Genomic DNA, 259,740 nt, shown 5'->3' on the forward strand with positions numbered 1-259,740 from the left:
TTCTTCTTTTACTTCTTCTTCCTCTCCTTCTTTTACTTCTTCTTTTACTTCTTCTTTTACTTCTTCTTTTTCTTCTTCTTCTTTCACTTCTTCTTTTACTTCTTCTTCTTCTTCTTCTTCGACTTCTTTTACTTCTTCTTCTTCTTTTACTTTTACTTCTTCTTCTCCTACTTCTTCTTCTTTTACTTTGACTTCTTCTTCTTCTTTTACTTTTACTTCTACTTCTTCTTCTTTTACTACTTCTTCATCTTTTACTTATTCTTCATCATCTTCTTTTACTTCTTCTTCCTCTTCTTCTTCTACTTCTTCTTCTTTTACTTCTTCTTCTCTTACTTCTTTTACTTCTTCTTCTTTTACTTCTTCTTCTTCTTTTACTTTGACTTCTTCTTCTTCTTTTACTTTTACTTCTACTTCTTCTTCTTCTTCTACTTCTTTTCTTCTTCTATTACTTTCACTTCTTCTTCTTCTTTTACTTCTCCTTTTACTTCTTCTTCTTCTTTTACTTTTACTTCTCCTACTTCTTCTTTTTCTTTTTCTTCTTCTTCTTCTTTTACTTCTTTTTCTTTCACTTTCACTTCATCTTCTACTTCTTCGTCTTCTTCTTTTACTTCTTTTACTTCTTCTTCTTTAACTTCTTTTACTTCTTCTTTTACTTCTTTTACTTCTTCTTCTTTTACTTCTTCTTCTTTTACTTCTCCTTCTTTTACTTCTTCTACTTTTACTTCTTCTTTTACTTTTTCTTCTTCTTTGACTTTTACTTCTTCTCCTTCTTTTACTTCTTCTTCTTTTACTTCTTCTTTTACTTTTACTTCTTCTCCTACATCTTCTTTTACTTCTTCTTTTACTTCTTTTTTCTTTCTTCTTCTTCTACTTCTTCTTCATTACTTCTTCTTCTTCTTTAACTTTTACTTCTTCTTCTACTTCTTCGTCTTTTACTTTAACTTTTTCTTCTTTTACTTCTCCTTCTTATTTTACTTTACTTCTTCTTCTTTTACTTTTACTTCTTCTACTTCTACTTCTTCTTTTACTTCTCCTTCTTTTACTTCTTCTTCTACTTTTACTTCTTCTTCCTTTCTTCTTCTTCTTTTACTTTTACTTCTTCTTCTTCTTTTACTTTTACTTCTTCTTCTTTTACTTCTTCTTCTTCTTCTTCTTTACTTCTTCTTCTTCTTCTTTTACTTTTACTTCTTCTACTTCTATTTCTTCTTTTACTTCTCCTTCTTTTACTTCTTCTTCTTTTACTTTTACTTATTCTACTTCTTCTTCTATTACTTCTCTTTTTTACTTCTTCTTCTTTTACTTCTTCTTCTTTTACTTCTTCTTCTTCATCTTCTTTTAATTCTTCTTCTTCTTCTTTTACATCTTCTTCTTTTACGTCTTCTTCTTCTTTTACTTCTTCATCTTTTACTTCTCCTTCTTTTACTTTGTCTTCTTCTGTTACTTCTTTTACTTTTACTTCTTCTTTTACTTCTTCTTTTACTTCTTCTTCTTTTACTTCTTTTACTTCTTCTTGTTCTTTTACTTTTACTTCTTCTTTTACTTCTTCTTCTTTTACTTCTTCTTCTTCGTTTACTTCCTCTTCTTTTACTTCTTCTTCTTTTACTTCCTCTTCTACTTTTGCTTCTTTTACTTCTTATTTAACTTCTTCTTTTACTTCTTCTTATTTTTCTTATTCTTCTTCTTTTACTTCTTCTTCTTTTACTTCTTTTACTTCTTCTTCTTTTACTTTTACTTCTTCTTCTACTTCTTCTTCTCTTACTTTCACTTCTTCTTCTTCTTCTTCTTCTACTTTTACTTCTTCTTCTTCTACTTCTTCATCTTTTATTTTTACTTCTTCTTTTACTTCTTCTTTTACTTTTACTTCTTCTTCTTCTTTTACTTTTACATCTTCTACTTCTTCTTCTTCTTTTACTTCTCCTTCTTTTACTTCTTCTTCTTTTACTACTTCTTCTTCCTCTTCTTTTACTTCTTCTTCTTCTTCTTTTCCTTCTTCTTCTTCTTCTTTTACATTTACTTCTTCTACTTCAACTTCTTCTTCTTCATCATCTTATTTTACTTCTTCTTCTTCCTCTGCTTTTACTTCTTCTTTTACTTTTACTTCTTCTTCTCCTACTTCTTCTTCTTTTACTTTGACTTCTTCTTCTTCTTTTACTTTTACTTCTACTTCTTCTTCTTTTACTACTTCTTCATCTTTTACTTATTCTTCATCATCTTCTTTTACTTCTTCTTCCTCTTCTTCTTTTACTTCTTTTACTTTTACTTCTTCTTCTTCTACTTCTTCTTCTTTTACTTCTTCTTCTCTTACTTCTTTTACTTCTTCTTTTACTTCTTCTTCTTCTTTTACTTTGACTTCTTCTTCTTCTTTTACTTCTACTTCTTCTTCTTCTTCTACTTCTTTTCTTCTTCTATTACTTTCACTTCTTCTTCTTCTTTTACTTATCCTTTTACTTCTTCTTCTTCTTTTACTTTTACTTCTCCTACTTCTTCTTTTTCTTTTTCTTCTTCTTCTTCTTCTTTTACTTCTTTTTCTTTCACTTTCACTTCATCTTCTACTTCTTCGTCTTCTTCTTTTACTTCTTCTTTTACTTCTTTTACTTCTTCTTCTTTAACTTCTTTTACTTCTTCTTTTACTTCTTTTACTTCTTCTTCTTTTACTTCTTCTTCTTTTACTTCTCCTTCTTTTACTTCTTCTACTTTTACTTCTTCTTTTACTTTTTCTTCCTTGACTTTTACTTCTTCTTCTTTTACTTATACTTCTTCCTTTTTTACTTCTCCTTCTTTTACTTCTTCTTCTTTTACTTCTTCTTTTACTTTTACTTCTTCTCCTACATCTTCTTTTACTTCTTCTTTTACTTCTTTTTTCTTTCTTCTTCTTCTACTTCTTCTTCATTACTTCTTCTTCTTCTTCTTCTTTAACTTTTACTTCTTCTTCTACTTCTTCGTCTTTTACTTTAACTTTTTCTTCTTTTACTTCTCCTTCTTATTTTACTTTACTTCTTCTTCTTTTACTTTTACTTCTTCTACTTCTACTTCTTCTTTTACTTCTCCTTCTTTTACTTCTTCTTCTACTTTTACTTCTTCTTCCTTTCTTCTTCTTCTTTTACTTTTACTTCTTCTTCTTCTTTTACTTTTACTTCTTCTTCTTCTTCTTTTACATATGCTTCTTTTTCTTCTACTTCTTCTTTTACTTTTACTTCTTCTTCTTTTACTTCTTCTTCTTCTTCTTCTTTACTTCTTCTTCTTTTACTTTTACTTCTTCTACTTCTATTTCTTCTTTTACTTCTCCTTCTTTTACTTCTTCTTCTTTTACTTTTACTTATTCTACTTCTTCTTCTATTACTTCTCTTTTTTACTTCTTCTTCTTTTACTTCTTCTTCTTTTACTTCTTCTTCTTCTTCATCTTCTTTTAATTCTTCTTCTTCTTCTTTTACATCTTCTTCTTTTACGTCTTCTTCTTCTTTTACTTCTTCTTCTTTTACTTCTCCTTCTTTTACTTTGTCTTCTTCTGTTACTTCTTTTACTTTTACTTCTTCTTTTACTTCTTCTTTTACTTCTTCTTCTTTTACTTCTTTTACTTCTTCTTGTTCTTTTACTTCTTTTACTTCTTCTTTTACTTCTTCTTCTTTTACTTCTTCTTCTTCGTTTACTTCCTCTTCTTTTACTTCTTCTTCTTTTACTTCCTCTTCTACTTTTGCTTCTTTTACTTCTTATTTAACTTCTTCTTTTACTTCTTCTTATTTTTCTTATTCTTCTTCTTTTACTTCTTCTTCTTTTACTTTTACTTCTTCTTCTACTTCTTCTCTTACTTTCACTTCTTCTTCTTCTTCTTCTTCTTCTAATTTTACTTCTTCTTCTTCTACTTCTTCATCTTTTATTTTTACATCTTCTTTTACTTCTTCTTTTACTTTTACTTCTTCTTCTTCTTTTACTTTTACATCTTCTACTTCTTCTTCTTCTTTTACTTCTCCTTCTTTTACTTCTTCTTCTTTTACTACTTCTTCTTCCTCTTCTTTTACTTCTTCTTCTTCTTCTTTTCCTTCTTCTTCTTCTTCTTTTACATTTACTTCTTCTACTTCAACTTCTTCTTATTCATCATCTTATTTTACTTCTTCTTCCTCTTCTTTCACTTCTTCTTTTACTTTTACTTCTTCTTCTCCTACCTCTTCTTCTTTTACTTTGACTTCTTCTTCTTCTTTTTCTTTTACTTCTACTTCTTCTTCTTTTACTACTTCTTCATCTTTTACTTATTCTTCATCATCTTCTTTTACTTCTTCTTCCTCTTCTTCTTTTACTTCTTTTACGTTTACTTCTTCTTCTTCTACTTCTTCTTCTTTTACTTCTTCTTCTGTTACTTCTTTTACGTCTTCTTCTTTTACTTCCTCTTCTTCTTTTACTTTGACTTCTTCTTCTTCTTTTACTTTTACTTCTACTTCTTCTTCTTCTTCTACTTCTTTTCTTCTTCTATTACTTTCACTTCTTCTTCTTCTTTTACTTCTTGTTATGACCTCAGCCTGGGTGGAAGTGAAAACAGAATAAAAACACCATTTTTCTCATAATGTGTCTCCCCTTTTTTTTTCTACCAGAAACACCAAACGCCCACACAGAGACCGAGTCCCCGCCATCTGCCTAACCAAAAACTAACTAAAAATAAGCCTAGCTCTTCATGTGGATTTGGGCGGGCAGATTAAGCACGATGCAAAAGACACAAAAAAACATAACCAGCAAAGAGAGGTTCTCTTTCTGGAGTGCTCCCGAGAAGGTGAAATGAATCACCAACACTAACCCATGGGCCACAACACTAACAAAATAACAAATAGATTATCCCCTAAAGAGGAAATAATCTCTCCACACTAGTCAGGGGATCTCAGCCGTCTGAAAACTGATCGTGGGTGCTGAAGGATCGCGATAAACAATCAGCGATGACATTTTCGGTTCCTTTCCGGTGGCGGATGGTGAGGTTGTAGTCCTGGAGGAACAGAGCCCATCTCATCAAACGGTGGTTTTTGTTGTACATCCTGGATAAAAACACTAATGGGTTATGGTCCGTGTAGACCAACAAATCATGTCCATTACACACATATACTTCGAAGTGTTGGAGGGCTAAGATCAACGCTAGGGCCTCCTTTTCAATGGTGGAATAGTTCAATTGGCATGGAGTGAACTTCTTAGAATAATAGGCCACTGGGTGGCGTACTCCTGACTCATCTTCCTGTAGAAGGACGGCTCCCATCCCAACGTCACTAGCGTCCACCTCCACCTGAAAAGCCTTGGAGATGTCTGGAGCCAGGAGAACAGGGGCGGAGCTTAGCAACCGTTTGCAGTTGTCAAAAGACGCCTGAGCCGCAGGTGTCCATACAAACGGGGCCTTTGGAGACAGTAAAGACGTTAAAGGAGCCACCACAACAGCAAAGTTTTTACAAAAACACCGATAATAACTTGTCATTCCCACAAAACGGCGGAGTTCTCGCCGGGTCAACGGTTTGGGAAAATCTAAAATGGCCTGTACCTTATCAGAGAGCAATCTGACGTGCCCTTGACCCACTTCTTTGCCTAAATAGGTAACCGTGGCCCTGACAAACTCACTTTTGGCGAGGTTCACAGTTAACCTGGCCTGTTTCAGACGAACAAAAAGGCTTTTCAAAGCCAACAAGTGGTCAGCCCAGGAGGAAGTGTGGATAACTATGTCGTCCAGATAAGTACTGCATGACGGAAGATCTGAGGTCACTACATTCATTAATCGCTGGAAAGTAGCGGGAGCATTCCGCATACCAAACGGCATAACTGTGTACTGTAATAAGCAGTCTGGCGTCACAAAAGCTGAAATTTCCGAGGCAGCTGGTGTTAACGGGACCTGCCAGTAGCCTTTAAGCAGGTCCAGTTTGGTGACAAACCTGGATTTTCCCACACTGTCTATACAGTCTTCAATTCTGGGCAAAGGGAAAGCATCAGGAACAGTAATGGTGTTCACCTTTCTATAATCCGTAATAAACCGGGCAGAACCATCAGGTTTCTGTTCGACGAGGCAGGGGGAACTCCATGGGCTATAGCTGGGTATAGCCAAACCATGTTCCAACAAATAGTTTGTCTCTTGTTTTAACAGCTCCCTTTTTAGTGGATTAGTTCTGTAAGGATGTTGCTTGATCGGTTTTGTATCTGTAACCCTAACATCATGTTGTATGAGGGTTGTTTGCGAAGGGACATCATTAAATAAACACAAGTGCTCTTGAATGAGAGTTTTTAACTCGCATCTCTGGTCCTCAGACAGATGAGTTAAGTTTTCATCCAAGCGCGACAGGATTTGTGAGTTTTGCAGCCGAGGACTTATATTAGTGGCTGACCGAGGTTGAACAACCTCATCTTGAAGCGGGGTGACGGCAGCGGCTGCGCACACCGCAGCCTCACCGGATGGTTGTGTAACAGTCTGAGGAGACAGATATCCTTTTAGCATGTTAACATTACAGACACGGCTTTTCCTGCGACGATCAGGGGTGTTTAAGACATACGAAGTGTCGCTCAGTTTTTTTTCTACGAAATAAGGTCCCTCGAATTTTGCGGACAGACCATGGGCTGCAGCCGGGTTTAACACAAGGACCGAATCTCCAGGAGAAAAAATGCGTTTTTCAGCATGTCGATCAAACTCAAACTTCATTTTGTCCTGTGCGCCTCTTAAATGTTCACGGGCTAGGGCGTTAGCCTCTCTCAGCCTGGTTCTGAAAGCACGAACAAAACGAGCTGTACTTTGTTTCTGAGGAGAGGGTGGTTCCAGAAATCGCTCTTTTAAGGCTTTCAGAGGTCCCCGGGGCGTGTGCCCAAAAACCAACTGTGCTGGACTAAATCCCAAAGACTCCTGGTTAGCTTCCCGTGCAGCGAATACAAGGAATGGGACACCCTCATCCCATTGGTTTCCTGAAGAACAACAATATTTCTTTAACATTGTTTTAAAAGTTTGATGCCATCTCTCGAGGGCACCCTGACTCTCCGGATGGTAGGGGGAGGAGAGAACATGTTTAATCCCTAAGGTCTGGGTCACACTTTTGAAAATTTCAGATCTGAAATTCGAACCTTGGTCAGTCTGAATAACCTTTGGTAACCCTACAAATGAAAAGAAATGTACCAGAGCTCTTGTAACCGCCTTTGCAGTGATGGATGAAAGTGGGATGGCTTCAGGGAAACGGGTGGCTGTACACATTACAGTGAGTAAAAACCGTTTTCCCGATTTGCTCCTGGGCAGAGGGCCCACACAGTCAACTACCACATGGTCGAATGGATCTCCTATAATAGGAATCGGTTTCAGAGGGGCTGGAGCCAGGATCTGATTAGGTTTTCCCACTACTTGACAGAGATGACAGCTATTGCAAAACCGCACCACATCCTTTTTAAGTCCTGGCCAAAAGAAATGCTCTAAGACGAGCTGGTAGGTCTTTCTAATTCCTAAGTGACCGGACCACGGGCTTTCATGCGCCACTGACAGGATGTGAGTTCGGTATTTTGTCGGCACCACAATCTGTCTTACCAAACCCCAAGGGGCATTTTTAGCAGCTCGGTTACACCAGGTTCTCAGTAACACACCATTCTCAGTAACATAACCAGTAGTTCCATTTATTTTCTTTCCCACCTGCTCAAAGCAGTCGGTCAGAGATTTATCAGACCGTTGTTCCGCCTCCAAAGAAGCCGGACTTAGCGGAAACATGTTGGACAACACTTCATTTGTGACCAGATGAGTGGAAGAAGTTGTTTCAGCGGGATTAAGAACATCCCTCTGCGAATCGTCAAACAAACTGGAGAGATCCAAAATCTCATGCGCTCTCTTAGCTTGAGATCGGGTACACACACAAGCGGGGAGCACTCCTGCGGGAGTCTCCTCACACTCTCCGGGTGCGATGTTCTCTTTCACCACTGGGGGAGGAATGACCGCACCTCCAGCCAAGTCGTTCCCTAAAAGAAGAGCTACACCTTCCACAGGCAAGGAAGGGCAGACTGCTACTTCACACGACCCAGTAAAAAGTCCACTCCTTAAGTAAATCCTGTGAAGCGGGCGAGAAACAGGCACAGCATTTACTCCAGCCAACAACACGGAAGAGCCGGTAGAGCTCAAGTCATCAAATGGCAACACTTTCTGTGAAATTAACGTCTGAGAAGCCCCAGTGTCTCTTAAAATCTTAACAGGGGTCAGCTTTTCACAGCTTTCTGTAAGAGACACTTGTCCTTCTGACATGAAAGGACCAAAAACCACGGTTATTTTCTCCCGACTTGGAGACAAAACCCACGGGCTGCGCAGCAGACCCTCTTTTTTCATTCCTCCGCTTGAGGATTACACAATCTCTCGCGACATGCCCCACCAGGTGGCAATAATAACAGCGAGGTTTCTGAGGACGAGGAGGAGAAGGAGAGTTTCTAAAAGGTGTTACTGACACCGGGCGAGCAGATTCACCCTGATGAACACCACCAACACGGTGCGTCAACACAAACTCATCCGCCAGTAGGGCGGCTGAGGAGAGAGAAGAGACTCTTCTTTCATTTAAATATAATGCCAACCTCTCTGGCAAACACTTCTTAAATTCCTCCAGGAGAATTAGCTCTTTAAGATCCTGTAGAGTTTCAACCTTTGAGGCAAGGATCCATTTCTCAAACATCAGAGCTTTTTCTCTAGAGAACTCAACATAAGTTTGCGTGGAGAGTTTTACATTCTGTGACCGGAACTTCTGACGATAGGCTTCAGGAACCAACTCATAAGCAACAAGAACAGCAGCTTTTACTTTATTATAATCCATGCTGTCAGATAAAAAAAGAGAAGCAATTACCTCTTGAGCCTTTCCGGTTAACTTACACTGCAGCATAGTGGACCACACCTCTTGGGGCCAGTCTAAAGCAGCAGCCAGACGCTCGAATGTAGCGAAGTAGCTGTCAACCTCGCTCTCCCGGAAAGTCGGCACCAGAACAAGGCACTTGCTGATGTCACACTCGTTTCTCTGTTTGTCCATGAACCTCTCGTGCTCATAGTTTGTAGTAGAAGAATCACCTCCTCTTGCTTGGTATTCCAACTCCATACGTTTCAGTTTTAACTTTGTTTCAGCCTCGATCTCACAGCGGCGGATCTCCAGTTCGATTTGCTGCAATCGGGACTTTTCCTCAGCCTCATATTTCATGCGGGCCAGCCTGAGACGAAGACGTGCATTCTCCATACTAGCCGCAGAGGAAGTGGTGGATAAACTCTCTCCTGTGAGCGGCGTCTGCCGCGAAAGAGCGTCCTGTTCTTCTGGGAAAAAAGGGCGCTCGGGTGCAGCACCCACAGGAACGGAAGTAGAAGCTTTCACAGTCTGTCCATCCTCCATGTCCTGTTTCAGGGGCAAATCAGAAGAGTCACTGAAAGGAGGTTGTAACAAACCTTCCTTTTCCAACGCGGCCATCACAGAATCCTTTAAGTCCTTTTTCAGCAGGTTCTGGATGCCTTGGAGACCGAGGTGTACAGCCAACTCTGCCAGTTCGGTCCTTTTGAAGCTTTCGACCTGGTCCCGAGAAGGGGCAGCCAGAAACTCCTTTAAATTAAACATGCTTACGTTAGCACAAAAATCAGCAACAAAAACACGGGTACTCAAATCACACCACCAATCACGTTAACGTAACAAATAAATTAATAACAAAATAATATCCCGGACGAGCTCCAAATATGTTATGACCTCAGCCTGGTCTAGGTTCAGGGAGGCCTAACACAGGAACGTGAGAAAAGAAAAGAACCAATCTGACACCAAGTCACAATCAAAAGAAAGTCCTTTTATTAACTAAAGGTGTCCCTAAGGGAGAAAAAACCTGTTTAATGAAAATAGGAGTTTAATTTAGGCTGCAGGAACAAATGCTGAGGGCTTAAAGTAACTAAAGGAGCAAATAACAATGGGAACGGAAACTCACTGGTTCTGAAAATAAACCAGGAACAACGGAGCTTGCCCGGAGGCCTTACCAAAAGGTCCACTGGTGAACCAACTCACCCACGCAACAGTCAACTCTGTTAAGAGCAAAGAAAACCGGAGCTCAACCGGTTTTCTTATGCGGGTGGAAATTAAACCAGCCAGGGGCAACCGTCCACAAGTTCTCCAAAGTAAGCAATCTTTCACTCCAATCCTCTCTCCAGTCCTCTCTCTGTCAGCCTCAATCCTCTCTCTCTCTCTCTCCCGCGCTCTGAGCAGCGCTGATCTTTATCTGCTCCAGCTGGGTGATTCCTGATGGGAGTCAGCTGCATAGAGTGAAGCCAGGGAGCTGGGCGCTCTCCAAGGTCCTGAAAATGGTGCAGGAATAAGGGTGCGGAGTAGAAGCTGAGCGCTGGAGAACTCAGGGTCCGTAACACTTCTCCTTTTACTTCTTCTTCTTTTACTTTTACTTCTCCTACTTCTTCTTTTTCTTTTTCTTCTTCTTCTTCTTTTACTTCTTTTTCTTTCACTTTCACTTCATCTTCTACTTCTTCGTCTTCTTCTTTTACTTCTTCTTTTACTTCTTTTACTTCTTCTTCTTTAACTTCTTTTACTTCTTCTTTTACTTCTTCTTCTTTTACTTCTTCTTCTTTTACTTCTCCTTCTTTTACTTCTTCTACTTTTACTTCTTCTTTTACTTTTTCTTCTTTGACTTTTACTTCTTCTTCTTCTTTTACTTATACTTCTTCCTTTTTTACTTCTCCTTCTTTTACTTCTTCTTCTTTTACTTCTTCTTTTACTTTTACTTCTTCTCCTACATCTTCTTTTACTTCTTCTTTGACTTCTTTTTTCTTTCTTCTTCTTCTACTTCTTCTTCATTACTTCTTCTTCTTCTTCTTTAACTTTTACTTCTTCTTCTACTTCTTTGTCTTCTACTTTAACTTTTTCTTCTTTTACTTCTCCTTCTTATTTTACTTTACTTCTTCTTCTTTTACTTTTACTTCTTCTACTTCTACTTCTTCTTTTACTTCTCCTTCTTTTACTTCTTCTTCTACTTTTAGTTCTTCTTCCTTTCTTCTTCTTCTTTTACTTTTACTTCTTCTTCTTCTTTTACTTTTACTTCTTCTTCTTCTTCTTTTACTTTTGCTTCTTTTTCTTCTACTTCTTTTACTTTTACTTCTTCTTCTTTTACTTCTTCTTCTTTTACTTCTTCTTCTTCTTCTTCTTTACTTCTTCTTCTTCTTTTACTTTTACTTCTTCTACTTCTATTTCTTCTTTTACTTCTCCTTCTTTTACTTCTTCTTCTTTTACTTTTACTTACTCTACTTCTTCTTCTATTACTTCTCTTTTTTACTTCTTCTTCTTTTACTTCTTCTTCTTTTACTTCTTCTTCTTCATCTTCTTTTAATTCTTCTTCTTCTTCTTTTACATCTTCTTCTTTTACGTCTTCTTCTTCTTTTACTTCTTCTTCTTTTACTTCTCCTTCTTTTACTTTGTCTTCTTCTGTTACTTCTTTTACTTTTACTTCTTCTTTTACTTCTTCTTTTACTTCTTCTTCTTTTACTTCTTTTACTTCTTCTTGTTCTTTTACTTCTTTTACTTCTTCTTTTACTTCTTCTTCTTTTACTTCTTCTTCTTCGTTGACTTCCTCTTCTTTTACTTCTTCTTCTTTTACTTCCTCTTCTACTTTTGCTTCTTTTACTTCTTATTTAACTTCTTCTTTTACTTCTTCTTATTTTTCTTATTCTTCTTCTTTTACTTCTTCTTCTTTTACTTCTTTTACTTCTTCTTCTTTTACTTTTACTTCTTCTTCTACTTCTTCTCTTACTTTCACTTCTTCTTCTTCTTCTTCTACTTTTACTTCTTCTTCTTCTACTTCTTCATCTTTTATTTTACTTCTTCTTTTACTTCTTCTTTTACTTTTACTTCTTCTTTTACTTTTACATCTTCTACTTCTTCTTCTTCTTTTACTTCTCCTTTTACTTCTTCTTCTTTTACTACTTCTTCTTCCTCTTCTTTTACTTCTTCTTCTTCTTCTTTTCCTTCTTCTTCTTCTTTTACATTTACTTCTTCTACTTCAACTTCTTCTTCATCATCATCTTATTTTACTTCTTCTTCTTCCTCTTCTTTTACTTCTTCTTTTACTTTTACTTCTTCTTCTCCTACTTCTTCTTCTTTTACTTTGACTTCTTCTTCTTCTTTTACTTTTACTTCTACTTCTTCTTCTTTTACTACTTCTTCAACTTTTACTTATTCTTCATCATCTTCTTTTACTTCTTCTTCCTCTTCTTCTTTTACTTATTTTACTTTTACTTCTTCTTCTTCTACTTCTTCTTCTTTTACTTCTTCTTCTCTTACTTCTTTTACTTATTCTTCTTTTACTTCTTCTTCTTCTTTTACTTTGACTTCTTCTTCTTCTTTTACTTTTACTTCTACTTCTTCTTCTTCTTCTACTTCTTTTCTTCTTCTATTACTTTCACTTCTTCTTCTTCTTTTACTTCTCCTTTTACTTCTTCTTCTTCTTTTACTTTTACTTCTCCTACTTCTTCTTTTTCTTTTTCTTCTTCTTCTTCTTTTACTTCTTTTTCTTTCACTTTCACTTCATCTTCTACTTCTTCGTCTTCTTCTTTTACTTCTTCTTTTACTTCTTTTACTTCTTTTACTTCTTCTTCTTTTACTTCTTCTTCTTTTACTTCTTCTTCTTTTACTTCTTCTACTTTTACTTCTTCTTTTACTTTTTCTTCTTCTTTTACTTTTTCTTCTTCTTTGACTTTTACTTCTTCTTCTTCTTTTACTTATACTTCTTCCTTTTTTACTTCTCCTTCTTTTACTTCTTCTTCTTTTACTTCTTCTTTTACTTTTACTTCTTCTCCTACATCTTCTTTTACTTCTTCTTTTACTTCTTTTTTCTTTCTTCTTCTTCTACTTCTTCTTCATTACTTCTTCTTCTTCTTTAACTTTTACTTCTTCTTCTACTTCTTCGTCTTTTACTTTAACTTTTTCTTCTTTTACTTCTCCTTCTTCTTTTACTTTACTTCTTCTTCTTTTACTTTTACTTCTTCTACTTCTACTTCTTCTTTTACTTCTCCTTCTTTTACTTCTTCTTCTACTTTTACTTCTTCTTCCTTTCTTCTTCTTCTTTTACTTTTACTTCTTCTTCTTCTTTTACTTTTACTTCTTCTTCTTTTACTTTTGCTTCTTTTTCTTCTACTTCTTCTTTTACTTTTACTTCTTCTTCTTTTACTTCTTCTTCTTCTTCTTCTTTACTTCTTCTTCTTCTTTTACTTTTACTTCTTCTACTTCTATTTCTTCTTTTACTTCTCCTTCTTTTACTTCTTCTTCTTTTACTTTTACTTATTCTACTTCTTCTTCTATTACTTCTCTTTTTTACTTCTTCTTCTTTTACTTCTTCTTCTTTTACTTCTTCTTCTTTTACTTCTTCTTCTTCATCTTCTTTTAATTCTTCTTCTTCTTCTTTTACATCTTCTTCTTTTACGTCTTCTTCTTCTTTTACTTCTTCTTCTTTGACTTCTCCTTCTTTTACTTTGTCTTCTTCTGTTACTTCTTTTACTTTTACTTCTTCTTTTACTTCTTCTTTTACTTCTTCTTCTTTTACTTCTTTTACTTCTTCTTGTTCTTTTACTTCTTTTACTTCTTCTTTTACTTCTTCTTCTTTTACTTCTTCTTCTTCGTTTACTTCCTCTTCTTTTACTTCTTCTTCTTTTACTTCCTCTTCTACTTTTGCTTCTTTTACTTCTTATTTAACTTCTTCTTTTACTTCTTCTTATTTTTCTTATTCTTCTTCTTTTACTTCTTCTTCTTTTACTTCTTTTACTTCTTCTTCTTTTACTTTTACTTCTTCTTCTACTTCTTCTCTTACTTTCACTTCTTCTTCTTCTTCTTCTTCTTCTACTTTTACTTCTTCTTCTTCTACTTCTTCATCTTTTATTTTTACTTCTTCTTTTACTTCTTCTTTTACTTTTACTTCTTCTTCTTCTTTTACTTTTACATCTTCTACTTCTTCTTCTTCTTTTACTTCTCCTTATTTTACTTCTTCTTCTTTGACTACTTCTTCTTCCTCTTCTTTTACTTCTTCTTCTTCTTCTTTTCCTTCTTCTTCTTCTTTTACATTTACTTCTTCTACTTCAACTTCTTCTTCTTCATCATCTTCTTTTACTTCTTCTTCTTCCTCTTCTTTTACTTCTTCTTCTTCTTTTACTTCTTCTTCTTTTACTTTTACTTCTTTTACTTCTTCTTCTTTAACTTCTTTTACTTTTACTTCTTTTACTTCTTCTTTTACTTCTTTTACTTTTACTTCTTCATCATCTTCTTTTAATTCTTCTTCCTCTTCTTCTTTTACTTCTTCATTTACTTCTTCTTCTTTCACTTCTTCTTTTACTTCTTCTTCTTCTTCTTCTTCTACTTCTTTTACTTCTTCTTCTTTTACTTTTACTTCTTCTTCTCCTACTTCTTCTTCTTTTACTTTGACTTCTTCTTCTTCTTTTACTTTTACTTCTACTTCTTCTTCTTTTACTACTTCTTCATCTTTTACTTATTCTTCATCATCTTCTTTTACTTCTTCTTCCTCTTCTTCTTTTACTTCTTTTACTTTTACTTCTTATTCTTCTACTTCTTCTTCTTTTACTTCTTTTTCTCTTACTTCTTTTACTTCTTCTTCTTTTACTTCTTCTTCTTTTACTTCTTCTTCTTTTACTTCTTCTTCTTCTTTTACTTTGACTTCTTCTTCTTCTTTTACTTTTACTTCTACTTCTTCTTCTTCTTCTACTTCTTTTCTTCTTCTATTACTTTCACTTCTTCTTCTTCTTTTACTTCTCCTTTTACTTCTTCTACTTCTTTTACTTTTACTTCTCCTACTTCTTCTTTTTCTTTTTCTTCTTCTTCTTCTTTTACTTCTTTTTCTTTCACTTTCACTTCATCTTCTACTTCTTTGTCTTCTTTTACTTCTTCTTTTACTTCTTTTACTTCTTCTTCTTTAACTTCTTTTACTTCTTCTTTTACTTCTTTTACTTCTTCTTCTTTTACTTCTTCTTCTTTTACTTCTCCTTCTTTTACTTCTTCTACTTTTACTTCTTCTTTTACTTTTTCTTCTTCTTTGACTTTTACTTCTTCTTCTTCTTTTACTTATACTTCTTATTTTACTTCTCCTTCTTTTACTTCTTCTTCTTTTACTTCTTCTTTTACTTTTACTTCTTCTCCTACATCTTCTTTTACTTCTTCTTTTACTTCTTTTTTCTTTCTTCTTCTTCTACTTCTTCATTACTTCTTCTTCTTCTTCTTTAACTTTTACTTCTTCTTCTACTTCTTCGTCTTTTACTTTAACTTTTTCTTCTTTTACTTCTCCTTCTTCTTTTACTTTACTTCTTCTTCTTTTACTTTTACTTCTTCTACTTCTACTTCTTCTTTTACTTCTCCTTCTTTTACTTCTTCTTCTACTTTTACTTCTTCCTCCTTTCTTCTTCTTCTTTTACTTTTACTTCTTCTTCTTCTTTTACTTTTACTTCTTCTTCTTCTTTTACTTTTGCTTCTTTTTCTTCTACTTCTTCTTTTACTTTTACTTCCTCTTCTTTTACTTCTTCTTCTTCTTCTTTACTTCTTCTTCTTTTACTTTTACTTCTTCTACTTCTATTTCTTCTTTTACTTCTCCTTCTTTTACTTCTTCTTCTTTTACTTTTACTTCTTCTACTTTTTCTTCTTCTTCTACTTCTCCATTTACTTCTTCTTTCACTTCTTCTTCTTCTTCTTTTACTTCTTCTTCTTCATCTTCTTTTACTTCTTCTTCTTCCTCTTTTTACTTCTTCTTCTTCTTCTTCTTTTACTTCTTTTACATCTTCTTCTTATTTTACTTCTTCTTTTACTTTTACTTCCTTTACTTCTTCTTCTTTTACTGCTTCTTCTTCTTCTTTTACTTTTACTTTTTCTTCTTTTACTTCTTCTTCTTCTTCTTCTTTTACTTTTACTTCTTCTTTTACTTCTTCTTCTTCTTCTTCTCTTACTTTTACTTCTTCTTCTTCTTTTACTTCTTCTTTTACTTTTACTTCTTCTCCTACATCTTCTTTTACTTCTTCTTTTACTTCTTTTTTCTTTCTTCTTCTTCTACTTCTTCTTCATTACTTCTTCTTCTTCTTCTTTAACTTTTACTTCTTCTTCTTCTTCTTCTTTTACTTTTACTTCTTCTTTTACTTCTTCTTCTTCTTCTTCTCTTACTTTTACTTCTTCTTCTTCTTTTACTTTTACTTCTTCTCCTACATCTTCTTTTACTTCTTCTTTTACTTCTTTTTTCTTTCTTCTTCTTCTACTTCTTCTTCATTACTTCTTCTTCTTCTTCTTTAACTTTTACTTCTTCTTCTTCTTCTTTTACATCTTCTTCTTTTACGTCTTCTTCTTCTTTTACTTCTTCTTCTTTTACTTCTCCTTCTTTTACTTTGTCTTCTTCTGTTACTTCTTTTACTTTTACTTCTTCTTTTACTTCTTCTTTTACTTCTTCTTCTTTTACTTCTTTTACTTCTTCTTGTTCTTTTACTTCTTTTACTTCTTCTTTTACTTCTTCTTCTTTTACTTCTTCTTCGTTTACTTCCTCTTCTTTTACTTCTTCTTCTTTTACTTCCTCTTCTACTTTTGCTTCTTTTACTTCTTATTTAACTTCTTCTTTTACTTCTTCTTATTTTTCTTATTCTTCTTCTTTTACTTCTTCTTTTACTTCTTTTACTTTTACTTCTTCTTCTACTTCTTCTCTTACTTTCACTTCTTCTTCTTCTTCTTCTTCTACTTTTACTTCTTCTTCTTCTACTTCTTCATCTTTTATTTTTACTTCTTCTTTTACTTCTTCTTTTACTTTTACTTCTTCTTCTTCTTTTACTTTTACATCTTCTACTTCTTCTTCTTCTTTTACTTCTCCTTATTTTACTTCTTCTTCTTTGACTACTTCTTCCTCTTCTTTTACTTCTTCTTCTTCTTCTTTTCCTTCTTCTTCTTCTTTTACATTTACTTCTTCTACTTCAACTTCTTCTTCTTCATCATCTTCTTTTACTTCTTCTTCTTCCTCTTCTTTTACTTCTTCTTCTTCTTTTACTTCTTCTTCTTTTACTTTTACTTCTTTTACTTCTTCTTCTTTTACTTCTTTTACATTTACTTCTTTTACTTCTTCTTTTACTTCTTTTCCTTTTACTTCTTCATCATCTTCTTTTACTTCTTCTTCCTCTTCTTCTTTTACTTCTTCTTTTACTTCTTCTTCTTTCACTTCTTCTTTTACTTCTTCTTCTTCTTCTTCTACTTCTTTTACTTCTTCTTCTTTTACTTTTACTTCTTCTTCTCCTACTTCTTCTTCTTTTACTTTGACTTCTTCTTCTTCTTTTACTTTTACTTCTACTTCTTCTTCTTTTACTACTTCTTCATCTTTTACTTATTCTTCATCATCTTCTTTTACTTCTTCTTCCTCTTCTTCTTTTACTTCTTTTACTTTTACTTCTTCTTCTTCTACTTCTTCTTCTTTTACTTCTTCTTCTCTTACTTCTTTTACTTCTTCTTCTTTTACTTCTTCTTCTTTTACTTCTTCTTCTTTTACTTCTTCTTCTTCTTTTACTTTGACTTCTTCTTCTTCTTTTACTTTTACTTCTACTTCTTCTTCTTCTTCTACTTCTTTTCTTCTTCTATTACTTTCACTTCTTCTTCTTCTTTTACTTCTCCTTTTACTTCTTCTTCTTCTTTTACTTTTACTTCTCCTACTTCTTCTTTTTCTTTTTCTTCTTCTTCTTCTTTTACTTCTTTTTCTTTCACTTTCACTTCATCTTCTACTTCTTTGTCTTCTTCTTTTACTTCTTCTTTTACTTCTTTTACTTCTTCTTCTTTAACTTCTTTTACTTCTTCTTTTACTTCTTTTACTTCTTCTTCTTTTACTTCTTCTTCTTTTACTTCTCCTTCTTTTACTTCTTCTACTTTTACTTCTTCTTTTACTTTTTCTTCTTCTTTGACTTTTACTTCTTCTTCTTCTTTTACTTATACTTCTTCTTATTTTACTTCTCCTTCTTTTACTTCTTCTTCTTTTACTTCTACTTTTACTTTTACTTCTTCTCCTACATCTTCTTTTACTTCTTCTTTTACTTCTTTTTTCTTTCTTCTTCTTCTACTTCTTCTTCATTACTTCTTCTTCTTCTTCTTTAACTTTTACTTCTTCTTCTACTTCTTCGTCTTTTACTTTAACTTTTTCTTCTTTTACTTCTCCTTCTTCTTTTACTTTACTTCTTCTTCTTTTACTTTTACTTCTTCTACTTCTACTTCTTCTTTTACTTCTCCTTCTTTTACTTCTTCTTCTACTTTTACTTCTTCCTCCTTTCTTCTTCTTCTTTTACTTTTACTTCTTCTTCTTCTTTTACTTTTACTTCTTCTTCTTCTTCTTTTACTTTTGCTTCTTTTTCTTCTACTTCTTCTTTTACTTTTACTTCTTCTTCTTTTACTTCTTCTTCTTCTTCTTCTTCTTTACTTCTTCTTCTTCTTTTACTTTTACTTCTTCTACTTCTATTTCTTCTTTTACTTCTCCTTCTTTTACTTCTTCTTCTTTTACTTTTACTTCTTCTACTTTTTCTTCTTCTTCTACTTCTCCATTTACTTCTTCTTTCACTTCTTCTTCTTCTTCTTTTACTTCTTCTTCTTCATCTTCTTTTACTTCTTCTTCTTCCTCTTTTTACTTCTTCTTCTTTTACTTCTTTTACATCTTCTTCTTATTTTACTTCTTCTTTTACTTTTACTTCCTTTACTTCTTCTTCTTTTACTGCTTCTTCTTCTTCTTTTACTTTTACTTTTTCTTCTTTTACTTCTTCTTCTTCTTCTTCTTTTACTTTTACTTCTTCTTTTACTTCTTCTTCTTCTTCTTCTTCTTCTTCTCTTACTTTTACTTCTTCTTCTTCTTTTACTTCTTCTTTTACTTTTACTTCTTCTCCTACATCTTCTTTTACTTCTTCTTTTACTTCTTTTTTCTTTCTTCTTCTTCTACTTCTTCTTCATTACTTCTTCTTCTTCTTCTTTAACTTTTACTTCTTCTTCTACTTCTTTGTCTTTTACTTTAACTTTTTCTTCTTTTACTTCTCCTTCTTCTTTTACTTTACTTCTTCTTCTTTTACTTTTACTTCTTCTACTTCTTCTTTTACTTCTCCTTCTTTTACTTCTTCTTCTACTTTTACTTCTTCTTCCTTTCTTCTTCTTCTTTTACTTTTACTTCTTCTTCTTCTTTTACTTTTACTTCTTCTTCTTCTTTTACTTTTGCTTCATTTTCTTCTACTTCTTCTTTTACTTTTACTTCTTCTTTTACTTCTTCTTCTTCTTCTTTACTTCTTCTTCTTTTACTTTTACTTCTTCTACCTCTATTTCTTCTTTTACTTCTCCTTCTTTTACTTCTTCTTCTTTTACTTTTACTTATTCTACTTCTTCTTCTATTACTTCTCTTTTTTACTTCTTCTTCTTTTACTTCTTCTTCTTTTAATTCTTCATCTTCATCTTCTTTTAATTCTTCTTCTTCTTCTTTTACGTCTTCTTCTTCTTTTACTTCTTCTTCTTTTACTTCTCCTTCTTTTACTTTGTCTTCTTCTGTTACTTCTTTTACTTTTACTTCTTCTTTTACTTCTTCTTCTTTTACTTCTGGTTCTTTTACTTCTTTTACTTCTTCTTTTACTTCTTCTTCTTCTTTTACTTCTTCTTCTTCGTTTACTTCCTCTTCTTTTACTTCTTCTTCTTTTACTTCTTCTTCTATTTTTGCTTCTTTTACTTCTTATTTAACTTCTTCTTTTACTTCTTCTTATTTTTCTTATTCTTCTTCTTTTACTTCTTCTTCTTTTACTTCTTCTTCTTTTACTTTTACTTCTTCTTCTACTTCTTCTCTTACTTTCACTTCTTCTTCTTCTTCTACTTTTACTTCTTCTTCTACTTCTTCATCTTTTATTTTTACTTCTTCTTTTACTTCTTCTTCTTTTACTTTTACTTCTTCTTCTTCTTTTACTTTTACATCTTCTACTTCTTCTTCTTCTTTTACTTCTCCTTCTTTTACTTCTTCTTCTTTTACTACTTCTTCATCCTCTTCTTTTACTTCTTCTTCTTCTTCTTTTCCTTCTTCTTCTTCTTCTTTTACATTTACTTCTTCTACTTCAACTTCTTCTTCTTCATCATCTTCTTTTACTTCTTCTTCTTCCTCTTCTTTTACTTCTTCTTCTTCTTTTACTTCTTCTTCTTTTACTTTTACTTCTTTTACTTCTTCTTTTACTTCTTTTCCTTTTACTTCTTCATCATCTTCTTTTACTTCTTCTTTTACTTCTTTTCCTTTTACTTCTTCATCATCTTCTTTTACTTCTTCTTCCTCTTCTTCTTTTACTTCTACTTTTACTTCTTCTTTTACTTCTTCTTTTTCTTCTTCTTCTTTCACTTCTTCTTTTACTTCTTCTTCTTCTTCTACTTCTTTTACTTCTTCTTCTTCTTTTACTTTTACTTCTTCTTCTCCTACTTCTTCTTCTTTTACTTTGACTTCTTCTTCTTTTACTTTTACTTCTACTTCTTCTTCTTTTACTACTTCTTCATCTTTTACTTATTCTTCATCATCTTCTTTTACTTCTTCTTCCTCTTCTTCTTTTACTTCTTTTACTTTTACTTCTTCTTCTTCTACTTCTTCTTCTTTTACTTCTTCTTCTCTTACTTCTTTTACTTCTTCTTCTTTTACTTCTTCTTCTTTTACTTCTTCTTCTTCTTTTACTTTGACTTCTTCTTCTTCTTTTACTTTTACTTCTACTTCTTCTTCTTCTACTACTTCTTTTCTTCTTCTATTACTTTCACTTCTTCTTCTTTTACTTCTCCTTTTACTTCTTCTTCTTCTTTTACTTTTACTTCTCCTTCTTCTTCTTTTTCTTTTTCTTCTTCTTCTTCTTTTACTTCTTTTTCTTTCACTTTCACTTCATCTTCTACTTCTTCGTCTTCTTCTTTTACTTCTTTTACTTCTTCTTCTTTAACTTCTTTTACTTCTTCTTTTACTTCTTTTACTTCTTCTTCTTTTACTTCTTCTTCTTTTACTTCTCCTTCTTTTACTTCTTCTACTTTTACTTCTTCTTTTACTTTTTCTTCTTTGACTTTTACTTCTTCTTTTTTTACTTATACTTCTTCCTTTTTTACTTCTTCTTTTACTTCTTCTTCTTTTACTTCTTCTTTTACTTTTACTTCTTCTCCTACATCTTCTTTTACTTCTTTTACTTCTTTTTTCTTTCTTCTTCTACTTCTTCTTCATTACTTCTTCTTCTTCTTCTTTAACTTTTACTTCTTCTTCTACTTCTTTGTCTTTTACTTTAACTTTTTCTTCTTTTACTTCTCCTTCTTATTTTACTTTACTTCTTCTTCTTTTACTTTTACTTCTTCTACTTCTACTTCTTCTTTTACTTCTCCTTCTTTTACTTCTTCTTCTACTTTTACTTCTTCTTCCTTTCTTCTTCTTCTTTTACTTTTACTTCTTCTTCTTCTTTTACTTTTACTTCTTCTTCTTCTTCTTTTACTTTTGCTTCTTTTTCTTCTACTTCTTCTTTTACTTTTACTTCTTCTTCTTTTACTTCTTCTTCTTCTTCTTTACTTCTTCTTCTTCTTTTACTTTTACTTCTACTTCTATTTCTTCTTTTACTTCTCCTTCTTTTACTTCTTCTTCTTTTACTTTTACTTATTCTACTTCTTCTTCTATTACTTCTCTTTATTACTTCTTCTTCTTTTACTTCTTCTTCTTTTACTTCTTCTTCTTCATCTTCTTTTAATTCTTCTTCTTCTTCTTTTACATCTTCTTCTTTTACGTCTTCTTCTTCTTTTACTTCTTCTTCTTTTACTTCTCCTTCTTTTACTTTGTCTTCTTCTGTTACTTCTTTTACTTTTACTTCTTCTTTTACTTCTTCTTTTACTTCTTCTTCTTTTACTTCTTTTACTTCTTCTTGTTCTTTTACTTCTTTTACTTCTTCTTTTACTTCTTCTTCTTTTACTTCTTCTTCTTCGTTTACTTCCTCTTCTTTTACTTCTTCTTCTTTTACTTCCTCTTCTACTTTTGCTTCTTTTACTTCTTATTTAACTTCTTCTTTTACTTCTTCTTATTTTTCTTATTCTTCTTCTTTTACTTCTTCTTCTTTTACTTCTTTTACTTCTTCTTCTTTTACTTTTACTTCTTCTTCTACTTCTTCTCTTACTTTCACTTCTTCTTCTTCTTCTTCTACTTTTACTTCTTCTTCTTCTACTTCTTCATCTTTTATTTTTACTTCTTCTTTTACTTCTTCTTTTACTTTTACTTCTTCTTCTTCTTTTACTTTTACATCTTCTACTTCTTCTTCTTCTTTTACTTCTCCTTCTTTTACTTCTTCTTTTACTACTTCTTCTTCCTCTTCTTTTACTTCTTCTTCTTCTTCTTTTCCTTCTTCTTCTTCTTCTTTTACATTTACTTCTTCTACTTCAACTTCTTCTTCATCATCATCTTATTTTACTCCTTCTTCTTCCTCTTCTTTTACTTCTTCTTTTACTTTTACTTCTTCTTCTCCTACTTCTTCTTCTTTTACTTTGACTTCTTCTTCTTCTTTTACTTTTACTTCTACTTCTTCTTCTTTTACTACTTCTTCATCTTTTACTTATTCTTCATCATCTTCTTTTACTTCTTCTTCCTCTTCTTCTTTTACTTCTTTTACTTTTACTTCTTCTTCTTCTACTTCTTCTTCTTTTACTTCTTCTTCTCTTACTTCTTTTACTTCTTCTTCTTTTACTTCTTCTTCTTCTTTTACTTTGACTTCTTCTTCTTCTTTTACTTTTACTTCTACTTCTTTTCTTCTTCTATTACTTTCACTTCTTCTTCTTCTTTTACTTCTCCTTTTACTTCTTCTTCTTCTTTTACTTTTACTTCTCCTACTTCTTCTTTTTCTTTTTCTTCTTCTTTTACTTCTTTTTCTTTCACTTTCACTTCATCTTCTACTTCTTCGTCTTCTTCTTTTACTTCTTCTTTTACTTCTTTTACTTCTTCATCTTTAACTTCTTTTACTTCTTCTTTTACTTCTTTTACTTCTTCTTCTTTTACTTCTTCTTTTACTTCTCCTTCTTTTACTTCTTCTACTTTTACTTCTTCTTTTACTTTTTCTTCTTCTTTGACTTTTACTTCTTCTTCTTCTTTTACTTATACTTCTTCCTTTTTTACTTCTCCTTCTTTTACTTCTTCTTCTTTTACTTCTTCTTTTACTTTTACTTCTTCTCCTACATCTTCTTTTACTTCTTCTTTTACTTATTTTTTCTTTCTTCTTCTTCTACTTCTTCTTCATTACTTCTTCTTCTTCTTTAACTTTTACTTCTTCTTCTACTTCTTCGTCTTTTACTTTAACTTTTTCTTCTTTTACTTCTCCTTCTTTTACTTTACTTCTTCTTTTACTTTTACTTCTTCTACTTCTACTTCTTCTTTTACTTCTCCATCTTTTACTTCTTCTTCTACTTTTACTTCTTCTTCCTTTCTTCTTCTTCTTTTACTTTTACTTCTTCTTCTTCTTTTACTTTTACTTCTTCTTCTTCTTCTTTTACTTTTGCTTCTTTTTCTTCTACTTCTTCTTTTACTTTTACTTCTTCTTCTTTTACTTCTTCTTCTTCTTCTTTACTTCTTCTTCTTCTTTTACTTTTACTTCTTCTACTTCTATTTCTTCTTTTACTTCTCCTTCTTTTACTTCTTCTTCTTTTACTTTTACTTATTCTACTTCTTCTTCTATTACTTCTCTTTTTTACTTCTTCTTCTTTTACTTCTTCTTTTACTTCTTCTTCTTCATCTTCTTTTAATTCTTCTTCTTCTTCTTTTACATCTTCTTCTTTTACGTCTTCTTCTTCTTTTACTTCTTCTTCTTTTACTTCTCCTTCTTTTACTTTGTCTTCTTCTGTTACTTCTTTTACTTTTACTTCTTCTTTTACTTCTTCTTCTTTTACTTCTTTTACTTCTTCTTGTTCTTTTACTTCTTTTACTTCTTCTTTTACTTCTACTTCTTTTACTTCTTCATTTTCGTTTACTTCCTCTTCTTTTACTTCTTCTTCTTTTACTTCCTCTTCTACTTTTGCTTCTTTTACTTCTTATTTAACTTCTTCATTTACTTCTTCTTATTTTTCTTATTCTTCTTCTTTTACTTCTTCTACTTTTACTTCTTTTACTTCTTCTTCTTTTACTTTTACTTCTTCTTCTACTTCTTCTCTTACTTTCACTTCTTCTTCTTCTTCTTCTTCTACTTTTACTTCTTCTTCTTCTACTTCTTCATCTTTTATTTTTACTTCTTCTTTTACTTCTTCTTTTACTTTTACTTCTTCTTCTTCTTCTTTTACTTTTACATCTTCTACTTCTTCTTCTTCTTTTACTTCTCCTTCTTTTACTTCTTCTTCTTTGACTACTTCTTCTTCCTCTTCTTTTACTTCTTCTTCTTCTTCTTTTCCTTCTTCTTCTTCTTCTTTTACATTTACTTCTTCTACTTCAACTTCTTCTTCTTCATCATCTTCTTTTACTTCTTCTTCTTCCTCTTCTTTTACTTCTTCTTCTTCTTTTACTTCTTCTTCTTTTACTTTTACTTCTTTTACTTCTTCTTCTTTTACTTCTTTTACTTCTTTTACTTCTTCTTTTACTTCTTTTCCTTTTACTTCTTCACCATCTTCTTTTACTTCTTCTTCCTCTTCTTCTTTTACTTCTTCTTTTACTTCTTCTTTTACTTCTTCTTCTTTCACTTCTTCTTTTACTTCTTCTTCTTCTTCTTCCTTTACTTCTTTTACTTCTTCTTCTTTTACTTTTACTTATTCTTCTCCTACTTCTTCATCTTTTACTTTGAATTCTTCTTCTTCTTTTACTTTTACTTCTACTTCTTCTTCTTTTACTACTTCTTCATCTTTTACTTATTCTTCATCATCTTCTTTAACTTCTTCTTCCTCTTCTTCTTTTACTTCTTTTACTTTTACTTCTTCTTCTTCTACTTCTTCTTCTTTTACTTCTTCTTCTCTTACTTCTTTTACTTCTTCTTCTTTTACTTCTTCTTCTTTTACTTCTTCTTCTTCTTTTACTTTGACTTCTTCTTCTTCTTTTACTTTTACTTCTACTTCTTCTTCTTCTTCTACTTCTTTTCTTCTTCTATTACTTTCACTTCTTCTTCTTCTTTTACTTCTCCTTTTACTTCTTCTTCTTCTTTTACTTTTACTTCTCCTACTTCTTCTTTTTCTTTTTCTTCTTCTTCTTCTTTTACTTCTTTTTCTTTCACTTTCACTTCATCTTCTACTTCTTCGTCTCCTTCTTTTACTTCTTCTTCTTTTACTTCTTCTTTTTCTTTTACTTCTTCTCCTACATCTTCTTTTACTTCTTCTTTTACTTCTTTTTTCTTTCTTCTTCTTCTACTTCTTCTTCATTACTTCTTCTTCTTCTTCTTTAACTTTTACTTCTTCTTCTACTTCTTCGTCTTTTACTTTAACTTTTTCTTCTTTTACTTCTCCTTCTTCTTTTACTTTACTTCTTCTTCTTTTACTTTTACTTCTTCTACTTCTACTTCTTCTTTTACTTCTCCTTCTTTTACTTCTTCTTCTACTTTTACTTCTTCTTCCTTTCTTCTTCTTCTTTTACTTTTACTTCTTCTTCTTCTTTTACTTTTACTTCTTCTTCTTCTTCTTTTACTTTTGCTTCTTTTTCTTCTACTTCTTCTTCTTTTACTTCTTCTTCTTCTTCTTCTTTACTTCTTCTTCTTCTTTTACTTTTACTTCTTCTACTTCTATTTCTTCTTTTACTTCTCCTTCTTTTACTTCTTCTTCTTTTACTTTTACTTCTTCTACTTTTTCTTCTTCTTCTACTTCTCCATTTACTTCTTCTTCTTTTACTTCTTCTTCTTCTTCTTTTACTTCTTCTTCTTCATCTTCTTTTACTTCTTCTTCTTCCTCTTTTTACTTCTTCTTCTTTTACTTCTTCTTCTTCGTTTACTTCCTCTTCTTTTACTTCTTCTTCTTTTACTTCCTCTTCTACTTTTGCTTCTTTTACTTCTTATTTAACTTCTTCTTTTACTTCTTCTTATTTTTCTTATTCTTCTTCTTTTACTTCTTCTACTTTTACTTCTTTTACTTCTTCTTCTTTTACTTTTACTTCTTCTTCTACTTCTTCTCTTACTTTCACTTCTTCTTCTTCTTCTTCTTCTACTTTTACTTCTTCTTCTTCTACTTCTTCATCTTTTATTTTTACTTCTTCTTTTACTTCTTCTTTTACTTTTACTTCTTCTTCTTCTTCTTTTACTTTTACATCTTCTACTTCTTCTTCTTCTTTTACTTCTCCTTCTTTTACTTCTTCTTCTTTGACTACTTCTTCTTCCTCTTCTTTTACTTCTTCTTCTTCTTCTTTTCCTTCTTCTTCTTCTTCTTTTACATTTACTTCTTCTACTTCAACTTCTTCTTCTTCATCATCTTCTTTTACTTCTTCTTCTTCCTCTTCTTTTACTTCTTCTTCTTCTTTTACTTCTTCTTCTTTTACTTCTTTTACTTCTTCTTCTTTTACTTCTTTTACTTCTTTTACTTCTTCTTTTACTTCTTTTCCTTTTACTTCTTCACCATCTTCTTTTACTTCTTCTTCCTCTTCTTCTTTTACTTCTTCTTTTACTTCTTCTTTTACTTCTTCTTTTACTTCTTCTTTTACTTCTTCTTCTTTCACTTCTTCTTTTACTTCTTCTTCTTCTTCTTCCTTTACTTCTTTTACTTCTTCTTCTTTTACTTTTACTTATTCTTCTCCTACTTCTTCATCTTTTACTTTGAATTCTTCTTCTTCTTTTACTTTTACTTCTACTTCTTCTTCTTTTACTACTTCTTCATCTTTTACTTATTCTTCATCATCTTCTTTAACTTCTTCTTCCTCTTCTTCTTTTACTTCTTTTACTTTTACTTCTTCTTCTTCTACTTCTTCTTCTTTTACTTCTTCTTCTCTTACTTCTTTTACTTCTTCTTCTTTTACTTCTTCTTCTTTTACTTCTTCTTCTTCTTTTACTTTGACTTCTTCTTCTTCTTTTACTTTTACTTCTACTTCTTCTTCTTCTTCTACTTCTTTTCTTCTTCTATTACTTTCACTTCTTCTTCTTCTTTTACTTCTCCTTTTACTTCTTCTTCTTCTTTTACTTTTACTTCTCCTACTTCTTCTTTTTCTTTTTCTTCTTCTTCTTCTTTTACTTCTTTTTCTTTCACTTTCACTTCATCTTCTACTTCTTCGTCTTCTTCTTTTACTTCTTCTTTTACTTCTTTTACTTCTTCTTCTTAAACTTCTTTTACTTCTTCTTTTACTTCTTTTACTTCTTCTTTTACTTCTTCTTCTTTTACTTCTCCTTCTTTTACTTCTTCTACTTTTACTTCTTCTTTTACTTTTTCTTCTTCTTTGACTTTTACTTCTTCTTCTTCTTTTACTTATACTTCTTCTTATTTTACTTCTCCTTCTTTTACTTCTTCTTCTTTTACTTCTTCTTTTACTTTTACTTCTTCTCCTACATCTTCTTTTACTTCTTCTTTTACTTCTTTTTTCTTTCTTCTTCTTCTACTTCTTCTTCATTACTTCTTCTTCTTCTTCTTTAACTTTTACTTCTTCTTCTACTTCTTCGTCTTTTACTTTAACTTTTTCTTCTTTTACTTCTCCTTCTTCTTTTACTTTACTTCTTCTTCTTTTACTTTTACTTCTTCTACTTCTACTTCTTCTTTTACTTCTCCTTCTTTTACTTCTTCTTCTACTTTTACTTCTTCTTCCTTTCTTCTTCTTCTTTTACTTTTACTTCTTCTTCTTCTTTTACTTTTACTTCTTCTTCTTCTTCTTCTTTTACTTTTGCTTCTTTTTCTTCTACTTCTTCTTTTACTTTTACTTCTTCTTCTTTTACTTCTTCTTCTTCTTCTTCTTTACATCTTCTTCTTCTTTTACTTTTACTTCTTCTACTTCTATTTCTTCTTTTACTTCTCCTTCTTTTACTTCTTCTTCTTTTACTTTTACTTCTTCTACTTTTTCTTCTTCTTCTACTTCTCCATTTACTTCTTCTTCTTTTACTTCTTCTTCTTCTTCTTTTACTTCTTCTTCTTCATCTTCTTTTACTTCTTCTTCTTCCTCTTTTTACTTCTTCTTCTTTTACTTCTTTTACATCTTCTTCTTATTTTACTTCTTCTTTTACTTTTACTTCCTTTACTTCTTCTTTTACTGCTTCTTCTTCTTCTTTTACTTTTACTTTTTCTTCTTTTACTTCTTCTTCTTCTTCTTCTTTTACTTTTACTTCTTCTTCTTTTACTTCTTCTTCTTCTTCTCTTACTTTTACTTCTTCTTCTTCTTTTGCTTCTTCTTCTTCTTCTTCTTTTACTTTTACTTCTTCTTCTTCTACTTTACTTCTTCTTCTTCTTCTTCTTTTACTTTTACTTCTTCTACTTCCATTTCTTCTTTTTCTTCTTCCTCCTTTACTTCTTCTTCTTTGACTTCTCCTTCTTTTACTTCCTCTTCTTCTTCTTCGTTTACTTCTTCTTCTACTTTTACTTCTTCTTATTCTACTTCTTCATCTTTTACTTTTACTTCTTCTTTTACTACTTCTTTTACTTCTTCTTCTTTTACTTTTACTTCTTCTTCTTTTACTTTTACATCTTCTACTTCTTCTTCTTCTTTTACCTCTCCTTCTTTTACTTCTTCTTCTTCTTTTACTACTTCATCTTCCTCTTCTTTTTCTTCTTCTTCTTCTTCTACTTCTTCGTCTTTTACTTTTACTTCTTCTTCTTTTACTTCTCCTTCCTCTTTTACTTTACTTCTTCTTCTTCTTTTACTTTTACTTCTACTTCTACTTCTTCTTTTACTTCTCCTTCTTTTACTTCTTCTTTTACTTCTTCTTTTCTTCTTCTTCTTTTACTTTTACTTCTTCTTCTTTTACTTTTACTTATTCTTCTTCTACTTCTTCTTTTACTTCTCCTTCTTTTACTTCTTCTTCCTTTCTTCTTCTTCTTTTACTTTTACTTCTTCTTCTTCTTCTTTTACTTTTACTTCTTCTTCTTTTACTTCTTCTTCTTCTTCTACTTTACTTCTTCTTCTTCTTTTACTTTTACTTCTTCTACTTCTATTTCTTCTTTTACTTCTCCTTCTTTAACTTCTTCTTCTTTTTCTTTTACTTCTTCTACTTCTTCTATTACTTCTCTTTCTTTTACTTCTTCTTCTTCATCTTCTTTTACGTCTTCTTCTTTTTCTTTTACATCTTCTTCTTCTTTTACGTCTTCTTCTTCTTTGCAGTACTCATGCAAACGGCAGTTTAGTATTATCAAATTCATTTACCTCTAGTTGTTCTTTTTTCCTCCAGCACGCCATGGGGTGTAACGTAGCCACTTTTTCATAGTGTCGCTGAAGGCCTGTTGCGTGAGATGTCTGTCATACTGCCGAGCAGCAGCTGAAAGACAAAGGATGCCAGAGTTGTATGACAAGCACATCTTCACTCAAATCTCATTAGTAGGAATATATGGAGCAGAGACAGGCAGAATGTTTGGATAATTGAGAATAAAGTTTGAAACTGAAACAATAAAAGTTGAAAGGAAAAGTCAAATTTTGAACATACACTGAAAAACCAAAGAACGTATTCAAAATAAGAAAAATTCAAACTACATTTTTCTTTCAGCTAGAAAATTGTCTTTAATTCAGTAAATTTTTTTAAAGCTTGTTTACAATTTTAAGTTTTCATTTTCATCTTTACATTTTCAAAACTTTTTCAGCTGCTACAGTACAAGTCAAGTTATCACAAGGTTTAGCAATATACCGATATTTTTATCATATCGGGATATATTTAGAAACAGATATGATATTGTACCAAGGGGTGCAATGGATAGATCATCTTTGGTCTGTGATCCTTATGGATCTCTCTACAGCACACACGCACATGGTTCGGTCACGTGGAGGGCGGAGGCGCTACCTGTTCACACGCACAGCGGTGGTGATGGCGGAGGAGAGAAGCTTGAAAACAACCCTGCATCATTTAGGATGCATGGGAGCATTTTAGCTCCCCTGTAAAATACAATGATGATACAAACTACAAAAATTAACACGCGCCGCCAGTCTGATGACGCAGCGTCGCACACACATACCTCCGATTGCTGTAAAGGGAGGAAGGGGATGGTGCGTGAAACATGCCTTGGACATAACCGACATAACATAAATGTGGTGAGACCTGTAAATATTGTTTATGACAAATCTTTAAAAGAGAACAAAAGAAAAATAAACAGCGCATCAAAGAGTTGGAGATGAGTAAAAGCTGAACACAAAGGGAGAGCCTGTAGGGCAAGCCGTTTTAACATCAGCATTCTGACCTTTTTGTAACTCCCGCTTTTATAGCAAGTTGCAAACTGAGTATAAAATGTTGCACTAAGTTGTACAAAATAAAGAGACAGAGCAAAGCTATTTGTTTTTACTTTTCTTTCTGCTGATCCAAAAAACAACTATCCAATCCATGACTGACAACCGTTATATGATCCGAACCGTGAATTTTTGATCCGACGCACCACTAATTGTACTTATACGATTCAGTGTTTCCCCTAGAAACTTTTCCAGCCATGGCACGGGGTGAGTGGGGGAACTGAGCATAGACCGTTTTGCAGCCGTGCACCGAACGCTGGAGGGGGGACAGTGCACAGCTCTATCCACTTTAAATCATTGAATGTCTGGCCTTAAATGATAAAGATAAATTAACCACACTTGTATAGCACCTTTCAGAGTCAGAGGACTCCAAAGCACTTTACACTACAGCGTATCATTCATCCATTCACACACTGGTGATGATGAGCTACGATGTAGCCACAGCTGCCCTGGGGCACTGACAGAGGCTGCCGAACACAGGTGCCACCGGTCCCTCCGATCACCACCAGCTAAATGCACATCACTGTGATTGTCAAAACAGCTCAAAAATAAACACTTATATAAACTCACCAAACATGCAGTCTTGCATCATTGTGTCTTTGAACGGCTGCTTGGAATCATGCGGTGTCCTTTTTTTACCTGCCCAATTGAACTTGCAGGCCAGGCTGTTGGTCAAAACTGTCACAAGCATTCTTCGAATCATACAGGTGGAGGTAGTGCCTCCCACTAAGGCCAAGCGAGCAATCTAGTGAAATAAGAAGAAAAATCGATAGAAGTTATTGCCAGTTTGCATGTTGATGTAAGTTTAATATACAGAACGCCTTTTTATGCTGTTTGTTAAACAAATTACCATCTTTTGACGGTCTGGCTCATTTTTTAGCAATAATTCAGCCTTGTTGAAGTCATCTTCAGAGGTGATTGGCAACTGGATGGGCAACATCTGTTGAACTGTGTCTGGCAGTGGTCCTTCACAACTAGCTGGAGTAATTTTACCATCTGCCAATTCACTCTTGATGAACTGTACATCTCTTGATACTTCCTTCACAACCACTAGTACTTGGGAAAGCATTTCAGTCATCTTTCGGATGGCAATGTCTTAAAAAAGTAAACAAATTTTCATGAGACAAAAATGTACTGAATACTTTTGTGGTGAAGTATTTAATAGTTAGTAGGGCTGCCATGATTAGTCGATTAGTCACGATTATGTCAACTAGTACAATCGTTGGCGACAAATTTAGTTATCGACGTTTTATTTTTTAAGACGTATGTTAATTATATGCATTTTTTCCCTCAAACTGCCACCAGGGTTTCCCCCAGCGCTTTATAAGCCTTTGCTTGGCTCAACTGATACTGCAGAGAAACAGCAGCGGAACTTAACAATCCGTCCAACAGAATGATCTGTCAAACACAGTTTTCATCCCAGACGGTCTGGTCTGCGAGGCTTATCACATTTTCTGGGGGAAACCCTGTGCCACTGTACCTTCCATTGCCTTGTCTGCCTTTCTGTCCTTGAAGAACATGTGTGCTGTGCTGCAGCCAATAAGCAAACAGCAGTTTTGAACACTTACAGGAATGTTGCACTTTTTGCTACAGTTAATGTTTGTTGCTACAAGGTCCAAAGTTCATTAAGTTTATCAAACTATCATCCCGTCCAGCTGAATGGTGGTGCAATAAGCTGTATGTTTTGCATCCGTGTATGCATGACCTGATCAGTGTCAAAAATAATCTGTGACTAGTCGACAATCAAAAAAATGTGTTTGCTGCAGCTCTAGTAATAAAAGATCTGACCATGCATTGGGATGTGGCAGAGCATAACAGTTTCTAATACTTACCTTTCAAAATATGTTCATTGTCACCCTGCATGGTCACATCTATAAAGACAACGTATGTTAATTATATGCATTTCTTTACCATCAACACAAACAAAGAAATTATAAGATTTTTTCTTCTATCTGCTCCCTTTCATTCAAATATATATTGTGTTTTCATGAATATTGTTTAGTATCTGTTGTGTTATTTTTTTTAATGAAATAAAGATAATAATAATAAATTTAAAAAAAAATTCATCAGCCTACCCAGGCCGCCTTCCCAGTGGTATTACAAGACCATTACAATTATTTTCTCTCTTATTTGGCTCAAACTGCCAACCCACTTGAAAATGTATCTACTACTGATCACTCTTGAGCAATGCCTTCTATAAGAAAATAAAGCTCTTCCCTTTCACACTTCACACACAAAAAAACTGTCTACTTATCCGACATTAGAGGGCATAAAAAATGACAAGATATTTGATATTTCATTAGTAAGTTGTGGTTATTGACCTAGAAGACAGTACTGCATACCGTTTTGAGCATGTTGATGAGCACGCAAGGGGGTGTATCGCCTGGAAATGTGGGGTGGGAATAAATCTGCAAAAACAAAGATATTAATTTATATATTTGGAAGCACTACCAAAATGTTTCAATTGGCAGATTTTTTTTTCAGCTACTACAGGTCCGCTAATTAGTTAAATTATTAAAATGTGTTAATTAGTCATTATGTGTCATCAATATATTAGTTATATCAGTTTCACTGCAGAGTTCTGTGCCCATGATTGTAAAAAAGTGTAGTATGGCATCTTACTTTCTCCCTGTGGGACCTGCAACTGATGGTATTGCACAGCACCGGATGCTGACATCATTTCTGAAACACATAAGAAAAGTAAAAGTCAGTGAAATTATTAGCATTTATTATTGTAACCTTTCTAAATGAGTATGTTTGATCTAATGCATCATGGAGTTAGGAACACAAAAGATGGAATACACACTTTCCCATTTTAATATTTCAATAAAATTATTTTAAAAACACCAAATACAGAGGATTATATAAATGCTAACAATCATTTGGCAGCTTACCATTGTGAACTTGCTCATGTGTTGATCGTTGGTCACAGGCACCTGTAAACACAACTACAAAAGAGGTAAAATAAGATTAATGAAGCATGAAATGGTTTCAATACTTCTCTCTTCTATACTTGCATGATCTAAAACTACTATTCAAAGTAGAACGTATGTGAACCCCATATAATGTTTTTCTTTTCTGCATTATTTAATTGTTATTTATTTATTTTAATTGTTACTTACCATCTCTTGACAGTTGTGAGGGCCTAAGATGTCCATAATGGTTTGATCTTGGTGTTGTATCTAAAATGTACATACATCTTAAAGTTAAGTCTTCACTTGTGTACATGATGCCAGTTATTTCCTCATGAGAACATCAATGACACCGATCATGGATTCACTTACTGTTACTTGGATCAGGCATCAAGTTGTCAGAATGGCTGTAAACGTCACCAACTGCACCCAAAAATGAAAACCACCAAAGGTATGAATATGGGGTTCTTGTAGGTTTTAGTGACTTTAAGAAATTTTAAGATCATTATGATTGAAATTCAAGACCTATACAACATTGCCAAAATATTCAAATCAAATACTATTCCAGTCAGTGTTGCCAGACTTACGATAATTATCGTATTTGTAGGATAATTTAGCCCTCTGTACGATCATAAATCCCACATGTACGATAATTTCAGCCCTTCCTTGTTTGAAATCTGCGGCTACACATTGCATTCAGAGACATTCCTTAACAACCAATCAACGCTTACAGTGTGTGCAGTGACTCATGACGCTGCCCATGACTGCACTAATATTGAAGCTGTTGGTCATCAGATGTGTCAGGATGCAACTAAGTAGTGTACGATAATTTTTCTCAAAATACGATAATTTTAAGATCTGGTATGATTTCCAGTCTGGCAACACTGATTCCAGTAAACAACATACCTTCCGTTGTATGCTCTGGGGACCATACAGCCTGGGCCTGGCAGTAATTTGGCGTCTCTTGGAATTGACTGTAATTTGACATCCCTCCTGCAAAGTACAGTAGTTGGTAAAACAAATTATGAGCACAATGTATTAAGACAAATTCAGACAAACATAATTCATTTCAGTGTGGTGCTGCAGATTTTAAAGGACTACTAACCTAGACTGTCTTACATTATATAGGTGTGCATATAGAAAAATAACTATTGCCATGCTATATTGAGTAAATACCTGGAACGCCCACATCAGGTGGTCTGGGAAGCGGTTTTATCTTAAGGTGACCAGTCGATGGCTCATCTGGGTCTGAGTCTAGATACTTTGGATTTGGCCTGAACAAAAACATATTTAGTATGTTTCACATAATAGGCTATATCAAAAGTCAAGATACAATAAATTTGTAACCTCCTTGTGCTAAATATGAGAAATAATAAAAATAAATAACAGGTGCAATTGTGAGGAGACAGAAGTAACTTTTGGTGCACATCACTTTACCTTTTTTTTCTTTTCTGCCTTTCTTCTCCTTCGTCCTCGGTTTCTAATTCAGTGGTTGCACACATTGTTGAGTTGTACTTGGTTTCTCGTCGTCTAGCTTCATCATAAGTTTCTGAAAAAAGTGCGGAGGAAATATAAAAATACTAATTAGTCTGACAGGTGTAGTATAGATGCATTAATTGCTAATGTTTCTGAAATCATGCAAATATTCTACAAAAACAGCCAATCTATGAGCTCACAGTACGTGACTCATTGTAAGCTTGTGCAAGTTTCTACATATAAATAAAGGGATATTCCAAAGTAATTACAACACAGAGTTTATCTCAATGTGGCCCCGTCCGTCCGTGCGAAGGCTCTTCAGAAAGCCCGCAAGGACAGATGAAGGCGTTGCATGTGTCTGTCCCGACGCAGACAGGGAAGTATAAATTAGGCTAAAGACAACAGTACTTTCCCCATCTAGTTACTCAAGAAGTTTGCAGTCAGAAAACTCAAGCTCTTCATGAGGTATTCTACTCTGTCATTGTTCTAGATCCTTGGATGTAACTAATCTGGAGTATCCCTCATCTCTTGCACAGATTATACTCACTACAGGTAACAAGTTGGCGGACATTGTTGTAGGAGACCCATTTGTCATCTGGTTCCATCTTGTCTCGAAGAGCTTTGGTAATGTTTATTTTTTGGGGTGGCCATAACATGGTCTTGTCTTTCAACCAACTCTGAAGAACAACATCTGTCCCACCATTCCAAAATTGTACAACTGACCACAGCACCTCATCATTCATCTTAAAAGCCTGTGAAATGTAAGAATTACACAATTTATGATGGACATGACTTTATGTCCCTGCAAACTTATGTAAAAATGGAACTTATGTACCCTCAATTTGAACATTAAGAACTGTAGCATGGGGGTTGGAGGAGTCCTTAACCCAATAATTCCTAAAGACTAAAAAGCAGTACTTTAAGAAATTAGCATAAGTAATGGTAATACATTGCAAAATGATTTCCTCTTTAGCTTTGGGGGAGTTATGGGGGGCATATAGCTAACAAGAATACTGGTATTGACAACACTAGTTTTCCTTAACAACAACCCCCCCCCCCCCCACACACACACACACACACACACACACACACACACACTTGAATACCACCTTTACATCCCAAAATGAAGCAGTGGTATTGCTATGGCACAATCTCCATCCGGGCAAATAACACATTTACATGTAATACTGCTCAGTTTACATATTCCGACATTGTTATGAAGCCCACTGACCTTGTATGTGCCAATGTAAGTTGAAGCACAGGGATACATGTAGTATGGCTGTTTGTGTCTGAATCTTCTGTAAATGATATACACATCTCCATCTGCTTGAACAATATTCTCTACTAATGCAAACCAATCTGCCACTCTAATACAACTGTCTTCCATCTTTATGGATAAAGTAAACAGATTTGTGGAAACCTTCTTGTACTGTTGGGAGGAGGTGAACTGGGGGGGGGGGGGGGTAAAGGACCATCAATGTGGATGTTCTGTAATATTGGGTCATTTGTTGGATTTGGTGCCTCAATATGTGGCATTTCACATAACCGTTTCACTATTTGCTGAAGAGGCTGGTATGGTTTACGGAGAAGATGCTTGATTTTTCCAAGATAGTTCTCGAAAGGAAATCCAGAGATATTATCTAGAGAACCAAACAGCCTGTATTCCTCAGTCAAATGAATAAGCTGGTGTACATTGTATACAATCTCATCCTTTCCATACAACTGTCCAAAGTGCTGAACAAAAGACACCATCAACGTGTCAGCAAAAGCTAACATCTCGTCAGAAATACCTGGGGAAAGCAACAGGTACATAGCAACAGAAAACAACATGAAGTTGTCATACAACTCACTAGGAAGGCAATCCTTCAAAACAACTGGAACCCAATACAGCATGAAAGATCTAAATTCAGTGGCTTTCCAACGATCCAATTCTCCTAGTGCCCTTGGTTTACGGTTAAATTCACAAGGCACGTACGACCGCAGCTTTAGCAGTTTTTCTGAAATGGTTCGTTCAGTTTGGGATGGAAGCCTTGTTTTTATATCTTTACCCTTTAACCACAAATTCAACAGTTTTCTAGTAACTCCAAGACAACAAAGATGCATATAGTCAATTGGAAACATAGAAACCATTTTAACTAACCCACATAAAGGACTGTTTCCAATGTGATGTTCCTCATCAACCTTATCGACAAAACTAGAGTCTGTCCTAAGCCTAACTTTTGTTTCAGGGAAAGTCATTTTCTTTCTCCATACTCCCTCCTGAAAGCACTTGTCACATCCTGAATAGCCATTATGTGCCTTGGTCTGTTTAATGAATGCTCTGGCCGGAGCATCACAAACAAAGGAAGAAACAACAACTTTAAACTGCTTGTCAAGATATATAATACCATTACTCAGTACATTCTTAAGATCTTCAATAAACTGATCTAGGTACTGACAAACACTCTTTGGTTTTCCTACACCACAAAAGATCCCAACAACAAAAGGAGACTTAGAGTAATCACATTTCAAACACCCAAGTATAGGCCAGAACTGAAGTTTTGAACTTTTGAATAATGGCAGACCATCAATGTTAAATTGTAACACAAGAGTAGTCGGAATTGCCAGTAAACTCAAACTTTTTAACCGTGAAAGGTCTCCATGTACTATCCCAAAATGATAGTACTCTCCCCCTTCTATTTTGGTTGTAGGGACGCTTGCTTTTGTTCCAAGCAATGTTCTTCCATCCTTGGGAAGAGTGGGATGAAACACCTTTAAGATGCAAAGCAAGGAGGACAGGGCAACCAGAGACACAGAATAAGACGTTGCCCAGTATTTTAAACTTGTTTGAAGGAATTCTTCATTCGGCTCATCATTTTTACTGCCAGGGTTCATTTTGTCAGGCTCTGTTTCACAATCTGAATCTGAAGACTGCAATGCACAAGTTGATATCGTCATGCTGTTCACTTAAAATTAGTGGTCTGTTTAGTGAGGAATCTGAAGTTGTTAGGAAACCATCTAGCCTGGCATCAGAGGAGGTTGTGACAGGATTTGTGCTTTCAAAACTGGAATTATCAGCTGCTAAATTATATTCTGAGAAAATATCTTGTGCTGTGTTCCGCACTAATTTCTTGACTTTGCGTCTTTTAGCTTTACAAGATGCCCAATAAGATGACATTATCTTGATGCAGGTGCTATGGTCAGTTTACAAACCTGTGTATTTACGTGGCTGCAATAAATGTATTTCTGCTCTTCTCGGAAACCTGAAAAAGAGAAGGGGGAAAAATCACTATGCTGCAGTTCCCCTGCAAAAAATGGTTGCAATAAAATTTTTCTTTCAAGTAGGCGAAGTGAATATTTTAGGCCTCGGGAAAGCAAAACAGCATGCATAGAAATAAGTGCGGCCATATTGGCATATATACCGGTAAGCAGATGTGAATTGAACAGCCACATATTTGTGCAGAACTAAAACACAAGACAGAAAGATATTTTGCCCTTAACAGTGATTTATTAGACCAACGAACAACTGCATAAAACAGCTGGAATAAGTCTGCATCTCTAGTTCCACTTTCACTATCAATCAATCGTCGGTTAAAGGAGCAGTAACATTAGTCTACACTCACAATAACATTACCAGGGTTTCCCCCAGCGCTTTATAAGTCTATTTGCTTGAACACCTGCCCTGGCCTAAACGTCATGCCCCGCCCCTACAGTCTCCGCTTACACAAACGGCAATGAAACGAAACTAGAGCCCCCCCACCAGCTGATAATGGTGAGAAAAAGCGGAGACCCTCCTCCTTTCTCTGATTGATTCTCATAAAAGTGACTGGAACCCATCGCTGACACCTGACAGAAGAACCCCCCTCCCCTCAAAACAAAAACTATTCACACGATTCACGTGAACGCCACATCTGGCTTCAAAAACGGCAATTTTCGCCGAAAAGCGACACGGTTGCAGGTATGTATTAGACAGCTTGGACAAGGTGGGACATCTGAACGTTTCTCCTCACTAAACACCGCTACAACACCGAATGCTGATCAGACCAGCTGTCACAAAAATAAAAACTATTAACACGATGCGCGTCCCTCTGCTCTGTGTAGTTTTGGTTTGCTAAGCTCCAGCATCCCACCTCTCACCCCCACTAGCTGTTAACAACGCCACAATACTTTTATAACCAAGGAAAACCCTGATTGTGTTACTCACCAAGCACAGATGGTCACATCTATTGCTTGTACTCCCAACCGCGGACATTTTCTCAATGACATAACCTTTTTACCGAAATAAACATCAGTCTCGAAGTCTGGTAGCTAGTTCAAGCAGCGGCCGACTCCGGACTCTGATTGGTTCTTTCTCGTCTAGTCCCGCCTGTTCCATTTACTGATTGGATCTTTTCTCGGTCACCTCGGTCTTTTTCGTTTTCTGATTGGATCTGTCAATTGTCGTCATCGTCTATTATTCGTCAAAGATAATGTCGGTCAATATTCGTGATAATTTAGTAATTATTGGTATGCATCTTTATTCGTTTTCGAAAAAAAAATCTTTATTCGTTTTCGTGTCGTCTAAGTCCGTGCAAATTAATTCGTCACAAAAAAATCCCTAAAATATATAGTCAACGAAATGAACACTGATTTGAACACGTTCAAGTTTAAATCATATCAAAAAGTTCACAGAAAAATGAACGTAGCATTAGCTGCTAACTATTGCTAGCTGGATGTAAATGCGGTCCTACAGAGAAATCACATACAGGCATACGAATTTACTGCTTCCGTTTAACAATTTAGTTCAGCATCAACTGCGGGTATTTTCTTTGTAACAACAAGTCAGTTAAAACTTACCACAGTGATAAAACTTACCACAGTGATGAGGAGAACCGTGGTCGACGATTAAACACAAGTTGAAAAAGTCAAAATGGCGCCGGGTAACTGAAATTCTGGGTCGGACCATTCCACAGTCCCACAGTCTGGCGACTGAAATGTTTGTTTTTCCCTTACTTAGACTTTTTTTCTTACAATATTTGCACATAACCAGTTTTACACTCGAAAGACTAACAAATTATTTAAAAAGAATCACAAAACACAGCTCATTGTTTAATTTATATATATTAACTCTCTATCAAATGGTCTCACCCAGAGCCGTGGCGCCAAAGTTCCAGGGGGACCAAAGTCCCCAGGTGCACTGTTTGACAACATATATTCAATGTTGATCTAATGCTTGCTATTCAACCATTAAATCAACCATTATACGATGTTGATTCAATTACAAATTTTCAACTTGAAAGTATTCAGTGTTGATCCACTGTCAAAGTTTCAACCATAACTATAAATCAACCATTTTGACCAAAACTCAACATTGAAATAACATTTTTTGCTATCTGGGATACTTATTATACATATTTAATCACGTAAATGTGTATTTCATGTAAATTTGTACATACATCAATCTGATTCCAGTTTACTTGTTACACTTCTGCTGCTGCAGCAAACAAATTTCCCAGCTTTTGGGACAATTAAACATTTCTGATTCTCAATGAGATGTTTTTACCTCAAATGTAAAAACATCTGATTGAGAATCAGAAATGTTTTATTGTCACAAAAACTGGGAAATATGACATTTGTAAGAGGATACTGATGACATTATTTCCTATGAAAGTGTTTCCTATGTACTTATCTGTTGTGTTTTATTTATCATATGACAGGTTTTTCACACCATCCTGAGCCATGCAAAAGAAGATTCTTGTCACCACACCCATGACCACAGCCGAATCAGAAAGGTGCTTTTCTACTTTAAAGAGGATTAAGACTTTCCTTGAGGAACACCATGACACAGGATGGGCTGAATGCTCTTGCCATGCTCTCCATGGAAAAACAAGCTTGTCACAAACATTCCTGACTTCAATAAAAAGCTAATCGAGAGCTTTACCACTCAGAAGGACAGAAGGGCAAAATTTCTGTACAAATGAGGTATCACACACACACAAATGCATCCACTTGATCTTTGTATAAAGTTGACCTTGGCACAACACTCCAGAAATATTTAACAGTGTAAATTTCTGGCATTTTGTCTAAGTGGTGTTTACTACCATTACTGTAACAGTGACCTGCTCATAATTTTTGGTGTTCACTCAAATGTTGAAATTAAACAAAATGTTTTTGTTACTTGCCTCTTGCATTGCCTATTTACCATTTATGGTCGTGTTATTTTATGTGCAATTTAATGCAGTATTTTTCAACCTTGGTCTGCAAGGCAGCGTGCCAATAGTCAGACACACCTGGATTAATCAGTTTGTCCAATGATGTAAGACAGGAAATAAAAGAGCTGTGCTTAATTCAGGAAATAGTGAAGTTGTGCACAAAGCTCAGAAAGCACGTTTGTTTAAAAATAAAAAAATAGCACAGCCCCACCAAAAATATTTTTCACCAGCCGCCACTGGATTTAATCGTAGATATTCGTATAGTTTACCTTTTCATAACTACTTATTACACTTTTTTGGTGCGTTTTATGAATATTTTTTGGTGCAGTGACACACCACCTGAGACTTTGCACCCTGCGGTGGGAACACCACCTGCCAAAGGGAGGACTGATGGTGGCGCTGATACTCCAGCTGAAGCCCAGCACCTTGTGGTGGGGACTCCACCTGACGAAGGACAGCCTTATGACATCACTGATACTACTGCACCACAGCTGGCACTGGTGACCTCTAGCCCCGAGGTTGGTGACTCACCTACCAAATGTCAAAGTCAAAGTCATTTATTGTCATTTCTACCACATGTGCAGGACATACAGAGAAACGAAATTGAGTTTCAGCACACACAATTCAAAGATCAGACATACGTGGGTAAGACACTTAACAAGAATTGGTGACTGCGGTCATTCGCAACATGAGTCGCGCTACCTTAATAGATAGATGAAAAGGGTGTTACATGAGGATAAGTGGGGTAGGTAAAAAAAAAGGCATAGCAGAGTTAGCCCCAGCGGGGAGTAACTCTATTATACAAAAAAAAAAAACTCCTTTAACATGGAAGCACAAACAGCACAGATACAACATCAGAGTCCGATGGGGAGGCGGGGATGGGCGGGATCCTGAAGCCTCCAATGGGAGCTGCCACTGCAGCGCATCGACCAGCTGCAGACCAATAGGTGGGAGGGAGAGATAAGGACCAGAGAGCACATTGAAGTTTCCCGCAGACGTCTCAATCTGAAGGAAGAGGGTGAAGGTCGGGACACAGCATCTGTCGGCATTCCTCCTTTTGTGGGGGTGTTTTGAAGCAGCCTTGGGAGGCTGCTTTGGCGTCAGATAAGGATAAACATGACTTTGTTTGGGGCAGGCAGAGATAATTTTCCTCTCCGCCTTGGAGTCTCTAAGTGGTCATTCATGTCCACCAGTGAAGCCAATTTTACGTTCTAAACATCCCCGCATCGTCCGGCGACTCTCTCCGAGATCAAATCCATCTTGCGTACTATCACAGGCAATGCCGCCAGGACATTATCCAGCTTGCGGTTCACCTTGAGTAACGTCCCAGTTTGTGAGGTTACCGCACGAGCGGCACATTCCATGGGCGCGGGTCGCACTCCAATCGCTCCCGGCCTCCCAAATTTCCAGAAAACCAGATATCCTCCCACTCCAATCAGAAGAAATCCAGTGATCATCAGGCCGAACATCCACAAATCTTCCACGTCCTCGATGGACAGCTGAGATGGGAGGTTGAATGGTGCCCTGTACCACTACTGGTTGACCCTGACCTCTCTGACTGCACCTGCGCGTCGACCTAGGGCCCTCCAGAGCACTTACCTGCGCCGAACCCTCGCAAGGCCGCACCAGTCTACAATCTAAAACATTCTTCGTTTCCATTTACAGCTCTGACAAAATACGTTTTTTTAGTCGCGTGCAGCGGTCTGATATTGACCACAGCTGAGATTCATTCTCGGCCTCCTCTAACGCATCTGTACGAGCCTGGGCTCTCTTCAGGTATCACACTCTGAGACCGTCCAGGTCTATTAATGACTAACTATCGTCTATTCACACAAAAGATTTTTGTCAAATTCGACCCCGCTATGGCGTGTACTGATAAGATGATGAATGCCTTCGGCAACCTCTCGGAAGCGGGAGCCCGCTGGACTAGTACCCTGACACAGCTTGCAGAAGCTGACATCCGTCACATACTGGTGCAGGTGCTTAAATTCACGGTTTCAAACAGTGACCTTTCCGGTACCAGCATTAGGCTGAATGGTTTCCTAGACGGACATTTCTCAGTAGCTGTCCAGATACCGCAACCTGCGCTGATCCCTCCTGCACCAGTCGCTCCTGCACCTGTACCTCCTCTGGCACCTCCCGTGCCTTCAGCTAGGGCTTCTACCTCACAAGTGGGGTGATCTCCATGTTCCGTCGTCAGTCCAATGGTCCCGTTTCAGGTTACACAAGTTTGTTGTTGTGTGTGCATGGTTGTCTTTCCTGTTTAGACATGATGTGCAGACTTGGGTGATTTGAGATGGTCATGCTGTGGGTTCCTGAAGTCAGGTAATGAGTAAGTCTTAACAGTAAAAGGGTTTATTCCACATACTGTTGTTCTATCCAAATTTGTTTTTATTTTCACTAATCTTAATTCCTTATGGGGTACATTCACATATAGGCTGATTACTAACTTTGCTGATTTACATTTTAGAGTTCTTTGTTACTCATATCTACTTTTATATTGTTATTTACAGTTAAGTTTGATAACTTTTTGATTAACTTTGTTAATTTACCAGTTATGGGCTACCGCCATTTTTTCCCAGTGGCGTGATTTTTCCCTTACATATATTATAGGGTTTTGTTATTGTGTTCTTTTACACAACTATTTCCAGTACATGTAGTGTATTGCATCCATTTCTTCACTTGGGCTCTGTTCACCTAATTGCTTCACATAGTACATACAGGTACACATACTGACAGGTTTCTTTTTATTTGTTGATTTGCATCAGACGCCATTTGTTTATGTCTGCAATGAAGTGCCCTGTGTTGTGCTCTCTCTCCTCTGCTGAGTTTCGCTGATGTTCCTCAATTCCTGGGGTGGCCCTATGATTCGTCATTGGACTCTGCTGCTTGCTGCTTGGTGTTCCAGCTCGTTGGACCTGGACGTCCGTTGATCCCGGCTATGGCTGCTGGGATACTTTGTTCGCTAGGACCTGATCTGTTGCCTGCTGGTCTTCATCCTACTCTGGATTACGCTAAGTGCTATTGCAAGGATCAAACTGCTGCTTGAATTATTCCCTTCCCGTGGATATATTAATGATCTGCTGACTGTTGATTAACCACTTCCAAAGGAAATAATACGCGACTGTCCTTCAGTGTGGGGTTCGTTCCTCACCACTTTTGGCCTCTGCCTGGGAAATTACTCCTTGCTTTCTTGACGGAGTCCTTCTGGCCTCTGGTTTGTTCAACGTCAGGTGGTCTCTGCCTGGGCTACAATGCCCTTGAAAAGGGGGGATATGTAGCGTCACGAATGTCCTGTTTTTGACCTAGGTCATGATCTGCTGCGTCTGCTCGAGCAAAGGCATAAAGTCTCTGACAGGCTAATCTACATGAGATAGTGGCCAAGGTCTTTCATGCACTCTGCTCATCTGAACTGCTTCACCTCTGTTACAGCTCAAGACGATGACGAAGAACTCTTCATAAACACATAATCAACAACTTTGTTATAACCAATAATAATGTGAGCCCAATGTTCAATCAATCTGTGAAATGACAATGTTATTACTTGATATTATAATTCTGTGATCAGTAGTATTTTACAAGTAATTATTATCTTGGACATTTGCACTAGACACTAATGACACGTAATGCTAAAGTCACACGACACATTTCCTTTTGTCTGATCCAATCAGAACCTTCGTTTCTGGCTAGGCGTGGTTTTCTGTGGTGTTTGTATAAACCCTCTTTTGCATGTCAAATTCTTATTTGCCAGTAAACCAAAATATGAGAATTTTAAAAACTATTCCACGCCACCTTTTCTTTAGTTCAAAGTATTCTAGAGAAGTCTTGGACAGGCCATCTGGACTTTCTCTTCAGCCATAAAGAACCTCGACAAGCTGGATAAATTCTGTTGCAAGTTACACCTGACCGCAACGGTTCCTTCAAAATAAAAGCTGAACCTCATGACCCCTTCAGGGCCTCGCTGATGCCAATGAACCTGTCGTGACCTGGAAGCATTCCAAGACTAGTTTGGTCGGCACCGCTGCTTTTCTACCGGCTTCGGTCCCAAGGAGGGTCCAAGAGGACCTCGACATTCTGAATCTAACACAGGCTTCCCCTGGGTACGTAGACCGGCAGATGGCGTTTCATGTGTGTTATAAATCTCCAACTAAAGTTTAGAGCAAAACATTCACTCCCACTCAGAAGTAAATGCTTCTCTGGATACGAGGTTCTGATAACATTCCACACACACACACCATCATCTCACGTCTCACTCCACTTTAGTTCCATCAGTACACAGTGTTAAGGTTAGTGTTGTTTGAATTGTGTAGAAATACATTTCTTAACTATTATAAACCTGACTCTCTCTCTTTCCTTGGACAGGGTTCCCACTCTTTTCTTGAAATAATTTTCCAGGACTTTTCCAGGACATTTTCAAGACTTTTTCAGTGTACAAGTCAAGTTATCATAACTGCTGTTTGCCGATATCCCGATATATTTAGAAACAGATATGATATTGTACCTACCCACACTGTTATTTTGACAATATAGTTGTGGAAAGATTTTTGTCTTTCACAAGCCCACCTGCTTTCCTCTACTTACAATGCAACACAACTAAAACAGAAGTTATTCTCTACTTTAGTTCATACCAGAGGTGTGACATTGTGGCATCATCAAGTCATCTCCATGTCCTGTTTTTGTTCTGCTCAGCAACTGAACCAGGTTAATCCACTGTGCTGAATGAAATCGTCGTCGTCTTCCTCCGCTTATCCGGGTCTGGGTCGCGGGGGCAGCATCCCAACTAGGGAGCTCCAGACCGTCCTCTCCCCGGCCACCTCCACCAGCTCCTCCGGCAGGACCCCAAGGCGTTCCCGGACCAGATTGGAGATGCAACCTCTCCAACGTGTTCTGGGTCGACCCGGGGGCCTCCTGCCGGCAGGACATGCCCGAAACACCTCCCCAGGGAGGCGTCCAGGGGGCATCCTGACCAGATGCCCAAACCACCTCAACTGACTCCTTTCGATCTGGAGGAGCAGCGGTTCTACTCAGAGTCCCTCCCGAATGTCCGAGCTCCTCACCCTATCTCTAAGGCTGAGCCCGGCCACCCTATGGAGGAAACACATTTCGGTCGCTTGTATCCGCAATCTCGTTCTTTCGGTCATTACCCAAAGCTCATGACCATAGGTGAGGATTGGGACGTAGATCGACTGGTAAATCGAGAGCCTGGCTTTCTGGCTCAGCTCCCTCTTCACCACGACAGATCGGTTCAACGTCCGCAGCACTGCAGACGCCGAACCAACCCGCCTGTCGATCTCCCAATCCCTCCTACCCTCACTCGTGAACAAAACCCTGAAATACTTAAACTCCTCCACTTGAGGTAGGACCTCTCTCCCGACCCGGAGTTGGCAAGCCACCCTTTGCCGGTCGAGAACCATGGTCTCAGATTTGGAGGTGCTGATCCTCATCCCAGCCGCTTCACACTCGGCCGCAAACCTACCCAGCAAGAGCTGAAGGTCAGAGCTGGATGAAGCTAGGAGGACCACATCATCCACAAAAAGCAAAGACAAGATTCTCCTGCCATCAAACTCGACACACTCCACACCACGGCTGCGCCTAGAAATTCTGTCCATAAAGGTAATGAACAGAACCAGTGACAAAGGGCAGCCCTGGCGGAGTCCAACCCTCATCGGGAACAGGTCCAACTTACTACCGGCTATGCGGACCAAACTCACGCTCCTCTGGTAAAGGGACTGAATGGTCCTTAACAGAAAGCCACCCACCTCATACTCCTGGAGCGTCCCCCACAAAGTGCCCCTGGGGACACAGTCATAAACCTTCTCCAAATCCACAAAACACATGTGGATTGGTTGGGCAAACTCCCATGCCCCCTCCATCACCCTTGCAAGGGTATAGAGCTGGTCCACAGTTCCACAGCCAGGACGAAAACCACATTGCTCCTCCTCAATCTGAGATTCGACTATCGATCGGACCCTCCCCTCTAGTACTTTTCCAGGGAGGCTGAGGAGTGTGATCCCCCTATAGTTGGAACACACCCTCTGGTCACCCTTCTAAAAGATGGGGTCACCACCCCAGTCTGCCACTCCACAGGAACTGCCCCCGATGACCACGCAATGTTGCAGAGACATGACAGTCCTACAACATCCATAGCCTTGAGATACCCAGGATGAATCTCATCCACCCCTGGGGCTCTGCTGCTGTGTAGTTGTTTGACTACCTCAGCAACTTCTGCCCCCAAGATTGGACAGTCCATCCCCATGTCTCCCAGCTCTGGTTCCTCCTCGGAATGCGCGTAGGTGGGATTGAGGTGCTCCTTAAAGTATTCCTTCCACCGTCCGACTATAGCCTCAGTTGATGTCAGCAGCTCCCCATCCCCACTGTAAACAGTGTGAGCGAGTTGCTGTCTTCCTCTCCTGAGGCGTCGGACAGTTTCCCAGAACCTCTTTGGAGCCGATCGATAGTCTTTCTCCATGGCCTGACCAAACTCCTCCCACGCCCGAGATTTTGCCTTGGCAACTGCCACTGCTGCACCCCGCTTGGCTATCCGGTACCTGTCTGCTGCCTCCGGAGACCCACAGGCCAGCCACGCCTTGTAGGCCTCCTTCTTCAGCCTGACGGCTCCCCGAACCTCTGGTGTCCACCAGCGGGTACGGGGGTTACCACCACAACTGGCACCGGCCACCTTGCGACCACAGCTAGCAACAGCCGCCTCAACAATCGCAGAGTGGACCCGCTCGGAGTCAATGTCCCCCACTGCTCTCGGGACACGGTCAAAGCTCTGCCGGAGGTGGGAGTTGAAGACTGTCTTGACAGGGTCTTCTGCCAGGCGTTCCCAGCAGACCCTCACTATGCGTTTGGGTCTGCCAGGTCTACGCAGCATCTTCCCCCGCCATCTGATCCAACTCACCACCAGGTGGTCATCAGTTGACAGCTCCGCTCCTCTCTTCACTCGGGTATCCAAAACATACGGCCGTAGGTCAGATGATAAGACTACAAAGTCTATCATCGACTTGCGACCTAGGCTGCCCTGGTACCAAGTGTACCGATGGGCATCCTTATGTTCGAACATGGTGTTCGTTATGGCCAAACTGCGGCTTGCACAGAAGTCCAATAATGAAACACCACTTGAGTTCAGATCAGGCGGGCCGTCCCTCCCAATCACACCCCTCCAGGTCATGCTGTCATTGCCCAGGTGAGCATTGAAGTCCCCCAGCAGGACAATGGAGTCCCCTGATGGAGCACTATCTAGCACTCGTCCCAGGGATTTCAAAAAGGGTGGGTACTCTGAACTGGTATTTAGCCCATAAGCGCAAACTACAGTCAGGACCCGTTCCCCGACCCGAAGGCACAGGGAAGCTACCCTCTTGTCCCCCGGGGTAAACCCCAACACACAGGCAGAGAGTTTTGGGGCTAGCAAAAAGCCAGTTTTGAAAAGTTTTGAATTGGCACCGTCTTCCTGACATCACTCACTCCTGCCTATAAAGGACACAAAGACATATTTTGAAAGATTGTTACTGTTTATACAATAAATTAGGCCTGCTTTTCAAACCTTAGCTCTTTCATATCTTTCATATTCTATGTATTATACTTACTGTACACACCACATTACACTTTACTGCTTATTCCACATAGTTGGATGTTAAACTGCATTTTGTTGTTCCAGTATTGGTCATTTTAGGTTAGTCCAGTCATCCAGAAACAAGATTCAGGATAGATGACTAGGCTAATATCTCCCGCTAACACCACAGACATATTGGACCTGAAAAATATTTTTTTCTACCTCAGAGATAAGTACTTGTAGTTGTTCGCTACCATTTTAGTCTGGACTGTACGTAACATTACTATGATAAATATATAGTTACCACTTAAAATCATTCTAGTTATTAATTTAGCCGTGTTGAATTCAATTTAATTATGTTAACAACTTTGTTCAATGACCATGCCAGTCCAGTTCTCACTGCCACCTGGATGCGGTCTGTGTAGCTAGCTAAAAACAGTATGAACAGCTGAGGCTCTGTCCTCTGAGCACATACTTAGTATTTTGATAGAATCAAATTCATGACATTTTTATCATTCACATATTTTTGTTTCTGCTGTCGGACGATAGAACGTATGAATTACTGAGTGGAGCGCGGGTCCGGTAGACTACCTGCTTTTCGTTGCTATCCCGAAGCTCTCCTCAAGTTCACTCGTCTCATCGCATGAGTGAAAAAAACAAAAGCTCTCCGCTGCTCCTTTGTCACTCAACAGAGAGAAGGAGAAAAACCTCTCGCTCTATAAACTGCGATAACGCAATACTCGCAAACCGAGTCGCTACTTTTGGCCCTTCTTTAGAGAAATAAATCTAGGGGAGAAAAATCTGTAAATCTAGCCAAAAAGACAGTTGGAAAAACAAAGTGGAACTGGAACTGAAGGGGATTATGCAATCTGATTGGTTGGAAGCGTCATGTGGGGCGCTGTGCCAGCTAGATGCAGAAATTAAAGGAGAAGCGCTACAGCGCAATATTGTCCAAAATGTTTAATCCATTTGTTTATCCACAAAGATGGAAAATTATTTTCCAGGACAACTCAAAAATTTCCAGGACATTTTGCAAGTCCCCCCATTTTCCATGTGTTTTCCATGACTGGAAAATTGGACTATCATTTTCCAGGTTTTCCAGGTTTTCCAGGACGCGTGGGAACCCTGCTTGGAGTTAATACGAAGTGTCGCTTAATCCCAGCAATAAAAAGTTCTGATCTTCTGGTAAAAATATTCAAAGATTCATCAGATTGATATTTCATATTTCTATGGAATCTCACATTTTATGGTTCATAAGTAAGATGTAAACTACCCATCCTTTACACAAACTAGATGAAAAAACAGAGGAACAAATTAATGGACACATGATGGAACAACAGGAAAAAGAGTTCATAAAAGTAAAAGAAAGACACAAAAAGAAGTTAAACAAACCCATCAACAAGAAAAAGAGAAAAGAAATACAAGATAATACCACACAAAGCTCATGAGTATGTAACCTTTCATAATACAAACTAACAGAAGCAAAATAAAGCATTAAAAAAGGTTTAAATTTTGCAGTAACACCAAAGAAAATACCATATGATGAATTTATTGTAGCAACAGAACTAGCATGTCAACAGATCACAGATGAGGGAAAGAAAGCAGAACTTAGAAATAATGTAGTTGGGATATTAAAGAACAACAAAATTCAACACAGCAAAATTACTAAAGGAGAACAATCAGCCATGACAGCATTATCCAAAAATGAACAGATAATGGACAAAGAAAAATACAAACAGATGAAACAGATGCTAGAAGACAAAAATACATACAAAATACTTTAAAAAGACCCAAAAATATGAAAAAATTACTGAAGCCACTACAAGAAAATGGCAAAATAACAGAAAAAAATGTACAAACACTGGATTCCTACAGTAAACATAACACCAAGAGTTTATGGAACATCAATAATACACAAACAAAACACCCCACTTAGACCAATAGCAGACAGCATAGGCACACCAACATACAACATGGCAAAAGAAATCAGCAAGATCATCAGCCCGTTATTAGGTAACACAGATCAACATTGCAAAAATAGTATAGAACTGGCAAAAGAACTAAAGGAGATTACAATAGAAGATAACGACATACACATCTCAAATGACGTCACATTCCTGTTCACAAAAACACCAAACCAAAAAACCATAGACGTAGTAGTTAACAGAATCAGCCAGGACAAGACTTTACACAAAATAACAAACCTCACAGCAGATGACATAGCACAACTGATAGGACTGGTAGCTAACTCGACTTACTTCACATATGATGACACAATATACAAACAACTGGAAGGCTTCGCCATGGGTAACCCGTCATCAGCCACCCTGTGCGAGTTTTTCATGGAAGACCTAGAGCAAAAAGCCATAGCCACTGCCCCCCCCCCCCCAACCCCCCCCCCAGCTAAATAAAACTATGGAAACGCTACGTAGACGACATACTGGAAATCATACCAAAAGGACAAACAGAAACACTAACACAACACTTGAATAACATTGACGACACAGGCAGCATAAGATTCAGAAACAGATGGCAGTACAGCATTTATGGACATGAAAATAAGCAGGCAGACTGTGGAACCCTAAACATAAACACATATAGGAAACCAACACACACAGACCAATATCTATTATGGACATCCGAACACCCCACCATACACAAAATGTCAGTAATCAGAACATTATATCACCGAGCAAACATGATAACAGAAGAAAGAGACCGTAAACAAGAGAACAAACACATGCAACATGCTTTAAAGACCTGCGGATACCCGACATGGGCAACAAACAAAGGAAAACAACAAACAACAGAAAGAAAAGAACAACCAAAGCAAAGAACCAGAAACCCAGAAAGACAAGAACCAAAACCAGTGATAACCTTACCATGCATTAAAGGCATAACAGAAAAAATAAAAGCAACAATGAAAAAACACAACAAACACACCAACAAAACCATACACAACAGTTAGAAACAGACTAGTGCACCCAAAAGACAAAATATCAACTGGACTTAAATGTGGAGTCATTTATGAAATCCCATGCAAACTCTGCAATCAAACATACATAGGATAAACCGGACGCCAACTCAACACACGAACAATAGAACATAGAAAGGAGTGCGAGAAAGAGGCAAGTCGAAAACACGCAAGAGCAGCATAAGAAGAAGCAGAAAGCACAATAAAGAAGTCAGCCGTAACAGATCACTGCACAAGAGAAAACCATATAATGGACTGGGACAACACAAGGATCATAAACACCGAACAACAGAAATACAAAAGATGGATAAAGGAAGCAATCGAGATAAGGAGACGTGGATGTGGGACCATGAACAGGGACGATGGAGTTTACACGTTGGACCGTGCATCGGACTGCATCGTTGGAGAGGGGAGAGCGGGCAGCAGAGGGCTACAACGTCCTCTGTTGCCCGCGGAAAAATGGAGTAGGAAGTGACGCCACCATCAGCGTCAGCTCTGAGGATTTTTGCAGCTGCGAACGAAACTGTCAGCAGCAAGGTAAAGAGAAACTTTTCCTGTGTTTTAAAAAAGAACCAAAAATGCAGTTGGACAGAGCTGCTACTGTTGGTATCTATACAGAGACATCAGGACTGTTGATGATGTTAAGGAGGCACAATTTATTTGAAATAGGAACATTTATCCTAAAAGTTCTGGGTTCCTTGAAGTCTGCAAATTCTATGCTGCAGTCTCAATCTGTTGACCTGTGCTGTGCTTCAGAAGTAGTCAGTGCATCTCTGCAGGCTTTGAAGCAGATGAGAGATGAGGAAAGTGAGACATTAACCAGCACACCTGCACCAGCTGCTAAAAGACAAAGAAAAACAAGCTCACTGCTAACAGGTAGTATTGTAATGTCCACTGTGGGCCACGCAGAAGACTCCCGGGTGAGAGTCACGCACGCTAACCAGTCAGCCAAAGGGACATCCCCTTGGCCAAGTAGCCAGGGCGCATGATCAATCGGGACACTGTGACAGGATGCTCACACTGTCACATATGTGACCTCCCTTGTGATTGGAATATGAGCAGCATCATGCGAGAGCTCTTTCTCCACTTTGTCTCGTGTCCTTACCCCGTTCCGCCGTACTACGCTACACGAGAGAAGAAATTTAGTCATTCTGGCTCAAGAGAAGGCCATAACAGGCCTAGATATGGATGGATTTGTTAGGACTTAAGCACAGAAAAGCAGACGGCTGATGCTGTAATGACTGATAAAAGCCATAAAGAAATAAAAACAACAACAATTCTAAAAATGAAACAAAAATATATAAGTGAAATAAAAAATAAAATAAAAATGGAAGGATAGAGAGATAAGATAGATAAAATAGATTAAAGACATAAAAAGATGAAAACATTAAAAAATTAAGATAGATGGACAGACAGACAGACAGACAGACAGACAGACAGACAGACAGACAGACAGACAGAAAAAAAAGATGACTGCAGCCCCAATAGGGAACAAGCCAGTGCCCCATTTGTGCCGGTCCCAAGCCCGGGTAAATGCAGAGGGTAGTGTAAGGAATGGATCAAAGGAAAAGATAGATATATGGATAGAAGAACTGTAATGATAATAGCATAGTTTTCTATGCATTTTAGGGATATGGAGGTATGTGACACCCGAAAAATTATTTCCCATACCTGCACCCCCGATATTCTACCTGCACCCCTTTGTAGGGCTGGCTAAATCCGGCCCTGTTTCAGTTTTTTTTTTTACAATGTTTCTTATTTCTTCTTTTTCTACTTTGTCAAGGAATATACTTTTGACATTATTAGTTAAAGTGTTCCGTTTCTATTGTTGGTTTGCTATCCACAAAGCTCCTCCCTACATTTACAAAAAATTCACTGAATTCATTAGAGATGTCTTTAACTTCATAAATGTCTTTATTCTCCTTGACAATGTAGTTTGGGAGTCTTGGTTTTGTATTTTTTCTGTCTCTGCAGGCGTAGAAGCATACCCCTGTTCATCATTGATTGTTTACTTTTGTGGAAAGCCCCAGAGCTGTAGAAAGAGAGAGTAACGACACGCTTTGAAGTCGCGGTCACGTGGTTCATGGAGCTCTCAAAATGTTCCAAACATCCCAGCGCCATAAGTCAGTTTGAACGGCGTATGGTAGGACAAATCACAAAAATTTAATATCACATTTCCCCTGGTGATTTGTGGTAATTATTGAATAATATAATATATTATATCATGGACGTCACTAGGATTGAGATATAGGGGGGGCTTAGCCCCAGGAGCTTGACCTCGAACGTTTTTTGTCACACCCTGCAAAAACTTTGTCAATTAATTCATTATCTGAAGAACATTTAACAAAACCTATTATTTTATCACTTTCTTTTCCTTTCCATCTTTTGTGCATTTTCTCTTTTCTTTTCATAAAAAATAACACTTAATCAGTTCATTAGTGGGGTCTATGTTGAAGAAAGATTTGATGTAAGTCCATTAAAAATGAGATATGTTATATTTCCAAATAAAGCTATTCATTTCAGTCTACTGCACTTAACAGGGGGAAATGTTGTAGTCATTTATTTAATTTGTTTACTTACAACTTGTTTAATTATAAATGTTACTGAAATGTGACAATAAAGAACAAATGAATAATTGTAAAACTTTTATTCTGCCAAATGAGTGTGCAGTTGACAGTTATAATATATGAATAACACTGCTATGATATGGAATAAAGGAGTATATAATTAACTATTACAAGACAAAATAACAGTATATATAAAAATATCCAGCAAGTAGTAGAACTTATAATACAGAAAGTCAACTATACAGATACAACTTGACATAAGGTTGCAGGCCAGATGATAATTATAGTTATTTTTTTTTTCTCAATGTCTCTTACATGTTCACTCCTAAATAGAAAACTGTTCAATTTTGCTTGGGAACTTTGTGCTCAGGTAAATGCTCATAACGGTGCGCTCGCCCCTGTTTTCGCTGTAGATCACTGACCTTGGCCATGCAGATCTCCTCAGCATCAACCACCTGGTCTCTCTCCTGTTCCTCACTCACTCTCTTAAAAAAGTCTTCGTATATCCATCTAGCCAACACATTGAAAAACATTTTCAATTTCTAATGCCAAGACAAATGCTACTATACCATTCAGTTTTCACTCACAATAATTGGAACAGCCATTGGTGGATAAATGGTACAGAATATGGACAACTGTTAGTCTAATATAGCCCATGTTTGGTTGCTCATGATGATGGCATTTTCCATAGCGTCACATCGAGCTGCCAAAATTTATGTTAAAGTTAGATGAGTACAATATCTCCTTTCTTTACCATAGGTAAACATAGGAAATATTAAGCAATTGACAACCCACATGGAAAGAAGTCATAAACATATAGGTTTTAATATATGTTTTGATGTAGCTTTTGAATATATGTGACATATATAAAACTGGCTGTTTACTATATTATAGATACATATATGTACCTATAATATATTATATATATATATATTATAGAAAAATATATATAATATAGAAAAATGGTCAATAATATACACATTCGGCCAGATTCTGATTCAGGCTTTTAGTGTGGAGTGATTTTTGTGCCACCAACTGGAGTGTGCAGTGATCAATCTGCAAGAGCACAACGTCGTATGCAGCCCTCTCTCTGCATGCTCAACTCCGTCTCTGCCTGCACAAATCTCCCTGCTGTTGCTCAATTTGCAATTTACAAAGCAATGTAGCCTCTCCGTCAGCCAATCAGAGAGCTCTCCGTTATGCAATCAAAGCATGTCCAGGAAATACTGGCAGGAAAATTGCACTTTTTTCAGATAAAGAGGACTTTATATAATTATATTTAATTAGGTTGATTAACCCTCCTCTTTTCCTGGGACATTTCCACTGTTCACTTCCTTTTACACATCAAGGGATCATTTATGTCTAACCAAACAGAGAAGAAACACTTTATATGTTGAAATTAAAAGTCATTTTTAACTGAAAAGAGTGCAATTTAACAGTTTTAGGAATAGGCAATGTGTCTTTTCTGGAAGTCAAATATGGTCACCCTAATCATGACACATGAATTACAACAAAGTATCTTGCAGGCAGTGGATGGTGACTGGTAGCTAAACAGCAGCAGAAAGCAGTTTAATAAGCTGTTAAATGGGTGCTTTTCTGCAAAGCAGTGTCTCCTGGACATGCTTTGGTTGGATAAAACAGAGCTGTCTGTGATTGACTGTTGGAGAGGCTACTTGTTGAGGAGAGCAGGGAGAGATTTGCATGTGCAGAATTGATCCCATAGAGAGGGCTGCAGCTGCTGCACACAAGCGCAGAACAGTTTCTGTTTGAGCAGACTCATTACTGTACGCTCAAGTTGGTGGCACTAAGTCACTCAATGAACTGGCTGGCTGGTTAATCATGTCACTTCAGGGGAGTTTTCCGACCATTTTACTTGACATCAAAGCTTTTCATTATGGTTTGCGGCATGTAAACATGCTAGCGGAGTTAGCATTAGCATGTCAGTGCAGTAGCATTTTCCTCTCTCGTCTGAACTATAACCTTGAAATATTAACGGTGTGCTGCTGTTGCTGTCACCCTAATGTGATGTTGAGTGACTTACATGAGCGCTGAGCAGGGTTTGCTCATCGATATATAGGTTTTTCTGTATCGACCCTGACTTGTCAACAAAGCTGCGGGCTTAAGGAAGTGGAGGAAGTCCTTTCTTGATACTTCCTGTGTGCGACGGTGTAGTTCTATATTCATTAATTATTATTTCTGTTTCAGACTAAAAAACTCATGTACCAATTACACGTGTCGTGATTGTGTTCAGCATGTAGATGTGAACAAATAAAAAAAAGTTAACTGAAAAAAAATAAAATAAACCAAAATGATAGGGGGGCTTGTGATTATTTTAGGGGGGATGAAGCCCCCCTAAAACGGACCTAACGACGTCAGCGTATTATATTATATATATGTCCTAATTCATTCACAAAGTAGCCTATTTATAATTTTCCGAGCATTTGTAGGAAGACAGACACCCGTGACTGTTCTACATTACAGGAATACGACAGTCCTAACACACTGTAGAACACATTTAGACCACATACATTACTATAATATATTATAGCACTAAATTTGATGTAGTAATGCAACACACTGCTCTAATATATGCATATTTAATAACTAAGCCCTACAAGAAGCCCTAAACTCGAGTTGTAACATCCATTTTAAAGTGTTTATTGAAAGCTAGAATTCTGCTCCAGCTTACCTTGAAGAAAATATGTAGCTGTTTGTGCTTTGAATGATGATCTGTTATGTTCAGTAGAATACATTTTACAATCATTACTTTATATTTTTATGTGAAGACAGTACATGCATCTATAACCCAGTTTATCTGGCTTCTATAGCAACTAATTAAAAATAAATTTTCAATAAAACTGTATGGTTCATCACAGTAGATAAAAAGGTGTTATTTGTGAAAAAATGAATACAAACTTGTACAACATGTATAATAGCATTAATAAAGCATTTTACCAACATTATGTTTAGTCATTACATTTGCACAAATGAGCTGAATCATTAATTTGGAGCAATGTACTCAAGACCTAATGAAACTCTTTTGAATAACTTTATTTTGATTACTATTAACATAAAATGTGTCTGTGGGTTCAAATTTGAAATCACTAATTTTAGGGTTGGATAAAATTTTAAAATGTAATTTTACATCTCCATTTTTGTGGTTTAGTTCAATATTTCTATATGTATAAAAATAGTATTTTAAGAATACCTTTATAGGTTGATTATCTTACCATGGTTTGCTGCGCTGCATATAGCAATCGGTCTGAGGGAGGAATCAGAATTGTAGCGTCCAGCAATGGTCAGTTTGGGTACAGTCTGACCTTTTACCATCTATTCAACATCTGGTCAGAAAGGAGACACAATATTGCATGTGTTCCCTTTAAATGAGCCTTCACACCAGCTGGGATTTAGACTCTGCAAGTCTGAATCATAAACAATAACTTTCTTTCCCAAGGTCTCATCTGTCTGCCTCCAGAAGAAAGAAGATCCAGCTCAAATCAGTTGCTAAATTCAAGAATGATTATAAACTCCTTCTATGACTTATAATCTAGATAATCATTAAATAAACAATTGTTGATTACTAATTATGATAATGAAATGCTTCATTAATCTGTGCTCACTGAATGGATGTTATGTTTGTCTAATAGAACCTGCAGTGTGTTCACCATGTTTTGACGACAAGGTCCTCACACCTGCATCCACACACATAGGCGTCATTTTAACCGGGGACGCCGGGGACATGTCCCCGGCAAAATTTGTGATTGGCAGCTGTGTCCCCCCCACCTTCAAAAAAGCCTGCCTTTATTGTCCCCAGCAATTTTTAAACCCCACTCAAGTGTATGGTTATTGTCCCCAGCAATTCTGAAAACAAACTGACGCCCTTGTCCACACATAACAAGTACAGCTAAGTTAAATCCATTACACATAGCTAACCTTATACCCAGATCAGAGCCTCCCTATCAAAGAGGGTGTGTTTCTGAGTTGTCTTGGTAACATCTCTAAAACATGTCAGCTTCTGATTGGCTGTGAAAAGAATAACATCAATTCTTTAAAACCAAATCACTTTGAGTGCCAGTTCTAGAGAAAGCTTCAGACTGGCCATCTTTAGCATATCTCTTTAACAAATCCTTTTTGTACCTACAAAGCTGAGACACTAAACAGTTCCTGCAGAACAAAGCTGATATTGTTCAACTCCTTAAGAATTGTTCCTGAGATGCAAGCAGATTTCAACCTGTGTTGCCTGGTGACATCTTTTGGACTAGAAGCACCGCTGGACTGACCATAGGGCATAGCGGGCAACTGCCCGCTGGGCCGACTCTTTCATCTTTCATGGGCCGGTGTCTTTTTTTTTTTTTTTTTTTTTTTTTCTGGCCTCTAGTTAATGCGGACAACTTGTTCGCGCCGCGCCACGCGACGCCTCGTAAAAGTTTGTGGATTGGCCAATTGGTCATAATACACTCTGGGCTGGACCAATAGCCAGAGGTCTAATGCACCCGCCAGTTGTTTGAGTCTCAGTAAACAGACAGACAAGCTTAACAAAATGGAGAACAAAAAACGGAAAGGAGGAGCGGAGAAAATTCGAATAAAAAAGAAACTGGCCCCTCAGGCTGATGCTGGTAAATGTGTTAAAATCTCACAGTTGTTTGGTAGTGAAGGTTCAAGTAAAATCAATTTAGGAGGTGATGGAGCCTCAGCCCAGCGACAGGTTGGAGAAGAAAAGAGGGAGGAGGAGGAGAAACCCGAACCGGCTGCCCGTCCAAGTGGCAGAACCGAATTTCAGGTAAGAAATCTGGGTCAAATATAATCCAAGTTCAGGTGTAGTTTATTGTCATCGACCTGCTTGCTAACTTTTTAAAGTCAGTAATAACTCATCTTACTGTTTATTATACGGAGTTTCCACTGTTGGCCGGTTGCTATGTTACTGACAGTTAATTTTTAGGGTTTCCAATCTTCCCATTAAAAAAACCGAATCGTCCGTTTGAGTTGAAACAGAACGTGATTTGTCCTGTAGTTTAGCTAGCCTGAAACAAAAAAAAAAAAAGAGAGAGAGACAACGCTGTGGTGTCTTTATGCTGCTCGGCCGGCCGTCTCCTCGTTCCCCAACATTTTTTCTTCTTCTTGTTTTATTGGCAATAAAAGCGGGTGACATCTAAACTCAGGTGCATTTGATCATCAGCGGATCCGTTTATTAGCCGGTGTTTGCTGTAAAAGCTGCTGGTCATGGTGTCAGTTTGCATCTGATGAGAGAGAAACATCGAGAAGAAATAGGAGATGTCCAGGCTCAATCACCCGAGCAGCTGAACAGTTAATGGAGAAACTGTTTACATTTTAGATTACATGAATGACTCGAAGAAAAGTTATGAACAATTGTCACCAGGATTCTTTTTTACGTAGCTGATAGAAGGCTGGTGGTGACTGTGCAGGGGAGGCTCTAACAGCTGTGCCTGGGGGCAGGTAGAGGGGGGAGAGACAAAAATACTTTTATTTCTTATTTTAATTTTAAATGTGTAGAACTTAAATCAGGGATGTCAAATTCATTTTCATTTTTGGCCACATAAAGATCATGAATGCTCTTAATGGGCTGGTTATGCAGAAAGTATTGAAAAAACTATTAATAGACTAGAACAATGTTAATAAATATGTCTCTGCATTGTAGCAGTACTACTTAAAATGAAATAATTGTGAAAACCTTCTCCCAATGATGTGATTTACGACTATTCAAATATACACTAATTTGATTTGACTATAAATTGGACATACATAGAACTTCAAAGTTCTATTTATATTGTCCTCCATGAAATGCTGTTTGTAAAGTTACACAGTTAAAGTTAACAATTTCAGTTATTTAGCCTGTCATATGAGAAATTAAAAGGGAATTAATATTTAAAAGTCATTGTTTATTCATTAAGAAATGTTTCAACTTCAAACTATTTGGTAAAACTTTTAACATTTATAAAAACATGTATACTTAGTTTGCAAGTGAAATGTTTAGTTAAAAAGTGAAATATTTTGGTTAGAAGATACATATTTGGTTTGTAAACAAAATATTTAGTTAAATAGATAAAGATTTCGTTTGGATGCTAAATATGTATTTAAGAAGGTAAATATTTAGTTTGTAATCAAAGTATTTAGTTCAAAAGTTAAATATTTCGTTTGGATGATAAATATTAACTTAAAGTTAAATATTTAGTTAAGAAGGTAAGAATTTCATTTGTAAACAAAATATTTCATAATTATTAATAATTTTTCAGAACAAATTTTCCGAAATGTACAGTAGAATTAAATACAAATAATCATAAGTTAGTGTTTGTGGAGACTTTAATATAGATATTCTAAATGCACAAAATCATACACAAAAAATGTATTAATTATGTGTTTTGTGAAAGATTCCGTCCAACAATTACACAACCTAACAGGATAGCTATAAATACTGCAACTCGTATTAACAACATATTAACAAATAGTTTTGGGCATTGATGTTATAACTATGGTATGGGGCCACTCAACTTGTAACCTTAAATAGTTAAAGGTTCAACATGAAAATATTGTATTTGGTACAATATTGTTATATTGATACTATTTCTTATTTATGCTTGATATTATTGAACTTTAAATAATAATATCCTTAATAATTGTCATCCGGTCTCTGATCACCTTGTTAAGGAGGTCCTCATAATCTCAATAAATTGTGTCAACAGGAGAGTGACATCCAAGACAGAGGGATGCAAGAGCAGGAAAGTGAGATGCAAGACAGAGATATCCAAGAGCAGGAAAATGAGATGCAAGACAGAGATATCCAAGAGCAGGAAAATGAGACGCAAGACAGAGAGACGCAAGAGCAGGAAAATGAGACGCAAGACAGAGAGACGCAAGAGCAGGAAAATGAGATGCAAGACAGAGATATCCAAGAGCAGGAAAATGAGACGCAAGACAGAGAGACGCAAGAGCAGGAAAATGAGATGCAAGACAGAGAGACGCAAGAGCAGGAAAATGAGATGCAAGACAGAGGGATGCAAGAGCAGGAAAGTGAAATGCAAGACAGAGATATCCAAGAGCAGGAGAGAGACTTGGAAGAGGAGGAGAGTGAGAGCCAAGGCATAGATTACTTTGCTCGCCCTGAACCCGCCATGTTACAAGCTTTCTTAGATTACCACCCACAGCAGAACACCAGCAATGCAGTTGTGATGAGGGTATTCAGCCGTAAAGATGGCTCCATCAGGAAGTGGCTTACTTATTGCAAAGAACGACATTTATTGTTCTGCTTTGTGTGTCTGGCATTTGCAAGGCGGACTGACACCAGCACATTTATAACAGGCATGAGTGACTGGCGACATGTGCATGTGCGTACAGAGGAGCATGAAAAGAGCACTACACACAAGACCTGTGCTGAAGCTTTTTTCTTAAGGTGCTCAAAAGGCAACATCAACAGCTTGTTTGCTGGCAGTCAGTTGTCAGCTCACAGAGCACAAGTAAAAAAAAGACGACAAGTTTTGGAGCGTATAGTGGATGTGGTCAAAGTACTAGGGAAGAGGGGACTTAGCTATAGGCATGTGGAGAATGAGGCTGCATACACTTTGAGCGATAACACTGTTGATCATGGTAACTTTCTGGAACTGATTGTGCTATTAGGCAAATATGATGCATGCCTTAGAGAACATCTGAATGACTGCATTGAAAAAAGCAAGAAGTCGCATCAGTCCAGTGGATCAAAAGGTAGAGGATCTCTCATCACCTTACTTTCCAAAACAACTGTCAACTCTGTCATTGATGCACTTGGCCATCTCATTCAAGAGAGTATCACTAGTGATGTGAAGAAAGCTGGGATGTTTTCTATTCAGCTAGACACAACCCAAGACATCACAGGGTATGATCAGTGTTCAGTAATCATTAGATATGTTACTGAGGCTGTGCAGGAGCGGCTTGTCTCCATTGTGAGGTGCGAAGCATTCACAGGGCAGTACTTTGTAAACTTGCTTTGTGGAGTTCTAGAGCATCTGAAACTGGACCATGCCATGTGCATTGGGAATGCAACAGACGGGGCTTCAAATATGCAGGGCCAGTATAAAGGCTTTTCAGCACTTATGGCTGCCCAGTCTCCAACTCATGTGCATGTGTGGTGCTATGCCCACATACTGAATCTTGTGCTTGCTGACACAACACAGAGTGTCATTGAAAGTGGATCCCTCTTTAATTTACTGAATGACATAGCTGTATTCATCAAGGAGTCCTATCACAGGGTTAATCTATGGGAGAAACAAACCCAAGAAAAGGCAAGACACAGACGCCTCAGTCCAATATGTGAAACACGGTGGTGGGCCAAACATGATGCCCTACAAAAAATCTTTGGACACTTTGGAAAACCAGAGGATGGCCTCTTCCTTGATGTAGTCCTCACACTGGAAGCTATTGAAAAGAGGGAAAAAGAAAAGCCAGCTGTTCGTGCCAAAGCCCGAGGCTTTAAAGAGTCTCTCTTGAAACATGAAACTGTGTTAACAGCACAGATATTTCTTAGAGTGTTTGAGCAAACAACTCCTTTGTCAAAGTACCTCCAGTCAAAGGGTATGGATATTCTCTCCGCCCATCATATGGTGACTGTCACACAAGATAGCCTCAAAAGTATCGCCAGGGACTTCCCAACTGTGAAGGAAGCTGCAGACAGATTTGTAAAACAGACAAATCAGAAACTCGAGGAGAAGGAGGAACACACAGACATGGAAGTGGAGGCTGCACTACCTGAAAAGAGAGTCAAGAAGAGAAAAAGCATGGCCGGTGAGATGTCTGAAGATGAGTCGCAAATTAATGCTGAGAAAACGTATGAGGTGAAAGTGCACAACATCATCCTAGACACAGTTATTGAGGCAATCCACAGACGTTTTGACATACATGGCCCCCTTCTTGTGGATCTGGCATGGTTGGACCCCAGAAAGTTTAGCCAAATCAGAACAGGTTCTCTTCCTAGAACTGCACTTCAGAACCTCAGCACACATCTCCTCAAATTTGACAGCAGTGCTACGGTAAATAACCTTCAGTCAGAACTGATATGTTTTGCTGGACAGTGGGAAAGGCTGAAGACATCACTTGTAGATGACTACAGGACCAGAACAGCAAAAGACAGATCTGAAGAATTGGAAGAAGACAGTGACATTGTGACCAAAAGCTGTAAATCTTGCAAAGATTGCCCACTGTGCTGCTATCAAATTCTCAGGTGCTTCAACCTGCTGTCAGACGCTTATCATCTCCTTGGGCTGGCATACAAGTACCTGCTGACCCTCTCCCTCACTCAGGTTGCCTGTGAAAGAACATTCTCCACACTCAAGTTCATCAAAAGCAGACTACGAAGCAGCCTGTCTGCAAACAGGCTGGAGATGTTTATGCTGATGGCCACTGAGAAGGATATTCTTATGTCGATGGACTCTGACATGGTCATTGACAAGGTAGCTGAGAAGAGTGACCTGCTGAGAAAGCTTCTTTTGTAACCTGGTAAGGGAGAAACAAAATTATCAAAACATTCCAAACTAATGCTTTGGTTTGATTCAAGTTTCAAGAATCAGTTCAAATCAATTCTGATTACCTGGAGTTAAAATCCATTATTGCAATCCCAATCAATTCAATCTGTTCAAATTGAATCATTTTAATCATCAGTCCTAAAAAAATATTTTGTTTGAGCAGTTACCTTAATGATATGACTGTAATTCAATGATGCAACACCTCATAACAACACTTAATAAAAAACTTCATTAACCCTTTCAGAACTGCCATTAACCAACTACATGGAGTTTTAATTCCAATTTTGCTGTAAAAACAGCTACACTATATTAAACAATTGAACCAATTTTGGACGTGTGTACCAATTCGACTCTTAGAATTAATTTAGAATTGATTTATTTATTTATTTTTTCCCAATACTGCAATGTTCCTAATTTATCAGTTAAAATTAAGTTCTGCTTTATAGTTGTTGTGTAAATTACAGTCAGAAGAATAGGTGTAGTTTCTAAGAGTATCTTCACTTCAAACAAGTCATGTGGTCAGAAAATACAACCTAATACAGCACATAGAATAAATATGAGACTGGGGTTTTAGGCATTTATAAACATGTTTTCTTAAGCCTTAATCTGTTATTCTTTTGTATGCATGGAGAGGGTTAATTTTAAGTAAGTACTAAATAGACTATGATGCCATTTCTCTGTAGAAAACATACACTACTGTCGTTGTCTGGAAATGTTAAATGCAATTTTTTCTAACCCTTTGCTGTGTGTCCTTTCACTTCTTAAAGGTTTCCATGTTTTTAAATGTTCAGTGTTGCTGCTGTGGACGTTTTATAGATACAGTGAGTATTTTGGTGATACAAATCAATTTGTCCTTAATAGTTTTTATTTTTTATGTTATCTATCTTTCTTTTCTCTTTTTCAGGCTCTATGAATACAATATGTTCTGTAGACCATGCAACTTTTGAAGCTGTAAGTACTACTGCATATGATTGATCTATTTTTTGTGAAACACATACCAGTACTGTGGTCATATGAGTAGGTCCAACAGATGCCATTCTTTTACACCCTTATCTGTCCTTTCCCGTGTATTTGTAAAAATATTTCCTAGTTGGTGTGGTAATAAAACAGTTTATGAAAATTTCCATAAATGTCTTTTTTATATTAATATTCATTATTGATTAATAGTTCTCTCTGTTTTAATGTCAGGTTTCTACCAAGTGTTAGAGATTGTTTGGGGTGTTACCTTAATCAAGTGGTCTTTTTTCCTTTTTACTAAGTACTTTTTAGAATACCAGGATAGGAAGGATGGTGTGGGTTTACGTTTATTAGATTGATACATAAATATTACCAACAAGAAAGTGTACGTTGGTGTGTGTCAGAACAGCGTAAGGCTTAATGTCTTTTCCAAAAAAAACCAGGTGATGGGCCGGTCTCCAGTCAAAATGCCCGGGCTGAATTTTTGTCCCAGTCCAGCCCTGACTAGAAGTCAGTGCTTGTGGTCAATATACCGGACCTGGGTTTCCAGAGGTCATCCGACCTCTCTGACCTCCAGATCCGTGACAAGGGTCATCAAAAGGGTGAGGTAGAACACAGAGAGATTGCGTCTGAATGTGCTTCTGAATTATTTTTCATCCGGAGACGCCGCTTTCCAAGATTCGGAAGTTCTGACCAACACTGCATTTACACATAGGTTCCTTCATCACCTTTAGCTCCACCCATTCACAGTAAATAATAGTTAACCAATTTGTCATGTTTTAAATTATTTGTAAAATAAATTCTTACTTTTATAAACGTGACTCTTTCTTGAAGTAACACGAAGTGTGGTTGATCACTGAAAAAGCAAAGAACCTAGATCTTCTGAATTAAATCCTAGAATCTTCTGATTAATTACAATAAAGACCTCACAGGTTAATATATAGAATATTACATCTTCATGGTCATAACAGATAAAATCATCAATTTGCCTCCACTACAGAATGTATGGCTTACCCAAAGACGCAGAGAGGAGAAGAAAATGGTTGGTTCAAGTCAGCAGGAGCAACCTCACCATGACCAGAGATCACAATAACAAAAAGCTGTGTGCAGTGAGTTTAATGTGCACTCTCAAATGTCTTCTATCAAGGCTCTACATGTTCTATTTCGTCTAGTCTTAGCCCTTAAGCTAGCCGCTATTGGAAGGATGATCTCAGCATCAGCCAATCACGAATAGCTTAAATGTACGCCCACCAATGGTGGGCACCCCTTGTGGGTATATAAGTGGAGCGACTCCACTGTTCGCCTCCGTTATCTCTTCAAGCCAAGCTTAAGAGCTTTCTTTAAAGAGCAAATTATCGAAGAAACAACATTTAACTCACCGACCATGTCCAGCGACGCCAGGACCTGCCCGGCCTGCCAGACGGGCTCCATCTCCAGCGGCGACCTGCACGCCAAGTGTGAGGTCTGTCTCGGGGCTCATCACGCTGGCCTGGCCTTGACCCCCCAGGCCTCTTGCCCATTTTGAGCCGCTCTGCCCATGGCTGAAAAGGTCCGCCGGGTCGAGTACTTCACCCCCACCATCGACGAGGAAATTCCGGTGGCTGGCACGTACTCACTGGACAAGGCTTTTCAGTTCTTCGTCGTCGGTCAGGAGCCGGCTGGCTCCTACCGACTGGACGATGTCATCGACAGTGAGGAGTACGACGAGGCTGGCTGCCATAGCCCTCTTTCCCTCCTGTACAACACGGAGGTCGACGAGCCTCGTGAGGAGTACGATGAGGCTGGCTGCCATAGCCCTTTTTCCCTCCTGTACAACACGGAGGTCGACGAGCCTCGTGAGGAGTACGACGAGGCTGGCTGCCATAGCCCCTTTTCCCTCCTGTACAACACGGAGGTCGACAAGCCTTGCTCAGCGGGTCCTCCTGCCCCAGTGGCTTCTAGCTCCTCCCTGCCAGCAGTTACAGCACTGCTCCAGGAGCTGCCCGCCATCATCATCTCCGCAGCCGCGGTCTGCAAGGGGCTAGCCGTTCCAGAACCGGCTCCGCCTGAGGCAGATGATTTGGCAGGAATTTTTGGGTAAACACAGATGCGCTGTCCAGACCCCGTCTGGCCGTGTTTCCCCGCTGCCATGAGCTGCTGGGCCACCCCCTTCTCCGAGCCTGCTAGGCTTAAGGCGCCAATTTCCACGTATGCACTCATTACCAAGGTCGAGGGCTTCTCCGACCTGGGCTGGCCATCCGTTCCTCCACTGGAGCCGAACTTGGCCTCGCTGTGTGGCGCCAAGAACCACCTCGCTGGCCCGCGAGCAGTTCCCTCTTCTAAGCATGACCAGCTGCTGACGCGGCTGACCGATCTTGCACACCAGTGCGCCTTCCAGACTGGCGCTGCAGGAAACATCGCCCTTCTTGCCTTTGGCATTTCCAAAATGGTGGAAGAGCTTGATGTTCCTGACGAGTCAAAAACCATCATTATTAAAACTGCTGGTGCCATTCTCAATTTGTGCGCTGCTGTACTCACCGGTTCTGCTCACATTGCTACCTGGCAGACACTTATCCAGCGGGCCTTGTGGCTCAAGGCCCTGCCCTCCATTTCTGATCACCTGCACAGGGAGATGCTGGAAGGCCCCTTCACCTCTGACGTTCTGTTTGGTCCCCATCTTACGAGAGTCATCGAGAGGGCTCAGAGGGCGGCTGAACTGTCAGCCACGGTGCGAGACCTGGTCCACCCTCGGTTAGCCTCGCACTCCGGCCGTTTCTCCAGAGGATGGGACGAACGGTGCGGAAACTTCAGGCGCCTAGCTGCACCGCCTGCCCCGCGGAGCCGGCCTCCCGCTTCGGCTCCACCTCAGCGGGACCAGGGAGTTGGCGGCCAACGGTTCCGAAAGAGCCAGCAGACGCCATCTTGGCAGTCACAGGCGCAGGAACCTCGCCGAAAAAAACCACGAAAACAACTCGTTGGGGGGAATGTGTGTGCTTATGACTGTAATGTTAACTCTGAATGATTTTGGTTCTGAAATAAAACCCAAAAAACATCACATTGAGAGCACAATCCTACAGTCCTCTGCAGAACCCTCTGCCGAATCCTCACACATGTTCCCCACACCAAGCACTGCGACACATCTGCATGTTCCTGCAGTCCGTTGTATTACACGGCCAACTGTAAGGGTGCGCTCCATTTGCGCACCGGCCCCAGCCTCCAGCCAGGCCCGACTCATCCTGCTTCCCCCACAACGTTGGGTGGGATGGGATGTCATGGCGCTGTCGCGACCACGCGCTGCGACACGGTGCGCGGCTCCATCCGCTGGCACTTTGTCGTCTCCGTGCATGGGCCCGGCTCCCACTCGTCCTTCATCCTTGGATTCCACGCTCCGCGGTGCGGATCAGCCTCTTCCAGCTGTTTCACACTCGCCCTTTTGAGCACAGCCCTCCATGGGTCGCTCCCAGTTCTCTGGTTCGAGCGACGGCGGTAAGGGCGCGAACCCAGTCATCAGACGTCGTTCACGTGACCTCGAACACGCGTCCGCTGTCGGAACGCGCGCAAGAATGGCGCCGCCTTTGCCTCATGAGCAAATGGATATCGGACACCATTCATTACGGTCACACGCTCCATTTTCAGTCCGCTCCTCAACGGGATTGTGGAGACGACGTTCACGTCACAGGAACAATCTCAGGCCCTGGAGCTAGAGCTGCGGGAACTTCTTTCCAAGGACGCAATTTCCCAAGTCCCTCGCGGACGAGAGCTCTCAGGCTTCTACTTCCGCTACTTCGTAGTACCGAGGAAGTCGGGAGGAATGAGACCAATTCTCGACCTTTCCCTGTTCAACTGCTCCATAGCAGTGATGCATTTCCGCATGTTAACAATGAGGGTTTTATTTTACCTGGACGATCTGCTCATATGCGCCCGGTCCAAGGACGAGGCGTCAGAACAAACCAGGAAATTAACAGAGCATCTGTCAACCCTGGGGTTTTCCATAAACTGGGAAGAGCTCCATCCTTCCATTCCAGTCGATTGTGTTTCTCGGGGTGGAGCTGAACGCCTCCCTAATGAGAGCACGTTTGTCTCCGGCAAGAGCGGCAGATCTCACCACGGTGATCTCCCGTGTGCAACCCTGCAAGATCATGAGAGCCCTGTTAGTCATGAAACTTCTGGGCATGATGGCTGCAGCCCACGCTGTGGTGCCGCTAGGTTTACTGCACACGAGGCGCCTGCAGCGCTGGTTCATCTGCCTCCGGGTACACCCGATACGTCAGAAGAGAAGTATGTTGAGGGTTCCCCCTCGCTCACTGGGGGAATCCCTGCATCCTCTCACACGGGGTTCCCATCGGACTTCCTACGTCACACGTATCTGTGTTTACGGATGCGTCACTGTTGGGATGGGGGGGGCACGTGCTTGTCCCATATGGTGGCAGATCGCTGGCCCTCCCACACGCACGAGCACATAAATGTGTTGGAGCGTATGACAGTAAGGAATGTGATCAGACACTTCGCTGCCCTTCTCGAGGGCCGTCATGTCTAAGTTCACACAGACAACCAGGTGGCGGCAGCCTACATACATCGCCAAGGGGGAGTTCGATCCCTCCCACTATTGCGCGTAGCCACAGATTTACTGTGTTGGGCACATTTCCACCTGCTGTCCATCAAGGCCTTCTCACACCAGCCCTGGCCTCAAATGCTCCTATATGCATTTCCGCCAGTCCCACTGATTCCCTGTCTCCTGGACCGAGTTCGGTCGGAGCAGCTCTCGGTAATTCTGGTGGCTCCCAGACGCTTGTCCGCGTCATGGTTTCCGGACCTGCAAGCGCTAGTGTCCGGCTCCCCGTGGAGGCTCCCGTGGAGGATGGACGCCCTTCTCCAGGCGGATGGGATAATCAAACATCCTCCCGGAATAGGCCAGTGGCTGTGGGTCTGGCCGCTGAGCGGTCACGGTTAGAGGCTTCTGGGCTGCCGCATGATGTGGTCGCCATGATTCAAAGTGCGCGAGCGCCCTCTACCATTGCATCTTATGCTGCTAAATGGGCAGCTTTCCAGAACTGGTGCACAGAGCGGAATGTTCAAGCGCTCTCCTGCCAGCTGGCGGATGTCCTATCGTTTCTGCAGATACTGATGGACAGGGGCCTCGCATTCAGCACTATTAAAACATATGCTGCAGCTATCTCATCCTGTCACCAGGGTTTTGGAAATAGATCTGTTTTCAATCATCCCCTCACAAAACGTTTTCTAAAAGGTGTCAGAAGGAACAGACCTGTGTCCCGCCCGCTATTTCCCCAGTGGGACCTAACGGTGGTTCTGCACGGCTTATCTGAAGCCCCGTTTGAACCCTTGGACCAGGTCTCACTCAAGTTCCTGTCACTCAAAACTGCCTTGCTGCTGGCGCTTGCATCAGTCAAGAGGGTGCACGACCTAACCGCCCTCTCAGTGGCTCCCGCATGCCTCAGGATCCGGGAAGATGGCGGGTCTGCTGTTCTATGCCCCAATCCAGCCTTTGTGCCCAAAAACATTAATGCTTCCTTCAAATCCAGGTCAATTTCATTGGCTGGACTTTTTCCTCCTCCCCATAATTCTGACGAGGAGGCGGCTTCCCATCTTCTCTGTCCGGTGCGTGCGCTCGCACGATATGTGTCACGCACTTCAGGGATTCACCGCTCACAAAGCCTGTTTTTGCACTACAGAGATTCTTCCCTTGGGCAAGCTCTGTCGACCCAGCGTCTTTCACACTGGCTCTGTGACGCCATTTCACTCGCTTACACTTCTTCAGGGCGGGATCCTCCTTAGACACTCAGGGCTCACTCAGCCAGAGGGATTTCCTCTTCTATGGCGCTCCACATTGGTGTGTCGATGGAAGACATTTGTCAGGCTGCTTCATGGGCTTCACCCTGTTCCTTTACTCGTTATTATTTACGAGATGTGTCTTCAGGATCCATCACTCGTTCAGTGCTTGGACCTCAGCAGGCTGAGTGAAGGCATTATGGCACCACATGAGCCTTGCTTGAATGATTTTCATCCTCTTGTGGATGATATTTTTAGTGGGGGCCCCACTCTTCTCTCTGGTTGCCTCAGCCTTTTAAGCCCTGGGCTGCGGCTGAGCGTCCCTCACTAAAAGGAGACATGTTGGGTGTGTCCATTGGTTGAGCTGACCAGTGTGGCATAAACCCATCCAGCTGCGCATTATTCCAATAGCAGCTTTTTTAAGGGCTAACACTAGACGAAATAGAACGTTGGTTACGTATTGTAACCCCAGATTCTATGAGTCTAGTCACAGCCCTTAAGCCACTGGCCCCACTGTTTCTGTTAGGACTAAGAGCTATCGGAGGCGAACAGTGGAGTCGCTCCACTTATATACCCACAAGGGGTGCCCACCATTGGTGGGCATACATTTAAGCTCTTCATGATTGGCTGATGCTGAGATCATCCTTCCAATAGCAGCTAGCTTAACGGCTGCAACTAGACTCATAGAATCTGGGGTTACAATACGTAACCAACGTTCTGCTCTCAACTGCACAGGGCTGCAATTAAACTGTTAAATGTGGCAGGAAATGAACTAATACACCACTCTACAGGCACATTTTGGGGAGGGACAGTTTACTAAGACTAGCCAAGGCAAGGTGAGACTCAGGGCTGATGCTGTGTTTGTTCATCGCCCTGAACCAAGGAGGAGGAAGGATCCCGCAGTGAGAAGTACAGCAGAACCACTGCATGTTGATCCACTGACCAGTGACCACACATTTTGTACTCAAGTAAACTGTGATACAAATCTTTAGAAATATTAGACATTTGTATTTATTTAATTTAAAAATGATTCTTTATTATAACAGTGCCATTATAATTTGAGAGAATGAGGAAAGCAGCAGCAGCAGTGAGGCAAATGAGATGAGGGAAAGTGAGGGGGGACATGAGATGATATCAGGAGAGAGGGACATCCCAGGAAGCCATGAGGAGCCGGCGCCAGGAGGAGAAAGGAACAGGCGATGCAACCAGGGAACCCAGCTGGAAAACCTAAGGGAGGAAATAGAAAATCAAAAAAGCATGAAAAACACAAGAGGCATTAAATGGAGTAAACAGACTATCAAAAAGGCCGTACAACTCGGTTTCAGTGGGCTCATCAGGCTACAGGTTTCTTCAGGACATAAGTATCCCTCTCAGTCCCTCTTCAGTCATTCAGTTACCTGGGAACAAAAATTGATGACAACCTGTCCTTTGCAAATCACAGCAACGGTGTCTACAAGAAAGCGCTGCAAAGACTCCACCTGCTAAGGAAGCTAAGCGCACTCAATGTGAAACAAGGACATCCTAACAATTGTATACAAATCACTGATTGAATCCATTCTAACTTTCAATATTACAGCTTGGTATAACTTTCTTACAGTTAAAAACAAAACACAACTCTCTCATATTGTCAAATTAGGCAGCAAAATTACAGGTTTACCTCAGATCCCACTTTCTGTTCTTCACGAGCGAGCAGTGCACAGGAAGGCTACCCTGATCAGTGCAGACTCAACCCATCCATTGAACCCACATTTTCAGTTACTTCCATCAGGAAGGAGGTTCAGGGTTCCATTGGCCTAATTTGTTCCCACCGCAATTACAATTTTGAATTCTTCAAGTTTTATTTTTTTTTTACGATGATAACATTTTAATACCTTTTAATTGTCTTTTATATATTTGTGTGAATGCGATATGGATTGTATTGTAAGGTGAGCCATGTCAAAGGCGAATTTCTGCCTCAATTCAAGGTGGACAATAAAGTTTATCTATCATCTATCTATCTATCTATCTATCTATCTATCTATCTATCTATCTATCTATCTATCTATCTGCCTGATGTTGGAACCCTGCAAAGACAAATGCAGCCCATTAACTGGAACCAGGTGTGTTAGGAGAGGTGACATGCTCAGTTTGAAGGTTAAAAATCTGACAGTTGGAGACTTCCGGGTATGGCAGCGAAGCGAGTGGAAGCATAGTCAGGAGCTCAGCGAGGGTCCAGCATTTCCCCATTTTTTCAACTACGGATAACATCAAACTTCGATAAATATTTATGGGGAAATACAAAACTAAAAAGATACAAACCACAGAAAGGAAAACCGACGAAGAGAAGGACGGAATGGCGACGAGGGAAGGGAATGAAGACGCCCAAAACACGATGGCCACACTTCAAGCTAGCATGGAGGCTATCCGGGAGGAAATCATGGCTAGCCACGTAGATATGAAAAAACACTTCAGCGAAGCTTGGGAGACGATGAGAGTTGACATGAAGCAAGAGCTGGGGAGTTTTAAGGACGAGATCAACAAGAAGATGGAGGAGGTGGGGGCCAACTTAAAAAGCGCGGAGACGAGAGTGGAAGAAATGGAGCAAAGAGTGGGAGAGGTGGAAGAGTGGAGCGCTAATGCTAAAGATGTGCTCCTTCGGACCGTAGAGGAACAACAGCGAATGCTGGCCAAGCTAACTGATCTGGAGACCCGGTCACGGAGGAACAACCTTCGTATATTTGGAATACCAGAGGACCGGGAAGCTGACAACCCGACTGAATATGTGGAGAAGCTCTTAAAGACTGAACTAGGTATGCAGAATGCAGAGTTGGGGATACAACGATGCCACAGATCACTCGGGCAGAAGCCTTCTGCACACGTGCCCCCCAGATCCATGATTGTGTGTTTCCTTGAATATAAGATTAAAGAACAAGTGCTGAAGAAGGCATGGTTGAAGAAAGATATACGAATAGAAGGACATCGGATTTACATGGATCATGACTACCCGAGAGAAATCATCCAGAAACGAAAAGAATATGCCCCGTTACGGAAAATACTGAAAGAAAAAGGCATAAGATTCCAGACACCCGCCCCAGCAAGGTTCCGTGTCTTCTACAAAGATGGTCCAGTTACCTACACGAATGTGACATCAGCAAAGCTAGATCTTCAGAGGAAGGGCCTGCTGAAAGGAGGATAAGATGAGGGATCTGGAGAACCGTCCAGCAGGGGACCAGCTCAAGGGACGAACGGAACTCCAGCAAAGCCAAAAGACAATTCGTGGACGGTCAGCGGACGAGAGCGAGGACGGGGAAGAGGCGTGGATGTTCAGGGGGCTCGGGAAAAACTTACACTTTTTCACCACCCATCCCAACTGAGAGACTGAAACTGGTTGAGAGGTTGTGAGTAAACATTCCGTTTAAGGTTGATTAACATAGGCAAAGAAACACTGTTTGAGGGAGTGAAGATAAATATTATTTAATTTTAAGATGCAGACTAGGATTGTAATCGTGTTCACTTATCAGTAGACAGCTGGGGTTTGACGAAAATTAATAATTGGACCGCTGGACGGAGAAGAGAGTGCATTGTCGCCATCTACAGGGAGACAGGATGGTATCAGAGCTAGGGATGGGTACCTTTGACATTTGAATCGATCCGGTACTAATTCCCGGTACCTACGAGTCGATACCGGTACTTAACGGTACCAATTTTCGATACTTTTGAGTGTTTATTATTTTAATTCTCTTTTATAATTAAATATATATTTTTCCCAATATATAACCATATTTGATAAATATCACGATAAATAACATACAAGTTTGTATTTTAACATCGTCCTTGTAGTTTTATAAGCTGATAATTAAACTGAAGCAAACATCTTTACTGTGAACTAAATTTACTGTGTATCTTCATTCCTTTTGCCGTCCTTTTTCATTGATTTTTCCTACTGGGAAGTTAGAATTTCCGAGGAGAAAGCGAACGCACCATTAGCTGATAACAACGGTGGCAATGGAAGCTAACATATCAAGCTAACGTTATCTTAAACAGTTTATTTAGCTGCTGGAGCAGATTAAAACGATGATGCCTCAAACTTAGATCGTTGTCACTGGTTTTACCTTCACCCAATCACCCGTCGCATTTAGTAAAGTAAAGCCAAACTTTAGAGCGCGTTCATGTTCTTCTAGTCGGAAATTCGGAGTTCCGAGGAGAAAGCGAACGCACCATTAGCGAAACGGAAGCTAACAAATCAAGGTAACGTTATCTTAAACATTTTATTTACCTACTGGAGCAGATTAAGATGAGGATGTCTCACTTAGATCGTTGTCTGTCGCTAGTTTCATCACCCAGTTACCCATCACATTTAGTGAAGTGGACCCAAGCTTTAGCGTGCGTTCTTTCTACCATGCTTGCTCTGTTTGCAACGGGCTCGCAGGGACCGGCGACATAACGCTCTTGCGCATGCGCAGCTGTCTTGGCAGTACCGAAACGAGGCACCGTTTGAAATGACGTGAATCGGTGTTCGGTCGGTACTATGGAATTCGGTCGGTACCTTAAAAAGTACCGAATTCGGTACTCATCCCTAATCAGAGCAGACATCACACTCCCTTGAGGGGCCCTCTACAGAGAGAATTCCCCTCATAGTTTTAGAAGTGAATTTCTTACTTCTTTCATGGAAGTCATGTTCAAATGTATGTTTAGTTGTTGTTCGTTATGGCACAGGTTGTTGTTGTTTTTTTACGGGTCGGGTTGATCAGTGCAGGGAGAGCCTATTTTGTAAATGTTGTTTTAAGAGAACACCATGTCATTTCAGGAATATAATATTGTATCATTAAACGTCAACGGGCTCCATAACCCCATTAAGAGGAAAAAGGTGGCTACTAAGATGAGAAGGGAAAAACAAGATATAGTTTTTTGGCAGGAGACACACCTAAACAATAAGGAACATGAGAAATTAAAATGTTTGGGGTTCAAACAAATATACTACTCATCATATGGACAGAGATGTGCAAGGGGAGTGGCAATATTGATTGGAAATAAGACTAACTTTCAGTTAACTCAACAAATAGGGGACAGAAAAGGGCGATATGTTATGGTAGTGGGGCAAATTGATCATAAACCAGTGACTCTACTAAATGTTTACAGGCCGCCAGGCAATGATCAAGAATTTATTAAGAGATTATTTAATCTGATGGAGGAACACACTAAAGGAACCCTAATCTGTGGGGGGGATTGGAACGTACAACTACAACCCCATTTAGACACTAACAATAAGACTAAAAGGATGAATCCGGAAACAAAAACAGTTAAAAAACTTCTTCAAGAAGGAAACATGATAGATGTCTGGAGGGAGCTGCATCCCAAGGAAAGGAGCTACACTTTCTTCTCATTTCCCCATAGAAAGTACTCCAGATTGGATTATTTCTTTATGACTAACACCGATAGGCATAGAATCCTCAGATGTAAAATAGGAGTAAGGGATCTATCAGACCACGCAGGGATCTACCTATCTATACATCTAGAGACTGAAATAAAACAAACTAGCTGGAAGTTGAACACAAGCTTGTTAAATGATCCCCAATGTATACAATTCATAAACGACGAGTATAAAAGCTATTGTGAACTAAATGATAATAAAGAGGTATCCCCTAGTATTGTATGGGATGCATCAAAGGCAGTAATAAGAGGAAAATTGATCATGTGGTCCTCGAACAAAAAGAAAGAGAAACATAAACAAATAAATGAGTTATTAGCCAAATTAAAGAACTTAGAGACTAAGCACGCCACCGTTAAGGATCTACGAATATTGGAAGAGATTAATTTAACAACACGGGAATTAAATGATATATATGACAGACAGGAGGAATTAAAAGCTAGATTTGTCAAGCAAAAATACTATGATTATGGCCCTAGGGCAAAGAAATTCTTGGCTTGGAGAACTAAAAAACAGAAAGAAGAAAGAGGAATTTATTGTATTAAAGATGAAGAGACTCAAATGCTGTGTTATACTGCTAAAGAGATACAAAACTCATTTGTAAACTATTACAAAACACTATACTCGCAGACCCGAGGGGTCGACCCTCTTCATATTAAGAAATTTTTACATTCTTTGGACCTACCTAACATTGGGAGGGAACAAAATAAAAAACTAATGCAACAGATTACTAAACAAGAACTGGATAAAGCCATTGCAAAGACAAAAACAAATAAAATGCCGGGTACGGATGGTTATACATCAGAATATTACAAAATCTTTAGAGATCTGCTCTCGCCATTATTATTGAACTGTTTCAACTATGTTTTAGAGGGAGGGGAGCCACCACCATCCTGGAGACAGGCAATAATTTCAGTGATCCCGAAGGGGGGTAAGGACAGAAGGCACTGCAGCTCATATCGACCAGTTTCAATTTTAAATATGGATTATAGACTTTTCACCTCGATAATAGCAGACAGACTCAAAAATATAATACCTGAAATTATTGATGAGGATCAGACAGGATTTCTCAAGAACAGACAGATTCAGGACAGCGTAAGACGAACCCTACATATATTAGATTATATGAATAAAACCCCAAGCGAGTCAGTTGTCCTGAGCCTGGATGCGGAAAAAGCCTTCGATTCTGTCCGATGGGAATACCTTTTTCTGGCTATGGAACGATTTGGGTTCGTAGATTCTTTCATTCAGATGATTAGGAACCTATACTATCAACCCTCAGCGAGAATAAAAATAAATGGGAGTTTAACTGAAGCGGTGGGACTGGAAAGAGGTTGTCGACAGGGATGCCCGCTCAGCCCAGCCTTATTCACCTTATTTATTGAACCACTAGCACAAGCCATTAGGGAGGACGACCAAATTAGGGGGATGAGGATAGGGAGGACAGAATACAAGATAGGTCTCTACGCAGACGATGTTCTACTGACTCTCGGGGACCCAGAAAAAGTCTGCCCAATCTATTGACAAAGATGGAAATGTTTGGCGAACTCTCTGGATATAAAATAAACATCCAAAAAACTCAAGTGATTACATATAATTACACACCTACGGCAAGGATCAAAAACATATCCAAATTTAATTGGAATAATGAAATAATTACATATCTTGGTATTAAGATCCCCAAAACACTGACAGACATCTATGAAATAAATTACTCACCAATTACAAGGGAGCTAAAAGAAAACATTAAAAGATGGAGCATACTGCCACTTGACTTATATAATAGAATTGACATGATCAAAATGAATATATTGCCTCGACTTCTTTTCCTCTTTCAATCTATACCGGTTCATATACAAGCCAAACAATTTGCACTATGGAACAGAATGCTCTCGGGATTTATATGGAAGGGCCGCAAACCTAGAGTTAAATACACAACACTACAACTGCCTAGGGAGAAGGGTGGACTCTCTCTCCCAAACTTAGAAAGTTATTTTATAGCAGCACAATTAAGATATTTACTCTATTGGTGTGACCCATTGTATGTGGCAAAATGGAAAGATTTAGATATGACACAATTAAAATTACCACTACAGACAATATTAGGAGATAAAAAATTATATCTGGAAAAGAAAAAAATGTTAAATGAATGGACTAAAACACCTTTAAAGATATGATTTGACGAATGTGAGAAACATAAATCAGAAACCAACATAAAACAACTTAGATGGGTCACAAGCGATAGGGAATTCTCCCCGGCACAAATAGATGGCCGCTACGCGGCGTGGTCGACAAAAGGGATCGGACCATTTTGCTCAATAGCAGGGAGGGATGGACTACATAGTTTTGACAAATTAAGGGACACATATGGTTTGGAAAACCTGGGTTTTTTTTAGATATCTCCAGGTCAGGTCTTATTACAACAGTAACATAAAAAACACGGAAGAACAGAGGGACGGCCTAGTCTCCCTTATAAAAGAGGCATATCAAAGTAAGATTAAAAACAAACAAATTACTAAACTTTATCAGAATCTACAATCACTCAAAGACCAATCAACTAATTATATAAAAATTAAATGGGAAAGGGAAGCACAAATCACCATATCGGATGAAAGCTGGGCAACTATATGTGAAACACAGAGGAAAACTACCAGTTCGTGTTACTGGAGGGAATTCACTTGGAAAAATTTTATCAGGTTCTTTATAACCCCTAAAATAAAATGCAAACAGAGAGGCCAACAGAGAGAAGGACATTGCTGGAGACAATGTGGGGAAAACATGGCAGACCACTTCCATATTTTTTGGAAATGCCCGGTAATTCAGCCATATTGGAGGGAGATGGTCGACACAATCACAGTCGTGACGGGTTGTGAGTTAGCTAAGGATTTCTGTACTGTTTACCTTGGTGATATCCCATCAGTAGTCCCCACAAGAGACAAATATTTAATGAATATCATGTTGGCAGCAGGCAAAAAAGCGCTTACCAGGAAATGGCTAGAGAAGAATGCCCCAACAAGTAAAGACTGGCAGGGAATAATCGAGGAAATATATAAGATGGAAAAACTGACAGCCCTTTTGAACCTTAAATTAGATCGTTTTCATAAGAATTGGGAGAAATGGGAGAGATTTACTAACAGCAACAGCACGCAATGATGGAGGGCAGGTTGTATAACTAAGATTTAGCCTACTCGCATATGTTTACTGGATGTGGAAGAGCCTGTTGTGGATACGAACACTTTATAATGGACTGGAAACACCCGGTAAGAACAACGTCAGAAGCGGAACATTAAGGGCTACATAGACCCCGACATATGGACAAAACCAGAGGTCATGGGACTCTGAAGAGAAGAGAGGATGGCTTGCCCGGAACAGGGCGGACCCGACAGTTCCACTGTGCCAACTGTTATTGTTATGTTATTGTTGGTATATGTTTTATGTACCTTAACAAAACTTTCAATAAAAAGAAAATATAAAAAAAAAAAAAAAATAAATCTGACAGTTGATTGTGAGCAGGAGGACGAGCTGCAGACGGGTTTATTTCAGTTTGTTTGATTCTACATTTAAAAAATATTCCCCAAAGTTTGAAATAGGTTATAAACTTTTTACATTATTAGTTTTATTTGGGATTTTTTGTACAATACGTTGCTGTGTCAACACAGACATGCATCAGAAATGGAAGCACAAATGGAGAGATCAATAATAAAGAAAATGTGATTGTGAAGACACGTAATTATTTAATATTTTTCAGTTAATAACACTGACTGCAACGAACTGCTGAAACATGAGACAAACAGGATTACGAACGGAAGAAGATATGTTGTTCTGTTTTGTGTACTTAAGTAATAAGAATAGAATTACGATAATTCAAGAACAGTAGTCGAACACAATACTTTTTTTTGTACAATACGTTGCTGTGTCAACACAGACATGCATCAGAAATGGAAGCACAAATGGAGAGATCAATAATAAAGAAAATGTGATTGTGAAGACGCGTAATTATTTAATTTTTTTTTATTTTTTTTTTTCAGTTAATAACACTGACTGCAACGAACTGCTGAAACATGAGACAAAAAGGGTTACGAACGGAAGAAGATATGTTGTTCTGTTTTGTGTACTTAAGTAATAAGAATAGAATTATGATAATTCAAGAACAGTAGTCGAACACAATAACTTAAACAATTAGACATTTTCCTCCTCCTTGAACCGTCACCTTATCGTGGTGGAGGAGTTTGAGTGCCCTAATGATCCTAGGAGCTATGTTGTCTGGGGCACTTAGTGCCCCTGGTAGGGTCTCCCATGACAAATTGGTCTTAGGTGAAGGGTGAGACAAAGAACGGTTCGAAGGATCTTTCATGGCGGTGAAAACGAAGAGTCGGAGTACCCGGCCCGGAGGGTTACCGGGGTCCCACCCTGGAGCCAGGCCTGGGGTTGGGGCCCGTGAGCGAGCGCCTGGTGGCCGGGCTTTCGCCCATGGGGCCCGGCCGGGCCCAGCCCGAACCGGATACATGGGCTCGTCCAACTGTGGACCCACCACCCGCAGGAGGAACATGAAGGGTCCGGTGCAATGTGAATCGGGTGGCAGACCAAGGCGGGAGCCTTGGCGGTCCAATCCCCGGACAAGGAAACTAGTTTTTGGGACATGGAACGTCACCTCGCTGGCGGGGAAGGAGCCGGAGCTTGTGGCAGAGGTTGAGCGGTACCGGCTAGATATAGTCGGACTCACCTCGACACATTGCATTGGCTCTGGAACCCGAGACCTGGAGAGGGGTTGGACACTCTACTTTGCTGGAGTTGCTCCGGGTGAGAGGCGGAGGGCTGGGGTTGGCTTTTTGTTAGCCCCGAGACTCTCTGCCTGTGTGTTGGGGTTTACCCCGGGGGACAAGAGGGTAGCTTCCTTGCGCCTTCGGGTCGGGGAACGGGTCCTGACTGTTGTTTGTGCTTATGGGCCAAATATCAGTTCAGAGTACCCACCCTTTTTGGAGTCCCTGGGACGAGTGCTAGATAGTGCTCCATCAGGGGACTCCATTGTCCTGCTGGGGGACTTCAATGCTCACGTGGGCAATGACAGCTTGACCTGGAGGGGTGTGATTGGGAGGAACGGCCCACCTGATCAGAACTCGAGCGGTGTTTTGTTATTGGACTTCTGTGCAAGCCGCAGTTTGGCCATAACGAACACCATGTTCGAACATAAGGATGCCCACCGGTACACTTGGTACCAGGGCAGCCTAGGTCACAGGTCGATGATAGATTTTGTAGTCGTATCATCTGACCTGCGACCGTATGTTTTGGACACCCGAGTGAAGAGAGGGGCGGAGCTGTCAACTGATCACCACCTGGTGGTGAGTTGGATCAGATGGCAAGGGAACATGCCGCGTAGACCTGGCAGACCCAAACGCATAGTGAGGGTCTGCTGGGAACGCCTGGCAGAAGAACCTGTCAAGACGGTCTTCAACTCCCACCTCCGGCAGAGCTTTGACCACGTCCCGAGAGCAGTGGGGGACATTGAGTCCGAGTGGGCCTTGTTCCACTCTGCGATTGTCGAGGCGGCTGTTGCTAGCTGTGGCCGTAAGGTGGCCGGTGCCAGTCGTGGTGGCAACCCCCGTACCCGCTGGTGGACACCAGAGGTTCGGGGAGCCGTCAGGCTGAAGAAGGAGGCCTACAGGGCGTGGCTGGTCTGTGGGTCTCCGGAGGCAGCAGACAGGTACCGGATAGCCAAGCGGGGTGCAGCAGTGGCAGTTGCCGAGGCAAAATCTCGGGCGTGGGAGGAGTTTGGTGAGGCCATGGAGAAAGACTATCGATCGGCTCCAAAGAGGTTCTGGCAAACTGTCCGGCGCCTCAGGAGAGGAAGGCAGCAACTCGCTCACACTGTTTACAGTGGGGATGTGGAGCTGCTGACGTCAACTGAGGCTATAGTCGGACGGTGGAAGGAATACTTTGAGGAGCTCCTCAATCCCACCAATGCGCATTCCGAGGAGGAACCAGAGCTGGGAGGCCTGGGGATGGACTGTCCGATCTCGGGGGCAGAAGTTGCTGAGGTAGTCAAACAACTACACAGCGGCGGAGCCCCGGGGGCGGATGAGGTTCGTCCTGGGTATCTCAAGGCTATGGATGTTGTAGGACTGTCATGGTTGACACGTCTCTACAACATTGCGTGGTCATCGGGGGCAGTTCCTAGGGAGTGGCAGACCGGGGTGGTGGTCCCCATCTTTAAGAAGGGTGACCTGAGGGTGTGTTCCAACTATAGGGGGATCACACTCCTCAGCCTCCCTGGAAAGGTCTACTCCAAGGTACTGGAGAAGAGGGTCCGATCGATAGTTGAATCTCAGATAGAGGAGGAGCAATGTGGTTTTCGTCCTGGCCGTGGAACTGTGGACCAGCTCTATACCCTTGCAAGGGTGATGGAGGGGGCATGGGAGTTTGCCCAACCAATCCACATGTGCTTTGTGGATTTGGAGAAGGCTTATGACCGTGTCCCCAGGGGCACCCTGTGGGGGACGCTCCAGGAGTATGGGGTGGGTGGCTTTCTGTTAAGGGCCATTCAGTCCCTTTACCAGAGGAGCGTGAGTTTGGTCCGCATAGCCGGTAGTAAGTCGGACCTGTTCCCAGTGAGGGTTGGACTCCGCCAGGGCTGCCCTTTGTCACCGTTTCTGTTCATCACTTTTATGGACAGAATTTCTAGACGCAGCCGTGGTGTGGAGTGTGTCGAGTTTGGTGGCAGGAGAATCTCGTCTCTGCTTTTTGCGGATGATGTGGTCCTCCTAGCTTCATCCAGCTCTGACCTTCAGCTCTTGCTGGGTAGGTTCGCGGCCGAATGTGAAGCGGCTGGGATGAGGATCAGCACCTCCAAATCTGAGACCATGGTTCTCGACCGGAAAAGGGTGGCTTGCCACCTCCGGGTCGGGGGAGAGGTCCTACCTCAAGTGGAGGAGTTTAAGTATCTCGGGGTCTTGTTCACGAGTGAGGGTAGGAGGGATCGGGAGATCGACAGGCGGATTGGTTCGGCGTCTGCAGTGATGCGGACGCTGAGCCGATCTGTCGTGGGGAAGAGGGAGCTGAGCCAGAAAGCCAGGCTCTCGATTTACCGGTCGATCTACGTCCCAATCCTCACCTATGGTCATGAGCTTTGGGTAATGACCGAAAGAACGAGATCGCGGATACAAGCGGCCGAAATGAGTTTCCTCCGTAGGGTGGCCGGGCTCAGCCTTAGAGATAGGGTGAGGAGCTCGGACATTCGGGAGGGACTCGGATTAGAACCGCTGCTCCTCCGGATCGAAAGGAGCCAGTTGAGGTGGTTTGGGCATCTGGTCAGGATGCCTCCTGGACGCCTCCCTGGGGAGGTGTTTCGGGCATGTCCTGCCGGCAGAAGGCCCCCGGGTCGACCCAGGACACGTTGGAGAAGTTACATCTCCAATCTGGTCCGGGAACGCCTTGGGGTCCTGCCGGAGGAGCTGGTGGACAAGGCCGGGGAGAGGACGGCCTGGAGCTCCCTAGTTGGGATGCTGCCCCCGCGACCCGGACCCGGATAAGCGGAGGAAGACGAGACGAGACGAGAATTAGACATTTTCCATAAAAATGCTCATTTCCACTTGCTTTATAATATTAGCATTTGCTATTTTGTTATTAAGGAACGACAAGAAATAAGAATTAACAATAACATAACTATCAATAAATAAACATGAAAGAGTAACTAAAACAAAAATTTTATGTAACCATCAAAGGTTAAACTGTGTTGTGTGTCCATCTTCATGTTTTCATAGTTGCTGAGCGGAGAGCTGACCAGAAACAACGGTGGTGGCAAAACCCAGTTGGGTCTGTGATGGAGTGATGCACGCCTGGAGTGATTGCCATCTCATCCACAGTAAGCACACACTGTCTTTCCATCTAGCTGCACACACTTAGCTCATTAAAGGTTATCTAGCTAAAACTGGCAACATAAAATATCATCGTTGGCTTATTTTGGTACGAAGCGGTTAGCTAACGCTTCACAATGCAACAAAATGATGACATTTCATCAACTTACCGGAGAAAATCCTTCCGAAACAGCGAAAATGAACTGCAGTCAATGCAGCAGCGGGGGCTGTTTGGAACTATTAGAAGCTACATGAACCACATGACTTCCGCATTCCATTCTTTCCATAGGAGTCTATTGGAGTGTCACAACTCTCTTTCTACAGCTCTGGGCTACACCAGGGGTCCAATGTGATTTTTTTCTGTTTTAGCTTGAGGAGCAACAGAGTCCAAAGTGGCTGAGCAGGTATTATCAAACCTGCACCTACCTATAGGTACGCTGCATAAAGCAAGTGATGTACAAATGTTGAATAATTACAGGTCAGTATCAATAATCAACAGTGTAGTGAAAGTTTTTGAGAAATTAATCTTTACACAATTATATGACTATCTCTCAGATAATGCTAACTCAATGCCAATCTGGCCTCTGTAAACCTTTTTCTATAACCACTGCTCTTATGAAATTCACTAACGATGTATTTTCTAGCTTCGATGATAATCTACGTACTGGTGCCATTTTTAAGATCTTTCCAAAGTGTTCGATCTAGCTGATCACTATATTTTACTGGATAAATTGCAAGCTATTGGCCTTTCAAGATCATCTCTACCCTGGTTAGACTCTTATCTTCATCACCATCATCAGTGTGTGTCGTACAGGGGGAGTCTTTCAGCTTTTACTGGAATAGCTAAGGGTATCCCTCAAGGTTCTTCATTGGGACCTTTATTATTCTCTATCTTTGTTAATGACATGCCTTTATGCTGCACAGAATGTAATATATATCTGTATGCTGACGATACAGTTATCTACTGTGGGAAACCAACCATTTATGGGATAAATATACCTCTACATGATTTTGACGCTGTTCAGCAGTGGCTACAAGCCAATACACTTCTTAATAAAACAAAATCTTATTCCTTACAGTTTTATAGGAAGACTATAGATTCAGGTGAAAAATGCCTTAATCTTCATTTTCACGACTCTTCACCTCTTGAATCGACCGAGACCTTTAAATACCTAGGTGTCTGGCTGGATTATGATCTAACTTTTAAAACCCGTGTTCATGCAACTACACATAAACTCAATTCTCGGCTGAAAATACTTTATCGTTCTAACTGTTTTAACTTTCTGATCAGGAAAAGAATGGTCACACAGCTGCTTCTGCCTACTCTGGACTATGCTGACATTATTTATCAAAATACCACTGCTTCTTGTCTGTAATCATTAGATGTTGCACATAACAGTCTATGCCGTTTTGTGCTTCATTGTCCCTTTAGGACACATCGCTGTGCGATGTATGGACACTTACCCTGGCTTACACCTTCAGCCAGGAGACTGTTTCACTGGATTCTGTTCATTTTTAAAAAACTTTTATTTTAACCACCCTTATTATCTTGTTACATTTGGTACATTAGAACTCACTTCACAGTCTAAGACATAATGATCAGATCTTTTTTGTTGATCCTAGAGTTAAAAGAGAGGTAGGGAAATATTTTTTTTTCGTTTTAAGGCCCTTTATGATGATTGGAATAGTCTTCCCTTCTCTCTTCTCTCCCTATCTTCATTTAGAATGTTTCACAGAGACCAAGCCCCCACAATGCGGGTGAAAAATTGAAGCAAACGCGGAAGTGAAATAAATTGCTGTTCCACCCTCATCCGCTGGGGGCTGGTGTCAGAAGCGAGCAAATCCTCATTGACTCCCATGTTAAAAATACCAATTTCACAGCAGAAATAAACATGTTTCCAGCCTGGTACCAAAACATATTTTAGGTTTAAACGATCTAGTTTACACTCATGACAACTCTGAGGGGGGTGAATCTTTTTTCTCTCTTCTGTTTAAGTGTATTAAAAGTCTAAAATTCTGTATAATTAATGAGTATCAGACCCACGTGAATGCAGAGCTAGATCCGGGGAAAGACCTCAGTAGAGCCTCGGCCTCGCCTGAAAACTGTTCCGCCATTTTCAGTCTCTCAACTTAGACCATTAGTTGTGCCATTTGTGTATTCTTTTTTGGATATTATTTGTGCAATTGTTGGACAGAATGACTTGCTGTGGCATTAATTGCACTAATAGAGCATCAAAGGAGTCTCCACTTCATTTTTTTCGGTAAGTAAAATTATATTTATGTATTTTAGGTCACTGCCGAGCTGTGCTTAGATTTTAACATGTACTGTTTAACCATGAAATTTAAATGTAATAGGGTAAATCCCTCTCAGATCGCAGCGGCGCTTGTCTGCTGTGCGGCTGCCGGCTTATGGAGCTCTCGGAGACCTCTGTGTTCCACCCGGTTTTACCCAGCGGTCAGCCCGGCGTATCTCTGACTCAGAAGCTCTGGTGTTATGCAGTTAACTCCGGTTGTAGCTAGGCTGCTACCTCCGTTAGCTTAGCTCCCACTTCCGCGTTAGCTTTGGGTTAGCTTGTAGCTAGTTTGACCGGATGTCGTCAGTTGATCCCAGCCTTACAGCCACACCCTCAGCTCCTCCTCTCTTCCCTTTTGTGGAATTGTCTGGGCTTGACGGAACCAGCTGTGACACGGTCAAAATGGCGGTGGTGGCCATCTCCCATTTCTATTCAAAAACGTGTTATTGGAGTCTATGGAAACCCACTGTCCAATATTTATATGTCAATGGCAGAGCCTTGAGTGATCATTTTCAGAACCTTTGTCTATGTTACTAATTAAGTTTGCTTGATTCTTGCTCACACTGGTCATGCAAATATTTTATTTTTGTTTTTCAGTCATGTTTGTTCATTAGTTCAGACCTGTGGTTGTCTATACTTCATGCCTGTAGTGGGGTTTATGCCTGGGGGGTGGGTTTATGCATTGTGAGCCATTGAGTGTGGGTGTGTGTTGTAGTCATTGTCTATATATATTGCGGTTGTAATGCTGCTTGTGTCTGTGATCTCCGATCTACTTTAGTTGTTCATTTTTTTATCTGAAATAATGGAGGACCACCTTGAAATTGAGATGTTTCATCTCAAGGGGTTAATCTTCTTAATAAATATGTCAATAATCTCCCCATTGCTAAATGACTATCATTAGTGTCATTTAGGTTTACACCTTAATGGGCACAGATTAAATGAACAACCTAGACAATGGCAGAAGCCTTCTGCAGATGCACACATCTTCTTAGTCTGGATGGAAAGTCACCAATGAGGTTGTCTGATGCTGTGCTGCTTCTGAGATGAGCTGAACTTATGACAGTCAGACCACTGAGGTGTTTTTATGTCTTAGCTTTCAACCACTAGGTGATGCAGTTTGGCATCATTGTGCTACTTTTTTATGATGTCTCAAAGACATTATTGTAAATACTACAACAACTAATGATATGAGAATAATCTAATATATAGTGTGGGGGGCCACAAAGAGGCTACACTCACACCCAGGTCTCTTGACTGTTTGTAAATATTGTCGACGCCTGGGGGCTTCCTGCGCCAGGTAGGATGCTTCTTGTTAAAGTTAAGCCCTTTTCAAATAGACATTCTGGAATATGTGTGGACAATTCAATCCGGTTTTTAACCGGAACTGTGTTTTCAGGCACACCACTTTTGTACCGGAACTTGTCCTTTCGGCTGCCTTCACACAGCAGGGAAAAGTTCCAGATGTCTGAGGGAGGGAGGGGGGGGGATCAGACTTATGCTAAGCATAATTCTGCGCACACGAAGATGCATAAGAGACCTAGAAGATGAAGCTCAATGGTTAAAGGAATCACTGAAGCGGTGTGAAGCGCTCCGTTGCGCGTCTAGACGTACCATAGGAGGCGAGCTGCCATGGTTTGCCGCATGCTACAGCAGCGGGCTATCTAGGGGCACACAGCGTCCCCCGGTCCCCTCCTCCTCCCCCTCCTCCCTGTCCGGAACTCGACCTCACCAGTCTGAAGCAGCCACCTTGTCCGTAACAAGTCCAGACCTGTTACTAGGGGCGTCGTCCGGTGAAATTACGGAAAACGTTATCCGGATGTTTGTATTCAGACACAAAGGTCTTACGGACAGAGTCCGGAACATTTCCGTTTTTCATGGCCTGTCTGAAGGGGGCTTTAAGTGTAAAGATGGTTGATGCCTGGCTGTCTCCTGAAACAAGCAGGCCTGAATGTAAATGAGTTCAAACAGTTTTTAATGACCAACAGAGAAGGACTCAGTGTTGAGATACTAAAGATGTGAATGAAACCTACCTTTGTGTCGTCCTGTACTCCTCCACATTGGTGACCCCGTAAACGAACATGTCGACCGACAAAGCGGCCCAAACAAGCTTCAGCACAGCTAACAGCTGCTGTACCATAGCTGGCCCCACTGTTCTCATCTGCCGAGGCTATTGAGCATCCAGATGTTTGGCTCCACAACCCTTTAGAATGTTTTTTTCACATCGAAGCCCAGTTCGCACTGCGCTGCATAATGTTTTTTTCACATCGAAGCCCAGTTCGCACTGCGCTGCATTTCTTCTGAAGACATGAAATACCACCATGTGGTCGCTGCACTAGATCCACTTTCCACCCGATGGGTGATGTGCCTTCTCCGGAACCCTCCAGCCCGGGAGAAGTTTAATTCAGTTCAATTCAAAAATACTTTATTAATCCCAGAGGGAAATTGATTGCTGTAGTAGCTCAGAATAATAATAATAATCAAGTCATCAAAGAGTTGTTGTATATTACAATGGCTGTTGGCAGGAAGGATCTCCAGTAGGGGTCAATGTTGCAGCGAAACTGAAGAAGCCTCTGACTGAAGACACTCTTCCGTTGTCAGACAATCTTGTGAAGAGAATGCTCAGGGTTGTCCATAATTTTCTTGACTCTCTGGAGAATCCTTCTTTGCATTATCTCCTCCAGTGGTTCCGAAACTGGCTGAGTCCTTGAAAGGGCTCAAAATGCCCTCAAAAAACTGCTGGTTTACTGCTACACCCTCTCTGACGTGGAACGAGCAGAGAAGCTGCTCTCTCTCGCCGGAATCGGAGATGGCACCGCCCAAGAGCTTTCTACCAGCGAGTTCAGAGAGCAGGGAAACGGACCTGCCAGTGCCCAGTAGCAGACCATTGGCGACAGAGAAAAGCTGCTATTAATTGAGGATTCAGTCAGGAAGACAATTCTTGGTGAATTCCATCTCCCAGATAAGCCTTATTTCCTCAGTCACCGCTGACAGACTAGCTGAAGGCTTTGGACCAATGTTGACTGCAGCTAATGGATCCGCCATCAAAACATTTGGTGAAAGGTTGGTGACAGTATGCTTTCATGAACGTGACTTTGATTGGAATTTAAATTGTGGCCACAAGTTCAGTTCCTATTGTGGGTGCTGATTTTCTTTGTGCACATTGACTTCTAGTTGACTTAGCCAACAGGCTAAGGTCTTGCTGTGTCTTTTGCATCCATGCCATGTATGACAAAAAGGACCGGACCCCAAATGCATGCTAATTTCCACTCCACAGGAGATGCCTTCCAGCGTGTGTTATCTGAGTTCCTCAGTCCCCACCTTTTCTAGCTCTGTTGCTGAACACGGCATTGAACATTTCATCCCCACTACTGGCCCACCCATCTTTGCACGCCCACGCCACCTTGACACAGCTAAGCTGGCCATCGCACGTACTGAGTTTGCCAACATGGAGAAAGCCCATGGACAGTGGTAACTTTCTGGGGATTTCTGCCACCTTAATGGTGCCACTGAGAGTGACTGGTACCCAATCCCCCACATTCAGGACCTTTCAGTACACCTCGCTGGAACCCTAACCCTAACCCTCTTATCAAAAGTACACTTGGTGCGTGGTTATCAGGTCCCGGTATTCCCAGAGGACATTCCTAAAACCGCTGTCATCACCTCCTTTGGCCTTTTTGAGTTTTTACGCATGTCCTTTGACCTTAAAGGTGCCACACAAACATTAGCATTTTGCGAGAATTGTACTTTGTTTTTATCTATTTGGATGACATCTTGGTTGCCAGCCACTCTGCCAAACAGCATGTCAGTCGCCTGCACCAAGTTTTCCAATATTTGGCTGAACATGGTCTGATTACCAACCCAGCTAAGTGCCAATTCGGGCTGGCACAGATTGACTTTCTGGGTCACAGCCTTTCCACCAGTGGTGCCTGCTAAAGTGCAAGCTGTTGCAGAATTCCCACAGCTGGAAACAGTGAAATCTTTGCAAGAATTTCTGGGGATGGGTAACCTTTACAACCGCTTTCTCCCCAGAGCAGCACAGCTGTTGCAGCTGCTTTACGGTGCTCTCAGACTAAGCAAAGCAAGAGATGTGGTAGATTGGACCCCAGACCTCATGCCGGTCTTCTGCAATGTTTAAGCTGCATTAGCAGATGCTGCGATGTTAGCCCACCTTTTCCCTTCTGCCCCATTAGCTTTGACTATGGATTCATCAGATGTAGCTGTGGGTGCTGTGCTGGAATGTGGCAACCTCTCACCCTTTTCAGTCGCTCGTTATGGGATAACAAGCGAGAGTACAGCACATTTGACAGGGAGTTAAGCCTCTACCTGGCCACATGCCATTTCCTGGAAGGCCCCCATTTCACTGCTATGTCCTAGTCCTCTGAACCCTGGTCCAGTCGCCAGCAGAGACACCTCGCTGCAGTTTCAGAGTTCACCACAGACATCCGGCATGTGGCTGAAAAGTTCAACATGGTGTGCGTTGGACTCCCCAGGTTCTGTGGGTATTGATTTTGCTGCAATGGCGGAAGACCAGTTAAATGACCCAGACACCCCCACACTCCCACGGGCCTGAGGTTAGGCATGAGCCTGGTGCAGGAAGGTCACCCTCCCCTCATATTTATTTCAATCAATAAAAAAAAACCACAACAAATAAACAAACAATATGCATATAAACACAATACAACTTGAATGAAAGGGAGCAAATGGAAATCTTATCCTTTCTGCCCCCTTTTTTAAACAAAAATAACAAAACTGTCTTTATGCATTCCGTCATGTTCCTTGTCCATATTTTAATTCTAGCCACAGACTTTATTCACATTCATATCCACCCAACACACTTGATCTGATATATTCTCTAAAGACTTTTAGAGCTCTCGACTCTTTCACTTCTCTGTCCAGGCAATTCCATAATTTCACACCATTCACCCAAATAGTCATTCAAGTACACAGGTGGCAGGAACAGCCACTCACGCATTAGTAAGCATCAGCTGAGCCAATAGATGAGCTTATGGACAGTTCTAACAGGAAACCGGCTTCAACACAAGCAGTTGTTTTCCTCTTGGTCCTAGTGCTCCACCAGTGTCTTTTTAATATAGCGTAATGTTTTAGGACGGTGAAGCTGTGGTTGAAAATGTTTTCTGCCTATATTAGAGGCTCTTTTAATAATGTTATATCTGATACATTTTTAAAACTGCTACCTCTTTACCAGGATTAGTGCACTCTGCCCTCTGATGGAAGGCCCAGGTACTGCAAGTACCATTCAATTATTGCTGTTATAATTTTACACTTTTACTTATTTGCCATACTGATGCTGTCCTTTTTGAGAAACATCTGCGTTACAAAGATTAAAAACAGACACAAGTTAACATTTTAAATTATTTATTTATATATATTTATTTATTCATCTGTTTGGTTGATATTCTTTTGTAATCATTGTTGCTGCACTTTTTAGTATTTTGTACCCAACAAAAAATAACATGAAAACAACAGAAAAAAATGAATTAAAAATGAACTGATAAAAATAAACTTAAGAAACGCATTAAGGTTAAAGCAGAGCTGACTTGCCGGGGTGGGTGAGGGCAGAAAAGACCAAAATAAAGCAGAGAAACAACATGTCTGATCAGACAGAATGTGAAGCAGCTGCTTTAGAACATCGTGCAGTTCTTAAAATTCCCTTAAGTGGTCCCTTCCTGTGTGCATCAGCCCTCTCACACACACATTAAATCAGACAGTTAACGTTTCTGCTCATAGCTGCTTTGTACACATCCAACTTTAGGATAAAAAGGATGTTATAAACTTAAATTCATGCTATTGGTTTCCTTCACAGATCACTCCCTCTTGTCCCTCCCACATCCCGCCTGGTTGAGTGTAAACGATGAGAAAACCCAGGAGTGGGATCTGAAAGAGAGAGGAGCGAGAGCCACAGACAGACAGAGTTAGAATCCACAACAGAACAGGCCTTGGTCATTGGTCTGTCCCAGAGCACATCGCAACCCCACTGAGTATCTGGACAAATAAAAACAGCAAAGCTGCACAGGCCAGGCAAACGTCGTTTTCAGCATGTGGAGTCTGACCTGTACAATCACAGGAGCAGAGCAGTGGCCGGGGTTGCTTCAGAGCTCAAGGGGGATTGTAGTTGGAAGTAAACGTAACAACAGAAAGTCCTCAGTGGTGGTCCCAAGTGTTCAGGTAGAGCACACCCTGCCCTGATCTCAACACCTCAGATCTCAAGGACTCACGGCACCGTTCTGAGACCTTTCCATGTGGAACCGGGTCCTCTGCTCAAGGTCAAACAAAAACCATGACAACCAGGTGGTTAACTGAAAACAAATGCAGAGGGATAGCTGTAGTTTCCAACCATGGTTGTCATAGTAACAGTTAGCTTGCAAGGAAGGGTCATGTCCGTGAGGCGCCATGTTCTCTGAAGCTGATGTAGCCAAGGACAATGGAGAGGATCACAGCAGAAGTGGGTTTGTTTGTCTCCGTGCTTGTGATGTTAAGAATGATATGTCAGCTATCTTACAAGTTATTCCCTTGTTTTTGTTGTCTTTGAGTGTTAGGTCTCTGTAGCACCCGAACAGCCCAGACCAAGCCCCAAGCCTGACCCTGTTTCGCCACGACGACGACCCCGCCAACATCAACAAGAATGACACAGCATCCACCGAAATGATACTTTCTCTTATTCAAGTGTCTCAATATAATATTAAAATAATAAGAACAATCGTCTTAACGACAGAAAGAGCGCCGCCTCTCTTCTCTGTCCTCTTTTGGCTAAAATCTCAAGGTTCATAAAGCAAAGAAAGACATCCAAGAAACAAATAACAAACATTACCATTAAAAATCCTCCCTAAAGCAAGAGCTGACAGGAAAATAAACTAGATTAGATACACAAGTCGTAAGCATTCTATACATGGCATCACTGTACAAGGAGAGGAGGAAATGTCTGGTAAAACTACCCACAATGCAATGCACTGTCACTGAGTGGGAGGTGGTAGAGGGAATGCACATGTCATACTCAGACTCCACCCACAGAGGGACAGACAAACACGCCCACAGACACTGCTGCTGTGGATCTGCTGCTGCCGGGGCGGATGGGACCCTGATGGTGTATCCTTATCCTTATCTTAGCTGGTCTGGCTCATCTGATCTCAGTCAATCGTGTTTTTTACCATGGGGAAGGGGGCATGCATGTACAGTAAAGGTTTTAGGCACGGGCAGACAGGGCAGTTGCCCGGGGTGGCATTTTTTCATGACACAAAAGGGGCGCACAAGCGCTGAGTAAAAAATAAAAATGAAAGAAATCTGTGCTGGATTGGAAACAGCAAGTTGGCGCCCCCTGCAGCTGCAGGCGCTCCTGCTGACTGAGAGGGTTCAGGTGATCCGTGTGTGTATGAAGAGGAGGAAGGGGAGGGGTGCGGCGGGGGAATTCACCTCTGGGTCTTTCCCAAATGAAATGAGCGGGTAGGGGCTGAATCAACTGTATTAACAAGGCTAAAGTCAATCAAATCTTGATGTTCTTCCATTTAACGAACATTTCATTCATAATATCATAAACACAGGCCTATCATTCTTTCAGGTTTTTCTGAATTGTGTGAAATGGCCAAATAAAAAAAGGAAAAACAAAACGATTTTGTGGTACCCCCCAATCAAGGTCAAATTGTTTAGTCCTGACTAAAGGAAACTTATTGAGTCAAGAGCCAAACAGAAGAGATGAACATAAAAAGGCTAAAACCACCGGGTGCCCCATTCAGGAAAAAAAGAAAAAAGAGGAGAAAGATAAAGGTAGGTACGCTCTCATGATGCATGTTTTCAGTTTTTTGAACCAGTTAACTGGGATTTTAACGGTTAAATTCGGTCAACTAATTGCTAACAGAGCTAATAGGGCTGAAATATTGAAACGAATATTCAAATGGTTCAAAAAAGTTCCTTGAATCGTTTTTTACTGATTCAAACTAGGATTTGTTAAATGCTCGCTGCAGCCTGTGGCCTGCCTGAACAACAACAAACACATGTTGATCATGTTCACATAATAATAAATAAAACAACTCTACAAGCAGAAGAAAACTGCCCAGTCACCACTAACTATCCTGTTTATTTATTGCAAATGGCTGCACTGATTATTTTTTACATGATTTGTTCTGTAAAAATTGGCATTTTTGATAGTCTACAGTTTTTATGTCAGTTTAAATTACAATTTCAGAGGCAATTCTAAAATATTATGGATCATGATAAAGATCTATTGGAGATCTACCCCAACTTTTGGACTGCTCTGCCAGTCACTGCGGCTCAAGCTGAGAGGAGCTTTTCAAAACTTGATGAAGTCATACCTGAGGTCACCTATGTTTCAGGGGCGGCTCACAAATGGGCCATTCCCATCTGTACCGGGTCGGCCCGGGCCGGGTAGCCCCAGTCGGCCCCAGCCTGGCCCGGTTGATTCCACACATTCTTGTCTTAAGCCCATGTGGGCTGATTCTACCCACCAATCAGAGGCTTGTTCTAATGGAAGGTGTGAATTGGCTGTCAGCAGTGGGTGTGTTGGCCCTGGTCGGCCTGAAGCAGACCCCCTCGAGAAGAGGGCTGAGAATGAGACTTGGTTGGCCCGGAAAAATACCAGGCCACCCAGATATGTAAACAACCTACGCTACCCGGCCCGGGCCGACCCGGTACAGATGGGAATGGCCCATAACCTGGCTCTGATTAGTACCAATCACTCAGTAGGGGAGCAGATTTCACATGATGACATTATTGATGACGTTGCATCAAGGTTAGGTTTTAATTTTAGTTTTTTTTTCTGTTCTAGGTGCAATGCTGTAGTGATTATCTTTAGTTTATGTGTGAAATATTTTTGCTATTTAGAATATTTATTATATATTATGTTCATATATTCTTAATATTTAGTTAGTTTAGTTGTTTTTGTATATTTGATTCTATATATTTTGTTACAGTATATAATGTATATTGCTTTACATTCTGACAACTTCATAGTAATTAATGTAAATATGTGCAACTTAGAAAAATGAATGTTCAATAGTCGTTCTAATAAAACATGCCTGTTTGTGGAAAACATGCGTGTGTGTGTGCAGGTGGTGGTGGTGGTGGGCTCAAAGGGGGCCTCGCCCGGGGAGTAACTCCACGTAGAACCGCCACTATGTATGTATGTATGTGTGTGTGTGTGTGTGTGTGTGTGTGTGTGTGTGCGCGTGTGCGCCGGAGGAGGATTGTTGTGAAGGGGTTTTTATTGTCAGACTGTTTTTAAAATTCTGGGGATGGGAGGGAATGTGGGTATGCGGGGCCTTTTTAATTTGTTAAGCACTTTGAGTTGCATGTATTGTAGGATAAAGCGCTATACAGAGGAGCAGACCGAGCCAATAAAAGGAGTCAAAAGTAACAAAGCTGATGAGCTACTAGAACCTGATCCAGAAACATTGATTTGTTGTAAATTCCTGTAATTTATGTTGGAATTTTGTGCAAAAATATTTCCTTTACAATATATTATTAACTGAAAGACTGCAGCTTCACAACTCTTGCATGAAGAGCTCTTTCTGGTTTGACTTGAGGGGGTAAGGAGGAAGTCCTTAAAGGACTCTGAGCTGGTCATGGGTAAGGACAGACAGTGCATTCCCTCTAGTGGGAGTAGGAAAGAAACGCAGGAAAACAGGATGGAAAAGGGAGTGTTGGGAATGGACAGCTGGAACTGAAAGTGCAGGTTTACTTAAGTGAAGAACATCGCCGTCGTCCCATCTTCCTTTAATAATAATATTTATTATACTAAAAGGTCTTTTACAGACAAACATAATGTCTACTTTACCTGTAAAATGACTTTAAATTAAATAAAAAGAAATAAAAGGGAGAGAAGCAGAGCTGGTTTGTGGTGTCACTGCCCTCCATCTTTGGACTGAGCCCGTTTGGATCTTGACCCGTTACATGGAGGACTCTCCTTACCTCACCCCTCCTTCACAATCATAAACAACACACACTCATGTAAATACTTTGGGTTTGCGGCAGCGGTGTGTGTTGGTTGTGCTGTTGAAAGCATAACTGTATCAATGCACTGGCCAGTGAGGTACGTAATGTAGGGGGTTAGGGTGGATGAATGAGAGTGTCAACAACCTGCAACTAAACGCTGATGTCCGTAGAAAAATGCTGGCACTTTGACCTTTGAACTCCAAGGCCCCCGCCTGTAGCTTCCCTCCCCACCCAAACACACCCGTGGGGACAGACGGAGACAGACAGATGGACACAGAGCGCCCCCACTTGGACAGAAACGGTGGTTTGGCGTGATGCTTCTTTAATCAACAACTCGGGGTGGCTGATGGGGACGAGCCTCCGGTCCTACAGGGAGACACAAGGGACACAGCTGGAGTTACTAGAACATCTGTGGTGGGGAAAAACTACATTTTCTGACCAAAATAAGCTGAGTTTCCACCAAAGCTTAAATATTATTAATTACTAGGAATGTCAGAAACATTAAAGGTGTGGTTCGCTCATTTAAATACATCCGCACTGGTCTCTTGTAGGAATGAGTGCCTTGTAAGTCGTACTCTGGGCACAAAAGCTCTGGTGCCCCTGTTTTAGGATCTAGAAGAGACTCAGATCAGAGCTGAGCTTCAGACAACAGGATTAGCAGTCTTACTTCCTGATATTTGATATTTAGCCTCTGATTGGACAACAACAATGCGACTCTACCACTGACTCGGTGTACTCTGCAACATCAGTGTTTTATCTCCATAGATAACACAAGCCTGGAGGAGTTCTGCTGTGTGGTGGAGTAGCTAATGCATCCTTTCCAGGATTTTAACACATTTTCATCATGTTATTTCTCCCAAATCTGCTTCTTCATGTCCTGTTTGTTTCTACAGTTTGTTTACACTCCTGAGGCCATTAACATGGCTGCCACATCCCAAAATGCAATGCAAGATCCCACACCTTATACACACACAGCTTAGAAGTTAGCCTAGCTTAGCATGTGCACAGTGCTTGCATTTGATCAACCGCGTAACTTTAACACGTTCAAACACTTCCTAAACACATGGATAGTTTCAGAGATGAAAGTTGTCCAAGGAACACACACACATGTAAAACACATTCAGTGTGTGTGTGTGTGTGTGTGTGTGTGAGCAGTTTATCCACGTTTCTGCTCAAACGTAAACAACATGAGCACAGAAAGATACGTCAAAGATAGGTATGTGGTGAGAACGCTCACTGTGTCACGTTTCACAGGGATGTCATGTCGGTTTAAATCCGTGTCAGAAGTTATGAGCTAGACATTATTGGTGCACAGTGCTCAGCATTAAGAGTACACCCCAACTCTAGTCTTAGGAGCAAAGCCACACTGAAGACTACAACATTCTCATGAACAGGTATTCAACCGCAGGTGAGTCAATGATTCATTTAAGAGGTGTCCACTAGACAGGTGACTATAAAAGAAAAGCCCTTCCCATTTCATGCTGGCAGCAACGGGTCCTCTTTACGCAAAAAGGTGAGGGCTACAAGAAGATCAGCAAAGCTTCACATATCAGTCAGAATGCTGTAGCTAAAGTGATCCAAACATTTAAGAAAGATGGAAGTGCAACCATCTTAGGGATGTCAGGACGTCCGTGGAAGTTAACATCTCAACAGGAGCGTCTTCTGATGAGAAAGTTGGAGAAAATCACCATGAACGTTCACTGCGGTTAGCTACAGCAGTAGAAAGCCAAACTGGAGCGACCGTTTCCTTTGACACCATACGGTACACACTGCTTTGTCCATGACGGAAGCCTCTCCTAAAGCCCACGCACTAAAAGCACACCTAGGATTTCCTAGGGCCCATGCTGAAAGAGATGAAGACTACTGGGACTCTATAGACTCTGGAGTGATGAGACAAACATCTCTGGTTTTAGAACTAATGGTTTCTTACCTGTATGCAGGGTATATACAGCAATCCTTAAGTAAAATTTACTACTTTTTAATACTTTTTTTTACTACCTTCAGAATTTTTTTAAAACCATCACAACACTTAATTGCAAGTGTTAATCAGCGACCTATTTACACGTATTTTAACATATATAACATACAAAAAGAATAAACTTAGAGACTCACTGATGTTGACAACGTATTGCACATATTTATTTTACTTAGAAAATAAGCCAGGCACTTCTGTTCAGCAGTTCAGACAGTTGACCACGGGGCCTGAAATGATGCAGAACGACCACTGAATATGACGTCATCATAATGTGACCGGATATGCTAAAGTAGGGCTGCTCAATTATGGCAAAAACAATAATCACGATTATTGTGACTGAAATTGAGATCTCGATTATTTAAGACGATTTTTCAATTTATGTAGATTTTTTTTATTTGTTTTTATTCAGTCATAAAACTGCTCAGGGCACAATCAGGACAAAAATAAATAAGAAACAAGATGATCACTAAAATAACTCCTGATTCCAGTATAAAAAGACCAATATACTTATAGCTCATAGTGTATGACCCAAGGGCTATAGACCTTGGTTTAACTCATTTAAGTCTAACCAGTACAGACCCAAATACCAATATCTTGCAAATACTGACAGCAAGAATTATACAGCGGCATTTATAACAAATACATGCAAATAAATTGATGTTCACAAAATGTTGCATAACATTTATTTAGTCATGTCAAGGTGCTGTAGGAGAGTGCACCAGCACCGTGTCCTCAGAGAGATTAGTTATTATTTATCAGCGTGAAGAACTTATTTCTACCTTATTTATAAACTATTTATTTACAAGTCCATCAGTTAATGTAATAATTGTCCCAACCACAGCTGCACCCCCCACCCCCAACCCGGTCTCACAGCAATCGGGGCAAGCTGCACGTGTGTTTAGCGTGCCGCACGCGCACATTTAGCCATTTTTAGCGGCTCAGGAGTCCGCAGGTGCGGTGTGTGTGTCACTCACTCTGGTTACTCCAACAAGGAGCCGGCTCCGAGAGCTGTTTCTTTAGCGACTGACACGTCACTACATCATTCCCTTTCCTAATGTCCTGAAGAACGGTCCGGAGTGCAGGCGGAGTGTTTAGCTAACCTGCAGCAGGAAATGTCGACGACAGTTATCCAGAAAGTAGCTAAGAGCTACCAGAGATGTTTCTGAGGTGTTCGCTAGGTACTTTTAAGATTTAAAAAGTCAAGAAGGGGTCTGAAAAGCTGCTAGAAATAGCATCAAAGTCGCTAAGTTGGCAACGGAGCGCTTCATTTGTAACTCAGGGCAGCTCAAGTGGGAGGAGTAAATAATCGGCTTGTTTTATTTTTATAATCGTTCAAAACATTTCATTCGGAATATATTTCTATGTCGATGTTCAGAACATGACATCTGATAGTCTGAAAAAAATAATACCTAACTTGGAAAAAATAATACCTCTGAGACCAAATTTAACACTTTTAATGGCCTTAAATTTGACTATTTTTATTTATCACTTTTTAATACTTTTTAAAACCCCGCGGACACCCTGTGTATGGCGTCATAAAGGTGAGGATGTCAGAGAAATGCATGGTGCTACAGTGAAGCATGGTGGTGGCAGTGTCTTCATGTGGGGCTGCTAACCCTAACTCAACAATATTCTGCTCTGTACTGAAAAAGGAAGTTGCTGCCATCACTCCGTGCACGTGGTCGTCGTGCACTTTTCCAACACGACAATGATCCAGAACACACATCTAAAGCTGCTGCTGCATTTCTGCAGAAGAACAGGGTGAAGGTGACTGAATGACCAAGTCTGTCTCCTGGTCTGAACCCAATCCAACACCTGCGGGGAATTCTGAAGCGTCACTCTCCATCCAGCATCCAGACTCTAAAAGAGGTTCTTCTTGAAGAACGGAAAAGATAGATGTTGCTACATGTCACCATCTTGTTCATTCCATGACTAGAAGACTTGGTGCCGTCCCTGAAAGTCACGGTGGTCGTACTAAATACTAGACGTAGTTGTTTTTGTTGTGGGGTGGATTCATCTTTACTTCCACTCGTTTTAGTAAAACTGAGGATTTTGTGATCTAAGTTGTATTATTACTCTTAGTCTCATGTTGTGGAGTTAAACACGTGTTCCATAAACCAGCCTTGGGAACATTCTGGAAACTGTTCATCGTGCTGCTGATTACATTTGTACTTATTAAAGGAAGTGTACTCATCTGTACTGAGCGCTGTCTGTGATAATAGTTAAAATAGTATCGGTCAGTTAATATAATATTAATACTAATGAGCGTCTGTCAGCCGTCTCATACTCGTTAATATCCGTTTAACTAACTAACCTTGAACCGTCACCTTATCGTGGTGGAGGAGTTTGAGTGCCCTAATGATCCTAGGAGCTATGTTGTCTGGGGCACTTAGTGCCCCTGGTAGGGTCTCCCATGACAAATTGGTCTTAGGTGAAGGGTGAGACAAAGAACGGTTCGAAGGATCTTTCATGGCAGTTAAAACGAAGAGTCGGAGTACCCGGCCCGGAGGGTTACCGGGGTCCCACCCTGGAGCCAGGCCTGGGGTTGGGGCCCGTGAGCGAGCGCCTGGTGGCCGGGCTTTCGCCCATGGGGCCCGGCCGGGCCCAGCCCGAACCGGATACATGGGCTCGTCCAACTGTGGACCCACCACCCGCAGGAGGAACATGAAGGGTCCGGTGCAATGCGAATCGGGTGGCAGACCAAGGCGGGAGCCTTGGCGGTCCAATCCCCGGACAAGAAAACTAGTTTTTGGGACATGGAACGTCACCTCGCTGGCGGGGAAGGAGCCGGAGCTTGTGGCAGAGGTTGAGCGGTACCGGCTAGATATAGTCGGACTCACCTCGACACATTGCATTGGCTCTGGAACCCGAGACCTGGAGAGGGGTTGGACACTCTACTTTGCTGGAGTTGCTCCGGGTGAGAGGCGGAGGGCTGGGGTTGGCTTTTTGTTAGCCCCGAGACTCTCTGCCTGTGTGTTGGGGTTTACCCCGGGGGACAAGAGGGTAGCTTCCTTGCGCCTTCGGGTCGGGGAACGGGTCCTGACTGTTGTTTGTGCTTATGGGTCAAATATCAGTTCAGAGTACCCACCCTTTTTGGAGTCCCTGGGACGAGTGCTAGATAGTGCTCCATCAGGTGACTCCATTGTCCTGCTGGGGGACTTCAATGCTCACGTGGGCAATGACAGCTTGACCTGGAGGGGTGTGATTGGGAGGAACGGCCCACCTAATCTGAACTCGAGCGGTGTTTTGTTATTGGACTTCTGTGCAAGCCGCAGTTTGGCCATAACGAACACCATGTTCGAACATAAGGATGCCCACCGGTACACTTGGTACCAGGGCAGCCTAGGTCACAGGTCGATGATAGATTTTGTAGTCGTATCATCTGACCTGCGGCCGTATGTTTTGGACACCCGAGTGAAGAGAGGGGCGGAGCTGTCAACTGATCACCACCTGGTGGTGAGTTGGATCAGATGGCAAGGGAACATGCCGCGTAGACCTGGCAGACCCAAACGCATAGTGAGGGTCTGCTGGGAACGCCTGGCAGAAGAACCTGTCAAGACGGTCTTCAACTCCCACCTCCGGCAGAGCTTTGACCACGTCCCGAGAGCAGTGGGGGACATTGAGTCCGAGTGGGCCTTGTTCCACTCTGCGATTGTCGAGGCGGCTGTTGCTAGCTGTGGTCGTAAGGTGGCCGGTGCCAGTCGTGGTGGCAACCCCCGTACCCGCTGGTGGACACCAGAGGTTCGGGGAGCCGTCAGGCTGAAGAAGGAGGCCTACAGGGCGTGGCTGGTCTGTGGGTCTCCGGAGGCAGCAGACAGGTACCGGATAGCCAAGCAGGGTGCAGCAGTGGCAGTTGCCGAGGCAAAATCTCGGGCGTGGGAGGAGTTTGGTGAGGCCATGGAGAAAGACTATCGATCGGCTCCAAAGAGGTTCTGGCAAACTGTCCGGCGCCTCAGGAGAGGAAGGCAGCAACTCGCTCACACTGTTTACAGTGGGGATGGGGAGCTGCTGACGTCAACTGAGGCTATAGTCGGACGGTGGAAGGAATACTTTGAGGAGCTCCTCAATCCCACTAATGTGCATTCCGAGGAGGAACCAGAGCTGGGAGGCCTGGGGATGGACTGTCCGATCTCGGGGGCAGAAGTTGCTGAGGTAGTCAAACAACTACACAGCGGCGGAGCCCCGGGGGCGGATGAGGTTCGTCCTGGGTATCTCAAGGCTATGGATGTTGTAGGGCTGTCATGGTTGACACGTCTCTGCAACATTGCGTGGTCATCGGGGGCAGTTCCTAGGGAGTGGCAGACCGGGGTGGTGGTCCCCATCTTTAAGAAGGGTGACCTGAGGGTGTGTTCCAACTATAGGGGGATCACACTCCTCAGCCTCCCTGGAAAGGTCTACGCCAAGGTACTGGAGAGGAGGGTCCGATCGATAGTTGAATCTCAGATAGAGGAGGAGCAATGTGGTTTTCGTCCTGGCCGTGGAACTGTGGACCAGCTCTATACCCTTGCAAGGGTGATGGAGGGGGCATGGGAGTTTGCCCAACCAATCCACATGTGCTTTGTGGATTTGGAGAAGGCTTATGACCGTGTCCCCAGGGGCACCCTGTGGGGGACGCTCCAGGAGTATGGGGTGGGTGGCTTTCTGTTAAGGGCCATTCAGTCCCTTTACCAGAGGAGCGTGAGTTTGGTCCGCATAGCCGGTAGTAAGTCGGACCTGTTCCCAGTGAGGGTTGGACTCCGCCAGGGCTGCCCTTTGTCACCGGTTCTGTTCATCACTTTTATGGACAGAATTTCTAGATGCAGCCGTGGTGTGGAGTGTGTCGAGTTTGGTGGCAGGAGAATCTCGTCTCTGCTTTTTGCGGATGATGTGGTCCTCCTAGCTTCATCCAGCTCTGACCTTCAGCTCTTGCTGGGTAGGTTCGCGGCCGAATGTGAAGCGGCTGGGATGAGGATCAGCACCTCCAAATCTGAGACCATGGTTCTCGACCGGAAAAGGGTGGCTTGCCACCTCCGGGTCGGGGGAGAGGTCCTACCTCAAGTGGAGGAGTTTAAGTATCTCGGGGTCTTGTTCACGAGTGAGGGTAGGAGGGATCGGGAGATCGACAGGCGGATTGGTTCGGCATCTGCAGTGATGCGGACGCTGAGCCGATCTGTCGTGGGGAAGAGGGAGCTGAGCCAGAAAGCCAGGCTCTCGATTTACCGGTCGATCTACGTCCCAATCCTCACCTATGGTCATGAGCTTTGGGTAATGACCGAAAGAACGAGATCGCGGATACAAGCGGCCGAAATGAGTTTCCTCCGTAGGGTGGCCGGGCTCAGCCTTAGAGATAGGGTGAGGAGCTCGGACATTCGGGAGGGACTCGGAGTAGAACCGCTGCTCCTCCGGATCGAAAGGAGCCAGTTGAGGTGGTTTGGGCATCTGGTCAGGATGCCTCCTGGACGCCTCCCCGGGGAGGTGTTTCGGGCATGTCCTGCCGGCAGAAGGCCCCCGGGTCGACCCAGGACACGTTGGAGAGGTTACATCTCCAATCTGGTCCTGGAACGCCTTGGGGTCCTGCCGGAGGAGCTGGTGGACAAGGCCGGGGAGAGGACGGCCTGGAGCTCCCTAATTGGGATGCTGCCCCCGCGACCCGGACCCGGATAAGCGGAGGAAGACGAAGACGAAGACGAAGACGAAGACGAAGTTTAGCTTAGAGAGAGGGAGAGACACCTGTCATCCGGTTCTGGAGCTCATGCGGGCTTCTGTGAGCTGGATCCGACCCAGCTCGAGTTGGTATTTTTAAAAGCTGCACACACTCGTTTCCTGGAGGCCACAATAAGCGTTTCTAATAGTATTTTTGGACCGAATTTTAAATGAATTAGAAAAAATTTTACCAGCAATTTGGTCTTTGAATTCAAGATTTTTTAAGACCTTTTTAAAACCAATAATGTAAAAAATTTATAACCATTTCACAGCCCTAACGGCAAATAAAAAGTATCCTTGAACTTGTGTTTATGCATTTAGCAGACGCGTTTGTCCAAAGTGGACTTACAGGTGACAATGAAGCCAGCCGCCTCTCCTCGAGGCTAACTGCACTAATCAGCCAATCCTAGGTGGAAGTGAAGCAGCATGATCCATCATAGAGGGACGTGAACATGGAGTGGACAGTGGGGGGGCTGTTCTGGTAGTGCTTGGTAGATCGCTCCACATCTGTGGAAGGGTTAGGGTTAGACAATCCAGACTCTCGACATGAAGAGAGTCTGGATTGACCTGAGCGTGGTGTAGGCGCTGCTAGGTGATGATCCTTCGATGACCAAAAAAAAGGAAGGAAACTCTGGAAAATCTACTTTAAAAGCTACAGTTTTCTATGCTTCAGGACGCCGGTGCGTTGACAATAAAGTTGGTTCTGGTTAACGAATGTTTTCACTCAGTCCCAAAAAGGTCCACAGTTCTGGCACCCAGCCCTAGGCACCAGTCAGCCTCTCTCATGGTCTGCTGAGATGTTCCACGTTTCTCCTCGGCTGGAGGTCCGTTAGCGGTTTGGTAGGCTGCTGTAGCGTGGGAGCTGAATACGTGGCGTTTGGAGTATCTGACCCACGGCTGCGCTGCGTTCTCAGTTCCTCCACTCTTTATTTATGCTACCTTCTTTAATAAACATGATTGTGGTCGACAAGTGAAACTTTAGAGGACAAATACGAGAATTTACCTACAGAACACATTTTAAGACCCAGTTGTCAAAATTCAAAACTTGTAAAAGACTTACGGTATTATTTCTAAATTAATTCAATGCTTTTAAGACTTTTGAAGACCCTGCAGGAACACTTTAGTCCAACTGAGCATGACCCCAGAGCCCAGGTGTGTGTACCTGTGTTAGACCCCAGCCTGCTCCATGCTGTACTGCAGGTCGGGGGGTTTGAAGGTCAGGAGCATATCACTGGTGCAGGACGAGGGGTAGCAGCCTGCTGCGTGGAGCTCACCCTCAGCGTCACACACTGCATGACAAACACATCTTATACTGGCGCCGATCAACAAAATAAATACTCAAATCTCTGACAACGCCGTTTACCGACCTGACGCTTCCCGCTGGTGCAGCTGCTGACTTCCTGTCAGCGACGTTTGGCTCAGGATGTCCGACATGCGAGCAGAGCTGAGCGCCTTTCCAGCCAGGAGACTCATTCCAGACATGGGCTCTGCCTGATCCTGAGCAGGAAACGCGATTATGATTTTATTAGGTCTAGTATTCACCAAGCCATGACCGCAGCCTGCAAATGCAGGCACACAGTCCCACTAGCCTCTTTCATTAAACAATGCCACCGAGTTGCCACAAAGGTGCGGCGGCATCAGGGAGCCTTCAGTCATTTATAGGTGGTGAGACTGTGGCGGTAATGAGGCACAATCACAAAAGATCACACGATGGCGGTAAAAAGGAGGCATGGGGCGGCGGTCTGCGCCGTCACAGACTTCTCTTTAACTTGAACATAACTTGCTTTTTACTGCAACCAAAGCTGCGCTCCTCAAGTATTTTCACAAGCCGAGCATCTAAAGATGTCTGTCCCCCACAGTCCCCGTGAACTGTCTGGTAATCCAAGCTCCCGGAGCTCTGCGTCGCTCCAGTCTACCAACCACCTGTGTTAACTTTAATTTCCAATATAGTTGCCGACCGGAGCTCGGCGGACGTTCTACATATGATAAAACCTCCCTCTGGTGCGCCAAGGCCTAATCTTCCTCGTGGATGCCTAAGCGCCTCGTGATTTTTATCTTGAGAGGCGCTATAGAAATGATATTTTCTTCTTCTTCTAATCTTCATTCACAAGTCAGGTGTTGCAGCAATATTATTAGCAAGCTTTGCAGCAAGAAAGCCACAGAATTCCTGCATTGCCATGCCGCCGCCGCGCTTTCATGAGACACACTGTAGCAGCGGTATTACTCTGACCTGCTGGCACGGTGTGTCTCATGAAAATAACCACGGTTACTCTGGACCGGACCAGCTACCAGCATCCATGAGAGATTTTGACTCACGTAGGCATCGTCACAGGTCTGGATGGTGTGGTGGCGTTGTAGCTGCCCTCTGGACCTGTAGGTGTCTCCCTGGGGACCGCGCGGATAGCCAACACCATTGTGATCAGGCACTTCCATGGCTTGTCCTTGGGACCGGCACTCTACATGCTCCGGTTCTGGAGGAAGAGATCTGGTTCATGAGAAGTCACGGAAACCTAAATGATTAGACATGTGGAGAGGCCTTACCTCTAGTTGCTGACGGGCTCCTGATGTAGCCAGCATGTCTGTGAGTGGGAGAGCTGTATGGGGGAGTTCCTCCTCGGGGGGGCCCCAGGAGCTCATGTCCGTCTCCGGCCTTGGCCAGCAGCCCCTCATGTGGGTGAAGGTACTCAGCCGGCACCTCGTCCTCCTCCATGCTCTCTGAGTGAGGTAAGCTGGGACAAGGCGCCTGAGGCGGGTGCTGCTGCTGTTGGGGAACCTCGGAGGTTCGGATCTGGAGGAGGTGGTGGTAGTGTTGCAGCCCAGGAGCAGCCTGGGGCACAGGTGGCTCCAGGGTGTCTCCTGGGCTGAGCTGGCGAAGAAGTAGCATCTCTCCAAAGTCCTGTGGTACTCCGCTGGGGGATGTTTGGGGCACTGCACATGGCCGGGGATTCTGTCTCTTCAGGAGGGCGGCCAAGTCCTGTGGGTTCAAGCGGGGGTCGGTGTGGCCTGTTAAAGAGTGGCGGGGGGACAGGAGGCCCTGCAGGGTAGGGGTGACGTGCTGCTGAGGGGGGCGGTAGTCCAAAGGAGTTGGGGAGAGCAAGGCCTGCTGTAATGTAGAGGGGGCCCCGTAGCTACTGCTCCCCACACCCCCCCCCTGGTAACCCTCTATACCAGGTACCTTGAGGGAGGAGCCCTGCAGGTAGGGGTTGTAGGAACCCACCACTCCAGAGGCACCCCTGGAGGTGGTGTCACCAGAGAACAGGTGGGGGTTGAACTGCGTCTGGTCGTAGCCGGGTGTGAATCGGCCAAGGCTGCGACTGAACAGGGAGGAGGAAACACCAGTTAGCTGCTGGAAACCACCACATCCCAGTCCTACAGACAGACCAAACCTACAGAAAAGCTACACACAGCCTAGCCAACACCTGAGTCTGAACACAAGACAGGTGTTCCCTGAGAGGTGGAGTCGGGCCTGAAGGCTTACACCATCTCTCAGTGAAGACGCTCCTGGCTACGGGGGCGTATCTAATCCACCTCATGAACTCACCCAGACACGGTGGGGCGACGTCATCTCAGCAGCAGCGAACCTTAGTTTATAACAAACAATGAGCTCATCTCACACCTGCACCCCCCACCCCCCAGTGTAAGCCCTGAGCAACATCCCGTTTCATCCAGAACGAGCATCACAAACAAAGCAGTAGAAAACAAAAGAGGATCAAACATTAAGAACGTGTCGGTGCTAAAACAAGAGTCTCTAAGGCAGAGTGATGGTGCTGCAGTCTGTCAGCACGGCCGGCTGCCACCAGCGGCTGGAGGAGGTCACCTGTGCGTTTCTGCGTTGTCTGCGCTGAGCTGCTTCCCCAGGACCCTGTGTCCCCCTGGTGTGGACAGGAAGCTGCCTTGTCTTTGCGCCCCACCTCCCAGCTGCACCTCCTGCACCTGGATGGTCACCTGCACACCCGACAGAGTTGAGTCCCACAAACACAGCCAACCATCTTCAGGGGCTGCTGGAGCTCACCTGCTGTGGCTGAGGTACACCTGGTGCTAATGGGACAGCGGGGCGGACAGATGATGGTTGCTGATTGGCTGACAGAGCAACTCGAGGGAGGCCGGTGGGTGGTGGACTGCCACTCTGTCCCTGGAACATGGCTGGAGCACCATGCTGGTACTGCACTGGTGACGGAGCCCCTGGGAGGAAAAACAGCTGGTGAAGGTACCCACCTTTAAAGTTTACCTTAAACTCATTCAAAGCTGGCACAAAGCTAGCTTGTTTTGAAGTTGTGGATGTCTATGGAACCAGACGGTCTGTCCTCTTTAGTCCCTTTTTCCGTCCCTGCGTGGGTTTCACCAGGCTTCTGTCCCAAGCCAAACCAAGCTCGACTGAATCCTACACCCACCCACTGGTATGATATCAAGTTTAGACGGATGGAGACATCTACAAACTATTGGCTTGAACCTCCACCGATCAGAAACTCAACACTATTACTAAAACAATAACAACACAACACAAATAATATCAACAACTTAAAAACACGCAGCTCATTAAAGGATTTCTCACCTGAAACCCAGCATGTTTACCCTTTCAGGCTTCACCCTAGGACTTTGTGGACCAACAGCTTTGCCTCAGTGCTTAGAACCTGTGTGTCTCAGGCACAGGGGTACTTTGGGGCTAGTTGCGACACCTGGGCAAGACTGGCAGCATGTTTCCACCAGAAAAGTGTGTGTTGTCTCTTTTAATAACAAGCTCCAAACAGAAGGCTACTACTTCAGCTCCGATTAGCTCCTGTGCTGACGCGACCTGCGTGTTTCGCTGTCTTCTGTTTGCACAAATGACCTCATCAGAATACACTCCAACTGCAGAAGTTGTGGTCTTTTTAGACTCTCAGCTGGTAAACGAGCTGCATGTGATGACATCACGTTCATAAACTTTATGGAACGTCTCCAAATGTTGGACAAAACATTTTAATCTATTTCAGTAAGACTGAAAATTCAGCCATGCGTCCATTTTATACATGAAATGACTTTCATTTTTCTCTCTTACCTGCACCGTTTCGGTTTCTTCATCCCTGTGTTGGAGCCATACTTGCCAAGCTTGAGGGTGTGGACGTTTAAAACTTTTTAGTGTTTTGTAATTTTGCCATAATACTTCTAAAAGGTATATAATGCATTTAAAGAGCATTTCCCAGTCAAAATGTATTTAAAACAGTACAGAACCTTTCAAGTAATTGTTATGCTGTGTTAGGATTCTTTTTTCAAGCAATACCCCCCAAAAATTGGCTTAAAAATAGATTAAGTTGAAGATATTTTAAATAATGTGCAAACTAAATGTGATGAAAAAACTAAACTAAATATTTTGCTTAGGCCACCAAAACGCCTTGATATACGGCCCTGGGTGGGACGGAGATTTGAAGGTTATTTGAATTGAATCGAATATATAAATATTACACGCTTATATATTATTGCTTTATAAAGTTAAAATGTGTAGATGGATAAATCTACCGACATTTTCCTTTTCAAGCCCTTTGTTTTGTTTTCTTGATCTTATTTGACTAATGCCACTTACACACTAGCATCAGCTCAGCGCCACTCCGCCCTGGGAATGCGGACGTGATTGAGTACATGGGCGGTCTGTGGTTTGTGATGTCATAAGCGCATCTCCGAGCATTTGGTCAGGGAAAAAGAGTGCAGAGAGGTCCGCGGTGTCTCCATTATTAAACAAAATCTGCCTGAGCACTCTTGCTTTTGGAGACTGAGGCTGCATCCTGCTTTGCTGTGTCTGGCAGCACTGAGTGTGTGTGTGTGTGTGTGCGCGCGCACGCTCCTCACAGCAGTGAGGGACAGTAGTGATGTGTCGTTCGCGAACGAACCGGTTCTAAGAGCCGGCTCTATGAAGTGACCGACGGGAGCCGGCTCGTCATTGGGAGCCGTCCCGTCCCGTCCACCACATCCCCCCCACCCCCACACCCCTACCCCACTCCACCCCGCGCACGCGCGGTCACATCCCCACCCCACCCCCGCCTAAGCGAAATCTACAGGCGATTGGTCAACATGTGTAACTGCGTGTCCAGACTGTCCACACACAGAGCAGTAGGGGCGGGGAAGAGGGAGGATCAGACAGACACACAGCAGAGCACATGCGGGCGGAGCGGGGCGGAGGGAGACGAGAGGGACTGAGCAGAAGGAGGAGGAGGAGGAGGGACTGAGCAGAAGGAGGAGGAGGAGGAAAAAGACGAGCGAGAGAGAGGACAGTGCGGCTACGGTGAGAAAATGAGCGACAGCAGTCGAAAACGGAGCCAAATTTGGACCCATTTCAGTATTATAAACAGCTCAAGGGCCGAGTGTAATGTGTGCAGGGTGAAGATATCATATAGAGCAGGCTCCACAAATAACCTGCACAGGCACATGAAAACTGTTCATCCATCTGTGCTGTTAGAAGAAATAAGACAAGCAAGGCAACCTGCAAATGAAGGTGCCAGTGTGTCTACTGCAACTGTTGCTGCTGCAGTGTCTACAGCATCTTGCAATGCACCACCACAACCACCTCGACCTACCCAGAGCTCTATGAGCCAGTTTCTGCAAAAGGCTATGACCCCAGCCAGACAGAATGCAATTGATGAGGAACTTGGAAAAATGGTTGCACGGGATTTTCAGCCATTCTCAATAGTGGATGACAGAGGATTCAGAAGCTACACCCATGCTCTCAATCCAATGTATGCAGTTCCAAGTAGAAAAACACTTTCTCAAAAAATCATCCCAGGCCTATATGATAGAGAACGTGCTTTACTCCAAGAAAGGGTAAACAATTCCACAGCTGTTTGTTTAACAACTGACTGCTGGACATCTCGAACCACTACATCATATATGTCAGTCACATGCCATTTTGTTGAAAATTACAAAATGGTGTCATGTCTGCTGGATTGTTTTGAGTTCAGTGCCAGACACACTTCTGAGAACTTAGCAGAAGAGCTGCTCAAAGTGGCAAAAGAGTGGGGTGTGGAAAACAAAGTGGTTTGCTGTGTTAGTGACAATGCAGCTAATATAACTAAAGCAATTCAAATCCTGAAATGGACCCACCACCCGTGCCTTGCACACACTATCAACCTGTTCGTTAGAGGTGCTCTGAAGTTGATGAAGCCGACTGTGGACAAAGTAAAGGCAATAGTGGAATTCTTCCACAGGAGTACCACAGCCACAGCGAAGCTCAAGTCAACTCAACGGCAGATGGGCATGCCTGAGCTGAAACTCAAACAAGACTGTGTTACTCGGTGGAACTCCACGGTTTACATGCTGAAACGGATCCTGGAGTCCAAGGATGCAGTGATCTCAACCCTGGCTGTCATCAATGCACCTGTCAATCAACTGAGCCAAGAGGAATGGGACGTACTGCAGGAAGCATGCACTGTTCTGGAGCCATTTGAGCAGGTCACTGTGGAGATCAGTGCAGACAGGTACAGTGTATAAATATTATCACATTATTTATTTATTTAATTAGTTGTTAAGTTAGAATGATACTGATAAATAAATGAAAGGATAATTTTAACACTTATTTGTTATTCCAGCTATGTTACAGCCTCCAAAATGTTGATCCTGTGCAAGGGTCTGCAGAGAGTGACAGCTGAGCACCAGACCAGAGTAACCACAGGGAATGTGAAAGAGTTAGTGGATACTCTGTGCGGATCCATGGACAGAACATTCCACAGAATGGAATATAACACTGTCCTGTCAGAAACAACAATTCTTGACCCAAGATTCAAAAAGCTGGCTTTCAATGACAATAGAGCAGTGGATGAAGCTCTTCAGAGAATAACCGCAGCAGCAGCAAGAGCTAGTCAGTCAACTGGACTGCAAGGGGACCAAGAGGGAGAAGAGGCAGCAGAACATGAACAAGAGGAGCCACAAGCATCTACTGTTTGGAGGTTCTTTGAAGAACGGGCAACTGGAGACACTACAAGAAGGAATCCCTCAGCAGATGCAATACTCGAAGTGAGGTCATATCTGGAGCAGCCCCTTTTCCAGAGAGGTGCAGACCCACTGAGCTGGTGGGAGACCAAGGGTCTAGGCTACCCACGTCTTACACATGTTATGGCACGGAGACTGTGTATTGTAGCAACATCTGTACCCTCAGAGAGAATCTTCTCCAAAGCAGGGCAGATAATAACAGAAAGAAGAAACAAGATTAGCCCCTCAAAGCTGAGGCATTTGGTGTTTCTGAATGCTAATCTCCACTAAAGATTTTGTTGTCATTCTGTGAGTTTGTTCAGGTTGCTTTAATTTAAATAGTTGTTGCACATGTGCAACCAGTGAATATTCTGTTTTGTTTGGGTTTGTTAAAACGCAGAGTCCTGGATGGGCTGGCTTTTTTATAGCCTTCTTTTGCACTTATTTTTGTAACTCCTTAAGTTGAGATTTCTTAAAGTGTTCAGTTAATAAATCCATATAAATGATAAATATTTGATATATTGCATTTTTTTACATTAATAAATCATTTTACATATAGTTTTGCATTATTTTTGGTGATAAATATACTTTATGCAACAGAAAATCTAAGGAGCCACTTGGGAGCCGAAAGAGTCGGCTCTTTTTGGTGAGCTGAGCCAAAAGAACCGGCTCTCTAAAAAGAGCCGGAATTCCCATCACTAAGGGACAGAGAAAAACGGCTTCAGTAAGAGCCATAAACTCCACAGCGCCCAGAATGATAATGAATTGTGCATGCGGGAAGCATCACAGGCCGATTCTATCTGACAATAGGAGGCTCCTCCTAATGGTATGCGTGATTTTGAGCCAGCTAATCAGTCAGCAGTGGGTGTGTCAGCCCTGTTCGGCTACTGGCAGACCTCCTTTGTGAAGATTGTTGAAAAGACGTCCGGTTGTGCTCAGGAAAATTCAAGGCTACCTAAATAAAAACACTCCCAACCCGGTCCAGGCGGAGTGCAGCTGATGCTAGTCTATAAGGGCCATATTTTCCTGTGTTGTCCATCTCCAATCATCCTGCTTCTCCTCTCAGTCCTACAGAAAAACTGCTGCGGCAGGTGCTAGATTGCAAGCTATGGAGTGGCTGTGTTTGATGGTGTCCCTCTCTGAAAAACCGATTATTAGTGGAACGTCAATTTTTGGACAAGTGGATCTTCTCAAATTGCTTAGTGGTTACCGCTAAGAACAGGGCCTAAAAATGCCACAGAAGAAACAAGTGCAGACGAGAAAAGCCAAAGGAAAAAACTGATGGGGAAGAACAGGGCACTAATATGCTAACCATGTCTGCAGCAGCAGAACCCACGCTGGATGCCACAGCTATCTTCTTCACAACAGAAGGCATGAGCCAGAAAATGGATGACATTTAACTCATTAGAAATATCTATATTCAGGCCAGCCAAGCCACTCTGGTGAAGCACGCTGCTCGTCTTTTGGCATTGGGGGACATGGGCAGTGACCATGACAGCAGAATAGCCCGACTGAAGTGGCTAGCTAGCCACCTGAAGACAGATAACTGGGCCCTACAGGATAAAGTCACCGACCTCGAACCATGCTAGAGATGCCAAAATATAAAAATAACCGGTCTGTCCAACAGAATGGAAGGAAGCAGGCCTGCTGAATTTGTGACTACATTTGTTCAGGATCTGCTTGGCAAGGAACATTTCTTACAGCCTGTAGAAGTTGAGCACACACACAGACGGGGAGCGTAACCGGCGACAGAGGCTAATCGGCCCTGTGTCATGATAGCCAAGATGCACAACTATGCTACTAAGGAGCTTATTATGCCGCTAGCAATGCAAAAATCTTCTCTGTCTCATCACGGTCAGCAGAATCATATCTTCCTGGACTTTCCAGCAGAGATAATGAAGCTCTACCAACTTTTAGAAGACACTAGGAAGAAACTAAGAGCTGCAGGGCTTCACACTAGGTTTAGTTTTTTACACCACCCTAACCCGCCCGCCTGAGGGTGACCCAATGTACTGTAGCCTCTACGTTTAGCACTCTGGAAGAGGCTAAGCGCTCTGCAGACAACATAATGCCACAAGAAGACGATGCAAAAACGGATTACTGCCATCCACTGCTCATGCACAACCGGCATTCTCCACCACCATCGGAGTTAACTCACCATCATGTAGTGGTCAGTTGACAGCTCCACCCCTCTCTTCACCCGAGTGTCCAAGACACGCGGCCGCAGATCAGATGAAACGTCAACAAAGTCGATCATTGAGCTGCGGCCTATGGTATCCTGGCGTTAAAAGCCCAAATTAACAACTTTATGTCTGAAAATGGTGCTCATTATGGACAATCCATATCTAGCACAAAAGTCCAACATCAAAACACCGCTCAAATTCAGACCAAGAGGAGCCATTTCTCCCAACCACTTCTGTAATAAAAATGAACTTGTCATCTGTTGTATAATTGCTTTATATAAGTTATTGATCACTACTGTTTGTCAATCACACTTGTCATGAGGATGTAATCAAGGGTAATCATGGTAGAGCCGAACATAATGTGATCATGAGGATGTAATCAAGGGTAATCATGGTGGAGGTGTGCAGCTTTGCACGCACATCAGTGGATGTATAAGGAGCAGAGCAGAGCTCAGGTTGTTAGAGCTGCTTGAAGGATTCTACCTGACGAGGTTCATGGATTACATGTGTTCAGTTCTTCACCTATCATGGATTACGTTTCCTAACTGGGGTGTTCAGCTCTCCACCCATAAGCAACGGTAAGAGAAATGTTTTGTTCATGATTGATAACTTGTATAAATGCCGGTTGAATAAAGCCTTGTTGTTCATCTGATATTCAAGTTGTGTTTCATTGTTTCTGGCGTCGACTTGACAACGATCCTGATTAAATAAATATAAAGTGTAAAAAGAGACTTTGAGTCTTTTAAGGTAGACGGTGGACGCCCTGGGCCGTTGGGAGAGTTAAATGGAGTGGTCAGCCCCGCCGTGGTGCTGGACCGTTTGACGCGGATAGAAGTTAAAGAAAAAGCGCCGCTGGCAGGAGTGAGAGATATGATGTGGCTTTTTGCAGAAGCATGGAAAAAACAGGAGTTAGAATTGAGCAGTTGTGGAGAGCGAGCGGCGCAGGAGAAAATCCATGCTGAAGAAGTTGAAAAATCATGCTCAGAGTTTGAGCAGAGAGTGTGTGTGATGGGGAAAGAGCTAAAGCATGCTCAGAATGTTTTGGATAAAACGCTGACTTTTGTGTCTCGAGCGCAAAGGAAGGAAAAGAAGCGACCTCGTAGAACAGGTCCTGCTCAGATCCGGGCGTTTGTAAAGAATGTTGGTGAAGATTGGGACCCGGAGAAATGGAACGGGGACCTTTGGGGGGATGATGAGGAGGAGGAGTGGGCGATTAAACCTGACCCACCACCTCAGCCCTTGTATCCATCATTACAGGGGATAAAGATGTCAGAACAAAGACCTATTACTAGGCGTCGGCGAGAACAGCAAATTATTCCACCAATACTGGTAGATATGGTGGATGATCAGGGACGGCCGGAACTCGATGAGGCGGGTAATATAAGAAGGATGTTACAACAGCAGCCACAACCCGCCCCTAGGCTGCTAACAACGCTAGAGGATTATTCACAAGATGAGTTAAATCACATGAATGGGAAGCTGAAACAGCGCCCAGGCGAACCAACTGACTCCTGGCTTAATCGCCTTATGGAGGATGGCGCGTGTGATATAGCCATAGATGCCGGTGATGCCATGAGATTTTCAGGATTAAGTACTGATGCACAGATAAATGCTGAATACCGGGCTACAGTCCGGGCATTGCCAGCTGATGAAGATTTCAATGTGGGGGATGCATATGCTCTGGCATGTCATGTAATCTATCCTACCACGGCGGACTGGTCTGAGATTAAAGGGCAATGGCAGACAGTGAGAGATGCCATTCAGCGGCTCACCAGACTCACTATTAGAGAGCAAGTGGCTCGAAACGGGGGAGCTGGAGTGGTGGACGGTAACATCTCTAAGGCAACTAGAGATCACCTCATCAGACATGCCCCACCACATTATAAACCCATGGTGACCAGCTTGTTGTTTGGCGCGGCAGACCAGACTTTTGCCGCGATAAAAGATCGTCTTGGCGAACTCACCACGCTGGGTGATTGGTCTGAGACGAGGAGAGAGGGAGCTAGAACTGAAAATAAACCCAGGATTGATCCACGTTCAAGGGGTCGTAAAGGGGGGGCAATGGGCCCCTCTAGAACAGATCTGTGGAGGGCACTGCGACAAGCGGGAGTGCCGTTTGAGGAGATTGATGGATTGCCCACTAATGCATTGATGGAGAAATGCAGACAAATGGGACTGAAGGTCCATTGTCAGTTCAGACATTGTCCTGAAAAGGACGACAGGATGTCTGTGTCAGAATTGGCTGGAATGTTGCAGAATGTGATCAGGGAGGTGGCGTCGAAGCCTGCTGAACCTTCCGCCCCTCCCAAGGAATCTTCAGAGGAGGAGAGTTCAGATGAGTGTTATCAGGTGGCGGCAGTGAAGCGTAGAAAGGAAAAACAGCACCGAAGGGAACATGATGATGAATAGGATGAAGGTCAAGCTCGGGTTGTTGCCAGTGCCTCAGGATGGTCAATAAATGATATCAGACCACATGTGGAATTACAGATTTATTGGAAAAAATCAGTACAGACAGTAATGGCATTGGTTGACACTGGGGCGGAGGCCTCGGTAATTCATGGCAATCCTGATAAAATAAAGGGAAACATTGTACCTTTGACTGGACTTGGGGGGCAGATGTTAGTAGGAAAGGGAGTAACTTTGCCCTTAAAAATAGGAAATCAACCTATTAGAAATTACAGTGTAGTAGTGGCTCCTGCAAAGGAATGGATTATTGGAATGGATATATTGGCCAGAATGACTCTTCATCTGAAACATGGTCGATTTTGTTTTGGTATAAACAGAATCCACACCATTTTGGTAGGCAAGGTCAAAATGACACCTTTTCCCATTCCTGAAGCAACACAGGTGGTATCACAAAAACAATACCGGTTGCCTGGGGGTCAGAAAGAAATTACGGACACTATTAAAGAATATCTGGAGGCAGGAGTTTTGAAAACATGCACCACACGGTGGAATAATCCCTTATGGCCAGTGAAGAAATCAGATGGTTCATGGAGAATGACTGTGGATTATAGAGCGCTGAATAAACATACTCCTCCTTTAACGTCTGCGGTTCCGGATGTTATCACGATTGTGGAAAGGGTGCAGCATCACTCTGGTACATGGTATGCGGTGATAGATTTGGCCAATGCTTTCTTTACCATACCTATCCCTGAGGACAAGATGGAACAGTTTGCCTTTACATGGGAAGGAAGACAGTACACCTTCACCAGATTACCACAAGGGTATTTGCATTCACCCACAATCTGTCATAGGATAGTGGCTGAAAATCTGTCGACTTTAAAGATCCCATCAGGCATATTGCTATCACACTACATTGATGACATCATGATTCAGGGAAACACTAAAGAAGAGGTTGAGCAATTGCTCCCACTTCTGATAACACATATGAAGAATCATGGATGGGAGATAAATCCAGCGAAAGTGCAGGGACCTGCACAGTCAGTGAAGTTCTTGGGAATTATCTGGAATAGAGGGGAAAGAGAAATAACAACTAAAGCTAAAGAGAAAATAGCACGGTTCCCAATACCACAGAATAAGACAGATGCTCAGCGGTATATTGGGTTGTTTGGGTTCTGGAGACACCACATACCTCATTTAGGACAGATCTTGCAGCCTCTGTACAGATGCACTCGGAAGAAGGAGCAGTTTGAATGGGGGCCTGATCAACAACAGTCATTTGAACTAGCTAAAGAGGCCATCCAACAAGCTGTTTCTTTGGGGAAGATGTTGTCAGGACCAGTGGAGTTACAGGTTTCTGAAGTAAATGATTATGCTAACTGGAGTTTGTGGCAAAAACAAGATAGGTGCAGAAAACCTTTGGGTTTTTGGTCTAGGAAATTGCCTGATGCAGGACAGAGATATACTCCATTTGAAAAACAGTTGTTGGCATGTTATTGGGCTTTGTTGGAAACAGAAGCCCAAACTGTGGGGCATGAAGTAATGATGAGAACACATATACCCATTCTAACTTGGGTCATGAGCAATCCTACAACTCACCGCATAGGGGTAGCTCAAGAGGCTAGCATCATAAAATGGAAGTGGTATGTTTCTGAGAGAATGAAACCAGGAGAAAAAGGAGTATCAATGCTCCACGAGCAAGTGGCAGACGTTCCAGAAATGGATGAAGTGCCTTTTGAGGTAAAACCAATCCAGGATTCTCCTGTGAAACTGGGGGTAAGATGGAGCGAACTCACCCCAGAGCAGCAGGAGCGAGCCTGGTTCACTGATGGTTCCTGTCAATATGTGGCAGGAACCAGGAAATGGAAGGCTGGGGCATTTAACCCTGGTACACAACAAGTTATGGAACTCACAGGGACAGGAAAGAGTAGTCAATGGGCGGAGTTGAAAGCAGTACACATGGTAATAATGGCGGCTGGGGTGCAGGGAGTAAGTATTTATACTGACTCCTGGTCAGTAGCCCAAGGAATGTTAACTTGGATGCCAATTTGGCATGCTACACAATGGAAGATACATTCAAAAGAGGTTTGGGGAGCTGACCTATGGAAGGACATTTGGGAGAAATGCCAAAATATTCCTGTGTCAGTATTACATGTGGATGCTCATACTAATAACAATGATCCTGAATCCCTGCATAATCAGACTGTAGATAAGATAGTGAAAATTCAGGCTGTAAGACAATCAAGTCCTGGATTAGCCAAATGGGCTCACGTTACTGCTGGACATTGGGGTGTGCAGGGAACATTGAAATGGGCGAGGGACAGAGGAATAGATCTCATCATTGATGATATTAAAACTGCCATAGAAGATTGTGAACCTTGTCAACATCAGAAAAAGAGAATCCCTCGACATATACAGGGACAGATACATCGAGGTAAACAAGCGGGACAGTGTTGGCAGATTGATTTCATTGGACCATTGCCAAAAAGTAAAAACTGTAAGTATGCATGCACAGCCGTGGATACGGTGTCAGGGGTACTGGTGGTGCATCCGTGTCATAACGCCAATCAGGAGGCTACATTGAAATGTCTGTCATTAATAGAGACCTATTATGGACTACCTTTGCAGGTTCAGACTGAAAATGGTACCCATTTCACTGGAAATAAGATCAAAGAATGGGCAGAGAACAACGTGGTAGAATGGATCTATCATGTAGCATATCACCCGAAAGCTAGTGGACTCATTGAGAGAATGAATGGGTTACTGAAAGAGAAACTAAGGAAACTATCGGTTACTAATTCTTTGGACAAATGGAGAGAAAATCTGACTAGGGCAGTACATCAGTTAAATAACAGACCCGTGGGGGATGGAGTTACTCCACTGATGCTAATGGTTGCCAGGGCAGGAAGGGAAACAACTTCTACTGACCCTCCTATACGAATGTGGAAACTAACTTCTGAGGCAGAACTCCCTGTTAGAGCAACTGCGGGCTCTGTGGGATTAGATCTTAAAATCTTGGAAAGCATCACTTTAGTAACCAATAAAGTGACAGTGGTAAAAACAGGATTGGGAATTCAATGTCCACCAGGAACTTATGCTCATGTGTGTCCAAGAAGTGGTTTAGCTTCGAGGGGTCTAACCATTTTAGCTGGGGTAATAGACTCAGACTATCAAGGGGAAATAGGTGTGGTGTGTCAGCATACAGGTCAAGAACCGTTGGTACTGGAAAAAGGAGACAAGATAGCTCAGTTAGTAATCAAACGGTGTGTAATGTCCAAAGTTGAAGAGATTACTAAACCTACCATTATCACTCAGAGGGGTGAAACTGGGTTTGGATCATCAGACTTTACTGCGGGGGCAAAAGTGTGGGTGGAGCAGCTCAATGGTCCTCCCAGAGCTGGAGAGATTATTGCACAGGGAAAAGATGCTGTGGTAAGTGTATTGTTCCCCGGAGAGGAAAAATGGATTAATATTCCGATAAACAAATGTTACAGGAGAGAAAATTAATGCTTGTCATTCTATCTGCAGTTTTGTATGTATCCCATAGGCGGATGTCTGAGTGACGGTGGTTGACTGGGTCCCCTTCCCCTACAAAAAGGATTGAACCCTTGTCGAGGCGATGGATGGGCTCCGCGGACCTGGTGGTGTCGGATGTTTGGTCATCGTCCTCCATGTCCTCGCTGTCATCGCGCTGAGGGCACATTTCTGTTGGGGGCTCACGGAAGGACAAGTGTTGGAAGAAGGGGTCATGGGCCATCTGAAATTGGTTAACAGTATGTCCAACCGCACTCAAGGCACATTCACATGCAGAGCAAATGACGCTTGCTACTTGGGAAACCTAACATCTACCGGTAAGATGTACCGGTGCAGAGGATGTCTTAAATTCCGAGGAAGGGTGATCAGCCCGGGGGTGTTGGTTCAAGGATCAACAGTAACCTTTAATTCTGCAGCGCGCATCTGTGCATACCATCAGGGGAATGGTACTTGCATACAAAATGGCACAAATTGGAGTATGAAGGTTGATCACGATTTCTGGATCAGGAATGGAACTGTAATCATAGGAGGACACGCCTATTTGTACATATTCTGGGTGCTGCCCGACACAGCTAGAGCTACGCAGACAGCTGTAGCTCCCCTGGTTCACACTTGTCAACAAATGGGACAAATAAGGGTAGACGAATATGTGCGATGGACTGTGAAATTCCCTCCTATTCCGCCTTGCAACAGGAGGAGGCGAGCATGGTATGACACCGTGCTAGGAGGAACTGGAACTTTGTATGGTCTGGCTAACACAGCAGACAATGAGGTAACACGAACTATGCTGTCCAACACTGGAGAATACACCGCACAAGCTGTCACCAAGACTGCAAGATGGATGCCTTCGACTGTATCTAGTCAGTTAGAAGGAAGTGATGTGTGGAAAAGTGTATTTAAATGGAATCTAAAGCTTTGGAATGAAACTTATGATGCATTGCATAATTTGTCACACATAGGTAATTGGACAGTCTGTTCCTTGCAGACTATTCATGCTGAAACACAAAGAAATAGGTTTCAAATACAGGTAATGAGTAATAACTATCATGCATGGCGAACATTATGGAACATCAGTAGTTCATTATGGCTACAGCCACATGCAGAAATGACGATTTGTAATAAATCTATGTGTACTGGATACTGGGATCAGTATAATATGACATTAGTAATGACTGTGTGTAGATATCAGATACTGCCGGTGATAACCACTAAAGGGTTTTGGTATCTCCATGTTAGTGGAGAGTGGTGGGATGTTAAAACAAATCGAACATATGAAGTAAAACACTGTGATGAGACTGATAAGGGTTTAGCCTGCCCATTGGTAAAAGGACATAGCAATCCATGTTTCACTGATTCAAGGGTCGTACTCTGTGATTGGACGGTCACACCCCCAGAGGAACAGTTTTGGCAGGTGGGTCCTAACACCTTATGCGTGGCTACAATGACCAATTCCCCACAGGTACCTTCAGTTCCCTTTTCAGGTTGTCTCAAGGGTATACATATGTGGGAATGGAATAACGTGACCTATTGGTTGAGTAATTACACTGTATCTAGTCGGCTGACTAAGATACAATGGGAGGTTTTACACTCCCCTTGGACACTCTCACTGGAACGATTCAAATGCGCATTGGATGGTTCCACTGAAGTGGCAAAATTGATTGACTCTCATAGGTCCAACCTTTCCAGGCTCATGGTGTCTACTCTTGTGGCACAAGGGGAAATAAAACATGTTGCTACATTGATTGAACAGGCTTCCGCTCATCATTGGTGGGATATATTTACAGGCATGTCGAGTACCGCTAATAAAGTGCTAATTCCACCTATGATTGTAGCATTAATTATAATCAGCATTCTAACATTGTGTAATCTTATTATTTGTTGGTATGTTATTCAATTAAGAAGAGAAATAAATTGGGTAATAATGCAAAGACTACGATGAAAATTAAAGTGGAACTACAAGGTATGTTATAAATGACGTTGGTTTTGATGGGGAAATGGTGATGGATCCATGATGTTACATAAATTAGATGAAAAGTTCAAGAGTGGAATGTAATAAAAATGAACTTGTCATCTGTTGTATAATTGCTTTATATAAGTTATTGATCACTACTGTTTGTCAATCACACTTATCATGAGGATGTAATCAAGGGTAATCATGGTAGAGCCGAACATAATGTGATCATGAGGATGTAATCAAGGGTAATCATGGTGGAGGTGTGCAGCTTTGCACGCACATCAGTGGATGTATAAGGAGCAGAGCAGAGCTCAGGTTGTTAGAGCTGCTTGAAGGATTCTACCTGACGAGGTTCATGGATTACATGTGTTCAGTTCTTCACCTATCATGGATTACGTTTCCTAACTGGGGTGTTCAGCTCTCCACCCATAAGCAACGGTAAGAGAAATGTTTTGTTCATGATTGATAACTTGTATAAATGCCGGTTGAATAAAGCCTTGTTGTTCATCTGATATTCAAGTTGTGTTTCATTGTTTCTGGCGTCGACTTGACAACGATCCTGATTAAATAAATATAAAGTGTAAAAAGAGACTTTGAGTCTTTTAAGGTAATTAAAATAAAATAAAACATTTTATTGTAGAACAACTTCTCTCCAGGTCTCACTGTCTTCCCCCTGCAGAATGAGGAAGTAACTGGAAGGAGCGCTCTTCAGCACCCCCTCCAAGGTTTCCAAAGTGGGTGGGTAGTATGAACTGCAGTTTGTTGCATAAGCACAAACCACAGTCAGCACCCATCCCCCCACACGTAGGCGGAGGGAGGCTACATTCATCTGGGTAAACCCCAATGTGCAAGCACCAAGATGGGGGCAACTAGTATGCCCACTCCTGCTCAGCGCCTCTTAGTGGGAGCAACTCCAGAGTGGTAGAGTGACCAACTCCTCTCAAGGAAACTGGTTCCAGAGCCAGAGCCATGCATTGAGGTGAGTCTGACTATATATAGTCGGAACCTCTCAACCTCACACACCAACACAGGCGCCTTTCCCACCAGAGAGGTAACATTTCACTTGCCAAGAGCCAGCTTCTGTAGCTGAGGATCAGACCGCCATGACAAATCTTCAAATTCTAGGGTTACTTGTGGAGTACCACAGGGTTTGGTGCTTGGACCAATTCTTTTTACTATACATATGCTTCCAATTGGTAAAATCATTAGACAGCATGGGATAAAGTTCTGCTGTTATGCTGATGATACTCAGTTATATTTATCCATTAACCTGATGAACCTGATCGGTTAGGTAGATTACAGGCTTGTCTTGAAGGCATAAAAAAATTGGATGACTCTAAACTTTCTGTTTTAAAATCAAGACAAGACTGAAGTTCTCATCTTTGGACCAGAACTTCAGAAATGGAAACTTCTTAGTCAATCACCTGACCTGAATGGCATTAAATTAGTCTTCGAGATCAAAGTAAGTAACCTTGGTGTTATCTTTGACACGGACATGTCATTCAAATCCCACGTTAAAACAGGTTTGTAGGATTTCTTTTTTCCACCTTCAGAAGTTAAGATTAGAAGCATCCTCTCCAGGAGTGATGCTGACAAACTAGTTCATGCATTTATTACATCAAGACTGGATTACTGTAATTCATTACTCTCAGGAAGTCCACACACACACACACACACACACACACACACACACACACACACACACACACACACACACACACACACACACACACACACAGTTGAGAGCTAGAGGTGTATCAAATGTCCCACAGGCACTTTTTAATTATATATTTATAATTATTATAAAATTGTTTAAATGTCATCTAGAGGTGGCCATATCGTTTATTTCTTGTCCAGAGAAAAAAAAATCAATCATGTTAAGCTAAGCTTATGATGATGCAATTGTATCTACTGAAGATCTCATGGGTCATGCACCATGGAGTTATTAGTTATCAGGGCAAACATGGCTGGAGTCCAACAGTATTGGCTCATATCAGCGATTATACTGTAATGACTCAGAGTCTCTGGTTGCTCTTTTATCAGGGTATCCGCAGGTTTAAGAGAGACAAATTTAAGACATTTTAAGACTTTTTTTAAGGCCACTTTGACCAAATTTAAGCTATTTTTAAAATTAAATTTAGGCTATAATTCCCAGCTATTGCCTGAAACCGGTGCTAACCACATCAAGAACATGGGATTAGCCATCCAATTACCATTAAACTTGCACTTCCCCATGGCGCAAGCACCCACTAACTTAACCAGCTTCTGTGCTCATCTAAAAATAGACCCCTTTCACAACCAACCGAATGTGTACGGTTCCGCTTACGCCAACATCATAGACAAAAAAAAAAAAGCTGAACACTAACTAGAAATTCACGAAAATTTTATAGAAATAAAATAATTTTGTTTATTGGGTCTTTGGTCATTTAAGACCTTTGGAAACGGGATTTAATGATTATTTGTCATTTTTAAGGATTTTTAAGGCCTTAAATTTGGAAAAGCAAATTTAAGACTTTTTAAGACTTTTTAAGGACCCGCGGCTACCCTGTTTATCAGTATTATTTTAGGGCTACTGTTGCCGTAACGCACGCCTAACAGACTCTTAACTTTTTCAACAGAATCGCTCGTTACTGAGTATTTACTAGCATAGCAAAACCGGGGGAAAAAAACTGAACCGGAACAACAGTTCTCACCCGTTGAGCTCGCCTTCAAAATAAAATGTTAACTCTATAGTTTACTATTGAAACCCTTACAATACGTTTGAGGTCATTTGGCCACTCCGGCTATCAGTAGATTTTCCCCGATTACACAGGGGAGGGAGGGGCTTGGCTCATCTCTCCAGCCCTGCACGAGCAGGATGGAAAAACAGAACTCTGTTGGCATTAAATGTCCGCAATTAAAAACCAGAACGCCAAATGCAAAGTTTAGAGCAGCGCATTTACCCAGAGGCTCTCAGATTGAGTAAACTTATGAGAATACATGTAATAACCGCTTAGAGACAGAGCAACATGTCGTTAGCATTGTGGCTAATCGCTAGCATAGCAGTTTGACCAGCTATATCGATATAAAGATATAAAGTCATCTTGCATCTTGTTTAAAAATTATATCGATATATCGCCCAGCCCTACCACTTGCCCATGTCCAATATAAGCCAGGATCCCCAACCAAATACAGAGCACTGCGCCACGGAAGCGCAGCGGATTTGGGAAGTCAAGTGGTCACACCGGGCTCGCTAGGCTGCTGAAAGCTTCTTGGAAAATCGTGCGATAGTCACAACATCATGCGGAACAGGAAGCGGAAAGTGACTCTTTTGTTTATTTGTGATCAGACTTGCCGTCGTGTTTTGTGAGACTCAATTTCATTAAAAATGGGTAAGTATGCTATTTATTAGAATATTTTAAGATCAACAGTACTTTAAAGTCATCAGTATAGTAATCAACCTGCATGTATAAGCTAACTGTCAATGTTTTCGCAGCTGGGGTTGTGCCATTGAGCCATTCCGCGTCGTAATGTCTGTTGTAAAGTACTCCACAATGTTGTAAACAGCCATTCCACGGTGCTTGAAATAGAACCAGCGCGTACCTTCAGTGCCTCCGCGGGGACAGGCGCTCCTGAGATGTGGCATTACGCTCACCGTGTAGCCACTCTCAGCAACGATAAAGGCTCATTTTTTTAAATGATGGCACGGGCATGACCTGGTGCAGCGCATCTTTCTTGTGTGCCCAGGCGTAACTCCTATACACAAACACACATGAACGAATGTGATCTTCTATAAACTTTATAGATGCAACTTTTATAAGGCGTTTTGATTACACTGCAGGGTGTGTTTTTGAGCTTTTAAAAATGTTAATTTTACAAATAACATCTTGCTAACCTCATTACAAAAAAAACTGTGGGGAAAAATTGGCAATCACTGCTCTAAACCACCCCAGCGGTTCATGTAAATACAGACTTTAAACCTTTACATGGTAATGACGATGTAGGGGTTAACTGCTTCTATGTTTTACTTGTAGAAAACACATCAGCGATCCTCAATCAGAGCTAGGCGTCCCCCTTGCTGTTATTGAGGGACTAATCACAGCCTTTTGTTACTTTGAACTTCTATGAAGCTGATAAATGTGGACGTGAGGTCTGGAGACGGCCACGGTCCTACATAGGAAAATATGGGAGGGCCGATAGCTACTGGGAGGATGAATGGGTCTGCTGCTGTCACCACTTTTCTACACCACAGCTGAAAAAGCTGTCCCAGTAATCACTAGTTATTGTGTTCCTGCTGTCTGAGGTGTTGACTCACCTGCTTTTCCTGTTTCCGTTTTCATCCAGTTAGCTAAAGCTACACTTCCTTATGCATTATTCACAACACAAGAAATGAACACATCACCATTTGTGTACAGAAAAAAACCTGCAAATCATTATAATAAAGCCGTTTTAAACCTGAATGCATGCCGATCCAGGTTTCAACTATAATGTATGTAAAGCCAAGGAAAATGGAATCAGTTTGGAGAAGAACTGCCCTGAATGATTAGCTGAGATGTTTAAAGCAGAGCAGTTGTGATCATGATCTGTTGCTGCTTAGACATTGCACCTACACTCATTTGATTATATAATGCAACAATAAAGCCCTCAGGTGTGGTATTACTAACCATGCCCTTGCATTATGCCTGCAGAGCTGGGCGAGGGACTCTGATCAGGTTGTCTGAAGAGGTGGTTGCTGGGATGAGTTGGCGGAGGGCTGGAGGGCTGGATACGCAACCTGAGGGAGAATGGGAAAGAGAGAGGAGAGAGATAGAGCTATGATGTAACACTTCAGTCAATATTGCTGCACCACCATACCAACTTCATTGTTCACTCCTCAATAGCTGTTGCAAGGGGTGTGTGTGCTGCTCACCTCTGGAGCTGGTGGGTTAAGTGACTCGGCTGGCTCTCTCCATGGCCCAAAGACAGACCCTGCAGCAGAAAACCGAAACTCTGAGCTTCTACAACCAAACTCTGGGTCTGCCTGCTGATGTTAATAGAATACAACTCACAGCATGAAGAAAAGACCTAAACTAAAGGGACACAGTTGCAGTAGTGTCACTGGTTCCTCCATTTACATGAGGTACAGCAGCTGTTCCCAAACCTTTGATCTGGAAATTTCTAAAAAGTTTTTATGTCAAGCGGAGCCAGAGCCTTTCCCATCATCAACCTTAGGTTCGTCCATACACACACACCTGCCAGCCCACTACAGAAGATAAACCCGTCATTTATTTACAATCCATTTCAGAAAATCTGCCTTTAAAGTACATTATTAAAAATGAGCGACAGGATACACAACGACACAATGAGGACTGCCCCAGGAGTTACACCAATAATCAAGTTAATAGAACTTGAGACCAGAGTCCAGAGAAACGCCACACAGACACGTCTCTACACTGTGTGCACAGTTATTAGGCAAGTGAGTATTTGTATCATATCATCATCAGGTCTTGTTTCTTTCAACTGTGCCGCATCACTCGTTTAAAGTAAATAGTCAAAAGACCACATCTGGACTCAGTCATTCATGACTTTATCACCTCACATTTGGACTACGCCAACTCAGTCCTTACTGCTGTTAGTGTCTCCTCATTTGAGCATCTCCAGAGTACAAAACGCAGCAGCTACATTTCTGACAAACACCTCCAGATGCTGTCGCATTATACACATCCTTGCCCGTTTGCGCTTGCTGCCTGTTAAATACCGCATCCAGTTTAAGGTTCTAACTTTTGTTTTTAAAGCTCTGAATGGTCCAGCTCCCGCATCTATCAGAACTGATCAAATCTTAAACCCCTTCCAGATCTCTGAGATCGGCAGACCACCTGCTGCTGTGCATCCCAAACATGAGATACAAATCCCGTATAGGGAGCGGGCCGTTGCATTTGCTGCCCCCCAAACTCTGGATGCACTCCCCCTCAATGTACGACAGGCCCCTTCAGTACGTCAGTGCTGAAGGCCTATTTTAATCATTTAGGTTTTGAGCTATGATAGGGCATCTAGTGCTTTTCCTCTGTGGCATTTCCCTGCCGACATGGGCTAACCTTTTAGTATGTTTTTTTATTATGCTTTTAGTCGTGGCCTTGTTTCACTTCAGGATGTTCTTTTAAAAAAAATAATAAAAATTTTTATCTCTTATCTGAATTCTTATCTCGTCTTTTATTAATTTGTCTTTAATACTGTACAGCACTTTGGTCAGCTGCCATGCTGTTTATAAATGTGCTTCATAAATAAACATGGTATGGTATTTATACACATATATTCCAACTCCAAGCTGTAATATCTTCAGCCCATATTGGATTGAAGCATGTATTTCTAATATAAATTAAAACATTGAGAATGGGTCAGGAAATATCTCAAGACTGGGGTGCGGGTGGGTGGGTGGCGTTGTTTCTAAACATTGACTTCTTTTATTTTAAACATTAGTTTGTCTCACTAGCCATTTTTACAAAACAATGCCATTTATTTACCTAAATGCTGAAGCAGAATTCTCTGTCCGGAGTCGGGTTCGAACCTTCAACCTTCCGATTACTGGACAACCCGCTCTACCTGTTGAGCTACTGCTGCCCATATAAACAGCATGAGAGCTGACCAAAGTGCTTCCCATAAAATACATTGCAACATAATAAAATAAAAGGTGATAAAATAAACAATAAGATCAGCAAATAAATATAATCACAGTCAATGGCCATAAAATCACAGGCCAAAGGCCAAATCATAAATCTCTTGTAAACTCATCAATCACTGATTCTAAGTGCGTCCTCCTCAGTATTGGTTTCAGATGTGTTAGTTGACGCAACTGGAAGAAGCATGATTTTACCACAGTGCTTGAGGAACCATTGAGAGACCAGTATTTGGTTTGACCCCAAGGCTAGTCAAATAGTCTTTAAAATTGAGATCAGTGAAGTTCTGTGAGAGATGGGGATGGGAGACATTAAGCGGATCAAATAAGATAGCCTCAGTTTTAGCCTCGTTGAGTCGCAAAAGGTTAACAGCTAACCAGTCCTTTACCATGATGAAACACGCCGAAAGCATGTGGAGGAAGCATTTGGTTTCTCCACTGCGACATACAGCTGGCAATCATCAGCATATGTGTGGTAGTTGAGACCAAAGTGTTTCAGATTGTTACCCAAAGGTAGAAGACACATACAGAATTGCAGAGGTCCCATTACAGAGCCCTGCAGGACACCCCAGTGCAATGAGACACAGGGGGAAAGCAGTCACCAATCTTAACACTGAAAGAACTATTAGATAAGTAGGAGCAAAACCATTCTAAGGCAGTACCTGTTACCCCCACCCATGACTTCAAACGTTGCAACAGAATGCCATGATCTGCAGTATCAAACACTGCAGACAAGCCCAATAGGAGCAGCAGGACATGAAACCCAGAGTCTGATGCAACCAAAATATTTTTTGGGACACGAATGAGGGTGTATTCACTGCTGTGGCATGGTTTGAATGCTGACTGAAATTTATCAAATAATGTGTTGTTTTCCAGGTGGTCTAAGATTTGCGATTGGAATATCTTTTCCAGCACCGTAGGCAAAAAGGGGACTTTTGACATAGGGGAAAAAGTTATCATAACTGGAGTGGTCCAGACCAGGCTTCTTCAAAATTGGCTGTACAATCAATCAATCAATTCGATTTTATTTAAAATAAATAAATAAATAAATAAAAACGCTTTTCAAACAAAAGTGCAACTCAAAAGGCTTTACAGAATTAAAATTACCCCAAAGTTCCATAACAGTTTTTAAGTATAACAGTCACACACACACACACACACACACACACACACACACACACACAACATCAGTAAAATTATATTTTTATATTTTGCCGAGTTCAGATGACCCAATTAAGATAAGGCAACGAAAGATTTTTAAGGCAAGTTTGAGATTTTTATTTACAACCTTTTTTATTGCAATTTTTTTTGTTTCAAGTAACTTTCTTGATTCATTGTTTAATAAAGAAACAAAATAACCTTCCTAACTCTCTCCTTGTTATTTTCTATCTTCTCCCATCACACTCATCAGTGTTAGCAGGCTGTCCGACAGTAATAACTGTCCCTGTGAAACATGTGATCTCGGAAATTTGCCTGAAGAATTCAGCTCGACATCAGAGAGGCTGACACTAACAGACCAGCAAGTAACATCGATCTTGCTGACGTTAACCTCAGCTGTTCATCAGGTGCACACTGAGATGGAAATGCAGAAATGAATCATTGCAGGAGTGAAAACCAGTTGTTCCAGTTGTTCCGAGATGATCTGGAATCCTGTGACACCTTAATATGCTCCAACTCTCTGACGAAACAATAAAAACTGCTGAGATGTGAAGCTCATGTAAAAAGTTGGCAGTTTAAGTAGAACCAGCAATGAATGTTTGGGTGGTATAAACACTGATGAGCCACAATAGTAATGTTCCCCATCCATCAGGAATAATGTGCCAAGAACTAATGGGGCTGTCGGCGCTGTCCCCCGACTCTCAGAGAGGAGAGAATCATCAAATCTGGCTCAGAATCTGCTGTCAAGACCAGGGAAGTTCAGGAGCCTCGGGCTGAGCTGTGAGGTTTAGAAGCTGACAGCTGCTGTTTGTTAATGAAACTGATGCAATGCGAGTTCTGGGGATGGGCCAGATCCAGTATCGGTATCAGGCTTCGATATGTGTGGGAAAAATACGACCCAACCCAAATTTCCAATCCAGAGTTAGGTCTTCTGAAATGCCTAAGTGATCCCGGCGTGCTATTTGGAATTGTAGGATGTCCAAGGAACATCCCGCATTTCTCGCCTCTGATTGGCTATAAGAGCACTACTACGACTGGCTACACGCCTCCTATTAGGAAGTCCATTCACACTGCAGTTTACAGGTAGCGGGTTGAGCAGCGCCCCACTTTTATACAGAACATGTCCGTGGTGTCGAAATATTTTACACTCGAAACGTCACAAAGCATGATTTAATCAATCACTTAAAAAAACACCACCTGAGAGAGCACGAGGAGCTTTTAACTAGGGGGGAGAAAGACGAAAAGAGATGCCACGAATAACTTCTGGAGTCATTCCAAAAGCAAAGTACACCCTTTGAGGGATAATATCAGCCGGCGTAATCCACGCCATCCATGTTTTTAAACGCCTGCTAGCCGAGGAGAACAGTACAGACAGCGGCATCAAAACACTGAAAAGCACACTCCTCCAAGCTGTCAACAGGCGATTGACATCAAAAGCAAATCCCTCTGCGCTGTTGCCACTTTACTGAGATGAGGCATACATTGTTAATGCATTATTTATTAATATTGGCCAGGTTTTGAATTGAAAAGGTTAAATATGAGGTGTATCGTCTGTATGGGTCTATGTGTGTGCATGCAGGCCAGGCTCTGGCAGCAGCAACAAATAAAGCACTCAACCTAATTTGTTTATTGTGTCCAATTCTTTACGGGGAGAAACTGCCAGGCTGGTAAAGGATCTACTGAAGCAAGAGCTTGAGAAGATGGAGCCAGCGCTGGCCAAGGCATCAGCTGACAAAGCAGGGACAACGAAGCCAACACCAGAGCCAGCAGAAAAGGCTGCTAGCATGGAAGCTGATTCTCCTCCAAGCAAAATTAAGAGTAGCTTCAACAATTTGTATGACAACACTCGGAAAGAACCAACAACAGGTGTGCAAGACATCCCAGTACTGGGCAGACAACCATGCCCGTTTTACTTCCACCAGTGAGGAAAGTGAAAGACTGTAGAGTGCAGCGTCCAACATGGTGGATGGAAAAAGGAAATCTGACAGCAGAAAGAGCAGAAATGCTCACCTTCCTCTAAAAGAACCTGCCGGTGTTTAAGTGAGATTGGTTGAACTCCGTGTCCCTCCGTCAGTCATGTTTATTTTGCTTTGGAGAATATTTCCAGACGCTGGTGTTAGGCTTATCCAGGTCACCTCCTATGCTTGAAGCGTGCCGTCCAGACACACTTTTACTGACCGTGTTTGTGTAACGTGTTTACAGTGCTCTTGTTGCACTTTGTTCTTTAATTCAAACGTTTGAAAACCTTATTTTGTTGCTGCTACACGAGCAAGGATTTACGTGCAATTTTATTTATCACTTTCAAATAGAAGAAGAAGGAGAAGAAGAAAATATAATTTCTATAGCGACTCTCAAGATAAAAATCACGAGGCGCTTCAAAAAAAAAGTAAAAATATAAAAAAGCATTTAGAAAATGATTAAAAATATATTAAAATTAGCAAAAAACAGTTGTGATTAAAAATGTTAAGAAAGAGAGAGAGTGAACAGGAAAGAGGGAAATCAGTGGATCCTGAGGAAGGTGGAATAGGTGGGGAGAGCAGAATAAAGAGAGTGGTGAAGAAGGTCATACAAAAGCCAGCTTGAACAAGTGAGTCTTCAGCTGCTTTTTAAAGGAGACCACTGAGTCCACTGATCTCAGGCTCAGGGGGAGAGTTCCAGAGTCTGGGGGCCACAGCAGCAAATGATCTGTCACCTTTGGTCTTTAGCCTGGTGCGCTGCACAACCAGTAGGCTTTGATCACTGGACCTCAGGGACCTGCTGGGGGTGTAGGGACTAAGAAGATCACCAATGTAAGATGGTGCTTGTCCATGTAAGGCCCTATAGACCAGAACCAGGATCTTGAAATGAACCCTAGAGTTGACAGGCAGCCAGTGAAGCTGGAGGAGAAGCGGGGTGATGTGGGTGTGTTTGGAGGACTTGGTCAGAAGCCGAGCACAGGCATTCTGAACCACCTGTAGACGGTTCAGGGAGGTTCTGCTCAGACACGTGAAAAGAGAGTTACAGTAGTCTAAGCGTGAGGAGATGAAGGTGTGGAGAACTGTCTCAAGTTCAGAGGGAGACAGAATGGGACTCAGCTTAGCAATGTTTCTGAGATGGAAGAAGGAAGAGCGAACAAGAGAACTGACATGAGAATCCAGGGTGAGAGCTGGGTCAAAGGTCACGCCAAGATTCCTGACGGAAGGTTTGGTGTGGGAAGCAAGCTGACCAAGAGAGTCTCTGACTTTGGGAACCAGATTGTCTGGGGCACAGATGAGGATCTCAGTCTCATCTTCATTCAGCTGAAGAAAGCTCCCACCATCCAGGCTTTGATAGAGTCTAAGCAGGTGTGTAACAGCTGCAGCTTAGACATCTCATGGGGCTTAAAGGAGATGTACATGCTTCATGAAAGTCATTGAACTTAATTTTTGGTGATGGGATGGAGCAGCTCTCTATATTTTCTTTGGAGTGGTGGTGTGGAAGTTTAGCCTTTTATTTCATGTTGGAGAATTAAAAAGTGTGCTACTGGCAAGTAGTGACTGCTATCTGGGCTGTGCCGTTTATAGGACAGGGTTTGTTTCTTTGATTGTGTATATTGCACTAGTATCTAGTAACCCTGCCGTGCAAATGAAGAAACACCCATTTGGAACATTACAGCTGCATGTTTCAGGACGGACATTCTGGTTATTTCGGCTTACCTTTTGGGACACGGTGCTGGTGGGCTCTTACTTGTTGGACTTTCTCAAGTACACATACTTGACTGTTGAGAAGTTTATTATAGCCTCACAAAATCAACCATAATGAAAAAATAACAATCAGTGATATTAAAACAAATAGACCTCTCTAGTATCGGAATAGTATCAGTATTGGTAGATATCTAAATTCTGGTATCGGAAGTGAGAAAATGTGGATCGGTGCATCCCTAGTGAGTTTATCGAATGCCACAAAGAGGCCAGGCAACGTGGTTCATTGGTGTGCCTGAATAAAGAAGAGTCGATGTAAAGGTCAGCTCCAGAGAGTGGAGGGAGCAGCTCTGCGGTCTGAGCCGTCGCTGCTACAAACTGAAATAAAGGGTCTGCTGGCTTAGATATAAACCCAACTTTAGATTAGACTACAAATGAACAACATTCCTGGATTAAGCCATGTTCTGGTGAAATAGCAGAACACGTTTAGAGAGCGGCTACACAGTGTTTGTGTCAGGATAGTAACAGTAGTCCAGCACACCACCGCCCTTCTGCCTCACATGCATGGAAAACTGCTTGGGAATCACGAGTCAAAACTCCAGTCCACAAAGTACTTAAGACTAGGGCTGCAGCTATCGAATATTTTTGTAATCGAGTACTCTATCGAATCTTTTTTTCGATTAATCGAGTACTCTAATAAATTACCCTTTTGTGTTTGTAAACCATTATATCATATATTGATGAGCCAAGATGGCGTCGAGTATGGCTGCCTCGTCGCGAGCTCCACCAAGTTCCAACATTACACGCTCCATACTGTACATTAATGCCACTGTTTTGCACATACCAACCTCTGTACATTTTATATCTCTTATCTTATTGTTTACTTTATTCATTTGTATACTTAGATTAGCCATTTTTATATTTTACTTGTTTTTACATTACTGTATTTTTGCACAACTCTGTTGCTGTGAAGCTCGCACACAAGAATTTCACTCGCATGTACTGTACCAGTGTACCTGCACATGTGACGTGACAATAAAAGTGATTTGATATCAAATAGCATGTTATAATTATGAAAGACCTCTTGAAATGAGCAAGCAATTGCCAGTTATTGTTCAAGTTTTATTCAAAATTAGTTTGCATAACTTCAGCACTTCAACTTTACTTCACAGTAAACAAATGCCTGTGCAAAAAATAAGTAAACAACCTGAGCCGATTTTCCCCTCGTGCGAGAATCTGCTAGCCTGCAAGCCAGACAAAAACTAGGAGGATAACGCTGCGAGCGGCTGCGGCCCAAACAGAACCAGAACCGCTCACGGCGCATACAGCTCGCCGGCTGTTTCCCTATTAACACACGTCCGTTTTAATTTCTACACTTTTTTCTCACACTAACAAGGATTGCCAAAAGCATGTTTGCTGTGGTTTTCTCAAATTATACTGATCACAAAACATTTATTTACTTTCTTTCGTTTTCCTCCGCCACTCATAAATACCCGTGTCCTCCTGCAGAAACCCCGAGGGACAACGGACATCAATAACACAATAGAAAGTCCGACATATTGTGTAAAAACTGCTATTTTTAGCACATTTTAAGTCCGACGTGTTGCTACCAGATGTACGGTGAGCTGAAGCTGAGTGCTACAAACGAAAAAGTCGCAGTGTCCGCAGAATATATAGAAAAACAGGCTAAAAAGCATTATCTTGTAGAGGCTCTGAGTCCGCTTGCAGAAGGGACATTTACAGGTGCTGCAGCATGGAGGATGTGGTGTTGTGGTAGGCTAAATCCATTTTACAGTATTTATACTGGACTACGTTTTCCGCCTTACGACGTGAAAGATGGTCCCACAACTTTGACTTTTTCTGTCTTTTTCGCACTCCACCGGGGTCCACGTTGTTAAGAGAAAGTTAAGTTATATTCGCTACTCGCGTGTGCATTCAGTCCAGTGGGCATGTGCGTCACTTATTTCGGTCCGGGTGAAACATGACCCCGGGCGATTGCAAAGCCATGAATTAATTAAATATGAATTAAACGAATCCTCGAGGCAGAGAATTTGACTCGAGGATTTTTTGTACTCGAATTATTCGAGGTACTCGAGGAATCGTTTCAGCTCTACTTAAGACAGCTGAACCCAGCCTGAGTGAGAGCATGATGAGAGGCTGAGATGCGATGACTCAGTGGTACAACACCACAGTGTCTGCGGGCTCGGAGGTAATGGGCGGACAACTCTGTCGAGTCGGCGGCAGATACCTGGATTTGCTGGTGGAGGATTTGTTGCTCTTGCTGGTAAAGGAAGTGCTGCTGCTGCGTGTGCTCGAAGAGCCGCTCGTCCTGTTGGGCAGCATACTTCTTCTGGAGCTGCTCACACTCCTGGTACACACACACGCACGCACGCACGCACGCACGCACACACACACACACACACACACACACACACACACACAGTTAACAGCATACCTGAACAACCAGCAGCACAGCTGGTGGCGGTGGGTCTCAGTCATCAGCTACTGGGATGAACCGGCCGGCCTCATTAACTACATGTGATCATTGGATAAGATCCTGACCCTTCTGTGACCTCTGACACCTGAGTAACCATAATCCTACCACGTGGGCTCTGCCCCCTAGCAACAGCTCACACAGCTGATCTTCACTCTAGAAGATGTGATGTGGCTTGCTGCTGTCAGAGTCTCAAGTCACATCTAGTCTTGTGAGGCTAAAGCCTGGTTTATGCTTCTCCGTCAGCTCCGCAAGGGACAGACACGCACGGATTGAAGGAAGCGTTTTGCTCTCATGCTTCTCCGTCTCCTGGAGAGTGTTGCAAAGCAATTCCCCGGCAGGACAACAGAGGGTGTAGCGCTGTTCTGTGGTATCCTGTCATGTATCGGTCCAAGATAGAGTGTTTATATTGTGTTTTGTGTATATAAGAGACTTTTAACAGACATATTTGTCTCTCATTCTCCCACCGCTTCATGCACTCCCCACCTATAAACCCACGTTTCCTGTCATTTCCGTCCACAAATAAAACGCTTGCTGCGCATCTTTTCACTCCTCCAGTCACGGGGGAATTAAACATTCATATTTTTAGAGTTTTTTCGCGAGGTATTCTTCAAGCTTCTCCGTGTCTGCCGCTAGTTATCCTCGGCTCTCTTTATGTTTTTGAGGACGCAATGCCGGCAGTGAAGACAACAGCGGCGTCCTGACCAATCACAAGCTTGCGTTGTCCGTCTCGACTGACGGATGTTTATAAAAGAGAGCTCGACTCTGTCCGTCCTTGCGGAGCTCTCCGGCAGGCACGCAAGGACGCTGCGTGTCTCCGCGCTGACGGACACAGAGAAGCATGAATCAGGCTTGAGGCGTAACGACAAAGCCTCAGAATGGAAAAGGGCAGCCAACAGAACCTCCCGCTGCGTTCTGTGATGCCCTAATCCAGTACTGTCATGGTGCTAATGACTGATTTAAAGCTCTCTACTTCACAAGACCTCCAGACACCCCCCAAATGAAACCAGCTGGGGCACCTGTTTGAGTTGCTTAATGAGGCTACTGTTCTCCAGATGAGCCTTGAAGGCCTGGATGGTGGCGGCGCCATCAGAGAAGCGTCTGACTGGAGAGAAGCGCTCCATGGGGAGATGGAGGGTGTTACAGTCCTTATAGCTGGATCTGGGGGGTCACAGGAAGCGCACACACAGTAAATATTCAGACCTCACCATTTAAAAAGAGTTTGATTTCTTAGGCCCATTGTATATGTCATAAACTGTTAAACTCAGCTGCCTTAGCCTGAGGTCAGGGGTCCTGCCCATGTTCTCATCTGTAATGAACACGTGAGAGGAAACCCACCCAGCCAGCTGATTCTGCACGTTAGGCCCAAATACAGCCTTCTTTATTCTCTACCACAGATGATGTCAACTACAACATGCTGGCCTGGTTGTGATACGGGCCAGAGCCTAGAGCAGACGTACACAAGTGCATTAAGAAACCAGTTAAACAGGCGTGTGAAATTATTCACTGTGAAGTTGGTTCAAGTTACAGAAGAGGACTGGGGCCACTGGAAGGAAAAGATCTCCCAGTGGCCCCAGTCCTCGTCCGCACACAGGTGTTTCAGACCGTGGTCTAACAGCTGCAGCTGACACGAGCGTGTACCACCACGTCGTTCAGCTGAACGTTTGTTCTGACACACATCCTGTTTAGGTGCCAGTTCCTCCTCTATGGAGTAAAATGACCTATTTATGCAGAGGCTGGCTTTATTTCTGCTACACCCTGGCTCATCCGCTGTGTGTGTGTGTGTGTGTGTGTGTGTGTGTGTGTGTGTGAGTGAGTGAGAGAGAGCTTTATAGTCACCCCTGAGGTGTGTGTGTGTACAGCTCAGAGCAGGAGAGTCCCCTCACCGGGTGTGAATGTCAGGGGCCCAGCCGCACCGCTGGCGGGGGCCCTGAGGCCGCTGTGACTCTGTCGAGGGCTCGCCATGTGAGGTGCTTGTGAGCACGTGCGTCGTGTGGCGCTTGGAGCGGTTCGCCAGGTACCTGGGCCGTTGGAAGGGGGGTAGGACGGGGTGAGAATGGGAGACAGGAAGCAGCGCTGGTCAGCTCTCTGTCCTCATTGGCTAATGGAGATGGGGGAAGGACCACCCCTTTCCACCTTTGCCAATGCGTGCCGTTACTCATATCATCGTAGCCAATCAGAAAACATCAAATAAAGTGACACCACAGATGGAGGTTACAGCATTTGTGAACCAACAACTGCCCAGCGTCCAGCTTAAGGGTTGGGTCAGTCGCTGTTTGTGTAGCCACCGGTTTGGCAAGCTTCAGAGTTAGCAAAGCTGTGTGAGAAAGAGTGAACAAGTCCACAGAGGAATCTGGCACTTGCTGAAATGAGAGATAAACCAGCTCGAGGCCAGAGCCTGATGGCAAACTCTGTTGGGAATGTGGCAGAAGGCACTTGCGATGGAGAAAGGAGAAAAGATGGGATAAGCACCACAGCACTGTGGCCACCTCTCAAGGGGGAAAAGCAGAGCAGCCGAGAGGCACTCACTCCCAGCAACCCAGGACACCGGCGAAGGCTAAAGAACGTGCCGTCTGAAGAGGACCGCCTTAAGGCCCAGACCTGGACTCCGTCACAAGCTTTCCCCAATGATGTTCTTTGAATTTCATCCAATTCTTTCATTTACATGTCTGTAAATCATTTATATTAACATGAGCCTGAAATCTGAGCTTCTGGAGTCCCTGGCGGAGCACTGCTAACCCAACTCTACAGTCAGGGGCTTTGGGGTCTCAGCAGCTTCCTGTTCAGACAGCACCTTCGTTGCGGAAACCCAGCCACCACAAACCGTCACCATGGTTACCTCTGCACTGCCTCCTGGTCTGGCTCTCCATCTGAACCCTCCTCATCCACTGGAGCTACTGCAGGGATAGGATGCTGAGAGAGGCAGAGTTTACTGGTTAAGGTGTGTTTGGCACACGCCACAAAGAATATACACCCAGTCCCTCACCGGGCTGGCCACCAGGGGTGATGGCCCCCTGGGCCTCTTCAGGAGTTGAGCGTGTAGCTGGATGTTGGCCCCGCCATCTGAAGCTCTTCGGCCCAACGGGCCCATGCCATTCAGAAGCTGTAGAGTGGGAGGCTGCAGCAGCGATTGCTCCTGCAGCGTTAGCAGCCACAGGAATTCAGAAATCAGCACGAACACAAATCAAACACATCCAGTCCGACGCAACGAGCTGTACCTTGTACTCCAGCTGCTGTGTTGGCTGAAGGCTCTGTGTGGGCATGAGGGTATGCATTTGACCCATAGTGGGGGCAAGTTGGGGGAAGGGGGTCTGGGGAATTACACCACGAGGGAAACCGGGTGGAAGGTTTTGGAGCTCCTCCTGCATCTCCGTCCTGTGGAGGCAGGTACAAGGTCACATGGAGGTAAGATATTCTGATGAGTAACACCTGATAACCCCCCACCTCCACAAACATGCGTTAAAGGGGTTGTGAAAGTAACCGAGCTATCCTCACAGCACTACCCCTCATCCTAAACAGATCTCGGGTTTTACCAAGGGTTGGGCATCGAGTCTCGATTGGAACCAGGGGATAACGGGGACTGGTTCAGACCGTATCTCGGGAACCGAAGCTTTACAGTTTGCATGGAGAACTACTTGTCGCTATCATTGCCTCTACCCTGGGGTGTTCCTCAGGGTTCCATCCCATTATCACTGATAATGTTGCGCCTATTTTAACACCAATTTTGGGGACCGCCAATGTTCTCAGTCACATCTGCATTCCTAAGGATGCCTGTAATGAACCCGGCCACGGTGGGGCAGGCTGGGGCTGACTGCGCGACGTGGAGCTGGCCCTAGAGTGGAAGGGCCCACATGTAGGATGGCCTGCCAGCCTAATATTTTGTTAAAACAACAAACAGGTGAGCACAGCCATCTTTGTTAACATGATAAAGCCATTCACTGACAAAGATTTTTAACGTTTTGAGGCTGTGCCTCACAGGCATTGGCTGAAGCGCTGTTATGCAGGTCATCTTTTCAGGGTCTCATTGGACTATTTTGGCGGTTCCAGCCCTGATTGGAATCGCTGAGCCAACAGAATCACTGGTGAGTTGTTTTCGGCTGGCTTTTGCAAACCGATCACAGGAGAATTGCTGTTAACCAGGATATGATGGAGAGTAGAAAAGGTTCTCCAGCAGGCAAAACGGCCCAAAATAATAATTTATCAGCTCTGTTTGGCCGCTGGGTCGTAGAATTTAACAAACAAGTGGATTTTTTTTTTTTTACTTTAACACAGATTATGACCAAAAAACAGCAAAGGTAAGACTGAGTATAAACTTTTATCGTCATTAATATCGGCTTTGTTTTGGTCCTTTTTTAGTGGTTAGCTAAATCAGTTTTACAAGTAGAGTAATGATACATATGTATTATAGTTAGCGGGTTTATATTAGTGGACCAACACCAGCAGATGACATGGCTCCCCAAATCAACACCGATTGTGGAAACTTCACACAAGCATCTTGGATTGCGTGCTTCTCCGGACATACTGGACCAGACTAGACCACTGAACAGCGCCAGGGGCGGATTGACAAGAGCAACAGGACATTTGAAGCTCATGTCCAGGATCTGTCTGTGTGTGATGGCTCGTGATTAGGGTGGGGCATCGTTTGATTTTCAACGATTCAGATTCCGATTCCTCGTTTCGAATCAGGTTCCTATCGATTCCCGATTCCATTTCTTTCAAGACATGACATGTTTTACACGAGCCAGCTAACCACAGGTCCTACTAGATGAAATAATCTTCAGTGTTTCCCCTAGGAATTTTTCCAGCTGTGGCGGGGGGGGGGGGGGGGGGGGGGGGGGGCATTGGAGAGAAATTATGACACGTCTCTAAATAAGGTAAAAAAATTTTAGTGCAGAGAGGAGAAAACCCATAGAAGCACTGATTTGATCTCATTTAAGAGAAAAATACACCAAGTCAGATGCACCTAATAAATAAAATTACTAACATAAACTCAGGAATCTGTTTCTTTGCTTCATTGTTCTGGTGCTGAAAATATCACTAATGCAGATCAAAGGAGATACACAGATGAATGCACCTCTTATTTATTATTTGGAGACTACATTTACTGCAGCTGGCAGAGGCAGAGATTTTTTCTATTGATACACGGAATTTACAGAATCATTTTAAATGTTAATAGGGGAAGACTGCAGGAGGGAGCGGTAACATACAGGGTGTCCCCAGCAAAAACAAAAAACTTTACAGAGTCTGATGAAACTCGCTGGTTTTCCATCAGGCAGTCACGGGGCAGCTCCAACGACCCAGTGGCTGTGCTGGGTCAATGTTATCGAGCTCAGTCCGGTGTCGGTACAGGATCTGCTCGGGTGCAAGATCGGCTCGGGGTCCTTCGACTGTCGATGACGTCAAAGTACGGCAAACCCACTCGGACAAAATACACTACACATCTATACTGTTGGAAAGAATTTAGCAGTTTCGTTATTAAAATAATGTTTATTAAGACGTAAGTTTGTGTTTATAATGGTATTTGTAAAATAAAACACTATATTGTATTAATTATGTTGAACTCCTCTTTGAGCAAATCCCTTGAAGGATCATGGGTATCAGCAACACCTGTGAAATTGTATTTGCAGGAAAGAAGTGTGTCCCGTTTATTGAAGTATTTTGTGTTTAGAGTTTTTGACGTCTTGTCCATGCGTAGTTCAGTTACGCTCATAGCTGCTAGCCAAAACTCTGGAGTTAAAAAAGTTTTCTGGCTTTACTAAAATACCTGTCTGTACTTATTTGATTGATGGTAGTTTTACTTTCTATTAGACTCCAAATGTAATAATTTGGCATGTTTCTAATTCATAATTTGTAAGAATGTAATCGGTGATATTAGCATTAGCATTCCTATGGGTTTTTCCACGTATATTAGCATTGCGCTAACCACTCGCTGCCAAATTGCAGCGTTTGCGATTAGAAAATCTCCTTTTGTCACATCGCAATTTAATTGCACATGCAGTTAATCGTTCAGCCCTAATATACATGCAGCTCTATGCTAAAAGTGTATTTTCAAAGAGGTAATGATGGATTTCTTTGTAAAAGTTGTCCATCTTTCCAACAAAAAGATTTGCCTGGACCAGCGTAACGTGATAACAACGTAACGTGATTATGTAATTCCGTGAGGTTCATGTTCAGCCAATCAACTACTCAGACGTCATTGGCAGTCGACGGACCCCGAGCAGATCTTGTACCAACACCGGCTCGGCAGAGGGTGAATCAGCCGAGGCAACGTTGTGCTCTGCTTAAGAAGAAGTGTAATTTTCCCGCTTCAGAAGAAGCGTCCAACGTGTTTTTACGCTTTCTCCAAGACATGTCACGTCGCTAATTGTTAGCGCCGCGCGCTAACACGTCAATAGTCCAACGTAGCCTGCTGGAGGTTTTAAGGGTTCAGATGAAAACACCCGAGCTCTCAGGCTGCTCAAACATCAATCTTAAGTTGTCGCTGTTGCGCTCACGCCGTAATACAGTATTAGATGCGGTTAAAGTCAGACAAGAAAAAATAAATACATTTTACATGAATAAGTGATGATTAGCCTGGTGGGAGGAGAACCTGGCCTAGTAAGCACTGGAGGAAACCCTGTCAAGATCGTCAACACTCGTTTACCTTAATGCTATTGAAACATGTCACCCAAAAAGCATTATATCCACTGCTACCTTTCTAATTTTAAACTCAGTAACTTATGCTGTAACTTCACCTTGCCCTGCCTGCTCCTCCTTGCTGCCCGCCGGCTGTGATCACAAGCGACAACATAGTAGTTCTTGCTGCTTCTTCAGGAAACAGTGCAAAAATAAATAAATAAAACTTGGGATCTTGTAGGCGTGGCGGTGGGATTTCAGCCGTGGCGACCCGCCACGGCTACGCCTACGTAAGGGAAACCCTAATCTTAACTTCAACATGAATTTTAATTCTATGAACAACAACATCACCTTCATTTAGACAAAAACATGTTTTGGAGAACAAAAGAAAAAGACTTGCAGCACAACCAGTGTGTTTGTCTCTGACCACAACCAAAGTTGGAAGAAGCCTCTGGGATGAGAGGCTAAAAGTCTCCAACATATCCAGAAACGTCCAGCTGTTTTCAGCTGAAACTCTCAGGATGATCATGTCCAGGATGACTGAGAACTACACCTCCATGCTGCAGCAGCGTTCAGTCAGAACAGGAAAAGAAACTTAAATGTCGCTGCTGTCAGTAACAATCTAACAGATTTAAAGGGACTTTACGGAGTTTTGAATTTTTATGCTCGCAATTGCCCCCTCTGGCCAAAAGCGTAACGGCAGCTTCAATAGTAGGCTCGTGCATGAGGCGCGCATGCTGTACGTGCACACTCCTTAACAAAAATAACAGCCGAGACAGTCCTGTGTGTGTGTGTGTGGCCCGGAGGGCAGGAGAATGCGCAGCTAATTAAATAATTTGGTTCTGTACCTTTCTCTTCAGCACAGCTGACAAAGGTTTACAATGGGTCGGTCCTCTTGCATGCTCAGATCATTCCCTTCCCTTGCTTGAAAAATTGTTCCAAAATGAAAGTTGAACCCACATCTTTTTTATCTGTGAATTCAATGCCGTTCGGCGAGTCTCAAATAAAAATTTGGGCATCTTACTGTAAAAAAATATACCATTAATGTAAAAAATAAACTCTAAATGAACTATGTTCACACCCAGAATTGAACCCGGGTCTCTTGCACAAGAGTCCGACGTCTGACTAAGTGAGCTACAGCACCACTGATGTCTTTGGCATCTGTAATATTTATATCCTTGATTACAGTTAAAACAACATTCAAAGAACAGTTCGGAGCGAAAATGGCTATTTTGTTGCTAATTTGCAGGAAATATCTAGAAGAAAGTAGGTAAGGGTCCTCAGAAATGTAGCTCGGTTCATCACTAGACGTGAGGAACAGCGACAAAGTCGCTGAGTTGGCACTACCTCTCTCTCTGCTGCTAAAGCTACTGATAGCAAATGCTACGGGCGATGCCCGAGTGTGAACGCGCATGAAGCAGCCTGCTCGACCCGAGCAGCTCAGCTCAACTCTCTTTTTCTGTGATTTTACAGAAAAACAGGCAATCACAGTAAAAATGCCAGGGCTCATTCTACCGGACCAGGGCATTGCAGGAGAATGTATGAAGAAGACATTTATTATTTCTGTATATGTTTTGGCTGTCAAACTTCCATAATGTCCCTTTAAGCATTAAAACTCAACGGAAATAGTTCAGAAAGGAAATTAAAATGTTCACAACTTCGTGTGTGATTTATTATTATTATAATTATTGTGGAAGAAGCTGGTGTGGTCCACCACAGAGATGCTGCTCTAGCATGATGACTTTAATTATTCTACAGGTTATTGTTCAGCCTTCTGACGCCCCCCCCCCCCCCCCCCCCCCCCACACACACACACACACACACACACGAGTGTTGGTGAGCGGCTGCGTCTGACTGCTGACGCTCCGTGTGTGTTTTTATTTCTGCAGTGAGACAAACTCACCTCACACCGTCCAGAGTTTGTTCTTTAAAGCTTCTATTAAATCCACCGTGTTGACGTATTTAACAAGTTTCCTCTACGCTGCAGGAGTTAAAGTTTACATCACGGAGTAAAAGTTCGGCAGACGCATTTGTTTATATCTGGGTGGGGGGAGGGGGGACTCGGTGCTGCACACAGACAGCCGGTGTGATCAGCTCTGAAAAGCGTTGATCACAATTTGCAGATCACGTTTATTTTTCACAGAGATCGGCCGCGGATTCCTCTTCCGTCAATATTCTAAGAATCGGAAAAAAAAAACTTTGAACGATTCCGGGAAAAACTAACAATTGTTCCTGGTTCCAATCGATGCTCGTTGCCCAACCCTACGAGTCGTGATGCACCATCTCCAGTCTCCAAGTGAAAGCCCCCAACAGCTTTAAATGGCCTTTTCCTGACAATCACTTCCAGGCTGTGGTCATCCCTGCTGTTTTCTTCCGCATAACTTTCTATTAATGTGCTTTGATACAGCACTTCAGAAACATCCAACTTCCTTTCCAATTAACCTTTGAGGCTTTCCCTCCTTATGGAGGGTGTCAATAGTTTTCTGCACAACTGTCAGGTCAGCAGTCTTCCTCATGTTTGTGATTCCCACTGAACCAGACTGAGAGCCCATCTAAAGGCTCAGGAACCCTCAGCAGGGGTTCTGGATTCATTAACTGATTAGAGTGTGACTGAGTCTAGATTTTCAACGTGGGGTTGTCATCAGCTGTAAGCAGTTATAACAAATAAACGCTGAAATGTCTGGATTAGCATGAGTTTATCTGATGATGACCAGTTTCACGTTTGAAGTTGAATTACTGACAAACTTAAAACTAGTTTTCCAGTTTTACCTGTAACTGAAGCAGCTGTTCCTGACTCACCTTTGGTCTGGAACCCCCACAGTGTGCCGCCTCATTGAAAGGTAGCGAGCCATTGCCTCAGGAGATGGCTCCTCACCTTCATCACTGTCCAGGGCCATGCTCCCCTCGGGCTAGACAACACACAGACAGAGCTGCTAGCGTACACTGTAGACGAGCCCAGTGTGAAACACAACATGGTGGACTCTTCTATCAGAAACACTGCTTCTGAATGGTGTGTGTGTGTGTGTGTGTGTGTGTGTGTGTGTGTGTGTGTGTGTGTGTGTGTGTGTGTGTGTGTGTGTGTGTGTGTGTGTGTGTGTGTGTGTGTGTGTGTGTGTGTGTGTGTGTGTGTGTGTGTGTGTGTGTGTGTGTGTGTGTGTGTGTGTGTGTGTGTGTGTGTGTGTGTGTGTGTGTGTGTGTGTGTGTGTGTGTGTGTGTGTGTGTGTGTGTGTGTGTGTGTGTGTGTGTGTGTGTGTGTGTGTGTGTGTGTGAGCCTGAACGCAAGACTGATAACAGCCCAGAAGAAAGACCTCAGTCCACGCACGTAGAAAACATGAATAGTAGAATCTTTACTATGTCACAGAAAATGACAGTAAACTTTTCAAAGTAAAAGCTGTTATGAGCTCAGAGTCGTGGTTAAGATTAATGAGACTCACCTCAACTATCTGGTTCTCAGGGTTGATGAGTTGGACGTGGGGAACGGTCATGCTAACAGGATTACCCTGTGGGTCTGTCTGCTGGGCATGACACACACGCACACACACACACACACACACACACACACACACACACACACACACACACACACACACACACACACACACACACACACACACACACACACACACACACACACACACACACAGATTACATAAGGATTGCACTACTTTATTAACAATCTTCTTAGAGCTGTGGGATTGGCTGATGTGGGTTAGGACAGGGCTCAGGTACAACGGCTGGAAGGTTAGTCATCCACGTGGCTAAACTGCTCCGTCAGCTTCTTTTGGGTTAGAAAAGCTGGTATTCCTTAGTTTAATAAAAACTCCCAGCGTAAACACTTCTGCATCAACGACAAAGCTCTTAAACCTACAAAGACCTCAGTAGGCGTATTACGGTAAGGATTACCTGAACAGCGTTTGGCGGATAGCTAATAGAGCGCGGAGTGGGCTGGGCAACACGCAACGTCTTGTGTTTTTTCAGCCGTTCTGCCAGCAGACTGTAGATGGCGCTGTAGTGATCATATGCATCAGTTTGCAGGGACTGAAGAGGAAAGGACATTTAATTTGACACGATGCTGAGAGCAGAGACAGATCTGGACCCTTCAGGCTCCTGTATCAGACCTGAAGTGTACGCTCCCTGTCTAAGCCCATCTCAGACATGGCCATCAGGACCTGCTCGTTGATCAGCTCTATATCTCTCTCAGTCTTCACCTGCTCACACTCTGCAATCAACTAGAGGAAAGAAAACTTGAATGAAACAGATTCAGGAAAACCTGCTGTACACTCAACATGTCTATGGAGTTTAAAAGCATTCACTACTTTTGTGAGGCGCATTTGCAATAAACAAAAAGTATAAAAAGCATGAAGATGAAGGTTTCACCCTGTCAAAGTCTGGGTCTGGGTCTCCTTGTCTCATCCACTTGTTCTTACAGATCTGCTCCATTGTCAACCTTCTGCTGGGCTCCAGAACCAACATGTGTCTAATTAGGTACTCACAGTCTGGAAACACACACACACACACACACACACACACACACACACACACACACACATGAAAAAACACACCTGGGCCCTCATGCATCAACCATACTTACAAACAGCTCTTCCGTAGACCAGCTTTACACATCGTGTTGTATTTACCGGTTTGTACGTGTGTGTCAAACGTTCCTAAACACAAGAACAGCTCTAAACAGCATCTAGTGGTAGAACGGGGAACTGCAGCACTGAAGGTCTCAGTCGTCCACACGTTTCTCATCCATCAAGTATTTTACCCAGTAAATAATTATGTCAATGGACACATGTGACCAATGAGAATCGGACATTTTATCATGGTTGATCAGTGTTGGAGGATTTGGCAGAGCGTGCTCTCTGGAGGGAATGCGCTCTCCATGAGCGCACTGATCACCATGGAGGAGATCCTTCTGGAGCTATGCTGTGATTTCGGACCCTGTTCCAGAATTCCCTGCTCCCCGATCACACAGGCGTTGACAAGGTAACCATAATGAATATACAAGTCCTTCTCAAAAAATTAGCATATTGTGATAAAGTTCATTATTGTCTGTAATGTACTGATAAACATTAGACTTTCATATATATTAGATTCATTACACACAACTGAAGTAGTTCAAGCCTTTTATTGTTTCTAATATTGATGATTTTGGCATACAGCTCATGAAAACCCAAAATTTCTATCTAAAAAAAATTTGCATATCATGAAAATGTTCTCTAAACGAGCTATTAACCTAATCATCTGAATCAACTAATTAACTCTAAACACCTGCAACAGATTCCTGAGGCTTTTAAAATCTCCCAGCCTGGTTCATTACTCAAAACCGCAATCATGGGTAAGACTGTTGGCCTGACTGCTGTCCAGAAGGCCATCATTGACACCCTCAAGCAAGAGGGTAAGACACAGAAAGAAATTTCTAAACGAATAGGCTGTTCCCAGAGTGCTGTATCAAGGCACCTCAGTGGGAAGTATGTGGGAAGGAAAAATTGTGGCAGAAAATGCTGCACAATGAGAAGAGGTGACCGGACCCTGAGGAAGACTGTGGAGAAGGACCGATTCCAGACCTTGGAGGACCTGCGGAAGCAGTGGACAGAGTCTGGAGTAGAAACATCCAGAGCCACCGTGTACAGGCGTGTGCAGGAAATGGGCTACAGGTGCCACATTCCCCAGGTCAAGCCACTTTTGAACCAGAAACAGCGGCAGAAGCGCCTGACCTGGGCTACAGAGAAGCAGCACTGAACTGTTGCTCAGTGGTCCAAAGTACTTTTTTCGAATGAAAGCAAATTTTGCATGTCATTCGGAAATCAAGGGGCCAGAGTCTGGAGGAAGACTGGGCAGAGGGAAATGCCAAAATGCCAGAAGTCCAGTGTCAAGTACCCACAGTCAGTGATGGTCTGGGGTGCCATGTCAGCTGGTGGTATTGGTCCACTGTAGGGCAGGGTCAATGCAGCTAGCTATCAGGAGATTTTGGAGCACTGCACTTCATGCTTCCATCTGCTGAAAAGCTTTATGGAAATGAAGATTTCATTTTTCAGCACGACCTGGCACCTGCTCACAGTGCCAAAACCACTGGTAAATAGTAGAGCTGAGGAAAATAATCAAATAATCGATGCATTGGGATGCAGACATAACAGATTCTGCATCGTAGAAGAGTCCGCCAAAATCGATTATAGTGGAATGTAGTTTTGTTTTTTTAACGGCGGCACCAGCGCAGCATCCAAATCTGTCAGAGTGAGCGTCCTCCACATTTACCAAGTGATTCCGCCTTAATGTGGTACTGCAGCGCTGAGCGCTGGAGTTGTAACCTGAGAACGAACCGGAACCGAATCGGCCGAACGGTTCTGTTGGATTTGGGCCGTGAATTATGTTAATTGAGTGGGTTGTCACGTGGCGCGCTCGCTCGCTCGCACAGCAACAGAGAGGGAGAGAGAGACATCGTCTGCTCACACAAGAGAGAGGATCGGAGGACGCTCCTCCAAACCGATGCTCCAAACACGCATTATTATTTTCATAATTTAATTATTATTTCTCCTGGAAGCGCTCAGTCAGACCGAGTGTTGCGATGCTGGGAGATCCGGTCTTGGGGAGCGGCGGGGTCAATGACAGCAGCTGAAGCGTGATCGTCTGTCTCTTTTATTTAGGGACACGGAGAAGTTAAAAGGAGAGAGAAATAGAAGATAGAAGCTCTTGTTCCACTTTATTCTTTTGTTTCATGATGATAAACTGATGTTAAATTCAGCTTAAAGAGAAGCTGGGAGGAAGCTTTGGTTTTGTCATGATCCACGAGCCGAGCTGAGTGCTCCTCCTCACTAAACCATCTTTGAGGTACTCTTTCCACAGGTGAGGAGCGGAGAGGACACCAGCTGTACTGCATTCGTAATCAGAGGCTCTGGTATAAAAGGAGGATGGACCCACCACTCGACGCTGGATGATTGCTACAGTTTTGGTTAGCTCCAGCCAATCGTATTTGCTTGTTCGCTTGTTTGACTTCTCGTGTTTGGATTATTGGATTTTTGACCTTGGACTGTTTTCTTGGATTATGACTTCGGACTCGCCTCTGAACCCCTGTCTGCTTGCACCGTTTAGGAATACCATCACCTCCTTCGCCGAGAACCCCGGATCTTCAGGACCACGTCCCATCCTCCTCCACGGCTCCTGTTCCTCTCCGCGTCCTCACCATCCCCGCTCTGCTGGACCCCCGCCCTCGCTCACCTCGGCTCATCACCTGCCCCGCTGCTCGCTGAGTTCGAACTCCGGAATAACGCCTCACGGCACCCTACTCACTGGACTTCCAGTGCACCTTTAGTTCCCGTTCTCCAAATAAAATACTTTATTTTTACTTACCTCCTGAGTCCTGTGTTGATTCTGCATGTCTTGGGTTAGATGCCTCCCGCAAGACATGACAGGTTCATTTTAAGTTACAGGAGATATTGTTTCCTATCTGCTCCTCCAGAGACAGCATGGACATGAGGGTCACATGGTGAGGGTCCCACAGGACAGTTTAGTGGAAAGTAGTGTTGTCAAAAAAATCGATACCTAGAAATAAATCGATACTAAAAGTGGTATCTAAATTAGATATTCCATCCCTGTGGTATCGATATTATGGACCATTATACATAGCCTTCTTCAAGTACACCGACAAGCACGACAGCCAGATGCCGTAAAGCAGCCTCCGCCTCCCAGACAAACAGAAGAAGAAGACGCCGCATGGCTACATTGCAATTTCCCACGCGAGTTGTCTCCGATCCAAGTTTTGTCTGCCAAGTAAACAAAAACATAAACAGCGAATTTGGGAGGCGCTTCACAGCCCAACTTAATTAGCATACCAAGTCTGACACGTAGTTGTATATTCATGCTTATGTGCTTAAAGGAAAACTCCAGTTTATTGCAACCCGGACTTAATTTCTAGCACGCAGTACGTTTGTTTACTCACGCTGACAACTTTGGTGCTACTTGGATTCCCCGGGGTATTTAGATGCATCGGCGAATCGCCATCAGTGCATATCCACCCATGGTGCAGCCTCGAAATAAGACATTATCTGCACCAAAACACGTCTTCATGTCGAAAGGTTTTGTTAGGAATCATTAACGTGATTCCCCTGTTCCGTTTGGAGCGGGTCTAGGATTTCCAGGCGTAAACAGACTAGCTGCGGCTAATTAACCGGCGCTTTTAATGACGTCACTGCCGTGCGCCAATCTGTTTTTAATTAAGATTACCGGTAGATGTACCGTTGTCCTACTGTGGAGAAATTAATTTTCTCTCTTTATTGACCAACAAAGTTCTTCAAAAGTACAGACCAAAACATATGGCATTACATCTTATGACAAAAATGCACCTTAAACAGAGTTTAAGCAGCAAAACATCACTCTGCATATAGTGTATATATAGTGAGACAATTCATAATTTAAAGTGTTAACTTTCGCCAGTTTTTGTATGCACGTTTTAAAAAATGCTGACACTTGAAAGGTTTAAGCACTTTATACACTAATTCTTAACATTTAATTTTTGCAATATAAATTGAGGAATGTTATTTTTTGAATAAACTAGTTCAATAAATTGGTGTTTTTAAATAGTATCGAAATCGAGTATCGAGTTTTTTTTTCAAGTATCGAATCGAGTTTGAAATGTTAGTATCGTGACAACCCTAGTGGAAAGGTTTGTAGTTAGCTGGTTAGTGTAGGAGATCCATCAGCTGGGTAATTTAATCCTAATCCTGCCCACAGCCTTCTGCTGGTGTTATTATCAGAAAGAATAAAACACACATCTTAAATATTATTGGAAGTGTAGAATTTGTTTTATGTTTTATTATTTTCTGCATCAAACAGAACTTGATTCATTCTCCAACATTTCAGAAATGAACCACTGGGTTCAAATAAAATAACAAACTAAGTCAAACATTTCATTTGGTGTTATTTCTGACACCCTCGACTCTAGAGCTGCTCAGAGACATTAAACACTCATATATGAACACATTATGTATTTTATTATTACATTATGTGTCCTGTAGGTTTTCAGTAGATTTTTAGATTTTGTGAGGTTTTGCAATGTTTGCAATAGCATGTTTTTCTCAGTCTGAGGTGTGGTGTTGAACGAGGAAACAGATGGTTTTACTTTGTTAAATCTTCTTAAATGTTTAAAATGTTTTGTCCTAACCTTTTGTGAATTGAGAGCTTTTGAGGGATGGCGGGTTGTGCCATTTAAGATTTTGATAAAAATAAATAAAAAGCAATTATCTGACATCTTCTATTTATCAATGAAAACAAATCAATATGAAATAATCATGATGCATCAGGATATCGAATTGAATTGAATTGTTGACCAAATAATCGCAATCGGATCGAATCGGAAGACAAGTGAAGATTCACACCTATAGTTGATGGTTTACTGACCATGGTATTACTGTGCTCAATTGGCCTGCCAACTCTCCTGACCTGAACCCCAGAGAGAATCTGTGGGATGTTGTGAAGAGAAAGTTGAGAGACGCAAGACCCAACATTCATGATGAGCTTAAGGCCGCTATCAAAGCATCCTGGACCTCCATAACACCTCAGCAGTGCCACAGGCTGATTGCCTCCATGCCATGCCGCATTGAAGAAGTCATATCTGCAAAAGGATTCAATTCAATTCAATTCAAAAATACTTTATTAACCCCAGAGGGAAACTGACTGCTGTAGTAGCTCAGAATAATAATAATAATCAAGTCATCAAAGAGTTGTTGTATATTACAATGGCTGTTGGCAGGAAGGATCTCCAGTAGCGGTCAGTGTTGCAGCCAAACTGAAGAAGCCTCTGACTGAAGACACTCTTCTGTTGTCGGACAGTCTTGTGAAGAGAATGCTCAGGGTTGTCCATCATTTTCTTGATTCTCTGGAGAATCCTTCTTTGCATTATCTCCTCCAGTGGTTCCACAGTCGTCCCCAGAACAGAACCAGCCTTTTTATTAGGCTGTTGAGCCTTTCCAGGTTCCTGCTTCTGATGCTGCTACCCCAACAGACGACGGCTGAAGAGATTACACTCTCAACAACAGACTTGTAGAAGATCTGCAGCATCTTGCTACAGACATTGAATGACCTAAGCGTCCTCAAGAAAAGCAGTCTGCTGTGCCACTTCTTGCAAATGGCTTCGCTGTTCTTTCTCCAGTCCAGTCTGTTGTCCAGGTGAACTCCAAGGTATCTGTATTCCTCAACCATCTCCACTTCTGCTTCCATGATGGAAACAGTGTTTGACTCCACCCTGTTTCTTTTGAAGTCTAAAATCATCTCCTTTGTTTTGTTCACGTTCAAGGTCAGATGATTGTTTCCACACCATGCCACAAAGCGCTCCACCAGCTCTCTGTACTCAGCTTCCTGTCCATCTCTGATACACCCGACAACTGCAGAGTCATCTGAGTATTTCTGTAGATGACAGGTCTCTGATTTGTACTGGAAGTCTGAGGTGTACAGGGTGAGAAGGAATGGTAAGAATACAGTCCCCTGTGGTGCTCCAATGTTACTGATCACCTGGTTTGATGTGCAGTTCTTCAGCCTCACAAACTGTGGTCCGTTTGTCAGGTAGTCTTTAATCCAGGCGATAGTTGAGGCCCCCACCTGTGTCTTCTTGAGTTTCTGGAAAAGTACATCAGGCTGGATTGTGTTAAATGCACTGGAGAAATCAAAGACCATGACCCTCACAGTGCTGCCTGCTTTGTCCAGATGACAGTGGATTGGTTGAAGCAGCTGGATGATGGCATCTTCAACTCCGACTCCATGGCGATGAGCAAACTGCAGCGGGTCCTGATATGCTCAAGTTTGCTTATTCAGGTGGACCAACAGGAGTCTCTCCAGGACCATCATGATGTGGGATGTCAGGGCAACCAGTCTGTAGCCATCATTGACTGATGGGCGAGTTGTCTTTGGAACTGGAACAAGGCAGGATGTCTCTCACAGGACTGGAACCTTCTCCTGGGCCAGGCTGAGGTTAAAGAGGTGCTGCAGAATCCCATAGAGCTGCTCTGCACAGGCCTTCAGTACTTTGGGGCTGACACCATCTGGACCTATAGCCTTGTTCCTGTTCAGTCTCTCCAGCTGCCTCTTCACCTGACTTCTAGAGATAGAAAGGTGGGAGGGGGAGGTAAATGGGGCAGCATCATCTCCTGACTTGGTTGAAGACAGATTTATAGAACCAGAAGAGTCCATGAATGTGTTAGAGGACAAAAGAGCTGGCGTGTGAAAGGAAAATGGTGAGTCAGAGGAGGATGGGATGTCTGATTGGCTGGGGACAGGCAAGAAGGATGCTGGGTTTGTTTCTGAACTGAACCTATTGAAGAACTTGTTCAGTTCATTAGCTGTGGCCAGGCTGCCATCTGTGCAATCCTTCCTCTGCTTGAATCCTGTGATCTTCTTCATCCCTGACCAGACATCTCTGATATTGTTCTTCTGTAGTTTGTTCTCCAGCTTTTTCCTGTATGCCTCCTTGCTGTCTCTGATCTTGATCTTCAGTTGCTTCTGTATACTCCTCAATAATTCCCTGTCTCCCTCCTTTAAGGCTCTTTTTTTTCTCATTTAGCAGATTCTTCAGTTCACTGGCGATCCAGGGTTTGTTATTAGCAAAGCATCTCACTGTTCTGGTGGGTATGATGTTGTCCACACAGAAGTTTATATAGTCAGTGACACATCCAGTCATGGCATTGATGTCCTCTTCATATCCTTGGCAGAGAGTCATCCAATCTGTGGTCTCAAAACAACTCTGCAGGGCTTCTTCAGCATCCTGTGACCATTTTCTCACAGTTCTTCTTGACACAGGTTACCTTTGAACAAGTGGTTTGTATTCTGAGCAGAGAAAAACAAGATTGTGACCTGATTGTCCCAGAAGTGGTCTTGTTTTGGACATGTATGCATTCTTTACATTTGCATAACACAAATCCAATGTCTTGTTTTCTCTGGTGGAGCAGCTGACAAACTGTTAAAATGTTGGAAGTGTAGCAGAGAGCGAGGCATGATTAAAATCACCAGATATAGCCACAAATGTGTTGGGGTGCTGGGTTTGTAGCTTAGCGACAATGGAACTGAAGGCATCACATGCATTTTCAGCAATGGCTGAAGGTGGAATATAAACAGTTTCCAAGACTACACTGGTGAACTCTCTTGGCAAATAATTTGGGAGACAACTTACTGCCAAGAGTTCAACATCTGGGCTGCAGAGACGACATTTCACTGAAACATGACCAGGATGGCACCATCTGTATTTGACAAGCACTGCCACTCCACCTCCTTTTCTTTTCCCGCTCCTCTTCAGATCTCTGTCTGCTCGTACAGTCAGGAATCCTGGCAGAGAGACGCTGGAATCGGGGATATGGTCCTGTAGCCACGTCTCAGTGAAACACATAACACTACACTGCCGATACTCTGGTTGAGTCCTTGAAAGGGCTTGGAGTTCATCCATCTTGTTGGCCAGTGATCTCACATTGCCCATTATGATCGATGGAAGAGATGGTTTGAATTTCCTCTTTCTCCGTCTCCGTTTTGTAATATACAATAACTCTTTGATGACTTGATTATTATTATTATTCTGAGCTACTACAGCAATCAATTTCCCTCTGGGATTAATAAAGTATTTTTGAATTGAATTGAATTGTTCCTGCTCTGCACCCACGCTTCTTGCATTTTAGCTCGTTTGGGATTTGTGGCTTCAGTTGAGGTATTATTTCAGCCTTCCCAACGTTAATCAGCTGCTCCCGACTGTAAACCAGCTTGTTGCCATGGTTACACATCATAACAAATGCTCAAAAAGTGAAAAATTAGCAGTTAAAATCCTCCAAGCTTCACAGCACCAGAAACAGAAAAGTAAAATGTCCAAAAAAATACCGTTCCTCCCAAGAAACCAGAAGAAAAAATGTCCAAGAAAAGGCAAAACTTACATATAGTCAACAGAGCTACTCCAATATGCAGCCACCCAGAGCAGCGCAGTTCTCGACCAAGTATCGAGTGCATAACTGAACATAATTATTTGAAGGTTGACTTTTATTGTATTAAAAACACTTTTCTTTTATTGGTCGGATGAAATATGCAAATTTTTTGAGATAGGAATTTTGGGTTTTCATGCCACAATCATCAATATTAGAAACAATAAAAGGCTTGAACTACTTCAGTTGTCTGTAATGAATTTAGTATTTATGAAAGTCTAATGTTTATCAGTACATTACAGACAATAATGAACTTTATCACAATATGCTAATTTTTGAGAAGGACCTGTATGTGTGCGAATATGTGTATGTGTGTGTGTGTATATATATATATATATATATATATATATATATATATATATATATATATATATATATATATATATATATATATATATATATATGTATTTACACACACACACACACACACACACACACACCATATGCAACCACCCTTTCTCCTACTTGATGGCGTACAAAGATCCTGCGTGATGAACCGAAGATTTCGAATTTGGATTCATCAGTCTATAATACCTTCTTCCAGTCTTCAGTAGTCCAATGGTGGTGTTTCATGACCCAGGCAAGCCTCTTTCTCTTATTCTGACGTCTTAGCAGTGGCTTTCTTGCTGCAACTCACACTGTCACACCTGCAGCTCCAAGTCTTCTCTTCACAGATGACACTCAGACTTGCTTACTACGACTACTATTAAGCTGTGCTTGAAGCTGTTGTACTTTGAGCCACCTATCACACAAGCTGTTAACTCAGAGAAACCTGTCCTCTGATGCAGTTGTGGCTTTAGGTCTCCCAGACCTCTTCCTGTCAGTTTGCCCCAGTTTCTGAGTGTCTTTTGATGGTGAAGGAAACTGTACTCACTGACACCTTGACTTTCTTTGACATTTCTCTGTAGGAACAACCTACATTTAAGTGTTATGATGGTCTGTCTCTCTTCTATTGTTAATTGTCTTTTTCTCACCATTTTTGTAGCAACACACTATTATCTGCAGTACAATACTGTTCAACTGATGCTCACGAGGGTATGGCACCACAGTATGTTCCAACACTGCTTTTATGCAGACAGAGGGGGTTGTAAGTAATCCTGAACAGTTGGAACATCTGTGGGAATTAGTAGCACCAGCTTTCAAAGCTTGATCAACCTCCATTGCTGCAGAACAGCGGTGTTCCCTGAAAAAGGCCTTAATGTATAATTCTGAAATGTACATTATTTTTCAGTTTTGAATAACCTTACCTTTTTTAACCTCTGGCAGTTCACCACTTAACTTTGTATCATTTCAGGCTATTCATTGGACTTGATTGACTTAAACTGCAATAAATAACTGGAAACAAAGGGGCGTTCTAAAACTTGTGATCAGTAGAGTATATACATACATACATACATACTGTACATACATACGTGTGTGGGTGTATATCGGTATGTATACTGTTGGAGCACATTAACAGTATGATTACACTACCATGGTACCTACTTGAACATTTTTATTAGTTAAAGAGACAATGTGTAGTTTTTACCATTAAACTCTGGAATATCTATCAAAATGTTGTTGAACATGAATGAAATGATGCCCAGTTGTTGACAAATATTGGCAGCTTTGCAACATACAACCATAAAATCAGGTCTAAAGTGCATGGAGCGGGTCTACGTCTCTGGGCAACGCCATATTAGATGACATGCTTCCTTCTACAGGAGCCCATGAGGACAAAATGTATTAACTGGTTTTTAACAAACTGTTACAGAACTTTCACCATGAATAAATGTTGTTTTACACATTTATCTCTTCACTTGTTGTCAGTGACGAAAGGGAATCTGATGTGCTTGTTATTTAGCTGAAGTTTGCACTCCCCGGGGCTTTTTGACCCTAATGGGCATCCGTTGGTAAGGTCTTACTCCAACACAAAAATACTGCTTGATTGCAATGATTTAGTTATCTACTGCCCCCTATGGCCAGGGAAATACACATTGTCACTTTAATGTTCATGTTTGCTCCACGTTGAAAGGCAGAGTCTTATTCTTGTATTGAAAGCACAGAAGGATTTTCTCTACAGCTTCCCTTGATCTGTGTGTTTCAGTTCCATTGGGCTGATGGAACAGGAAGTCTTACCTGTGGACATGAAGAAAGGTATGCGGAACTTCCCACTGAGGACACGCGCTCGCAGATTCTGCAAAGTACTGCCATCAAAGGGCAAAGCGCCGCACACCAACACGTATAACACCACACCTAAACTCTGCACAGAGGAAAGCCAAACCGGCCATTAGCACATGGACTCAAACAAATCATGTCGTCTGGAAGGCTTGGGCCACTTACCCAGATATCTACTTTGGGTCCATCATATTCCTTGCCTTCAAAAAGTTCTGGAGCAGCATACGGAGGGCTGCCACACCACGTCTTCAACAGTTGACCACGAGAAAATATGTTGCTGAAGCCAAAATCTGAGAAAGAAGAAACAGTTTAAACAGCTGTCCTGTTGAGGGAGTGGAGACAGAGCAGACAAGTGGATGTGCTGGGACACACACCTGCTATTTTAATGTTCAGGTTGTGGTCCAGCAACAGATTCTCAGCCTTCAGGTCTCTGTGGACGATGTTCCGGCAGTGGCAGAAGTGGACTGCTGCCACGATTTGCTTGAACTTCTTCCTGGCGTCCTTTTCCGCCATGCGGCCATGAGCCACCAGGTGGTCTGTGAAAGCAGGCCATGAGTCAGGCTCAGCTATTCTTAAAGAGCAAATAAATAACTTGTTTTGCTGGTAACCTGTATAGATGAGTGTCTAATGGTGCTGTACACATGTGTAATCATTAGTGTGGCAGTTTAGTGCAACTTACTCTAAATGTAATATTTCAGCCCCAAACCATAATTCTGTCTCCATCTTCAGGTAAAAACTCTGCTCCACATTCATGTAAAACCAGCTGTGGCTGATGGCTAAGCTGAAAACCGTGACGTTGTCAGCAAATTACTACGTGGCTGCACTGCACTGGTCTCCAGGTGAGGCAGCTGCACCTCCACCAGGCTCAGCCACTCACCTGTCGATATGACACATTTTCTAACAGGAAGTGTGGATGAAATGCATCTCTACCCAGGCATTGACTCTGACTTTAAATATGTTATGTTAGCGCAACACAAGGAGGACGTTAGCCCCACTTTCCGCTACCACAGCTGTCGTCTTTACCTGATCACGACTTCCTATTTAAAAAGAGAAGGCACTGTTTTACACCTTTCAGACACGAAATACGTGGGACTAATAAAGTATTGATTGATACGTTTGACGGCACTCTGAGACTAAATGATTTGAGTTTCTGCATTCACCACAAGGAAAACGACCAGGACTTTTATATTAAAATAAACTTTCACATAGGGATGGGCAATATGGAAAACAATCATATCACAATTTTGTTTTTGCAAAATCACAATTTTATCACGATTTTTTCTATTTTGACAATTCAGACATTTTGGAAGTTATTTACCAGTAAATACATGAATACATAATGATACCCCTTCACAGACAATAGGATAAAAGACTTCAGTATTCCTTTAAAAAATCTTAAAACTCCATTACCTATCTATATCTCTAGATCACACACACACACACACACACACACACACACACACACACACACACACACACACACACACACACACACACACACACACACACACACACACACACACACACACACACACACACACACACACAAGAGCTAGAGATATATGTCTCAAATGTCACAATACTACCAGTAATTATTACTTGTCCAGGGGAATAAATCTATCACGCTAAGCTAAATTCATGATGCATCCTCATCTCATGCATCAGGATTACACCCCCTATCACACTCACTATTTGTCCCTTACTGCTCTCCGTAGCTGTGTCCTGATTACGCAGACACTTCCACAAATGGGAAGAGAGGTGGAGCTGAGGGTGGGGCTGTAAGGCTTGTTTCAAATGACGAAACCCTTTTTTTTAAAAAAAAAAAGAACTTTTATTGAACCTTTGCAAAACAAACAAAAGCGACTACATTTCAAAATTTGTTAGCAGCGTGACATTACAGAGTAGCTCCGAAGTTCGTGTTCATCTCAAATTGCATTTTGTAGATACAATTCAACTTGGGTAAGAAGACAATAAACAAAAAAGAAAAAAAAATCAAAACAAAAATAGAACATGAAAGGATACAAGTAAGACAGCATGAAAAAACAAATTATATGTGTATATAAATAAAAATTTTACAAGGGGGAAGTTAAAGAGCAAACAAGAATTATTGTGTATACCATCCAAAAAGCGGTTAGAGATTAGTGTTCATAATGAAATTATAAAGCTTTATAGCATTGGGGGTGGACATTTTACCTAAGGATCTCAACAGCAGTTCAATTTCATTTTTGAGATTATTCCACGTAGGTGGATTTTTGAGATATCTGCATTTGTGTATGAACAATTTTGTTAAGATTATGAGATTATTAATTAGAAATTCATTATTTTTATCTTTTAGTATAATGCCAAATAAGATATCTTCAACTGTGAAATTGTTTATATAAATTTGATTGGAGTTTAGCCAATCCTGGAGTGAATTCCACATCATAAAATTTTTATCACATTCATAGAAAAGATGTTTGGTCGATTCATCGTTTTGTTTGCATAAGTAACATTTTTCCACATTGAACTTAAATCTAATTTGTATAAAATGGTTAGATGGGTAAATATCATTCAAGGTTTTAAAATGGACTTCTTTATACTTTGGGGGTAAAGAGAATTTTAGATAGTTGGTTCTCAAAAATTTAATTTCTTCTTTTGAAAAGTTTCGTAGTAACGAGAATCGGAGTGTTGGGTTAGTTTAATTTGTTTCTCAGGAAAATATTATTACATTTTTTATTGAAAATTTCTATCCCATCAACTGCTAATATTTTGAGTCCAGGGTTAAATATATAACCGATAGAAGCTTTAATTAGATGAACCAGAGCACTTGGGATATTTTTAATCACCTTATTATATTCAATTTCAGAAATGTCAACATCATATTTGAGATTGAAGTTCTTAAGTGAAAGAATATTTCAATTTTCGTCTAAAATATGTGTCACTGACCAAATTCCTCTGTCCATCCAACTTTTTACAAATATGGTTTTGGTTCTATCCAAAATAGTTCTATTATTCCATATCGGAACATCATGTGGGCTGAAGTTATGTTTGAAAACCATTTTTCCAAAAATGAGGACTTGTCTGTGGAATTCAGAAAGTTTGAGAGGCAACTTCAGGATTTCAAAATCACATCTTAGTAGGAATTCCATTCCTCCAACTTTTTCAAATATAAATTTCGGAATTGTATGCCAAATTTCCTCTCTATTTATTAAGAAGGATTTAAGCCATTTAATTTTTAATACTCCATTCAAAATTTCAAAATCTATTGCTTTTATACCACCATCTTCATAATTCTTAATTAAATCACTTTTTTGAATGTAGTGTCAAATGACGACACCCGGTCGAACTAGCTACAACCTAACCTGAAGCTAACGCGGAGGAGGGAGCTAAGTTAATGGAGGTAGCTACCTAGCTACAACAGGAGTTAACTCTGTGGAGCACCGGCGACTTGAAGCTCACACGGAGTTTGTGTGGAGGTTTGCGGCGCTTGGAGGTTTGCGGCACTTTTTCATGAAAACTATCTTTCTGTGGATAAAAAAGTATTAAATTGGTAAGTTTATAAGTTATTTCCTAAATGAAAATATATTTTCCTTTTGAGCAAGTTTTCAATATTTTTAACGTACCGTATTTTCTGGACTATTTTGGGGGGAATTTTTATTATTTTTCTTACAAAATCTGAGACCAAGCATTTCACATTGCAAGACAAGTACCGGTAACAATAACAGAATAAACAATGCGGGAGCAGCAGCGCACCACGGTCTCCAGCAGACGATGGCGGTGTTTGAAACCCTCCCAGCGGGACAGGGGAACTCATTCCTGGGTCAGAACCGGCCCGCAGCAGCGCACCACAGGCTGCAGCAGGTGATGGCGGGGCAGAGGAGCTGAAACCTGGGCCGGATCCAGCCCGCAGCTGCGCGCCACAGTCAGGTGACGACTGTGTGTTTTTACTTCCCTGCGGGTCAGGGGAGCTCACTCCTGGGCCGGAGCCGGCCCGCAGCAGCACAGCAGAGTAGCCTACATAATTTAGTATATAAGTCGCTCTGGTGTATAAGTCGCAGGACCGTCCAGACTATGAAAAAAAGTGTGATTTATAGTCCGGAAAATACGGTAGTTATTAGTATTTGAGATAAATTAGCAGGCTAAATACAATTCATGTATTTCTAAAACTTAATACTTGTTTGTATCTTGTACAGCCAAGTAGCCTTTATTCTGGACTCAGTACAATTCACCAAAAGTAAAGAGACATTATACAGATGAAGTAAGCACAAGATAACTTACTGGAAGAAACTGAATTATCATCAGAACAAGAGAGCCTGATAACAGTCATGTGAAAATAATAATTAAAAAGTATGTATGTATAATAGAAATAAAAATATATTAGAATTAGTATAACTCACTGTGATCCAAACAATAAATCAGCCATAGCTGATTAGCAATCATGAAATGAGGTCTGGGAGTTTTTAAGTTTCATTATTTTATTACATTTTTTTCTTAGATCTGTTAAAAGGTCACCATGGTAGCCTGTGTGTCTTCAACGTCGGCTACACAACACAGCAAGTGTAAGTACCAAGTACCTGTCTTGACCGCTTCATGTATGGTTTTGTACTTTAAACAGCTAGGCCAAACCTGTTATTTTTTTCTCCATAGCCATTTGGATAATTGGAGACAACTACATGAGGCGTGGTGCCCAGAGAGCTGCAGAGACCCTCGGAGACGACCTTGGCCTCCCTGACATCTGTGTCTCCTTGTTCGGTTGGGGCGGACTGAGGTGGAAAGACCTTCTCCCCTTCTTTTTCCACTCCCTGCATGGAAGAGCAGCTCCTGTTGTCCTCGTCATCCACTGTGGCGGCACTGACATGGGGGTGGTCAACATGATGGAGGACCTGCACCAGCTTCACCTTCTACATCCTCATATGATGATCATCATGTCATCCATCACCCAAAGGTGTAGCTGGATGGCAGGTGTAAAACCTGCTAAAATTGATTAGGCCAGGAGGTTTGTTAACAGTGTTATGGCTACACTTATTTCTAGCTTCAATGGTGCTGTTGTGCATCCTCACATCAGACATGACAGTCCAGGGACATTTTTGTCAAACAAAGTTGATTTCACAAATAGGGGAAATGATAAAATTTTTAACTAATATTGCCAATTGTCTTAAAGCTCCAAAAGCTGTGAAAGACTTCCAGGTGGGAGTCTCACTGCTTTTGAATTTTACCTTTAAGACAGATATATTTTCAGGCAAATAGGATAAACATATCCCTGACTGTTATAGCTAATGTGTTGCTGATGTAATTTATCTATAGCCATAACACTGTTGACAACTCTGTTCTTCCTTCACAACCCAATGCTCCACTCACTCTGCAGCTGTCTGGGCCCTTTTATTATTTAATGTTTTTGTTTTTTAAATGTACCGACACTTTGTGTCCTATTTTATTAACTCTAAATGTAAAAAAATTAATGTTTTTGCCTAATTACTGGAATTTCTTTGGTTAAGACAAAAAGGAGGGAAGAATCATTTATGCAAAGTTATTTGTACAACAGGCCCATTTTAAGTCCAACAGTTTCTTAGCAGCCAATAAAAATGTGTTCTTTACTAACTTTACTAGGTTTAAAAACCTTACTAAAATAAACCTTAGAGGCTGCCGAATTGCAAAGCCCAATCATACCTGTTATGTATCCAAGTAAATATAAGCTTTGTAGATATTTGTAGATATTTTTTACAGATGGACATTTGTGTGCTAAAAAAAACCATAAACTTAAATAATTTGTCATTCTTTATTGAAAAACAACAAAACACAGGTATACAGAAAGTGTGGGAAAATGATAATGTGAAAGTATTGCTCTTTAAATGTAATACTATTTATCTTTAGAAAGAAAAGCTCTAAAAATGTCCTGTACAGCAACATGACAGAAGAATGGTCGTCTGTCTGTCAGAATGTGCTCAACAGATTTGCTCTATCAAGAGGAACCTTTTGTGTACGAGTTTATGTGATTGTAATTTTGGTTTGGGTTATGTATCACCACATTAGCATTTAAATGCGGAACCAATCTGGAATAAAGACTGTTGATAGAGGATAAACAAGTAAATAAGAGAGAAAAATAAAAACAACTAGGAAACCAACATAAAAAACAGCAACCAGCTGCTGCACCTGTAAAGAAACATTTCTAAGAATCATCAAGAAAACGTGGGATGAACAACTTTAAACATGTAAACCATGAACAACAAACACCAACAAGCATGTGTTCGTGCATGTGCTGGGATGTGAAGTGTGAGACCTCGAAGGATCAGGTGCACTCTGGAACCGCCCTAAGCACCAGGAAACCAGCAGCCATCACAGAGCACAGAACCAACTCAGACCACCTCCCAGACAGCCGAGCACCTTGCTACAGATAACTCAGCAAGGCCACATCCAGAACCAGGCTGACACAGGTCATGGGCCACAGGACACAGGAATCACACAGCAATTCCACCTGAAACAAAATCATTAAAATTAGAATCAAATACAACTGTTGTTCAATTTGACATCACTGTCATGATTATGAGACAGACTAAACAGACTTTTAGCCAGACTGGAAAAATGTTGCCATTTGGCCAAAGGTGGACAGTTGAGTTCTCTAGCGAAGTCATAAGCCTTAGGAGCGTAAAAATGCAGTGTAGTTGCAAATTGCTTCAAGTTCTCAGAAAAAGATGATCTTTTCTTCTGATTTATTTTCTGAAACAACTCTTTTGGAACACCATCCAAACCATCAAGAAGAGAGGCACATTCAGTTGATATTAGAAGTTTCTTCTGAAGAATTTTGGTGACACTTTTCAAAGAAGAAATTCTTTCCTTCATTCTCCTTGTCTTCTGGGATTGCAATCTAAGCTTATTCTGAACTACACGTACCTTTTCATTTGCTGACAGAACTCTCCTTTTAAGTGATTTGGGAGACTCTGTGATTTGATAGCAATGGTCACTCAGGATGCTATTTGGCTGTAATGGCACCGTGTTAAACTGACCAGAGTCCAAGCGGGAGTGTGAATTGGGAGTCCAGCACTCTTCTTTTGTTGCTTACCCAAAGGTCAATCCTCTCTGGATCACCTAGAGGAAAACTTCATACAAAGAACTACTTAAGCATATGGGTTTAAAATACTTAATAGCTTATCATGGCCTGTAGTAAAAGGTCTAAAATTAGGATAAAGAGTAATACAAAATGCATACTTTATACAAAAACAATTTAAAACAAACCACTGGAGTCTATCGCCTTATTGGATAGGATATGAACCTTTTAATAATCAATTTTATTAACTAATTTCCATTTTATTAAACTGCACTAGTTCCCAGGAGAACAGGGCACCCGGTTGCGGCTCTATGTGGACAGATTAGTTATTTAGTCGCTCTCCACCACCACTATTTTACAAATATGCACACAAAAAAAAAAAAATAAAACGAGTGAGTTCATCTGATGACATACAGACTTCTGGGGACTAACATCAAGCACTATCAACCAACTCACCGAGCTGCAATATTTCTGTGGTCAGGTCTCTCCCCGAGTCCGAGGGCTCCACAAGTGGTCAGCCCACGCAGCAGACAGGCGCCGCATCGGTCAGAGATACGCCGGGCTGACCGCTGGGGAGAACCGGGTGGAAGGAAAGAACACAGAAGTCTCCCTCCGAGAGCTCCACCAACATGTCACATTTCAACCCATTTTTATGTCAAATGCACTGGGTTTTACACCCATCGACATATACCCTATTAATTATTTTACTGTATTACATCTAAATTTCATGGTTAAGCAGTACATCTTAAAATGGTAGTTAGCTAGCTACTTTGATGAGCTCAGCTAGTGCAAAAGCGGCAGTGACCCAAAATACATAAATATAATTTTACTTACCGGAAAAAATGAAGTGGATACTCCTTGGACGCTCTATTAGTGCAATTAATACCACAGCAAGTCATTTTGTCCAACCATTGCACAAATAATATCCAAAAACAACGCACAAACGCTATAACTAATGGTCTAAGTTGAGAGACTGAAAATGGTGGAACAGTTTTCAGGTGAGGCAGAGGCTCAGACTGAGGCCTTCCCCGGAGTTAGCTCTGCGGTCACATGGGTCTGATGCTCATTAATTATACAGAATTTTAGGCTTTTAATACACTTAAAGAGAAGAGTGAGAAAAAAATTCAACCCCCTCAGAGTTGCCATGAGTGTAAACTAGATCTATTAAACCCAAAACATGTTTTGGAACCAGACCTTCTCCTCATGGGGAGGATCCCTTCGTACCTCGTGTCCCAGGACATGGTCCGGTCTGCGATTGCTAGGGTGACCTCGGAGGCCCCAATTACTCTTCAGGTTCACCTGGCTTTCTCGTTGGGCAGTGCTATCCCGTTAGGCGTCGATCCAGATGCTTGAGAGCCCAAGATGGCGCCGAGTATGGCTGCTTCGTCGCAAGCTCCACCAAGCAACAGCTGTCTTTTGTGTTTACTACTTTTTCTTTTTCTTTATTTTTTCACGAGTAGCACATGTATCCTTGTGTACGACCAACAAACCTTACTGGACATAAAAGACGGATTTTCTCATTGCTTTCCGGAGTTCAGGTTTTTCATCACGGACCCGCCGTTTGCAGATCCCCCATTCATCTCACCTGAGACGCCTTTGTTATGGGCCCGTGGAGGCCGCAAGCGCCGACGCAGAGGGAGAAGATCTGGCGTTCTGGTTCGACTGAGACGGCACACTAACAGACCACCATTACCCAGTTTACTACTGGCTAATGTGCAGTCCCTGGAGAACAAGCTGTGCGAGCTTCGGGCTCGGATCTCATTCCAGCGAGAGATGCGGGACTGCTGCGTGATCTGCCTCATAGAAACCTGGCTATCGGACAAAGTACCGGACACCGCAGTACAACTACCGGGGTTCTCCGTGCACCGCGCGGATAGGTCACAGGAGCTTACTGGGAAAAGCAGAGGTGGCGGTGTGTTATTCATGATCAACAACAGCTGGTGTGATTATGCGAACGTGCACCCGGTCAAATCCTTCTGCTCTCCGGATCTGGAGTACCTGATGATTAAGTGCCGACCATTCTGGCTACAAGGAGAATTCACAGCGGTGATTATTACGGCTGTTTACATTCCCCTACAAACCGACAGTGACCGAGCACTCAGAGAACTGTACAGCACGATCAGCAATGAGGAAACCGTACACCCAGAGGCGGCGTTTATTACGATCGGTGACTTTAATAAGGGTAACCTGAAGAAAGTCTCACCAAAACTACACCAACACATCCATTTCAATACACGTGGAGAACGGCTACTCGACCACTGCTACACCTCTTTCCGAGATGCGTACAAAGCCCTCCCCCGCGCCCCATTCGGCCAATCAGATCACCGCTCCATCCTGCTTATACCTGCCTACAGACAGAAGCTGAAACGGGAAGCTCCAACCCTGAGGGCGGTGCATCGTTGGTCAGACCAATCGGAGTCTGCGCTGCAGGATTGTTTTGATCGTGCGGACTGGGAAATGTTTCATGCGGCTGCTAGAGAAATTGATGAGTACACAGACTCAGTCTGTGGATTTATCAGGAAATGTGTGGAAGATGTTGTCCCATCCAGAACAGTTAAATCCTTCCCAAATCAAAAACCCTGGATTAATGGAGGTGTGCGAACGGCGCTGACGACGCGGAGCACCGCCTTTGCCTCCGTGAACACATCAGACTAGAAACACGCACATTACCAACTCCGGAAGACGATCAAAGCAGCCAAATGTGAGTAAAGAGACATGGTGGAGCAATAGTTTGACAACCCCCGGAGTATGTGGCAGGGACTAAACACAATCACAGACTTTAGAGGGAAAACCAGAACACCGCAGACCACTGCCTCTCTGTGTGAGGATCTAAACGCATTCTATGCCAGATTCGACACAGCGAACACCATGAGACCGGACAGTGAGCGCACCGAGGATGACGTCAGTGCGCACACTGCGTCTGAAGAGGATGTGCGGAGTTGCTTCAGGAGGGTGAACGCACGCAAAGCTACTGGTCCGGACGGGTTTCCCGGCCGCGTCCTCAGGTCATGCGCGTCTCAGCTGGCTGGAGTGTTTACACACATCTTCAACCTTTCCCTCTCTCTGTCTGTAGTCCCAGCCTGCTTCAAAATGGCCACCATTGTCCCTGTACCCAAATCCTCCACCATCTCCTCATTGAATGACTGGCGACCTGTAGCCCTGACCCCCACCGTGAGCAAATGCTTCGAGAAGTTGGTCAGGGACTTCATCTGCTCTTCACTGCCCGATTCACTGGACCCTCTCCAGTTTGCATACCGCCACAACAGGTCCACTGATGATGCCATAGCCCTGACACTCCATACTGCCCTGTCACACCTGGAGAAGAGGGACACGTATGTGAGAATGCTGTTTGTAGATTACAGCTCAGCATTCAACACCATTGTTCCCTCGAAGCTGGACAGGAAACTGCAGGATCTAGGACTGAGCAGCTCCCTCTGCAGCTGGATCCTTAACTTTCTGTCTGACAGACGCCAGGTGGTCAGACTGGGCAGCACCACCTCATCCCCCATCACACTGAACACTGGTGCTCCGCAGGGGTGTGCGCTGAGCCCTCTCCTGTACTCACTCTACACCCATAACTGCACGGCCACGAGAAACTCCAACATCATTGTGAAGTTTGCGGTCTCATCACCAACTACGATGAGACGGCCTACAGGGAGGAGATCAGCGCCCTGACCCACTGGTGCCAGGACAACCGTCTCACCCTCAACGTCACAAAGACAAAGGAGATGATAATGGACTTCCGGAGGTGCAGAGGAATACACACCCCCATCACCATCAACGGCGACGCTGTGGAGAGGGTGAGCAGTTTCCGTTTCCTTGGAGTTCATCTGGCTGAGGATCTTACGTGGTCAGTGCACACGAACAATACAGTGAAGAAGGCACAGCAGCGCCTCTTCTTTCTCAGGAGACTGAAAAGATTTGGAATGAGCCACCGCATCCTCAGGACCTTCTATCACTGTGCCATTGAGAGCATCCTCACTGGATGCATCTCCACCTGGTATGGCAACAACACCGCTTACAACCGCAAAGCTCTCCAGAGAGTAGTGCGGTGTGCTGAAAGGATTATTGGAGGTGAGCTTCCCTCCCTCCAAGACATCTACAGGAAGCGGTGCCTGAGGAAAGCGGGGAGGATCATAAAGGACTCAAGTCACCCCAGCCATAAACTGTTCAGACTACTTCCATCAGGAAGGAGGTACTGCAGGATCCAGTCCAGAACCAGCAGACTGAGACAGCTTTTTCCATCAGGCCATCAGACTGCTGAACACTTCACAGACACCTCACCATCACTACTGAAACTCCAACATTACACACTCCATACTGTACATTAATGCCACTGTTTTGCACATACCAAACACTGTATATTTTATATCTCTTATCTTATTGTTTACTTTATTCATTTGAACATGTATATACACACTATACACACACTCACACGCACACACGCAGAAAATAAATAAATAAATAAAATACTAGCACACACATTTAGTAATGTATATACCTTACATACTATACATATTATTACTTAGATTAGCCATTTTTATATTTTGCTTGTTTTTACGTTACTGTATTTTTGCACAACTCTGTTGCTGTGAAGCTCGCACAATAGAATTTCACTCGCATGTACTGTACCAGTGTACCTGCACATGTGACGTGACAATAAAAGTGATTTGATTTGATATAGATTAAGAGATGTGGTGAATGTAGGTAACTGGGTTGATGACACTCATGTCAGGTTACATACGCCTCCGGTCGTCACGTACCATGAGAATGCGCCACACGTCAGGTTAGTCCCGGACTTGCGTGTGTGTTCTCTCACCCGTGGTCTACACTTCTTGTGTCCAGGCACACCTTTTCTGCATGGCGGAGCTGGTGGTGTGTGTGGCATTGATGAGTTGTCAGGTAAATCTAAATGTCCTATGACTGTGAAACCACATTCACACGTTGTGAGTAGTAAAGCTGTTGTTGTTGGTAACCGTTGGTTACTTAATACCCCTGCTAGAGAAGCTGAAGTTTGCTTTGAGCTGTTTGGTGTGTCTACACGAGTTGAGCTTCCCTCTAAAACCTTACGGGTAACAGTTCCACGTGGTGCTACGGTCCATGTGGGTGAGGTCTCTCTATATTACTTGGATCCTGGTGAGCATTGGTCTGAAGTAGAGTTTTCTTCTTTTTATGATAACATCTCCTTTGCTCTTTCTCCAGCGACGATGGATCGTGTTACATTCGACGGTCCAACCATGGTCCGAGTGGGTGTGGTGAACAGAGTACTGCGTGAGTTGTCAGAAGATCCCGGTCTCAAGTTTCGACCAGTGTCTTACTCCTGGTCCTCCGTTGATTCTGTCGTGATATTCATTATATGCCTAAACCTCGGCTTGCTCTGGGGTGTGTTCTTTATCCTGTTCCGTTATTTCTCCGCATTTGACCCTTCTGGGGACCTCGGTCGGAGATGTCAAAGGACGCCTAACTCGAGCCTTAGCACCGGTTCGTGGAGAACCGGCTGCCCAGGTGCCTGCGCCTGAGCCGGTCGGTCCTCCTCCTCCTCCGTCTGCCAGGGCATAGATGGTGGAGTGATTTTGGTTGCCAGACTCGTCGGTTCCATAGTTTCTATCTCGAGCTACACAAGTTTGTCTATGTTTGTGTGTGCATGGTTGTCTTTCCTGTTTATACATGACGTGCAGACTTGGGGTGAGTTGAGATGAACATGCTGTGGGTTTCTTAAAGTCAGGTAATCAGTCAGGTGACAGTAGATTGGGTTAGGTCACATAGTACTGTTATCCAAATTTTTCTTTTTATTTTCACTAATCTTAATTCCTTATGGGATCACTCACATGAGGGTGATTACTAACCACTGATTTACATTTTGAGCTCCTAGACAGTCACACGTCTATCTTTGTATAGAGCTTTGTTGCAGTGATTGAGTTGAAATCTTTATGATTAGCTTGGTTGATTACCATCAGGGGCTACAAACATTTTAGCCCTTCAGTTGATTATATTTTTTGTGTAGTGCAGTGAGTTCTCCCATACGCAGTATAGGGTTCTTTTAATTTTATGCTTTTTCGCACCACCTTTTTGCATCTCACGTAGAGAGGGTTGCATCCATTTCTTCGCTTAGAGGTTAATTCGCATAAAACCTACACGTAGTACTTGCAGGTACTCACAGTGATAGGTTTACATTTGTTTGTTAATTTGCAAGAGACGCCATCTTGTTGTGTCTACAATGAAGTGCCCTGTGCTGAGCTCGTGATGATCCTGCTTCCTGAGGGTGAACCCGTGACTCGTCATCGGAATCTACTCCTCCTGGTTGGTGCTCCGGCTCGTTGGACCTGGATGCCCGTTGGTTCCGGCATGGCTCCTGGGATACTTCGCTCGCTGGGACGACCTGCCTGCTGCTCTGCCCTTTTGCTGGATTACGATAAGTGCTCTTACAAAGATCAATTTGCTGTTTGGAATTATTCCCTACCTGTGGATAAGTAAAAGCTTTGCTCCTGCTTCAAATTATTACCCGTGGAGATATTAAGTTGCTGCTGCTTCAATTATTGCTTCCATGGGGATATCTGATAATCTACTGACTTGTGTGCTTCCCGAGGAGTATGTGAGACTGTTCTTCGGCGTGGGGTTCGTACCTCACCACTGTTGGCCTCTTCCTTTAAAGATTGCACCCTGCCCTGTTGTCGGGATCCTTCATAACTCTGGTTTGTTCAATGACCAGGTGGTCTCTGGACAGACCGAGCTTGAAAAGGGGGGTATGTAATGTGATGAAGGAACCATTTCTCCCCTCTAACAGCTGTTCTGTTTGACACAGTGTCAGTGTGCATGAAACAGGCTCAAGGTCATGCATTCACTTCTAATGTTTACATTCCAGCAGTGAAGACAGAAGAACGAAGAATGAACTCTTTTCTTTTAATTAATCAAAGAACTCTATTTTAATAAAGCTAATCAAAACAACTGTTAGTCAATAATAACCATGTGACCGATTTGTGAGATCACAATGTTATGATTAATGTTTAATACGGAAATGACGGATATTAGCCACCTTCCGGTCGCAAATCCAATCAGAACCTTCATGTCTGAAGAGTGGCAGAGTCTCTGTGGTGTTTATTTAATTTGTCAGTTGTGATTCGTCCACAGTCGTAAACATCAAGATTAATAAGTCAGAACAACGCCATTTTGAGTTCAGTCTTCAGCCAGCTCTCAAGATCCTCTGAAATTCATCAATGCTAAGTGGAGTACGGACCGGCCATCTGAACTTTTTACTTTTAAGCTGAGAACTGCCAAGCTGGTAAATCCTGTCGTTATCAACAAAACAATGGTTCCTTAAGAATAAAAAGCTGAACTCGCTGGCCCAAAGGGGGGTCCCTTTGACGCTGTGAAACACCTGCCGTTTTTACCTGGAGACTATCCAAAGACTGGTTTGTCGTTCTGAGGACGCTGTTTTATCGGCTCCAGTACCATTGGGTCCGTGGACCTGGCAGCCTGATCTAAGACGGAGGTCTCCCTGACGGGTAATGTAGAATGGCACAGATAGCGTCTCATGTGTTTTCTGACCAAGGTTCAAACGTTGATCAGTTAGGAGCAAAACATCATCTCCCACTCAGACTTGCTTCTCCAGAATGGAGGTTCTGAACTGACATCGCACCAACACACACACCACCTCACAATCCATTCCATTCACATCCATCACTGGAGTTAGTCCTGTTAAACTGTTTAAAATAATTTAGATAATAAATTTTGCTTAAACGTTCTGAGGTCTCTCTCTCTCTCTTCTCGTCTCTCAGTTCATGCAAAGTGTTTATTAAGTTTCCCTGTAATAATAAGAACACTCTTCTGATTTAAGAAAAGCCCATTGTCCAGAGACTGGGTTCCATACTAGATATGGATCATTAATATCTCTGGTCATTAGTTAAATTGTAATTCTCTCCTCTTCATTCCATTACACATGTTTATTTCTGCTGTGAAATGAGGATTTGCTCGCTTCTGACACCAGCCCCTAGTGGATGAGGGTGGAACTGCAATTTATTTCACTTCTGCATTTGCCTCAATTTTAGACCCACGTTGTGGGGGATTGGTGTGTGTGTGTGTGTGTGTGTGGGGGGGGGGGGGGGGGGGGGCTAATGCTGCAGTGCCCACTATTGTAATTAGACGACGAACAGCAGAAGGCTCCGGAGTTGAATAAAGTGGATGCAGTACCCACATTTTACCACAGGATGCCATTTGTACTTCTTTTCTACATAATGCACCTTTAACGATCTATTATCGTCAGATGGCACAGCCCTACTTTCACATGAATATAATTTAGGGAGAGAAAAGCCCAAACTTATGTAGATCATAGTCATTTATTTTGTTGTGTTTTAGAACATGAAAGGAACCTAAAGTAACTTGAAAAGGTGAACAAGGATTCTTACCGAATATTTCCCCACCACTAGCATACTCTGTTACCAGATAGATCATCTTCTCGGTTTCCATCACCTAAAGACACAAACAGCACAGAACTGAGGGGCAGCCAAACACGAGCTGTGGAACTACAAGCACACTGTCATGGACACCAGGGCAGACTTCCATATGAAGGTGTTAGGAGAACTCCGTCAGCCCGTGGAGGTCTGCCACCCCACCCCTTACAGATGGCTTTTATGGAATCACCTTCAACACCCAGAAGCAGCAGTTCCATTGCTCTTCTGGGGAGACGAGAGCTCTGTGGGTAAGTATGTACCTGGTAGAGGCGGATGATGTGGGGGTGCTTCAGCAGCTTCATGATCTGAACCTCTCTGAAGATCTTTTTCAGGTTCTCGTCGTCCAGCTGGGTCTTATCCACTATCTTTATAGCCACCTGGAGACAAGACAGGGGATTTTCAGGAGAGGGAAGTGCCAGGGGGGTAGGAGTACAGGAGGTTGAAAGGGGAAAACACACATGCATCAGCCTCACAGCAGAGGAGATGCTGCCTCTGGAGGAGACGATGGGGCTGCATCCCAAAACTGGGATTTTCTTCACATCAAGTTTCAACACATTATTCACAACATAGTACACTACATAACCCTAACCATAAAACATTAAAAGCTATTCGCTTTCCTCTCATTCTAACCGCTTTTTAACGTGCAACTTGTGCTTTTTATCTAGAGGGGCTTAATGAAGCATGTTCTTGTCCTCTAGGAGGGTTCAGATCCATAACAAAAATGAGGTTTACTGCATCATTTCACTGCCTTTTCTCGCTCAGACACCGCTCTAACCAACACGATAAACAGGCTCGTTTGAGTTACCGTGTGCTTCAGGAAAACCCAACCCGTTTTACAGGGAGTGCAGAATTATTAGGCAAGTTGAATTTTTGAGGAATAATTTTATTATTGAACAACAACCATGTTCTCAGTGAACCCAAACAACTCATTCATATCAAAGCTGAATGTTTTTGGAAGTAGTTTTTAGTTTGTTTTTAGTTTTAGCTATTTTAGGGGGATATCTGTGTGTGCAGGTGACTATTACTGTGCATAATTATTAGGCAACTTAACAAAAAACAAATATATACCCATTTCAATTATTTATTTTTACCAGTGAAACCAGTATAACATCTCTACATTCACAAATATACATTTCTGACATTCAAAAACAATACAAAAACAAATCAGCGACCAATATAGCCACCTTTCTTTGCAAGGACTCTCAAAAGCCTGCCATCCATGGATTCTGTCAGTGTTTTGATCTGTTCACCATCAACATTGCGTGCAGCAGCAACCACAGCCTCCCAGACACTGTTCAGAGAGGTGTGCCGTTTTCCCTCCTCGTAAATCTCACATTTGATGATGGACCACAGGCTCTCAATGGGGTTCAGATCAGGTGAAGAAGGAGGCCATGTCATTAGTTTTTCTTCTTTTATACCCTTTCTTGCCAGCCACGCTGTGGAGTACTTGGACACATGTGATGGAGCATTGTCCTGCATGAAAATCATGTTTTTCTTGAAGAATGCAGACTTCTTCCTGTACCACTGCTTGAAGAAGGTGTCTTCCAGAAACTGGCAGTAGGACTGGGAGTTGAGCTTGACTCCATCCTCAACCCGAAAAGGCCCCACAAGCTCATCTTTGATGATACCAGCCCAAACCAGTACTCCACCTCCACCTTGCTGGCATCTGAGTCGGACTGGAGCTCTCTGCCCTTTACCAATCCAGCCACGGGCCCAACCATCTGGCCCATCAAGACTCACTCTCATTTCATCAGTCCATAAAACCTTAGAAAAATCAGTCGAGATATTTCTTGGCCCAGTCTTGACGTTTCAGCTTGTGTGTCTTGTTCAGTGGTGGTCGTCTTTCAGCCTTTCTTACCTTGGCCATGTCTCTGAGTATTGCACACCTTGTGCTTTTGGGCACTCCAGTGATGTTGCAGCTCTGAAATATGGCCAAACTGGTGGCAAGTGGAATCTTGGCAGCTACACGCTTGACTTTTCTCAGTTCATGGGCAGTTATTTTGCACATTGGTTTGACCACACGCTTCTTGCAACGCTGTTGACTATTTTGAATGAAACGCTTGATTGTTCGATGATCACGCTTCAGAAGCTTTGCAATTTTAAGACTACTGCATCGCTCTGCAAGATATCTCACTATTTTTGACTTTTCTGAGCCTGTCAAGTCCTTCTTTTGACCCATTTTGCCAAAGGAAAGGAAGTTGCCTAATAATTATGCACACCTGATATAGGGTGTTGATGTCATTAGACCACACCCATTACAGAGATGCACGTCACCTAATATGTTTAATTGGTAGTAGGCTTTCGAGCCTATACAGCTTAGAGTAAGACAACATGCATGAAGAGGATGATGCGGACAAAATACTCATTTGCCTAATAATTCTGCACTCCCTGTAAAGGAAGAGAAGCTGTGTGACACTGGAGAAAACCCGGATCAGTCAGAAGTGCTACAAAAAACCTGCACCTTTGGCGACCACGTGATCGTGGTGCAGAAACGATGGATGGTCAGCCCTACTGCAGCCATGATCTGAGAATGAGAACAGCTGCTGAACTCCAGCAGGGTGGATGGTGATGCGTGTGACAGGACCTTTGCTCTGCTACTCCGCTAGGTTACCAGCAGCACCACTCAGCCTGAAACAGCTCTGTACAGCGTAGTTCCAGTCAGCCCATCTGTGGCTCCGTGGCCCCTCATAGGTGCCGGGGAAGACATTTGGCTCGGTTTTATGGCTTTTTGTCACACTCTGAACCAGGAAATGGCTGCAGGGAGTGAAACAGAAAACAAAAAACTCCGCCCCCTAGCCAATCAGCGATGCCGGCCTGACTCAGCCTTGCCAGATACTAGCAGTGAAGTTCCTGGAAAACCACGCTTAGGGTGGGCAAATTTAATGAATTAACTTAGCAAAGCCAAAGCTTCTGCCCAAAATAGATGAGCAAGAACAACAAATGATGAAAGGCAGCAGCCCCCCCATCCACACGCACGGAGACCCGGCCTCTTCTGGGAAAAAACACCAGGAACATGAGGCCATCTGAGGACCGTCAAGGCCAACTTCCTCTTGGAGACAGGAAGGGGAAGTGAGGAAGAGTGCTCCTGAGAGCTCAGACCAGAGAGGTTCTGTACAAGCGTGTTTCCACTAGAGAGCTCCTCTTCCTCACCAGAGGTCACCAGAGTTTGCAGTGACTGAGGTCTCTCGCTATTGTGTCGTTGCCGATTAGCTGTTTGTCCCCAGCAGCAGATTTAACACTACTGCACACTGAAGGCACCAGAGGCTTCTAACAGAATCCATCAGAGTCTATGGGGGTGATTCAAACCAGACGCGACCCAGAAACAACACGCTGCGATGCTAAACATGGTATCTGGTTCTATTTTCACTGTGAGCCACTTCTGGGTCACGTCAATTTCTGCAGTTAACATGAAGCTAGACAGGAGTGTGAGTTTCAATTCAATTCAACTTTATTTATAAAGCGCCAAATCACGACAAGTGCCGTCTCAAGGAGCTTCACATAGTTAACATTCCAACACAGGTCAATGCATTAAGCCGAATCAGAAAAAACGTTTCCTACATAAGGAACCCAGCAAATGGCATCGAGTCACTGACTAGTGTCAGAGTCTTTACAGCAATCCTCGTACTAAGCAAGCATGCAGCGACAGTGGAGAGGAAAACTCCCTTTTAACAGGAAGAAACCTCCAGAGGATCCTGGCTCAGTATAAGCAGCCATCCTCCACGACTCACTGGGGATGGAGAAGACAGAGCGCGCACACACACACACACACACACACACACACACACACACACAACCGTACACCAATAATTCTCTAAATAAACGTCAAGTGCAGCGATGCGATGGCATATCTAGATTACGAGAAGTGACCCAACAGCTGTTTTCTGCCTGCATTATTCCAGATGTGCAGAGGTATTTGCATGGCTTTAAGCCCCATTTATACTTCTCCATCTTTGTTGCTGCGGACACATGCAACTCCATTAGGCTACGATGGGCTCAGAGGGTGATGGAGCCATGCCCAAAATGGCACCCGTCAATAGTGACGGAGAACGCAAGCCTGTGATTGGTCAGGACGCCGCTTCCTGTAAATTCATCACCAGCACCGCTGTTGCCCCGTTAAAAAGCAAAAAGATGTTTAAAACAGACTGAACGCATCGCGTTGTGGCTTCATACACAATTGCTGATCTAAACCAACCACGTCTCTCATGATCAACATTTACTCTGTAAACCCTTAAGCCTAATGTATGTCTGCGTGGGCCAGATACACCAGTGCACCATTTCCACGAACGAGAGCGGACCCTTCTAACAGCTGAGCTTCGTACGGCAGGATCTGGAATCTTACTTCCAGATACTTGGACATCTCGATTGAGATTGGATAACAGGGTTTTTCCTGCATTCAAATTTGCGTGGCGGCTGCCTGCAGCTATTTTTGTGCCGTCCCAGCCTGATTTCACTCTGCCCCCAGCTATATGGACGCTATTTTAACTGCAGTTGCAGCGTTGCGCCACTACACGGGCACTGTATCAGCAGTGGTGCACCGAAAAGCGTTAAAACCCCTGCAAAGATCAAAAACTACTTTTCTCTCTAGTTGGTACATATCTATTGTTGGTGCTATTGCTGTCCTGATTTTCCCCCAGGCTCTTCCATATCAGAGCAGGGCTGTACAGTGGTGTCTGTGCATGTCTGTCTATTTTTAAACATAGCACATCTTTGAATTACTATTTTCCCCAGAACTTTATTGAACAAAAGTAAGTTACTTGTAAGAAAAATGCTTTTTACTGGCGCACAGTGTGGTCATCTGGATGCAGAGGAGGAAACTAAAGGAACCAGCAAAGGCAGAACCGGTGTTCTGAGAAAACGTCCTACTTTGGCAAAACGTCCTACCCGTAGTAGAATTTGATGTTGTTTTACATGACACAAACCCTATCCCTCACCTAAACCCTAACCCTAACCAAAGGAAAGTATTTTTCTGCAAATATGACAGCGGAGTAGTATTCCCCTTTTGTGTTGTGCGCATGCGCGCACATGCTCAGTAACAACGGGTAGGACAGTTTACCGGGTAGGAGAAATTCTCAGAACACCGGTCCAAAGTTTGGGATCAAAAGTGCAGCTACACACAGACTGGCTTATGCTAAAGCTAACGGGTAGCAGTCTGACGATCAAGTGGCGCTCAGAAAAATATGATGATGGTAAAACTAAGAAAGAATAAACTCTACCAGCGGATGAAGAGTCCCCACCATCCTGTTTATTCTGCATCCTGCAGCGCTACGGATCAGAACCGCTGCACACAGATCAGGAAGTACGGCAAGCCGTTGTAGTATAAAATTCACAAACATTTCTATCTTTGAATATAATTTAGACTTGATTATTGCCAACCCGTACATAATAGACATGCCACCGTTACACTGTTAGCAGCAGAAATTAAATGTTACCATTTTCAACACAAATGCATGTTAATGAAATGCATTATATTTTACGGGATATATTTATGTGTTATTTTGACTAAGATGAGTGTTATTAATACAAACCTAAAATGTTACTGAAATGTAGGTCAATTATTAAAAATATTTTAACTATAAATATCAGATGGGAAAAGGAACTAAACATCAATCTAATGCATTTTACTGAGCCTTTTATAATATTCTGCCTTTAAAAAAGTGAGGCACTTAAATGCACAGAGTATGCATGTGCTGGCGCATGGTCAGGATGGTACCACCGCTGCCTCAGCTTGAGCCAGGAAAACGCTGGATAACAGCAAAGTGACCGTCACAGATTTCCAACGCTGATGTTTTATCTCCACAAACATCACAAGTCTGCAGGAGCTGCTATGCTATGCGCGGATGTTCTCTGCTGTTTCCTGGACGCTAAACCAGCAACAGCCTGCAAAATCTGCAAATTAGAGCTCTCCTTTCACGGGAGCACAACAGTGATGCACCAACACGTCATGGCGGAGAGCGAACCGTTGCCTCTGGTTAGCTGCTAACATCAACAGACAGTTACTGGTATTTATAGCTGTAGCAACAACAGTTGTGGTGGTGATTGTGTTACCTGTAGCACATGTACGACACATATTTGCGCTAACGTTCTATCACCTACAGGCTTTTAAAGCACTGCTCTTCAAAGGACCAGTTTGTTACCTAGCAAGCAAAGAGGACACGAGGCCCCTGTTGCTTGAAAAGCCATCATCTCGTCTTCATTATTAGAGGGCACATAACAGACCACATTCAGTAGTTCAACATATCTATCGATACACATGTGGTGCGACAGATTAAAAAACGGATCGATAAAACTTCAATAAAAAGCTTTCTTTTTTTATTATAACCTATCGGGTAGCAGCATACTAGACTCACTACTTACTCCTAACCCATCAAAACCACAGACTCGGGCATGCTACGTCACCAGACCCGTCCCTCTCAAGCCAAAACAGAGCAAGAGGCAGCAAGATGTCGCAGAGAGAAGAAATAAAATGGTTAGGGCTGCCCGTAAAATATATTTTCTACAATTTTTTTATATCTTTAAATCGTTATTGATATTGATCAATGTAAAAAAGAATTTTATCGATGTACTTTATTTGCCCTGGGACGCCTCTGTCAGTGCATCCCAGGGCAGCTGTGGCTACATCGTAGCTCATCACCATCAGTGTGTGAATGGATGAATGATACACTGTAGTGTAAAGCGCTTTGGAGTCCTTAATCTGAGAGGCGCTGTACAAGTGTGGGTCATTCATCATTTACTTTTTTCTATATCGTGCAGCCCAACTTTCAACTACAAGCTAATGATGGCTGTGTTAGAGCATCCTGGTGCAACAAGCTATACTTGATGCACGACTAATCGCACAAAGCGGATTAATAAAATCACTGTCTGTGCAGCACTAGTTAAGTCAGAAAACTGGTTTTCTTTGGGCCTGAAACCATATGATACCGTTGACGCATCAGTGTATTCCTATAGTAGTGAAAGATGTGCAGTTTTCTAGGAACATTTAACACAGTCTAGAAAAACAGCACATACTCACCTAGATATCAACACTGCTTGGTTTGGATAAGAGAAGACTACTTCCAGCTATCTTATTACAAGTGTTACATAAACACATTTCTTGTGTCTTCTACAGTTAAAATCAGAAGATGATCCTCACCAATGCTACCCAACTATGTACGCATGCATCTGTGTGTGATGTTCATCTACAGGTTATTTTAGTTTTTGTAGATCTATTCCTGATGGTGGCACAGGTCCAGTTAAGTTGATGTAACTGACCCCTCAGTATCTTCTACAGGGTAACAACAGGACATCTGGATCCAACCAACACTCCCACTCTCAGACAGACAACAGGCTTCTGGGATCTGTGAATCCCCAGGAACATGGAAGAGCTGGGCTGCAGCTCCAAACAGACACGAGACTCAGACAACCAATGGAAGCAAAAGTGTTCCACACAGCTGGTTAGGCAAGGTCACAAAAACGTGGGAGAATTATAAGAACACACCTGATTTTGGAAGGTAACTTAATAACAAGAAAGGGGAAAGGCACCAGCATGTATCCAAAAAGGTCTGGTTAATTTTCTGTAGGTTAACCTTGGCTACGGAGGTGTCACAGTAGGGCTGCACTATATTAGGAAAACCTGCGATAACAGTAATTAATAGTGATGATGACATTACTTGTGATAAATAAAATCTTAACTCAAGAAAAAAAATTCAAAAACAAAGAAATAAAAAAATGACAAAATTCTTAAAAATGAGCAAAGCAAAAGATGTGAGGAAAAGGAAAAAGAAAGTGAACAAGAAAAGGGAATCAGTGGATCCCGGGAAAAGCAGAATCAGCAGAATAAAGCTAACTCAGGGGTTTGCTAACCATCAAAATTAAGTGCCGTCCGCCTTGGGGGCGGGCCTCTAACCTATGAGAACCCACCCAATTGGACAAATGGGTGAAGAGCTCTGTTTGATTTGATTAAAAAAAAACATCACGCTTCCATTTGATGGACAGAATGCACTATGTGTAGCAAACATTTGAGCTAGGGCTGCTCGATTATGGCAAAAATAATAATCACGATTATTTAGGACGATTTTTCAATTTATGTTGATTTTATTTGTTTTTATTCAGGCATAAAACTGCTCAGGGCACAATCAGGACAAAAATAAGAAACAAGATGAACACTAAAATAACTCCTGATCCCCAGTATAATAAAAAGACCAATATACTTATAGCTCATAGTCTATGACCCAAGGGCTATAGACTTTGGTTTAACTCATTTATGTCTAACCAGTACAGAACCAAATACCAATATCTTGCAAATACTGACAGCAAGAGTTATACAGTGGCATTTATAACAAATAAATACAAATAAATTGATGTTCACAAAATGTTGCATAACATTTATTGAGTCGTGTCAAGGTGCTGTAGGAGCGTGCACTAGCACCGGGTCCTCAGAGAGGTTAGTTATTAGTTATCAGCGTGAGGAACTTATTTCTACCTTATTTATAAACTATTTATTTACAAGTCCATCAGCTAATGTAATAATTGTCCCAACCACAGCTGCACCCCCCACACCGGTCTCACAGCAATCGGGCAAGCTGCACGTGTGTTTAGCACGCTGCACGCGCACATTTAGCTGTTTTTAGCTGCTCAGGAGTCCGCAGGTGCGGTGTGTGTGTCACTCACTCTGGTTAATCTAACAAGGAGCCGGCTCCGAGAGCCGTCTTTAGCGACCGACACATCACTACATCATTCCCTTTCCTAATGATGTGAAGAACGGTCCGGAGCACAGGCGGAGTGTTTAGCTAACCTGCAGGAAATGTCGACGACAGTTATCCAGAAAGTAGCTAAGGGTTACCAGAGATGTTTCTGAGATGTTCGCTAGGTACTTTTAAGATTTAAAAAGTCAAGAAGGGGGTCTGAAAAGCTGCTAGAAATAGCGTCAAAGTCGCTAAGTTGGCAACACTGTGGAGGAGCGCTTCATTTGCAACTCAGGCCAGCGCAAGCGGGAGGAGCAAATAATCGGCTTGTTTTGTTTTTTATAATCGTTCAAAACTCAGATCGTAATCGTGATTAAAATTCGATTAATTGAGCAGCCCTAATTTGAGCTGACCATTCATTGCAATATTTATCTGTTCTTTGTGATATGCATATTGTGCATTCTGATATCACGATAACGATATATTTGCGATATCATGTGCAGCCCTACTTCACAGGAAACAAACGTTTTTCACTGGTTAAAAAACTGGAAACCTGTACATGACTTTTAGTATATATCGTGATACTGATTTTCGGTCATATCGCCCAGCCCTAACTGGAATGCGGTTAAAATGCTATGAATTTAGTAACTGGTAGAGGTTTTGACTCAGCCATCCAGCCGTGACGGTGCATGAATGTTGTCATATTTGCAGATACCGATATTTAATTCAAATCAATTCAATTTTAAAAAACTGTATTAATCCCAGAGGGAAATTGATTGCTGTAGTAGCTCAGAATAATAATCAACAACAATAATATACTGACTAGAGTTGTCACGGTAACTGATGTAGCGGTAAACCCCGGTAAAAAAGTTGACAATAATAACAGTCTTGTTTTTAAAAAAGATAATATCTCGGTGGATTACCGTGGCTGCAGTGCAGGCGCGGTGACCCTTTCCAGCCACCGTATCATCTGCTGAAGTTGCCGGCGGCACATGCGCACTTTTTTGTTTACAACCAAAACTTTCTTTAAGCTAAAGCTGAAATAATGGCCAAAGGAGGAGACGGCAGCGCTCAGGACATTTATTATCCCTCAAAGAAGACAAAGTGGTAAGTATGGGCATTTTTGGGATATTTGAAGAATGCCGAGGGACAGTTGACAGAAGACAGCTATCCTGTTTGCAGCACGTGCAGAAAAGTGTCTGTGAAAGGAAGCAATGCTTCAAATCTCATGACACATCTGCGTGACCATCACCCACAACTCTACAGTCAACGCAAGGCAAGTTAACGTTAGCGTTTTAGCTAAAATGCGTGATCCGAGGATTTGGGTTGAGGGAGAATTCAACGAGTCGCTATATAAAGCAGCCGCAGCGCCGCTAACTGCATATAAACCGTGTCACGGACATCCCCATGTTGAAATGACGCTATGCATTACGGGGCTCCCAGGGGCAGATAAGAGTTTGTCTCTCTCAGAGAATAATTATGAATTTAACACTGACTACGTTTACATGCAGCCAATATCCGGGTTATGATCGGGTTAAGGTCGGTATTCGGGTTTCTCAGTTGATCAGAATAACTTGTTTACAAGCATAAATAGAAAGAGTTACCCCTAACTTGCGTAACCCGATTTAAATGCGGACGTTGGGGTAGCGTCAGGACGTATGGACTACGTCAAGACGCAATATGCGTCATATTTCGCTGTCTCTGTACTTTCGGCCGTCAACAAGACATAATGTTCATACTTTTCACCAGACCGATGAAGACAGAGGTTTCCTCGTCACTCCAAAAGTGTGGTGCTGTGCCGCGACTCGCCATGTTGCACCCAACTTGTTTACTTCCGGTGTTCTGGCGCATACAAGACGTCCCGCTACTCAAAAGACCAAGATTCCTTGCAAACAGAGCATGCGCAGAACACACGCTTTGATGGGGATATCCCGATATGCATTTACACGACCAAACATTCGGGTTAGAAAAGGGTGTAGTAACCAGGTTTTTAAAAACCCGGTTATGAGCATATCCGGGTTTTTGGCGGTGTTTACATGGCCGTGCGGAACCGGGTTATTGTGAATATTCAGGTTTTAAAAGGTTTACTGGTTGCATGTAAACGTGCTCAATGATTACTGCCTGATGACATTTTCCCACATCTGCAAAGCTCACTGGAAGGACACAAACCGAGGACAATATTTTCCTGATATAGTTTATTCCTCAAGTAAGGGTAAAAAAGTATCTGATTAGAAGGCTACTTGAGTACTGAGTATCATCTGATCTAATATTGTTAAAATGATGACATCAAACAGACAAAAATAAGAAGTTATGGGCAAATATTGGTATTTTAAAGACTAAAGGGGAAAAATGTAAACAAATAAACAACATAATTACAAAATAACACATTTTAGGCAAAATTTTGACACAAACTGAGGACAATATTTTCCTGATATACAGGGTTTATTTAGTTGTCTGAAAATGTAACAAGTTTAAAAAAATACCGCGATAATACCGAAAACCGTGGTAATTTTGGTCACAATAACCGTGAGGTTACATTTTCACACCGTGACGACCCTAATACTTACATTAATGCTTCTAAAATCAGCCGATTTTGTATAGAATGAAAATGATTGAAGCTGAAGTTACATTATTATGTACACACAAAACACACATTTAAAGATTTTAAGCGAGGTCACTACTCATTCTTAGTGCTGAGCAAGGGTTCAGCAACAGTATATTGAGGCCAGTAGGACTACAGCAGCTTACCTGTAAGTTAAACACAGCAGCACTTACACGTACTGCACCGTAAAAAAAACATGGCTGAAATCCACGCTGCAGCAGATGAGAGCCGTTTATCTCAGGATTTGCACCATCAACACATCAATGCTGAACATCCAGAAATGGGCATCTCCTACCCATCAAGGTTCTCACTTATGTAAAGTATTTTACTTACAAAATAAGAATGCTCTGATCAGGCCGTGACTTTTAAGGACCGATCTATAACACGGGTGTCAAACTCCGGTCCTCAGGGGCCTCTATTCAACATGTTTTAGTTGAGCTGGATGAGCTCTCCAGGACTGGGGTTTGACACCTCTGAGGTCCTCCCCTGAGAAACCATTTTTACTTACTATTTTTAAAAATGATTGCTCACCGAGTTAAACGTGCAGGCTGAAGGTAAAAACTGTGTCAGAGACAGAGCTGCTTCATAACAAAGCATTCAGCCATCGCGACAGCGACTCACCTGTCTACAATACGTCCTACTACCACCAATACTCCCAGTTCACTGCAGCCATAAACACGCGGAGCCACTCGGCACCGAGACATGAGCTAATAAAGAAAGAGAAATACAGATGGACAGAAAAATGCTGGGTTTCGCCATCTGCTAGAGCCATTGGATTTACAAGTGATGTGCAGAGAAGAGTGAGCCTGCCCCACAGAGAGAATGGCACCACTCCATACAGCCACAAGTGGAGAAGTAGACCATTTAAAATATAAGAGAATATATTCCTAAAATTAACATTTCTTATCGATGTACTTCCTTAACGAGTGAGGTTTTCTGGCAAATTAATTAAAGAAATAAACAAATCAATGATAATGAAAACTTAAAGGACAACTTGGATGTGTTTTCATGTATTTTTTTATTTTATTACTGAAGTAATACAAGTATTGGCAGACATTCATAATTTACTCTGACTTGGATCAGGAGCTGAGGATGTGATCGGCGAATCCCCGTCACAGAGCCAACTTGTTTTTCAGGTTACACAACACTTCACCTCACTCCTGCAAATACGAGTTAAATCAGCGGCAGAAGCTGGATTTATTCGGTGGCTCATGAAGCTCCTGCCACAGTTTCTTCTGACAACACAACATTCACACTCACCATCTGTTAAACAGGTTTTCACCACACTTTTCACTTGATCCATCGAGTCAAAAGCTATAAACAATACCTCGAAGAACGTGTCTGCAAAGGTGCAACATAACCCCAACTCTTACATGACCTTTTATCATTCTGTTATGGCTGAGTCATAAAATCCGCGTGAAACGTTTTCATCTGAATAAATCATTGTTAGCAGCATAAAGCTGATAGATAAATCACCAAATTATGCATAAACAATCCATGACAATTAATTTTTCTCATCAAAACAGAAAGCAAGCTAGCATTAGCGCCACTGTGGCAAGGAAAACACATCAGTGATCCCTGTTTAGGCTGAGTCGACACAAAGACACCCTCAGTCCCACTGAAACCAGTTAGCTCCGTGTCTGAGCAGCTGTCCTGCTGGCCAGAGAAGGCATGGCAGCACCTAAGTAACCACCATAAATGGGGTTTTCAACAGCTTCTGAAAATGGCACATGGCCTGTCTTTCATATAGCTCCTTGTAGAGTCCTAACAACCCCCCCCCCCCCCCCCAGGAGCTGTAGGTGTAATGAATCAAATATATATGAAAGACAGTACATTATAGACAATAATGAACTTTATCACAATATGCTAATTTTTTGACAAGGACCTGTAAGTATCACACGTAGTTACCATTTTTTCAGGATAATTTCACCTCAAGGCGCGCTTCGATCAATTTATTTGCTCAAAATCCATCTATCATCCCTTCTTCTCCAGATACAATCTCCATTTTTTAACAAAACACATGGAGGCAATCTGAACAGAAAACAGTTGGTGGGATTCTATGAATGTTTGACATGCTTAGTGGTGTTCAGATACAGAGCTGAGGTGTTATCCTGTACAGGACACGGATTACAATGTTGTGATGAGGCAACACTTAAGCTTGACCACCCCCCGGTGAGGTTATGGAAGGTCACCACAAACAGCCTATGTGCATCTAGTAACAGAGGTGGTGAGTCAGCACACTGCTGTGCCATTAGAGGTTTTTGTCTGGTCTTGTGTGGTGGAAATGACTCAGCTGAGTGTTTCCAGCTGAACGTAGAAGATGGAGAACAGATCCCTAGGAGAACACTCTGGACATTACATCTTCATCTACTGGTCTGGGATCAAAGCAGAGCCCACCCAGAAAGTGTGGTTGGTAGGGCTTTGGGCAAACGACTACTTTTAAAACCATTATTCAGGCAATTCTTTTATCCAATAGTCGACTATTCTAATGACTAGACAATTAACTTGGTTTAGGTCCTATTTGTCTAACAGGTCCCAACGGGTGGTGCTAAACAACATCTCATCTCGCTCTGCTCCTCTCGTGTGGGGTCCCGCAGGAGTCTATTCTGGGCCCTTTGTTGTTTTGCCTTTACCTCCTTCCACTCAGCTTAATCTTAAAAAAACACTCTGTTCAATATCACTTATATGCTGACGACTGCCAGATTTACATGTCGGTGAAACCCCAGCAATCAATCCAGCCTCTTCTAGACTGCCTACGAGACGTGAAATGTTGGCTGGCCTCAAATTTCCTGCATCTCAATGATTCCAAGACTGAACTGATCCTGATTAATCCGGTCAGATCTAGCCCATTCCAAACCCCAGATCTTTCATCTGTTTCTCAAAATCTAAAAACCGTTGTGACAAACCTGGGTGTAAAGATGGATTCATCTCTAAGGATGGACGCCCAGGTGAATGCCACTGTAAAATCCTGTTTTTCCAACTCCACCGTCTGTCCAAATTAAGAGCAGTTTTATCTAGGAAAAATGTGGAATCAGTTGTTCATGTTTTACCACATCTAGGCTCAACTATTCGAACGCAATATTGCTGGGTGTCAATAAGTCAACCCTTGCCAGACTTCAACTCGTCCAAAATGCAGCGGCTAGATTCCTCACACGTACTGTGGGCAACCAGCACATAACTCCGGTTCTAAAATCCCTTCATTGGCTGCCCATCACTTTCAGGGTCCAATATAAAATATTGCTTTTTGTTTTCAAATTCCTCCATGGTCTTGCCCCCACATGCACCTATCTGATCTTCTTGGGATTTATACCCCCGGTCTAGGGCTGCAACTAACAATTATTTTCATAATCGATTAATCTGTCGATTTTTTTTGATTAATCGATTAATCGCTTTGTTATTGTTTAGCTATTTAACCTATACAAGTGATGAATACATTTCAGTTAAGAAAAAGAAAAACATAGGAGAATTGTGCAGTTGACTGCAATCTATTTTATTGCACATGAACACAGTCAGCGGTGTAAAATGAGCTAAACAGTGCAAAATATCAGTCCAGAATAATTTTTTGGCATCAAAATATAAGAGGTAAATTCCATAAAAAATTATGTAGAATCTAGAATAGAGTTTGTAAGTGGTATGCATTACTGGGGGGTGAGTGTCTTGTTCCCCATGTATTGTCCATCGTTGCTTGTTTTTTTCTGCATAAGAAACACAAATTGACTGACATCAGTACACATATAAAATAAAGCAGCACACACACTACAACAATAAATCAACATTATATTATTTGAATTAATTAACAATATACAGTGATCATTTATTTTGATAAAAATGCGTTGTGAGGCGTTTTACAGTGTTAGATAGTAAAACAGTCTTTTAATAGGCAGGAAGCATCTGTTTGGGCCTGACGGACTCCATCTAAATAGACAGGGTACCCACACACTTAAAATGAGCCTGGCCTGCCCACGACCACCTTTACCCACCACACCACCCCCAGCTGCCCCCACGCCCCAACCTCCTCCCCCCACATCATGATGTCCCACTGGTCCAGGATCCTATGAACCCAGTTATCATTTTAACAGTAACCCACATATCGGACTTGGACCCTTGCACACCTCTCACATTCCTGTCATCAGCAGAGAGCGATCACATAAACATAAAACTAACCGGGCTAATCTTAATAATCTTAAACAGTTGTCAAAAATCTCACCCCCAGAAAATCTCACAGTCACTCCATCTTTAGTTACTGTCAATATGGCTCTTTTAAATGTTCGCTCTCTGCTGAACAAAACTTTTATTGTAAATGACCTCATTTTAGATAATCACCTTAAATGTGTATTTTTGACAGAAACATGGTTGAGTTCAGATGCTCCTGCTGTTCTCACAGAGGCCTCCCCACCAAACTTTAATTTTACTTATTCAATAAGAAATGGAAAAAAGGGAGGTGGAACTGCTCTTATAAGCTCTTCCACACTTTCCGCAAAACATGTTTTATTTGATAACTACACCACATTCGAATATTGTGCAGCCATTTTCAGCGATCTTCAGATTTTATGTTACTCTTTATAGGCCTCCGAGGCACAGTGCACTTTTTATACAGGAATTTTCCGAGTTTTTATCAATTGTGCACAACTCTTTTGATAGTATTATTTTAGCTGATGATTTTAATTTACACATGGATGACCCTGCAGACCCTTTTACCACTGAATTATTAAACATTTTGAGTTATATGGATTTTACACAACATGTTGCACAACCAACTCACGACAGAGGACACACCCTGGACTTGGTCATCACATATGGTCTGTCCACCGGTGTGTCCTCTGTCAGGGATTTAGCGATCTCAGATCATTTCTGTGTGTTTTTTGGCATTACCAGCATAATTCAGCAGGAGACCTCTGTGAGAACTGTAATGAAACGCCATCTAACCCCTGAAGTGGCTGCTGGTTTTCTGGAAACTTTTAAAAAGATCCCTCCTATTAATTCAAATGCCCCCTGTGATTTTATCTTCAATGATTTTAACAGCAGACTTAAATCTACTCTGGATTTGCTCGCTCCACCTAAAATTAAAAAGCTACAGCCAAAACCAGCTTCCCCTTGGAGCAATGAAAACTTTAAAATGTTGAAAAGATCTTGCAGGGCGGCAGAGAGAAAATGGAGGAAATATGAGAACACAATTAATAAACAAATATACACTGAATTATTAAAATCATACAACAAAGCTGTTAGAAATTCCAGAAATAATTACTTTTCTAAAATCATCTCGGAACACAAAAATAATCCCAAAATTCTGTTTTCTACAGTCACAAATATTTTGGGTCGTGAATTTAGTTCTCTCCAGAAAACCCCCTCGGACTCTCTCTGTGAGGAGTTTGCAGCCCACTTCAGAGGGAAGGTAGACACCATCAGACGTAACATTTTTTCCTCCCAATGTCATGCTGCTCCCGATCAATCTGAGAGTGTGTGTCTACCTGAGGAAACACTGGACAGTTTTGTCTTGGTTGAAGATGAGAGTATTGATAAAGTTTTCTCCTCAGTGAGGCCTACCACATGTGTTCTGGACCCTATCCCCACAAGGTTTTTTAAACAATTTTATGACTCTTTTAGAGATGAGATTTTAACTTTGATGAACTGTTCCCTTCAGACGGGGGTCTTTCCTGCTGCTTTTAAACGGGCGGTGGTCAGACCCCTGTTGAAGAAGAGCAATTTAGATTTTAATGACTAACAATTTTCGTCCGGTATCCAACTTACCATTTTTAAGCAAAATTTTAGAGAAGCTTGTTTTAATACAACTTAACGATTTTATCAACCACCAACATGTCCTAGAAAAATTTCAGTCTGGTTTTAGGGTGAACCACAGCACTGAGACGGCCCTTCTGAAGATTTTAAATGATTTTAGAACAAATTATGATGCTCGGAGGGCAACAGTGTTGGTTCTGCTGGATCTAAGCGCTGCCTTTGATACAGTAGACCACACTATTCTTTTAACCCGTTTAAAACAGATCGGCCTCTCTGGTGTTGTTCACAGTTGGTTCACTTCCTACCTCACAGACAGGACTTTTATGGTGAGTCTGGATACCTGTTCCTCTGGGGTCCACAGCATCACATGCGGGGTGCCTCAGGGATCAATTCTAGGCCCAGTGCTTTTTAACCTCTATATGCTCCCTCTGGGCAGCGTCATCAGGAGACATGGGGTGAATTTCCACAGTTACGCTGATGATACACAGTTGTACATCTCCGTGTCTCCAGATGACGCACAGCCAATGGAAACACTTTTTAATTGCATTTTAGATATTAAATCATGGATGACTGAAAACTTTCTCCAGCTCAACCAGGGCAAAACTGAAGTTTTAGTCATCGGTCCTGAGGCCCAGAGAGAGAAACTTTTACCTAAACTACAGTCAATGTCTTTTTATCCATCACTACAAGTGAAGAATCTGGGCGTTATTTTCGACTCTGAGCTGACTTTTATCCCCCACATTAAAAACATCACAAAAATAGGTTTTTACCATCTTAAGAATATCGCCAGAGTCCGACCCATTCTCTCTCGGGCCAATGCGGAGACGCTAGTGCATGCTTTTATAACCAGTAGAATTGATTACTGCAATGCCCTGCTTTCTGGTCTTCCCAAAAAGAGCATCTCAGCTTTACAACACTTACAAAACTCAGCAGCACGTGTCCTGATGAAGACCAGGAAGCGGGAGCACATCACTCCGGTTTTAAAATCACTGCACTGGCTCCCCGTATGTTTCAGGATCGATTTTAAGGTTCTTTTAATGGTTTTTAAGTGTCTTAATGGTCTTGGGCCTTCTTATCTTTCAGAACTGCTTTTACTGTATAAACCCTTGCGGTCTCTGCGCTCCTCTGGCAGCCGTCTACTAGTTATCCCTAAAGTTAAGACTCACACCCACGGCGAGGCGTCCTTCAAGTATTACGGCCCTCGCCTTTGGAACGGGCTGCCGGAGGACCTCAGGTCCGAAGGGAACATCCAGGCTTTTAAGAATAGGCTCAAGACCCACCTTTTCAGCTTAGCTTTTAACTGATCACTATTTATCTATAAATACATATTTATCTCTTTTATTATTTTTAGCATTTTATCTACATCTTAGTGTTTTTACATGATTATGTTTTCTTTTACTATCTTTATAATCACTTTTTATCAGTTACTTTTTATCATTATTAGCTTTTATTATTTTATATGTTATATATCTTAAATCCTCCAGTGTTTCCTCTGCGGAGCCCTCTGCCTTGGGGTCGGTGGTCAGGGGCGGCGGCGGCCGGGGCGCTCCACGGGTAGTGCCCGGGCACTGGTGGGGGTTTCTGCCCTACGCCACTGGGTGTTATGGGCCGGTGTCTTGGCTGCTGCCGTGGATCTGTTGCTGCCAGGGCAGATGGCTCCGCTGATGATCTGTCGTTCATTACCTGACCCATCTGAACTCAGCCTATTGTTTACTCTGGTGTTCACGAGTGTGTGTGTGTGTGCGTGTGTGTGTGTGCATGGACGAGTGTGCGGGTGATTGTATGTCCACTTTTGGAAGTTGGGTGCGGGAGGGGAACTGTAATTTTTAATTGTTTTATACTTGGGGAGGGGGGCTGGGATGGGAATGTGGGATCTATGGGGCCATTTTAATCTGTAAAGCACTTTGAGTTGCATTTTTTGTATGAAAAGTGCTATGTAAATAAAGTTGATTTGAATAGTAAAAAAAATGACTTTTTCTGAATTTCTCCTGTATTTAAAAATTGAAAGCGTACAACTATGCCGCGTTATATTCACCTGGACACAGCTCGTCTGTATATTTTTCTCCGCGGAGTTGTCCTTTTTTGAATGAGGAACATAGTTATGGGTTTGTGCCGTTTTTCTCTTAGCGAGAACATTCTTATAAACAGACGTGCTAAATTTGGCAAGCGCATGATTCACAACACGGAGATTCACAATTGCATTTAATCAATCATTAGTAGAACACCGTAGACTGACACGGCAAAAAACCATGTTTAACATCCACTATAATGAACTCAGCTAAAACACTAAGTCCCAAATTTGATCTGCGTGTAGTGATGGACCACTATATTTAGCTTATTTTCTGTTACTTACCGGGCTGGCTCTTCCTCTGCTGCATCAGCCCCCACATGTTTTCGTCTCAAATGTTCACTTAGGGACGTCGTGCTTCCGTGCCATGCTAGATGGTTTTTGCATATTTTGCAGGTCACCCGTCTTTTCATGGCATCTAGAGTGAAGTGCTCCCATACTCGTGAGGTTTTTGTCCGGGGTTTCTCTTCAGTTTTGTCGCTTCTATTTTTCTTCCGTATTTCTTCTTGTTCCGCCATCTCTCACAGCAAGATGAGCGTCAGTAACGTGATACGTCATGAAAACCGAGGGCACTTATTGGCTTGTGTCTTCTTCTACGGCTCCACTGGTAGATCAGTGGCTCATTACTGCCACACACTGGCGGCAAATTTAACAGAATGTAACCGATGTCAGATTGTGGTAAAAATAGACTTTATGCGGTAAAATGTGATTATTAAACAACTAATCGATGACTAAAAAAGTTGTTAACTATTTTAATAATCGATTAAATCGATTAGTTGTTTCAGCTCTACCCCGGTCGCACAGTCAGGTCCTCCAGCCTGTTGCTCCTCGAGGTACCAAAAGAGTGTTATAAATCATGCGGACAAAGAGCTTTCTCTGTTGCCGGTCCTAAAATGGGAACGAACTTCCAGTCACAGTTCGACTGGCATCCTCCTTGGCAGTTTTTAAGTCTAGACTAAAGACACACTATTTTACCCTTGCTTTTAACAGTTAGCTGTTATTTTGGTTTTTACTACTCTCATTTTATCATCCATTGTAAGGTTTTTATCGGTACTTTTTTATTGGCTTGTTTCTTATTTGTTGACTGTATTTTATTGCTCTGATTTATGTTTTTATCTCTGTTATTGTGCGACTGTTCAGCACTTTGGTCAGCTGTATGGCTGTGCTTTTAAAGTGCTATATAAATAAAGGTGGTATGGTATGGTACAATTCATCTAATGATTATTTTTACGTTGCACGATTAATAAAAACCAAAAAATCTCAAATACCCCCAAAAGAGGTGCTGCTTTGTTTCAGTCTCTCACGAGTGTGGTGAGTAGTGTTACGGCCCTTTTTGGGGAGTTTGGCTCGAGCGCAAAAAGGAAGGAGCAATAAGAAAAGATCTCGCCCTTCACAAATTGATGACTAGTAGATGATGTTGCCCCTTTAAAAAAAGAAGGTAATTAGACACAGGAAGTTGGCTCCCTGGTTTAATTTCTCATTTACGAACTGTAAAACAAAACTCTAGAAAATTAGAGAGAACATGGCGCTCTACACTCCAGAAGGAGGCCTACTTATACTGGAAAATATTCTTGTGCTTTATAAAAATAAGCTTCAAGCTAGAACTGCTTATTTTTCATCGCTAATTGAGGAGAATAAGAATAATTCAAAATTTCTTTACAGTACAGTTGCCAAACTTACAGAATCATAGCTCTGAACCATCTATTCCATTAGCCCTCAGCAGCGACGACTTTATCGGATTTTTCATGAGCAAAATAAATTTTATTAGAAACAAAATAATTAGCATCCTCCCCAATGTGATTTCTTCTTCCTCAGTAAGTGAGGCAGCACTTAACTGTAGAATCTCATCTGTGTTTGAACTGTTTTGATCCAGTTGAGCTTTCAGAGTTATCACAAACATTAGCTTCATCTAAACCTTCCACTTGCATTTCAGATCCAATCCCAACCAAATTATTTAAAGATGCATTTCCTTCGGTTAATGCCCTCATTCTAGATATAATCAATCTATCCTTAGTAAATGGATATGTACCAGAGGATTTTAAGATTGCTGTAATCAAACCTCTACTTAAGAAGCCTTCTCTGGATCCAGATGACCCAATAAATTATAGACCAATATCTAACCTTCCATTTTTACCCAAAGTCCTTGAGAAAATAGTGGCCATGCAAGTATGTGAGCATTAAACACTAATGATCTGTTTGAGGAATTTCATTCTGGTTTTAGAGAGTATCACAGCACTGAAACTGCATTGGTGAAAGTTACAAATGATATTCTCAAGGCCTCAGATAACAATCTTGTGTCTGTTCTAGTCTTGTTAGATCTCAGTGCAGCCTTTGACACAGTTGATCACAATGTTCTTGTAGAAAGGCTTGAATATGTTATAGGGATCAAAGGAACAGTGTTAGGTTGGTTTAAATCCTACCTGTCTGATAGATATCATTTTGTAAATGTGCATGACAAATCTTCATACTCCAGGGTTACTTGTGGAGTACCACAGGGTTCAGTGCATGGACCAATTCTTTTTACTATATATATGCTCCCAATTGGTAAAATCATTAGACAGCATGGGATAAACTTTCACCGTTATGCTGACGATACTCAGTTGTTTATCCATTAACATTGATTAACCTAATCAGTTAGGTAGATTACAGGCTTGTCTTGAAGACATAAAAAATTGGATGACTTTAAAATTTCAGCTTTTAAATCAAGACATGACTGAAGTTCTTATCTTTGGACCCGAAATTCAGAAAGGGGAATTGCTTAGTCAATCACCTGACCTGAATGGCATTAAATTAGTCTCCGAGAACAAAGTAAGGAACCTTGGTGTTACCTTTGACCAGGACATGTCATTCAAATCCCACATTAATCAGGTTTGTAGGATTTCCTTTTTCCACCTTCAGAATATTGCTAAGATTAGAAGAATCCTTTCGAGGAGTGATGCTTAAAAACTAGTTCATGCATTCATTACATTAAGACTGGATTACTGTAATTCATTACTCTCAGGAAGTCCACAGAATGTATAAAAAAAGTCTTCAGCTTGTCCAAAATGCTGCAGCTAGGGTTCTGATGAGAATTAAAAAGAGATCATATGGTCACCTGCCAGGCTAAGCGTCATACCCCCCCCCCCCAAAAAAAAACAGTGTCCGCTGACACGAACGGCTCAACAAAACTAAAGCACTCCATCAGCTGATACTGGTGAGAAACAGCAGTGGAACGTGTGTAACTCCCTACCCCCACCCCCGCACTCACGGTGGTGTGCTGCGGGAATCCGCCAGGCTTAACTCATTTTCTGGGGGAAACCCAGTTACTGCATATGTTACTAACCGAGCACTTGGCTCTCAGACTGCAGGTTTACTGGTGGTTCCCAGAATATCTAAAAATAGGAGGGGAGGCAGATCTTTTTGTCATCAGGCTCCTCTCTTGTGGAACCAGCTCCCAGCTTTTGTCCTTGAGGCAGACACCTTGTCTACTTTTAAGACTAGGTTTAAACATTTTTATTTGATAGGGCCTATGGTTAAAATCTGATGTTAGCGCAGATCTGGACAAGTGGGAGAGTAGAGGGAGGTGGAGTGTACAGTCGGTAAAGACAGCTTTCCCTTGCCCTGCCTCCAACATGCCTCCATCTAGGTTATCCAGAGTTATCTCTGTAGTTATGCTGCTACAGGCTTAGACTTCTGGAGGATACACTTGTTGGGTAATTTTTATTGATCCCGTATTACCTCAAAGAAAGTTCAAAACACACACAGAGGGATTAGATTGATAATTTGGTAAATTGTAATCAGCCGACAAACAACAACAACAAGTACTTTGCAAAGGGTGAGAGTGAGTTATCTCTGTAGTTATGCTGCTATAGGCTTAGACTGCTGGAGGACATACTGACCACTTTCCACACGTGACTACTTTCTTCCACAATTTGCTCTTTAACTGTATTATTTCCTGCTATTTCAGCTGTTAACTTTATGTTTTTCTGCCCCATAAGAAATGGTGTTCTGCTGAGCTGTGGTAGTCTCATGGAGGGAGCCATTGGCTAGCACACTGCTGCTAACCACTTAAACAATTTCCCTCACCTGATAAAAACGTTTTTTAAATGTGAACATAGTTGACTGAGTATGATCTTAATGATCTATGTTTTGGTATTTTAAAGGTATTGGCCAGAGGCAAAATTCCTTTGAACAGTATGTGTAGAGAAGTATTAAAACCTCAGATAAAAAAAGTTTTTGGATTTTCACGGCTGGAATTTTAAGAAAATCTGATGTTTGTGACGGGTGCGGGAAAAACGGAAACTATCTTCCAGTCTAAGCCCTGGACAGTTGGGGACGTTTCACAAGGAGCTCTGATGAAACAGCTATAATAAACAACCTGACTCCAGTGTTTCTGTGTTAGCGTTATAGCAGAGAACAATGTGTCATCAGTCACATGTAGCTTCTTAAGTAGGGCTGAACGATTAATTGCATATGCAATTAAATTGTGATGTGACAAAAGGAGATTTTCTAATCATAAAGGCAGCGATTTGACTGGCAGCGAGTGGTTAGCACAATGCTAATATACATTGAAAAACCCATAGGGATGCTGATGCTAATATTGCAGATTACATTCTTACAAATTACGAATTAGGAGCGTGCCAAATTATTACATTTGTAGTCTTAATAAAAAGGAAAAACTGTCATTAATCAAATAAGTACAGATAAATATTTTAGTAAAGCTAGAAACTGTAAGAGACTTCAACTTCACTGAGTTTTGGCTAGCAGCTATGAACGTAACTGAACTACCAAAGCTCTAAATGGACAAGACGTCAAAAACTCTTAACACAAAAGACTTAAAAAATGGGACACACTTCTATCCTGCTAATAAATGTTCAAAGTTGATGCTAATACCTATGCTCCTTCAAGGGATGTGCTTGTGGCTGCAAAGCATCGCACCTTCAAATACAACTTTTTGTCTTTATTTGTGAGTGTTTATGTTTGTGTATAGTTAAATAAACTTGTTGATATGGTTTGTAGATAAATATGTAGATACATAAACTTCTTTATATTCAGCACAAGTTACATAGGCGTTTTTTTCTGCTTCTATTAATTGAAAAATGAGAAAAGCCATTTGAGAAAATAATCGTGAATTAAATCGCAATATTGAAGAAAAAAATTGTTCAGCCCTATTCTGAAGCCTCTGCTTGTAGGTCAGATTTGTTTTTTCTCTGGGATACGGCGACCAGAACGGAGAATACCAGAGAAGTTCAACTGAACTCCGACCCCACTAGCTGGATATCACTACCGGAGGTGCAGACATGTTTTAGACCGTTTGACTCAGAAGACCCGCGACCCGATTTGGACATCGAGGAGGATTCTGTTCATCTTCAGAACCAAAATCGGTACAGTTTGTTTCCTTTTCTAAATATTTACTTTCTGTGCTCCAACAGGAGTTCTCAGCTGGTATTAGCTCCATCATGAGTCTCAATAGAATTCAGTAATCTATAGATAAATAAAATAATGTGCTGCCAGTTTTACCGCTCCATGTATATGTTGATATAGCTCTGGATCACTTTTAGCCAATAACTTACCAGAATAAAACTAGATGCTGGAGTAACTCCTTAGTTTGACTCACTTGCTCTAATCCAGGATGGCACGGAGGTTCTACCGGTCCCAGAAGGATCCCAGAATATGTAGGCAGAATCTTTTTGTTCTTTAGTTATGAAATATCTTTCATCAAGAGAATATGATCTAACCATTTAACCAGATATTGCATAAACATTATACTGATTTTAGTTACAGAAATGTCTACCACAAAAATGCAACACCCTAGTCTGTACTAGGGTTGGGTGATGGGACAAATTAATCGACCATCAGCGATGGGCCGAGCTGTTATGGTTGTGCTTTGTACAAGAGGCGATTTGTTTATTTATTTATTTGCCCATGAGTAAAGCCTGGTTTATGCTTCTCCGTCAGCTCCGCAAGGGACAGACACGCACGGATTGACGGAAGTGTTTTGCTCTTTTACTTCTCCGTCTCCTGGAGAGTGTTGCAAAGCAATTGCCCGGCAGGACCACAGAGGGCGTAGCGCTGTTCTGTGGTATCCTGTCATGTATCGGTCCAAGATAGTGTGTTTATATTGTGTTTTTGTGTATATAAGAGACTTTTAACACGGACATATTTGTCTCTCATTCTCCCACCGCTTCATGCGCTCCCCACCTCTAAACCCACGTTTCCTGTCATTTCCGTCCACAAATAAAACGCTTGCTGCGCATCTTTTCACTCCTCCAGTCACGGGAGGATGAAACGTTCATATTTTTAGAGTTTTTTCGCGAGGTATTCTTCAAGCTTCTCCGTGTCTGCCGCTAGTTATCCTTGGCTCTCTTTGCAATGGCGGCGTTGTAAACAACAGCGGCATCCTGACCAATCACAAGCTTGCGTAATCCGTCTCGTTCGACGGATGTTTAAAAAAGTGGGCTCGACTCCGTACGTACTTGCGTGCCCTACGCAAGGACGGATAATGGCGTTGCGTGTCTCTGCACTGACGCAGACGGAGAAGCATAAATCAGGCTTTAGTTTGTTAAGGACAAATATTTATGCACAGAGAACATCATGGAGGTAACAATCAAGAATGCTAAATGGTAAATGGCCTGTATTTGTATAGCGCCTTCTTAGGGTTCTACAACCCCCCAAGGCGCTTCACAACACAATCAGTCATCCACCCATTCACACACACATTCACACGCTGATGGTGATGAGCTACGATGTAGCCACAGCGGTCCTGGGGCGCACTTGACAGAAGCAAGGCCTGCCAAATACTGGCGCCACTGGTCCCTCATAACCTGTTCAGCAAGCACCCTAGAGACATTTGGTTGTGCACAAGCTGCAGGTGACCAATTCAGGTTTACAGAGGGTATGTGATCCTAGAGTATCTTAAGCCCCCTTCAGACAGGCCATGAAAAACGGAAATGTTCCGGACTCTGTCCGTAAGACCTTTGTGTCTGAATACAAACATCCGGATAACGTGTTCCGGAATTTAACCGGACGAAGCCCCTAGTAACAGGTCCGGACTTGTTACGGACAGGGTGGCTGATTCAGACTGGTGAGGTAAAGTTCCGGACAAGGGGGAGGGGGAGGAGGAGGGGTCCGGGGGATGCTGTGCGCACCTAGATAGCTCGCTGCTGTAGCATGCGGCGAACCACGGCAGCTCGCCTCCTACGGTACCGCCTAGACGCGCGATGGAGCGCTTCACACCGCTTCAGTGATTCCTTTAGCCATTGAGCTTCATCATCCAGGTCTCTTATGCGTCTTCGTGTGCGCAGAATTATGCTTAAGCACCTCGCCTTTATCTTGAGAGGCGCTATAGAAATGATATTTTCTTCTTCTTCTTCTCAACATGAGTCCGATTCTCTCTCTCCCCCCCACCCCCCCGCCGCCTTCAGACATCTGGAACTTTTCCCTGCTGTGTGAACGCAGCCGAAAGGACAAGTTCCGGTACAAAAGTGGTGTGTCTGAAAACACAGTACCGGTTAAAAACCAGATTGAATTGTCCACAAATGTTCCAGAATGTCTATCTGAAAAGGGCTCTAGAGTAGTAGGGTATATGGCAGAGGGAACGTGCGTTTGGGCTGCAGCTGGTGAAATGTTCCTAATTTAAATGAAATAGTTCAACTGCATTGTTTATGTTACTGGGGCATTCTGATCAGCTTGTTTGGACTAAATTTGAATTAAACTGAATGGAAATTTAACGGTATTAAATGGTTATTTTTTATTTGAAAGTGACGAGGATAACTGGACCATGTGACCTCTGGCTGCCAGCAAACGCTGTCTCCTCAGAGTGCGTCCAAATAAATTTTGAGTGTCGATCATTTCTGTCTGTCTGTCTGTCCGTCCGTCCGTGTGTGTGTGTGTGTGTGTGTGTGTGTGTGTGTGTGTGTGTGTGTGTGTGTGTGTGTGTGTGTGTGTGTGTGTGTGTGTGTGTGTGTGTGTGTGTGTGTGTGTGTGTGTGTGTCATGTCCTCTCCATCCCCAGTGAGTCGTGGAGGATGGCTGCTTATACTGAGCCAGGATCCTCTGGAGGTTTTTTCCTGTTAAAAGGGAGTTTTCCTCTCCACTGTTGCTACATGCTTGCTTAGTACGAGGATTGCTGTAAAGAGTCTGACACTAGTCAGTGACTCGATGCAACCTGCTGGGTTCCTTATTTAGGAAACTTTTTACTGATTGGCTTAATGACCTGAGCTGTAAGAATGTTTTCTATGTGAAGGTCCTTGAGACGACTCTTGTCATAATTTGGTGCTTTATAAATAAACTTGAATTGAACTGAGTTTTCTGCCAGCTCTGAAGATGGACAATCATCGTTTTGAAATTATCTTTTATCAGCTCTGGGGTCTAAAGTATCCCCTCACCAGGGACTTGAGGCACTTCCTAGGTGGAAACAGTGCGGTCCTAGTGGTTGTTGACGCTGGTTCTGCTGAGTGTGTTTGTTCAGTTTCACTTTAGTCTGCAAATTTTTTGAAATTGGTGGTGTTGGAGACTTCTTTACGGTGGGTTAACTGCAATATTTCACATCGAGGTCAATAGTTAAACCAGTTAATTCTTGCTACCCTAGTCCTCGTGCACATGCCCAGATTATCATTTTCTTTCCTTGCTCTCGGAAGAACAGTTTGGAGTGATAATGGTTTTTGGTTGCTAATCTGAAGGGAAAGTCTATAAGAAAGTTCTACAGGAAGAAGCAAAGGTTTGTCGCTAGGCACTTTTTTGAAAATAAAAATAAGTTGTTGAAGAGGGTTGAAAAGTCGAACAAGTGGCTGAGGTGGCACCACTGCCTCTCTCTCTGCCACTAAGCTACAGATAGCAAAGGCTACGGGCTATGCCTGAGCGTGAACACGCACAACGTCATCACGCATCACGCTGCCTCTGGAAGGCACTGGGGAAGCAGGCTGTTTGACCTGAACATGCTCTTTTTCTGTGATTTTACAGGAACACAGAGGCAATCACAGCAAAAACAACAGGGATCATTCAACAGGACCGGGGCGTTGCAGGAGAATGTATGAGGAAGATATTTTACATTTCTATACATGTTTTGGTTGTTAAACTTCCTTATAGTCCCTTTGAAGGGATCTGCAGCATATAAACTGATGGAATCATCCCTAGAAATACTTATGCAGCCTTTAGACCATGTTGACACTCACCATCTCCCTAATGCAACTCTCTTTTCACGTGTCTGAGCAGAAACTCCCTGAACCGTCTACAGGTGGTTCAGAACGCCTGTGCTCGGCTTCTGACCAAGTCCTCCAAACACACCCACATCACCCCGCTTCTCCTCCAGCTTCACTGGCTGCCAGTCAACTTCAGGGTTCATTTCAAGATCCTGGTTCTGGTCTTTAGGGCCTTACATGGACAAGCACCATCTTACATTGGTGATCTTCTTAGTCCCTACACCCCCAGCAGGTCCCAGAGGTCCAGTGATCAAAGCCTACTGGTTGTGCAGCACCAGGCTAAAGACCAAAGGTGACAGATCATTTGCTGCTGTGGCCCCCAGACTCTGGAACTCTCTCCCCCTGAGCCTAAGATCAGTGGACTCCTTTAACTCATTCACTGCCATTCGTTTCCTGATCGTTAAAGCCCTTCACTGCCAGCGTTTCTCACGTTTTTACTGTTTTTTTTAAAGAGTCACAGAACGTTGCACACTAGGATGATGTTGACGCCAAAACAACCAAAACAAAGCAGAGACTCACCTCTTACATCAGGAAGAATCCGTGCGTTTCGAGCGTTATCAGTTCTTTCATAATCTGTTGTCGAATTGTGATCGGCAGAAGCTTTTCCGGTTCGCGCCTCACATTTTGTTTTACAGCAGTGGCCCAAATCGATCTAACACATGGATTTTCTGCTTCCTGATCACGTGACGTGTGACGTATGCGGATGCAGATCAGCTTCAGAGCTGAGATGTTTGTTGTCACGGTGCGGGGGCTCATCCGACGCCCACACAGTAAAAAAAAAATGCAAATGACGACTGAACGGTTGGGTTTAAAATGACGACTTTTGTCATCAAAGCCAGTGAATGAGTTAAAAAGCAGCTGAAGACTCACCTTTTCAGGCATTGATGCGACCCTCATCACCACCCTCTCCTTATTCTGTTCTTTTTCCGCCTTTCCTGGGATCTGACTTCCCTCTCTCCTTAATCATTTGTTCTGTCCCTTTAATTTTGAGTCTTTAATAATTATTTAAAATGCTTTTATAATAAAATATATATTATTTTCCCAATATTTAACCATATTTGATAAATATCACGATAACAAACAACAGTTTGTATTTTAATATTGTGGTATTTCACTAACTAAACCAGCTCCATGGACTCCTGTTCCTCTCCTTTCTCCTCTGGACAAACTGTGTGATGGTGGGTTCTTGTAGTTTTATAAACTGCTAATTACACTGAAGCAAACATCTCTGCTGTGAACTATATTTACTGTGCATCTTCATTCCTTTTGCTGTTCATTTTCAAACTGTTTATTTTTCCTACTGAGAAGGTGGAATTTCTGAGGAGAAAGTGAACGCACCATTAGCTATGTAAACAGAAGCTAAACTATCAAGCTAGTGTTATCTTAAACTGTTTATTTAGCTGCTGGAGCCCATTAATGGGCTATTCCCATCTGTACCTGCTCTGCACGGGCCGGGCTGGGGCCAGCTGGGGCTGCCCGCTACCGCTGCCGTGATGACAACACCGTTAGCACAACTGCTATCCTGTAAATCATGTCACATCCATAAGGTTCAGGTCCTCCAGGCAGCAACATTCTGCTGGTTTAAAAACCACTTCAATGCTCACTGATCCATGTTTATTTAGGCCTTGTGAAACTAGCTCTCGACTATGTTATGGAAGGCATCCAGATGACCTGTGTGTGTGCGTGCGTGCGTGCGTGCGTGCGTGCGTGCGTGCGTGCGTGTGTGTGTGTGTGTGTGTGTGTCAACAATGGCATGGAGACACAACGACACATTCAGCAGCACTGACACACCTTTATTTATGCTGCCTGGCTTAACGGCTCTATGTTGGGTAAAAAGGTGCATTACCTCCCATGAGTGTGGGTTTCAGCTAACCCTACTGGTCCAACTGGACAACCACCGTCATGACTATGTAATCAGTAGGGCTGCACGATATTAGGAAAACCTGCGATATTCGATAACAGTGCTTAATATTGCGATATCGATATTACTCACGATAAATAACAAATACTAAAGTGTGCAGTGTTGATGTCGTCTGGCGTGTGACGTCTGCTCTGGGGTTCAAAGCAAACAAAAACTAATGCATGAATTCCATTACAACATAACATTTTTATTGCAAAAATATGCAGCTGCACCTGCTACTGTATTAGCAGCAAAACAACAAACTGCATGCATGCAGTTTCTCAGTGACTTTAAAACATCACCTCCACCATAAAACTTTTTCTGATGCTCCAAATACAGAAAAACATCCCTTACCAGGGTTTTTAGAATAAATAAAAAATCAGAAAATAAGTTTAAATGTTAAATAATAGTTAACATCACTTAAATGCAACAGCAAATTCTCTCACTGCTACTGAACATTTTCTCCACTTATGTGGTTATGATATAAGGCTGTTGCTGTAATTGGGAAGTGATCTGTGCTGGGCCAAACTAGGAGAATATTAAGATTTTCTGAGGGAAAGAGAAAAACAATTGTCTACCTTTCAGAAGAGGAACTGGCAAAAAAAAACTACATGGAAAAAATGTGAAAATGTTTGTTTTTAACCTCAAATTGAAAAAGTTTACCTATTGCACGTCCTGTTATCGCGATGACGATAATTTTTCGATATATTGTGCAGCCCTAGTAATCAGACAGCTGCTACTCAGGGGTTTAACCAGATCTTGTGATATTATATTTCTCCTCATAGTGGCTTGTTGCCCCCAAAAGCTAAACTTGGGCTGCAGCTATCGAATATTTTTGTAATCGAGTACTCTATCGAATCTTTTATCGATTAATCGAATAATCTAATAAATTACCCTTTTGTGTTTGCAAACCATTATATCAAATAGCATATTATAAAATATGAAAGACCTCTTAAAAGGAGCAAGCAATTGCCAGTTATTCTTCACGTTTTATTCAAAATTAGTTTTCAAAACTCCAACTTTACTTCAAAGTAAACAAATGCCTGTGCAAAAAATAAGTATACAACCTGGGCTGATTTTTCACTCGAGCGAGAATCTAAAAACTAGGAGGATAACTGTTGAAGTAGCGCTGCGAGCGGCTGTGGCCCAAACAGAACCAGAACCGCTCACGGCGCATGCGCAAACATGGCTCGCCAGCTGTTTCCCTAACACACGTCCGTTTTAATTTCTACACTTTTTTTCCTCACACAATAACAAGGATTGTTGAGAAAGCATGTTTGCCATGGTTATGTCAAATTATACTGATCACAAAACATGTATTTACTTTCTTTTGTTTTCCCCCACCACTCATAAATACCCGTGTCCTCCTGCAGCGATCCTGAGGGACAACAGGCATCAATAACAACACAATAAAGTCTGGCATGTTGTGTAAAAACTGCTATTTTTAGCACATTTTTAGGTCCAACGTGTTGCTACCAGACGTACGGTGTGAGCTGAAACTGAGTGCTACAAATGAAAAAGTCGCAGTTTCCGCAGAATATATAGAAATACAGGCTAAAATGCATTATCATGTAGAGGCTCCGAGTCCGCTTACAGAAGTGACGTTTACATGTGGATGTTTCCTGGTCAGGTGCTGCAGCATGGAGGATGTGGTGTTGTGGTAGGCTAAATCCATTTTACAGTATTTACACTGGACTACGTTTTCCACCTTACAACGTGAAAAATGGTCCCACACCTTTGCCATTTTTTGTCTTTTTTGCACTCCACCGGGTCCATTGTCCGCCATGGCTTAAGAGAAAGTTACGTTACATTCGCTACTCGCGTGTGTGTATGTGCGTCACTTATTTCGGTCCGGGTGAAACATGACCCCGGGCGATTGCAAAGCCATGAACTAATCAAACATGAACTAAACGAAGCCTCGAGGCAGAGAATTTGACTCGAGGCTTTCTTGTACTCGAATTATTCGAGGTATTCGAGGAATCGATTCAGCCCTAAGCTAAACCTAGTGTGGCATGAGTTTGGGTACTTATAAGAAACTACTCCTTTTGACCACAAACATAAAAAGTCCATCAGGAGGAATCATCATACACCACAGCTAACTGTAGCACTGAGCTAAGTCACCTGCGAAAACCAGCAGCGCCATGTCTGTTGGCAAAAGCCAAGCTCTGCTAACCCCTCCACCTCACATCAGCAGAACATCTCGGCACCAGGAGACAGAGGGCTCAATGCTGCCTGAAAACAGAAGAGCTGAAGCTGTTGAAGAATAAAATCCTAAAGGCTAAGCAGTGTGGCTGCACCAATCTCTAGCCCCATCAGCACTTTTAGCTTTACTGCATTGTGTCTTACACTAACCTTTATGAATGTCCTTTTACACACACACGTACGCAGCCCAGCCCAAAAAGTCACACACTCTAATATTTGGCTGGACCACGCTGTGGCGTTGTTTCTATAAGCTTCTGCAGCATCACCGGATTTTTCTCCATCCTGTGTTGCTTCACAGAGATCTAGCACTGATGATGGTAGTCTGACCTCTGCACAAAGCCCTCTCCAGCACATCCCAAAAATGGGGTTAAGGTCTGGACTCTGTGGTGGCCCACCCATGTGTGAACATGGTGTCTCATGTAGGGCTGAAACAAACGATTATTTGGATAATCGATTAATCGGATGGGGTGTCGACACGATTAATCGATTAATCGGATTACATGGGGACATTTTTAAAAACTGCTAGGGAAACGTTATTTCTCTCCTTCCTTCACTTTATTTAACACAACATTATTAGAAAACAGTTCAATAGCAGAAAAACAGCATGCCATCACCTAAATTTGTCTTATAAGGTCTATAGACAGTAGGGTTGTCACGGTAACCGGTATAGCGGTAAAACCCGGTAAAAAAGTTGACAATAAAAATAACCGTCCAGTTTTTAAAAAACTAAATTATCTCGGTGGGTTTACCGTGGCCGCGGTTTCAGCGCGGTGACCCTTACCAGCCACCGTCGCTTCAGCTGAAGTTCCCGCGGCGCGCACACGCACTTTTTAGTTTGCAACGGCACCAAAACTTTGAAGCTGAAATAATGGCCGAAGGAGGAGACGACAGCGCCCAGGACATCCATCAGCCCTCAAAGAAGTCTAAATCGGAAGTATGGGCATATTTTGGATTTCTGAAAAACGCTGAGGGACAGTTAATAGAAGACTGCTATCCCGTTTGCAGAACGTGCAGGAAACAAGTGTCTGCAAAAGGCAGCAACACTTCGAATCTAATGGCACATCTGCGTGACCATCACCCACGTCTCTACAGCCAGTGCAAGGTAAGATAACATTAGCATTTTAGCTTAAATGCATGACGTGAGGACTTTTGGTTGAGGGAGAATGCAACGAGTCACTACATACTGCAGCCGCAGCATCCTCTGCCAGCATTTAAACCGTGTCACGGACACCCTGTTGCTGGATGAAGCATCTTATTTGTTGATGATGAAGAGAAATATACAATTAGTTCCTTGTCATTGATTTGTTTACTTATTCAATGCCATTTATACTTGAACATTTGGATTTGATTACATAGTGTAGTAGTTATTTTAGTAATTTGTTTAAAGTGGCTATTTATTTTAAATACTTTTTTTTTTTTAAGGTTGACTTGTACAGTGCTCAAGTCAAGTGTGGACTGGAGTTTTAGATTTTCATTTTGATAATGAAGAAAACAAGTATATGAGAAAACAAGTATATGAGAAAACAAGTGGTGTTTCTTTGATTTGTTTACATATTGTTTATGTTTCGAATGTTTGGATTTGTATAATTTAAACCTGCACTGACTACTGTAACATGTTCCAGAAAAATAAGCTATTTGTTCCTTTACTTGTGAAAAGTTGCACTTTTGCTAAGGCTTTGTGTTATTTTAGGTTTAATAAACACTGTTAAACCTTTTCAAAACTATTTCAGTTTGTGTAGAACAGGACTATCAATGCTTTCTGAACATATGCAACACCGTTTAAAAAATACCGCGATAATACCGAAAACCGTGATAATTTTGGTCACAATAACCGTGAGGTAAAATTTTCATACCGTGACAACCCTAATAGACAGAGACCCTATAAGCTACATCTACAGGTGCTGGCCAGTAAATTAGAATATCATCAAAAGGTTGAAAATATTTCAGTAATTCCATTCAAAACGTGAAACTTGTACATTATATTCATGCAATGCACACAGACCAATGTATTTCCAATGTTCATTACATTTAAATTTGATATTCATAAGTGACAACTAATGAAAACTCCAAATTTGGTATCTCAAAAAATTAGAATATTCTGAAAAGGCTGAATATAGAAGACACCTGCTGCCACTCTAATCAGCTGATTTACTCAAAACACCTGCAAAGGCCTTTAAAAGGTCCCTCAGTCTTGTTTTGAAGGCACCACAATCATGGGGAAGACTTCTGACTTAACAGCTGTCCAAAAGACAATCATTGACACCTTGCACAAGGAGGGCAAGACACAAAAGGTGATTGCTAAAGAAGCTGGCTGTTCGCAGAGCTCTGTGTCCAAGCACATTAACAGACAGGCGAAGGGACGGAAAAAATGTGGTAGAAAAAAGTGTACAAGCTCTAGGGATAACCGCACCCTGCAGAGAATTGTGACGACAAACCCATTCAAAAATGTGGGGGAGATCCACAAAGAGTGGACTGCAGCTGGAGTCAGCGCTTCAAGAACCACCACGAGGAGACTCATGAAAGACATGGGATTCAGGTGTCGCATTCCGTGTGTCAAGCCACTCTTGAACAAGAAACAGCGCAAGAAGCGTCTCGCCTGGGCCAAGGACAAAAAGGACTGGACTGATGCTGAGTGGTCCAAAGTTATGTTTTCTGATGAAAGCAAGTTCTGCATTTCCTTTGGAAATCAAGGACCCAGAGTCTGGAGGAAGAGCGGAGAAGCACAGAATCCACGTTGCATGAGGTCCAGTGTAAAGTTTCCACCGTCAGTGATGGTGTGGGGTGCCATGTCATCTGCCGGTGTTGGCCCACTCTGTTTCCTGAGGTCCAGGGTCAATGCAGCCGTCTACCAGGAAGTTTTAGAGCACTTCATGCTTCCTGCTGCTGACCAACTTTATGGGGATGCAGACTTCACCTTTCAACAGGACTTGGCACCTGCACACAGTGCCAAAACCACCAGCACCTGGTTCAAGGACCATGGTATCCCTGTCCTTGATTGGCCAGCAAACTCGCCTGACCTTAACCCCATAGAAAATCTATGGGGTATTGTGAAGCGGAGGATGCAATACGCTAGACCCAACAATGCAGAGGAGCTGAAGACGACTATCAGAGCAACCTGGGCTCTCATAACACCTGAGCAGTGCCACAGACTGATCGAGTCCATGCCACGCCGCATTACTGCAGTTATTGAGGCAAAAGGAGCCCCGACTAAGTATTGAGTGCTATACATGCACATTCTTTTCATGTTCATTCTTTTCAGTTGGCCAACATTAGAGAAACAAACATTTTTTCATTGGCCTTTAGAATATTCTAATTTTCTGAGATACCAGATTTGATGTTTTCATTGGTTGTCACCTATAAATATCAAAATTAAACGTAATAAACATCGGAAATACATTGGTCTGTGTGCATTGCATGAATATAATGTACAAGTTTCACGTTTTGAATGGAATTACTGAAATATTTTCAACCTTTTGATGATATTCTAATTTACTGGCCAGCACCTGTATCTGTGACCTAAAATGCTTGGTCCAAGTTAAACAGCTTAAGGGCAATTGTCATCTGTTTTGTTTGATCTCATCTGTTGACATTTATTATAATTGGGGATGTCAAACAACTAATTATTAAATGTAATTAAACATAGGCTGTGAATTAATCAAAATTCATCACTATTTCCAAAAATGACTGAAAAAATACCAAATAAAACAAAAGTAAACGAATGCCATCCTCCTTGTGATGAGGCCCTGGGCAACTGCCATAAAGTCACATCAAGAAATGCTGCTGATCATTCCAATGATCCCAAATAGACTCACATTAGGCCACATGACAGCAACTGAACCCAAAAATATATTAACCAGTATATAACTGCACTCTCACACAACACGCCTGCAGCAACAGTTAGGACTCCTCCCTCCCTTTTAAAAGCGTTTTTGCTTCTGAGGACATTGTGGCTGTAAAACCACATGCTAGTAGTCTGGCCCCGGTGTGATCAACCAGTTTCTGCGGGAATGTGACGGCGGAACCAGGGCCAGATTAACACTTTGTTGTACCCTGGGCAACAATATTCAAGGGCTCCATCATCACTACCCAAGGATCACCATAATATGGTCACATACAGAATATTTTACTGTAATATGCAGTAAATATACTCAATACTTGAATGCCTGACAACACGTAACCCGCCCAGAGTAACCTTTGACCCACCTCGTGTGGACTGACCAATGAGGAGAGGGTCTTAACTTGAGGCCCTCTCTTCATTGGTCAGTCTGCATGAGACTGACTCTCAACTGACGTTCAGTCATAGGCAGCGAAGCGTCTCTGTGCAGCGCAGAAGCTCGGGTGGACAGTTTGTTTAATGTAGGGTGACCATATTTCCATTTCCAAACAAGAGGACAGGAAATCTGTGCCTATGACGTCACACTATGGCAACGCCACACAAACCATGTTGGGACCCATTTTTTGTAAGAACTAAATTAATATCAGATTCTGCCAATTAAAGGGCTCTAAAACAATTCATATATAAATATTTTGCATATTTAATGCAAAATCTAATTTTTCTGCTTTAGTGCTGCAACAAGGTTTTATTAATAATAAATTATTATACCTTTTGTTTTACTACAGCATCGGTAAGCTTCCTGTGCACAGATTATTAAGGATGCTTGTTTCAGCTGTGAGATTAGACGATAGGATCAATGAAAAAATAAGTTGTCCCACACTCCATGGAAACTTTCAGAGAATCCACTAATAGTAGCTTTCAAATGGTTTTGTTACTTTTTGCAAGTTTAGAAAAGCAGCAGATGAGACAACATGTCTGATAATTTAGTTTTTCATCTGATAATATCAGAACATGGCAGTAATGTCTTGAGGGGCTTTTATAAACACTGTATAACTAACACTACTGGAGAGGGTATGAATTACACAGAGGCTTCTGGGGAGCCCAGTCATGGGGGGGGGGGGGGGGGGGCATTTTGCCTTGGCCCCCAAAATGTCTTGAAACGGCCCTGGGTGTGTGACTGAGTTTTGAAGGTGATTTGAATTGTATCAGATGTGTAAATATGACATGTGTATAACTTATTGTTTTATACAGGTAAAAACTTGTAGTGGAGATAAATCTACCTACAGTTTACTTTTCAACACTTTGTTTTGTTTTCTTGTTTTTATTTAACTATTTTCCTGTCCTGTCTGTCTCTCATCTTCCTGCATCTCCTCTTAATTGTCCAGAAAATCTGTTGCCTGGATTCTTACCTTTTCACCTCATCAGTTACTTTTGAGCAGATCAAAGAGATCTCCTGACCGCAAAGCGCAGAGCGCGTTTTCGATGCTGCGTCAGGTGACATCACCACAGCACAGGTGATGAGCTCCGCAGTAGCGCGCTTCAGGCACAAATAAAGACAGAAAATAGAGAACATGTGCAGACATGAACGATCGTGTGCTAATTATAGTTTTTTGGTTGCGCCACTTTGAGAATGGACCGTGCGCTGGAAGCAGCTGCCTGGATCGCTGCGCAACAATGCGCTGTGCCGCTCTCTGCTCAAAAGAGTCCAAAAATGATATAAATGATATAATATAGAAAACTTTTTTCCGGCTCCCCTGATGTGTAGGATATACAGCTCCCCCATAATTCGATCCCTGCTCCTGGATGAAAAGCCGGACATTTTCATCAATACAAAAACCCGCAGTCCGGACGCCCGGACAGAGAATGAAAAGTGGACATGTCCGGGGAAAACGGAACGTACGGTCACCATAGTCCTCATAAAGCGGGAAATTATAGATACAGTATTTTGCTCGTGCCCTGGGCCCTTTAGAGTTTGTGGGCCCTGGGCAATTGCCCAGTTAATCCGGCCTTGGGCGGAACCGGTTCGCAGCAGCGCAAGTCTGCCGGCTCTCCCTCGCGCTGATCTGACTTGCGCTGGTCTGGAAGAGTTGTGCGACACAATGAATCGATGACGCAATTCGTTGCCAACGCTTTTAGTAATCGATTTTCATCGAATTTATCGATTTGTTGTTGCAGCCCTAGTCTCATGCTCCCTGATCCCCTTTCACTATCTGAGCCGGATGAATCCTGACTTTGTTATATTGGAATATGGTCGTGCCGTCAGGGAAGACAGGTTGCAATGATAATAAATTACAGTCTGAGAAATAATTACGCTTCCATGATTAGGATCATTTTACATTAATTGATTTCACGTCTGTATTAACTAGGGCTGGGGTAAACAATTGTTTTTAAAACGATTAATCTGACGAATATTTTATAGAATAGTCGACTATTCTAATGAATATTTAGACGATTTAATCTAACAATTATTTTTCTATTGCACAATTAATAAAAACCAGAAAATCTCTAATAAATTCCTCAAAAAAGTGATGAATAGTTACTGTAAGAGAATAAACACTACAGGCCTTCCATTTTGTATAACACTGCTTTTATCGTGTTGTGGTTGGTTATGTTCTGGTGACACGTAGAACTTGGGAGAGCAGGCTGCTGCCTGAGAGGTGGTTGGAGACGGAGTGTCTCTATGCTGCTTTGTTTTGGTCACTTATGTGCGTGAGGCGAGTGGTGTTACGACCCTTCCTGGGGAGTTTGGCTCGTGTGCAAAAAGGAAGGGACAATAACATGCACTATAAATACATTTTCTGGGTGTAGTACGTGCAACATATTTTTTTAAAGTTATTTTTCTTGGAAAAATTATTTTAGAAAATGTTTTGCATTTTAAACTTTCCATAATCAAAAACTTCTACAATTTTCCCAACTCAATATTTTTGGAAATACATTTGATTAGGTTGGACTTCAGCATAAATGAGTATGTAAAACTCAGTTATTGGCTTAGATGGAAGATAAACGCCAGAACCCGCCCATTTATCCTGCAACGGAAGAAGAAGGCAGTTAAGCGGGACGGTCCATCTTGGAAGAGCTTGCATGCGCAGAACTTGTGGATAAAGCTTTTCAAAAACTTGTAACTATTTTGACCATTTAAAGTGAATGTGTAGTCAAAATATCACAACTAAACGATTTATATGATTGTTTATCATACCTGCTCAGGCTGCCCTTACCCATGTGTACTATTCTGTCTGCCTGTTAGCTTACTTCAGCATGTGGTCCGTTTGTTTGCATTTTGTTACAATCAAACGTTACTTTTGTGTTTATTTCAGAAACCAACATTTTCGGTAGGCTTTCACTCTTATTTAGTTAATTAATGTACTGTTATGTGGGCAGATCTTAAAGTTTCTGAATTCTTACAGAGCAGATATTTAGCTTTAATTGTGCTTGCCGGCCTCACAGAGCTGAGTTTGTAAGTGTATTTTGAACTGTGAGTTATCGTAACTAGCCGACGTTTGAGCCGACAAATGGTGCGTCGGCCATCAGCTTGTGAAAACCGCGGGGCAATTTTTTACACTTTGGTCACGCTTATCTCCATTTTATTTATGGCTGGGGAATAAACAAATAAACAAAACCCAGACCGTGGACCGTTTGCCTGCTTGTGTCTCCCATCAGAGCGGTGGGGGAGGGGCAGATATTTCGTGGCCATGAAGGGGAGTGGTGAGCTGCAGCAGTGGCTGCGCTCAGGAACTATTTGGTAGTTTTAACTACCCAATCCAACCCCTTAAAGCCGAGTGTCAAGCAGGGATGCATTGGGTCCCATTTTTAAAGTCTTTGGTATGATCCGACCAGGAATCAAACCCCTTTCCCCAAGTTCCAGGGCGGACACTCTACCACTAGGCACTGAGCTGGTTAGATTTTACATGGAAACAAATGGTCAGAACAAGTCTGCTGTTTCTGATCACAGATTACACGGTAAACAGAAACTACACAGGAGTTTGCAGGGTTCGGAGGCCACAAAGAAAGGGCTCGTGGGCCGGATGTGGCCCGTGGGCCGCCTATTTAGTACCGCTGATGTAAATGAACACATACAATTTAAAGCTTTTTTTAAATTTATTTAATGTTAGCTCTTCAGGTCATGCAGCATTTGCATTAAAAATGCCATAGAAACTAACGTTACTGACTACACAAATAATTCTGGCTAAAAAGTCAGGAACTGATGATTTTGGTATTTGTGTTACTTTTTTTATTGAGATGTTTTGCCATTGTCTTTGTTTGTCAATAAGGGAAGCCCAGAGACCAGCGTGCATGAGGACCTGAAACTGCACAGCATGATGATCTACATTTGCCATGATCCAGATGCAGATGCCCTAATAATCATCGAGGGAGTGCCAGTGCTCACTAATCTTGGCAGTCTAGCCAAAGCATGCAGCATGCTTCACAGTCTGACATATGCCCTGAACCTCCAGTGTCCTACCAAACTTGTCAGAACTTTAAAAAGTTTTTCAAAGACGTTTTGTGGGACTTGATACACTCTGCGCAAAACCAAGCTCCAGGTACATGACCCTGAAAAACAAACTTCTTACCTAGGCAGCCAACTTGAATGCGGCCCCTACACTTCTGAACAGCAGGTCTGTTGTGTTCGTTGAATATTATAATGTGTTTGTCAATGACAAAGTGCAATTGTTCCAGATATTGCTCTGGGTTGGCATGTGACAGTGTTTTTTTTTTAAGCTGAGATGGGTTCTGTTTAAAAGTTGTTTGGATTACACTTTTAGAAATTTACTTGTTTAACAACAAAAAAACATAAATCGTTCCATCCACAGGTTGGGAATAATACAACTAATTCTGCCTGTAGGGAATTAAAACAAAAGTACAAATAAGTAGGGATGTCCCACTGGGCAAAGATTACAGGGTTCTGGACCAAAATAAGGACCGCCAAAGGTCCAAACTCTAAACTGGGCAGTTAAACCAAACTCAAGGTGATATTTTAAACTAAACCGAAAACCCAAAACACTCTAAATGTAATAAAAGGGAGATCTACGCCACAAAAAATATGAACACCAAACCGAAACGTAACAGCTTATCCAAACGCAAGAAGCTGTTAGCAAAAATGCTAGTATAAATGCTCTAGTATTAACATAAATAAATCATACACACACACGCTATAAAGGTTTTGAACTACAGGAGATATATGCTTATAGAAAATTTCAGTTGTAAAATAAAAGCAACCTCTGTCATTTAGATATTTATCAATAATCTGTAATGGATGGAAATTACAGTTTAAATATTTTTAAATACCCATGATTTTTAAATACCCTGGCGGAGCGTGGGGAGGGGGGGGGGTACGCTAACGTTTTGCTACCGTGCGTCATCTGTAACAACGGGGGAGGGGGGTAGACACCTTGCAGGGGGCCAAGCATGGCTTATAAAGCGCTGGGGTAAACCATCGACACATATACTGGACAGTTCATGTCCATAGGCTTCAATTTTAATGTTTTGTTTCCAAATGGGAGGTTCCCACCACCGCCATTTTGACCACGTCCCGTGGCGCCCAGACAATACAAAAGTGGGGAAACAAGTGTAGCTGAGGGTGAGGGTGTTACGGTTGGAACAAATGTAGCTACAGGTATCCCAACCTCGCTGTTGAGGCTGTAGTCACGCTGGTCGCCCGTGGAGATCCAATATGGACTGGAACTGTTAAATTACAAGCAGAGCCTCAGACTGCTGCTATGTATGTGTATATATACACATATACACACACTACTGGCCAAAAGTTTTAGAACGCCCCATATTTTTCCAGGTTTTTATTGAAAATGATGCAGTTTAATGTTTATGTTTTTATTTATTTAACAGACGCTTTTATCCAAAGCGACTTACAATTCATAACCTATAGGGCATGTTGTGATCTGTGGGGGAAACCGGAGTGCCTGGAGGAAACCCACACATGCATGGGGAGAACAACGCAACTCCAGGCAGAAAGGCCGCAGCCGAGTTTCGGACCTGCAACCTTCGTGCTGCAAGGCAACAGTGCTAACAACTGCACCACCATGCAGCCCATGTCACATTGCACTCTGAAATAAAAGCATAGTACAAATAAGCAAAGACCAAAATGTATTCTAAACTTTTGACTCATCACAGTAGCCACCTTTGGCAGATATAACAGCTGAACACACTCGTGGCATTCTTTCTACAATAGAAATCAAATATTCTTCAGAAAGTTCTTCCATATCTGTTGCAGAAGTTCCCATAAATGTGTGGCACCTGTAGGTTGCTTTGCTTTCACTCTTCTGTCCAGTTCATCCCAAGCCAGCTCCATGGTAGCAACACACTATAATCTACAGTACAATGCTGTTCAACTGATGCTCACGAGGGTATGGCACCACAGTATGTTCCAACACTGCTTTTATGCAGACAGAGGGGGTTGTAAGTAGTCCTGAACAGTTGGAACATCTGTGGGAATTAGTAGCACCAGCTTTCAAGGCTTGATCAACCTCCATTGCTGCAGAACAGCTGTGTTCCCTGAAAAAAACCTTTTGGTATAATTCTGAAATGTTCATTATTTTTCAGTTTTGAGTAACCTTACCTTTTTTAACCTCTGGCAGTTCACCGCTTAACTTTGTATCATTCCAGGCTATTCATTGGACTTGTATGACTGAAACTGCAATAAAAAACTGGAAAAATTGGGGCGTTCTAAAACTTTTGTTCGGCAGTGTACATTAGTTAAAGAGCGAGATGCCAGTCATTAGAGTTTAAAGTAAAACCTCCAGAAATCCCTGCTAAAAGGTTTTCTCTAATGGCTTTGTTGTTTTTGAACCTTTTCATGAGAACGTTATTGAAAGGCACGTGGCACCCCACTAACAGCCTTTCTGACCGGGTCACAACACCGCTGTTAAACCCAAACCACCCATCCACACACGCTAGAGTTTACGCCAGGGCTGTACTGGTCAACGGGCAAGCCGGCCATATGGTCATCACTGGTGAGTGACAGCCAGCACTGGTCATGTCGGTGGGCCTGTCAGATATGTGGGCTGAGTACAAATACATATTCCACCTGTCTCATGACCTGTACAGACACCGTTTCTAATGTGGCTCTCTAGTCATATAAATGTCAGAAGCTGCTTGCTACTTCTACCAGCCCAGCCAGCTCCATCTCAGTCATGGTGCAGCTCTCCATCCACGTGCAGCTGTGGTCACCCTGTCATTTTCTTCAGTACTCTATCGCGTTTAAAGCGTGCCACAACCCGTGCACGCGCATTGGGTCCACAGCGCGCGTGTGAACGGGACTCGCGAGCGAAAATATAAATGGCGAGAGGTCATTTGTGCACTGAGAGGGAGCAAACTGTGTCTGTAAGCGCACAAGGATGTGCACAAGTGACAAACCTGCGTGCGCGCGTTGCCAACGAGCACACGGCAGAGGAAAACGTGCGCGCGCGGCAGCCTCTCTGCGCGCTCGGCAGCCTCTGCGCGCTCGGTTTCTAATTCCGCTCGCTCGGCTGTGAGGAGTTTTGGCACTCTGGAGGCGTGGCCTGTGGCAGATCTTCCCTATCCTCTGATTGGTTAGTTCACCCCGCACTTTACTCTCTAGCTATCTATATAAAAAAATCTGATATTCAGCAGTTGCTGGCATAGTTCAGCTGGGAGAGCGGGCGACTCTCACTCTGGAGGATCCAGGTTCGAGTCCGGCCAAGTAACATAGAGTTGATGTCATATTATTCTTTCCTAATTCCTGTGATATTATTTTACAGTTGTGACCGTTCAACTGTCATTAAATGTCCGAATGTTTGCTGGGCAGTGTTTTAAAAAGTGCACATAAGCTAGATGGTTTTAACCAGGTAAAAATAGACTTGTGGGTGTAGGTATGTTCAAGTTTAAAAAGTTCTTGCCTCATTAATGTATTGTTTATTTTTTTCAGCATTTAATTGACAAATTATCCTTTCAAATAATTAATTGATGAGTTACATAATTGTCCATTTAGAATTGTTGAATGGACTGAGTCAAGTTTGGTGCACTTTATATATTTCAAAACATGTTTTTTTTTTATTATGCATATAAATAATTTTAATGTTAATTTATTGAAATATTTCTATTTTTTCATTACCTCACCCTTGTTTTGACAAAAACAAGACCTTGCTGGATAATATCACGGAGAAACTATTTGTTCACAGTACTTGGCTCAGTGAGGATCTGTATACCAAAGGAGGAGATGCTCAGAAATCTGTCTGCAGATTGTTACAATCCAGACTGGAACTGGTGGGCTGTAATAAGAAAGGAGACCAAACAGAGGAGTGGGGGGTTCAACAACTGATTTATTTAACCAAAGTAAGGATTTACTAAAGCAAGTTAGTGCAGTCAAGAATTAGTGGTGTTTGGGTAGTCCTGAACGTGTTGTGATGCCCCCACCGTCTCATTGGGTTTTCATTTGTGTTTAATTGTGTTTTTCTTCTGTTGTAGGCAGCTCGTTAAGCAGCCTTGGAGGCACCTGGGCTCAGGGTGTGGTGCTGCCTACAAAGCCTACTGTTTTTCTGCTTTCACTGGGTCTCTCCTGTGTGGTGGAGAGTCCTCACTGGCCATTTTCTGTTCACTAACTTGCTTTAGTAAATCCTTACTTTTGTTAAATAAATCAGTTGTTGAACCCCCACTCCTCTGTTTGGTCTCCTTTCTTATTACAGCCCACCACTTCCAGTCTGGGTTGTAACAATCTGCAGACAGATTTCTGAGCATCTCCTCCTTTGGTACACAGATCCTCACTGAGCCATGTACTGTGAACAAATAGTTTCTCCATGATATTATCCAGCAAGGTTCCGTTTTTGTCAAAACAAGGGTGAGGTAATGAAAAAATAGAAATATTTCATTAAATTAACATTTAAATTATTTATATGCATCATTAAAATAAAAAAAACATGTTTTGAAATATATAAAGTGCACCAAACTTTACTCAGTCCATTCAACAATTCTAAAACAATTCTCTCTCTCTCTCTCTCTCTCTCTCTCTCTCTCTCTCTCTCTCTCTCTCTCGAAGCCCCACTCTAAGGGAGTTTGCAGTGTATTAGTGAGTCCTATATTGTACAATCACAGTCATAAAGTTTTCAACCAGTAGTTTTATTTCAGTATGTATTTTTCCAGTATCACACAAAATGTAATTTTATATGATTAAAACCATCTAGCTTATGTGCACTTTTTAAAACACTGCCCAGCAAACATTCGGACGTTTAATGACAGTTGAACGGTCACAACTGTAAAATACCTGAAATTAAGAAAAATTAACATGACATCTACTGCATTTTCCTTGGCCGGACTCGAACCTGGATCCTCCAGAGTGAGAGTCGCCCGCTCTCCCAGCTGAGCTATGCCAGCAACTGCTGAATATCAGATTTTTTTTATATAGATAGCTAGAGAGTAAAGTGCGGGGTGAACTAACCAATCAGAGGATAGGGAAGATCTGCCACAGGCCACGCCTCCAGAGTGCCAAAAGCCCTTACAGCCGAGCGAGCAGGAGTCAGAAACCGAGCGCGCAGAGAGGCTGCCAAGCGCGCACAGAGGCTGCCGCGCGCGCACGTTTTCCTCTGCCGTGTGCTCGTTGACAACGCGCGCACGCAGGTTTGTCACTTGTGCACATCCTTGTGCGCTCACAGACAGTTTGCTCCCTCTCAGTGCACAAATGACCTCTCGTCATGTATATTTGCGCTCGCGAGTCCCGTTCACATGCGCGCTGTGGACCTAATGTGCGTGCACGGGTTGTGGCACGCTTTAAACGCCATAGTACTCTCATTTCTTACTAATCTAATAACTGTGTTGTTGCCACTAAAGTTAATCTTAATTCATTTATTTTATTTCAACATTTACAAAAACAAAGCATGCTGGGAAATCTATTCATCCAATCAGTTTCATCAGAAACGTCACCACCCACAAGCTAACTTCTGGTTAAGCTAACTTTTTAGTGGAGAAGCTAACAAGCCTTTAGTTTAGCGCCCATGTTTGGAGAACAAAACCAGACAATAAAAGGCAGAGGTGGCCGTATTATCTTTTTAAAACAACCGTTGTGCTCAAGTCCAGTTACTGATGCGGTTCTGAGCAGTTCCGGTTCGGTTCGTCTAGCCCTGCTCCGTCAGATGCATCTGAAAATGTCCCTGTGAGACCAGAACGAGGACAATGGACTTCCCTTTCATCCGTACATTAGAAGAAACGCAGAACCTAGAATAGTGAGTACAGCCTGTTGCTCTGTGTGTGTGTGTCCTGCTGTTTGCTTTTTATAAATACTTATTTCAATTCAAAACCTGCACATAGCAACTCATTTTACTCAGTACATAATCCAGCTGGATGATTATTTTAAGATAATTCTGATAAAAACTAATTAGACTCAAACATTACATAAATATTTGTTTCATAGTTGTGGTTTCTGAGTTTAAATTATGATTGTTCTATTAATGTGTGTGTGTGTGTGTGTTTTCTGGTAAATGTTATATTTTCTTTACTTCACAACATGCAGCTGTTCTGCTGTTGATGTTTTTTGGTACTGTGTTGCTGTGTTAAGCCCAGGAGCAGGGAAACAACTAAAACACGATAATAAGGAACATTTAGGACCATGGTTGGAGAGCTGGTGTAAACATCGTTTTTACGGTAATAGCTGGGGGCCGTGTCGGCTCTAAATTTGCCCGGGTTGATCTTCCGTCCCAGTCCAACCCAGGTTCACCCCAACGTCAGGGTCTGGAAACCCCGCGAGTGTGACGTCACGGAGAAGTAATTAAAATGCCATCTAACTACTGACAGCGACATCTAAACACCCCACACGCCGGAGGGCAGCTCTGCCAACCCGGTTGGGGGCAGCCAGGCCCTCTGTATCCCTCAGAGGAACACGACCCGCCTAAACAACATGGACATCATTCTGAGTGGGTCCAGCTGTGTCCAGAGGTGTCCCGTCACAAACCCAAGCTGCTAGTTAGCCTGGAAGCTAGGCTGGGTCTCCGTCGGTACCCTTCTGCCTGCCCTCTGCCGCTCGGACAGGCCGGGCCTCCACAGCTTGCTGAACAAACCAGCCAGCCAGCAACGGCGGAGCTGTATCCGTGTCCTGGGCTGCTGAAGGCGGTGTTCCAGGTGGAACGGAGCCCGGCTCACGGTGCGTCTGCGGAGGCCCTCCGTCCTCCTCTCTACAAGCTTAAAACACCCAAACCAACCAGTGACAGCCTGTGGCCGAGCCCCAGCGCCGCCGGGACACGACCCGTCTTACCTTCGCTTTAGTGATGATGTGTGTGGCTAGCTTAACAACCGCGAAATTCCCCTTGCCGATGGTCCGCTCTATTTCGTAGTGGCCCACCCGAGCCGGAGGGGGCCTGGGGGCCGAAGTTTGGCCGGCGTTGGTGATGCAGCCGCTGGCCGTGCCGGTACGACTGGCGTGGTGGATCCCGGAGGATGGCTGGGCTCGGTTCTGGGAGCCCATGGATGCGTGGGTCGGGCGAGCAGAGTGCGTAATCGGGGCCACAGCGGACCCCACAGCACCTCCGCTAGACACGGCCGCCATCTTCTCGCCTCTCTGCGGGAACAACAAGCAGCCCTGCGCAGCGCGCAGCGCGGGCACGCCCCCGCCCTGCGTCATTCGACGTAAAGCGCTCCTCCGTAGCGCCCTCTCCAGGTTGTAACCGTAGCAACGGTGAGCGTAACAAATGACTTCATCCACAGAAACGGTTGCCGTGGAGACAGAGAAGTGCGCATTATCACTGTGGTTCCCATGATTCAGTATTTCCTCACAACCACGAGCCCAGGTGAATTAGTGATGTCACAATCATCACTAAACCAGCTGCAGAGGAAATCTGAGCCAAACCGGGCTGGTACCGACCCATACGAGTAGGCCTTATTCTAAAAGTGTTATTATGTAATAGTCCAGTGGGATCAGTGTCCGTTAGCTGCAAAGACAAACGTGACATGAGCTGGGGGTGGGGGGGTGGGGGGTAGAGAGATGGATGGGTGGATGGATGGACTGATGGATAGATGGATAGAGAGATGGATGGGTGGATGGATAGATAGATGGATGGATGGATGGATGGACAGATGGATGGACAGATGGATGGATAGACAGATGGATGGATAGACAGATAGATGGACAGATGGATGGACGGATAGACGGATGAATGGATAGACAGATAGATGGACAGATGGATGGACGGATAGACGGATGAATGGATAGACAGATAGATGGACAGATGGATGGACGGATAGACGGATGAATGGATAGACAGATAGATGGACAGATGGATGGACGGATAGACCGATGGAAAGTTGGACGGATAGATGGATGGACAGATGGATGGATAGACAGATAGATGGACAGATGGACGGACGGATAGACGGATGAATGGATAGACAGATAGATGGACAGATGGATGGACGGATAGACGGATGAATGGATAGACAGATAGATGGACAGATGGATGGACGGATAGACGGATGAATGGATAGACAGATAGATGGACAGATGGATGGACGGATAGACCGATGGAAAGTTGGACGGATAGATGGATGGACAGATGGATGGATGGACAGATGGACTGATAGACAGATGGACGGAGAGACAGACAGATGGACGGACGGATGGATAGATGGACAGATAGATGGACGGACAGATAGATAGATAGATAGATAGATAGATAGATAGATAGATAGATAGATAGATAGATAGATAGATGGACAGACTGACGGATAGACAGATGGACGGATAGACAGATGGACGGATAGATAGATAGATAGATAGATGGACAGACTGACGGATAGACAGATGGACGGATAGATAGATAGATAGATAGATAGATAGATAGATAGATAGATAGATAGATAGATAGATAGATAGACGGACGGATGGACAGACGGACGGATAGACGGATGGACGGACGGATAGATAGATAGATAGATAGATAGATAGATAGATAGATAGATAGATAGATAGATAGATAGATAGATAGATAGATAGATAGATAGATAGATCCCCTCATTCATTTGTTTATTTGGTGGCAGTAATAAAAGGCTACAAAAAGGAAAGAATGTTCATTCTTCTATGAAAACAGTTCTCTGAGCGAGCATGTGTGGACTAAAACCAACCCAATATTTCGATTTCACAAACAAATCTCATTCATAGAAAGCTTCTGGGTGCAGATTGATCAGAAACGTGCTGCTCCACATCTCTCTCACCAGGTTATAGACACCACCACCTGCTGGTTAAAAGGAGTTCATGCAGCCACTGCTGACAAGCCCCAGACAGAAGTTGGCCTAATGGCACTATTAAAAAACACCGTTGGCTAATTATATGTCTGAACAGATTTGAAGCATCTCATGTTTATAAAGTCAGCGATGAAACCGCTATCAAGTCTAATTTATTTCTATGGTACATTTAAGTGGCACAGCTGTTGCTCCAAAGAGCTGCACATAAACAAAGTTGAGATACATACAAACAGGCTACAAAGAATTAAAGGAGACATAACATGAAAAACCCACTTTTTTATCCATTAACACAGTGTGTTTCACATTTTAAGTGTCTAAGTGAGCAAAAAGGCTTATATTATTCACTGGAGTTGCTATTTAGATATTTAATAATTAAGTTTTGGGCATATTTGTCCACCCGTTCAGTTTTTACATTATCTATTACATCAGTAATTAATTTAGTCAGGATAACTACCAAATATGGTAATGGCCCTTGGCTAAACACAGAGCCAATCCGCCATTTTTTCTTCTCGCTAAGATTTTTTGTAGTCCTATTGGAAAAATGCAGAATGTCTGGTTATTTTAGCCACACACAGCTCAAAACTGTTCCTCGTTTTAAGGAAGGGTGGTGTGGCAGTATTTAAACCCAGGAGCTGATGACACTACTGCTAAAAAAACACTGAAGAAAAAGTAGTGTGTTTGTGTTTGTGTGTGTGTGTGGCTGTGTCTCAATTCAGGGTCTGCATCCTTCGAAGGACCCAGCCCACCCGGCCGACGTGGGCTGCGTCCTCCGTCGGCCGGGTAGACCGGATGTTAACGGCTGTGAATTTGGACAGGCCTAGCCTTCATGAACTCCCTCGGCGAACGTTCCGTCGCCTAGCAACCATGGAACCGCTGGGCAGAAGGAACCTTAAATGATGGAGCTCGACGTTTTATTTAGCTTTTTAACCCCCAGAAACCCAAATTTAGAAAACAACTGCAAAATATTTTTTTAACCTTTCACATGTTGTTCTAGGAGGCCAGATAAACGGGCCTATTTACACTTTTAACAGCCAATAGTGTTGCAGAACTGAACAATAGGACCTATTAGCAATGTAAATGTGGTTTTAAAAAGAAAAAAAATGGGGAAGGTTTATTTTTGTGGACTTAAATCTGATGTTGTAATATTACAACCGTGGGTCTCTGTGGGTTAATCATTTCCTTGACTGTTGGAGAGCTAATTCAGAGAAAATACTTTAGACAAGCTGAGCATGAGCAAAGATGTGATAATAGTTTTTAATACTTTCTAAGGGTCTTAATTTGACCAAAACCGATTTATCACCTTTTAAGACTTTTCAAGACCCAGCGGATACCCTCTAGTAAACAATTCTCATTTGTAAACAAAAATAAAATTCAAGAGTTTAATGCAGAACTGATTTTATTTAGATATTTCTTTTACATGTACATGTTTAATCTTCCTTAACCATTTTTTCTAGCAAAGTAAAAAGCTGTCAAAGTTCTTCCTTCTCTCCTGTGCTCTCTGCTGCTCTGCCTCCCTCTGCAGCCTCAATTCCTCCCAGATCAGCTCCAGATGCTGGTCATCGCTGGCACCTTCTCCTGGATGCCCATTTTCTCCAGAATAGTCTTAACAAACATGTAAGAAAAGAAACAGGAAGAGAAAAGAGGACAACGGGTTATTCCTTTCATGTTTTCGCAGAAAAAATAAACTCAAACGAGTTTTTAAAATATGAGATGTTATTGTACCTCCATGCCACAGCCGCCGAATACTTTGCTCCGGTGATCATGTGGTCCATCTCCGCCCTAAGCTTAATAAATTCCCTGGTTTTCTCTTTTGGTCCTAAAATACAAACTTCAATTAAAATCAGGGGGAAACGTAGCGGGAGAAGTACGACACCGAGCGCGGCCGAACATACGAGCCGAGACCGCAATACAAGCACTTTTACTGTAACATTTCAAACTAAAATAACGTTCATGTATCACAAAAAGTCCTTAAACTGACAGTTTTCAAGTTTATACTTACATTTATATGCGCAATCCTCTCCGACAGCTCCCGCTTCACTGTCCGCCATTGTTTTTAAGTTTTTCTGTCGGCCGGCCCGCAAGGCATCTTGGGAAATGCTACCTATTGAAGGATACACCCGACCCATCCTTCATTCAGGCGAAAAGAAGGCCGCATTCGTCGACCGCATTTGAAGGAGTCTTCGAATTGGGACAGGCCGAGTCGCGGCGCTGTGACGTAACCGGCCGACGAATCCGGCCGAGGTAGGATGCAGACCCTGAATTGAGACACAGCCTGTGTGCGTGCGCGCGCGCGTGCGCGTGGTTCGTTCGTTCCTGTCTCCAGGCTAGTAAGTACTGAGGGCTTCATCTATCTAAAAGGAGTCATTTTTATCTGAATGTGGCAGCACCGGGACACAGCAGCAGAGCGGTAAGCTTCATATCACTCTAAAATGTCGACGAACTTTACTTTAGATGTACGGGCATTAGCAGCACTAAAGCTTAGCATCCGGCTTGCTATCGCTAGCACAGTATGCTAGTAAAGTTAGCACCCAGATTAATGTGGATTTGGCTGATTTTCGTGGAATAAAACGTGATTTCTGATCAACGCCTTCTTTTACACCAGATGATAACCTTCCACTGATTGTAACAGCAGAGAGCCTGTGTGTTATTCTACGTGAGTGTGATGTAATCTTAGCATCCAGTAAATAAAGTCCCATATCAGCTAAAATGCAGCGTGACAAAGTCATTAAAGTGCGTCAACACAGTGGATTTAATAGAGTAGTAAGTCTGTCTGCACTGCTCTCTAATGAGCTTCCTTTCATAAGGAATCATTTGTATAATTTTAGTGTCACTATTTTATTACATTTGTAAGAATATGAAGTCACTGGAGCAAAGTGAACTTGTGAACAAACACAAACGTGACTATAAACATGAAAGCTAAAGAAACAACTTTCCTAAAGCTGCTTGTAAACAAAATATGTCATTAAAGTTATTGTCTATCATTGCAGAATATGACGATGACATCATGGAACTGGTCTTTGGAAAAGTTTTCCCTGAACCAACTCCATTTCTAGATGAGGTAGAGAAGATCTGCATCTCACCAACCCTCTGATCTCAGTATTCAGACAACGGAGGTCTCCCACTGTTATCCAGGACCAGTTTGAAGCCCACATACTGCCCCTCCCTCATCATCAGGAAATATCAATCCGTTTCCTGAGGACAACAGAAGACGGCAGGAGGACAGGAACTCTGAGACCTAGACACCACCAGCACCGAGACACAAAGCACCTGTGTGCACAACGCCTGTTTAACTACTAAAGCCTGTTTATTATATTGTTCTACTTATTTGCTGTGAGGTTAATACTTAGAAAATTTGTATATTAATGTAAACAATAAAAAAAAATCACTGATTGTATGTTTTCTTTTAGATGTAATGGTCCAAACTCAGCCTTGTAGACATTTATTGCATCCTGTAGGTAAATACACAGAACAGGCTCAGGTCCAGGATGACCCAGCATGCACTTCTTCCATTCTGGCTGTTAGGGATTGTATCAATAACTCAATGCCTACTGATGTTTTCACCTAACGGTATTTATTTAGAATGCAGGTAAGATTTAACTATATTTGTTAGCAAAGCAGACTGATCTTGGGAATTTCACTGCAGCACTGATGTCCACCTCTGTACACATTAGAGAGAATTACCACTTTACAGCTAAACACATTTAATAAAGATATAGGCTACGCATTGCAGACAATAAAAACAAAGTTGTAAGCATTAGAATTATAATGATCACATTAAAGAACATTTGGAGGAATGTTCTTTATTTTTGACTCGAATCTCAAATCTTTAAATTAAAATGTAACTGCTTTTTATCCATTTTCAGCCATTAAGACACCCAATATAAAATAAGACTACTTATAAAATTATTTATAATTATATGTATGTATATATATAGATAGAGATCTTAATAAAATGTATTCTTTTAATGGTGTTTTAATGAGCTGTATCATTTTTTAAAACATTTTTATAGAAAAAAATAAGCAAGCAGCATTCCTTGTGTGTGTGTGTGTGTGCGCGCGCGCACGTGCCTGCTAGCTTGTCCCTCCGTCGGCAGTGACGGGTGTGTGTGAGTGACTACAGACAAATGCATGACAGAGTTAGCAGCCTTGAAACAGCTTGATGAACTACCCTCCCCACATGTTTTAAAAATGCTAATATGCTACGCTAAACCTGCTATGCTAAATAATGATTTCTCTATAGAACTACAAAGTCCGACTGGGGGAGGAGAGTACAGGTCTGCACTATGGAGGGGGGGCGGAGTTTACAGCTCCTCGTCCAGTTTAAAGAGACAGTACCCAAAAACGGCTCGTTCTCAAGACTCTCCTCAGAACAGGGGTAGATGAGGGTCTGTAGAGCAACAATAATGAGGAAATCAGACCAAAGAACTGCAGTTCCACTGTATTTAGACCCCAACTGAAGGATTTAGATATAAAAAGGAATAACTTAAAAGCATGTTATGTCTCCTTTAAAGCAACAATAAAAATTACAAAGTTAAAAATACTAATTTTTGTATTTTATTTTATTTCAATCCAATGTGGCTGCAGCAGCAGAGCAGTGTTTTGTTGTCTGAGTGAATGGACTCCTATCCATGTTATTCTGCAACTTTGCTACATTATCTGGATCTGAAAAGATCTGAGATTTGTTAGGAGCAAGATCTGTTGAATACGAGGCCACAGGAAACTATGTGATCTGGATGATGTTGGATGGATTGGATGGACTAACTGAGGCCTAAGTCTACCTGGAAGTCACCTGCCTTGTCAAAGGTTTGGACTTGAGAAATACCTACTATGAATTTCTGTAATGAAAGGAACATTATTTCCCACTTTACTTGAAGTCATGAGCAAGATCTGTTGGGGAATAATCCACAGGGAATTATATTTTGCTGGGATGGTGTTGGCTCTGGCTAACTAAAGCCTATACTGTAGCTACTTGGAAGCCCCCTGCTCTGTAAACAGTTTGAAACCTGGCTCTTCAGACCCATTAACGCATCACTGCAGCTAAGGCAAGATTATCTTGTACTCTGCGTAAAAGTTACTTGCTCTGTGGGAAAGTACTGGAGTAAATCAAAATATCCTCACTTTGGATTGGGGAATTGGCTCTCATATTCTACTGCTACCTTGGGCACTGCAACTGTTGAAACATGTGGAACTTTAAGCAAATTAGTTCCCTTGTCTTGTTTCTTTGCTTTACATCTTTGGCTGGAGACTGCAACTCGCAATTGTTTGATGAAGTACCAGGATCAGAGTTGAACCTACAAAGACTATTCCTTGAACAAGAGTCTGCAGCTTTTGACAATGTGTCAGTGGGTTCCTTCTTATGTGGTAAAGGAACTCTTGTGCAAATTCTTCTGCTACATCCCCAAATAACCAGAGACATATTGAAATGGCTGTTGGATGTTAATGGATCCATCTACTTGCAGCGTCATGAATGGCCTCTAGTCTGTGACAAAGGTCACATTTTCCCAGCTGGGTCAAGCTGGGTCGAGTTGTAACTTTGCTCCACAGATTACCCGCCAGGAGCCGTGATGTTAGCTGAAACACCATCTTTATCTGCTTCTGTTCCGTCCAAAGATGAAGGACACTTCAAGATTCCAAAATAATAATTTTAAATAATAATATTAATACACTCTTTGACTTTATTACTGTTTATTACAATCATCATAATTAATCATCTTGGTTCAGTATAAATGTATTTTAATTACTGAAATGACTTATTGTGCTTTGGGTAATAATAATAATTATTATTATGATAATCAAGTAATGTGTGTTCAGTAAACCAGAAGGTCGCTTGCACTTTAACCACCTCATGCAGAGGGTATCCAGGGTAAAGTTTAACCACCTCACATGTCTTTACTTCATGACAACAAGCTTTCTGACGCTGAGAGGGCGTGTTCTGTGGTTTTGTTAAAACCAAATCTCCCACAACTGAAAGCCAGTTCTTGAACCAAGCAGATACTCTCGTGGCGACGTGAGTCATCCCAGAGGACGAGGGTCGGCCGCCCGAAGCCTCACTAAGCTGTTCTGTCACGCCGATAGAATTGCTCCGAATAAACGTCTGTAACCAGCTGACGCAAAACTCCTTCAGAGTTATTGATTTTGAGATGCTACTAGTTTCATCAGTCGTGTGACCCACGGAGACATCTCAGGACCGATTTGGTCGCACTAAGGTCCTTCTACCAACCTCGTGCCCGGAGGACATCATCTCCACCTGACATCTCAGATCCAGAAGAGGGTCTCCTGAACTGGGTGAGGTAGACACTTTCGACAAATGGCGTCTGTATGCTGTTATCTCTAAGAACAACTCAGTTAGCTGCAAAACCAACTTCACCACCCAGAACGTGCTTCTCTCTCTGAAAGAAACCTTCTGAGATTCATTCACGTATCCAAAACCTTGCGTTTCATTTTAGTTTCCATTCAGTCACAGGTTTACTTTTAAAACAAGTTTTAATATCAAGCTGTTAAAAATTGTCATTTCTAAATTGTCATTTCAAATTGTCATTTTTTAAAGTGTTTGTAATAAATTCTTAACTTTTTAAAAACCTGACTCTTCTTTGAAATGAAACACAGAATGGTGTATATTTTGGTTTTGAATAAGCAAAGATTCCTTTAACTTCTGATTCAATAAATAAACTTTTGCTATTAAATTTAATTATCTTAAATTAAACATTCATCTTTGAATTAAAATATGGACCAACAAAGTTAGTGTATGAACTTCTATAGATTGAATTAATATCCTAGATATTTGTGCATAATATAAGTTCATATGCTAATGTCCGATCTTTTCTTCAGAATCCAAAAAAGCTGATAGCAAACAGCGTTAATTTAGTATGTAGTTAACCACACTACATACTATTCCTGCCTTTATGTATTAAGAGAACATTTTACCTTACATGAAAACCAGATCATATATCCCTGCAACTAGCAAACTGTATCAGAAGGACATAATAACATAAAATCTAAGTTTTTGATCATATGTTTACTCTTGTTTTCTGGAGATGTTGAATTAAACCCAGGACCAGAAAATAACTCTTACCCCAGCAGATTTTTACTCCAGATCTGGTCTTGGTATTATTCATGTTAATGTGAGAAGTCTTCTCCCTAAATTAGATATGCTCTCAATATGGATAAATTCAACAAATGCAGATATCATAGTGGTATCAAAATCACGGCTAAAAAAATCTATCAAAGACAAAGTGGTTCTGCTCCTATTTCAATGTCAGATGTTTTAATGTTGCCCTGGGGAATTGCGCCTCTAGAGTGGCACCTCTTTTTTGTGGAGTTCCCCAGGGGTCCATTTTAGGTCCACTTCTTTTTAATCTATATATTTTACCTTTGGTAGCCACTTTTAGAAAATTTCGGGTAAATTTTCATCTCTACGCTGACGATTGTCAGCTTTATATGGCCCTAAAATCTGCTGACCCTGTGCAACCACTGACTGACTGCCTGAGTGAAGTCAGGTCCTGGCTCTCAGCTAAGTTTCTCTATCTTAACCGCTCCAAACTGGAGGCTATTCTCTTTGCCCCATGCTCCCCCTCTGCTGTGGAGCCATCTCTGCCCCCGCCATTGTCGGATTTGGTGAAGCCGACAATTACAAATTTGGGGGTCACTCTGGACGCTTTTTTAAAAATGGATGCACAGATAAATCAGGTAGTCAAGTCGTGTTTCTTTCATCTTTGCCGGCTGGCCAAACTAAAATCTGTCCTGAACAAAAAAGATCTTCAGTCAGTTGTTCATGCTTTTGTAACGTCACGTCTGAACTATGCCAACTCTCTCTTACACGGTATTCCCTGCTCTTCAGTGGTACGCCTCCAATTGGTTCAGAATGCTGTCGCAAGGTTTCTTACGGGGATAGACCGACAGAAGCATATCACCCCTGTTTTGGCAAATTTACACTGGCTTCCAGTTCGGTTTCGTATTAAGTTCAAAATTCTCCTGTTGGTTTACCAATCTATTCATGAAATGGCCCCCTCTTATTTGGCACATCTTTTGAGTCCCTATGTTCCGGCGCGAACCCTGAGGTCCTCTGACCACCACCTTCTGCTTGCCGTTCCTGCCCGCTATATGGCCTGTGGCGAACGTGCTTTTTCAGTTTGTGCGCCTAAACTTTGGAAGCAACTCCCCCTGACGGTCCGACTTACCCCCTCCCTTCCCACTTTTAAAGTACGTTTGAAGACTTATTTTTATTCCCTGGCCTTCCCGGCTGAGACTGTTTAACCCTTGTGCTTTCCTGTTTTTTTTTTTTTGTTACTGTAGTTTTTATTTGTTTTATCTATTTTATGTTGCTGTATCTAGTTTGGTGACGTATTGTCGTGTACAGCACTTTGGTTGGCGTTGTCGCCGTTTAAATGTGCTTTATAAATAAAGGTTGATGATGATCAATCAATCAATCAAAGCTTTATTTATACAGTAAAGCGCCTTCCACGTCCCTGTCGGGAAGCACATGATGATGACAATGAATACGTTTACATGCAGCCAATATCCGGGTTATGATCGGATTAAGGTCGGGATTCGGGTTTCTGAGTTGATCAGAATAACCTGTTTACAAGCATAAATAGAAAGAGTTACCCCCAACTTGCATAACCCGATATAAATGCGGACGTTGGGGTAGTGTCAGGACGTATGGACTACGTCCAGACGCAATATGCGTCATTTCCGGTTCTTCTTGTTCCGGTATCCGTGAAAACAACAACATGTTTCCCAGTTCGGAAGAGACAGCGTCCGTGTTTGTTTGCGCTTTAGTTTCCTCGGCACTCCAAAAGTGTGGTGCTGTGCCGCGACTCGCCATGTTGCTCCCAACTTGTTGTTTACTTCCGGTGTTCTGGCGCATACAAGACGACTCGCTACTCAAAAGACCAAGATTCCTTGCGAACAGAGCATGCGCAGAACACACGCTTTGATGGGGATATCCCGATATGCGTTTACACGACCAAACATTCGGGTTAGAAAAGAGTTACCCCGGTGTAGTAACCGGGTTTTTAAAAACCCAGTTATGAGCATATCCGGGTTTTTGGTGGTTTTTACATGGACCTGCGGAACCGGGTTATTGTGAATATTCGGGTTTTAAAAGGGTTACTGGCTGCATGTAAACACACTCAATGACATCAATATTGATGGTTAGAATGTTTTTCTTGCGGATAGAGAGAAAAAAGGGGGAGGGGTGGCGATGTATATCAAGCACTGTTTTACAACTGATGTAATTTTATCAAAATCTGTGAGCAAGGAACTGGAATTTCTAGCCGTTGATGTCAAAATATCTAAAGATCAGCACATCATGGTGGAGGGTAGTTATAGTCTAGACTTCCATCGGCTTCTAATAATTCATTGTCTATTTTGATAATTTTTTTGTCTCAGTTAAAATACAATGAAATACTGATTGTTGGTGACTTAAATTATGATTGGCTCACATCTGCTTCTGATGCACTGAAAAATCAATGTCATCTTTTAAATCTTACTCAGCTGATTGAATTTCCCATGAGAATCAACTCAAAATCTGTTGAAAAATCAACACTCATTGATCTAGCTGCATTAACAAATATGCCATTTAAATTTGTAGCGACTGGCATTTTTCCAAATGATATGAGTGACCATTGTGCAATAGCAGTCGTACGGGACACAAAAGTTCCTAAAAGCAAACCAGGCATGGTAATTAAACGCAATATGTAGATATTTTCTGAGCAAGCTTTTTTGTATGATCTTTACTGTTTCCCTTGGGATAGAATAGCTTTATTTCAGGATGTGGAACTAGCTTGGAATTATTTTCTCCAAAGCTTTACTAATATTATGAATAAAAATGCCCCCTTCAAAAAATTTAGGGTAAAGGGTCGTGAAAATCCCTGGTTTACAAATGAATTATCAGAGTTGCTTTAGGAACGAAATGTGGTATGGGACAGGGCACAGAAGTCAAAATGCCCTAGGGACTGGCTTCTAGTTAAGCAATTTAGAAATAAATGTACTTTGCTCTTACGAAAGACAAAATCAAATTTCTATCTGAACAAGTTAACTGAAAATTTAGCTAATCCTAAAAAGTTTTGGAAAGAAATCAAAGCACTATCCTCATCAAAGAACTGTACTCAATTGCCTTCACATATACAGGTGGAAGGCAAAAATATTAGTGATAAATCGGAAATGCTAAATTTGTTAAGTGCACATTTTGTGACATCTGGCTCATTGTGTCATACACATAAGCACCAGTAAACCTGCAGTCTGAGAGTGAAGTGCTCGGTTAGGAACATGTGGAACAATCAGGTGACTGATCACTGATGTATGATGGAGCTTGATTATTTAGAGCTTTATATGTGAGAAGAAGGATCTTAAAATATATTCTGAATTTGACAGGTAGCCAATGTAGGGAAGCTAAGACTGGAGAGATAGGATCTCTCTTTTTAATTCTCATCAGAACTCTAGCTGCAGCATTTTGGACAAGCTGAAGACTTTTAACTACATTCTGTGGACTTCCAGAGAGTAATGAATTACAGTAATCCAGCCTTGATGTAATAAATGCATGAACTAGCTTTTCAGCATCACTCCTGGAAAGGATGTCTCCGTCTTGAGCCGGGGTGAGTACTCCTCTCATTAAACTATCTGTGAGTGTGTGTTTTCCAGGAGAGGGAGAAGGCGAGGCTCCAGCTGTACCTGATCAGCAATCAGCAGGTCTGTTACTTAAGGTGGATGGAGAACTCTGTCATGATTGCAGGAAGCTTCCTGACCCACATGAAAGAATCACCACAAGGCAGGAGGTAAGAAAATATGAATTTGATTTTATTAAATGAAAAAATAATAATAACGAAGGACGCAGCTCCAAACGGGTGCTGGAAAAGCCAACGGGAACTAAGGGCGAACTTAGACGAAGCGGAAACCGGGTCGGGGTCTAAAAATAAAAACAAACACACGGAGGTTAAACCAGGAACAAGACAGCCAGAAACAATAGAGGGAAGGGAGGTCTTACGGAGACAGAACAGTGGATGAATCTGAGGAGAGGGTAGGTCAGGTCTGGTCGATGGAGAATTAGGTTGAGCTGGATGGATGTGGTTGACGAATATCCAGAGCAGGTGAACGGCGGAGAGCAGATGACCAGGGGAGAATGAGTGGCGAGGCTGAGGTACACACTCCAGGACAGAAGAGAACTCAGGCTGAGACTTGGTAGTAGAACTGGGGGAGGCAGGACAGGTAATTAAACAGGACAAGCAGAGCAAGATTGCAAAAATTGTACAATTTCAGGACAAGGCTGGAAGTATCAGGTGAGAGTATCAACCGGCGCTGGAGTGTGGACACGCCACTCCTTAAATCCCCTTGCCTTGCTGATGGGAAATCAGCAGCAGCTGAGGCTCTCCGACACGCCCACCTGCAATTAGACTCAGAGGGAGAAACAGCAGACTCATGACAAACACAGGTTGACGCCTGATGATTGCTACTGTTTGGTAGTTTCCAGCCTTTCGTCTCGATCTCAGGTTTTTGGTATTCGTGTGTTTTGTATCTCGTGTGATTTTTTTTTTTATCTTGCTCACTTGCCTCAGGTCTCAGCACTTAAGGATTCACCATCCACTACTCCATAGGACTCCGGAATCTCTCTGCCATGTTCCTCCATCTCTCCTGACCAACCCGCTCTCTCGCCATGCTCCCTCTCCGTTCCTGGAACCCTAATCCACCCCGGCTCGATACCTCCCCCTCAGCCTTTAAGGCCCTTCCAATCAGTAAGTCTCTGCACTGCAACATCCTGTAATGACTTGCCTCCCAGGACTCACCTGATTCTGCTCTCCCACCCAGGTGCTGTGATCCCTCAGCTCCTGACCACTGGAATTCTCAGTGCGCTGTAGGTTATCGTTTGTCCAAAAATGAATCTTATTTTTTCTATCATTCTGTGTTCGTGGTTGATTGTGCATGTCTTGGGTTAGATTCATCCCTCAAAACATGACAGCTTCTAATCTTGGCAATATTCCGAAGGTGGAAAAAGGAAATCCTACAAACCTGTTTAACGTGGGATTTGAATGACATGTCCTGGTCAAAGATAACACCAAGGTGCCTTGCTTTGTTCTCGGAGACTAATTTAATGCCATTCAGGTCAGGTGATTGACTAAGCAATTTCCTTTTATGAATTTCAGGTCCAAAGATGATAAATTCAGTCTTGTCTTGATTTAAAAGCAAAAAGTTTAGAGTCATCCAATTTTTTATGTTTTCAAGACAAGCCTGTAATCTACCCAACCGATTAGGTTCATCAGGGTAAATGGATAAATATAACTGAGAATCATCAGCATAACAGTTAAAGTTTATCCCATGCTGTCTAATGATTTTACCAATTGGGAGCATATATAGTAAAAAGAATTGGTCCAAGCACTGAACTCTGTGGTACTCCACAAGTAACCCTGGGGTATGAAGAAGATTTGTCATGTACATGTACAAAATGAAATCTCTCAGACAGGTAGAATTTAAACCAGCCTAGCGCTGTTCCTTTGATCCCTACAACATGTTCAAGCCTTTGTAAAAGAACATTGTGATCTACTGTATCAAAAGCAGCACTGAGATCTAACAAGGCTAGAACAGACACAAGATTCTTGTCTGAGGCCATGAGAATATAATTTGTTACAAGGGCGTGTTTTTATTGTCACAAAAAGGGGCATGTGATTTGTGTTATCAACTCAAACAGAAAAATGGGAACAGTCCTAAAAACAAAAAAGTGGCTTTTGTTAAAAGTTCCCCTGCCTCCTTTCCAGTCAGTCACACTGGGTAGAAAGACATTTCTGATTCATGCTTTGAACCCTTCACCTTTATGGGACATGTTTCTCTACTTGAGGTCCCGGATCAGAAAGTGTCAGTAAAAATACTGAGGGATACTGGAGCTTCCCAGACCCTCATCTGTAAAAGAGTGTTGCTCTTCTCTGATGCTAGTTCTGCAGAGTTTTCTGTGCTATTAAAAGGCATCGAGCTGGGAGCTCTACCCAGCCCTGTGCATAAGATTCAGCTAAATAGTCCAGTTATAAGTGGTGATGTGCATGTGGCCCTTTGTGAGGAGCTGCCGATTAAAGGCATAGATGTGTTGCTGGGAAATGATTTAGCTGGTGGAAAAGTCATCCCTACTCCAGAACTTGTAGAGGTTCCTGTTTTGCACGAACCTGTTATTTTCCCAGTGTGTGTTGTGACCTGGTCCCAGAAAAAAGGACCTGATAACTCAGACATCACCTTGGAAAACACTTTGTTGCAACCTCTCCTTTATGAGATAAAAATAGCAGAGGAGAGCCCCGACTCTGATGATAGAGTGAATCAAGAAAAGTCTGACTCCAGAGATTGTCCCGCGTTCTCGGACACCCTTTCCTCCGCCCAAAAGGAGGATGAAAGTTTGAAGAATTTATTTGAACAGGTGGACCCTACCGCTGAGATTCAGCCGGGTCAGAGTCGGTACCAATTAGAAAATGGAATATTGTTCCGGTGTTGGTCCCTGCCTTCTGCTCAAGGGGCAGAATGGGGAATGATTAAACAGATCGTTGTGCCTACTCCGTTCAGAGGTAAAGTCATCTCTTTAGCCCATGAAAGTGACTGGTCAGGTCATTTAGGAATCAACAAGATGTATAATTTACTGATACAACATTTCATTTGGCCCGATATGAAAAAGCAAGTAGCTGAATACTGCAAGAGTTTCCATGTGTGTCAGATGGTTGGAAAACCTAACCAGAAGATACGTCCTGTACCTCTGTCTCTTGTGCCTGTGGTTACCACTTTGTTTGAGCATATAGTGGTTGATTGTGTGGGACCACTTCCTGTTACCAAATCGGGAAAAAGGTTTCTATTGACGATCATGTGTTCCTCCACCAGGTTTCCAGAAGCCACGCCCTTGTCATCAATAACCACTAGGTCGTTACAAAAGCCTTAACTGGTTACTTCTCTGTGTACGGTCTTCTGAAGGTTTTACAAACCGACCAAGGCACAAATTTTAGATCTCGGCTCTTTAAAAAAGGTTCAGAGAATCTAGGCATTAGACATGTCACGTCTTCAGCCTATCATCCAGAAAGCCAAGGTGTTTTAGAACGTTGGCACCAAACTTTGAAGTCAATACTTAAGAAATACTGTCTTTCTACTGATCGCACTTGGGACGAGGGAGTTACCTTTGTTCTTTTTGCAGCCCATGATGTGGTTCAGGAGTCCTTGGGGTTCAGTCCTTCACAATTGGTCTTTGGCCACACCCCCAGAGGGCCCCTTAAAGCCTTAAAAGAACGGTTTCTTTGGTCTGCCCCCAGAGGGGGTGAAACGGTTAATAGGTATGTTGCTTCGTTTGAAGCCCGATTAAGAAACGCCAACCGTATAGCACAGGAGCATTTACACCAAGCTAAATGTAACATGAAAGTACAGTATGACAGAAAAGCAAAACCTAGAAGCTTCGCTGTGGGAGACCTAGTAGTAATGCTGAAACCCATGTGTGTGTCGTCTCTCTCACCCAGATTTGAGGGACCCTTCAAGGTCCTAACTAAAGTTAATGATCACAACTATGTGATAAAAACCCCCTTTAGGAGGCGCAAGACTCAACTATGTCATGTTAACATGCTGAAACTCTATAAGCACAGAGTGGAGACCAATCCAGTGGTGTGTGTACCTGTGGTCCACTCTGAGGCCTTCTCTCCTGAGCTTTCCGATGACTCCAGTCAGGGTCCTGTTCAGCCTATTAGTCCACGGCTGTCAAACTCTGAATCTCTTAAAGAGCTTCCATGAACCCTCCAACATTTCTCTTCTGATATGAGAAGAGCTGACTAATCGTGTTACTAACCATCTCGAACGTTTCACTGACGTACCTTCCCGAACCCCTCTGGCAGTGCATGATGTGGAGCTTGTGGATCCACGTCCGATTAAACAACACCCCTATAGAGCTAGGCCTCTCAAGAGAAGAGCAATAAATGAAGAAACTGGTTATTTAATTAAGAATGGGTTGGCAGTGGCCAGTAAGAGTCCTTGGAGTTCTCCCTGTCTTTTGGAGAACAAGCCTGATAGCACCTTTCGTTTTGTTACTGACTTTCGTAAGGTTAATGCGGTAATGGTGCCTGATTCTTTTCCCCTACCCAGGGTGGATGACTGTGTGGACAGCGTAGGTGCTGCAACTTTCGTTTCTCGGTTGGACCTTTTAAAAGGTTATTGGCAAGTGCCTTTAACTTCTCGAGCGTCTGAGATCTCTGCGTTTGTGACTCCTGATAACTTTCTCCATTACACTGTTCTCCCGTTTGTCATGAGAAATGCCCCGCCACATTTCATTGACTCATTAACTCTGTGTTGTCTGATCTTCCTCATTGTAGCGCCTACTTAGATGACAACATCATATACACTTCCACCTGGCCCGAGCGTCCGAGTACACTACGTGAGGTATTTGACCGACTAGAACAAGCACAACTCACACTAAATCTGGTGAAATGTGAGTTCGTCAAGGCAACAGTAAACTATTTGGGGAAGGAGGTAGGTCATGGTCAGGTTAAAGTATTACAAGACAAAATGCGTGCTATGTCATCTGTTGGGAAAAAACTGATATTTTACTGTTAATAATGTCTTTAATGGTTTGACATCTGGAGGTTAAACGAAGGTTCATTGTTTATCCACTTCTATTCCTCCAACAGGGAGGGCTGACCTTGCACTCAGTACCATAACTTATCAGTAGTACTCTGGGTTATGGGCCAGACAGCTCTGTTGTTGTAAAACCTGCACCTGGTGTGCCTTCCTCCCTGAGAGGCTCTGAGAACCTCTCCATGTGTGTAAATGTGTGTGCGTTTACCATTTTGTGTGTCCTTAATAAATGCTTTCTGAGGGTTCTGTCTGATGAGAGCGAATTGACTACCGACTCGTGTGTATCATTGATCTCTCTCCACTTTACAAAGTGTAAATTGTTTATTGTTGGTCAAGTATTGGTATGGGTTAATTGATTGGCTTATTAATATAACCCCTGCGTGTTGAACTTTCCCTAAGGTAACCCTGGATGGGAAATAAAATTACCTAACATCATCTTTCCCTGTTCCTTCGACACGAAGAGAACTACGTTTCCTAGGAATGGTTGGTTATTACCGAGGGTTCTGCAGGAACTTCTCTACTGTAGCCAAACCTCTGACTGATTTACTGAGCACTAAGACTAAGTTCCTGTGGACTCCTGAAAGTCAGCTAGCCTTTGAGGATATGAGGAATCTCATGTGTTGTGCTCCTATCCTTGCAGCTCCGGACCTGGCTAAGCCATTTAAGCTGGAGGTAGATGCTAGCGCTGTGGGGGCTGGTGGTGTGCTACTACAGAAGGACCAGGATGGGATTGACCACACCGTGGGGTATTTCTCTAGGAAGTTCAACAAATAACAGATTAACTACTCCACGATCGAGAAGGAGACTCTGGCCCTCATTTTAGCATTACAACATGTAACATGTTTATGTTGGCTCTTCTTCCTCCCCCACCATCGTTTACACTGACCATAACCCCTTAGTTTTTCTCCAGCGCATGTTTAATCACAACCAGAGACTGATGCGATGGGCCCTGCTTCTCCAGGAGTTTCCCATCGAAATCCACCACAAAAGTGGTGCAGATAACGTCCTTGCAGATGGACTGTTGCGTAGATGTTCGGATCTTGGAATCCCTTGAGGGTCTCCCTGGTAGGCTGTAGAGACTCCCCCTCTTTAGGACGAGTCTGTTTGTTGTTTTTTATAGTGTTGCGGCAAGGAGGTTAGTGTTGTCTGGTTCTTCCAGACATCTCTGGAACACTCAGTAGTGCTAGGGATCAGCACCAGCTGATAATTTCTGTTTAATCCGCCCGCCTCTAGGTCCGCATGAAGACCAGGGATGACTTAGTAAGCTCCCTGTTATGTAGTAAGCAGGAGCCCTCATGTTGACATGGATTCCGTTGTTTAGTGTTGAACAACAAAAAGAATAGAAATCAGTTTTGAATGTATGAGGTTTTAACTGTTTTCTCCTTTTTTTTCTTGAGGAGGGGGCTGTTACGAATACTGGGCTCCCACATCTTGAATGGCCCAGTTCTGCTCCCTCCATGCCGTTCAGGACCTTGGACAGGTCCTCCGTCAGGCTGGCCTCCACCTCTGCCTGCCTTCAGTGTCCCAGCTGCAAGCCATCAGCTAATGAGGACTGATGGGTTAAAGGACTGCAGCTTTCAGTTCTCTGGGAGAGAACCACAGCCTAAACACCTGTTCTTCTCTCCTCTGTCCTGGGATCATTTGGTAGTAAATGGTTTCGCGTGTTGATAAATTTGGATAAGAACATTGGTAAATTCAGTGTTTAGGATAGAAAGCTCTTTTGTTAAATCCTTTGGTAATTAATAGCCGTTTTTCATTTAGTGATCCTTTTCATCTGCTCTAGAGCTTGAATTTCAGTTTCCTTTTTCAGCCCTAGAGCTCGCTTTAGTTTTGTTAGACAGAATATATTTAGGATAATTATAGCCATCGAGATTTGTTTTAGTTATTTAGCTCTGGCATTTTCGTTTAATAAAGACATTCTTGTGTTTTCTTCCCTGAGGCCTTTTGCCTCAGGTGTTTTGAGTTTTCTCCGTCACCTTCGTTTAGTTAGATTAGAGTGCATTTTCATTTAGTCATTTTATTCCGGTCAAGGACTGAGTATTTGTGTTAACCCCTTTGTTAATAAAATACATTTTATTTACGCTCCTCCTTTCTCCACACCAGTTCTTGCGTTACCCCTCTACCACAACACTTATCATCAGGGTTTGTAACATGCAGCTACGCTCTCAATGGCCCAAAGAACCATTCTGCTCCACTATCATGGTAGGGAGGAAGGCCAGGAGGCGAGGGCACTGGCAGGGATGGAGGCCCCCAACCAGGTACTACCGCACTGAAGTGGCACCCTGCCAAACACTGGTCTGCCTTTCAGGGAGACTGAACAGACTGTTCAAGAACTGTTCCAATGCAGCTGCAAAGGACTAAGCAAGGAGCAGAGTGAACCACTTCAAGGTCTGCTGGAGGACTTTATGGATATTTTTGCTGCCAGGAATGAGGAGTGTTCCCGCACCAGCCTGGTCCAGCATGTGTCACGGTTTGCCTCCACCTACTGGTGAGGTGTGTCAGCTCTGTGTTTACAGGTGGGTGTGGCATCCGTCACAGCTGTTGGGAGTTTCCACTAATCGGAGGTTCAGTGGATTTAAGGAGTGGTGTGACTCAACCCCAGTGCCGGTTGATGCTCTCATATGGGTAGCATCTAGCCTAGAATCTGTCTTTGGTTCCCGTGATCCTGGTCTAATGATTTTTGTGTATCCTGTCCTAGTATCCTGTTCTGCACCACCTACCTTGCCTGGAGTTGTCTCACGTCCTGCCATTCAAGGATCCTCTGGCCTCCTTTCTCCAAACCTGCCTGCCTGCCCACGCTCAGAACCACCTCACCCGTTCCAGCCTCTCCCAGTTCGCCTCCGCTCAAATCCTGGCTTCAGACCGTAAGAACTTTCAGATATGGATTCATATTCTCCTGGTTTTCTGGTTCTGGCCTCGCTCACCTTTTTTGTCTTCATGGATTCCAGTTCCATCCTGTTCCTGTTGTTGAGGGTCTGCCCTCATGAGGAAATTACTATGCAGTAATTTCTCCAAAAGACTGTGTCATCTGCGCTCTGAAAAGCAGATATTAAAAGTCAGCGCCAGCAACAACTTCATTTCCCATTAGCCTTTGCACCCGGAAGCAGCGTGATGACGTCACCAAAGCGGAGCACAGGTTTCTGCGCATGTGCTGACCCACACAGAGTCAGCCCGCCAGACAGTGAAAAGCTATAAATCCCAGCGAAAAACAAAACTTATGGTCTTTTGTCCAGTTCAACTGGCGTTGAAAGACGCACCCATTTGCTATCTCCGGACAACGTGTGCACGAGGCCTGGCGGCTGAATTGGACGGAGTGAGCCGCGGAAAACCATCAAATCAATGGAGAACGCCGATTGAACATCTGAGGGACGCCTCGCTGTTTCGTTTGTTCAAAGTTTTTTTCTCTCTCACTTTCTCTTCCGTTCTCTCTAGTAAGTCCAGAATAAGCAATCACACCACTCGAATTGCTTTAATGTACCAACGGCTTTCTCTATTTCTCGTACCAAAAACGCCATCGGATCATCTTGAAGTAAGGTCTTTTCTTTCAGTGTAATATCTAAAGTTTTATGCTGTGGCCAGGCTGACAAACTATTAGGTATCTCATTTATGATTGATCTATTTTGTTTATTGACCTTTGTGAAGCGGTTCTGAAGTTTTTAAGTTTACTGTGATTGAGTTAAAGGAAAGCTAAACCTTTGTGCCTGTATCTGAGAGGAAATACAGACACACATACACATCACTGAGGGTCTGCGCTAAACACACCCCTCCCCACACAGGCTGGTCTGATTTGCTCCAGCCACCAGCCATCTTCACATCATCTCAGCTTACACACACACACACACACACACACACACACACTCCTTGCTCCCTCAAACAAAAGGGAGTCAGCCATCTCGTTCCAAATACCTCCATCATGAGATTTCACCACCTCAGATTATTTTACATTATCATTTCATTGTTCATGACTTGTTTAATTGTTGTTGATAAAATAGGTTGGTTGATATTGATTTAACGCTTCAGAAGGAGCTGAAGTGAATATATTAGTTAATAAATGTATTGCCAATTCAGTTTTGTTTCAAGTGAATTTGTTAGTGTGAAATGAAATTAACGGCAGCTCGTTGAGATCTCACGGAAAGTTTAGACTAGATTAATAAGAGGTGTGGATTCATTGTTCCCCTGTTAAAAAAGGGGTGGTGCCCCGTGGATATTCTAATATCCTAATTAATAAGTCGGTAAATATTTCCATATTTACGAATTTCTTGATGAATCCAAAAAGTAAGTACAAGCTTACAAATTATTCGTGCCCAATAATCACAACACTGTTTTCAGAAGCAGCGCCCTTAGTTCTAGTTTTCTTTTCTCCTTTAAAATAAAACACTTGTATTTTTATTTACCTCTTCTCGTGTGGTTCTTCATGTCCTGGGTGAAGCACATTAACCACAACATGACAGCATAACATTGACACTGGTGGGGCAGTACCCATCCGCCTGCGTCCCTGTCATTTGCCTTTGTCAAGGCGGGCTGCGACGGAAAAGAAGATTAAAGAGATGCTGGAGACTGATGTGATAGAGCCATCAAACAGCCCCTGGGCAGCACCGGTGGTCCTGGTGGGAAATAAGGACAAAGGCTGGAGGTTCTATGTGGATTATCAGTGGCTAAATGATGTCACCTAGAAAGACTCCTATCCTCTTCCACGTATTGATGACACCACTGACTGTGTTGCAGGGTCAGAGTGGTTCAGCACGCTGGTCCTTCGCAGTGGCTACTGGCAAGTGGAGCTGGCCCAAAAAGCCCACCCTAAGACCACATTTACCATCGGGCAGGGACTATGGCAGTTTAAGGAAATGCCATTTGGTCTCTGCAATGCGCCAGCCACATTCGAGCGCCTGATGGAAAAGGCTGACGAAGCCGCTGTGTCATCTACTTGGACTATCTCCTGGTACATGCACCCAACTTTACAGCTGCACTTGCAAACCTCAAGGAGGTGTTTGAGGCTATCCGCAGAGACCAGATTCCTGGGCCACATCATCAGCATGGCTGGAGTATCGACGGACCCAGACAAAGTCAAGGCGCTGGGAGATTGGCCAGAGCCACGTGATGATGGTGAGCTACGTAGCTTCCTGGGGTCGGCCTCCTACTACCGTAGGTTTGTTAAAGACTTTGTCACCATCGCTAGCCCCCTGCACGAACTGACTCGGAAAGGGCAGACATTCCCCTGGGATGTAGACTGTGCCGCTGTATTTGCAACACTCAGGGCTAAACTTGTCGAGGCCCCAGTGTTGCACTACCCCGATCCAAACTTGCCCTTCATTGTGGACACTGATGCCAGTAACAGAGGACTTGGGGTGGTTCTTTCCCAGGAAGGGAAGGATGGTGAGCGGGCAATTGTCTATTATAGCCGCACCCTCAGCCGACCTGAAAGGAACTATTGTGTCACTCGGCGGGAACTGTTCTCTGTTATCTAGGTTTGACATTTCCGCCACTACCTCTATGGGAGGAGGTTCCTCCTGCAGGCACCGGCCACACAGCTAGACATCCTTCAGCTGCTGGTTCCTCGATACCTGTGGCCCAAGGTGCTCCGGATGGTCCACGGCTCGGTGGGCGCAGGCCACTTTAGGGTGGCTAAAATGCTGCAGAGCCAGATTCTACTGGTCTGGTTGTCACCAGGATGTGGAACCTTATGTTCGCTGCTGTGATGCCTGCACAGCCAAGAAAGGTCCAACCCAGTGCTCACATGCCCCTTGCAGTTGTAGCAGTTACTAGAGTGGGTTTACTTCCTGTTACCCACGAGTGCTAAGTGGCATATTCAAGAAAAGTAGTTTGAGTGAACCATGAGTGAGAAGGTGATGTCTGCTCAAGACCTGACCCTGACAGCTAATAATAAAAGTGGTTCTGCTAACATTTCCTGGATTCTACTTGTTAAACGTTGCTCTTGATGTGTGCAGTGAGGTCACTTATTTGGGCCATGTTATTGATGATGACTTATCTCATGACAAGGATATTTTACGACAGCGGAGGAAGCTGTACGCCCAGGCAAATATACTTGGGACAAAGTTGGGTATATGCTCCATACCAGTGGAAATTTTACTTTTTAATGTGCACTGTACATCAATGTACACTACCCACCTGTGGTGTACATACTGTATAAGCAAAGTAGTATTAAAAAACTAACGGTGGCTTATAATGTCAGCATGAGAATATTGCTGAAATACTCAAGGAGCTCCAGTGCGAGTCACATGTTTGTCAGTGTTGGGGTGCCAACCTGCTCTTTTGTCTTAAGGAATATTATGTATGGTGTATGACCTTGTCCCATCGTGGCTAAATTTGAACATTTTAAGCAGAAGGATCTTGTTAAAAGTCACGGAAGAGAGCTCAAAGGAAAAGACTTTAGTGTAAATGACCAGTTCCCTAAGGAAATTCTGGACTGGCGCCGAGTCCTCTTTCCGCTGCGCAAAAAGTTTATCCAGGATGGGAAGAGGGCTGTCATCTCGTTGGATAAGCTTTATGTGGATAGCAAACTTTGTAAGGAGCGAGGAGTGACTGACTGGCTGTATTAGCCCAACATCAGGTCACACATTTATTATTCTTATCAGGATTCGCTGGGTTTGAGAACGTCAGCTAAATAAATAGCTGCTAGATCCGTATTCTAGATGATTTCACCTGTTCATCACCACCTCACACCCCATCACCTTTTCTTTTTAGGTCTTTCTTCTTCTTTAACCTGTATAATTCTTTCCTTTCCTCTCTTTACCCGCTTCTGTACCTTTACACCTGTATGGCACAACCACACAACTTTCCAACACTGTGTCAGACTCGAGACACACACACACACACACACACACACACACACACACACACACACACACACACACACACACACACACACACACACACACACACACTATCATACTTTATGCGTCAAATAATACAACCACAAACACTGCTGGATCTTTATTATTATTATTATTTTTCTTATCTACTTTTCTGTTATTTATTAACATACTATTTTATACATTTAGTTACTTATTCCATCTTATTCACGTGAAGGCGTCATATTGTAGCTACTCACACACACATCTATGGGTGAACTAAGATTTGTCTCATGGAACGTACATGAAGCTGGCTCCAGAGATACAAGATTAAAGATTTTTGATCAGCTAAAGAGAGTGCAAGCAGACATAATATTATTACAAGAGACTCACAGATCTGCCACATCTGCAGATGAACTTAAAACACCTGAGTTTCCCAGCATGTTCTCTGCCTGTTATAACTCTAGGCAAAGAGGTGTAGCTATTTTATTACACAAAAACATCAATTTCACAGTACTGGACACAGTTTCTGATTCAGAGGGTAGATTTATAATGTTAAAAATATCTGTACAGAACCAAAGCTTATGTACTGTCAGCATATACTGTCCAAATATTGATGACCCTTCACTCTTTCATAATTTTTTCTCTGTACTCTCCGAACACTTGGACTGTCCACTTATACTTGGAGGCGATTTTAATTTTTGGATGAACTCTTTAACAGACAGGCTCAGTACAGCTGGGACCCAGCGCAATTGGCAATCCACTAACATAGTTAAACAGTACATGAGAGATTATGGGCTTTGTGATGCATGGCGATCTCTTCATTCTAACCGTAGTCTGTATACTTTTTTTTCACACATCCACCACTCTCATTCATGTTTGGATTATTTTCTAGTCAGCAGCTCATTGTTGGCTGACATTTCAGACACTGTGATACACCCCATAGTTGTCAGCGACCATGCTCCGGTTTCTTTAACTCTGGTAAACAAGAAGACAATCCCACCAAGCAAAAACAAACATATTCAGGAGTTAGAGGAAATCATTAAGTCTTTAGAGGCATCCACAGAAGAAGAGTTAATGAGCAAATTACGTAAAGCTAAATTAGAACTTCATGGAATTATTGACAAAAAGACACAATTTTTAGCACAAAGACTACGGATAGAAAACTTTGAACATAGTAATGAATCAGGTAAATTTTTAGCTAGCCAATTAAAAATAAATAAAGAGAAAACCACCAAATCTGCTGTTAAAGACTCAACCGGGAATATAGTTTATGACCCTGAAAGCATAAACAACACTTTCAGAGACTTTTACCAAACTTTGTACTCACCACAGGTAAACCTATCAGATAACGAGATCAACAAGTTCCTTGACAGGATAACACTTCCTAAATTATCAGACAACCAAGTTACATTCCTGGACTCGCCACTAACATCAGCTGAGCTCCAGGAAGCCCTTAAATCCATGCCTAATAGAAAGGCTCCAGGTCCAGACGGGTTCCCAGCAGAGTTCTGGATCATTCTGGCTCCAATATTTTTCAGAATGGTGAGGGAAATCGAACAGAGTGGCAGATTACAGCCAAACATGAATTCAGTCAATATTAGTCTCTTGTTAAAACCACGTAAAGACCCTGCATTTCCTACCAGCTATGGCCCAATTTCTCTTTGTTACGGCTGTTGCTGTTTGCCTCAGAAATCTGACACTGCAGAGGACAATCAGTGCTGCCGCCACCTCCTACCTGCACAGCTGCACTCACTTGGGCTGATTACCTCCTGAGCAGCATAAAAGGGAGAGCTGCCAGGAGGAAGGGAGAGACTGGATCTATGCCAGTTCTCTCATGTGCTCCATTTGTTTGTGTTTTAATGGCTTTTAAATGGGTTTTTAGTTCTTTAAGCTTAGTGAAGCTTGAGAGCTTTTAGAGGTTTTTAACAGACGAGGGACCAGAGTGCTGGTTACCTCTTGGCTCCCAAACTTGTGTTTAAGTCAGTGGACTTTGTTTTGTGAATGTTTGGGAGCATTCGATGTCTGTTTTAAACGTAAACCCTTGGCCATTTTAACGATGTGTTTAAGTACTTTTAGATTTGGAGCTTTTTGTCATTTTAAAATCCTTTTAATAAATCTATGTTTACAATTTCCACATCTGAAGCACATGCCTCTGTGTTACTCCCCGTCCTTCTCCATATCCACCAATAGAGGAGCCATTAAAACACAAACAAATGGAGCACATGAGAGAACTGGCACAGATCCAGTCTCTCCCTTCCTCCTGGCAGCTGCTCAGGAGGTGATCAGCCCAAGTGAGTGCAGCTGTGCAGGTAGGAGGTGGAGGCAGCACTGATTGTCCTCTGCAGTGTCAGATTTCTGAGGCAAACAGCAACAGCCGTAACACTCTTATTAATGTTGATCTCAAAATAATTTGTAAAGCCCTGGCAAAAAGTTTAGAAAAGGTAACCTCCTTCATAATACACCCTGACCAAACTGGTTTCATCACGGGTAGACAGTCATCCACAAACTCACGTAGATTACTTAATTTGATAGATTTCTCTTACAGTAGAAACATAGAAACTAGTATATTATCTCTAGATGCAGAAAAGGCTTTTGATAGAGTTAAATGGAAGTTCTTATTTGCAACTTTACATAAATTTGGTTTTGGGAACTTCTTCATAAACTGGCTACAAACATTATACAGTTCACCTGCTGCACGTGACAGGACAAACGACCAAATATTAGCTAGCTTCTGTCTTCAGAGGGGGGACCAGGCAGGGATGCCCACTCACTGTTTGCTATCTTTATCGAACCACTAGCAGAAGCAAGTAGGCAAACAACAGGTATTAAAGGGATAAAGTGTAAGAAAATAGAACATAAGATCAGTCTTTATGCAGATGATGTTTTACTCTTTCTCCGGAATTCTCAATCCTCTCTCTCTCATTCAAAAGAACTGATAAACTCTTTTTCAAAAGTTTCAGATTACTCTATAAACTGGTTAAAATCCACAGTTCTACCAATTAATTTCTCTTTTGTCAATTTACTTAATACACAATTGGAGTCAGGGAATATCACATACCTGGGAATTAATGTCTCTCCCAAGTTAGCAGATCTAACCAAACTAAACTACATCCCACTTTTAAAGAAAGTGGAAGATGAACTTGCAAGATGGAAATCCTTACAGAAATCACTCATGGGGAGAGTTGCTACAATTAAAATGATGGTCTTACCCAGAATAAATTACTTATTTTCAATGATCCCAAACAAACCACCAGCTGACTGGTTTAGATCTCTGGACTCCTCAATTACCAAATTCCTTTGGCAGGATAAACCTCCACAAATTAGCTTTAAAACGCTTCAGAAGATCAAAGACAGAGAAGGACTGGATCTACCCAACTTTTATTATTATTTCTTAGCCAACAGGCTGCAATATATACCAAGATGGTTGCAAGATAACCCACTAGATGAGTCTTGGTTAGACATGGAACAGACACTTTGCAATACGATAGAGCGTTCAGATTTACCATTTATTAGCTCAAGCATAAGAAAACATGAAGGCTTCAAAAGTGTTAGTATCAGCACCTCTTGACAGCATGGTGGGAGTATCTTAAAATGACAGAGTCTTCACTAGTACCATGCAGACGCACACCTATCTGGAATAATCCTGATATTTTGCAAAATAATAAAATGATGAACCTTCCGGACTGGAAAAACAAAGGAATCCTATACCTGGAACACATATATGAAGGACTGGACTTCGTCCCATTTAATAGAATAGTCTCCCAATTTGGAATAGACAAGAATAGTTTTTTAGAATATCACCAAATTAAATCTGTAGTCAAACAAAAATTTAAGCTCAATAAAATAGAATTACAAACACCACCAAGGGTATTAGACTTCTATAATCTCAAACCCCCCAAACTACTGTCTAAAGTATATAAGACACTGTCCAAAATAGACGATAGAATAGCAATCCCTATTGAAAAATGGGAGGTGGATCTATCAGCCAGCTTTGACCAGAACTTCTGGTCCCAAACTTGTTTAAAAACTTTTGAAATGATCAGACACTCCAATTTACAATTAATTCAGTACAAAATTCTACTATACAGGTCATCGGATATTCAAGATGGGGTTTGTGTCGTCTGACACCTGTACACACTGCACAAACAACATTCCTGACAAATACATTCACGCATTGTGGTCCTGTCCACCTGTCCAGGAATTTTGGGGTAGAGTATGTGAAGACCTGTCAAAGTGTCTGAAATGTCATATCCCAACCACCCCCTCTCTTTGTTTACTGGGAATCCTGGATGATGTCCCAATTGAAACATCTGTGGCTCACCTGGTTCTGACTGCCATATGCATTGCTAAGAAAACTATCCTCTTGAATTGGAAAAATAGAGATACTCTTTGCATCAACCAGTATAGAAATCTTTTGTTATTACGCTTGATATAGCCTCTGCTTCCACTTCAAATCAATCTCTCTGTGCTCCTTTGATCGGATCCATCACATAGCGATGACGGAGGACCATTGATATTGTCCTGCGGGATGATGTGGGTGAGGGGGTGGAGGGTCTGAGTTTGGAGTTTCTGGACGTTCCCTGGAGGTGGGTTCACTGGGGGGTGTCTGGGACTGGGGGGCCGCTGCCCCCCTCTGGAGGTGCTTGGGTTGCCTCGGAGGGTGGACTACTGGCGGTTGTGAGTGGGGCCCCTTGGAGGTCTTGGCGGTGGCCATGGGTCACTGCCCGGCAGCTGCATTGCCCCTGGGCGGGTCTGAGTGGGGGCCTGGGGGCTCGGGGTGGCCAGCTCCGTGGGGGAATCTGGGCGGGGCCTTGGGGGTCGGGTCCTGACATGTATGCTGCCGGGGAGAAGGCAGGAACATGCAGCCTTGCCTGACTCGGGTTCAGGGGCCTCAAGTAGACTTTGGCTCCTCTGCTGTCCCATCACAGGGGAGGGGGAAGTCCAGGAGGGGGAGGACCCAACCTTACCTGGATGTCCTATGTCTTTTATAATCTGGAAGTTGTGCAAATGCAGGGATGGGCGTAGATATTCTGCTGGGGTGGGGCGGTGGGGCTGGGTTGGAGCCCTCGGACTCCGTGAGGCTCTGTGATGCTGCTGCTTTGGGCCAGGGCTGGACTGGGACAAAAATTCAGCTCGGGCATTTTGACTGGAGACCCGCCCATCACCTGTTTTTTTTGGAAAAGACATTAAGCTTTACGCTGTTTCTGACACACACCAACGTACACTTTCTTATTGGTAGTATTTATGTATCAATCTAATAAACGTAAACCTACACCATCCTTCCTATCCTGGTATTCTAAAAAGTAGGGTTGGGGGTAACTGATTATTTTTAAAATGATTATTCTGACGATTATTTTATCGAATAGTCGACTATTCTAATGACTATTTAGATGATTAATCTAGCGATTACTTTTCTATTGCACAATTAATAAAAACCAAAAAATTCTAAATAAATTCCTCCAAAAAATTGATAAGTTGTTACTGTAAGAGAATAAACACTACAGGCCTTCCATTTTGTAAAACACTGCTTTTATTGTGTTGCGGTTGTTTATGTTCTGGTGACGTGTAGAACTTGGGAGTGCAGGCTGCTGCCTGAGAGGTGGTTGGAGACGGAGTGTCTCCATGCTGCTTTGTTTTGTTCACTTATGTGCATGAGGCAAGTGGTGTTACGACCCTTCCTGGGGAGTCACGTGTTTCTCCTATTTTAACTGTAAATGCTTCTAGCTGTTATATTTATAACAAGAAACAGATATTCGGACGGAATATTTTCATGTTTATTCGAATATGATTGTGGAACACACCCAGCATCATAATAAATGAAGTAATGTTTATGCCAATTTAAGCCTTTATGGGTGACCAGGACTCTGTGTTTATGAATGTGGAAGACACCCAGCATCCTGTGATGGCACTAATAACATCAAGAGATAATAAATAAGGTAATATTTAGGTCAATTTAACCCTTTACACGTGACCAGGACACTGTAATCAATTTTTGGCAAGGGAAATGATCATTTGTTGCCATTTTTTAGGTGTTTATGAATGTGAAAGACAACCGGCATCCTGTGATGGCACTAATAACATCAAGAGATAATAAATAAAGTAATATTTAGGTAAATGTAACCCTTTACAGGTGACCAGGACACTGTAATCAATTTTTGGCAAGGGAAATTATCTTCTTTTCTTTTCTTTTTTTTGTTGCCATTTTTGGGGTGTTTATGATGATACAGTAGGCAGTATGAGTACAGTAACATCAACAGATAATACATAAAACCCTTATTTGGTCAATTTTAGCCTCTATGAAAATCTTAGCGATTCAATCACTTTTTGGCAAGTAAAATGCCATTTTATTTGTCTACACTTAAATCATCAATAAAGAATTTAAAGATATTTTGAGGCATTTCTTATAGGTAAACGGGAGGGTGTAGTCTATTTGGCAAGTGACAATCTTAATTTTATGTGCTGAAGTGCTTTTATCTTGTTACTTTTAAATAGAGCAACGTAATGTATAGATAGTAACCTACACAGTGTCATTAAAGCCAAAGCTTGATCATTTTAAATACTTTTTTTCAAGTAAAAATGTGCCCCAAACTAGTTAACTGTGGCTCCATGTCAAGTGGACTAAAGAAAGGAAGGGGAAAAAAATTAAATCGCTGGAGAATTGTTTATTTCCATTTATACAACGTTTACATTCAATACAGGGTGCCATTTTACATTGTTATTTATTTTTTTAGTATCAAGGCTGTAACATAAAGAAAGACAGTTCTTACCACAAAGTTTGTGGCACAAACCATCTTTCAATCGCAAATATTGCAAAAAGGATTAATATATCCTCATTGTGAACGTTTAAGACAAATAGCAACACTTAAAACAACTTCCGAACTGGAAAAACTAATGTGGCAAGGTGCAGAAAGGAGTGCCCTGGCATGTTTCGATCCCCAGACCTCTGGGGTGAAAGTCATACGCTCTAACCAGTCAGCCAAAGGGACATCTCCTTGGCTAAGTAGCCAGGGCTCATCATCAATCGGGACATTGTGGATGCTCACACTGCCACATCTTCCTCCCTCTTTCCACAAGCACGTCCTCGTGCTCCCGCGCAGGGTGCCACAAACACTGCCACACTAATATCCGCGATAAACATCTGTTTAAGTACCGGAAGAGGTTATCTTTGCTTTCTGAATGTCCATATTGCTAGATATGCTGAGTTTTAGGGCGAAATCCTGGGGAATTTTGTCTAGAAATGCAATTACCTAACCGTGCGCGATCCCGCGGTGGCTAATCATTTTTTGGCAGCGAGTCAATTTATGGCACAACACCGGCTCGGGTTTCTCCTCCTCCTCCCTCTTTTCTTCTCCAACCTGTCGCTGGGCTGAGGCTCCATCACTTCCTAAATTGATTTTACTTCAACCTTCACTACCAAACAACTGTGAGATTTTAACACATGTGCCAGCATCAGCCTGAAGGGCCAGTTTCTTTTTTAGTCGAATTTTCTCCGCTCCTCCTTTCCGTTTTTTGTTCTCCATTTTGTTAAGCTCGTCTGTCTGTTTACTGAGATTCACAAACAACTGGCGGGTGCATCAGACCTCTGGCTATTGGTCCAGCCCAGAGTGTATTATTACCAATTGGCCAATCCACCAACTTTTACGAGGCATCGCGTGGGGCGGCACGGACAAGTTGTCCGCAACAACTAGAGGCCAGAGGAAAAAAAAAAAAAAAAAAAAAAAAAACAGACACCGGCCCATAAAAGATGAAAGGGTCGGCCCAGCGGGCAATTGCCCGCTATGCCCTATGGTCAGTCCAGCACTGCTTTGGGCCCTGGCAGGATGGGCGGGGTCTCCATGCTCTGGGTGGCATTTTGACAACAGAGGTGCCTATTGGGGCCAGTGGGGGAGCTGGCTCCCTGGAGGGCTAAACCCAACCAGCCATTCCTCCCCATCCCTACACATTTCTCTCCTCCTGCTCCCTCACATCGTCACACAAACATGCACATAGGACCTTGGGGGGTGTACAAGTCAGGGAGTGTGGGTATGGACCCCATTTCCGCATTCCTGTGGCAACCTGCCCCCAATTTTATTTGCACCTTAAACACTTCCACCAACGACATTTCATGGAAACATACACTTAGGGCCTTGGGAGTGAGCACGTCCAACGGCATTTGGCAGGGGGATTTCTCAGCCTCATCCCAAGTGCCGGTACCCACTTCCAATTTTAAACTGCACTTAGACACTGAGGGCTGTGGGTGCAAGTGGAGTGGTGTGGTAGCATCAGCTGGCATAGGCCAGACGATGCCCGCACTGCCCGCTCACCACAGCCATGGATTACACCTCATCAACAATCACTAACACCATGTTGGAGCAGGCGGAGGGAGACTAGGGGTCTTAGCACACCTCTGTTGTCGCTTGGCTGGAGGCTAGGAGGGAGATCCTGCCTTCCGGTTGGGGTCTGGGGTGGTGGGTTGCTGTGCTCAGCGTTGGGCAGGGGAGCCTGCTCATCAGCACCCCAGCAGAAAAGGTCGAACTCTGCGAACCAGTAATGGTTGTACCCCATGTGCAGCAGTACCGGGACCAGAGTGAATAGGGTCTGTATGGGGAGCATGAGTGGGTGTCCGGTGTGCATTTTTGTAAGTCTTTGGTTGTATGTGTATGTGTGAGCATGAGGGAGGGACTGTGTAACTGTGTTTGTGTATGACTGTATATGTCAGGTGGGGTCTTTGACTCCTCCTTTCTCCTGGGACTTCTTTTGATGATATAGATCTTCGTCTCCCCTCTCCCTGCCACACCTGGTGTGGAGTGTGGTGCCTTGGTCTGCCTGGGTTGTGGCTCCCGGGTCAGGGAGTTTAAGATTTTTGGCATTTGCCTGACCAATCCCGGTGGCTGCCTGGTGGGGTCTGGGTCCCTGGGCTCTGCTGGGTCCCCGGCGGGGGTGGTCGCCCCTGGGTCCCGGGTCATTGGGTCCCGGGCTCAGCCTGCTAGGGGGTGGGAGGCTGTGGGTGGGCCTGTGGGCTTGCCGCCGATATCTCCCGGGACTCTGCCGGCTGCTGGTTGTGGCCCCCCGGGGCAATCCTCTGTGCCTCTCGAGGGGAGCGGGGGCTTTTCTGGTTGCAGTCTCCCTGGGGTTCCTGTGCTCTGGTGCAACTTCTGGATCTCTGGGACTTGGAGCTCCCTCTGTCTCCTGCACATCTTTGGGGGGAAGATCTGTGGCCCCCCCACTCTCTATTGGACGCTCCTACAGAGAAACCTTACATAAACAAGCGCGTGTACACACATAGGTGCTCACATGGTACGTTCACAAGTATTGACTTGGGCACGTTCAACACATGTCTTAAGGCTATGGTGGGCACTTAATGCACTGTGCTTTATTATTGTGTGATTGTTCAGTTAAACCAGTGGTTCCCAACCTTTTTCCCAAGGGACTCCTTTTTTACCAGTAAAATTTTTGATGACCCCCTCCCATTCTCTCTTCCAGTACAAACATTATTAAGAAATGATAAAATTGTTCAAGCACATTTTAATATGCTTTGATTCAATAGATAAGAGTAATAGTAGGCTCCAGTACAGAACAAAGTCATTAACAAAACCAAAGAGAGCATAATGTGCTTGACAGTTTGTATTACTTTTCTGAACACATTGTTTCTTGTAAACACTGATAAATCAATCATTCCTTTCAATAAACGTTTGACACATAAAAAAAAACACTGAGCAAAATGTACTTCAATGTGTATATTACTGTTTATACTAGATTATTTACTGTAAAGGCTGTGATTAATTAATCAGTCCTATCTTTAATGAACTTTTGACACTTGGAAATTAAACAGTGGGCTGAGCAAAATGTTCTTAAAAGTGTGTTACTTTTTCTGTACTAATTATTTCCTGTCTTAATATCAGTAAACTTTTCACTCATGAAAAAAATGGGAGCAAAATGTAGGCTATAAACAAGTAATAAATTAAGTTTTAACCCCTTAAAGTGGCGACCCACTGAGAGGCTTTGGCGCCCCCTTGTGGGGATCCCGACCCCCAGGTTAGGAACCATTGAGTTAAACAATGTTGATTATATATTTCTTCATCAAATTGACGCAGTGATAGCTTGATCTTGTTGTAATGTTGTTGTGTCCCTTTTTTTTTGTTGCTTTTTTCCCCTCTCTTTCTGCAGGTCTAGAAGCAGACTCTTGTTCAGGGCCGTTGCTAGCTATTTTGGTGCCCTAAGCACAAAGGCTTCGTGGTGCCCCCCCACCCCACCCCCACCCACCCCGCAGAAAAAACAACACAATAACACAGTATGTGCAAGTGCTTTGCCTTAAATTATCTTTAATTCTCTTGTATGCACAAACTGCTTATTATTTACAAAAAGTAGGACTGATATTTACATAATATAACATACTCAACACAGGAACTTCATATCGTTATTATTTAGAACTATGTAACAGATCCACACAACACAAGCACCGGTTGTGGCACACGTGTTTCTCCAATGTAATTTTCAGATGCTTTTTCAGATCCAGGACTCACTCTGCCTTCAGAAGTGCTGGCTGTGGGCTGTGCTCGGCCTGTAGGTGTGCTTTACTTTGTAATTCCTGGTCAGGGCTGGGTGATGTTGTAGAAGGTTCAGACGTGATGGCTGTTGAACTGCTGGTGGAGGGCTGATCTGAACTTTTGGCTTGAGCTCCTCCTTGAATGTACTTGTTCATTGAGCCTGCATTCAAACACAAAAAGATAATTTGTCATATTCACTCTATAATAAGATAAAAGTTTTAAACCATGGTAAAAAAAACTGCAATAGATTATTTATAGGTTTATATTATAAATCACTGGCATGTGACATGACTAAATTCAAAACTATTTAACCTTTATTAAGGACTAGAGAGGCACAATATACACATTTTATACACAACTAGAAAATTCTCAATAAGAAGGGAGGAGGTTAGCATAATGGACTTTTTTCTTCAAATTATACCATCAGCAGCTGATGTTCCCCTTGGCCCGTAAATGTTTATGAAATATAAATCAACATAGAGCAAATACCTAGTTTGAAAATAGGTTTATCTAATTTTTCATATTAAATCTCAGTTACATAGCCTATAGGCCACATGGGCTATTTAATAATGATATAAATCATGTCCATAGTCCATGATTAATCACAAACAGCCGCTTATTTAAAAATAAAATGTCTTACTTTACCTTGACGGTGTTTTTGTCCTTCCTGTTTTTGTGATATTTAAGTATTTGTGTGGACAAATATGATTCATTTGTTTATTTCTGTTTCAAAACAGCACCGATGGGCCTATCTGACCTCACAGAGGAAACTTTATTTTACTTGAGAAAGATGTTTTAAGAATAAATTATTAAAACAAAAAAATCTTCAAACTCTTCCAGGTCTATTTTTTAGATGAACAACCTTTAACACTGTTCAGACTTATTTTTGATACAAGTCACATGAACAGGCTGAATAAAAGGATATTTCCCTTTGTTGCATTTAACTATTTCTTCTTTAAAGAAGTGCTGATTCAGAAGAGAATAACTGCATTTAGGAAGATGATGACTTACGTTTTTTTCTCCAGCAGTAAAAAAGCTCTAAAGCTTGTCTGAGTTTCTCTCCCTCTCAGCTTCTCTCACTCAGCTACTAATGAACGCCGGGTAGGCGGACGGGAGGCTGCGGGACAGAGTGGCGCATTACTTTTAACAGACTGGAGAAGCAGAGAACGAAATCTGCTCAAACCACGCAGATAGAGTCAAAATGTTAAATGTACGGAAGCAGAGAACGAAAAACACCAAATAAAAGTCCTGAAAAGCAGCATGCTTATACCAAACTAGGCAAAATTTGACCATAAACAGATTAATTAACAGCAGTAACAAGTCTGAATTTAAGCTAGGTCAAACGACCCTCTGAACTTGACCACACGTGTTTAGAATTAGGAATAGATTTTAAAAAAATTAAGAATTTCCATTTAAATACTTGTCTTACCTGCAATCAAAGCAACAGCATCATCCCGCTGTTTATTCTTTTGTCTATTTACTGCCCCGCGCTGACTTCGTTAGGTCCGTTTTAGGGGGGCTGAAGCCCCCCTAAAATAATCACAAGCCCCCCTATCATTTTGGTTTATTTTATTTTTTCAGTTAACTTTTTTTTATTTGTTCACATCTACATGCTCAACACAATCACGACACGTGTAGTTGGTACATGAGTTTTTTTTAGTCTGAAACAGAAATAATAATTAATGAATGTAGAACTACACCGTCGCACACAGGAAGTATCAAGAAAGGACTTCCTCCACTTCCTTAAGCCCGCAGCTTTGTTGACAAGTCAGGGGCAGGGGTGATACAGCAAAACCTATATATCGATGAGCAAACCCTGCTCAGCGCTCTTGTAAGTCACTCAACATCACATTAGGGTAAGACAGCAACAGCAGCACACCGTTAATATTTCAAGGTTATAGTTCAGACGAGAGAGGAAAATGCTACCGCACCGACATGCTAATGCTAACTCCGCTAGCATGTTTACATGCCGCAAACCATAATGAAAAGCCGCGCCATAGTTAAATGGTCGGAAAACTCCCCTGAAGTGACGTGATTAACGAGCCAGCCAGTTCATTGAGTGACTTAGTGCCACCAACTTGAGTGTACAGTAATGAGTCTGCACAAACAGAACCTGCTCTGCGCTTGTGTGCAGGAGCTGCAGCCCTCTGTGGGCTCAACTCTGTCTCTGCGATGCAAATCTCTCCCTGCTCTCCTCAACAAGTAGCCTCTCCAACAGTCAATCACAGACAGCTCTGTTTTATCCAATCAAAGCATGTCCAGGAAATACTGCTTTACAGAAAAACACCAATTTAACAGCTTATTGAACTGCTTTCTGCTGCTGGTTAGCTACCAGTCACTATCCACTGCCTGCAAAATACTTTGTTGTAATTCATGTGTCATGATTAGGGTGACCATATTTGACTTCCAGAAAAGACACATTGCCCATTCCTAAAACTGTTAAATTGCACTATTTTCAGTTAAAGAGGACTTTTAATTTCAACATATAGTGTTTCTTCTCTGTTTGGTCAGACATAAATGATCCCTCGATGTGTAAAAGGAAGTGAACAGTGGAAATGTCCCAGGAAAAGAGGAGGGTTAATCAACCTAATTAAATATAATTATATAAAGTCCTCTTTATCTGAAAAAAGTGCAAATTTCCTGGCAGTATTTCCTGGACATGCTTTGATTGCATAATGGAGAGCTGTCTGATTGGCTGACGGAGAGGCTACATTGCTTTGTAAATTGCAAATTGAGCAACAACAGGGAGATTTGTGCAGGCAGAGACGGAGTTGAGCATGCAGAGAGAGGGCCGCATACGACTGCAGAGCATGTTGTGCTCTTGCAGATTTATCACTGCACGCTCCAGTTGGTGGCACAAAAATCACTCCACACTAAAAACCTGAATCAGAATATGGCCGAATGTGTATATTATTGACCATTTTTCTATATTATATATTTTTTCTATAATATATATTATATTATAGGTACATATATGTATCTATAAAATAGAAAACAGCCAGTTTTATATATGTCACATATATTCAAAAGCTATATCAAAACAAATATTAAAACCTATATGTTTATATGAATTCTTTCCATGTGGGTTGTCAATTGCTTAATATTTCCTATGTTTACCTATGGTAAAGAAAGGAGATATTGTACTCATCTAACTTTAACATAAATTTTGGCAGCTTAATGTGACATTATGGAAAATGCCATCATCATGAGCAACCAAACATTGGCTATATTAGGCTAACAGTTGTCCATATTCTGTCCCATTTATCCACCAATGGCTGTTTCAATTATTGTGAGTGAAAACTAAATGGCTTAGTAGCATTTTTTTGGCATTAGAAATTGAAAATGTTTTTCAATGTGTTGGCTAGATGGATATACGAAGATTTTTTAAGAGAGTGAGTGAGGAACAGGAGAGAGACCAGGTGGTTGATGCTGAGGAGATCTGCATGGTCAAGGTCAGTGATCTACAGCGAAAACAGGGGCGAGCGCACCGTTATGAGCATTTACCTGAGCACAAAGTTCCCAAGCAAAATTGAACAGTTTTCTATTTAGCAGTGAACATGTAAGAGAACTTGAGAAAAAAAAAACTATAATTATCATCTGACCTGCAACCTTATGTCAAGTTGTATCTGTATAGTTGACTTTCTGTATTATAAGTTCTACTACTTGCTGGATATTTTCATATATACTGTTATTTTGTCTTGTAATAGTTAATTACACACTCCTTTATTCCATATCATAGCAGTGTTATTCATATATTAAAACTGTCAACTGCACACTCATTTGGCAGAATAAAAGTTTGACAATTATTCATTTGTTCTTTATTGTCACATTTCAGTAACATTTATAATTAAACAAGTTGTAATTAAACAAATTAAATAAATGACTACAACATTTCCCCCTGTTAAGTGTTTCTTCTCCTTTGATGATGATGAGGAAGACACCTCCTCTTCAGCAGAAAACCAGGTGACAGACTATATTAGATCTTAATCTCAAAACTTGAGCTCTCTGTGTGGATATTCTCTCATTAAGAAAATGTCACTACGTCTCAATGCTGCTACTCCATCTAGTGCCCCTGTTGAGAGGCTGTTCAGCCTGGGCAAACTTGTCTTCTCTCCTAAGAGGAACAGACTGTCTGACAAAAGATTTGAAAAGCTTCTCCTCCTACGTTACAACCATTGGTTTAGTTGTTAGATGAGAGGAGTATTTTAGTATATTATTGTATTGTTTAGTTTTACCGGGAACAAACATGTTCATTTACATACTTAAGAGTCGGATAGCGTTGTTTACTGTGCAAAATTACAGATACAGAGATTTGCACTACCTAAGGGCCAGAGTTTTCTTTGTCTTTTTGCAAATAATTTTCTTAGCTTTGCTCTTTAACGGAAAGTGTGTGAACATAATTTATTTTCCATTGAAATTTTTTGTATTTTTTTTTTATGCACTTGGCCAGCTGCAATCTTGTTGAGTTCAAATAAATGCCAACTGTTTGAATATACTGAATAAAGCTTTTTTATTCGTGACAGCGGGACATCCAGTAGGTCCACTCACCTGTTCACCGCTCAGACGTCACGATCTTCTACCGCTGTAACCTGTTCCTGATCATATCTTTAGTCCCGCTGTAACACTGGTTGCATCAGTCTGGAGCTCAGGTGTTATTAGAACTACCTGTATGTGTGTTTACCACCCAGCTTCAGCTCTTCTGTGGTTGAGTCTGACCCAAGTTAGTACATTTAAGTCCTCCATCAGATTTGTGCCTCTTCTAGTGTAATTTTAAAAGATATGTATTTATTTATTTTCTGTTCGTAGTTCCTCCTGTTAAGTGCTTATTTATTTAAATTATTCAGGTTATTCAAAGTCACTATAGAGCGGTGAAGTCGACTAGTGACTAGTTCATACAACCCCTGCTACTGCTCCCCAGTGTTCTGCAGCATAATCAGCACGTTCTCTTTGAACTTGATATCAAATTTTCGCCTCCTCTTCGTCTCCGCACGG

General features: G+C 42.1%; 3 protein-coding genes and 4 long non-coding RNA genes across 9 annotated transcripts; 3 read left to right on the forward strand and 4 right to left on the reverse strand.

Annotated features, from left to right (window-relative positions):
- Nucleotides 1-28,986: 28,986 nt before the first annotated feature.
- LOC129156301 (uncharacterized) lies at nucleotides 28,987-35,544 on the reverse strand. The gene is made up of 13 exons (XM_070543323.1): nucleotides 35,215-35,544; nucleotides 34,629-34,740; nucleotides 34,368-34,465; nucleotides 34,098-34,184; nucleotides 33,564-33,614; nucleotides 33,402-33,461; nucleotides 33,174-33,227; nucleotides 32,902-32,961; nucleotides 32,622-32,687; nucleotides 32,112-32,150; nucleotides 31,130-31,374; nucleotides 30,850-31,024; nucleotides 28,987-29,323 (listed from the first exon to the last, which is right to left on the reverse strand). The coding sequence occupies exons 1-13, from the start codon at nucleotides 35,408-35,410 to the stop codon at nucleotides 29,214-29,216; spliced, it is 1,353 nt and encodes a 450-aa protein (XP_070399424.1). The 5' UTR covers nucleotides 35,411-35,544; the 3' UTR covers nucleotides 28,987-29,213.
- A 25,111-nt stretch (nucleotides 35,545-60,655) lies between these two features.
- On the forward strand, nucleotides 60,656-64,464 carry LOC129154328 (zinc finger MYM-type protein 1-like). The gene is made up of 2 exons (XM_054734144.2): nucleotides 60,656-64,260; nucleotides 64,344-64,464. Exon 1 carries the CDS (start codon nucleotides 60,656-60,658, stop codon nucleotides 63,407-63,409), a length of 2,754 nt encoding a protein of 917 aa, XP_054590119.2. The 3' UTR covers nucleotides 63,410-64,260; nucleotides 64,344-64,464.
- Nucleotides 64,465-95,813: 31,349 nt separating this feature from the next.
- On the reverse strand, nucleotides 95,814-220,311 carry sik3 (SIK family kinase 3). Of its 3 annotated transcripts, none has more exons than XM_054735898.2 (26): nucleotides 219,859-220,311; nucleotides 172,729-172,845; nucleotides 172,424-172,487; nucleotides 157,375-157,536; nucleotides 157,166-157,290; nucleotides 156,962-157,085; nucleotides 146,274-146,392; nucleotides 146,015-146,125; nucleotides 145,800-145,934; nucleotides 145,331-145,411; nucleotides 144,696-144,805; nucleotides 138,500-138,656; nucleotides 138,268-138,417; nucleotides 138,121-138,194; nucleotides 137,168-137,302; nucleotides 136,301-136,442; nucleotides 135,036-135,155; nucleotides 126,228-126,286; nucleotides 125,983-126,092; nucleotides 107,346-107,515; nucleotides 107,151-107,278; nucleotides 105,875-106,647; nucleotides 105,650-105,804; nucleotides 104,701-104,830; nucleotides 104,496-104,622; nucleotides 95,814-96,042 (listed from the first exon to the last, which is right to left on the reverse strand). In XM_054735898.2, exons 1-25 carry the CDS (start codon nucleotides 220,222-220,224, stop codon nucleotides 104,501-104,503), a joined length of 3,939 nt encoding a protein of 1,312 aa, XP_054591873.2. In that variant the 5' UTR covers nucleotides 220,225-220,311; the 3' UTR covers nucleotides 95,814-96,042; nucleotides 104,496-104,500. The 3 variants fall into 3 exon arrangements, with proteins under 3 accessions (XP_054591873.2, XP_054591874.2, XP_054591875.2); XM_054735899.2 differs by having other exon boundaries at nucleotides 145,331-145,408; nucleotides 219,859-220,310; XM_054735900.2 differs by lacking the exon at nucleotides 137,168-137,302 and having other exon boundaries at nucleotides 219,859-220,310.
- A 1,845-nt stretch (nucleotides 220,312-222,156) lies between these two features.
- LOC139062360 (uncharacterized) lies at nucleotides 222,157-224,099 on the reverse strand. The gene is made up of 3 exons (XR_011515935.1): nucleotides 223,840-224,099; nucleotides 223,563-223,656; nucleotides 222,157-223,442 (listed from the first exon to the last, which is right to left on the reverse strand). It is a non-coding gene; the product is annotated as an uncharacterized lncRNA (long non-coding RNA).
- Nucleotides 224,100-224,166: 67 nt separating this feature from the next.
- Nucleotides 224,167-225,806, forward strand: LOC129156299 (uncharacterized). Its single transcript, XR_008560351.2, has 2 exons — nucleotides 224,167-224,247; nucleotides 224,828-225,806. It is a non-coding gene; the product is annotated as an uncharacterized lncRNA (long non-coding RNA).
- Nucleotides 225,807-230,083: 4,277 nt separating this feature from the next.
- On the forward strand, nucleotides 230,084-235,362 carry LOC107373038 (uncharacterized). The gene is made up of 3 exons (XR_011515936.1): nucleotides 230,084-232,615; nucleotides 233,393-233,569; nucleotides 233,643-235,362. It is a non-coding gene; the product is annotated as an uncharacterized lncRNA (long non-coding RNA).
- On the reverse strand, nucleotides 232,617-233,405 carry LOC107373037 (uncharacterized). Its single transcript, XR_001571166.3, has 2 exons — nucleotides 232,825-233,405; nucleotides 232,617-232,746 (listed from the first exon to the last, which is right to left on the reverse strand). It is a non-coding gene; the product is annotated as an uncharacterized lncRNA (long non-coding RNA).
- Nucleotides 235,363-259,740: the final 24,378 nt, after the last annotated feature.

Source organism: Nothobranchius furzeri, chromosome 13 (assembly GCF_043380555.1).
Source record: "Nothobranchius furzeri strain GRZ-AD chromosome 13, NfurGRZ-RIMD1, whole genome shotgun sequence".
Classification (NCBI taxonomy): Eukaryota; Metazoa; Chordata; class Actinopteri; order Cyprinodontiformes; family Nothobranchiidae; genus Nothobranchius; species Nothobranchius furzeri.

What these genes read in the sequence shown, in the direction of transcription:
- LOC129156301 (XM_070543323.1), bottom strand. Translation starts at nt 35,410, where the DNA reads ATGAATGATGAGGTGCTGTGGTCAGTTGTACAATTTTGGAATGGTGGG. An exon ending in CCGCCAACTTGTTACCTGTA is followed by an intron (nt 34,741 to 35,214) that starts GTGAGTATAATC and finishes CACTTTTTTCAG; the next exon opens with AAACTTATGATGAAGCTAGA. An exon ending in GATGCCTGATCCAAGTAACA is followed by an intron (nt 33,462 to 33,563) that starts GTAAGTGAATCC and finishes TGTACATTTTAG; the next exon opens with ATACAACACCAAGATCAAAC.
- LOC129154328 (XM_054734144.2), top strand. Translation starts at nt 60,656, where the DNA reads ATGCAAGAGCAGGAAAGTGAGATGCAAGACAGAGATATCCAAGAGCAG.
- sik3 (XM_054735898.2), bottom strand. Translation starts at nt 220,224, where the DNA reads ATGACGCAGGGCGGGGGCGTGCCCGCGCTGCGCGCTGCGCAGGGCTGC. An exon ending in CACAGCAGCTGGAGTACAAG is followed by an intron (nt 138,418 to 138,499) that starts GTACAGCTCGTT and finishes CTAACGCTGCAG; the next exon opens with GAGCAATCGCTGCTGCAGCC. An exon ending in TCCTCCACCAGCAAATCCAG is followed by an intron (nt 126,287 to 135,035) that starts GTATCTGCCGCC and finishes TTTCTGCTGCAG; the next exon opens with GGTCTGTCTTTGGGCCATGG.